Source organism: Scyliorhinus torazame, chromosome 21, assembly GCF_047496885.1.
Source record: "Scyliorhinus torazame isolate Kashiwa2021f chromosome 21, sScyTor2.1, whole genome shotgun sequence".
Classification (NCBI taxonomy): Eukaryota; Metazoa; Chordata; class Chondrichthyes; order Carcharhiniformes; family Scyliorhinidae; genus Scyliorhinus; species Scyliorhinus torazame.
The window spans coordinates 61,060,091-61,338,569 of NC_092727.1; the positions used below are offsets into that span (position 1 = coordinate 61,060,091).

Below are 278,479 nucleotides of genomic sequence, written 5' to 3' on the forward strand. Positions count from 1 at the left end.
AGGCCGATGTTTTGGCCTTTGCGTCCCTAGTAGCCCGGCGCAGGATATTGCTAATGTGGAAAGAAGCCAAGCCCCCGGGGGTGGAGACCTGGATAAATGACATGGCGGGGTTTATAAAGCTAGAGCGGATTAAGTTCGTCCTAAGGGGGTCGGCTCAAGGGTTCACCAGGCGGTGGCAACCGTTCGTCGAATACCTCGCAGAAAGATAGACGGAATGGGAAAAAGAAGGCAGCAGCAGCAGCCCAGGATCGGGGGGGGGGGGGGGGGGTGGGGGGGGAGGAGGAACCAGAAGGACTCTTAGGGTTGTTAATATATACTGTATAGTATGTATAGGTCGTTGCTACAGATAATTATATATTGGACTGTTAAATTATATTTTTGGAGAGTGTTACTTGTGACAAGGCAGTTGCCAATTAGGGCTAGTTTTCATTTTTGTTATTTATTATTTATTCATTTTTTGTTTATAAAATAGGTCATTGTTATTTGTGTTGTTATAATATTGTGTAAAGGATGCACAATGTACTGTGTTGGTTGACCAAAAATTTTCAATAAAATATTTAATTAAAAAAAAAATCTATGAAGAGAAAAGTGAGCTAACGTTTCGAGTCTGGATGATTCTTTGTCAAAGTTAGAGAGAGCTGGAAATGGGGTCAGATTTATACTGTTGTGGGGGGAGGGGGGAGCAGTGGGGCTGGAAAGGGGGCCAGCAATAGGTGGAGATTGTCAAAGATGTTGAGGACAGAAGACTAAAGGAATGTAAATGGGGTGATTAAGGCTAAGAAGGGTGCTGATAGTGGCACATGAAGAGATTAAAATGTGTGGAATGCAGAACAAAGGTGAACAGAGTCAAAAGGCAACTCGGAACAGTTGGCCCAAATGGAGTGGGAGGAGAAGAAAACAATAGTGAAGGAAAAACAGATCAATGGAAGAAATGAAAAAGAAATAAATTGATAGAAATAAAAATGGGGTGAAGGTGAAGGACAGAGTTCACAGTCTGAAGTTGTTGAACTCAAGGTTAAGTCCAGAAGGCTGCAACGTGTCTAATCGGAATATGAGTTGCTGTTCCTCCAGTTTGCGCTGGGCTTCACTGGAACATTGCAGCAGGCCAAGGATGGATATGTGGACATGAGAACTGGATGGTGAGTTGAAATGGCATGTGACAGAAAGGTCTGGGTCCTGCTTGCGGAGAACATAAACATAAGAACATAAGAACATAAGAACTAGGAGCAGGAGTAGGCCATCTGGCCCTTCGAGCCTGCTCCACCATTCAATGAGATCATGGCTGATCTTTGTGGACTCAGCTCCACTTTCCCGCCTGAACACCATAACCCTTAATCCCTTTATTCTTCAAAAAACTATCTCTCTTTATCTTTAAAACATTTAATGAAGGAGCCTCAACTGCTTCACTGGGCAGGGAATTCCATAGATTCACAATCCTTTGGGTGAAGAAGTTCCTCCTGAACTCAGTCCTAAATCTTCTTCCCCTTATTTTGAGGCTATGCCCCCTATTTCTGCTTTCACCCGCCAGTGGAAACAATCTGCCCGCATCTATCCTATCTATTCCCTTCATAATTTTATATGTTTCTATAAGATCCCCCCGCATTCTTCTAAATTCCAACGAGTACAGTCCCAGTCTACTCAACATCTCCTCGTAATCCAACCCCTTCAGCACTGGGATTAACCTAGTGAATCTCCTCTGCACACCCTCCAGCGCCAATACGTCCTTTCTCAGGTCAGGAGACCAAAACTGAACACAATACTCCAGGTGTGGCCTCACTAACACGTTATACAATTGCAGCATAACCTCCCTAGTCTTAAAGTCCATGCCTCTAGCAATGAAGGACAAAACTCCATTTGCCTTCTTCATCACCTGTTGCACCTATAAACCAACTTTTTGTGACTCATGTACTAGGGCACCAGGTCCCTCTGCACACCAGCATGTTTTAATATTTTATCATTTAAATAATAATCCCTTTTGCTGTTTTTCCTACCAAAATGGATAACCTCACATTTGTCAACATTGCATTCCATCTGCCAGACCCTAGCCCATTTACTTAAGCTATCCATATCCCTCTGCAAACTTCCAGTATCCTCTGCAGACTTTTTGCTTTACCACTCATCTTAGTGTTGTCTGCAAACTTGGACACATGGCCCCAACTCCAAATCATCTATGTAAATTGTGAACAATTGTGGGCCCAACACTGATCCCTGAGGGACACCACTAGCTACCGATTGCCAACCAGAGAAACACCCATTAATCCCCACTCTTTGCTTTCTATTAATGAACCAATCCTCTATCCATGCTACTACTTTACCCTGAACGGCATGCATCTTTGTCTTATGCAGCAACCTTTTGTGTGGCACCTTGTCAAAAGCTTTCTGGAAGTCCAGATATACCACATCCATTGGCTCCCCGTTGTCTACCGCACTGGTAATGTCCTCAAAAAATTCCACTAAGTTAGTTAGACATGACCTCCCCTTTATGAACCCATGCTGCGTCTGTCCAATTGGATAACTTCCATCCAGATGCCTCTCTATTTTTTCCTTGATGATAGATTCCAGCATCTTCCCAACTACCGAAGTTTAGCTAACTGGCCTATAATTACCCGCTTTCTGCCTACCTCCTTTTTTAAACAGTGGTGTCACGTTTGCTAATTTCCAATCCGCCGGGACCACCCCAGAGTCGAGTGAATTTTGGTAAATTATCACTAGTGCATTTGCAATTTCCCTAGCCATCTCTTTTCGCACTCTGGGATGAATTCCATCAGGGCCAGGAGACTTGTCTACCTTTAGCCCCATTAGCTTGTCCATCACTACCTCCTTCATGATAACAATCCTCTCAAGGTCCTCACCTGTCATAGCCTCATTTCCATCAATCACTGACGTGTTATTTGTGTCTTCCACTGTGAAGACCAACCCAAAAAACCTGTTCAGTTCCTCAGCCATTTCCTCATCTCCCATTATTAAATCTCCCTTCTCATCCTCTAAAGGACCAATATTTACCTTAGCCACTCTTTTTTGTTTTATATATTTGTAGAAACCTTTACTATCTGTTTTTATATTCTGAGCAAGTTTACTCTCATAATCTATCTTACTCTTCTTTATAGCTTTTTTAGTAGCTTTCTGTTGCCCCCTAAAGATTTCCCAATCCTCTAGTCTCCCACTAAGGTTTGCCAATTTGTATGCATTTTCCTTCAATTTGATACTCTCTCTTATTTCCTTAGATATCCACGGTCGATTTTCCCTCTTTTTAACGTCCTTCCTTTTTGTTGGTATAAACATTTGCTGAGCACTGTGAAAAATCACTTGGAAGGTTCTCCCCTGTTCCCAGTCTACCTTACCCAGCTCTTCTCTCATCCCATTGTAATCTCCTTTGTTTAAGCACCAAACACTAGTGTTCAATTTTACCTTCTCACCCTCCATCAGTATTTTAAATTCCACCATATTGTGATCGCTCTTTCCAAGAGGATCCCTAACTATGAGATCATTAATCAATCCTGTTGCATTACACAGGACCAGATCTAGGATCGTAGGTTCCATTACATACTGTTCTAAGAAACTATCGCGGATACATTCTATAAACTCCTCCTCAAGGCTGCCTTGACTGACCTGGTTAAACCAATCGACATGTAGATTAAAATCCCCCATGATAAGTGCTGTACCATTTCTACATGCACCTGTTATTTCTTTGTTTATTGCCCGCCCCACCGTATTGTTACTATTTGGTGGCCTATAGACTACTCCTATCAGTGACTTTTTCACCTTACTATTCCTGATTTCCACCCAAATGGATTCAACCGTATCCTCCATGGCACCGATGTCATCTCTCACTACTGCCCGGATGTCATCCTTAAATAACAGAGCTACACCACCTCCCTTACCATCCACTCTGTCCTTCCGAATTGTTTGATACCACTGGCTATTTAACTCATCCTTTAACCACGTTTCAGTAATGGCCACTAAATCATAGTCATTCACAATGGTTTGCACCATCAACTCATATACCTTATTCCGAATACTACGAGCATTCAGGTAAAGGAGGAAATAGCGGGGCACCTGGAGGGAAATTGTCCCATTGGGCAGACGCAGCATGGGTTCGCAAAGGGTAGGTCGTGTCTGACTAATTTGGTAGACTTTTTTGAGGACGTTACCAGTGCAGTAGATAACGGGGAGCCAATGGATGTGGTATATCTGGATTTCCAGAAAGCTTTTGACAAGGTGCCACACAAAAGGTTGCTGCATAAACTAAAGATGCATGGCATTGAGGGTAAAGTGGTAGCATGGGTAGAGGATTGGTTAACTAACAGAAAGCAGAGAGTGGGGAAAAATGGGTGTTTCTCTGGTTGGCAACCTGTAACTAGTGGGGTCCCTCAAGGATCAGTGTTGGGTCCGCAGTTGTTCACAATTTACATAGACGATTTGGAGTTGGGGACAGTGTGTGTCAAAGTTTGCAGACGACACTAAGATGAGTGATAAAGCAAAAAGTGCAGAGGATACCGGAAGCCTGTAGAAGGATTTGGATAGGTTAGGTGAATGGGCTAGGGTCTGGCAGTTGGAATTCAATGTTGCCAAGTGTGAGGCTATCCATTTTGGGAGGAATAACAGCAGAATGGATTATTATTTAAACAGTAAGATGTTAAAACATGCTGCTGTGCAGAGGGACCAGGGTGTGCAGGTGCACGAGTCGCAAAAAGTTGGTGTGCAGGTGCAGCAGGTGATTAAGAAGGCTAATCGAGTTTTGTCTTTCATTGCTAGAGGGATGGAGTTCAAGACTAGTGAGGATATGCTGCAATTGTATAGGGTGTTGGTGAGGCCGCATCTGGAGTATTGTGTTCAGTTTTGGTCTCCTTACCTGAGAAAGGACATATTGGCACTGGAGGGAATGCAGAGGAGATTCACTAGGTTGATCCCAGAGTTGAGGGGATTAGATTATGACGAGAGGTTGAGTAGACTGGGACTGTACTCATTGGAGTTTAGAAGGATGCGGGGGGATCTTATTGAGAAATATAAAATTATGACGGGAATAGATAGGATAGATGCGGGCAGGTTGTTTCCACTGGTCGGGGAAAGCAGAACTAGGGGGCATAGCCTCAAAATAAGGGGAGGTAGATTTAGGACGGAGTGTAGGGGGAACTTCTTCACCCAAAGGGTTGTGAATCTCTGGAATTCCTTGCCCAGTGAAGCAGTTGAGGCTCCTTCTTTAAACGTTTTAAAGAAAAAGATAGATGCTTTTCTAAAGAATAAAGGGATTCAGGGATATGGTGTACGGGCTGGAGAGTGGAGCTGAGTCCACAAAGATCAGCCATGATCTCATTAAATGGCGGAGCAGGCTCGAGGGGCCAGATGGCCTACTCCTGTTCCTAGTTCTTATGTTCTTAAAGTACCCTTATGTTGGCTTTTATACCTCCGTTTTGAATCTTAACACCTCTATCAGTAACCTCTCCTAAGTTATTTTGCCTTTGAACTTTTCTCCTAATTTTCCTTATCGTTCAACCCATATCCTCATGTAATAACCTGCTGCTTCGTTTTCCATTTATGTTTTTACTTCCCGTTTTATTCCTTTTAGTATTACTGGGCCTATTCACTGAGCTATCCTCAGTCACTGTACCCTGTACTGTGGCCCTTTTTGATTTTTGACGATGGCTTCTCTGCCTTACATTTTCCCCATTACTGCCTTTTGTTTCTGTCCCCGTTTTACTCCCCTCCGACTTCCTCCATTGGTTCCCATCCCCCTGCCACATTAGTTTAAACACTCCCCAACAGCACTAGCAAACACACACCCTAGGACATCAGTTCCAGTCCTGCCCAGGTGCAGACCATCCGGTTTGTACTGGTCCCACCTCCCCAGAACCGGTTCCAATGCCCCAGGAATTTGAATCTCTCTCTCTTCCACCATCTCTCAAGCCACGCATTCATCCTATCTATCCTGACATTCCTACTCTGACTAGCTCATGGCACTGGTAGCAATCCTGAGATTACTACCTTTGAGGTCCTACTTTTTAATTTAACTCGTAACTCCCTGAATTCAGCTTGTAGGACCTGATCCCGTTTTTACCTATATCGTTGGTGCCTATATGCAGCACAACAGCTGGTTGTTCACCCTCACCCACCCAGAATGTCCTGCAGCCGCTCTGAGACATACTTGACCCGTGCACCAGGGAGGCAACATGCCATCCTGGAGTCTCGATTGAGTCCGTAGAACTGCCTGTCTATTCCCCTTACGATTGAGTCCCCTATCACTATAGCCCTGCCATTCTTCTTCCTGCCCTCCTGCGCAGCAGAGCCAGCCACGGTGCCATGAACCTGGCTGTTGCTACCTTCCCCTGGTGAGCCATCTCCATCAACAATATCCAAAGTGGTATTTCTGTTTTGCAGGGAGATGACCGTAGGGGACACCTGCACTGCCTTCCTACTCTTGCTCTGCCTTTTGCTCACCCATTTTCTATCTTTCTCAGTAATTTTCACCTGCGGTGTGACCAACTCAGCGAATGTGCTATCTACGACATCCTCAGCATCGCGGATGCTCCAAAGTAAGTCCATCCGCAGCTCCGGAGTCATCAAGTGGTCTAACAGTAGCTGCAGCTGGACACACCTCTTGCACGTGAAGGAGCCAGATTCAGTGGACGTGTCCCTGAGCTTCCACATCATACACAAGGAGCATGACATGGGTCTGGGATCCCTGCCATGTCTTAAACTTTAGGTTGCGGGTTGGTTAGCTCAGTTGGCTGGACGGCTGGTTTGTGATGCGGAGCGATGCTGACAGCGTGGGTTCAATTCCCATACCAGCTGAGGTTATTCGTGAAGGCCCCTGCCTTCTCAAGGGCAGCACGGTGGCACAGTGCCCTGCTGCCTCACGGCGGCGAGGTCCCAGGTTCGATTCCGGCTCTGGATCACTGTCCGTGTGGAGTTTGCACATTCTCCTCGTGTTTGCGTTGGTTTCGCCCCCACAACCCAAAGATGTGCAGGCTAGGTTGGTTGGCCACGCTAAATTGCCCCTTAAATTGGAAAAAATTAATTGGCTACTCAAAATTTATTTTTAAAAAACCTTAGGTTAACTTATACAACTACAACGCCAAAAATCAAAACAAAAGAAAGAAACAAAAACAAATAGACAAATGAAAAGAAAAACTACTTGCCAGTCACTTACCAGGGATAAAATGGGAGGAACTGGAGGTGTTCTGCAAACTCTCACCATTGTTCCCCTCCCCTCCCCTACTCCATTTGGACCAACTGTTCCTAGTTGTCCTTTGACACACTGCTCACTTTGTTCTGCCATCCACACATTCTAATCTCTTTATGTGCCACTATCAGCACCCTTCTTAGCCTTGATCACCTCCATTTACATTCCTTTTGTCTTCTGTCCTTGACATCTTTGTCAATCTCCAACTATCGCTTGACCCCTATCCAGCCCCAACACTCCCCTCCTTCACTACAGTATAAATCTGACCCCATTTCCAGTTCTCTCCAGCTTTGACAAAGAGTCATTCAGACTCGAAAAATTAGCTCCTTTCTCGCTCCACAGATGCTGTCAGACCTGCTGAGATTGTCCAGCACGTTCTGCTTTTGTATCAGATTCCAGCACCCACAGTAATTTGCTTTTCACTCTCTTGAATGTTGATGAAATACCCAGCAGTGGTGAGCTGGGGCAGAAATATCATTGAAATAACCCTCTGGATCACTGTGTGAAAGGGAGATGTCATCCACATAAGATTAACATGAGGAAAATGTTGTAAAAGGTTAATAACCTGAGCTGGGAAATGTATTGGACTGGCATGAAGACCCTGTGGGAGACGAGTGCAGGCACATAGCCAATCAGCTTCAGTTAGTGGGTGGGACCAAAAGCCATTTGCGAGGTTAATACATGATTTTTACTTCTCCCCTCTGACCTCCGGAATAAGTGCAGCAGAATTCCGCTGAAAGAGGGGCAGAAACTTTATTTTGGAATGTGTAATCAACACCCAACCTCCAGCTTTCATCAGGTCCAGGAATGCCAAACAAAGGCGAGCTGGTTCGGCAATGCATTTTAACCAGAACACCCTGTTCTTCTGAATCTCTAATGAGGGTTTTGAGAAAATCTGATTTACTTTCATGTTTGTGAATAAGCCACTGTCTGGGAGGCCAGTGCCAATCGGAGTTAAAGGAATGGGGCTCGATGTCTACTCTGCCACATTGATTAGGATGTCTTTGCAAATATGGATAGTATTTGTTATTGCATTGTTTGTGGAGACTGTTCTCCTCCCTCTGGACAAATGCTAACCGAGCCTGAAGATGCATCTGACACTCACCCTGGAGGGAATTCTGAGCAGAAAGACCTGTAATAAGTAAGCCAGGTACCAGCCCAACCTCAAGGCCGTTATAAACAGTGATAGGAAGAAGACTAAAGTCAACAAGTTGTAGTTTAGACCATGTAAATCTCCCTAAAGATAACCGATAAATTGGGCTCCCCACATCTTCCCACTTAGGCACTAAAAATGTAGGATCTAAGGCAGTGCAGTCACCAGTACCTCAACACGTACAGTAGTGTGTAGAGCAGCTAGGACATAGGGGAATGCACAGGACCCTGGCTGGGGGCCGGACCTTCAATCCTGAGAGACGTGCCCGTCAGAAAGCTGACTGTCAGTTTGTATCTGAGCTGTTGTCACTCTACCAGAGAGGCTCTTCTGTAGGGTCATCTGGACCGGGATTCTCTGAGCCCGCGCCGGGTTTGAGAACCAGCGGCGGGTGCGAGAATCCCGCCACACCGCTCTGACGCCGGGCATCCGATTCTCTGACCCCCGCGGCGATTCTCCGCGCTCGACGGGCTGAGTGCCCGCCGAGTGCTGCTGGCATGGTTCACATGTGGTCCCACCCGGCGGGACCTCAGCGTTCTGGCTGCGGGGGCCAACCTGGTGCGGGGGGTAGGGGGATACGACTCCGAGGGTGGCCAGGCCCACAATCGGGGACTACCGATCGGCGGGCGTTCTCATTCCGGGAGGGGGCCTATGCTCCTCTGCGCCGGACCCCTATAGGGCTCCGCCATGTTGCGCGGGGGCTGGCAAAGAGACCGCAACCACGCGCATGCCCTGGCGTGGACCTATGCTGGCCGTGCTGGGCCGGCACTCCGCCGCCGTTCTAACCCCCTAAAATCTGGAGAATAACTGGGCCAGGAGATCCATTGATGCCGGCGTACACCAGTACTCCAGAGCTTGCGCCGGCGTCAACACTGGGACACTTTCAGAGAATCCCGGCCATGCTTTCACTGAGCTCTCTGAACTGGTAAGGTAGTGGGCTAGCAGTCACGACACTCACCAACAGGGGTTGGATGCTGGGCCTGGGAGTAATCTTATTGATCCCTGCTTTACCAGAGCAAAATCTCCAGAGCTTCATTATTGTCATGATGTAAAAGCATCCCCATGAGAACTCCAGTGTTCCCTGCGAGCCCCGAGAGGTGGAGGTCGATAGTGATCCCATCTTTCGGGAGAGGTGTGCCATTTGTCCTTCTGAGGAGGTCAGGGAGCGGACTGATCGAACCGCCCTTCACTGGGAGGTGTATCGGCTCAGGGCTGTGACCAACCATGAAGGGCTGGAGTCCAGGTCGGAGGTGCGGCCTTGCTTTTGTGCAGTCGAGACATCTTAGGCGGGATTCTCCGCTGGCCGCTGCCAAAATCGGGAAAGGCGATTGGGCGGGGAATCGGTCTTCACGCTGAAATTGTGGCAGACGTCGAGTTCACGCCAAATCGCCATTCTCCGGAGCCTCGGCAGCGGTGTCAATGTGTTCCAGTCCCCACGTACTGTAAACGTCGTTTGCATATCATTAGCGGGCCCGGTCCAGTATTCTCTGGGGCCTCTGCGATTCCTCGCCTCCACTGGAGGCTCGCCACTCGGCACCACAGGTCAGCACCCATACCACCCACCATGGCTGGGAGGCCTGTTCACAAAGGCCACCAGCTGCCCAACCCCTGAGCTACACGCATCCGATAGCCTAACACTGTGCACATTCTGTCTCCCCCACCCCCCAGGACAAGGCTCATAACCACAGAGAGAGAGAAGACCGGAGGGGGAGTGCCAGACCTGAAGCCGCTTGCCATCGCGGCGCACAGGCACTGAATCTGCTCAGTGGGCCTGGAGAGAGGCCAGTCCCCGAGATGGAGTTCGGCATCGGGCAACCAAGGGAGCCCCCGCTGAGTTGCAGTGTCCCTATGGCACTTGTGGCATGACCCCCTCACCACCCCCTCACCACCCTCACCCCACCCCGCACACCACCCCCTCACCACCCCACCTCCCACACATCACCCTACACCACCCCCTCACCACCCCCACACCACCCCCACACCAGCCCGCACACTACCCCCTCACCACCCCACCTCCCACACATCACACCACACCATCCCCTCACCACCCACAAACCACACCACTTCGCGCACACCACCCCCTCACCACCCCACCTGCCACACATCCCCTCACCAACCCCACACCACCCCACCCACACACACCACCCCCTCACCATCCCACTTCCCACACATCACCCCCTTACACCCCCACACCACCCCACCCCGCACACTACCCCCATACCACCCCACCCCGCACACTACCCCCTCACCACCCCACCTCCCACACATCCCCTCACCAATCCCACACCAACCCACACACACACACCACCCCCTCACCATCCCGCCTCCCACACATCATCCCCTCGCCACTCCACCTCCCACACATCACCCCCTCCCACCCCCCACCATTCCACCTCCCACCCCCCACCATTCCACCTCCCACCCATCACCCCCTCACCACCCCCTCACCCCCCCTCACCACCTCATCTCCTACACATCACCTCAACACCACCCCACCTCCCACACATCACACCAACCCTTCACCATCCCACCTCCCACACATCATCCCACACCATCCCCACACCAACCCCTCACCATCTCTCATCCCACACATCACCCCCTCACCACTCCACTTCCCAAGCATCACCCCACACCACCCCCTCACCACCTCCCACACATCACCCCCTCATCATCCCACCTCACATACATCACCACCTCACCACCCCACCTCCCACTCATCACCCACCACCCAACGCGCGATCTAATCATGCGCCATGTCTTGTGACTCACAGGATTGCCTGGCGACGAGGCAGGTCTTTCTGGTGTCCCCCACCCCCGACCACAACAGATTCCAGCAAGGAGTCAGCAACAGATAGCGAAGGGAGCCCCTAAACGCCAGCCCGATACACCCTGGAGCACCAGTCAGGCAATGATAATAACTTTCCATCACAACTGCCATCAACACCCCCACCATGCCAGAGACACTTGACTTAGTTGGCATATTAGTGAAGAGGCTCCTGGGGCACTATCTGGTGCGCACCACACACATGCAGCAGTACCCCAGTAGGGGCCCCAGTAGGGGCTGGTTTAGCACACTGAGCTAAATCGCTGGCTTTGAAAGCAGACCAAGGCAGGCCAGCAGCACGGTTCAATTCCTGTACCAGCCTCCCCGAACAGGCGCCGGAATGTGGCGACTTGGGGCTTTTCACAGTAACTTCATTTGAAGCCGACTTCTGACAATGAGCGATATTCATTTGATTTTGGGGCAGCACGGTAGCATAGTGATTAGCACAGTTGCTTCACAGCTCCAGGGTCACTGTCTGAGCGGAGTCTGCATGTTCTCCCCGTGTCTGCGTGGGTTTCCTCCGGGTGCTCCGGTTTCCTCCCACAGTCCAAAGATCTGCGGGTTAGGTGGATTGGCCATGCTAAATTGCCCTTAGTGTCCAAAAAGGGTAAATGGGGGTTACTGGGTTACAGGGTTACAGGGATAGAGTAGATACGTGGGCTTGAGTAGGGTGCTCTTTGTAAGGGCCGGTGCAGACTCGATGGGCCGAATGGCCTCCTTCTGCACTGTAAATTCTATGATTCTATGATACATCAGGTGGAGGTAGGAATCCCCGAAGGGTTGGAGGGCGGCTCCAGGGACTAGCTGCTGTCAAGACGGGTCGGGCTTCTGGAAAGGACGGTCCCATCGATGCTGGAGATGCAGACATAGAGCCAGGGACTCTTTGAAGGGTTTTCAGCAACCATAGAATTTACAGTGCAGAAGGAGGCCATTCGGCCCATCGAGTCTGCACCGGCTCTTGGAAAGAGCACCCTACCCAAGGTCAACACCTCCACCCTATCCCCGTAACCCAGCAACCCCACCCAACACTAAGGGCAATTTTGGACACTAATTTTGGATACGCAATTTATCACGGCCAATCCACCTAACCTACACATCTTTGGACTGTGAGGGGAAACCGGAGCACCCGGAGGAAACCCACGCACACACGGGGAGGATGTGCAGACTCCGCACAGACAGTGGCCCAAGCCGGAATCGAACCTGGGACATTGGAGCTGTGAAGCAATTGTGTTATCCACAATGCTACCGTGCAGGTGCAGTTGGAGGAGTCTATCCACCCGCAGGAGCAGGAGGCGCTGCCGACCATGCATGCCACCCAGGCCGACACTGCATATGTGACGTCTGTGGTGGAGGCTTGAGGGTGAAGGTATTGTCCATGAGTCAGGATGTCCAAGGCCTGGGGCAGCTGTGCGGGCAGTGGCCGAGGCACAGGACAGGCCTGCCCTGTCACGGGCAGCTATGTACCAGGGCCACCTGGACATTGTAGCGGTGCTCCAGAGCGTAGCCCAGTCACAATGGGTTATGGCCGCGGGCATTAACGCATTGCCTGGGTGCTGGCAGACCTGAGCCAGTCCCAGGAGGAGATGGCCCAGTCCCTGCGCTCCATGGCCGTGAGCATGGAGACATTGGTCTAGATGAGAGCAGGCCTCCAGGACTGGCAGCGCCAGGGCAGGAGAGCCCCAGGCTTTTGCTCCGGTCGCACCCCTGTCCCAAGGAGTAGCCTGGGGGCCACCAGGCTCCCAAAAGGGAGGAGGAGGTTACTCCCTCAGGATAGATGCTCGGACTCCCGCCCTCCTGTTCTTGGCGCATTCGGTATGCAGCAGACAGAACAGGTGGCATCATGCCACCTGGGACACCCGAGCGACTGCTGGACCCATCCAGGTCCAGTGACTCAATAGGAAGCCGTCAATGGGGACCCAGGTCACAGGGCGGGAATCGCAGCTGGCCACCTCCACTCCTGATGTACCTCCTGAGGATCCACCTAGACGTAGCGTTAGGACCCATAAGGTCAGAAAGGTACTCACCAGTTAAGTTGGCACAGGTACAGCACACAGGTTAGTATTAGGGGCTAGGGCACAAACCATTTTCGAGATGTTCACCTGTTATATTGAAAATAAACACCTGTGCACAAAAGTTCCAACCTGCCTCAGTCCTCTGTCAGAAGGATGTGAGGGCTAGGCTGGCTGGATTGGCTGCAGAGGGGGTGTTGGGGGGTGGGGGTACAGGAGATGGGCAGACGTTGGAAGTGGACATGGGCCGGGGGTTCTGAGGTCGGACACCGCACATCGCCCCGGTACCTCGCCCCTCCCTCTCAACCTCAACCCACTCCCCCCCCACCTTCCCAACCACAACCTGACCTCACCTCTGCTATCCCAAGGGTTTGGTGGGAATGTGTGATGGAATAGCCAGCTCGCATGCAAGGATCATCCAGGTGGATAGTGGAAAGTGCTACCGTGGGCAGCAGTCAGACATTGTCAAACAAAGCGGAGCCCCCGAGCTCATCACAGAGCGGGTCATCATCATCCTCCATCCATGGACCAGACCCGCTGTTACTGCCAACCCAGGCCTGCACCCCTTAGTGAGGCAGGTTGGAATCACGGCGGGAGTTGCAGGGGAGGTAGGGGGATGGTGCAGGGAGGGTGGTCAAGGGAGGGGATAGTCAGGTGGCGGGGGGGGGGGGGGGTTTGGGGGTGGGATGGAATGTTTGTGCCGTTGGCCAGGCCCCCTAGTTGGTAAACCTGGAGGCGATTAGAGCTTCATGTCCACGGCTGCCCTGGCGCACTCGTTGTGTGTAGTCCTGTGCCTGCCTGGGCCCCATCCTGGCCCTCCTCCTCATCCTCTTCATTGGATGGGGCCTGGCATTTATCCCCCTCCTCCAGGACGTCACCCCTCTGCTGCGTGATGCTGTGGAGGACACAGCAGATCATCATGATGTGAGCGACCCTCGCAACGCTTTACTGTAGGGCCCCTCCAGAACGGTCCAAGCACCTAAACTGCATCTTCAGGGTGCTGATGTACTGCTCGATCACGCCCCTGGTCGCAGTGTTGAATCCTCAGTTTCTTTACCCGTCAGTCTGGCCTCAATAAAAGTCGAGATGGATTTGCAGGTACAGCATTAGTTATTTTATTAGACTTGCAAGTCTTTCTCAGTTCACAGCAGTACAGATCACCTCTCTGCTCTCTGTACCTCCGGAATCAAGTGAGGCTATCAGACAAAGAGCTCTGTATTGATACATTCAAATGGCATCAAGTTTCACATACTCGACGCCCATAGGTCATCCTATGTCCCTCCTAACCTGTTTGATCTATTCTGATTGGCTCACTTCCAATCCCTTCCTCTGGCCCCTATTACTCAGCATCACTCTGGTGGACACACCTCTTCCTGCTTTTCCATGCGGTCTGAAATCCTTTGTCTGTGAACTAACCAGAATTAAACTGGCCTATCTCTACATTACATTAACTAATATCTCTAAAGTAACCATTTTCTATCACATTCGTCAGCAGCATGGGCGCGCTATGGCAGATCTCCGCGTGGGTTTGTGACCTACGGATGTGCGTCATCAACCATGACCGCAGCGGATAAACGTCCGACAAGAGCCAACCCCTCACCCGGGGGCGCGCCTCGAAACTGTCTTAACCGCCAAGTGTGCCATGACGGGAGTGCAGTGCAGGAAGAGAAAGAATGACATCCTCTGCTCAGCCAGGGTAAGTCACTTTCTGCATCTATCTCTGCTCACCCACTCACAAACCCATCATGTCTCCATTAGGAGTTCTGCCACCTTAAAGGTCACCACCACTCCTGCACTGTGTGGAGCGCGGGCTGCATTGTGGAGAGGGCGAACTGAATTGTGGAGAGGGCGAGAGGCCCTCAAACACCCATAGGGAGGAGGCGAGTCTGGCCCAGGGGCCTTCCATCCGTGAGAGCCTGGGAGTTTCCTGCCCCTCTTTCTGTCACCGAGCCAGCTATGCACTTGCACATCGAAGAGAGAGGCGCCACAACACTGCAGACCCTGAAAGCATGCCGGCGCCCTCCAGGCCCTGACACTCCAAAGGACACCCGCCAAGGTCATCACAGACAACTGGGCATGGCAGAGAGGAGGCTGCCTTCACCTCAGCGGCGAATGCTGGGCAGACACCAAGACATGGAGATAGGTTTAGAGAGGTGAAGCAAGTTTAGTTATACCCTGTGGCCTCAAGTGTTGTTCGGCAATTGGAGACAGTGAGCTTTCATGGAAGGGTTAATCCACCTTTGTCAATGTATTAAACCTCACTTTTTGCACCCTATTTCTGCCTCTCATCTCTCATTAGATGTCTCCATAAAGTGCTGCTGAGACGACTGGGTCTGTCTGACACTGAAAGGCTGGATACTAACACAGGCTCCTTCATCTCCTCTCTGCAATGCAGATGTCTCCTTGGTCAACAATGTTGCTGCTAACTTTAGCCTTAGTTTAATTGCTCTGTTCTATCACCTTTGCTCTTGAGTCGCCAGGTATCTTTCTGACACCGCCACGTGGTTCAAGTCCGAGTAATGATCAATAATCCAACACACCGCTTAGTAAGAGTTAAATCAACGCACATTTATTATATACAGTGATCAATACTCATGCATAAATTCTACGTCTAAGCTACTTCCTACAACTAACAGGCCAATACTTAACTTGGAAATGGCCCACCAGGTCAGGGAAACGAATGGCCTTTTGTTTGGGTTCTGAGCCTGCGGGATTCGAAGCTGGTATAGATTGAAAGCTAGGAGCGCCTATCTCGTAGTGAGCATTGAAGTAAGACTTACGATTTGAGCGGCTGTTGCAGAAGGCTAGCAGAAGGGTCGCAGGAGGGTGCAGAAGGGGTAGCAGAAGGGTCGATTTGAACTTGGACTCTATTCTTATAGTCCCCAGGGGCTTCCCGCCTTTCGGGGCGGACCCTGTGCCTGGTTCCAAGTGATTGGACTTTGTCCCAATCACTTGGTTCGATATTCTCCAATGCTGGAGCGATTCCTTGATTGATGGGCGGTCTTGGGGTGATCGGTCACCTCCCTTTGTGTAGGCTCCTGTTGGCGCCGAAAAGTCTGGGTTGGCTTTGTGTCTAAAATGTTGCACATTGTTCCCGGGGATTGCTGATTAGTATTCAGATGGCTGGTGTTTTGTTGTGCTGATGGCTGCAGGTATCGATCTTGTCTGGCCTTCCCAGAGGTGAATACACAGTTTACCTGCAGCTGCTTGTTTTAGTCCTGTTGGCTGATTTTCCCATCAGCCTTTTCCGTTCGCCACTTTAAATCGGGGTTAGCCATTCTAAATCGGGAGTTAGCCATTTTAACTGGCTACAACGTTCCCCCACAATGGTCAAGCCCACCACTTCTTCTTCCAGTCATGGAGAAACTCTGATCTCACCTCATCGAATCGAGCGCCTGTACTCTTGTGGGAACTGTACCTGTGGCACCGGGTGATCCTCAGGGGCACCCCTAACTACAGAGGATCCTCATCAGGAAAAATGAATGTGTAGGTGCAACATCGCCCTGAAATCGCCCTGGTCGCTGGGAACTTGCAAGCTGCCTTTAGTCAAAAAGGAGTCAGGCAATCACAGTCACTCTTTGAGGAGAAATCGTCTCTCCTCAATGGAAGTCATTATCATCATCCCTTTTGGCCCGTGCCCCCGCATGATGGCCGCCTTCTGTCTCCTCCAGGGCTTCCTCCTCATCAGAAGAGATGTGCCGCTCGTCCATTTTCTTTTCAGCCAGATCCCGGCCCTGTTGATGCTGTAAGTTGTGGAGGGCATAGCACACAGTGAGGATGCGCGAAATCCTCTGGAAATGTGTTGCTTGGCTCCACCTGACCGGTCCAGGCACCAACACCACATTGCCAACATTCTAATAATGTGCTTGATTCAAGTGCGAGTAGCAGCATGAGGTTCATTATGTTGGCTCTTAGCTGCACTCTGTTGCCTCCACACAGGTGTCATCAACCATGTCCTCAGGGGGCACCCCTTGTCCCCAGGAGCCAACTCTGTAGCCCCTCGGCTCCCTCAAGTATGTTGGATATCTGAGAGTGGCCAAAGATGAAGCTGTCATGGATACTCCCCGGTAACCTAGCGCACTCCTGGAGGACGTGCTTTGTGTGGTGCAGACTAGCGGTTACTAAAGGGGAGTGAATGTGTGCAGTGTGGTAAACACCACTGGTAACACATTGCATGTATTACGGTACTGCCACTGTATTACAGATACCACAGTAAATCGCAGCCTTCTGGCTCCTCCCAACAGGTGGCGTATAAAAGTGTATGCTCTCCTGCGCTGCTCCCATTCTGGTTCCAGCTGCAGGAGGTACAACATCTTGTGCAATAAAGCCTCAATTGTTTCACCATTCTCGCCTCGTGGTAATTGACGGTACATCAATTTATTGCACAAGATTTTAAAAGATGAACATCTTAATCAAGCCTGATCGCCTGGAGCTGAGCCCTCACGCAGCCAACGCCACGTCCACCTTCGACCACTGGCTAGCCTGCTTTGAAGGCTACCTCAGAGCAGCCACTGAAGAACTCTCGGACCCACAGAAGCTCCAAGTCCTCTACCCACGGGTGAGCCATCAAGTTTTTCCCCTCATCCGGGATACGCCCACCTACACAGAAGCGACGACGCTCCTGAAGGGACATTATGTTAAGTCGGTGAATTAAGTGCATGCCAGACACCTCCTGGCCACGAGACGGCAACTCCCGGGGGAAACTCTGGTCGATTTCTTGCAGGCTCTACAGATTCTCGGTAGGAACTGTGACTGCCAGGCAGTTTCGGCAGTCCAACACACCGAACTACTAATCAGAGACGCTTATGTCACGGGCATTAAGTCTACGTATGTTCGCCAGCGGCTATTGGAAAGGGGTATGTTCCATCTTGCAGAGACTGTGCTGTGCAGCTTGCCAGTTCCCTGGAAGTGGCCACCCGTAATCTGGAGGCCTGCACCTCCGACCACGCAGCACCCTCGTGGGCATCATGGGCCCACCAGCTGCCGACTCGTGTACACCACAAGCCTGCGCCGCGCGGCAGCCAGCCAACTCCCGAGGGCCCAAATGTTATTTTTGTGGCTAGAGCAAACATCCCAGGCAGCGCTGCCCGGCACAGAGCGTGACTGCAATGGGTGCGGGAAGAAGGGCCACTTTGTTTCCGTTTGCCAGGCCCGGTCGGTAGCCATTGTTTCCAGGCCCGGCATTGCTACACCCCCCACGTGTGATCCAGGGGTGCTGCCATCTTCCCCACCACAAGCCACGTGCGGCCCGTGGGCGGCGCCATCTTCGGCGCCATTTTGGACCGTGCCTCAGGACCCCTGCCCATTGGGGCGTTCGCTGCCCGCGGATACCTCCGCCACCGCTGATCAGCCCAGGACCTCCCAACATCTTCCGCAGCTCGCCTCCATCACCCTGGATCAGTCTCGGCCCCGCAACCTCGCGACCGCTACGACGACCGTGAAGATCAACGGGCACAAGACGACCTGCCTCTTTGACTCCGGGAGCACAGAGAGTTTCATCCACCCTGCTAAGGTAAGGCGCTGCTCCCTCCCGGTACTCCCCGTCACCCAGAAAATCTCCCTGGCCTCCGGATCTCATTCCGTGGAAATCCGGTCATGACCCTCACCATTCAGGGCGTGGAGTTCAGCAACTTCAGGCTCTACGTCCTCCCCCATCTCTGCGCTGCCCTGTTACTAGGCCTTGATTTTCAATGCCATCTCCAAAGCCTGACTTTGAAATTCGGCGGACCCCTGCCCCCCTCACGACCCTTAAGGTCGATCCACCTTCACTGTTTGCAAACCTCACCCCGGACTGTAAGCTCGTCGCCACGAGGAGCAGATGGTACAGTGCGCAGGACAGGACCTTCATCAAGTCGGAGGTCCAACGGCTTTCACGGGAAGGGATCATTGAGGCCAGTAACAGCCCCTGGAGAGCTCAAGTGATGGTAGTGAAGACTGGGGAGAAGCACAGGATGGTCATTGACTACAGTCAGACCATCAACCGGTACACGCAGCTCGACACTTACCCCCTCCCACGCATATCTGACATGGTCAATCAGATTGCGCAGTATCGAGTCTTCTCCACAGTGGACTTGAAGTCCACCTACCACCAGCTCCCCATCCGCCCGGAGGACAGCCAATACACTGCATTCAAAGCAGATGGCCGCCTCTATCATTTCCTTAGAGTTCCCTTTGGCGTCACCAATGGGGTCTCGGTCTTCCAGCGAGAGATGGACCGAATGGTTGACCGGTACGGGCTGCGGGCCACCTTCCCGTACCTAGATAATGTCACCATCTGCGGCCACAATCAGCAGGACCACGACTCAAACCTCCAAATTCCTCTATACTGCCAAACTCCTTAACCTCACCTACAATAAGTAGAAATGCGTGTTCCACTTAGCCATCCTTGGCTACGTAGTGGAAAATGGAGTCCTAGGGCCCGAGCCCGACTGCTTGCGCCCCCTCCTGGGACTTCCTCTCCCCCACTGCCCCAAGACCCTGAAACAATGCCTGGGGTTATTCTCGTATTACGCCCAGTGGGTCCCTAATTATGTGGACAATTCCCGCCTACTCATCAAGTCCACAGTTTTTCCCCTGACGGCTGAGGCCCGCCAGGCCTTCAACCACATCAAGGCGGACATCGCCAAGGCCACGATGCATGCAGTTGACGAGACCCTCCCCTTTCAGGTGGAGAGCGATGCATCAGACGTGGCTCTGGCCACCACCCTCAACCAGGCGGGCAGATCCGTGGCTTTCTTTTCCTGCACCCTCCATGCCTCCGAAATTCGGCACTCCTCTGTCGAAAAGGAGGCCCAAGCCATTGTGGAAGCTGTGCGACATTGGCGGCATTACCTGGCTGGCAGGAGATTCACTCTCCTCACTGACCAACGGTAGGTTGCCTTCATGTTCAACAATACGCAGCGGGGCAAGATCAAAAATGACAAGATCTTGAGATGAGGATTGAGCTCTCCACCAATAACTATGAGATCTTGTATCGCCCGGGGAAGCTCAATGAGCCCCCAGATGCCCTATCCCGCGGTACATGTGCCAGCGCACAAGTGGACAGACTCCGGGCTCTCCACAATGACCTCTGCCATCCGGGGGTCACCTGGTTCTTCCATTTCATCAAGGCCCGCAACCTGCCCTACTCCATTCAGGAGATCAGGACCGTAACCAGAGACTGCCAAGTCTGCACAGAGTGCAAGCTGCACTTCTGCCGGCCAGACACAGCGCACCTGGTGAAGGCCTCCTGCCACTTTGAGCGCCTTAGCATGGACTTCAAAGGGCCCCTCCCCTCCACTGACCACAACATGTACTTCCTCAACGTAATTAATGAGTATTCCAGGTTCCCTTTCGCCATCCCATGACCCGATATGACTTCCGCCACAGTAATCAAAGCCCTGCACAGCATCTTCACTCTGTTCGGTTTCCCCACCGACATCCACAGCGATCGGGGATCCTCCTTCATGAGCGATGAGCTGCTTCAGTTCCTGCTCAGCAAAGGCATCGCCTCGAGCAGGACTACCAGTTACAACCCCCGGGAAAACGGGCAGGTGGAGAGGGAGAACGGGACGGTCTGGAAGGCCGTCCTGCTGGCCCTTCGGTCTAGAAACCTCCCGGTCTCCCGCTGGCAGGAGGTCCTCCCCGACGCACTCCAGTCCATCCGGTCGCTCCTGTGCACTGCTGCCAATGAGACCCCTCATGAATGTGTGTCTGCCTTCCCGAGGAGGTCCTTCGGTGTCTCGCTCCCAAATGGCAGACAGTTCTTGGACCCGTCATCCTCCTGAAGCATGTGCGGAGCCATAAATCGGACCCCTTGGTGGAGAAAGTCCACCTTCTCCATGCAAACCCACAGTACGCCTACGTGGCACACCCCGACGGGCGCCAGGACACAGTCTCCCTCCGGGACCTGGCACCCGCTGGGTCCCCACCCACAACCCCCGACCTGATACCACTCCCCCCCCCCCCCAGTTTCCTCATTCATCCCTGCGCCACCCACCCTCCCATCAGCGAACCTCACCGCAGCCCCCACCCCAGCAGGATCTGCCCCCTCACTGGATCCACTGAGGGGTGACGAAGACAAGGACAACACGCTCCCGGAGTCGCAGGTGACCACGTCAGCGCCCACATCACCACCAGGAGGACTGAGGCGATCGCAGCGGAGGGTCAGAGCCTCCGACAGACTCAATCTGTAGTGTCTTTCTTCACCCCCGCCGGACTCTTTTTTAAACGGGGGTGAATGTGGTAAACATATTGCATGTATTACGGTACTGCCCATGAATTACAGGTAACACAGTAAATCCTCCCAGCAGGTGGCGTATAAAAGTGTCTGATCTCCTGCGCTGCTCCCATTCTGGTTCCAGCTGCAGGAGGCACAACATCTTGTGCAATAAAGCCTCGATTGTTTCACCATTCTCGTCTCATGGTAATTGACGGTACATCATGCAGTCAATGCCACCCTGCACCTGTGGCAAGCCAGCAATCGATCTTGTGCCCTGGTTAGCCTGGTCCCAAGTCAATGTTTATGAAGTTGGGAGCCCTCGTGACCTCATTGATGTATTTATGTGTAGAGGCCTGTGGGATACCATGAAGGTCGTAGTGAAGCCCTGACAGGAGCCACCCGCAAAGAAATTAAGGATGGCTGTCCCCTTCAGGACGACAGGCAAGTCAAATGTGGTGCCAACCCCTGGAGCAGGTGCCACAGGACATGAGTCTCCTCTGATCCTGGTTCTCACTCACCTTCAAGAAAAACAGGTGTTATCTATAAACCCTGGTGCCACCCGCCCCAACAGCCCTGGACACACCCATACCCACTAATAAAGCCTTAGAGGTAAGAGCTGCCTTCTTGAAAGTGAATCTGCGGAAAGCAACGGGCCCCAACTTGGCAAGCACTCCGAGCCTGCGCAGACCAGCTGGCGAGTGTATTCGCAGATATCTTCAACAGCTCACTCCTCCACTCTGAGGTCCCCACCTCCTTCAAGAAGACCACCAAAATACCAGTACCAAAGAAGAACAAGGTAGCGTGCCTCAACGACTACCGACCGGTGGCCCTGACGTCTGTTATCATGAAATGCTTCTAGCGGCTAGTCATGAGACGGATCACTGCCTCCCAGACGGTCTCGATCCACTGCAGTTTGCCGATCACCGCAACCGGTCCACAGCAGATGCTCTCTCCCTGGCTCTACAATTAACGCTCAAACACCTCGACAACAAGGACACCTATGTAAGACTGCTGTTCATAGACTACAGCTCCACCTTCAACACCATTATCCCGACAAGACTAATAACCAAACTCTGCAATCTTGGACTTGGCACCTCTCTGTGCAGCTGGATCCTCGACTTCCTCACCAACAGACCGCAATCTGTCAGGATAGGCAACAGCACCTCCTCCACAATAGTCCTCAACACCGGGGCCCCGCAAGGATGTGTGATCAGTCCTGTACTATACTCCCTATACACACACGACTCTGTGGCAAGATTTAACTCCAACTCAATCTATATGTTTGCGGATGATACGACTGTGGTGGGCCGCATCTCAAACAACGACGAATCAGACTACAGAAATCACTTGGTTCAATGGTGTACCGAAAACAACTTCTCTCTAAATATCGGAAAAACCAAGGAACTGATCATCAACTTCAGGAAGTGTGGCACGACACACACTGCCATCTGCATCAATGGCTCCGAAGTGGAGATGGTCAATAGCTTTAAGTTCATGGGGGTCACCATCACCAACAGTGTGTCCTGGTCCACTCACGTTGATGCAACAGTCGAGAAAGCCCAACAACGTCTCTACTTCCTTGTGGTATCTGTGTAGAGGTATTACGGTACCTAGTAATGCTGGAACACCATTGGTAGATATTGTATGCTTCCTAATGGTCAAGCTGTATGGTAGCTCTGCCTTGCTAGGCGGGGTATAAGAGCCCGTGCCGCCCCAGCAGCCTTCATTCTGTACCTGAGCTGCTGGGGGAAACATCTAGCTTATTAAAGCCTTCAGTTGGACTACAACCTCGCTTTAGTGGTCATTGATCGTGCATCAATTTAATAAGCTAGATTTAAAAGGATGGAGCTCCGAATCAAGCCGGAGTGTCTGCAACTCAGCCCCCACGCGGCGAACAGCGGCAATCTTCAAGCACTGGCTGGCGTGTTTTAAAGGATATCTCGGAACGGCCGAAAACACACCCACAGGAGAGCAGAATGCAAGTCCTGCACTCGAGGGTGAGCCCGGAAATTTACACCCTCATCGAGGACGCGGAAGACTTTGATGTGGCAATAGAGTTGCAAAAAGGACATTATATCTGCCCAGTAAACCAGGTCTACGCCCGACATCTGCTAGCAATAAGGTGACAAACCCCTGGGGAATCGCTGGAAGAATTGTACCGTGCGCTCCTGGTGTTGGGGAGAAACTGCAGCTGCCTGCAGGTTTCGGCGAGCGACCACACAGAACTCTTGATCCGGGACGCTTTCGTGGCAGGTATCCTGTCCTCCCAGATCCGAAAGCGATTGCTGGAAAAAGACACCCTAGGTCTCAAGGAGGCACGGGCCCTTGCCGGCTCCCTGGATGTGGCCTCCAGAAACGTCCGCGCTTATGTCCCCGACCGCGCGGCAGCCCCCTGGGCAGTGTGGAACCCCTCCGCAGCTGACCCCGAGACATCCCCCATCCCCCCACAAGCCTGTGCTGCAAGGGGGCCTGGCAACCCCGGGGGGCACCGCTGCTACTTTTGCGGCCAGGCCAAGCACCCCCGCCAGCACTGCCCGGCCCGCGCATCCACCTGCAAGGGATGCAGTAAAACGGGCCATTTCTTGGGGGTATGCCAGGCCCGTGCAGTTGCCGCGGTCTCCGGCGGTGAATGCAGACCGCCACCACAAACCTCTCCACGGTCCCCGTGCGGCCAGCGGGCGCCGCCATCTTCCTACTCCAGGGCCACGTGCGGCCCCCGGGCACCGCCAACTTGTCCCGCGGGCGCCACATTAGATGGATAGGCGCCGCCATTTTGTGCACCCCCAGCCATGTGCGACCAATGGGAGACGCCATCTTGGATGGACCCCCAGGACCCAGCTCGGCTGACCACACACTGCCCGAAGAGAATACTCAACTGCTGCGATTAGCCTCGGTGACTCTGGATCAGTCCCGGCCGTAAACACACTCAACTGCTACAACGACTGTACTTATCAACGGGCACGAGACGTCCTGCTTAATCGACTCTGGGAGCATGGAGAGCTTCATACACCCCGACACGGTAAGGCGCTGTTCTCTCCTCGTCTACCCTGTTAATCAAAAAATCTCCCTGGCCTCCGGTTCCCACTCAGTAGAGATAAAGGGGTTTTGTGTAGCAAACCTCACAGTCCAGGGAAGGGAGTTTAAAAATTACCGGCTCTACGTCCTTCCCCATCTCTGCGCGGCCACACTCCTAGGTTTAGACTTACAGTCTAACTTTCAAATTCGGCGGCCCTATACCCCCCCCACTGTCTGCGGCCTCGCGACCCTTAAGGTCGATCCGCCTTCCCTGTTTGCGAACCTCATCCCGGATTGCAAACCCGTCGCCAACAGGAGCACACGGTACAGTGCCCAGGATCGGATCTTTATTAGGTCAGAGGTCCAAAGGCTACTGAGGGAAGGAGTCATTGAAGCGAGCAACAGTCCCTGGAGTGCTCAAGTAGTGGTGGTAAAGACCGGGGTGAGGGTGATCATCGACTACAATCAGACCATCAACAGGTTTACGCAGCTGGACGCGTACCCTCTCCCCTGCATATCCGACCTAGTAAACAGGAGCGCGGATTACAAGGTCTTCTCCACGGTGGATCTTACGTCCGCCTACCACCAGCTCCCCATCCGCACTAGTGACCGCAAATACACTGCCTTCGAGGCAGATGGGCGGCTCTATCACTTCTTAAGGGTTCCCTTCGGTGTCACCAACAGGGTCTCGCTCTTCCAGCGCGAGATGGACCGAATGGTTGACCGGTACGGTTTACGGGCAACATTCCCGTATTTCGATAATGTCACCATCTGCGGCCACGACCAGCAGGACCACGACACCAACCTCCGAAAATTCCTCCAGACCGCAAAGATCCTTAACCTAACATATAACAAGGATAAATGCGTGTTTAGCACCGACCGCCTAGCTATTCTAGGCTACGTAGTGCAAAATGGAGTGACAGGCCCCGACCCTGAGCGCATGCGCCCCCTTACGGAGTTCCCCCTTCCTCACTGCTCCAAGGCCCTGAAGCGCTGCCTAGGGCTTTTCAGTTACTACGCCCAGTGGGTCCCCAACTATGCGGACAAGGCCCATCCCCTGATCCAATCCACAGCTTTTCCCCTGTCGATAGAAGCCCGCCAGGCCTTCAGCCACATCAAAACGGACATTGCAAAGGCCACGATGCGCGCCATCGACGAGTCCCTCCCCTTCCAGGTTGAGGGCGACGCGTCTGACGTAGCGCTGGCGGCCACCTTCAACAAAGCGGGCAGGCCCGTGGCCTTCTTCTCACGTACCCTCCATGCCTCCGAAATTCACTACTCCTCAGTCGAAAAGGAGGCCCAGGCCATAGTAGAAGCTGTGCGACATTGGAGGCATTACCTGGCCGGCAGGAGATTCACTCTCCTCACTGACCAACAGTCGGTTGCTTTCATGTTTCATAATGCACAGCAGGGCAAGATAAAAAACAATAAGATCTTGCGGTGGAGGATCGAACTCTCCACCTACAACTACGAGATTTTGTATCGTTCCGGGAAGCTAAACGAGCCTCCTGATGCCCTGTCCCGCAGCACATGTGCCACCGCACAAGTGGACCGCCTCCGGGCCCTCCACAAGGACGTCTGCCACCCAGGGGTCACTCGCTTTTTCCACTTTATCAAGACCCGCAACCTGCCCTACTCCATCGAGGTGGTCAGGACAGCCACCAGGGACTGCCAAATCCGCACGGAGTGCAAACCTCACTTCCACCGGCCAGAGAAAGCGCACCTGATAAAGGCTTCCCGTCCCTTTGAACGCCTCTGCATGGACTTCAAAGGCCCCCTCCCCTCCACTGACCGCAACACGTACTTCCTGAACGTGATTGACGAGTACTCCCAGTTCCCATTCGCCATCCCCTGGCCCGACATGACCGCCACCACCGTCATCAAGGCCCTCCATAGCATCTTTGCACTGTTCGGGTTCCCCGCTTACATACATAGTGATAGGGGGTCCTCCTTTATGAGCGACGAACTGCGTCAATTCCTGCTCAGCAAGGGCATCGTCTCGTGCAGGACGACCAGTTACAAACCCCGGGGTAACGGACAGGTAGAGAGGGAGAACGGAATGGTCTGGGAGACCGTCCTACTGGCCCTACGGTCCAGGAATCTCCCGGTCTCCAGCTGGCAGGAAGTCCTCCCGGATGCCCTCCACTCCATCCAGTCACTGCTTTGTACCACAACCAACCAGACACCTCACGAACGTCTCCTTGTCTTCCCCAGGACTTCCTCCTCTGGGACCTCGCTCCTGAATTGGCTGGCAGCTCCCGGACCCATCCTGCTCCAAAAACACGTGCGGGCGCACAAGTCGGACCCGTTGGTCGAGAGGTTGGTCTTCTCCACGCTAACCCCCAGTACACCTACGTGCGTACCTCAACGGCCGACAAGATACGATCTCCCTACGAGACCTGCCGCCCGCCGGAGCCCCACGCACACCCCAGCCACCAGTCCCACCCTCCCCTCCACTAGGGCACCTTACAGGAGGATCGGTCCTTCCGCCGGCCCCGTCTAGGCCCCTCCACCCACCGACGCACCCCGCAGACGCTCCCTTCCCAGGTCAACCGTTTTCCCCACCAGTGCAGTCTAGGGGTGGCGAAGCTGCCACAGAGATCGAGGCCACGCTCCTGGAGTCACAGACGCCCGAGCCTCCACCGGAGTCACCACCGAAGCTCCGACGATCACAGAGGACGACCAGGGCCCCCGATTGACTGATTGCTTCATTTTAAATTGTAAATTTAAATCATAAATTGTAAATAGTTAATAGAATTGTAAATAGTTACAAAATGCTGTACGGAGATATTACGGTACCGCCATAACTAATTCTACCACGTTCCCATGTTTGTAATATCAGGCCACCACCCCCGCCGGACTCTTTTTTAACAGGGGGTGAATGTGGTAGTCTGTGTAGAGGTATTACGGTACCTGGTAATGCTGGAACACCATTGGTAGATATTGTATGCTTCCTATTGGTCAAGCTGTATGGTAGCTCCACCCTGCTAGGCGGGGTATAAGAGCCCGTGCCACCCCAGCAGCCTTCATTCTGTACCTGAACTGCTGGGGGAAACATCTAGCTTATTAAAGCCTTCAGTTGGACTACAACCTCGCTTTAGTGGTCATTGATCGTGCATCATCCTGTGGAAGCTAAAGTAATTCGGCATGAATGCATTGACTCTCTCAAACTTCTGCAGATGCGCGATAGAGAGCATCCGATCCGGCTGCATCATAGTTTGGTATGGCAACTGCTCGGTCCAAGATCATAAGAAATTGCTGAGTGTGGTGAACTCAGCCCAACGCATCACACAAGCTTGCCACCCTCATATTGATCCTGTATACACCTCCCGCTGCCTCAGGAAGGCAGACAGCATTATCAGAGACCCACCCAGGCATTGCCTTCTTCCAGACTCTTCCATCAGGCAAAGAACAAAGAAAATTACAGGACAGGAACTGGCCCTTCGGCCCTCCAAGCCTGCGCCGATCCACATCCTCTATCTAAAACTGTCTCCTATTTTCTAAGGACCCGTATCCCTCTGCTCCCTGCCCATTCATGTATCTGTCTAGATACATCTGAAATGATGCTATCGTGCCCGCCTCGACCACCTCCGCCGGCAATGCTTTTCAGGCACCCACCACCCTCTGCGTAAAGAACTTTCCACGCATATCTCCCTTAAACTTTTCCCCTCTCACCTTGAACTCGTGACCCCTAGAAATTGAGTCCCCCACTCTGGGGAAAATGCTTCTTGCTATCCACCTATCTATACCTCTCATGATTTTGTAGACCTCAATGAGGTTCCCTCTCAACCTCTGTCTTTCTAATGAAAGTAATCCTAATCTACTCAACCTCTCTTCATAGCTAGCACCCTCCATACCAGGCAACATCCTGGTAAACCTCCTCTGCACCTTCTCCAAAGCATCCACTTTTTTTGGTAATGTGGCGACCAGAACTGCACGCAGTAGTCCAAATGTGGCCGAACCAAGGTCTTAAACAACTGTAACAGGACCTGCCAACTCTTGTACTCAATACCTCTTCCGATGAAGGAAAGCATGCCGTATGCCTTCCTGACCACTCTATCGACCTGCGCAGCCACCTTCAGGGTACAATGGGCCTGAACACCCAGATCTCTCTGGACATCAGTTTTCCCCAGGGCTTTTTCATTTACCGTATAGTTCGCTCTTGAGTTGGATCTTCCAAAATGCATCATCTCGTATTTGCCCGGATTGAACTCCATCTGCCATTTCTCCGCCCAACTCTCCAATCTATCTATATTCTGCTGTATTCTCTGACAGTCCCCTTCACTATCTGTTACTCCACCAATCTTAGTGTCATCTGCAAACTTGCTAATCAGACCACCTATACCTTCCTCCAGATCATTTATGTATATCACAAACAACAGTGGTCCCAGCACAGATCCCTGTGGAACACCACTGGTCACAGTTCTCCATTTTGAGAAACTCCCTTCCACTACTCCTCTCTGTCTCCCGTTGCCCAGCCAGTTCTTTATCCATCTAGCTAGTACACCCTGGACCCCATGAGACGTCACTTTCTCCATCAGCCTACCATGGGAACCTTATCAAACGCCTTACTGAAGTCCATGTATATGACATCTGCAGCCCTTCCCTCATCAATCAACTTTGTCACTTCCTCAAAGAATTCTATTAAGTTGGTAAGACATGACCTTCCCTGCACAAAACCATGCTGCCTATCACTGATAAGCACATTTTCTTCCAAATAGGAATAGATCCTATCCCTCAGTATCTTCTCCAGTAGCTTCCCTACCACTGACGTCAGGCTCACCGGTCTATAATTACCTGGATTATCCCTGCTACCCTTCTTAAACAAGGGGACAACATTAGCAATTCTCCAGTCCTCCGGTACTTCACCCGTGTTCAAGGATGCTGCAAAGATATCTGTTAAGGCCCCAGCTATTTCCTCTCTCACTTCCCTCAGTAACCTGGGATAGATCCCATCCAGACCTGGGGACTTGTCCACTAGTGCCTTTTAGAATACCCAACACATCCTCCCTCCTTATGCCGACTTGACCGAGAGTAATCAAACATCTATCCCTAATCTCAACATCCGTCATGTCCCTCTCCTCGGTGAATACCGATGCAAAGTACTCGTTAAGAATCTCACCCATTTTCTCTGACTCCACGCATAACTTTCCTCCTTTGTCCTTGAGTGGGCCAACCCTTTCTCTAGTTACCCTCTTGCTCCTTATATATGAATAAAAAGCTTTGGGATTTCCTTAACCCTGTTTGCTAAAGATATTTCATGACCCCTTTTAGTCCTCTTGATTCCTTGTTTCAGATTGGTCCTACATTCCCGATATTCTTCCAAAGCTTCATCTGTCTTCAGTCGCCTAGACCTTATGTATGCTTCCTTTTTCCTCTTAGCTATTCTCACAACTTCACCTATCATCCCTGGTTCCCTAATCTTGCCATTTCTATCCCTCATTTTCACAGGGACATGTCTGTCCTGCACTCAAATCAACCTCTCTTTAAAAGCCTCCCACATATCAAATGTGGATTTACCTTCAAACAGCTGCTCCCAACCCAATCCACATTCCCCAGCTCCTGCCGAATTTTGGTATAGTTGGCCTTCCCCCAATTTAGCACTCTTCCTTTAGGACCACTCTTGTCTTTGTCCATGAGTATTCTAAAACTTACGGAATTGTGATCACTATTCCCAAAGTAGTCCCCGACTGAAACTTCAACCACGTGGCCGGGCTCATTCCCCAACACCAGGTCCAGTATGGCCCCTTCCCCAGTTGGACTATTTACAGACTGCTCTAGAAAACCCTCCTGGATGCTCCTTACAAATTCGGCTCCATCTAGACCTCTAATACTAAGTGTATCCCAGTCAATGTTGGGAAACTTAAAATCTCCTATCACCACCACCCTGTTGCTCCTACATCTTTCCATAATCTGTTTACATATTTGTACATCTATCTCATGCTCACTGTTGGGAGGTCTGTAGTACAGCCCCAACATTGTTGCCGCACCCTTCCTATTTCTGAGCTCTGCCCATATCGCCTCACTGCTCAAGTTCTCCATAGTGCTCTCCTTCAGCACAGCTGTGATATCCTCTCTGACCATTATCATAGATTATCATAGAATTTACAGTGCAGAAGGAGGCCATTCGGCCCATCGAGTCTGCACCGGCTCTTGGCAAGAGCACCCTACCCAAGGTCAACACCTCCACCCTATCCCCATAACCCAGTAACTCCACCCAACACTAAGGGCAATTTTGGACACTAAGGGCAATTTTATCATGGCCAATCCACCTAACCTGCACATCTTTGGACTGTGGGAGGAAACCGGAGCACCCGGAGGAAACCCACGCACACACGGGAAGGATGTGCAGACTCCGCACAGACAGTGACCCAAGCCGGAATCGAACCTGGGACCCTGGAGCTGTGAAGCAATTGTGCTATCCACAATGCTACCGTGCTGCCCTGTCTGGCGAACACCTCATTTACAGGCTTCACAAAGTTTGCCTTGAGGGTTGCGACCGCTGCCTCATACGTGGCCGCTTTCTCAATCATTACTGAGATTCGATGGCTCACCCGAGCGTGGAGGAGTCGCAGCTTGAGGGTTTCCATGGGTGACGTTGTGTAGGAGTCGAGGTAGGCCTCAAAGCATCGAAGTCAATGTTCGAATATCTCCTTGGCTTCGGAGGCGCGGGCGTCGAGTTCGAGCCTGTCTGGCTTTAGAACGCCTTCCATAATGCTGTCTATGACTAATAAATTGATATACCTTCAATTCACCGAGAGGCAGAGAAAGCGAGTGAACATTAGGCTTTATTAGTCATGAACTTGCCTAGCCAGTCGGTTGTACAGATGAATGCCGCCCACAGGCGGCTGGTCTATATATGGTCTGGTGAGGGCGGAGCCAAAGGGGGAGCCCACCGGGGTTACAGTACAGTACCTGGAAGCAGCACGTATTACCACTTCCAGGTGATAGGTTACAGTATCATGCATGCATTAGGTGTATACATTCACCCCCTGTTAAAAAATCAAGTCCAGCGGGGTTGACGTGGGGTCATTACATATTCAGTCTTTCTGGAGGCCGGATCGTTCTCTTCGACCTCCTCAGCTCTGGCGGTGCGGCGGGCACGGTTGTTGCAGGTGGTGACTCAAGGGGCGTTTTGTCTGGAGCTTGAGCCTCAGTCCGGCGTGTCGGAGACGGTTGGGGTGTGGGGATAGGCAGGGGGGTGATGGGTGGTGGCAGTGTCGGTGCGGGACAATACAGGAGACCCAGGGGAGCGTACGGGGTGTTGGGGGTGGCGGCGCGTTGGTAGGGGAACCAGCTGGCGCCAGGTCTCGCAGAGAGACCGTATCTTGCCATCTGTCCTGATGCACGATGTAGGCGTACTGGGGGTTGGCGTGGAGCAGCTGGACCCTCTCAACCAGGAGGTCGGTCTTATGGCTCCTAATGCGCCTCTGGAGAAGGACAGGTCCCGGAGTTGTCAGCCAAGAAGCGAGACCCCGGAGATGGACTTCCTGGGGAAGATAAACAACTGATCGTGAGGGGTCTCGTTCGTGGCTGTGCAGAGGAGTGATCTGATGGAGTGGAGGGCGTCGGGGAGGATCTCCTGCCAGCGGGGGATCGGGAGACTTCTAGACCTGAGGGCCAGAAGAACGGCCTTCCATATCGTCGCATTCTCCCTCTCCACCTGCCCGTTTCCCTGCGGGTTATAGCTCGTCGTCCTGCTCGAGGCGATGCCTTTGCTGAGCAGGTGCTGACGTAGCTCATCGCTCATGAACAATGTGCCCCGGTCGCTGTGGACGTACGCAGGGAAACTGAACAGCGTGAAGATGCTGTGCAGTGCCTTTATTACAGTGGCCGAGGTCATGTCGGGGCAGGGGACAGCGAAGGGGAAGCAGGAGTACTCATCGATGACGGTGAGGAAGTATACATTACGGTTGATGGAGCGGAGGGGCCCTTTGAAGTCAATGCTTAGGCGCTCAAAGGGCCGGAAGGCCTTTACCAGACAGGCCTTGTCTGGCCGGTAGAAGTGCGGTTTGCACTCCGCGCAGACTTGGCAGTCCCTGGTCATTGCCTTGACCTCCTCGGTGGAGAAGGGCAGATTACGGGCCTTAATGAAGTGGGTAAGCTGGGTGACAGAGGTCATTGTGGATAGCCCAAAGTTGGTCATCTTGTGCGCTGGCGCATGTGCCGCGGGACAGGGCACCCCAGGACGATACTTGATATCGTAATTGTAGGTGGAGAGTTCGATCCTCCACCTCAAGAGTTTGTCATTTTTTACTTTGCCCCGTTGTGCGTTGTCAAACATGAAGGTGACCGACCGCTGGTCGGTGACGAGGGTGATCCTCCTACCAGCTAGGTAGTGCCTCCAGTGCCGCATGGCTTCCACTATGGCTTGTGCTTCCTTCTTGACCGAGGGGTGTTGAATTTCGGAAGCGTGTAGGGTCCTAGGGAAGAATGCTACTGGCCTGAGTGTGGTGGCAAGTGCGACGTCTGACGCCTCGCTCTCTACCTGAAAGGGGACGGACTCATCCACCACGTGCATTGCGGCCTTGGTGATGTCGGCCTTGATGCGGCTGAAGGCCGAGCAGGCCTCATCCGTCAGGGGAAAACTGGTGGTTTGAATAAGTGGGCGGGCTTTGTCCGCATAATTGGGGACCCACTGGGCGTAGTATGAGAACAGCCCCAGGCATTGTTTTAGAGCCTTGAGGCTGTGGGGAGGGGGGGGGGGGGGGGGAGTTCTGTGAGGGGGCGCATATGGTCGGGGTCGGGCCCTAGGACTCCGTTCTCCACGACGTAGCCAAGGATGGCCAGTCGGGTAGTATGGAAGACACACTTTTCTTTATTGTATGTAAGATTGAGGGATTGGGTGGCCTGGAGGAATCTCTGAAGGTTGGCGTCATGGTCCTGCTGATCATGGCCACAGATGGTCACATTATCCAAGTACGAGTATGTAGCCCGCAAACCGTACTGGTCCACCATTCGGTCCATCGTTCTCTGAAAGACCGAGACCCCGTTAGTGACGCCGAAGGGGACTCTGAGGAAGTGGAAGAGTTGGCCGGCTGCTTCAAAGGCAGTGTAGTGGCGCTCTTCCGGGCGGATTGGGAGCTGATGGTAGGCCGACTTCAGATTGACGGTTGAGAACACATGGTACTGCGCGATCTGGTTGACCATCTCCGCTATGCGGGGGAGGGGGTACGCATCCAGTTGCATGAACCGGTTAATTGTCTGGCTGTAGTCCACAACCATCCGATTCTTTTCCCCGTTCCGGACGACCACCACTTGTGCTCTCCAGGGGCTGTTGCTGGCTTCGATGATCCCTTCACTCAACAGTCGCTGGACCTCCGACTTGATAAACGTCATGTCTAGCGAACTGTATCGCCTGCTCCTGGTGGCGATGGGTTTACAGTCAGGAGTGAGGTTCGCAAAGAATGAAGGGGGGGAGCCCTTGAGGGTCGCGAGGCTGCACACCGTGAGGGGGGGCAAGGGTCCGCCAAACTGTAAGGTCAGGCTTCGGTGATTACATTGAAAGTCCAATCCAAGCAGTAGGGGGGCGCAGAGGTTGGGGAGGACATAGAGATTAAATCGAGCGTACTCTGCGCCTTGCATCGCGGGATTGGCGATACAGTGCCCCAGGATCTGAACCGAATGGGAGCCGGAGGCAAGGGAGATTGTTTGGGAAGCTGGGTAGGTGTGGAGGGAGCAGCGCCTTACCGTGTCGGGGTGGACAAAGCTCTCGAAAAGACGGGGGTCTTGTGCCCGTTGACCCAGACGACCATCATGGAGTTCTTCAGCTGTTTCGGCTGCGACTGGTCGAGAGTGACTGCGCCCAGCTGCGGGTAGCCTGTGTGGTCGGTGGAATCACAAGATGGCGGCCCCCATGAGTCGCACATGTCGGGCTGGGGCGAAGATGGCTGCCCTCATCGGTCGCACGTGTTGGTCGGTGCTGGAGCCGGCGGCCAAGGTGGAGTCCTCCATGAGTCGCACGTGTCGGGCGGTGTTGGGGCCAGCGACCAAGATGGCGGCCCCCATGAGTCGCACAATGCTGATGACACATCTGACGGGGCCGTTCCGGGCAGGCACGGAGCCACATTGCGGGGTCTGTGGGTCTGTGGGGCTGTGAGTCCATGGGTCGGGCCTGGTGCTTTTTCGATTTCTGAGCCTTAGGTCGGCCCAGACAGACTCTAGCGTAGTCCCCCTTTTTCCAACAGTCGCTGCACGTCGCTGTGCGGGCTGGGCAATGCTGCCGGGGGTGTTGGCCCTGGCCGCAGAAGTAGCACTGGGCTGGCAGCCATGCGGCGCAGGCCTGCTCCGTAGTCGGGTCCGACGGGAGCATCCAAGAGGGGTTCGCCAGGCCCACGGGGAATGCACTGAGGTTCTGGTAGGCCACCTCTAGCGAGGTAGCTAGCTTTACCAACCAACCCCAGGAACAGCCTTCCCATAATTTTCAACCTCATGGTGTGAGCTTCAGAAATGGCTCCCTTCGCCTCTCCTTGCCGATTCCTTCTACCCTTCTATGAGATAGGCCACTACCCTGCACCCACCCTCTGCCCCCATCCCCACTCATGGTTTGTGCTCTTTTTCCCGTTCAGTCATTGTGTCCCGATGACTGGCTGTCTCCCCCACCCTTCACTGACACAGTGCCTGTCCTCCAGGGCCACCCGCAGTACATGCCCCTGCAGTGATGTCCTGAAACTGAGATGACTGACCTCCAACCACCACAACTGTCTTCCTTTGTGCCAGGTATGACTCCAACCAATGGAGGGTTTTTCCCTTTATTCCTATTTACTCCAGTTTTGCTAGGGCTCCTTGATGCCACACTTGGTAAAATGCTGCCTTGATGTCAAGGGCAGTCACTCGCACCTCACCTCACCATTCAGCTCTTTTGTCCATGTTTGAACCAAGGTTGTCATGAAGTCAGGAGCTGAGTGACTCTGGCGGAACCCAAACTGAGTGTCAGCAAGCAGGTTATTGCTGAGTAAGTGCTGCTTGATAGCACTGTTAAAGACTCCTGCCATCACTTTGCTGATGATCAGAAGATGACAGGTGGGATGGTAATTGGCTGGGTTGCATTTGTCCTGTTTCTTGTGGACAGGACATACCTGGGCAACCTTCGGCATTGCTGGGTAGATGCCAGTGTTGTAGCTGTACTGGAACAGCTTGGCTAGGGGTGCGGCAAATTCTGGAGCAGAAATACTACTGTCGAAATGTTATCAGGGTCAATAGCCTTTGCAGTATCCAGTGCCTTCAGCCATTTCTTGATATCATGTGGAGTGAACCAAATTAGTTGAAGACTGACATCAGTGATGCTGGGAACTTCTGGAGGAGGCAGAGATGGATCATCCACTCGGCACTTCTGGCGAAAATTATTGTTCAGACAATTCTTCAGCCTTGTCTTTTGCACTGATGTGCTGGGCTCCTCCATCATTAAGGATAGGGAGTTGTGGACAGTGTGGAAGGATGTTACAAGTTACAGAGGGACATAGATAAGCTGCAGCGCTGGGCTGAGAGGTGGCAAATGGAGTTTCATGCAGAAAAGTGTGAGGTGATTCATTTTGGAAGGAATAACAGGAAGACAGAGTACTGGGCTAATGGTAAGATTCTTGGCAGTGTGGATGAGCAGAGAGATCTCGGTGTCCATGTACATAGATCCCTGAAAGTTGCCACCCAGGTTGAGAGGGTTGTTAAGAAGGCGTACGGTGGGTTAACCTTTATTGGTAGAGGGATTGAGTTTCGGAGCCGTGAGGTCAAGTTGCAGCTGTACAAAACTCTGGTGCTGCCGCATTTGAGTATTGCGTGCAATTCTGGTCGCCGCATTGTAGGAAGGATGTGGAAGCATTGGAAAGGGTGCAGAGGAGATTTACCAGGATGTTGCCTGGTATGGAGGGAAGATCTAATGAGGGAAGGCTGAGGGACTTGAGGCTGTTTTCGTTGGAGAGAAGAAGGTTAAGAGGTGACTTAATTGAGGCATACAAAATCATCAGAGGATTAGTTAGGGTGGACAGTGAGAGTCTTTTTCCTCGGATGGTGATGTCTAGCACGAGGGGACATAGCTTTAAATTGAGAAGAGATAGATATAGGACAGATGTCAGAGGTAGGTTCTTTACTCAGAGAGTAGTAAGGGCGTGGAATGCCCTGCCTGCCACAGTAGTGGACTCGCCAACACTAAGGGCATTCAAATCGTCATTGGATAGACATATGGACGATAAGGGAATAGTGTCGGTGGGCTTTAGAGTGGTTTCACAGGTCGGCGCAACATCGAGGGCCGAAGGGCCTGTACTGCGCTGTAATGTTCTATGTTCTATTTGTGGAATCTCCTCCTCCAGTGAGTTATTTAATTGTCCATCACCATGGCCCAGAGAAGAAGGGCCATAGTTAATATTAGTTCATACTAGTTAATATTATTTGATATTAAAAGGATCAATTTAACTTAAAGAGGTAAGACATGGCAGCAGAGCTCCAAGTCTGCTCCTCTTGCTTCATGTGGGAGACCAGGACCGTTTCCATTTCCTCGGACGAGCATGTGTGCAGGAAGTGTCTCCAGCTGAAGCTCTTGAAAGCCTGTGTTTCAGAGCTGGAGCGGTGGCTGGGGACACCGTGGAGCATTCGCGAGTTGGAGATTATCGTGGATGGCTCATATAGAGAGGTGGTCACACCGCAGGCACGGGCGACCACCAGGCAAAGTAAGAGAGCTAGGCTGACAGTGTAGGAATCCCCTGTGGCCATTCCCCTGCAAAACAGATCTACGCTTTGGATACTGTTGAGGGGAATGACCTCTCAAGGGAAAGCAGCAACAGCTAAACTTGTTGCACCATGGTTGGTCCTGATGCAGAGGGGAGGAGTAAAAAGTGTGGGAATGCAATAGTTACAGGGGATTCAAATGTAAGGGGAATCGATAGTTGTTTCTATGGCTACCAGGATGGTATGTGGCCTCCCTGGTGCTAGGGTTAAGGATGTCTCGGAGTGGTTACAGAACATTCTGGAGAGGGAGGGTGAACATCCAGTGGTCGAGGTAAACATTGGTATAAATGACAAAGGTTAAAAAAGGATGAGATCCTAAAAGCAAAATATATATATATTTCATTTAGAGGACCCAATTACTTATTCCAATGAAGGGGCAATTTAGTGTGGCCAATCCCATCTTGCACATCTTTGGGTTGTGGGGGTGAGACCCACGCAGACCCGGGGAGATTGTGCAAACTCCACACGGGGCCAGGATCTAATCCAGGTCCTTGGCGCCATGAGGCAACAATGCTAACCACTGTGCCACCATATCGCCCTTCTAAAAGCAGAATATGGAAATTAGGAAGAATGTTAAGAAGTCGAGCCTCGTAAGTAGTGATCTCAGGATTACTACCAGTGCTATGTGCTAGTCAGAGTAGAAATAGCAAGAGATTTCAGATGGCAGAAGAGATGGCATGAGGGGGAGAATTTTAGTATCCTAGGACATTGGAACCGGTTCTGGGTGAGTTGGGACCTGTACAAACTGGATGGGTTACACCTGGACAGGACCAGGACTGATGTCCTTGTGGGGTGGGGGGGGGGGGGGGGGTTACTTGTTAAGAGTGGTTAGAGGTTTAAACTAATATGGAAGGGGATGGGAACCTATGTACGGATTCAGAGCAGGGGGAATCAAGAACAAGAGAAAAAGATAGCACGGAGAATAAGAAAAGTGATAGGCAGAGAAATCAAGTGCCTGTATCAGATGATGACACTGCAAAAAATAGTAGGGATGGGGCAAGAAATATTAAAAGGACTAGCCTTAAGGTTTTGTTCCTGAATGCTCGGAGAATTTGAAATAAAATGGATGAATTAGTTGCGCCGATAGATTTAAAGGGATATGATATAGTTGGGATTACGGAGCCATGGCTCCAATGTGACCAAGGATGGGAACTAAACATTGAGGGCTATCCCGTTTTTAGGAAGGACTGACAGAAAGGGAAAGGTGGTGGAGTTGCATTTTTGATTAAAGAAAATATTGATACAATATTGAGGAAAGATATTCGCACGGATGAAGTGGAATCTGTATGGGGTGAGTTTAGAAACACCATGGGGCAAAAAGCATTGATGGGGTGGTATACAGACCACCAAACTGCAGTGGTAATGTTGGGAATAGCATTAGGCAGGTAATCAGAGATGCATGTGATAAAGGAACATCTGTGATTATGGGTGACTTTAATCTGCATATAGGTTGGAAGAGTTAAAGTAGTCACGGTACAAAAGAGGAGGAATTTCTGGATTGTAAACGGGATGATTTTCTGGACCAGTATGTTGAGGAACAAACAAGGGAACAGACCATCTTGCACTGGGTGTTGTGCAATGAGAAAGGATTAGTTGTCACTCTAGCTTTGAGAGATCCCTTGGGGATGAGTGACCATAATATGGTAGAATTCTTTATCATGGTGGATAGTGAGGCAGTTGATTCTGAGACCAGGGTCCTGAATCTCAATAACGGTAACTATGAGGCATGCGTTGGCTATGATGGACTGGAAAACATTACTGAAAGGAAGGACAGTGTCAGGCAATGGCAGGCATTCAACAAATGAATAGGTGAACTCCAAAAGTTGTTTATTCCTATTTGGCGCGAGAGTAGAAATGGAACTGTGACCAAGGAGCTTACAAGGGAAATTAGAGATAGTATTAGATTCAAAGAATTGGTATACAAATTAGCGAGAAAAAGCAACAGACCTGAGGATTGGGAACAGTTTAAAATTCAGAAAAGGCAGACCGAGGGATTGAGTAAAAAGAGGAAAATACCATTTGAAAGTAAACTAGCGGGTAACAAAAAAAATTGACTGTAAATGTTTCTATAGGTATGCAAGGAGAAAAAGATTGGTAAAATCTTTTGTAGGCCCCTTACAGTCAGTAACGGGGGAATTCATAGCAGGGAACAAAGAAATGCTTGAGAAACTAAATTTGTACTTTGCTTCTGTCTTCACAAAGGAAGACTTTATAATAATAATCTTTATTAGTAGGCTTACATTAACACTGCAATGAAGTTACTGTGAAAATCCCCTAGTCGCCACATTACGGCTCCTGTTCAGGTACACTGAGGGAGAATTCAGAATGTCCAATTCACCTAACAAGCATATTTTCCGAGACTTGATTAATGCAGCAGAAGTTCTGTAGAAACACAAGTTTTACTGAGGAGTTAAAAGGAAATTAGTATTAGTAAAGAAATGGTTTTGGGGAAATTAATGGGATTGAAGGCGGACAAATCTCCAGGACCTGATAATCTTTATCCCACTTAAGGAAGTGGCCCTAGAAATAGTGGATCCATTAGTGGTCATTTTACAAAATTCTTAGGATTCTGTAATGATTCCTACAGATTGGAGGTTAGTGAATGTAACCCTCTTATTCAAAAAGGGAGGGAGAGAGAAAACAGGGAACAATAGACCAGTGAGCCTAACATCGGTAGTAGGGAAGTTGCTGAAGCCCAATGTCAAGGATTTCATACCACAGCATTTGGAAAGCAGTGGTGTAATCAGACAGTCAGCATTCATTTTCATGGAAAATCATGCTTGACAAACCTACTAGAATTCTTTGAAGATGCAATTAGTAGAGTTAACCATGGACAACTGGTGGATGAGGTTTATTTAGAATTTCAAAAGGCTTTCGGCAAGGTCTCACATATCATATTAATATGTAAAATTAAAGCACATGGGATTACGGATAGTGTCTTGAGATGGAAAGAAAGCTGGTTAGCAGACAGGAAACAAAAAGTTCTTTGTCTGATTGGCAGATAGTGACTAGTGGGATACCACAGGGATCAGTGCTCGGACCCCAACTCTTCACATTATATATCAATGATTTGGACGAGGGAACTAAATGTATTATCTGCAAATTTGCCGATGATACAAAGTTGGGTGGGAGGGTGAGCTGTGAGGAGGATGCAGAGATGCTTCAGCAGGATTTGGACAGGCTGAGTGAGTAGGCACATGCATGACAGATGCAGTATAATGCGGATAAATATGAGGTTATCTGCTTCGGTAGCAAAAATAGGAAGACTATTATTATTATTTGAATGGGTGTAAATTGAGAGGTGGATACTCAGCGAGACATTGGTGTCCTTGTGCATCAGTCCAAGTATATCAGGCAGTAAAGAAGGCAAATGGTAGGTTGGCCTTCATTGCAAGAGGATTTGAGTATAGGAGTAGAGATGTTTTGCTGCATTTGTACAGGGCATTGGTGAGGCCACACCTGGAGTATTAGGTGCAATTTTGATGTCCTTATCTGAGGAAGGATATTCTTTCTATGGAGGGAGTGCAGCGAAGGTTTACCAGGCTGATTCCTGGATGGCGGGACTGTCATATGAGGAGAGACTAGGTCGGTTAGGATTATATTCATTTGAGTTTCGAAGAATGAGAAGGGATCTCATAGAAACTTACAAAATTCTAACAGGATTAGACAGGGTAGATTCAGAAAGAATGTTGCCGATGAAGGGGTGTCCAGAAGTAGGAGTAATAGTTTGAGGATAAAGGGTAAACCTTTTAGGACTGAGGTGAGGAGAAATGTCTTCACCCAGAGACTGGTGAATCTGTGGAATTCGCTACCACAGAAAGTAGTTGAGACCAAAACATTGTGTAATTTCAAGAAGGAATTAAGGTCTAGCTTTTGGGGCTAAAGGGATCAAGGGATTGGGGGGGGGAGGGGGAGGGGGGAAATCGCAGTATTGAACTTGATGATCAGCCATGATCACAATGAATGGTGGAGTAGGCTCCAAGGGCTGAACGGCCTCCTCCTGCTTCTATTTTCTCTGTTTTTATATGCTGCCTCTTGTGTATGCCACTGTACCAGTCTTTTTGGATGCCACTGTACCAATGCTCTTTGCATATACCACTGTCCCGTGTGATTGTATCTTACTAGTGGAAATACAAATGCACCAATCATTAAAGACTGCACCTCAGGTTATTACAGGTTACTGTTTAAAAACATAAACAAACCAAGCACCAGGGCCGGTCAAGGACAGTAGTGGGAACTTGTGCATGGAGTCAGAAGAAATAGGAGGCGTTGAATGAATACATTTCTTCAGTGTTCACAAAGGAGAGGGGCCATGTTTTTGAGGATGAGAGTGTGATTCAGGCGGGTAGGCTGGAGGAGGTAGATGTTCTGAGGAAGGATGTATTAGCAATTTTGAAACACCTGAGGGTCGACAAGTCCCCTGGGCCAGATGGGATATATCCAAGGATTCTTTGGGAGGCAAGGGATGAGATTGCAGAGCCTTTGGCTTTGATCTATGGGTCCTCACTGTCCACCCGGATAGTGCCAGAGGACTGGAGAGTGGCGAATGTTGTTCCTCTGTTCAAGAGAGGGAATAGGAATGACCCTGGTAATTATAGGCCAGTTAGTCTTACTTCGGTGGTCGGTAAGATAATGGAAAAGGTCCTGAAGGATAGGATTTATGACCATTTGGAAAGATGCAGCTTAATCCGGGATAGTCAACACGGATTCGTGAACGGTAGGTCTTGCCTCACAAATTTGATTGAATTCTTTGAGGAGGTAACTAAGTGTGTAGATGAAGGTAGAGCAGTTGATGTCATATACATGGATTTTAGTAAGGTGTTTGATAAGGTTCCCCATGGTCGGCTCATGAAGAAAGTAAGGAGGTGTGGGATAAAGGGAAATTTGGCCAATTGGATAAGTAACTGGCTATCACATAGAAGACAGAGGGTTGTGGTGGATGGAAACTTTTCAGACTGGAGACCAGTTACCAGCAGTGTACCACAGGGATCAGTGCTCGGTCCTCTGCTATTTTTGATTTTTATCAATGACTTGGAGGAGGGGGCTGAAGGGTGGGTCAGTAAATTTGCTGATGACACCAAGATTGGTTGAGTAGTGGATGAGGTGGAGGGCTGATGTAGGCTGCAAAGAGACATTGATAGGAGGCAGAGCTGGGCCAAAAAATGGCAGACTGAGTTTAACCCTGATAAGTGCGAGCCGATTCATTTTGGTAGAAAAAATTTGAATGCGGATTACAGGGTCAACGGCAGAGTTCTGAGGAATGTGGAGGAACAGAGAGATCTTGGGGTTCATGTCCACAGATCTCTGAAGGTTGCCACTCAAGTGGATAGAGCTGTGAAGAAGGCTTATAGCGTGTTTGCGTTTATTAACAGGGGGCTTGAGTTTAAGAGCCGCGCGGTTATGCTGCAACTATACATGACCCTGGTGTGACCACATTTGGAGTATTGTGTGCAATTCTGGTCACCTCATTATAGGAAGGATGTGGAAGCATTGGAAAGGGTGCAAAGGAGATTTACCAGGGTGCTGCCTGGTTTGCAGGATAGGTCTTCTGAGGAAAGGTTGAGGGAGCTAGGGCTTTTCTCTTTGGAGCGGAGGAGGATGAGAGGTGACTTATTGGAGGTTTATAAGATAATGAGGGGGATAGATAGAATGGATGTTCAGAGACTATTTCCTTGGGTGGATGTAGCTGTTACAAGGGGGCATAACTATAAGATTCAGGGTGGGAGATCTAGGAGGGATGTCCGGGGTAGGTTCTTTACTCAGAGAGTGGTTCGGGTGTGGAATGGACTGCCTGCTGTGATAGTAGAGTCGGACACTTTAGGAACTTTCAAGCAGTTATTGGATAGGCACATGGAGCACACCAGAATGACAGGGAGTGGGATAGCTTGATCTTGGTTTCAGCCAATGCTCGGCACAACATCGAGGGCTGAAGGATCTGTTGTGTGCTGTACTGTTCTATGTTCAAGCACCAGACTTGATTTCTAGAAGAACAGAATTGAAAAGTAGGGAAGTTATGCTAAACCGGTGTTGAACATTTGTTTGACCACACTTGGAGAACTGTGTGTAATTCTGGTCACCATTTTATAAAGAGGATGTAGAGATACTGAAGAGGCACACACAGTACCTATCAGACTGTCTGTCCACGAAAAAGGCTGAGATGTAATAATAATAAGGTTTGAGGTTATGAAAATTTTAATCAAATGGATTTAGAGAGAATGTTTCCTTTTGTCTGTAAGAGCAGAAGAGGTCAGCAGTGTAAGATAGTCATCAGGAAATCCAATTGGGAATTCAGAAGAAATCTATTTACCCAGAGGATGCTGAGAGTATGGAACTCATGAGCACAGAAAGTGGATGAAGTTAGTAACATAGATGCATTTAAGAAGGGGACAAGTATGCGAGGGAGAAGGGAATAGAGCGTTACAGTGATAGTTTAGATGAGAACAGGTGAGAGGCTGGAGTGGGACATACACACCAGCTGGATGGCCTGTTTCTGTGCTGTATATCCTGTGCAATTCTATATGCTCAGCCAAGAGGTGATGCTTCATCACGGTTAAATCAAGGCATTGGCTCTGAATTATTGAACTATGTGAGGCATTGCAGCTGCGCTTTGTTCCTTTTATCAAACAGGTGGGAACATTCCACACGGTCAGGAAGCCCAGCTCATGGACTCCTAACTTCCAGAGGGTGAATCCCCTTTCACCCCCCCCCCCCCCCCCCCCCAAACCATGTCCCACAGAATTTTCTTTGTTAACCTTAGCTCCCTCTCACTAATGTGGAGAAATCAGAGACCTAGAAGCAATTTGATAATGGGGTGGAGTGGGGAGGGTACTGGACCCCCTCTCCCCAGGGAAGAGGGGGGAACAGAACACCCTCTCCCTAAGCTGGGGGAAACACCCTCTCGTCCAGCTTCCCAGGCTGAGAGGGGGCGGTAAACACCCTCTCCCCAGGATAGGGGGGGGGGCGGGGGGGGGGGGGGGGGGAAGAGCAGAACATCCTCTCCCCAGGGTGGACGGGACAGAACACCCTCTCCCGGGGTGGGGGGGGGGGGGGGGGGAGAGAGAAAACACCCTCTCCCGGGGTGGACGGGGGGGGGGGAAACAGAACACCCTCTCCCGGGGTGGAGGCAGAGAATACCCTCTCCCCACGGTGGAGGGGTCGGGGGGGAAACACCCTCTCCCCAGGGTGGAGGGGGTCGGGGGGGAACACCCTCTCCCCAGGGTGGTGGGGGGGGGGGAGAACACCCTCTCCCCAGGGTGGAGAACACCCGCTCCCCAGGGTGGAGGGGGACGACGACGACACCCTCTCCCGAGGGTGGAGGGGGGGCGAACACCCTCTCCCCAGGGTGGAGGGGGGGGCAAACACCCTCTCCCCAGAGTGGATGGGGGGGGGGGAAACACCCTCTCCCCAGGGTGGAGGGGGGGGAACACCCTCTCCCCTGGGTGGGGGGGGGGGGAGAAACACCCTCTCCCCAGGGTGGGGGGGGGGTGGGGGAGAAACACCCTCTCCCCAGGGTGGAGGGGGGGGAGAACACCCTCTCCCCAGGGTGGAGGGGGGGGGGAGAACACCCTCTCCCCAGGGTGGAGGGGGGGGGGAAAACAAACACCCTCTCCCCAGGGTGGAGGGGGGGGAAACAAACACCCTCTCCCCAGGGTGGAGGGGGGGGTGGAAACACCCTCTCCCCAGGGTGGAGGGGGAGGGGGGGAAAACACCCTCTCCCCAGGGTGGAGGGGGGGGGGAAAACACCCTCTCCCCAGGGTGGAGGGGGGGGGGGGAGAACACCCTCTCCCCAGGGTGGAGGGGGGGGAGAACACCCTCTCCCCAGGGTGGAGGGGGGGGAAACACCCTCTCCCCAGGGTGGAGGGGGGAGAACACCCTCTCCCCAGGGTGGAGGGGGGGGGGGAGAACACCCTCTCCTCAGGGTGGAGGGGGGGGGGGAACACCCTCTCCCCAGGGTGGAGGGGGCTGGACATAACACCCTCTCCCGGGGTGGAGGGGGGGACAGAACACCCTTTCCAGGGGTGGAGGGGTACAGGACAGAACCCTTTCCCCAGGGTGGAGGGGGGCGTGTCAGAACACCCTCTCCTGGGGTGGGGGGGGGGATCATCAGGACCGAACACCCCCTCCCGGGGCGGAGGGGAGGTGACAGAACACCCTCTCCCAGGGTGGGGGCTGAGGGGGAACAGAACACCCTCTCCCGGGGTGGGGGGTGAGGGGGAACAGAACACCCTCTCCCCAGGGTGGGAGGGGGGACAGAACACCCTCTCCCCAGGGTGGAGGGAGACAGGACAGAACACCCTCCCCGAGGTGGAGGGGGGGACAGAACACCCTCACTCCAGGGTGGAGGGGGGACAGAACACACTCTCCCCAGGGTGGAGGGGGGGATAGAACACCCTCTCCCCAGGGTGGAGGGGGGGGTATAGAACAACCTCCCCGGGGTGGAGGGGGACAGGACAGAACACCCTCTCCTGGGGTAGAGGGGGACAGGACATCCTCTCCCCAGGGTGGACGGGGGGGACAGAACATCCTCTCCCGGGTGGAGGGGGACAGAACACCCTCTCCCGGGGTGGAGGACAGAACACCCTCTCCCGGGGTGGAGGGGGACAGAACACCCTCTCCCGGGGTGGAGGGGGACAGAACACCCTCCCCGGGGTGGAGGGGCACAGAACACCCTCTCCCGGGGTGGAGGGGGGGGGGGGGACAGAATACCCTCCCCGGGGGGGGGGGGGGACAGAACACCCTCTCCCGGGGTGGAGGGGGACAGAACACCCTCCCCGGGGTGTAGGGGGACAGAACACCCTCTCCCGGGGTGGAGGGGGCCAGAACACCCTCTCCCGGGGTGGAGGGGGCCAGAACACCCTCTCCCGGGGTGGAGGGGGACAGAACACCCTCCCCGGAGTGGAGGGGGACAGAACACCCTCTCCCGGGGTGGACGACAGAACACCCTCTTCCGGGGTGGAGGCAGAGAACACCCTCTCCCAGGGTGGAGGGGGGGCAGAGAATACCCTCTCCCCACGGTGGAGGGAGTCGGGGGGGAACACCCTCTCACCAGGGTGGAGGGGGGGAGAACACCCTCTCCCCAGGGTGGGGGGGGGGGAGAACACCCTCTCCCCAGGGTGGGGGGGGGAGAACACCCTCTCCCCAGGGTGGGGGGGGGGGGAGAACACCCTCTCCCCAGGGTGGGGGGGGAGAACACCCTCTCCCCAGGGTGGGGGGGGGGGGAGAACACCCTCTCCCCAGGGTGGAGAACACCCTCTCCCCAGGGTGGAGGGGGAGGGGGGAGAGAACACCCTCTCCCCAGGGTGGAGGGGGACGACGACGACACCCTCTCCCCAGGGTGGAGGGGAGGCAAACACCCTCTCCCCGGGGTGGAGGGGGGGGGGGCAAACACCCTCTCCCCAGAGTGGATGGTGGGGGGGAACACCCTCTCCCCAGAGTGGATGGTGGGGGGAATGCCCTCTCCCCAGGGTGGAGGGGGGGGAATGCCCTCTCCCCAGGGTGGAGGGGGGGGGGGGGATGCCCTCTCCCGAGGGTGGGGGGGGGTAGAAACACCCTCGCCCCAGGGTGGGGGGGGTGGGGGAGAAACACCTTCTCCCCAGGGTGGAGGTGGGGGGGGGGAAACAAACACCCTCTCCCCAGGGTGGAGGGGGGGGGGGAAACACCCTCTCCCCAGGGTGGGGGGGGGGGGGAGAACACCCTCTCCCCAGGGCGGAGGGGGGGGAGAACACCCTCTCCCCAGGGTGGAGGGGGAGGAGAACACCCTCTCCCCAGGGTGGAGGGGGGGGGGGAACACCCTCTCCCCAAGGTGGAGGGGGGGGGGGAGAACACCCTCTCCTCAGGGTGGAGGGGGGGGGGGAACACCCTCTCCCCAAGGTGGAGGGGGGGGGGGGAGAACACCCTCTCCTCAGGGTGGAGGGGAGAACACCCTCTCCCCAGGGCGGAGGGGGGTGGGAGAACACCCTCTCCTAGGGTGGAGGGGGGGGGAGAACACCCTCTCCCCAGGGTGGAGGGGGGGGGGGAGAACACCCTCTCCCCAGGGTGGAGGGGGGGGGGGAGAACACCCTCTCCTCAGGGTGGAGGGGAACACCCTCTCCCCAGGGTGGAGGGGGGGGGGAACACCCTCTCCCCAGGGTGGAGGGGGGGGGAACACCCTCTCCCCAGGGTGGAGGGGGGGGGAACACCCTCTCCCCAGGGTGGAGGGGGGGGGACAGAACACCCTCTCCCGGGGTGGGGGGTGAGGGGGAACAGAACACCCTCTCCCCAGGGTGGGAGGGGGGACAGGACAGAACACCCTCCCCGAGGTGGAGGGGGGGACAGAACACCCTCACTCCAGGGTGGAGGGGGGGACAGAACACCCTCTCCCCAGGGTGGAGTAAAGAACAACCTCCCCAGGGTGGAGGGGGACAGGGCAGAACACCCTCTCCCCAGGGTGGAGGGGGGGTCAGAACACCCTCTCCTGGGGTGGAGGGAGACAGGACAGAACACCCTCTCCCCAGGGTGGAGGGGGACAGGACAGAACACCCTCTCCTGGGGTAGAGGGGGACAGGACATCCTCTCCCCAGGGTGGACGGGGGGGACAGAACACCCTCTCCCGGGATGGAGGGGGACAGAACACCCTCTCCCGGGGTGGAGGGGGACAGAACACCCTCTCCCGGGGTGGAGGACAGAACACCCTCTCCCGGGGTAGAGGGGGACAGAACACCCTCTCCCAGGGTGGAGGGGGACAGAACACCCTCTCCCAGGGTTGAGGGGGACAGAACACCTTCTCCCGGGGTGGAGGGGGACAGAACACCTTCTCCCGGGGTGGAGGACAGAACACCCTCTCCCAGGGTGGAGGGGGACAGAACACCTTCTCCCGGGGTGGAGGACAGAACACCCTCTCCCAGGGTGGAGGGGGACAGAACACCTTCTCCCGGGGTGGAGGACAGAACACCCTCTCCCAGGGTGGAGGGGGACAGAACACCCTCCCCGGGGTAGAGCGTGACAGAACACCCTCCCTGGGGTAGAGCGGGACAGAACACCCTCTCCCGGGGGGAGGGGGACAGAACACCCTCTCCCGGGGGGAGGGGGACAGAACACCCTCTCCCAGGGTGGAAGGGGACAGAACACCCTCTCCCAGGGTGGAAGGGGACAGAACACCCTCTCCCAGGGTGGAAGGGGACAGAACACCCTCTCCCGGGGTGGAGCACACAGAATACCCTCCCCGGGGTGGAGGGGGGGGGGGGGGGACAGAACACCCTCTCCCAGGGTGGAGGGGGACAGAACACCCTCTCCCAGGGTGGAAGGGGACAGAACACCCTCTCCCAGGGTGGAAGGGGACAGAACACCCTCTCCCAGGGTGGAAGGGGACAGAACACCCTCTCCCGGGGTGGAGCACACAGAATACCCTCCCCGGGGTGGGGGGGACAGAACACCCTCTCCCGGGGGGAGGGGGACAGAACACCCTCTCCCGGGGTGGAGGGGGGGGGGAACAGAACACCCTCTCCCAGGGTGGAGGGGGGGGGGGGAACAGAACACCCTCTCCCGGGGGGAGGTGGGGGGTCTCTCACCCGCTTCAAATCCCTCTCCACGGAGGCTCTTAGCCTCATTCATGCGGAAATGCCAAACTGAAGCTCTGCCTGCAGAGGAAATGGTCCCTCCCGGTCCAGGTGAGGGGCGGGGCGGCTCGCAGGTATTTCCTGTCACAATAGTTGTACCTGGCTGAGAGAAAGCAGCTTCTCCGGGACTGAGCCCAACCCCGCCTTAACATGATAGAATCCAGCCTTAAATTCGACCCCAAGAGGGATGTAAGTCTCGAGATTGGTTTTTATTCCTCCTTTCCACCCTCTCTAACCCCCCCCCCCCCCCCCTCCTCTTTCCGCCATGTTCCGGGTATAAATTCAAACTCTACATGTTAATTTTTAACAGAGACCTTCAGTAGCTAAATGTTAACCAGGTTTGGGATGGTTGAACTTCGTATTGTGGAGCTCGCTGAGGATCGAGGACTTTTCTTGACTTGAGTTTGTGTTGACATTGGACGAGACACAAGTTTAACAAAAATGGTTCAAATAGGCAGTGGCACAGGTCTGGTGCTGTAAGGAACAGTGTGGGGAACCCCCAGCTCCAGGTCACTTTGTCTTATTTCCTATTTTATGTGGTGTAAGCGCTCAACTCGGCGATGGCAAGTTTAAAAGTTTTCTTCCAGATGATGCACTCAGCTGGGAGACTTTTTAAAATGAATTTGGAATCCTGTTCTAAAGAGAGTTGGGGCAGGTGTTATGGTGGCCAAACTGTCTAACTGGGATTTGATTAGAATCCACAGGTAACTGATATTCTCTCACTATGTTACAATCATTGGTTCTGATCTGGAGAAATCATTTTTGAGAACGTGGAGCTGGCTATTTACTTAGCCTTGGATCAGTTGGTAGAAGGTTTGCTTCTTGAGTCAGAAGATTCCCATGCCAGAGACTTGAGCACAAAATGTAGGCTGACACTCCCAGTACTGAGGAAACTCCACACTCTTACCGCCTTTCAGATGAGATGTTAAACCAAATACTGTCTGCCTCAAAGATGTGCAGGTTAGGTGGCGTTATGGGAATAGGGTGGGGTAGTGGGCCGAGGTAGAATGCTCCTTTGGAGGGTCGGCACAGACTCAATGCGCTGAATGGCCTCCTGCACTGTAGGGATTCAATGATTAATATAAAAGAAACCATGGCACTATGCGAGCAAGCGAGTCTTCCTGGTGGTCTAGTTATTATTTACCCCATAACCAGTATCACTGAAATGGATGATCTGGTCAGTGTAACATTGCTGTTTATCGGTTTGGCTGCCATGTTTGCTACATCACAATGATGATTCTCTTTCTAAAGTAGAACATAGTGGTTGTGAAAGGTGCTGTACACGTCATGTAGAAACAGAAACCTCTGAGTGAGGTATGTTATTGAGTCACAGTGTATGACGTTATGAATGAGTAATTGTGACCAGCAGCCAAGCCTGTGCCAGTCTCTTCTCTGGAGCGTAGTGTCCATAACCTGCTATCGGTGTGGAATCTGCTCTGCATTGCAACTAGATATAAAATTCCATTATTCCACTAGTTAATGTTACAGGAAACTCTCTGACTGATCATAGTTTAGTTAATCCCACTATTACTCATTGTAAAAGATGGACAGAATCTCCAATTATACCATTCTGTTCATCAGGTCCAGTGGCTATGGAATGATAAATGTGGTATAGAGTGCTGGGTTTATAATAACAGCTGTATTCCACCTCCTGCTGTACCCTTTGATATTGGAGGACTCTGGTTGAAGTTTGTGAACCAGGGGGATTGTCTTTTGTGTGTTATCACCATTTGGTACAGATTTAGCAGTCACTGACGGTATCCAGTCACAGGTGTGGTTTATTGGCATGTGTCTCTTCAGAACGTGATCTGTAGTTGACATTGCTCCGAGAGGGTGAGGCAGGCTGCTCTGACTGTTTCAAATGATAACCTCTGTTACATAAAGGTAAAGGTTTTGAGTGTGGGAGCCCTGGCCGTCACTTCTTGTTGCTTAGTACCTGGTAGTGATGTGTTCTGGGTAACATTTCCCAAATAATGAGCTCCTGTGACTGCTGATTGGGCGGGAAACCATAATGGCGGATATTGAGAGTGTGACAGATTTTTGGGGGATATCCAGGTTTGTAATGCTTGAAAGAAAGTAATTGTGAGAGGGCCGTCTCATTTTGGTGTTATGTTTTGTTAGCTGCTCTTGATGATGGATAGCGATGACATGTGTAACCCATCCTGGAAAGGATGCTGCTTTGCACTTTTTGCTCAGAATCAGTATCTGAAATCTTTTGTTCAGAAGCTTGACTACTGTGAGCCCCTGGGTTACACTGTTTCTATTATTTGGAATACAAGGTAAAGGACACGGTTGAAGCTGAAATAGAGTCAGAGGTGTGATGAAGCACAGAATTCTTAACTTTAAAAGCATGGAGATTTCGGAAAGGAGGGGAAGACAGAGTGAGGTGGTGAATCATGGATTTTAAGGATCTGGGAAGGGAGGGGTTGAGTTACAGGAAAGGTGAAGGATAGAGAAACTGTAGCACAGTGGTTAGCACTGCTGCTTCACAGCGCCACTATCCTAGGTTTGATTCCCAGCTTGGGTCACTGCCTGGGCGGAGTCTACACGTTCTCCCCGTGACTGTGTGGGTTTCCTCCGGGTGCTCCGATTTCCTCCCACAGTCCCGAAAGACATGCTGTTAGATAATTTGGACATTCTGAATTCTCCCTTGGTGTATCCGAACAGGCGCTGGAATGTGGCGACTAGGGGCTTTTCACAGTAACTTCATGGCAGTGTTAATATAAGCCTGACAATAAAGATTATTATTATTAGAGGGTTTGAAACCTAATAAGGAACAAGAAAAATGTTTTTCATTATATCCAACGTGTCGCAACAAAGCTATGCTCACTGAATTAAGTATTTTGTTTTAAATATAGGGAACATAACAGCCTATTTGTGCACAGCAGGATCCCATAGACACTAATAATAATAATCTTTATTGTCACAAGTAGGCTTACATTAAAACTGCAATGAAAATCTCCTAGTTGCCACATTCCGACGCCTGTTCGGGTACACAGGGAGAATTCAGAATGTCCCAATTCACCTAACAGCATGGCTGTTCATGGAACCTTCTGTGGTGCTTGAGGTTGACAACAGCATTGTGGGATTTCTGTGTCCTCTGGTGTGAGCTTTACTGTTTGCTTGTGTCATTGTTTTGATCGCTACAACCTACAAATTCTCAGATCATAGAATAGAATTACAGAATTCCTACAGTGCAGAAGGAGGCCATTCGGCCCAGCGGGTCTGCACCATCCCGCACCCTACCTACGCCCAATCCCCATACCTCACCTAACCTTTGAACACTTAACGGGCAATTTAACATGGCCAATCCACCTAATCTGCATATCTTTGGCCTGTCAGAGGAAACCGGAGCACCCAGAGGAAATCCTCACACAGTCACCCAAGGCCAGAATTGAACCTAGGTTCCTGGCAGTGTGAGGTAGCAGTGCTAACCACTGTGTCACCGTGCTGCCCAGATGTGTTTCTTCATTTTGCCATTCCACTTTTCTCATGTCTATATTCTATCTCATTGCTAATGCTGTGCTTTAGGGTATATTCTGTCCATCTCCACTTTGGTCCAGAGCTGCTGTCTCACATCAATGCCTGCTCTTAAATTGTTATTATTTGCATGTTGGTTTTTCATTGAGTCTTTAAGAAAGAAAGAAAGAAAGAAAAGAAAAGAAAATTACAGCACAGGAACAGGATCTTCGGCCCTGCCAGCCTGCGCCGATCCAGATCCTTTATCTAAACCTGTCTTCTATTTTCCAAGGATCTACTTCCCTCTGTTCCCCGCCCATTCATATATCTGTCTAGATGCATCTTAAATGATGCTATCGTGCCCGCCTCTACCACCTCCGCTGGCAAGGCGTTCCAGGCACCCAACACCCTCTCCGTAATAAACTTTCCACGCAAATCTCCCTTAAACTTTTCCCCTCTCACCTTGAAATCGTGACCCCTTGTAATTGACACCCCCACTCTTGGAAAAAGCTTGTTGCTATCCACCCTGCCCATACCTCTCATAATTTTGTAGACCGCAATCAGGTACCACCTCAATCTCCGTCTTTCCAACGAAAACAATCCTAATCTACTCAACTTTTCTTCATAGCTAGCACCCTCCATACCAGGCAACATCCTGGTAAACCTCCTCTGCACCCTCTCTAAAGCATCCACATCCTTCTGGTAATGTGGCGACCAGAACTGCACGCAGTATTCCAAATGTGGCCTAACCAAAGTCCTATACAACTGTAAAAACCACTTAAATCCAAGTGGTTATAAAATCATAGAATTTACAGTGCAGAAGGAGGCCATTCGGCCCATCGAGTCTGTACTGGCTCTTGGAAAGAGCACCCTACCCAAGCCCACACCTCTACCCCATCCCCATAACCCATAGAACAGCACAGAACAGGCCCTTCGGCGCTCGATGTTGTGCCGAGCTTTGTCCGAAACCAAGATCAAGCTATCCCACTCCCTGTCGTTCTGGTGTGCTCCATGTACCTATCCAATAACTGCTTGAAAGTTCCTAAAGTGTCCGACTCCACTATCACAGCGGGCAGTCCATTCCACTATCACAGCAGGCAGTCCATTCCACACTCTAACCACTCTCTGAGTAAAGAACCTACCTCGGACACCCCTCCTATATCTCTTACCCCGAACCTTATAGTTATGCCCCCTTGTAACAGCTACATCCACCCGAGGAAATAGTCTCTGAACGTCCACTCTACCTATCCCCCTCATCATCTTTATAAACCTCTATTAAGTTGCCTCTCATCCTCCTTCGCTCCAATGAGAAAAGCCCTAGCTCCCTCAACCTTTCCTCATAAGACCTACCCTCCAATCCAGGCAGCATCCTGGTAAATCTCCTTTGCACCCTTTCCAATGCTCCCACATCCTTCCTATAATGAGGTGACCAGAACTCCACACAATACTCCAAATGTGGTCTCACCAGGGTCCTGTACAGTTGCAGCATAACCCCACAGCTCTTAACTCCAGCATCCTGTTAATAAACGCTAACACACTGTAGGCTTCTTTACGGCGCTATCCAGTAGCCCCACCCAACACTAAGGGCAATTTTGGACACTTAAGGGCAATTTAGCATGGCCAATCCACCTAACCTGCACATCTTTGGACTAGTGGTTAGTGAAGAAACTGTAGGAATCCAGGACCAATCTTTAAGTAACCTGTCAACATGCCACTCCTCAACTTCACAAACACCCACTGCTTTCTATCATTCAGCCAGTTCCCATCACTCAAGAGGTAGTAGAAACCGTAAAGTTTATGAACAAGAATATTCCTGTGCGTTAGCATCTCCCATCCTGTGAATGATCTTGGCTTTTCTTGTTATAGCTATTTTCAAAGTATTGAAGCCATTTATTGTTATTTTCTGTCCTTCTTTAGTCTGTCCTCACTCCTCCCCTGTGAATTGATGAGTCAGATGTTGTACTGGGATGGTTACGCTGTTGACGCCCAGTGGTTTTCCTGGGTTGGTTTGCATCATTGTAAATTTGTTGCAGTTATTTTGAGAGTGCGGGGGAAGGTTACATTTAGTTGAATTAAAATGAGTAACCAGCTACTTTTGGACAAGGACTGGGAATTGCGCTCTGTTCCATAGAAGAAGCATAGTATTCCTAATCGGCTGAATGGCCTCCTTGGAATCTGCACTGACCCCTGAAAGAGTACCCTACTTAGGTTCACTCCCCCTACCCGCCCACCCCGTAACCCCACCTAACCACATTTTTGGACACTAAGGGGCAACTTGGTATGCCAATCCACCTAACCTGCACATCTTTGGACTGTGGGAGGAAACTGGAGGAAACCCAAGCAGACAGTGGGAGAACATGCAAACATCACACAGGCAGTAACCCAAAGCCGGAATTGAACCCTGATCCCTGGTGCTGTGAGGCAGCAGTTCCACCTACTGTGCCACCATGCTGCTTTTATAACAAGCATTTAAAAAACAGAGGCAATATTTTGTCTTTTCCTTCTTTGAATGGACTGGTCAGGGCCCACTTGCTGCTGCTCAGGTTGGTTTACAGGTCCCCAGGTCAATGAATTCAGGTCCACAGCCAAATTGTCATGAACAGTGGTAAAAATTATTTTTTATTTGTGTCACAAATAGGTTTACATTAACACTGCAATAAAGTTACTGTGAAAATCCAATAGTTGCAACATTCTGGCACCTGTTCGGGTGCACTGAGGGGAGAATTCAGAATGTCCAATTCCCCTAACAAGCACGTCCTTCGGGACTTGTGGGAGGGAACCGGAGCACCTGGAGGAAACCCACGCAGACATAGGGAGAATGTGCAGACACCGCACAGACACTGATTCAAGCAGGAATCAAACCCACGTCCCTGGTGCTGTGATGCAACAGTGCTAACCACTGTGCTATCTTACCGCCCATAAGAATGAAGGCACTGCTGAGATTCAAACTCCGGACATGCGCTTTAGCCATCTAAGCCACTGCACATTCCTCTAGTCCTCTGTAGAGAGGATGGGTAATGAATGCCAGAACCTTTGCTATTTTTACCCTTGTTTTCAAAGCTGTCAAGAGGCAAAATGGTTTATTTTTTTGTTTCCAATTAAGGTGCAATCTAGAGTGGCGAATTCACCTACCCTGTACATCTTTGGGTTGTGGAGGTGAGACCCATGCAGACATGGGGAGAATGTGCAAACTCCACACGCAGTGGTTTATCTTTTTAAAGTTTCTAAACCCTCTGACTATTTTGTCTCGTTATGCTTATTACATTCAATATTTCACTCTGCTCCCCCTTAACTACATCGAGTCATAGAGGTTCACAGTATAAAAACAGGCCCTTTGGCCCAACTTGTCCATGCCCCCAGTTTTTACCACTAAACTAGTTTGAATTGCCTGCATTTGGCCCATATCCTCTAGACCCATCTTTCCCACATAGCTGTTTAAATGCCTTTTTAAAAGCCTCCGCTAGTGTGCCAGCATGCGGCTCGCCTTCTCCCCATACTTGTATTGCACCCCCTTTGCCCTGCGCAGTTGCCCTACCGCCCTCCCCGTTGTCAGCCTGTCAAATTGCCCCTGCAACTTTTTCCTCCTCGCCAATCCGTCCACGGTGGGCACCCTCGAATATTCCCTGTCCACCTCCACTATCTTGCTCACTAGACGGTCATGTTCCGCCCTCCTTTCCTTATTCGCACGAACCATAAATGAGAATTTCTCCCCGGACCACTGCCTTCAATGCTTCTCAAAAAATGCCCGCCGACACCTCCCCATTCTGATTGAACTCCACATAATCCCTAATCGCCAACCGCACCTTTTCACAAAAACCTCCATCCGCCAGCAACCCCTAGTCAAACCTCTACCCCGGTCTCTGCTCCCGTCCCATACTGAACCGAATATCCAGCCAGTGGGGTGCATGGTCCGAGATAACTATCCCCGCATACTCTGCCCCCTCCACCCCAATCAAAATCTCCCGACTCACTACAAAGTAATCAATCCTCGAATACACCTTATAGACATGTGAAAAGAAGGAATACACCCCCCAGGGTTCTGATAGTGCCCTGGATCCACCATACCCATCCTCTCCATAAACCCCCCCCCCCCAGCTCCCTTGCCATTTGTACCCTACCCATTGACCTGGGGCTCGATCTATCCACCATCGGCTCCAAGACATAGTTAAAATCTCCCGTGATCAACTGGTACGTGGCCGAATCTGGGACTGCTGCCAGCAACCCCCTCATAAAACCCACATCATCCCAATTTGGGGCATAATACACATTTACCAACAATACCGGTGTCCCTTCCAATACCCCACTCACAATCACATATCTCCCACCTGGATCCCTCACATCCTTTACACTCTCGAATCCCATTTTTATTGCTCATTAAAATCGCCATACCCCTCGATTTTGAATCAAACCCCCGAGTGAAAAACCTGCCCAACCCACCTAACCTGGTCCTTCACATGGAGGTGTGTCTCCTCTCGTTTCAGATACTCATCACCTTCTGTGAAAAAATTGCCCCTCTGGACCCTTTTGTATCTCTCCCCTCTCACCTTAAACCTATGCCCTCTAGATTTCGACTCCCCATCTTTGGGAAAAGATGTTGACTATCTACCTTATCTATGCCCCTCATTATTTTATAGACCTCTATAAGATCACCTAAGCCTCCTACGCTCCAGGGAAAAAAGCCCCAGTTTATCCAGCTTCTCCTTATAACTCAAACATTTTGGTAGCATCCTAGTAAATCTTTTCTGCAGTCTTTCTAGTTTAATAATATCCTTTCTACAATCTTTAAGGAAGATAGATACAAAGTATTCATTGAGAATCATGGATCATGGCACCTCCAATGCCACTTGGCCCAACTGTTCCATGATGTACTTATCAATGTTGGTTTGCCTGTTTTTATTTGCTTATATTTTTTCATGCCCTCTTTGCTGTTTTAAAAAAATTTCATCCCCAACTTTCAATACTCCTGGGCTTTCTGCAGTACTGACGGTTCAGATATTAGTCTTATCCTACCCAGTGCACAGATTGACATGGTGTGTACAGATTTGAGAATCTCACACACTTTCTCTGTGAGTATGTTTTTCTTTTGAATCTTCTGCATCTCCTCTTCGAATGCCTCCCAATATTCTGACGTTTGCTGAGTTTCAAATAGGTGTTTCCTCAGTCATGTCTGAGCTTTTTAAAATTGGCCTTTCCCTAGTTAAAATTACTCTTGGTCTGTGTCTATAACTAAATCTAACTGAAATAAAAACACAACGTTGGAAAACTGCAGCAGGCTTGGCAGCAGCTGTGGCGAGAGGAGCTTTTTTTTTCTGAATTATGGTCACGAACACCTGGATAAGTGCTGCTCCAACAACATTCGAGAAGCTCGACACCATCCAGAACAAAGCAGCCCCGCTTGATTGGCGCCCCGCTTGATTGGCACCCCTTGCACCACCTTAAACACTCACTTAGTGGTAGCCGTGTGTACCATCTACAAACTGCACTACAGCAACTCACATAGGCTCCTTCGACAGCACCTTACAAACCAGTGACCTCTACCACTGAGAAAGACAAGAGCAGCAGATACCCGGGAACACCACCACTTGGACGTCCCCCTTCAAGTCACTCACCATCCTGACTTGGAAATATATTGATGTTCCGTTCCCTGTCACTGGGTCAAACAGGCCCTACCTACACTGGGTGGACAGCAGCAATACAAGAAAGTGTCTCACCACCTCCTCCAGGGCAATTAGGGATGGACTATAAATGCTGGCCTAGTCAGCGATTGCATACCCACATGAAGGAAATTCATTTTTAAAAAGTACTTTTCCATTGATAGACACCCCTTTCACAAACCCAGTGTCGTTCAAGAAAACAAAGTTAGGAACGGCCCCTTCTCTTAAAAAAAAAATGTATTTTATTACAAACATGTCTCAAAACCGGTTACAGCAAATGAGCACCCCGGAAAACATACTTCCCAGCAATCAACAGTACAGTCTGTACAGATCCCCCCCCCCCCGGCAATGAACAGCTCCTCGAACACGGTCACAAAAATCCCCCACCTTTTCTCAAAAGCCTCTGTAGAGCCCCTTATCTCATATTTTATCTTCTCCAACCGCAGGAAGTCGTACAGGTCACCCAACCAAGCTGCTACCCCCCAGTGACGATGTTGACCGCCACTCCAGCAAAATCCGTTGCCGTGCAATCAGAGAGGCCTTCCTCCTCTCCATGAGCTCCAGTTTCTCAGAAACCACAAATATCGCCACCAAAGGGTCTGGGTCCACCACCTCCTCCACTATCCTGGCTGAGACCACGAATACTCCCGCCCAGAATCTTCCCAATTTTTCACAACCCCAAAACATGTGCACGTGATTCGCTGGCCCCCACCCACACCTCTGACACTCATCTGCTACCCTCTGAAAGAACCCACTCATTCTCGCCTGAGTCATATGCACCCTGTGCACACCTTAAACTGTATCAGGCTCATCCTTGCACAAGAGGAGGTCCCGTTTACCCTTCGCAGTGCCTCACTCCATACTCCCCAATTGATTTCCCCTCCCAACTCCGCTTCCTATTTCTCCTTGATCTTCACCACCCGCTCGCCTCCCTGCTCCCCTAGCCACGTGTGTGTGTGTGTGTGTGTATATATATATCCCCAATTCTTCCCTCCCTCCCACATCCGGAAGCTACAGTCGCACCAGCACGGTGCATCCCGGCAACCTAGGGAATTCCCTTCAGACATTTTGCGCAAAGTCCCTAACCTGCAGATACCTGAATTCACTCCCAGCCGGCAGGAACGGCCCCTTAAACATTAGGGACCTTCAAGCAGCTATTGGATAGGTACATGGATTACGGTTAAATGATATAGTGTAGATTTATTTGTTCTCAAGGGCAGCACGGTAGCATTGTGGATAGCACAATTGCTTCACAGCTCCAGGGTCCCAGTTTCGATTCCGGCTTGGGTCACTGACTGTGCGGAGTCTGCACGTCCTCCCCGTGTCTGCGTGGGTTTCCTCCGGGTGCTCCGGTTTCCTCCCACAATCCAAAGATGTGCAGCTTAGGTGAATTGGCCAATGATAAATTGCCCTTAATGTCCAAATTGCCCTTGGTGTTGGGTGAAGGTGTTGAGTTTGGGTAGGGTGCTCTTTCCAAGAGCCGGTGCAGACTCAAAGGGCCGAATGGCCTCCTTCTGCACTGTAAATTCAATGATAATCTATGATTAATCTAGGACAAAGGTTCGGCACAACATCGTGGGCCGAAGGGCCTGTTCTGTGCTGTATTTTCTATGTTCTATGTTCTGTTATTACCAAAGCTGGCACTGACTCTAATCAGGTTATGGCTCCTAAATGGCAGTTTCTCCTGGGGGACCCTGGGGTTATGATTTGCAACAATGGCAACAAAACTTGTACATATGTCGTGCCTTTAAAGTAATAAAATGTCGGAAGGTGCTTCACAGGATTGTATCAAACAACATTTAACAATAAGCTGCATAGGGCAACATTAGGGCAGGAAGAGGTAGGATTAAATAAATATTTGAAAGGTGGAAAGTAGGGAGAGCTCTGGTACTGCGGGAAACACAGCAGTCAATGGTGGAGTAATCCAAGTTGGGGAAACTCAAGGCCAGAATTAGATGAGTACAGATATCTCCGGAGGGTTGTAGGGCTGGAGGTGGTTCCAGAGATCGAGCAGGAAAAGGCCACTGAGGGGTTTGAAATAAAGGCTGAGAGTTTTAAAATTGAGGCATTGCTAGACCAGGAACATGATAGGAACTATGGGCGGAATTCTCCCATACATCGGCTAAGTGTTGAAGCCGGCGTCAAAATGGGTGTGCTGCACGCCGGCGTCAACGTTGGTTTTGGGGCCCCATTCTCTGGTCCACACGGGCTAGTATGGGCGCGGCGGGAAGCGCGGGAGTGCAGCCGTAGAGGAGCGTCAGAGACGCGGCGCCACGCAATTGGCGGAGCGCTGCGGCGCACATAAAGCAACGCGAGTGCACAGACGGCCGACGGAGCAACGTGGCACCACGCTGAGCAGCGCCCCGGTTCACAGACCATGGCCTGGAGACGCTACTGGACACCCTCGACGAGAGGAGGAGTATGTGTGGGGAAAATCCCCCCCAACCCCTGGGGGGCCTCCCCACACCACCCGCAACCACGGCCGTGCCACTTCCCCTCCCGAGGTCCGCACCCCCAACGCCGTCAACCATCTCCTCCCGCAGCGTCAGCCAGCACGACTGGTTGACGCTTTTTTAGAACATATTAGAACGGCGCCTCCCTGACATCCAGTGATGCCGGTGGGACTTTGGCCCATCCGGCCCGGAGGATCGTTGGCCCACCGGAGAATTGCCGCTTAGGCCGTTTTTTTTCAGCTTCGGAGAATCACATTCCGGCGTCGGAGCGGCGTGGCGGGATTCGCGCAGCATCCCGGGGATTCTCCGACCCGGCGCGGGCTGAGAGAATCCCACCCATGATTTTGGGGCTGATGGGTGAATTGGATTTGGTTTAATTAAGAACATTGGCACCAGAGTTTTGGATAGCCTCACATTTACGGAAGATCATGAAATGAAAATCGCTTATTGTCACAAGTAGGCTTCAAATGAAGTTACTGTGAAAAGCCCCTAGTCGCCACATTCCAGCGCCTGCTCGGGGAGGCTGGTACATGAATTGAACCGTGCTGCTGGCCTGTCTTGAAAGCCAGCGATTTAGCCCAGTGTGCTAAACGAGCCCCAGGAGTGTTTTTGGAATAGTTTGGTCTGGAGGAAACATTGTAGGTGATCGCATTAGATTAAAATGGCGTTCTCTATTTATACATCAGATCATGTGTCTCCGAGCAACAGAGACATTGATACTCGTTCTGTCTCTGAAATCTGTCTCTTGCATTACTGCTAATCAATGTATCACATACATGCATGCATTGGTTAAAATTCCACCATTTGTGTGTGCTATGGTTGTATGGGGCCAGGTAGCTTGGCTGGGTAGAGAATGGTGGTGGATACAGTTTCTGAGCTGGTCACATACCCACATCGGTATGCCTGACGTGAGTGAGTGTTCAGAGAGAAGAAATGCTGGATGAATACCCAGAGGTCAGTGAATCATGCTAAATATGTTAAAGAAAATGCAGGTGTTTATAACTTGCACTTTTCACAAGCTCAGAATGTTATATAAGGTTTTACAACCTATTATTATAATTTGAGCTGTAGTTCCTGTTATAATAAAACTTGGTTCCAGTTTCACCACGGTGCCACTTCTGCAGTGTAAGTGTCTGCCCTCCTATGCTGTATGTTTCTGTGACCAATCTGATTGGGGGAGATGTTTATCATTTTGATTAATTTCTGGTCTGAGTTAACATGATGTAATATTGATTATAAAATCCAAGGTCAACAATCCGCCTTTTATAGCGACTCAGTGACGTGTAGAAATTGTGGCGCACCTTGCCCTCGAGCAGATTTGGTAATATGATCAGTGAGAGCACTGCAGGAGCTATACTTAGAGAAACTAAGAAATCTGGTTCGAAGCTGCAACCTGGGGCCAGCCCACGGAAGATTCATTGGCCGTACCAGCCCAGTTAAAAATTCTTGGATTGTTCTATAGAGAGCCAGCATGGATTCAATGGACCGAGTTGCTCCCTTCTAACTGAAATGAGTCGACAACCTGGGCCCTGGAATTCCTTCCCTAAACTTCTCCTCCTTACTCTTTTTCCTACTTTGAGATACTCCTTAGAATTGTTGACCAAATCTTTGTTCATTTGCCCTAATATTTTGTTACATGACTTATTATTCATAATTATATCTGTGTAATGCCTGTTTTAAGGCACAATAGCTATTTGAGAGTTGTTAGAGGAGAGGCTGAGTCGGTTAGGATTGTATTCGCTGGAGTTCAGAATAATGAGGGGGGGATCTAGAAATCTATAAAATTCGAACAGTACTAGACGGGGCAGATGCAGGAAGGATATTCTAGATGATGGGGATGTTCCGAATCAGGGGTCACAGTCTTAAGGATGAAATGTACAGCACAGGGACAAGCCCTCGGCTCTCCAAGCCTGCGCTGACCATGCTGCCCTACTAACCGAAAACTTTCTTTACTTCTGGGGTCCATATCCCTCTATTTGGCCGGCATGGTGGCACAGTGGTTAGCACTGTTGCCTCACAGAGCCAGGGACCTGGGTTCAATTCCGGCCTTGGGTGACTGTGTGAAGTTTACACTTTCTCCCCGTGTCTGCGTGGGTTTCCCTTGGGTGCTCTGTTTTCCTCCCTCAGCCCAAAGATGTGCAGATTAGATGGATTGGCCATACTAAATTGTCCCCTAGTCCCCAAAAGGTTAGGTGGAGTTACGGGGATAGGGTTGGGGCATGGGCCTAGGTGGGGTGCTCTTTCCAGGGGTCGGTGCAGACTTGATGGGTTGATGGCACTGTAGAGATTCTATTCTCATCCTATTCATGTATTTGTCAAGACGCCTCTTAAACATTACTATCACACCTGCTTCCACCACCCCCTCTGGCAGCGAGTTCCAGGCACCCACTACCCTCTGTAAAAAAAAAAAAAAAAAACTTGCCTCGTACATCTCCTCTAATCCTTGCCCCTCGCACCTTAAACCTATGCCACCTGGTAATTGACCCCTCTACCCTGGGAAAAAGTCTCTGACTATCCACACTGTCTATGCCCCTCATAATTTTGTAGACCTCTAGCAGGAATTAAGAATGAATATGCAAATTTATTTTTTTCAAGAAATATACTTTATTCATAAAATCTATCATAAACATTACGGAACATTTCGAATTGGCTTGACTGTACATTTCCATCAGAGTTACACATTCCCTTGACTTTCTTACATTCAATTTTGATAACCTTACACACCTATCGCTCTTTATGTTACAATTCCTTCTTAAACATTTACGTTGTCATGTTTCTTTTATGCATTGGAGTGTTAATGACCCAGACCGAGGGGGGTTTACACTGTTACCCGCCCCTCGGTGTACATTTGCTGGTAAGACCTTACACAGTGGTCTTTCCCCATTGCGCCTTGGCGCTTGGCGGCAGCTGCCCCAAGCTTGAGTGCGTCCCTCAGCACGTAGTCCTGGACCTTGGAATGTGCCAGTCTGCAACACTCGGTCGAGGACAATTCTTTGCACTGGAAGATCAGCAAGTTTCGGGCAGACCAAAGAGCGTCTTTTACCGAGTTGATGACCTTCCAGCAGCAGTTGATATTTGTCTCGGTGTGTCCCCCTGGAAACAGTCCGTAGAGCACAGAGTCCTGTGTCACAGATCTGTTCAGGATAAACCTTGACAAATACCACTGCATCTCTCTCCAGACCTTCTTTGCAAAGGCACATTCCACAAGGAGGTGTGTGACCGTCTCATTTCCCCTACAGCCACTCCGAGGGCAGCGTGCATTGGCGCAGAGCCTTCGGGTGTGCATGAAGAATCTGACAGGGAGGGCCCTTGTCACCACCAGCCAAGCTAGGTCTTGGTGCTTGTTTGAAAGTTCTGGTGATGAGGCGTTCTGCCAGATGACTCTGGCAGTCTGCTCAGGGAACCATCCAACGTCCTCCACGGTCTCCTTTTCCCTGAGGGCCTCGAAGACATTACGTGCTGACCACTGCTTCATTGCCTTGTGGTCAAAGGTGTTTTTCTTCAAAAACTTTTCCACGAAGGACAGGTGGTACGGTACGGTCCAACTGCTTGGAGCGTTCTGCGGCAATGAGGCCAGGCCCATCCTTCGTAACACCGGGGACAGGTAGAACCTCAGTATGTAGTGACACTTGGTGTTTGCATACTGGGGGTCCACACACAGCTTGATGCAGCTGGACACAAAGGTGGCCAACAGGATGAGGGAGGCGTTGGGTACGTTCCGCCCTCCCTCCTCCAGAGGTTTGTACATGGTGTCCCTTCGGACACGGTCCATCTTGGATCTCCAGATGAATTTGAAGATGGCTCGGGTGACTGCTGCGGTGTAGGGTCGGCTTATGGGCCAGACCTTCGCCACGTGCAGTAGCACCGAGAGTACCTCACACCTGATGACCAGGGTTTTGCCCGCAATGGAGAGGGAGCGTTGCTCCCACCAGCCCAGTTTCTGCCTTGCCTTTGCTATGCGCTCCTCCCAGGTTTCGGTGCACGCCCCAGCAGCTCCGAACCATATCCCCAGCACCTTCAGGTAATCTGGCCTGACAGTGAAGGGGACAAAGGACCGGTCGGTCCAGTTCCCAAAGAACATGGCCTCGCTCTTGCCACGGTTTACCTTGGCTCCCGAGGCCAGTTCAAACTGGTCGCAGGTGGTCAAGAGCCTGCGTACAGACGCAGGATCCGAGCAGAAGACGGCAACGTCGTCCATGTACAGGGAGGCCTTGACTTGCGTGCCTCCACTGCCTGGGATCGTCACTCCTCTTCTACCCGGATCCTTCCTGATGGACTCGGCAAAAGGTTCTATGCAGCACACAAAAAGGGCAGAGGAGAGAGGGCAGCCCTGCCTGACTCCGGATTTGATCTGGAACTTTTCTGATTCCCACCCATTGATTGAGACTGCGCTATAGATGTTTGTGTAGAGCAGTTTGATCCAATTGCGAATTCCCTCCCCAAACCCCATTTTGGAGAGCACATCCATCATGTAGGTGTGCGATATTCTGTCAAAAGCCTTCTCCTGGTCAAGGCTGATGAGGCAGGTGTCCACCCTCCTGTCCTGCACGTAGGCGATCGTATCCCTGAGTAGCGCGAGGCTATCAGAGATCTTCCTGCCGGGTACAGCACAGGTCTGGTCAGGGTGGATCACCGACTCCAGAGCAGACCTGACCCGATTGGCGATGACCTTGGCTAGAATTTTGTAATCCACATTCAACAGTGAAATGTGTCGCCAATTTCGAATTTCTTCCCTTTCCCCCTTCTGCTTGTAGATGAGGGTGATGATGCCTTTCCTCATGGACTCTGACATGCTGCCTTCCAGAAGCATACTCTCATACACTTCCAGCAGATCTGGGCCCATCCAGTCCCACAGAGCCGAATACAACTCAACCGGTAAGCCGTCGCTTCCGGGAGTTTTACTCGTCTCGAAGGACTTGACGGCCTTTGTCAGCTCATCCAGAGTTAGTGGTTTGTCCAGGTTTTCCAGCTCGCTGTCGCCTATGACGTCCGTGATAGTCGACAGGAAGGTCTGGGAAACAGTGCTATCTGTTGGCTTCAGGTCATACAGTCCGGCATAAAAGGATTGGCTGATCCTCAGGATGTCAGACTGCGATGACTTTACAGAGCCATCTTCTTCCTTCAGGCTGCTGATCACAGAGGTCTCTCTGTGCACCTTTTGGAAGAAGAAGCGTGAGCACTTTTCGTCCTGCTCCACGGAGCGGACTCTGGAACGGAAGATAACCTTGGAGGCCTCCAAGGTGTAGAGCGAGGCTTGCTGGCTCTTCACCTCTTGGAGATCCTCCTTGACATCCACCCCCATCGACTGCAGCTGGACAAATTCTGCATACTTTTCTGGAGCCTGGACATGACCCCTCGTCTCTCTCTCACCTTTTGAACGCCCTTGAGGATGAAAAACCTCTTGATATTCCCCTTGATTGCTTCCCCCCAGAGATGTGGGGCCTCAAAGAGGGGTTTCACGGTTCTCCAACCCTTGTAATCCCTCCTGAGTTCCTCGAGGTTCTCAGGGGTCAGCAGTTTTTTACATTTAGCTTCCATGTCCCCCTGCCTACCCCCTGGTCTTCCTGCAGGTGGCAGTCGGCCAGTAGGAGGCAGTGGTCAGAGAAGAACTTGCCTTACGTCGGTGGACCTGACCGTGAAAGCTCGGGACACAAAGAAGAAGTCTATCCTGGAGCGGACGGACCCGTCTGGCCGTGACCATGTGTATCTACTCTGCGCTCCGTCTGCAGGGTTGCTGCAGACATCGAGCAGCTTGGCGTCTTTTACCGTTTCCATCAGGAGTCTGGACGTAGCGTCTAGTTTGCTGTCGGCTCTGCCGGATCGTCCAGCCGCATCGATGATGCAGTTGAAGTCACCACCCAGGATGACCGGCTTGGAGGTGGCCAACAGCAGTGGGAGTTGCTGAAGGACTGCCAGCCGCTCACTTTTTACGGCCGGGGCGTACGCATTAATAAGTCTGAGAGGGGTGTTTTTGTATTGGACGTCTGCTACGAGGAGGCGCCCGCCCCCCATCTCCTTAACGTCGGAGATGGTGAAGTTGCCTCCCCGCAGCAGAATACCCAGGCCGGAGGATCGGCAGTCGTTTCCTCCTGACCAGATGGATGGCCCGTGGGACCACCAGCTCGACCAGCCCCTGTAGTTGCTGAGGTGCGGAATTCCGCACTCCTGCAGCAAATATACATTCGTGACAGGCCAGATAACGCTGCCTCCCATTATTTCTCTCCACTTTATAGCCCAGACCTGTAGAGACAAGCTTTAAGAAACAGCTTGACAATCATTCCAGGCCCAACAACCTCTGTGTCAGAAAAACAATATAAAATCTTATTGTTAATGAGGTAATGAGCTTTGGCAAGCAGAAACACCTCTTGTTCAGTGAGTAAAAACAGGTAGGAACCTTTAAATAGCAATAGCAAAGAAGAACGAGTCTCACACCAGTTAAACAGGTTACCTCACAAGACTATCGTCTAAACTCTGAAGAAGTACTTTTGAATGACACATGTAGCAATACCAAGGAAGTTGGCAGACAACTGGTGGTTACTGGAACTGCAGGTGTTTAAGGTAAATTCTCTGACCCAGGGGATCTTTTAAAGATTCCATTTCCTGACACGGTGGCATCAGAAGAGACAATGAAAATCAGCTTGGGTGGTGAGTGGAGAGCATCTCCCATCGATTACAGTCCTACAGGAGGCCCAAATCTGGTCAGGTCTCCCTGCCTGTCTACCAGCTTCCCTTGCCAAGCTCCAGTGGACTTTGGGGAACGATACTGGTGTGACAATAAGGAACTCTGGTCTGTGATTCTGCTCACGGTAACGGTTAAAATTGGGTTCCGCTATAGCTGTTCTATAGTCTGCACTGCGCAAGGTTTCTTCTACTGCTCTCCAAAGGCAGTTTCATTCTGCCCCACGCTGCACGACAGCTCACTGCACATCTTCCTACAGCCACAGTGTCACAGCAAGGGCTCAAGTCATTTTGGTGTTTTTTTGATTGCAAAGGAGGTCTAGAGAGAGGGTGAATCCGGGTGTGGGGGTGGGGCTAAGATTCTCCGAAGCTGAGTTAGTGTGCAATTTCACTTCTCACTCTCTATCTTGTTCAGACATTGTATTTTAGATCTCTCGTGGAAACATAGAAAATAGGAGGAGGACCTCAAGCCTGATCCACCATTCATTATGACCATGGCTGATCATCCGACTCAGTAACCTGTTCCCGCTGGAGGAGTCCATTCGCCTTCAGGTGCAGGAGACATTGCCGACAATGTGTGGCACCTGGATCGACAATGAAAGGGTGGCAGCCACAGTGGAAGGCCTGGGACAAGACATCAGGATGATGTGTCAGGACACCCAAAGCTTAGATCACACTGCTGTCCATATCTGAGGCGCAGGACAGGAGAGCCCATGGATACATGGACATTGCTGTGGCGCTCCAGAGCTTGGCCCAGTCACAAAGAGTCATGCCTGAGGGCATCGACACCATGGTTCAGATGAGGGTGGGCCTCCAGGATTGGCAGGGTCAGATGACATTGAGGCCTCCTCAGCTCACTTCAGCAGTCCCTCCAACCCATAGAGTAGCCCAGGGACCACCGAGCATCCCAAGGAAGGAGGAAGGGATGTGTCCACCCCGGGGCCTCTCTGAAAGAGTACACTACCTAGCCCCAAGCCCCCACCCTAACCTCATAACCCTGTAACCCCCACCTAACCTTTTGGGCATGAAGGGCAATGTTATCATGGCCAATCCACTTAAAAAAAAATATATATATATATTTATTAAAATTTTTTAACACAATTTTTCTCCCTTACAAACAATAACCCCCCCCCTCGTAACAAAAAAAAACGAGTAATCGCGTAGAGCAAGATATATACATGGCAAAATGATATATTTACACAGCTTTGTACACTGGCCCTCACCCGTACGTGCCAGTTTCCCCAACCCTTCATGTTATCTCTTGCTCATCCACCCTCCCAGGCAGCCCCCCCCCCCCCCCCCCCCCAAGGTTGCTGGTGCTGCTGACCGACCTTCCTCTAACGCTCCGAGAGATAGTCTAGGAACGGTTGCCGCCGCCTGTAGAACCCCTGCGCAGACCCTCTCAAGGCAAACTTAATCCTCTCCAACTTTATGAACCCAGCCATATCATTTATCCAGGCCTCCAGGTTGGGGAGCTTCACCTCCTTCCACATTAGCAAGATCCTTCGCTGGGCTACGAGGGACGCAAAGGCCAGAATGCCGGCCTCTTTCGCCTCCTGCACTCCCGGTTCGTCCACTGCTCCAAATATTGCTAGCCCCCAGCTTGGCTTGACCCGGACTTTCACCACCTGAGATATTGTTCCCCCCACTCCTCTCCAGAACCCCTCCAGTGCCGGGCATGACCAAAACATTTGGACATGGTTCGCCGGGCTCCCTGAGCACTTTCCACATCTGTCCTCTACCCCAAAGAACCTACTCGACCTCGCCCCCGTCAAGTGCGCTCTGTGGACCACCTTAAATTGTATCAGGCTGAGCCTGGCACACGAGGAGGAGGAATTAACCCTACCTAGGGCATCAGCCCACAGACCTTCCTCGATCTCCTCCCCCAGCTCCTCCTCCCATTTACCCTTCAATTCTTCTACCAGCGCTTCCCCCTCTTTGAACTCCTGGTGTATTTCCGACACCTTGCCCTCCCCGACCCATACACCCGAGATCACCCTATCTTGAACTTCTTGTGCCGGGAGCAACGGGAATTCCCTCACCTGTCGCCTCACAAAAGCCCTCACCTGCATATATCTAAAGGCATGTCCCGGGGGTAACTCAAACTTTTCCTCCAGTGCCCCGAGGCTCGCAAACGTCCTGTTGATGAACAGGTCCCCCATTCTTCCAATCCCCGCCCGATTCCAGCTCTGGAACCCCCCCGTCCATCTTCCCCGGGACAAACCGGTGGTTAACCCTGATCGGGGACCACACCGATGCTCCCATTGCACCCCGGTGCCGTCTCCACTGGCCCCAGATCCTTAGCGTTGCCGCCACCACCGGGCTCGTGGTATACTTTGTTGGCGAGAGCGGCAGCGGTGCCGTCTGTAAAGGCTCGTTCCTTTACAGGACGCCATCTCCATCCTCTCCCATGCCGCCCCCTCTCCCTCCATAACCCACTTGCGGATCATCGCCACATTTTCTTCCCAGTAGTAGCTCCCCAGGTTTGGCAGCACCAACCCTCCTCGGTCCCTACTGCGTTCCAGGAACCCTCTCCTTACTCTCGGGGTCTTATTCGCCCACACAAACCCCACAATGCTCCTGCCTACTCTCTTAAAAAAGGCCTTAGTGATCACGATGGGAAGGCACTGAAACACAAACAGAAACCTCGGAAGGACCACCATTTTGACCGACTGCACTCTACCCGCCAGCGAGAGCGGTAACATGTCCCATCTTCTGAAATCCTTCTCCATTTGCTCCACCAACCTCGTCAGATTCAGTTTATGTAGGGTCCCCCAACCCCTGGCTATCTGGATCCCCAGATACCGAAAGCTCCGCTCCGCCCTCCTCAGCGGTAGGTCCCCTATCCCTCTTTCTTGGTCCCCCGCCTGTAATACAAAGAGCTCACTCTTCCCTACATTGAGCTTCTAGCCCGAAAACTCCCCAAACTCCCTGAGAGTCTGCATGACCTCCACCATCCCCTCCATTGGATCCGCCACGTACAGCAACAGGTCATCCGCATATAGCGACACCCGATGCTCTTCTCCCCCTCGGACCACCCCCCTCCATTTATTAGACTCCCTCAATGACATGGCCAATGGTTTGATCGCCAATGCGAACAACAGGGGGGACAGGGGGCACCCCTGCCTCGTCCCTCAGTACAGTCGAAAGTACTCTGACCTCCGCCGGTTCGTCACTGCACTCACCATCGGGGCTCTGTAAAGGAGCTTAACCCAATTGATAAACCCTACCCCGAACCCAAACCTACGCAGCACCTCCCAGAGGTACTCCCACTCTACTTGGTCAAAGGCCTTCTCCGCGTCCACAGCTGCCACTATCTCCGCCTCTCCCTCCTCCGATGGCATCATTATCACGTTTAAGAGCCGCCGCACATTGGTGTTTAGTTGCCTGCCCTTTATAAATCCCGCCTGGTCCTCGTGGATTACCCCCAGGACACAGTCCTCGATCCTCGTGGCCAGCAGCTTTGCATCCACATTGAGGAGCGAGATCGGCCTGTACGATCCACATTGCAGTGGGTCCTTGTCCCGCTTTAGGATCAAAGAAATTGTCGCTTCCGACATTGTCGGGGGCAGGGTCCCCTCCTCTCTAGCCTCATTAAAGGTCCTCACCAGTAGCGGGGCCAACAGGTCTGCGTACTTCCTGTAGAACTCCACCGGGAATCCGTCCGGTCCCGGGGCCTTCCCTGCCTGCATGCTCCCCAAACCCTTGCTCAGCTCCTCCAACCCAATTGGTGCCCTCAAACCAGCCACCTCTTGCTCCTCCACCCTTGGGAATCTCAGCTGATCTAGGAATCGTCTCATCCCCTCTTCCCCCGCTGGGGGCTGGGATCTGTACAGCTCTTCATAAAAGGCCTTGAATACCTCGTTTATTTTCGTCGCACTCCGAACCGTGGCTCCCCTTCCATCTTTGACTCCCCCTATTTCCCTCGCTACCATCCTCTTACGGAGCTGGTGTGCCAGCATCCGACTCGCCTTCTCCCCATACTCGTAGGTCGCCCCCTGCGCTTTCCTCCACTGTGCCTCCGCCTTCCCTGTGGTCAACAGGTCAAACTCAGCCTGGAGCCATCGTCTTTCCCCAAGTAATCTTTCCTCCGGGGCCTCTGCGTATCTCCTGTCCACTCTCAAAATCCTCCCCACTAACCTCTCCCTTTCCATACCCTCTGTCTTCTCCCTATGAGCCCTAATGGAAATTAGCTCTCCCCTGATCACCGCCTTCAACGCCTCCCATACCACCCCTACCCGCATCTCCCCATTGTCGTTGGCCTCCAAGTACCTTTCGATACACCCCCTCACCTTCCCACACACCACCTCGTTCGCCAGCAGTCCCACATCCAGCCCCACAACGGGCGTTGCTCCCTCTCCTCTCCCAGCTCCAGTTCCACCCACTGCGGGGCATGGTCCGAAACGGCTATAGCCGAACACTCCGTCCCCTCCACCCTCGGGATGAGCGCCCTACCCAGAACAAAGAAATGTATCCGGGAATAGGCTTTGTGTATGTGGGAGAAGAAAGAAAATTCCCTGGCCTGCGGCCTTGCAAACCGCCATGGGTCCACTCCCCCCATCTGATCTATAAACCCCCTAAGTACATTGGCCGCCGCCGGCCTCTTTCCAGTCCTTGATTTGGAGCGGTCCAGTGCTGGATCCAACACTGTATTGAAGTCTCCTCCCATTATCAGGTCTCCTATCTCCAGGTCCGGAATGCGCCCCAACATGCGCTTCATGAATCCTGCATCATCCCAGTTCGGGGCGTATACGTTTACCAACACCACCCACGTCCCTTGCAGCCTACTGCTCACCGTTACATATCGCCCTCCATTGTCCGCTGCAATAGTCTTGGCCTCAAATGACACCCACTTTCCCACCAATATTGCCACCCCTCTATTCTTCGCGTCCAGTCCCGAGTGGAATACCTGTCCTACCCATCCCTTTCTTAACCTGACCTGGTCCGCCACCTTCAGATGTGTCTCTTGGAGCATGGCCACGTCCGCCTTCAGTCCCTTTAAGTGCGCGAACACTTGAGCCCTCTTCACCGGCCCATTCAGGCCCCTCACGTTCCACGTTATCAGCTGGATTGGAGGGGCTCTCACCCCCCCCCCCCCCCCCCCCCAAAAACGCCCCGCCGACTAGCCATCTCCTTTTCTGGGCCAGTCCCGTGTCCACGTCTCCCTCACCCTCCAGTCCCCCAGAGGGGGGACCCCGTCCCGACCACCTCTTCTGTGTCCCATTCCCTTTCGGCCAGTGCAGCAGCAACCCTTTCTCTTCCCCCCCCCCCCCCCTCCCCTCCCCCCGCTAGACCCCTGTCTAGCTTTTTTGCTCCCCCCATGTCACTCCCGTAAGTCAGCTGACCCCGGCTTCCCCCGCCGTCCCATTGACGTCCCCGCGTGGGAGTCTCCCAATCCATATGCATTCCTTCGTTCCCCTTCCCGCCTTTCTTCCCGCGCGTGGGAAAAAACCCCGCGCTTTCCAAAGCCCGCTCCGCCCCCTCTGGTGCAGCTCCTGTCGCGGCATTGTCTCTCTCCCCCAGCCCATGTAACATTTCCTGCGTGTGATTGACCCCCTATGTACAACAACCATCACACATCAAACCCCAAAACAACCCCCCCCACCCTCGCAAACCCTCAGTTAGAGTCCAACTTTTCGGCTTGTACAAAGGTCCACGCCTCTTCAGTCGTTTCGAAGTAATAGTGTTGGCCCTTGCATGTGACCCACCGTCGCGCTGGCTGCAGCATTCCGAATTTCACTTCTTTCCGGTACAACGCCGCTTTGGCCCGGTTAAAACCCGCTCTCCGCTTTGCAACCTCCGTGCTCCAGTCCGGGTATATTCGGATCTCTGCATTGTCCCACTTACGGCTCCGCTCCTTCTTGGCCCATCTCAGGACCCACTCTCTGTCCGTGAACCGGTGGAACCTCACCACCATCGCCCTTGGCGGCTCATTTGCCTGGGGCTTCTTCGCCAGCACCTGATGTGCCCCGTCCAACTCCAGCGGCCTCGAAGGGGCCTTCGTGCCCATCATCGTCGCGAGCATCGTGCTCGCATATGCTCCGGCATCAGCCCCCTCCACTCCCTCAGGGAGACCCAGGATTCGCAGATTCTTTCTCCTCGACCTGTTCTCCAGGTCTTCGAGTCTTCCCGCCCACCTCGTGTAGCGCCTCGTTCTGCTCCACTCTCACCGCCAGGCCCACGAGCTCGTCCTCGTTCTGACTGACTCTTTTCTGTACCTCCTGGATCTTAGCTTCGTGGGCCTTCTGCGTGATCCCGAGTCCTTCAATTGCTGAAAGCATAGGCGCCAACATCTCTTTGCGCATCTCCTCGCGCTGCTCCTCGAAGCAGCGCTTGATGAACTCCTGCAGATCCCCTTTGTCCCTGGCCGCCGCCATTTTGTTTTCTTTCCCTCGTTTCTCCCGTTGCTCCAGTGCCGCTCCTTTGGCTGTTACACTTCTGGTCCGTTTCATAGAAGTTGGCAGTGTTTGCTTCACCAGTCTGCCCCAAAAAGTCTATGGAAACTCCTGAAAAAGGTCTGAGAGTCGGCTCCAGACGGGAGCTGCCGAATGCGCGACCTACTCCTCCATGGCTGCCACCAGAAGCCTCGTCCCTGCTTCTTCAATGGCCTTGGTAGATCTTTTCACAGTGGTTCCCTCTGCTGCTAGAATTCACCTTTGATAGAGTCAAGCCAGATTGCAGCTTTAAGCTTGCCCTTCCCCCGCCTGCATGCTGGAAGAGGCCCTCGTCTACTGCTGCAGCACAAGCCAAATCTTTCACTGTTTCTGCCGGGTCTGGTAGCCAAAAGACACACCACTCCTGGGAGACACTGTCAGGGGAATGCTGCAGCCTTCTTCCCACACCGGGAAATGTCAAACAAATGCTGTGGGGGCCCTGTAAAAGAGCCCAAAAGTCCGTTCCAAGCAGGAGCTGCCGAATATGCGACCTAGCTCTGCATAGTCGCACCCGGAGGTCCCATGGCCAATCCACTTAACCTGCACATCTTTGGACTGTGGGAGAAAACCGGAGCACCCAGAGGAAACCCATGCACACAGTCACCCAAGGCTGGAATTGAACCCGGGTCCCTGCCGCTGTGAGGCAGCAGAGCTAAACAGTGTGCCGCTGTGCCGCCCACAGTATAATAATAATCGTTATTGTCACAAGTAGGCTTACATTAACAATGCAACGAAGTTACTGTGAAAAGCCCCTAGTCTCCACTTTCTGACGCCTGTTCGGGTACACGGAGGGAGACTTCAGAATGTCCAATTTACCTAACAAGCACGTCTTTCGGGACTTGTGGGAGGGAACTGGAGCGCCCGGTCGAAACCCACACAGACACAGGGAGAACTCCGCACAGACAGTGACCTGGAGTAACTTGGAGTAACACTCTGCGGCTCATTGTAAAATCTGGACCCTGTCCTTGTTATAATGCTTGTCTTATATTGTGATTAATCATGTTAGCAGGGTTATGTTACCAGTTCAGCACTATATTGACTTTTACCCTTCAGAATCTCTGGATTTTCAATTTATTTTGAGCGTGCTCCTTCTAGCTGAGGGATGCGATGTGTAGGTGGTATGATAGGGCTACGTGATGGATATTAGCCTTCACTTCTTATCTGTACTTTACGACAGTAATCTCTGATTTATGGTCTCCATACTTCAATCATGATAAATACGAGTAGGGCCAATGCCGGGAGGTGTGTGAGTTGTTTCAGTCTTCAAGGGTGAGGTCCAAATGAGGGAAGGGCATTTGGCGCCCAGTCTCATTCTGGCTTATCTTGTCTCCTCTTTTCTGAGGAGTATGTTTCCTGAGTGTAATGAAGGAAAGTTTATAGGGATAGCACTACAAGTCCTCGCATGTGGCACTGCTGCCTCCCAGAACTAGGGACCCAGGTTCCATTTCACTCTTGGGTGACTATCTGTGTGGAGTTTTCACGTTCTCCCCGTGTCTGTGTGGGTTTCTATCCGGGTGCTTCGGTTTCCTCCCACAGTCCAAAGATGCGCAGATTAAGTAGGGCTATGGGGATAGGGCGAGATATTGGGCCGAGGTAGGGTGCTCTTATGGAGGGTAGGTGCAATCTTAATGGGCTGAATGGCCTCCTTCTGCATTGTAGGGATTCTCTGATTCTATGCATTGAGGAATGTCCATAGTGCCATTGTGAATTTTATTTTTTAATTTTAAGGTTAAAGAATTGCTAACAAGATCCTGCAATGGTACAGGCAGAACTCCTATCCAAGAAAAATATGTTCTATTGTGCTGCTGATATGACTGAAGATGGGGGAGGTATTGGCGCATGCACGAATGTGGTTCAGAAATCTCATCCGATACCGATATTTTCTCTGGCTGATTGGGCAATGGTGATAGCTACTTTAAAAATCTGCTCCTGGAAGGTGCAGGGAACACGTCCTATTAAAGGAAAAAAGATTTTGACGTTCCTTTAAAAAGGAAAGTTGATGTAGTTTCCTGCAACAAGGCTCATTTAGATGACAAGGAACACTTTGTGAGGCGGGACTGGGTGGGACAGTTTTTTGCATCTCATTTTCGACCAGTAGTTGGGGCGTAGCAATATTAGTCAATGAAAATATGAATTTAGTTTCAAAATAGAAAACTGTGTGAAGGACAAGGGAGTCGATATGTGATTTGGGGACCTTTTTTAATCTGAGGAATTAGTCTCTGATGAATATGTATGGTCCTCCAAATTATTCCCCTGATTTGGGCACTAGTTTTCATGGACTTTGCTGACCTGGTGCTGGCTAATTCCTTTATGGGTGGAAACTTCATAATCAATCATCTTAACCCCTTGATGGAAATACTTCCTGTGACCAGAAGCCACCTCCACCCAAACAGGCAAGGGCACTAGTGCTGGTTTGAGAGGAGGTGGGGTATTCAGATGTGTGGAGAACAATACATCCGAGGGATAAGAATTTTTTTTTTGTTGTCTTTTTTAAAATTTAGAGTACCCAATTATTTTTTTCCCAATTAAGGGGCAATTTAGCATGGCCAATCCACCTAACCTGCACATCTTTTTGGGTTGTGGGCGTGAAACCCACACAGACACGAGGAGAATGTGCAAACTCCACACGGACAGTGACTCGGGGCCGGGATTCGAACCCGGGTCTTCAGCACCACAATCTCAGTGCTAACCACTGCGCCGCATGCCGCCCCTCTGAGGGATAAGAATTTACTCGTCACTTTTCTACTTCTCATCAGCTCCGGTTTTACTGGAGGATACCCCCCACTCCCCACGCGTGGGATCTGGGTCGTGGAGATTTGATGTGCTTTGATAGGGATAGTTCTTTTACCACATATTTGAATACTAAATTTTTGATGATCTCTGCTCAATCAATTCCCTGTCTGATGTCAGCCCCTTGAACCTGAGGGAAATTTTAAGGCTTATTCTAGGGGACAAGTCATTTCATACATGGCCAAAAATAGGCATAAAATGTTTGAGCGGCAGCGCCGGTGGAAATAAAATTGGTCGAAGCTGAGAGGCAGGATAGTAGGAGTCCTAATCGCTCGTTGAAAGAAATTTGTGCAACCTGTGCTGCATTGGACTTCTTGCAGGTGTCGTCTTTTAAAATCTTTCCTACTTCAAGACTGTGAGAAAAAACAACTTTACAACTCTGTTTCGAAATAAATAACTTTGTCTTTATTGACCAAAGTCTGCATGCAGATGGCTACAGGTTAGAGAGAGAGAGAGCTGTTCAGGTAAACCTGCTCATTCTTTCTCAAGCTCGCAAAGACATGGAGAAAACGTTCAATATTTATACACAAGCTGTATCATTTTACAAAAACAGACCTTGTTCAAAAATGTCAATACAGTCATAACTTCTGATCAAACATGTTGTCATGGAAAGACCCTGACTCGGCTTATTTGCAGTAGTTTGTTTTTAGAGGAAATAAGACGTGGTCCTATTTTGTTTTTCACCTCTGCCCTCATGATGCCTTGACGCAGATGGACCTAGGTCATGGGGAAGTTGTGTTATTAGGACATTCCTAGATCGTGGCTTTGTTATCAGGTTTTAACAAGGTCAGGCACTATCTTCCCTCTTCTGGCCTTGTATGATACAATTATGTGGATTCTTAGCTTTGTCTAGTTTGTCAGGGTCTGATCTTGGCACTAGCTGTCCTACACTTGGTTACATAAGTTGGCTATTTTTCCCATCATGCTATTGCTGAGTTTGTACACTTTCACATTCCCTCCTGTTGTCCCATCAGGACAACCACTCAATTTGTTCAAATAGGGATGTTCAGGGGACGGGTGTAAATACATTGACACAAGCATCCAAGCAATCCTATTGCTAATAGTAATAATATGAAGGCCTTAAAGATCCAATCGAACAATCCGTGTCTCAGCCAACCTAACCAACCTGGTGGGTTATAATCATGAAATTCTTGGCCAACTTCTTGAAGTTGATCTGCCTGTCTTCTTATATGGTCAGCTAGGTTGGTAATATTTTCAGAGGCATCTGGGATATAAGTACAGCATTCCTGACCTATAATGGCACACGTTCCTCCCTGCGAGGCTAACAGATAATCCAGAGCCATTCGATTTTGTAATGCCACAGTCCGGACATCCTTTTCCCCATCCTCTTTGCCATGCTTTCTGAATTCCTTTGTCCTTTGTGAACTCACTACTATCTACATTACTGCAACTAATATTTGAACTAACTATTTTATATCTCATTTGTTTGTTCAATTCCTCACTGGCAATTAGACAGGACACTTCAGGTTTTGGTTTACATAATGGAGGGAAGCAGCATAAGATCACACAATATACGGATGAAATGTTATTTGCGTCTAAGCTGGACGTTTCTGTTCTCGCTATTATTGATGTGGTGGACAGATGTAGCCTTTTCTCAGGCTGCAAAATTAATTTTACAAAGTCTGAGGCCAAGACATTGGGTGGGTTCAGAGAGAGAGACCAATCCTAACCTTTGCGGCACAGAAGAACAGCCGTATCTATTCCAAATCGAATGCATTCCGAAAAGTATGGGATCATTATCCCAAATTTCGAGGTTCTGCCAAGTCTGAATTGCTCCTGCAAGGTTTTGCATAAGTTATGTAGCACCCTTTTGAATTTGCCGTACACAGGCGTGCATCACATTACCATGTTTACAAGGTCTTATCCTCCTCCCCTATTGTTGGGCTTCTCTGTTTTTTTTCTATTGTATGGTTGGAGGCACCAAGCCCAAGAACCAACTGTGTTGCCGTTCTTTTTCTATACTCATGTACAGAGAAGCATATGTACTGAACCAGTTTTGAGGGAATGTTGCGTTATTTGCAAAAATGAAAATATAATTTTTTTTCTTTTTTTAAATAAATTTAGAGTACCCAATTATTTTTTTTTCCAATTAAGGGGCAATACAGGGCTGGTTTAGCTCAGTGGGCTAGACAGCTGGTTTGTAATGCAGAACAAGGCGAGCAGCGCAGGTTCAATTCCCATACCAGCTTGCCCAAACAGGCGCCGGAATGTGGCGAGTAGGGGCCACAGTAACTTCATACTTGTGACAAAAAACGATTATTATTAATATTATTTAGCGTGGCCAATCCACCTAACCTACACACCTTTTGGGTTATGGGGGTGAAACCCATGCACACATGGGGTGAATGTGCAAACTCCACACAGAGAGTGATCCAAGGCCAGGATTCGAACCCAGGTCCTCAGTGCCGTAGGCTGCAGTGCTAACCACGTGTGCCAGGTGCCGCCCTTAAAAATGAAAAAATTCTAATAAAAATAAATGGGATTTAAGATCGAGGAGAAAGGTCGAAGTCTAAAGTTGCTAAAGTCAACATTGAGTCCCGAGGGCTGCAACGTGCCTAACTGGAAGGTGAGATGCTGCTCCAGCTTGCAGTGGGCTTCACTGGAGCAGTAGGCCAAGGACGGACATGAGAACAAGATGCTGAGTTAAAATGGTGAGCAACAGGAATGTTGGGGTCATGCTTGTGGACTTAGCAAAGTTGTTCCCAGCCTCCCTCACTGTTGCCCAGGTGGACGAGTCGCCCTGCCACTCTCCTCGCTGACCAACACTTCGCCTCGCTTGACAACCTCGCCTCTCTGCGGACAACGTGGCTATGGCCTGCCCTCCCCAGCCCTGGGTTTTGTTTTGCAAAAAACACAGGTGATCTTCGCCTAGACTGCTGATTCTCTCCCTTTTGTCACCTCAATGAATTTGGTAGTGTTTTTGCTCCAAGGAAACTTGACCATTTAGAGTGTGATGTTACTCTACATTGCCTTCTGATTGAGTCAAATAGTGGCAATATCAGACTCTGAATAGTGCCCAAGAACTGTCCACAAACACTGCCAGCACAGCCCCACCCCCGCTGGTTGAGACCCTGTGCCGAGGCACAATGTGTTTCATTGTGAGTCCACCTATGAGAGGGAGTGCAGCTAAAGAGGGGGAAAGAAGGACCATAAGGAATAGGAACAGGAGGAGGCCATTCAGTCCTTCCAGCCTGCTTCACCATTTAATGAGATCATGGCTGATCTAACACTCTCTAATTCCACTTTCCTGTCTTCTGTCCATTGCTCTTAATTCCCCAACTGATTGCAGCCTTGAAAATCTTCAAGGACTCGCCTCAACAGCTTCCCCCGCGGGGTAAAGAATTCCAAAGGTTCACCACTCTTTGAAAGGAGAAATTCTTCCTCAAAACTGTCTGCGACTATGCCCCCTGGTCGTACACTTCCCCCGTGGGTGGAAACATCTTCCCAACATTTACCCTGTCTAACACCCTAAGAATCTTACGGGTGCGATCTAACCGAGTGGGAAGAGTCCCGTAACGAGCACGTCGCAACGCCGAGGAACACCACGCTATCTACCGGCAACCTGGTTCCAATTAGGGCCTCAGCAAAACCGCACTTACACCCGTATCCTGCACTGAGGAGTTCCGCTCACTGGAACTCCTCAGTGCAGGAGATCGGGATGCCATTTTTGAAATGGTGTCCCAAACAGCCCCTCCTGAAGTCCCAAGTCGCCTATAAAGGGGTCCTCGGCCTCCTCTTTCCCCCCCCCCCTTTCCCCATTAGCCGCGCAGGGCACCCCTGGGCACAATCCCCGTCACAGGAAAATGTCAGCTTGGCATCTTTGCACCACCAGGCTGGCACCAGGTAGCACTGCCAGGGTGCAGCCCTGCCCAGAGGGCAAATACCTGGAGGCCTTGGACCCCTGGGAGACCTCCACTAATGGCGTTCTGTCTGGTCCCCATTTGTGGAGACCCAACACTGAACGGTGCTCGCCCACGGTCTTCAAGGCAAAGGGGTTAGATCCCAATACCTCGGGTAGACCGTGGGTGAGCAGCTGTCTCACTCTAATATGCACATTTGCAAAATAGTGACACAATCCGCATAAATACTTAAAATATTTTTATATTCCAGAAAGACTTAGTTTGAATAGTTCCTTTTGCAACCTCAGGATATGGGCCAATGAAATACCTTTGAATTATAGTCACTGTTGTAGGAAACATGGGAGACCATTTTTACACAGTAAGCAACCAGAGAGCACTGTGACAAAGAGCATGTAACCTGTGTTAGTGATGCCAGTTGTGTCAAGCTGTTGGTGTTAACTTGCCGGCTTTTCTTTGAAATAGATGCTTGTGTTCTTTGCCCGCCTGAGAGGGTAGAAGGCAGACTCAGTTTCATGTTTCATCTGAAAGACAGTGGGTGGGATTCTCCACTCCCGCACCGAAGTGCCCACGCCGTCGTGAACGCCTTCGAGGTTCACGACTGCGCGAAACAGCCCCGATCCCGACCGATTCAGGGCCCGAAAATGGGCTAGGATCGGGGCCGCGAAAGACTGAAGGCCGCGTCGTCACCGCGCGACGCCCGAATGACGCGGCGCTGCATCATAAATGGCGCGATCCGCGCACAGAGGACCCGGAGGAGATGGCTGAGCCCCGAAGAGCCGCACCGAGGTTCCGGGACACGGACCTGGACACCCTGGTGGATGAGATCGAATGGAGAAGGGACACCCTCTGCCCAAGACGTGGACATCGGCAGCCATCCAGCGCGGTGAGGCGTGGCTGGCGTGAGGTTGGCACCACAGTCAGTGCTGTGGGGCAGACCCTCCGGACGGGGGAGCAGTGTCGCAAGAAGCTGCACGACCTCACCCAGGCTGCCAGGGTAAGTGCCACGAGGGTGCCCCCCCCCCCCGGGGGGTGGGGGGGTTGGGAGTGTTGGGGGGGATTGGGGCATCAGGGGCGGTGGTCGGGGGGGTCAGGGGGGGATTGGGGCATCAGGGGTGGTGGGGGGGGTTCAGGGGGGTGGTGGGGGGGGGGTCACGGTACCCCACTATCTACTCGACTCACATGAGCCCCGGGACCCCCCTGGAGCGAAGCCATACCAAACCCCCCCCCCCCCCCCCCCCAGGGGGTTCTCCTGTCCTGCACCCCCTAACCGTTCACGAGCAGAGGGCCCTGGACCTCGCTGGGGGATCCGCCACCCGGGAGGTCGCGCCATGCCAGGTCGGAGGCACAGAAGCAAGTGAGAGAACCCTGCATGTCCTCCCCACCCCCAACCCGTCATCGCCTCCCTCACACTCTGGCCACTGCACTCTCGATCCCATCGCCTCCCTCACACTCTGGCCATTGCACCCCCAATCCCCTCCCCTCTCACACTGTGCACCCACCACCACCATACACCCGGGCCACCGTGCCTAACGAACCCCGAATCTTTATGTTCCCCAGGGCCACCCGCCGAACCTTCAGGGATGTCTCGCCCAGGAAACAGCACAACATCGCCAACCGCAACTGCACCCAGGGACGCACGGCAGAGGTTGGCAGTCGGTCGGACAGGAGGGCAGACCTCTCAGTCTGGGACGTAGGACCGGGACGCTCAGACCACCGAGACAGACATTAGTGAGGGACACAGGGTGGACAGTCATGTCGAAGCGCATATCACGGCCACACACCCGCTGAATCCACCTGGAGGTCAAGACGACATGGCCCGCATGGAGCTTGCGCCGGGCCATGAGGGGGACCAGTACACACCAGACTTCCTGACGGACTATGACCTCGAGCTTGCGGCACTGCTGTCTCCCACACCGTTCACCATCGCAGAGACACTCACCTCGGTTGGGCATATAAGTGGTGAGGCTCCCGGGTCACTACCTGGTGCGCACCCCACAGCCGAGCCGGTACAGCAGGTGGAGTTTGGAGCAGCCGAGGGGCTGGACGGTCGGAGGGCAGCTCAGGCCCAGCAACCAGCTGCCACCCAGACGGTTCCCGGGTTCCTGGATGTAGTTGACCTACCCGGACAACCGATGCATGTGGACACCCAGGGACTGAATAACGGGATGAGGGCCTTCTTCCAGGACCTGCACACGCAGCTGGAGGAGTCTATCTGCGTCCAGGAGCAGGGAGTTCATCGCAGCCACCCAGACCGACACCGCACGGGTGGCGTCCGCGGTGGAGGCAATGGGTGAAAGGGTTTTGGCCATGGGTCAGGTTCTGCAAGGCGTTGGGCTTAACGTGCACGCGTCATCCATGGCCCAGGAGAGGGCTGCCCTCTCACAGGCAGCCATCTCACAGAGCCAACACGACATTGCCGCCGCTCTCCGGGCCCTGGCTGAGTCTCACCATGCCATGGCCCGGTCCCAGCAAGCGATGGTACAGTCCCAGCAGTCGGTCGCGGAGAGCATTGACTGCCTGGCGCACGTGATGGATGGTGTCGCGCACTCACCGGTCAAGATTGCACAGTCCTTAGCAGGAATGTGGCACTCCCTGGGCTCCATCTCGGCGAACATTCGGACCGTGGTCAATACCGCTGCAGGCCTCCAGGACTGGCAGCTCCCAAGTGTCGGTGGTGCGACGGGGCATGTCTCCGAGCGCATTTCCGTCCCACAGTGAGGCCCGGGGGCCACTAGGCTCCCCGAGGGAGGAGGAGGTTCTGGGGCCCGTCCCGGTAGCTCCATCAAGGGACGTCCCGGTACACTCGCGCCCCCCCCCCCCCCCCCGTTCCGGAGCGGGCAGGTCAGGGTGGCACCACGCCATCCAGCACGCCCGCCGAGCAGCCTGGCCCATCGAAGCCGGGCCACCCCAGGAAACGTGAGCCGACGGGGAGCCATGTCGAAGGGCGTGATTCTCAGCAGTCCACCTCCACTACTGCTGTACCATCTGGGAAAACACCTAGATGTAGTGGTAGGGCCCGTAAGGCAAAGACGTTAGGCACGTAAGAAGTTGGCACGGCAGGGCACAGTCTCGTTGTAGTGGGTTGGGCACCTATGTTAACCACACGAATAAACTCACTGTTGAATTTGACTTGTAAGACTGTGTGCTATGTCCGGTGCCAGGGGGCTCGTGAGGGTGCCCGATTGGCGTAGTGGTATACGAGCCGTTCAAGGTCTGTTCCGGATGTGCTGACCCTTTTCCCCCCCCCTGCCTCCCATAATCGGACACCGTTGTCCTCGGTGCACCAACGCCAACCACCCCGCGGGCATGTGGTGAAATATCCGTCACGAAGGCTGTGACCACCGGAGTGCATGGTTCAGCTATAGCCATGAGTCAGACCTCGGCTGGCGAATCTGAGCACACAGCTCATCGCAGAGCGGGCTGTCATCATTCAACATGGCACTGATCACACCCGCTTACCCAATCATCAGTGTTGTGCAATCCCGTAGTGCCGCAGTGGTAAGGTGATGTGGAATTGTTGCCGTGAACGTGGTGTGGGGGGGGGGGCGGTGGGTGCTGTGTGGTGCCCGTGTACAGGAGTGACGGTGCAAGTGGCAGTGTTCAGTGAATCCCACCCCCACAGTGCGTGAACCGTGCGGCCACCAATGCATCACGTGCCCGCTGTCCCCGGCGGTGCCGTCGCGCAGCCTCCTGGGCGTAACGAGCTGCCGGGCAGTGTTTGCGTCCTGCGCCCCTCCCCCCACCCTGATGTGCGCCATCATCCCCATCCTCCGCATCCTCCTCTTCCCCATCCCCCTCGTTTGCATTGGCTCCGGTGCCGTCGGGTCCTCCCTCCGACTCCTCCACCAGGTCATCTCCCCTCTGCATGGCAATGTTGTGCAGCGCACAGCAGACCACAACCATGTGACCGACCCTGCAGGGCCCCTCCTGATCGGTCCAGGCATCTGAAGCGCATCTTCAGCAGCCCGAAGCACCGCTCCACCACCCCCCTGGTTGCTGCATGTGCCTCGTTGTATAGGCTCTCCGCGTTGGTGTGAGGCCTCCGTATTGGCGTCAGCAGCCATGACCTCAATGGATAGCCCTCGTCGCCCAGCAACCACCCCTCAGCCGGGGGGGCATCTATTGAACATTGCGGGGATGAACGACTGTGCCAGAATGTAGGCGTCATGCACACTCCCGGGGTACCTTGCACCCACGTGCATGATCTTTATGTGGGGGTCGCACACCAGCTGAATGTTCATGGAGTATGCGCCCTTTCTGTTCATGAACACTTCCCTGTTGTCTGCAGGTGGGCGCATGGGGACGTGCACACCATCGATGACACCCTGGACCATCGGTATCCCAGCCACCTTGGCGAATCCACGTGCCCGTGCTACCTGCTGTGCTCAGTCCTCGGGGAATTGAAAGAACCTGTCCGCGATGGCGTACAGGGCGTCGGTGAGGGCCCTGATGCACCTGTGGACCGATGCCTGTGATATCCCGGATAGGTCCCCGCTCGGCGCCTGGAAGGAACCGGTCGCATAAACGTTTAGGGCCACCGTCACCTTGACGGAGACTGGTATCGCGTGTTCTCCTCCTATTCCACGTGGTGCGAGGTGAGCCACAAGCTGGCATATGTGCGACCGTCTCCCTGCTGAACCGTAGTCTTCTCCTGCATGTGATGTCCGTTAGGGCCTCGAACGACATTCTGTCACGGTACACCCTCGGCCTTGCTGGACCTGTGGCGCCCTGGCACCCCCATCAGTGGATCCTCCTGCTCCACCTGCTCCTCCTCCTCCTGTTCCTCGCCCAAGCACTTCCTCTGCATTCCTCACCGTCTGGCGGTCAGTGTTCCCCTCGGCATCCCCCTGTACATTCGGGTCCTGAGCACCTGCGGCCTGCGCGTCAATGACGGGCCACTCCACGGCCATCCCCTCTGCTGCACCGGCAACCGCTGCATCTGCAGCCACTGTGGGGCGTCTGACTCTACGCTGCCGGATGGCAAACTCCAGAGCTGCGGCTCCAACCACAGCAGTAAACATCGCCGTCTGGTTGGCATACGTGGTGACCTGCAGGAGGGTGGTGGGGGGGCAGAGAAACAACATGTTACACAAAGGTTCTTCCACACCACGCCAGCCGGGTTGCATGGGATCCCTGTGTGCCCCGGTGGCCTGGTCGCGCTGCAGACACGCAGCCAGCCTAACACCTGGTCACTGTCTGCGCCCAACCGTCAGTTCACACCATACTGCTCACCAGTGTGCCACTCTCCTGTGCCCATCAGCCACACGCACCCTGCGGACGTGTCCTCGTCACCGTCCTGCCATATCAGGGCGGCTGACATGTGGCATCCGCGGATGGACGATACCATCCACACTCTCCCTCACCACCCTCCCACCTGCACGCCGCTCCCTCATCCCCCCCCCTCCCACCTACACACTCTCCCTCATCCCCCCCCTCCCACCTGCACACTCTCCCTCATCTCCCCCCTCCCACCTGCACACTCTCCCTCATCTCCCCCCCTCCCACCTGCACACTCTCCCTCATCCCCCCTCCCACCTGCACACTCTCCCTCATCCCCCCCCTCCCACCTGCACACACTCCCTCATCCCCCCCCTCCCACCTGCACACACTCCCTCATCCTCCCCCATCCCACCTGCACACACTCCCTCATCCTCCCCCATCCCACCTGCACACACTCCCTCATCCTCCCCCATCCCACCTGCACACTCTCCCTCATCCCCCCCCCCTCCCACCTGCACACTCTCCCTCATCCCCCCCCCCCCTCCCACCTGCACACTCTCCCTCATCCCCCCCCCCTCCCACCTGCACACTCTCCCTCATTCCCCCTCCCACCTGCACACACTTTCTCTCCTTCCCCCCCCCCCCCCCGCGCACACTCCCACACCCACCCTTTGGGCCGCAGCCTTCTCGGGTAAGCTGACCCGGTCTCCAGGAGCTGCGGAACAGTCCGCTCACCTCCTCCCTGCTCCGTGTCAGCCAGCACGACTGTCTGACGACTTTAAAAAGCAGGTGTGAATGGCGACGGCGTGAACTGGGGTCACGCCGTCGGGACTTCGGCCCATCCGGGCCTGAGAATAGCAGGGGCGCCGGAGAATCGCCATTTTGGGTGTCTCGGGCGATTCTCCGGCCTGCGCCGCGCGGAACTCGACGGGGCCGTTCTCGCCGCTTGGGAGAATTGCGTGAGGGCGTCGGACCGGCGTCGTGGGAAAATTTGGCGGCCCAGGCGATTCTCCCAACCGGCGCGGGAGTGGAGAATCACGCCCAGTAACTCAGACAGCAGCAACTCCACGGTACACCGAGAGTTTTGTGCTCCAGTCTCTGGAGTTAAACGTCAACCTGAAACCTTCTGACTCTGAGGTTATGAGTGCCACTAACCGAGCCAAGGCTCGTGCTGGCAGTTTGTTTGGTTCACGAGAATGATTCCTGGGAGAGGCAATTCCTGGGAAGACGCGATGGTTCTATTCGAAGAGGTAGAGTATAACAAAATATATATCCAGAAAATTTTAATTAGTGACAAACCCAACGAGAGATGACAGACCTCAAACAGAGACAATAATATCACGAACTGTACGCATTTGTTCTCCGTTTTACGCGGGACTGTGCTGCCTCATTTTTGGGCTCGTCTCTTCTCTCAATGCGATGGGGGGAAAGCGGAGCAAGGGGAGCGAGAGTAAGAAAAGTAGACAAGAGGGCGAGATGAGCGGTGGAAGAAGGAGGGTAAAGCAGGGCCAGATCTGGGCAGGTACTGGGCAAGTAGAAGGACTGACTGGGAAGGAAGGGCTGGGTGGAATCGAGACACCACCCGTGTTACGGGGCGAGAACAAGGGGAGTAGCAATACTAATCAACAAGAGGACGAGGTTTACAGAAATCAAGATAGTTTTTTTTAAATAAATATATTTTATTAAAGTTTTTCGATCAAACAAAAATTTCCCATTTTACAACTTTGTAATAATATATACATTGATCGTTTTTTAAAATAAATAATATGCTAACTAACGGCAACTGCCAACAACAAAATAAGAAACAACAGAAATTGTAACTAAAATAGTAACTTCGTAACATCTAATATAAATAACTAATATATAAACACACCCATAAAACCCCTGAGGACCCAAATGAGCCCACCCCCACCCCCCTCCCCCCTGGGTTGCTGCTGCTGCCTTTCCTATTTTCCCTTATCGCTCTGCGAGATAGTCAAGGAACGGTTGCCACCGCCTGGTGAACCCTTGAGCCGAAGCTCTTAGTGCGTACTTTATCCGCTCCAATTTTATGAACCCTGCCATGTCATTGATCCAGGCCTCCACACCCGGGGGCTTAGCTTCTTTCCACATAAGTAGAATCCTTCGCCGGGCTACTAGAGACGCAAAGGCCAAAACATCGGCCTCTCTCGCCTCCTGCACTCCCGGGTCATCTGCAACCCCAAATATAGCCAACCCCCAGCTTGGTTCGACCCGGACCCCCACCACCTTTGAAATCACTTTTGCCACACCCACCCAGAACCCATGCAATACCGGGCTTCCCGCGCATCTCCCGCACCTATCCTCCACTCCAAAAAATCTACTCAGCCTTGCTCCAGTCATATGCGCCCTGTGTAGAAGCTTGAATTGTATCAGGCTGAGCCTGGCACACGAGGACGAAGAGTTTACCCTACTTAGGGCATCTGCCCACAGCCCCTCCGCAATCTCTTCCCCCAGCTCCTCCTCCCATTTTCCCTTCAGCTCCTCTACCATCGTCTCCCCCTCGTCTCTCATTTCCCTATATATACCTGACACCCTACCATCACCCACCCATGCCCCCAAAATCACTCTGTCCTGGATCTCTTGCGCCGGGAGCTGCAGAAATTCCCTCACCTGTTGCCTCACAAATGCCCTCACTTGCATATAGCGAAATGCATTCCCAGGTGGCAACCCATATTTTTCTGTCAGTGCTCCCAGACTCGCGAACGTCCCGTCTAAGAACAAGTCATTCAATTTCGCAATTGCTGCTCGCTGCCAAGATTTAAATCCCCCATCTATCCTTCCCGGGGCGAACCTATAGTTGTTCCTTATCAGGGACCACACTGAGGCACCCGTCACTCCCTTATGTCGGCTCCACTGCCCCCAAATTTTCAGAGTTGCCACCACCACTGGGTTTGTGGTGTATTTTTTCGGGGAGAACGGTAACGGCACCGTCGCCGTCGCCAGTGCTTTTAGACTAGTTCCCCTACAGGACGCCATCTCCAGTCTTTTCCACGCCGCTCCTTCCCCTTCCCTCATCCACTTACATATCATTGACACGTTGGCGGCCCAATAATAATCACTTAGACTCGGCAGTGCCAGTCCCCCTCTGTCCCTACTGCGCTGCAGGAACCCCCTCTTTACTCTTGGGGTCTTTCCAGCCCACACAAAGCTCATAATACTCTTGTCCACCTTCTTAAAAAAGGCCTCTGTAATCAGTACAGGGAGGCACTGGAACACAAAAAGAAACCTCGGAAGGACCACCATTTTAACCGCCTGCACCCTGCCCGCCAATGACAGGGGCGCCATGTCCCACCTGCTAAAGTCCTCTTCCATCTGCTCTACCAGTCGTGCCAAGTTAAGCTTATGCAAGGTTCCCCAGTTCCTGGCCACCTGGATCCCTAAATACCGGAAATCCCTTGTTACCCTCCTCAACGGTAAATCGTCTATTCCCCTGCCCTGTTCCCCGGGGTGCATCACAAACAGTTCACTCTTCCCCATATTCAATTTATATCCTGAAAATTCTCCAAACTCCCTGAGTGTCTGCATTATCTCAGGCATCCCCTCCACTGGGTCCGCGACATACAACAACAAATCATCCGTGTATAATGACACCCGATGCTCTTCTCCTCCTCTAAGTGCCCCCCTCCACTTCCTAGAGCCCCTCAGCGCTATGGCCAGTGGCTCAATTGCCAATGCAAACAGTAACGGGGACAGGGGACATCCCTGTCTTGTACCCCTATATAGTCGGAAGTGGTCAGATCGTTGCCTATTTGTAATCACACTTGCCACCGGGGCCCTGTACAGGAGCTGAACCCATCTAATGAACCCCTCTCCAAATCCAAATCTCCTCAGTACTTCCCACAGGTAGTCCCACTCCACTCTATCAAATGCTTTCTCTGCATCCATCGCCACCACTGTCTCCGCCTCCCCCTCCGGTGGGGGCATCATCATCACCCCCAGCGGCCTCCGTATATTAGCATTCAATTGCCTCCCTTTAACAAACCCCGTTTGATCATCATGCACCACCCCAGGGACACAGTCCTCTATCCTCGTCGCCATCACCTTGGCCAAAAGCTTGGCATCTACGTTCAAGAGGGAAATAGGCCTGTATGACCCGCACTGCAGCGGGTCTTTGTCTCTTTTCAGGATCGGCGATATCGTCGCCTCCGACATTGTCGGGGGTAGTGTCCCCCTTTCCCTAGCCTCATTAAAGGTTCTCGTCAGAAGTGGGGCCAGCATTTCCTATAGAACTCCACCGGGAACCCATCTGGTCCCGGGGCCTTCCCTGCATGTTCCCAATTCCTTTTACCACCTCCTCCACCTCAATCTGCGCTCCCAGTCCTGTCATCTCCTGTTCCTCAACCTTCGGGAACTCCAGCTGGTCTAGGAAACGCATCATTCCCTCTTTCCCTTCCGGGGGTTGAGCCTTATATAGCCTCTCGTAAAATACCTTAAACACCCCGTTCACCCTCTCCGCTCCCCGTTCCATCTTTCCCTCCTCGTCTCTAACCCCTCCTATCTCTCTCGCCGCCCCCCTCTTCCTAAGCCGGCTCGCCTTCTCTCCATATTCATACTGCACTCCCTGTGCCTTCCTCCATTGTGCCTCCGCCTTACCCGTGGTCAACAAGTCAAAGTCCGTGTGCAATCTCCGTCTTTCCCTGTATAGCCCTTCATCTGGAGCCTCCGCATATTGTCTATCCACCCTCAAAATCTCCCTCACCAATCTCTCCCTTTCTTTACCCTCTTGTTTCCCCTTATGGGCCCTTATGGAGATCAGCTCCCCTCTAACCACTGCCTTCAGCGCCTCCCACACCACTCCCACCTGGACCTCTCCGTCATCATTAATCTCTAGGTACCTTTCAATACATCCCCTCACCCTTACACATACCCCCTCGTCTGCCAACAGTCCCATATCTAATCTCCAGAGTGGGCGCTGTTCCTTTTCCTTTCCTACTTCCAGATCTACCCAATGTGGGGCATGATCTGAAATGGCTATAGCCGAATACTCCGTTCCTGCCACCTTTGGGATCAGCGCCCTTCCCAGGACAAAAGTCTATCCGGGAGTACACTTTGTGGACATGGGAGAAGAAGGAAAACTCTTTACTCCTTGGCCTAGTAAATCTCCAAGGATCTACTCCTCCCATCTGCTCCATAAAGCCCTTAAGCACCTTGGCCGCTGCCGGCCTCCTCCCGGTCCTAGATCTGGACCGGTCCAGCCCTGGGTCCAGCACCGTGTTGAAGTCCCCCCCCCCCCCCCATTACCAACTTTCCCATCTCCAGGTCCGGGATGCGCCCCAACATACGCTTCATAAAATTCACGTCATCCCAGTTCGGGGCATATACATTCACCAGCACCACCGCCTCACCTTGCAATCTGCCACTCACCATCACGTATCTACCCCCACTGTCTGCCACTATGGTCTTCGCCTCAAACAATACCCGTTTCCCCACCAGTATTGCCACCCCTCTATTTTTCGCATCCAAGCCCGAGTGGAATACCTGTCCCACCCATCCTTTTCTTAATCTGACCTGATCCGCCAGTTTCAGGTGCGTCTCCTGAAGCATGACCACGTCTGCCTTTAGCTTCTTTAGGTGCGCAAGTACCCTTGCCCTCTTAATCGGCCCATTCAACCCTCTCACGTTCCACGTGATCAACCGGGTTGGGGGGCTCTTTACCCCCCCCCCCCCACCCTCGTCGACTAGCCATCCCCTTTTTTAGATCAGCTCCTCACCCGGTTCCCACGCACCCGCTTATCCCCCCGACGGCGCCCTTCCGTCCCGACCATCCCATCCCGTAACAGCTCCCCCTTCCCCTTAGCAGCAGCAACCCAGTTAACCCCCCCCCCCCCCCCCCCCCCCCCGCTAGATCCCTCTCTAGCTTAGTTGCTCCCCCCATCCCCCATATTGCTTCCGGAAGTCAGCAAACTCTGGCTGACCTCGGCTTCCCCTGTTTATCCTTCGCCTCCCATTATGTGAGGCCCCCTCCTTCCTGCGCCCACTTTTCCCGCCACAATTTCCATAGCGCGGGAACAAAGCCCGCGCTTCCCTCTCGGCCCCGCCCCTGATGGCGCAGCTCCCTCTCTCCTTCCCCCTCCCCTTCCCCACCGGCGCCCACATTTCTTCGTGTGTTCCCCCCCTTCGAGGGGAAAGAAAATTTTCCCCCATCTGATTCACAGTCCCTTACCACCACCTCACTACTTCATTTCAAGCACTCTTTCTCCAATCTAGTCCAACTTCTCCTCTTCAATAAATGTCCACGCCTCTTCTGCCGTCTCGAAGTAGTGGTGTTTACCCTGGTATGTGACCCACAGTCTTGCCGGCTGCAACATTCCGAACTTCACTTTCCTCTTGTGGAGCACCGCCTTGGCCCGATTGAAATTCGCCCTCCTTCTCGCCACCTCCGCACTCCAATCCTGATACACGCGGATCACCGCGTTCTCCCACCTGCTGCTCCGTGTCTTTTTCGCCCATCTCAGGACCAACTCCCTGTCCTTGTAGCGGTGGAACCTCACCACTATTGCTCGAGGTATTTCTCCTGCCTTTGGTCTTCTCACGAGGACTCGATACGCTCCCTCCACTTCCAGGGGGCCCGTCGGGGCCTCAGCTCCCATTAAGGTATGGAGCATCGTGCTCACATACGCCCCAACGTCGGCTCCCTCTGCCCCTTCGGGAAGACCCAAGATTCTTAAGTTCTTCCTCCTCGAGCTATTTTCCAGGGCTTCCAGTCCCTCCATACACCTCTTATGCAGTGCCTCGTGCGTCTCCGTCTTCACCACCAAGCCCTGTATCTCGTCCTCATTTTCGGCAGCTTTTGCCTTCACTCCACGGAGCTCCATCTCTTGGGTCTTCTGCGCCTCCTTTAACCCCTCAATCGCCTGCAGCATCGGCGCCAGCACCTCCTTCTTGAGCTCCTCCACACATCGCCAGAGGAACTCCTGCTGTTCCAGGCCCCATACCAACTGGCCTCCCTCCACCGCCATCTTGCTTCTCACTTCCCTTCTTTGCCGCTGCTCCAGAGGATCCTCCGTAATCTGGCCACTATTATCTCTTCTGTCCATTCACATCCGGGGGGACTCTCTTCAATGTCGCCTCACAGTGGGTTTAGCATTCAAAAATTGCCGTTGGGGCTCCCGATAAGAGCCCAAAAGTCCGTTAAAACGGGAGGTGCCGAAACGTGCGACTTAGTTGGTCATCGCCGCACCCGGAACCTCAGAAACCAAGATAGTTATGGACCCGGGGGGACGGTACGTCATGGTCAGCGGAGTCCTGGAAGGGGCACTGGTCGTACTGGCAAATGTGTACGTTCCCAGCAGGGACAACACAGAATTCATAAAGAAGACCATGGCGGAAGTCCCCGACATTGACACACACCAACTGATTATGGGGTGCGACTTTAACTGCGTGCAGGACCCACTGGCCAACCGACCAAACCCCAGAACAGGGAAAAAGACTGGCGTGGCTAGGGAACTAGGAGCTTTTATGGCACAGATGGGGGCGGTGGATCTGGAACATGGAGGTTCCTGCACCCGGGAGAAAAGGAATTTGCATACTTTTCACAAGTACACAAGGTATACACCCGTATCAACTTCTTTGCGGTGGAGAAATTGGTGCTTCCAGGGATCATGGGAGCGGAATACTCCGTGATCGTTATCTCCGACCACGCTCCACACTACATGGATGTGAGGTTGGAGACCGGCCGTGCCCAGCTCCCCACATGGAGGCTGGACACAGACCTCCTGGCTGACGAGGCGTTCTGCCAAAAAACATTGCGGGCCATAGGCGACTACGTTAGTAATAACCAAAACGGGAAGGTCTCTCCCTCCACGTTTTGGGAGGCACTGAAGGCCGTGATTAGAAGAGAGATCATAGCCTACAAGGCAAGCAGAGGCAGGGAAAAGAGGATGGCCAGGCAACAATAGCGGACTCCATTCTGGAAGTCAACAGAAAATACTCCGAGGCCCCGACCGCAGACTGATGGCAGAGAGGAAGAAGCTGCAAATGGCCTTTTACCTGCTATCCACTAGGAAAGTATAGGCCCGTTAGCCTGAATTCGGTCATTGGTGAGATTTTAGAGTCTGTTATTAAAGATGAGATTGCGGAGTACTTGGAAGTGCATGGTAAAGTAGGACTGAGTCAGCATGGCTTTGTCAAGGGGAAATCATGTCCGACAAATCTGTTAGAGTTCTTTGAGGAGGTAACAAGGAAGTTAGACAAAGAAGAACCAGTGGACGTGACTTATTTAGATTTCTAGAAGGCCTTTGACAAGGTGCCGTATAGGAGATTGTTAAACAAGTTAAGAGGCCATGGTGTTAAGGGTGAGCCCATGGTTTTCAGGGTAAGATGTTGGCATGGATAGAGGATTGGATGACTGGCAGAAGGCAGAGAGTGGGGATAAAAGGGTCTTTTTCAGGATGACAGCCGGTGTCTAGCGGTGTGCCTCAGGGTCTGTGCTGGGACCACAACTTTTCACAATATACATTAATGATCTGGAGGAAGGAACTGAAGGTACTGTTGCTAAGTTTGCAGATGATACAAAGATCTGTAGAGGGTCAGGTAGTATTGAGAAAGCAAGGGGGCTGCAGAAGGATTTGGACAGGCTAGGAGAGTGGGCAATGAAGTGACAGATGGAATACAATGTGGAAAAGTGTGAGGTTACGCACTTTGGAAGGAGGAATTTGGGCACAGACTATTTTCTAAATGCGTAAATGCTTAGGAAATCAGAAGCACAAAGGGACTTGGGGGTCCTTGTTCACAATTCTCTTAAGGGTAACGTGCATGTTCAGTCGGCAGTTAGGAAGGCAAATGCAATGTTGTCACACATTCATGTCAAGAGGGCTAGAATACAAGACCAGGGGTGTACTTCTGAGGCTGTATAAAGCTCTGGTCAGACCCCATTTGGAGCATTGTGAGTAGTAATGGGCCCCGTATCTAAGGAAGGATGTGCTGGCCTTGGAAAGGGTCCAGAGGTAATTCACAAGAATGATCCCTGGAATGAAGAACTTGACGTATGAGGAACGGTTGAGGACTCTGAGTCTGTATTCGTTGGAGTTTAGGAGGATGAGGGGGGGTCTTATTGAAACTTCCCGGATACTGTGAGGCCTGGAAATGAAATGAAAATCGCTTATTGTCACAAGTCAGCTTCAAATGAAGTTACTTTGAAAAGCCCCTAGTCGCCACATTCCGGCGCCTGTTCGGAGAGGCTGGTACGGGATAGAGTGGACGTGGAGAGGATGTACAGACCTGCAGGAAAAACTAGAACCAGAGGATACCATCTCAGACTAAAGGGACAATCCTTAAAAACAGAGATGAGGAGGAATTTCTCCAACCAGAGGGTGGTGAATCTACAGAACTCTTTGCCGCAGAAGGTTGTGGAGGCCAATTCACGGAGTGTCTTTAAGACAGAGATAAATAGGTTCTTGATTAATAGGGGTATAGGGGTTATGGGAAGAATGCAGGAGTATGGGGATGAGAAAATATCCCCATGGTTGAATGGCGGAGCAGACTCGAATGGCTGAGTGGCCTATTTCTGCTCCCATGTCTTATGGTCTAAAGCAGAGTACCAACTCCGCCAGACACGGGGGACCTTCTACGAACACAGAGACAAGGCTGGCTGCCGATTGACTCACCAGCTGAGAAAGCAGGCAGCCACAAGGGAAATAGCGCAGGTAAAGGATAGCGGAGGCAGACTGGTAACAGAGCCAAAGGAGGTCAATCGGGCATTTGAGACCTTTTTACCGGGGACTGTACACCTCCGAGCCCCCCTACGGGGCCTTGGGGATGAAACAGTTCCCAGACGGACTGGAACTACCAGTTGTGGGGATGACAGACAGGGGGAGCTGGAAGGACCAATAGATCTGGGAGAAATCATGGAGAGCATCAGCTCCATGCAGGCCGGGAAGGCACCGGGACCCAACGCGTTTCCGGTGGACTTCTACAAAAAATTTGCACCAGTTCTGGCCGCACACCTAAGGGACATGTTTGTGGACTCACTGGCAGGGGGCACTCTGCCCCTCACGCTAGCGCAGGCCACAATTGCACTGATACCAAAAAAAGATAAAGACCCGACGGAATGTGGATCATTCAGACCCATTTCACTGGCAAAGGTCCTGGCGAAAAGGCTGGAGAGCTGTGTACCGGACGTGGTTACAGAGGACCAAACGGGCCTTGTTACGGGTAGACAGCTCACGGCAACATCAGGCGGCTGCTGAACATAATAATGAGACCCCCCCCCCCCACGAGAGTACACCAGAGGTGATTGTCTCCCTGGACGCAGAAAAGGCCTTCAACAGAGTCGAATGGAATTACCTACTCATGGTACTGGAACGGTTTGGGATTGGAGCTCCTGTACAACGCTCCCAAAGTGAGCGTCCGAACTAACACCACCAGCTCTGAATACTTCCAGCTACAGAGAGGAACAAGACCGGGCTGCTCCCTATCCCCACTCTTGTTCGCGCCAGCGATCGAACCCCTGGAGTTAACCCTGTGGGATGCGAAAAGCTGGAGAGGAGACAGAGCACAAGAGTTTCACTCTATGCAGATGACCTGCTCCTCTATGTCTCAAAGCCACAGGAGGGACTGAAGGCAATACTGCAGATCCTGAAGGAGTTTTGAATCTTTTCAGGCTACAAATGTAACCTGGGCAAAAGTGAGGCATTCCCAGTGAACCCAAATGGGAGCGGGACAGAGCTAGAGGGGCTCCCGTTTTAAAACGGCCCAGACAGATTCCGTTACCTGGGGATCCAGATAGCCAGAGACTGGACACAGATCCACAAGTGGAACCTGACCAGCCTGGTGGAGAAAGTAAAAAAAGGACCTACAGAGGTGTGTGTGTGCGCGTGTGTGTGCGCGTGTGTGTGCGCGCGTGTGTGTGCGCGTGTGTGTGTGCGCGTGTGTGTGTGCGCGTGTGTGTGTGCGCGTGTGTGTGCGCGCGCGTGTGTGCGCGCGTTGGAAGAACCCGAGAATTCCCAAACCGACACTCCAAGGAAGGAAAATCAAAGGGGGCTCGACTTTACCGAACCTACAATACTACCACTGGGCGGCAATGGCAGAAAGAGTAAGGGGATGGGTACATAAACCCAGCTCAGTGGGTACAGATTGAGGAGGCCTCCTGTCCAGGAACGACCCTCCGGGCCCTGGCTACAGCAGCATGCCCATCCCACTCAACAAGATACACAACAAGCCCAGTGGCCGCGGCTACTCTGGGAACGTGGGCCCAACTGAGACAACACTTTGGGCTACCTAAAATGTCCCACATGGCCCCCATCAGAGGCACTCACCGATTTTTTTCCCCCCCCCTGCCATGCTAGATAAACCCCTCAGGAAATGGAGGTGGGACGGGGGCACACTGAGGGTCGGGGACTTCTACGTAGGGCACAGACTGGTGACACTGGACGAACTGACGAGAAAGTGGCAACTAGCAAAAGGACAGGAAACGAGACACCTCCAAATAAAACACTTCTTCTGCAAAGGGTATCCCGGGGCCCCAGAAAGCACACGACTAGAGGACCTGATAGGCACAAGCAGCGAGAAGAGGGGTCTATGTGGGAAAATATACAGACAGCTACTGGACCGGGCTCGAACACCACTGGACGAGACCAGACAAAAATGGGAGGACGAAATGGGGACAGAGGTAGGGTGGGGACCCTGGAGTGAAGCACTGGGCAGGGCTAACTGCACCTTCTCCTGTGCAAGGGTCAGCCTAATGCAGCTCAAAGTGGTGCACAGAGCGCACCTGACCAGAACCCGAATGAGCAGGTTCTTCCCGGAGGTGGAGGATAAATGTGAACGGTGCCAGAGGGGCTCAGCCAACCACACCCACATGTTCTGGGCTTGTCCCAAACTTGCTGGGTTCTGGACAGCCTTCTCCGAGACATTGTCCAAGGTTGTGAGGGTGAAGCCATGGCCGATAGTGGCAATCTTCATGCTATCGGAGCAGCCATAACTACACGTGGGGAAGAGGGCCAACGCCCTTGCTTTCGCTTCCCTAATCGCACACCAGAGAATCCTGCTCGGCTGGCGATCAGCAGCACCACCCACAGCTGCAGACTGGTGGAGACGGAAGTAAGGTGGAGAAACCACGGTTACCGAATTCGAAACAAACCTGTTGGACTTTAACCTGGTGTTGTAAGACTTCTTACTGTGCGCACCCCAATCGAACACCGACATCTCCACAACATGGCTTTCATGGAAAAGGACAGAGATAAAGCAGGAGTAAATGTTTTGAACTGGGGGAAGGCAAATTTTGCAGAAATGAGAAGGGATTTGACTGGGGTGGACTGGGCAGCACTGCTAGAGGATAAGTCAGTGGAAATCACTAAAAAGCGAGATCCTAAATGTACAATGTGGACCTGTACCCTCTAAAAAATACTGCCAAATCTAGAACATCCCCCTCCACCCACTAATTCTAGAACCCCGCCCCCCCTCCTCCACTGGTTGTCCAGAGATATACAGGGGAAGATGTTGCTCTTATTAGCCTTAGTTTTATTAGCTCTGATTATGTCACCTTTGCTCACGAGTCGCCAGGTATCTTTCTGATACCGCCACGTGGTTCAAACTCGAGTTATGATTAATAAGTCAGCACACCGCTTAGTAAGATTGAAATCAACGGTCATTTATTATGTACAGCAATAAATACTTGCACAATAATCCTACTTTCTATATCACTACCTACCACTACTGGCCAATACTTAACTTTAGGAATGGCCCACCAGGTCAGGGAAACAAATGGTCTTTCGAATTAGGTCTGACCTGCGGGATTCAAAAGGCTGATACGGGTCGATGGCTAGGAGTCTCTATCGGGTAGCGATCGCTGGAGTCAAACTTACTGTTTCTTTGTCGAAGGTTCTTGCGAAGGTTGCGAGCAGGAGAAGAAGGGAGAGAGAGAGAGATCTGAACTTGGCCCCTCACTTTATAGGGCCCAGGGGCTTCCCGCCTCTCGGGGCGGCCCTTGACCCTGAGTCGCAAGTGATTGGACTTGTTCCCAATCACTGGGTTCAATATGCTCCAATAATGGGGCGATTCCTCGATCGGGGGTGGGGTGGTCGTTCACCTGTCTTTGTTTCGGCCACTGCAGGTGGCGAGAGGTCTGGCCCGGCATTCAATTGCTAATATGTTGCAATTGTTCCCGGGGATAGCCGATTAAACTGCAAATGTCTGTGTTGATGTGCTACTAATAGTCGCAGGTATCGATCTGGGCCGACTTCCCCAGAGCCGAATACGCTATTCTGTCTGCAGCTGTCCGTTTGTGTCCTGTTGGCTGCTTTTCCCATCAGCCTTTTCGGTTAGCCATTTTATATCGGGTTTTGGCCAAATTAATCGGGAATCAGCCACTTTAGGTGGCTACAAAGACCAAACAGAAAAAGATAGGCATAAAGAACTAAGCACTGCAAATAACCGAGACATGTCTGGGACGTGCATGGACAAAGTCAAAAAGGAAGTCAGGAAACCAAAGCGAGGCAATGATCAAAGATGAGGCTTAAGTGGGTCGGTGGAGACTCGATCGGCTGAATGGCCTTCTTCTGCACTGTATGTTCTATAAAGTTAAAGAAAGTCAAAGAAAGTTTAAATAAACATAAAGTTAAAGAAAACCCAAACACCGTTTTACCAATACATTGTCAGAGATGAAGAAGAGAAATTCTGTGTAGATGCAGAGTCTGTGGGAAAGATTTTAAATGAATATTTTGTCTCTGTATTTACAAGGGAGATGGATGAGGCAGAGATAGTAGTCCAGGAGGAACATGGGATATTGGACGGGATAATCCTAAAGAGAGAGGAAGTACTCGAAGGGTTGGAATCTTTGAAAGTTGACCATCGCCAGGGCTAGCTGGATTGTTTCCAAGGCTACTGAAGGAGGTCAGGGAGGAGATAGATGCTTGGAGGATGATTTCTGATCCTCACGAGACACTGGAGAAACGCAAACGTGGTCCCATTGTTTAAATAGGATCCAAGGAAATGCCAAACAATTATAGGCCAGTGCTGGGCAAATTAGTAGAATCAATAAGAAAATGTATCAGAATTGGCAAGTCATGTTGCAGCTGTATAGAACCTTAGTTAGGCCACACTTGGAGTATAGTGTTCAATTCTGGTCGCCACACTACCAGAAGGATGTGGAGGCTTTAGAGAGGGTGCAGAAGAGATTTACCAGGATATTGCCTGCCATGGAGGGCATTAGCTATGAGGAGCGGTTGAATAAACTCGGTTTGTTCTCACTGGAACGACGGAGGTTGAGGGGCGACCTGATAGAGGTCTACAGAATTATGAGGGGCATAGACAGAGTGGATAGTCAGAGACTTTTTCCCAGGGTAGAGGGGTCAATTACTGGGGGGCATAGGTTTAAGGTGCGAAGGGCAAGGTTTAGAGAAGATGTACAAGGCAGGTTTTTTTTACACCGAGGGTAGTGGGTGCCTGGAACTCGCTGCTGGAGGAGGTGGTGGAAGCAGGGACGATAGTGACATTTAAGAGGCATCTTGACAAATACATGAATAGGGTGGGAATAGAGGGATACGGACCCAGGAAACGTAGAAGATTTTAGTTTAGACGGGCAGCATGGATCGGCTCAGGCTTAGAGGGCCGAAGGGCCTGTTCCTGTGCTGTACTTTTCTTTGTTCTTTTGTTCAATCCTGAGAGATAGGCTTAACTGTCACACAAAGGTATGGACTAGTCAGGGATAATCAGCATGGATTTGTTAAAGGGAAGGTGTTGCCCCACAAATCTGATTGAATTCTTTGGGAAAGTAACAAGAAGGGTTAATGAAGGTAGTGCAGTGGATGTGGTGTACGTGGATTTTTGCAAGGCACTTGACAAGGCCCCACATGGCAGATTGATCAAAAAAGTAAAAGCTTCTGGGATACAGGGCAATGTGGCAAACTGGATAAAAAGTTGGCTGAGTAAGAGGAAATGGGTAATGGTCGATGGCTGCCCTTGCAATTGGAAAGTTGTTTCAACTGGTGTTTCACAGGTCTCAGTGTTGGGACCCTTTTATTGTTTGTGTTACATATTAACGATTTGAACGTGAACGTGGGGGGCACGATTGGGAAATTTGCAGATGACACAATTGAGTGGCGGACAGTGTGCTCCAGATAACAGGACGGCCTTTTCGAACCAATATGACAATTCTTTTCACACAGGTTTTGATATTCTTTACTCCCAGAGAGCTGTGGGTATTCCATTGTTGCACATGTTGAAGATAAATTGAAAGGGTTATGGGGATAATGCAGGAAAGTGGAGTTGAAGTAGATCAGCAATGATCCTATTGAACAGAGGAGTGGGCTTGAAGGGCTGGTGGTCTCCTTCCACACCAAGTCTTTCCGTACAACTGAAGTCCCTCATCTTGATACTATTCCAGTAAATATATTCTGCACCCTCCCCAAGCTCACATGCTTCATAAAGTATGGTGGCCAGCATTGAACAGAATATTCCAGCTAGGTTCCATTACATACTGTTCTAGGAAACTATCGCGGATACATTCTATAAACTCCTCCTCAAGGCTGCCTTGACCGACCTGGTTAAACCAATCGACATGTAGGTTAAAATCCCCCATGATAACTGCTGTACCATTGCTACATGCATCAGTTATTTCTTTGTTTATTGCCTGCCCCACCAGAATGTTACTATTTGGTGGCCTATAGACTACTCCTATCAGTGACTTTTTCGCCTTACTAATCCTCATTTCCACCTGAATGGATTCAACCGTATCCTCCATAGCACCAATGTCATCCCTTACTGTTGCCTGGATGTCATCCTTAAAAGCATGTTTAAGTAATGGCCACTAAATCATAGTCATTCACAATGATTTGCGCCATCAACTCATTTACCTTATTCCGAATACTACGAGCATTCAGGTAAAGTACACTTTTGTTGGCTTTTATACCTCTGTTTTGAATCTTAACACCTTGATCAGTAACCTTTTCTAAGTTTTTCCTCTTAACTTGTCTCCTAATTTTCCTCGTTGTTGAACCCATATATTCATGTAACAACCTGCCACGTCGCTTTCCATTTGTTTTTACTTCCCGTTTTATTCCTTTTAGTATTACTGGTACTGTTCACTGAGCTCCCCTCAGTCACTGTATCTTGTACTGTCGCCCTTTTGATTTTTGACTATGGCTTCTCTGCCTTACACTTTTCCCCTTACTGCCTTTTGTTTCTGTCCCTGTTTTACTACCTTCTGACTTCCTGCATCGTTTCCCATCCCCCTGCCACATTAGTTTAAACACTCCCCAACGACTCTAGCAAATAGCCCCCCTAGGACATCAGTTCCAGTCCTGCCCAGGTTTAACCCGTCCAGTTTGTACAGGTCCCACCTCCCCCAGAACCGGTCCCAATGCCCGGAGGTGGCAGCTCCTTATCGACTTCTTCGAGAAAAGTTAAGATGTCAGCAGTGGGGGGTTAAAATGGGGAGGCAGGGGAGTTTGGAAGTAGGGGGCGGGATGGTGGGGGATTTTGTTGAGTTTGTTAATTGCAGCCCTGTTGGTTTGTTTGATTTATTATTATGTTTGTTGTGATGCTCTCTGGACAACACCACTGTGTACTTCCCCCCTGTCTGTAAAACAACGACTTCTCTGTTTTCTGTCTTTATAAAATAAATAGAAGCAGACCAGCTATATGCTTGCTGCTTCATTGCCTTCTGCCCCTTAAACTCATCTAATCCTAAACATGTTGTTTAATTCCTTTCTCTCTCTATCTAAATTCCTTTAAATGAATCTATGGTGTTCAACTGAAACCACTCTTGTAGTCACGAGTTCTACATTTATCTGACCTTCAATTCAAAAGAATCCGATGCTGAGCAATTAGTGAGGCGAAGGCCATAACATCGGCCCACTTCCCCTCCAGAAGCTCCGGCACTTTCGGCACTCCAAAGATCGCCACCATGGGGTCCGGCTTCACCTCTGATCCCACTATCCTCGATAAGGTGCCAAACACGCCTCCCAGAACCTCTCCAACTTCCCGCAACCCCAAAACATGTGAACATGATTCACTGGCCCCCGCCCACACTTAACCCATCCTATCCGTTACCCCCGGGAAGAAACCACTCATTTGTACCTGTGCACCACTTAAACTGGATCAAGTTCATTCTAGCACAGGAGGAAGTTGAGGTCATTCGCCGCATCGCCTCACACCAGAGATCCCATCCTATTTCTCTCCCCAACTACCCCTTCCACTTCTGCACAATCCTTTCCACCAGTGCCTTACCCTGCTCTCCCAATCACGTGTATATGTCCCGATCCTGCCCTCCCCCACTTCCATCTGGGAGCAGCAATTTCTCCAGCAGTGGTAGTTGGTGGAACGTCAGCAGCTCCTTTCGTGGTAAGTCCCGCACTTGCCAGTACCTAAACTCACTCCCTCTCGGCTACTCAAACCTCTCCCGCAGCTCATCCTACCCAGTGAAAATCCCCTCCGAGAACATATCTCTGACCCGATCCAATCCCTCCTCTCTCCAACGCCTACATCCCACCCATCCCTCCCGGCTTAAATCTGTGGCTACCATACAGTGGCATCAACAGCGACATCTGGTCCAATTCGAAGTGTCTCCTCAGCTGATGCAAAACCTTAATAGCTGATTCCACCATCGGACTCCCCATATACCTCCTCCGGGCAAATAGCAACGGGGCCGTCACCAGGGCCTTCAAACCTGAGCCCCTACTGAACGCCTCCTCCAACCTGATCCAAACAATGCCTCACTTTCTCTACATTCGTTGCCCAATAGTAGTGCATCAAGTTCAGAAGTTCCAACCCCCCCTTTCTGCCTCAACCTTTGTAGCAGAGTTCTCAGCGCCTTCCCTGCCCACACAAATTCCGAGACCCGCATCTCCACCTTCTGGAAAAAGGCCTTGAGGGAGAAAAATCGGGAGGGTTTGAAAGACAAACCGGAATCTTGGCAGCACAATCATCTTCATCACCTGCACCCCCCCAGCTAACATCCAGTGCAACATATCCCACCTTTTTAAGTCCCCCTTGACTTCTCCCACTAACCCTGTCAAGTTCCACCTATGCATTGTGGCCCACTCAGGTGTTACCTGAATCCTCTCTGCTCTACCAAAACTGCTCTCTTGCCAACTTAAATGGTAACACACCCCCAGGTTTTCCTCCACCCTGCCGTGTTCACCGGGAACACCTCACTCTTCCCTACGTTCAACTTGTAGCCGGAAAAAGCCCGAATCTCGCCCACACGCCCATAATTCTGACCATACTTTCCAACTGTTGCGACAGAAACAACAACTGGCCGTCAGCATAGAGTGATACCCGGCGCTCCCGACCCCACCTCGCAATCCCTCGCCACTCAGCCGAAGCCTGAAGGGGCATTGCCAAGGGCTCGATCGCCACGCAAATAACAAAGGCGACAGCGGGCCTTGTATCCTTACGCAACCCAAAATATCCTGAACTCGTTCATTCGAGCACTAGCCATGGGGGCCACATACAACAATTGAACCCATGATACAAATTTCAGTCCAAACCCAACCCTTACCTAAACTTCAAACAGAAACATCCACTCTACCCGGTCAAATGCCTTCTCCATGTCCATGGACATAATCACCTGGCTCCCGTTGTCTTGACGGAGTCATAATTACATTTGGCAACCTCTTCGTGTTACTAAAGAGCTTCACAACCCGTTTGGTCCTCCGAAACCACCTGCTCTAACCTGCACCCCTCTAACCTACACACCAACACACCGAAAGGCCTGTACTGTGCTCTACAGTTCTATGTTCTAACACCTTCGCTAGGAATTGCACGGCCGTGTTTAGCAACAAAATGGGCCTGTAGGACCCACACTGCAGTGCGTCCTTCCCCTTTTTTGGGATCAACAAAATTTTTCTTTTAAAAAAAAAAAAAAAAATATATATATATTTATTAAAATTTTTTTAACACAATTTTTCTCCCTTACAAACAATAACCCCCCCCCCACTCGTAACAAAAAAAAACCGAGAAATCGCGCAGAGCAAGATATATACATGGCAAAATGATATATTTACACAGCTTTGTACACTGGCCCTCACCCGTACGTGCCAGTTTCCCCAACCCTTCATGTTGTCTCTTGCTCATCCACCCTCCCAGGCAGACCCCCCCCCCCCCATCCGCCTCCCAGGACGTCTCTTTCCCCCCCCCACCCCCCCAAGGTTGCTGCTGCTGCTGACCGACCTTCCTCGAACGCTCCACGAGATAGTCTAGGAACGGTTGCCGCCGCCTGTAGAACCCCTGCGCAGACCCTCTCAAGGCAAACTTTATCCTCTCCAACTTTATGAACCCAGCCATATCATTTATCCAGGACTCCAGGCTGGGGGGCTTCGCCTCCTTCCACATTAGCAAGATCCTTCGCCGGGCTACTAGGGACGCAAAGGCCAGAATGCCGGCCTCTTTCGCCTCCTGCACTCCCGGTTCATCCACTACTCCAAATATTGCTAGCCCCCAGCTTGGCTTGACCCGGACTTTCACCACCTGAGATATTGCTCCCGCCACTCCTCTCCAGAACCCCTCCAGTGCCGGGCATGACCAAAACATATGGACATGGTTCGCCGGGCTCCCTGAGCACCTTCCACATCTGTCCTCCACCCCAAAGAACCTACTCAGCCTCGCCCCCGTCAAGTGCGCTCTGTGGACCACCTTAAATTGTATCAGGCTGAGCCTGGCACACGAGGAGGAGGAATTAACCCTACCTAGGGCATCAGCCCACAGACCTTCCTCGATCTCCTCCCCCAGCTCCTCCTCCCATTTACCCTTCAACTTTTCTACCAGCGTTTCCCCCTCTTCTTTCAACTCCTGGTGTATTTCCGACACCTTGCCCTCCCCGACCCGTACACCCGAGATCACCCTATCTTGAACTTCTTGTGCCGGGAGCAACGGGAATTCCCTCACCTGTCGCCTCACAAAAGCCCTCATCTGCATATATCTAAAGGCATTTCCCGGGGGTAACTCGAACTTCTCCTCCAGTGCCCCTAGGCTCGCAAACATCCCGTCGATGAACAGGTCCCCCATTCTTCCAATCCCCGCCCGATGCCAGCTCTGGAACCCCCCCGTCCATCTTCCCCGGGACAAACCGGTGGTTAACCTTGATCGGGGACCACACTGATGCTCCCATTGCACCCCGGTGCCGTCTCCACTGGCCCCAGATCCTTAGCGTTGCCGCCACCACTGGGCTCGTGGTATACTTTGTTGGCGAGAGCGGCAGCGGTGCGTCACCAACGCCCCCAGGCTCGTTCCTTGACAGGACGCCATGTCAATCCTCTTCCATGCCGCCCCCTCTCCCTCCATAACCCACTTGCGGATCATCGCCACATTTGCTGCCCAGTAGTTGCTCCCCAGGTTTGGCAGCGCCAACCCTCCTCGGTCCCTACTGCGCTCCAGGAACCCTCTCCTTACTCTCGGGGTCTTATTCGCCCACACGAACCCCATAATACTCCTACCTACTCTCTTAAAAAAGGCCTTAGTGATCACGATGGGAAGGCACTGAAACACAAACAGAAACCTCGGAAGGACCACCATTTTGACCGACTGCACTCTACCCACCAGCGAGAGCGGTAACATGTCCCATCTTTTGAAATCCTCCTCCATTTGCTCCACCAACCTCATCAGATTCAGTTTATGTAGGGTCCCCCAACTTCTGGCTGTCTGGATCCCCAGGTACCGAAAGTTCCCCTCCGCCCTCCTCAGCGGTAGGTCCACTATCCCTCTTTCTTGGTCCCCCACCTGTAATACAAAGAGCTCACTCTTCCCTACATTGAGCTTACAGCCCGAAAACTCCCCAAACTCCCTTAGAGTCTGCATGACCTCCACCATCCCCTCCATTGGATCCGCCACGTACAGCAACAGGTCATCCGCATGTAGCGACACCCGATGCTCTTCTCCCCCTCGGACCAACCCCCTCCATTTATTAGACTTCCTCAATGACATGGCCAATGGTTCGATCGCCAATGCGAACAACAGGGGGGACAGGGGGCACCCCTGCCTCGTCCCTCGGTACAGCCGAAAGTACTCTGACCTCCGCCGATTTGTCACTACACTCGCCACCGGGGCTCTGTAAAGGAGCTTAAACCAACTGATAAACCCTACCCCGAACCCAAACCTACGCAGCACCTCCCAGAGGTACTCCCACTCTACTCGGTCAAAGGCCTTCTCCGCGTCCATAGCTGCCACTATCTCCACCTCTCCCTCCTCCGATGGCATCATTATCACGTTTAAGAGCCGCCGCACATTGGTGTTTAGTTGCCTGCCCTTTACAAATCCCGTCTGGTCCTCGTGGATTACCCCCGGGACACAGTCCTTGATCCTCGTGGCCAGCACTTTTGCCAGCAACTTTGCATCCACATTGAGGAGCGAGATTGGTCTGTACGATCCACATTGCAGTGGGTCCTTGTCCCACTTTAGGATCAAAGAAATTGTTGCTTCCGACACTGTCGGGGGCAGGGTCCCCTCCTCTCTTGCCTCATTAAAGGTCCTCACCAGTAGCGGGGCCAACAGGTCTGCGTACTTCCTGTAGAACTCCACCGGGAATCCGTCCGGTCCCGGGGCCTTCCCCGCCTGCATGCTCCCCAAACCCTTGCTCAGCTCCTCCAACCCAATTAGTGCCCCCAAACCAGCCACCTCTTGTTCCTCCACCCTCGGGAATCTCAGTTGGTCTAGGAATCGTCTCATACCCTCTTCACCCGCTGGGGGCTGGGATCTGTACAGCTTTTCATAGAAGGCCTTAAATTCCTCGTTTATTTTCGTCGCACTCCGGACCGTGGCTCCCCTTCCATCTTTGACTCCCCCTATTTCCCTCGCTGCCATCCTCTTACGGAGCTGGTGTGCCAGCATCCGACTAGCCTTTTCCCCATACTCGAAGGTTGCCCCCTGCGCTTTCCTCCACTGTGCCTCCGCCTTCCCCGTGGTCAACAGGTCAAACTCCGTCTGGAGCCGTCGTCTTTCCCTCAGTAATCTTTCCTCCGGGGCCTCTGCGTATCTCCTGTCCACTCTCAAAATCTCCCCCACTAACCTCTCCCTTTCCATACCCTCTGTCTTCTCCCTATGAGCCCTAATGGAGATTAGCTCTCCCCTGATCACCGCCTTCAACGCCTCCCAAACCACCCCCACCCGCACCTCCCCGTTGTCGTTGGCCTCCAAGTACCTTTCGATACACCCCCTCACCTTCCCACACACCACCTCGTCCTCCAGCAGTCCCACATCCAGCCGCCACAACGGGCGTTGGTCCCTCTCCTCTCCCAGCTCCAGTTCCACCCAGTGCGGGGCATGGTCTGAAACGGCTATGGCCGAATACTCCGTCCCCTCCACCCTCGGGATGAGCGCCCTACCCAGAACAAATAAATCAATCCAGGAGTAGGCTTTGTGTACATGGGAGAAGAAAGAAAATTCCCTGGCCTGCGGCCTTGCAAACCGCCATGGGTCCACTCCCCCCATCTGATCCATATACCGCCTAAGTACCTTGGCCGCCACCGGCCTCTTTCCAGTCCTTGATTTGGAGCGGTCCAGTGCTGGATCCAACACTGTATTGAAGTCCCCTCCCATTATCAGGCCTCCTATCTCCAGGTCCGGAATGCGCCCCAACATGCGCTTCATGAATCCTGCATCATCCCAGTTCGGGGCGTATACGTTTACCAACACCACCCACGTCCCTTGCAGCCTACCGCTCACCGTTACATATCGCCCTCCATTGTCCGCTACAATCGTCTTGGCCTCAAATGACACCCGCTTGCCCACCAATATTGCCACCCCTCTATTCTCCGCGTCCAGTCCCGAGTGGAATACCTGTCCTATCCATCCCTTTCTTAACCTGACCTGGTCCGCTACCTTCAGATGTGTCTCTTGGAGCATGACCACGTCCGCCTTCAGTCCCTTTAAGTGTGCGAACACTCGAGCCCTTTTCCGCCGACTAGCCATCTCCTTTTCTGGGCCAGTCTTGTGTCCACGCCTCCCTCACCCTCCAGTCCCCCAGATGGGGGACCCCCGTCCCGACCACCTCTTCTGTGCCCCATTCCCTTTCGGCCAGTGCAGCAGCAACCCCCCCCCGCTAGACCCCTGTCTAGCTTTTTTGCTCCCCCCATGTCACTCCCGTAAGTCAGCTGACCCCTGCTGACCCCGGCTTCCCCCGCCGTCCCATTGACCTCCCCGTGTGGGAGTCTCCCAATCAATATGCATTCCTTCGTTCCCCTTCCCGCCTTTCTTCCCACGCGCGGGAAAAAAACCCGCGGTTTCCAAAGCCCGCTCCGCCCCCTCTGGCGCAGCTCCTGTCGCGGCCTTGTCTCTCTCCCCCAGCCCATGTAACATTTACTGCGCGTGATTGACACCCTATATACAACAACCATCACACATCAAACATCCCCCCCACCCTCACAAATCCTCAGTTAGAGTCCAACTTTTCGGCTTGTACAAAGGTCCACGCCTCTTCAGGCGTTTCGAAGTAATAGTGTTGGCCCTTGTATGTGACCCACAGTCGCGCTGGCTGCAGCATTCTGAATTTCACTTCTTTCCGGTACAACGCCGCTTTGGCCCGGTTGAAACCTGCTCTCCGCTTTGCAACCTCCGTGCTCCAGTCCGGGTATATTCGGATCTCTGCATTGTCCCACTTACTGCTCCGCTCCTTCTTGGTCCATCTCAGGACCCACTCTCTGTCCATGAACCAGTGGAACCTCACCACCATCGCCCTTGGCGGCTCATTTGCCTGGGGCTTCTTCGCCAGCACCCGATGTGCCCCGTCCAACTCCAGCGGCCTTGAAGGGGCCTTCATGCCCATCGTCGCCTCGAGCATCGTGCTCGCGTATGCCCCGGCATCGGCCCCCTCCACTCCCTCAGGGAGACCCAGGATTCGCAGATTCTTTCTCCTCAACCTGTTCTCCAGGTCTTCGAGTCTTCCCGCCCACCTCTTGTGTAGCGCCTCATTCTGCTCCACTCTCACCGTCAGGCCCACGAGCTCGTCCTCGTTCTGACTGACTCTTTTCTGTACCTTCTGGATCTTAACTTCGTGGGCCTTCTGGGTGCTCTGGAGTCCTTCAATTGCCGAAAGCATAGGTCTCCTTGCGCATCTCCTCGCGCTGCTCCTCGTAGCAGCGCTTGATGAACTCCTGCAGCTCCCCTTTGTCCCTGGCCGCCGCCATTTTGTTTTCTTTCCCTCGCTTCTCCCGTTGCTCCAGTGCCGCTCCTTTGGCCGTTACACTTCTGGTCCGTTTCATAGAAGTTGGAGGGGGACCTCTCTCTTCCCTTCCCCACGGATTGCGTCAAAAAAAAGTTCCGTTGGGGCTCCTCTAACGAGCCCGAAAGTCCGTGGTAGCGGGAGCTGCCGAATCGTGCGGCTTAGCTCCGCATAGCCGCAACCGGCAGTCCGGGATCAACAAAATTGATGTCTGCCATAACGGAGCCGGCAACGTCCCCTTTTCACTAAACGTACCCACCAGGTAGGGGGCCAACTCCATTGCAAATTGTTTGTTAAACTCTGCCAGAAAGCCATCAGGGCCTTCCCTGACTGCATCCTACTAATAAACTCTATCACCTCCCTCAGCCCAACAGTTCCTCCAATGTCTGCTTCTTCTCCACCTCCAATCCACACAGAAACTGCCTCATATCCTCCACTCTCTCCCCCCCCCCCCCCCCCCCCCCCCTCCGGCTCCGACCCCACCTCCCCCTTCTCCGCCCTCACCTGCAAAATGTCCCTGGACGCCGCCTGATGCCACAACCGGTGGGCCTGCACAACCGTGTGCTGCAAGGTGACCACCCCAGAACTGTAGTAGCCTGAGGGCCTCGCTGCCGTGGGCCTTCGCTGCTCTGGTGCCTGCATGAGGCTGCCAGTTGCCCTTTAAGCTGTGAAACCCAGATGTTGAGCTGCTCCAGCCACACTGCCTGTTAATGCGTTTGTTCAGGATGGAAGGATTATCACATGGAACAGGATGTGCACTCCATCAGACTCTGAGATCCTGCTCTGCCTCTTTATATCAGCCCACTAACCGGCATAACTAAAATACATTGGGTCCACTAGATACTCGCCAATCAGCTGCTCCTCTTGAACTGACCTCACTTACCCATTTAAGCATTAATTTTCCAAGCAATATGTGAGCTGCTTATTCTTCCTACAAAAGTGAACCACCTATCTTTTATCTATATTGCCATTAATTTCGTGATTATATGTCCGTTCTGCAATGTTATTTTGTCACATTCTTTCTTTAAATTGACCGCCCTCATTCTCTGTCTGTTAGCCAATGTTGTGTCTGTGCAGTCACTGCTCTTTTCATGGAATCAAAGAATCGTAGCCGCACAGAAGAAGGCCATTCGGCGCTTTGTCTCCTTGCTGGCTCTCCTAAGGAGTAATTCATGTAGTGCATTCTCCCCACCTCTCTATACATTCTTCCTTTTTAGGTATTTAGAACATTTAGAACAAATTAGGATATAGGAGGAGGCCCGTGTCCAAGGCCGTGTCTCCGTGTCTGTGCTGATCAAACAACAAGACAACCAGACAACCCCACACCCAGCCTCATCCCATTTTCCAGCATTTGATCCGTAACCCTCGAGGTTGTGGAACTTCAGTTGCAAATCCAGACTCCGTTTCAATGAGTTGAGACTTTCTGTCTCTGCCACCCATTCAGGCAGTGAACTCCAGACCCCCATAACCCTCTGGGTGAAAAGTAAAAGTATTTCCTCATCTTCCCTTTAATTCTTCCTCCTTCTTCTGGTACGATGCCCTCAGAGGGTGTTGGTGACCATGGATTTCCATCGGATTGGTCTGTGATGATGCCTTGGCAAAAGTGCCGCTGTGATTTGCTGTTGCCTTCTGCAGTATGGTTCACAAAGAACAAAGAAAAGTACAGCATAGGAACAGGCCCTTAGGCCCTCCAAGCCTGCACCGACCATGCTGCCCGTCTAAACTAAAATCTTCTATACTTCCGGGGTCCGTCTTCCTCTAAAGAACAAAGACAATTACAGCTCAGGAACAACGAGGAAACTCTCCCACTCTTACCGTCTGCCATCGGGCTTATTGGAAGGATTTACAGGCTGATGATCGACCTGTTTGGGAATGTTATGAAGGCACCTTCTATGGCCATCAAGTTCTGCCCAATACATCTGCACTGAATCTCTGTCTCCTCGTCTCTGACCTCACTGCTAAAGGAAATAGGCTCTTCCCATCCACTCCTCCAGGCTCCTCACAACCTTTTACACGCCAATCAAATCTCTCATCAGCCTCCTCTGTTCCAAGGAAAACAACGGCAGCCTATCAAACCTTTCCTCATAACTACAATCACAGGATTGTTATGGTGCAGAAGGAGGCCATTCAGCATATTGTGTCTGCACCAGCTCTCCATCATGACATTCCCTGTACCCCTGCACATTGTTTCTGTTCAGATAATCATCAAATGCCCCCTTGAATGCCTCGATTGAATCTGCCTCCACCACACTTGCAGCCAGTGCATTCCAGACCCAAACCACTTGTTGCAAGAATAAACTTTTTCTCCCATCACATTTGCTGTGTTGTAAATGTCTTTGCAATGTCCTCTTCTGGGCAATCTCCTCTGCCTTCTCCAGTCTTTTTTAAATTCCTTCACGTATGTGGACTTCAGTGGCTAGGCCAACACTTTTGTTGTTCATCCCTAATTGATGATGGTAGTGTGGTGGCGATCTATCTTCCCGAACCACTGCAGTCCCTGTGTGCAGATAAACCCACAGTGCTGTTAAGTAGAGTGAGGATTTTGACACATCGGTAGTGAAGGAATGGTAGTAAATTTCCAAGTCAGGATAGTGAATGGCTTGAAGGGGAACTTGTGGTGGTGGTCCCATGTTTCTGTTGCCCTTGTCATTCTTGATGATAGAGGTTTGAAAGATGCTGTCGAAGGAGCCTTGGTGTGCTCCTGCAGTGTATCTTGTAGATGCTACTGTGCCTTAGCAGTGGAGGGAGTGAATGTTTGTGGAAGGCGTGCCGATCAGGGCTTTGCCCTGGATAGTGTTCCGCTTTGTGAGTGTTGTTGGAGCTGCACTCCTATTGTATACCTTATGTTGCCCTATTATGCATTTTCTTTTCTTTTCATGTATTAAATGATCTGTTTGAACTGCACGCAGAAAAATACTTTTCACTGTACCTCGGTACACATGACAAAAAACAAATCCAATCCAGGCACTCCTCTCACTCCTGACCTGTGCCTTGAGATGGTGGACCAGGCTTTGGGGAGTCAGGAGGGGAGTTACTCGCCGCAGGATTCTTATCCTCTGACCTCCTGCAGCCACAATGTTTGTAAGGCTAGTCCAGTTACATTTCTGGTCAATGGTAATCCCAGGTTGTTGATAATAGGGAACTTAGCAATGGTAACTTCATTAAATGCCAAGGGGAGATGGTTGGATTCTCTCTTGTTGGAGATGGTCATTGCCTGGCACTTATGTGGTGTGAATTTTACTTGCCTCTTGTCAGCCCAAGCCTGGATATTTTCCAGGTCTTGCTGCATGGCTACCTCGGCATCTGAGGAGTCGTGAATGGTGCTGAACCTTGTGCAAACATGAATGAACATCACCATTTTTGACCTTGTGGTGGAAGGAGGGTTATTCATGAACAGCTGAAATAGTTGGGCCTAGGACTGTGATGTCCCAGGACTGAGACTATTAGCCTCCAACCAGGTATGGCTCCAACGAGCAGGCAGGTTTCCCTCTGATTCCCATTGACTTCAGGTTTGCCAAGGTTTCTTGATGCCACATTGGTCAAATGCTGCCTTGATGTCAAGGGCAGTCACTTTCACTTTGCCTCACATGTAAGTGTAATTATTGCTGTAATGAAATGACCAGAATAATTTTACTACAGGACTATAATGCTTTTTGAAAACCCGGGTTAATGCTGTGAAAAGTGGCAACATGATGAGCTGTGGAGAGGTTGCCCTGGTGGTGTTTAATTTAATTTATGGGCTTTTGCAGGAAGTCAATGGCTTGGCTGAGGAAATGGTCTTTCTCCCGGCAAGTGACCAGAAGAAATTTGAGAAACGCAAACCAAAAGAAGTGATTCTAATCGTTGGCCTGATTATTGGGGCTGCTCTCCTCTCGCTGATGATTGGGCTTCTTGTTTGGCATTTTCACTGTAAGTATATGGTACCTTTGGTTCAAAGCACTGCAACATCCAAGCATAATGCTCCTAGACACAAAGCAAAATATCCAGCAATAACTAGTTGTATTTAACATAATGAAACAACCCAAAGTACAACAGAAACATTCTAAAAACAAAATAGGAAATCAAGCCACAAGAGATATTCGGGCAGATGACCACAAGCTCAGCAAAAGGTATTTTTAAGTAGCATCAACAGGAGGGAGGCAAGGGAGAGTGCTATTGTGCCACGGGAGAGTGCTATTGTGCCACGGGAGAGTGCTATTGTGCCACGGGAGAGTGCTATTGTGCCACGGGAGAGTGCTATTGTGCCACGGGAGAGTGCTATTGTGCCACGGGAGAGTGCTATTGTGCCACGGGAGAGTGCTATTGTGCCACGGGAGAGTGCTATTGTGCCACGGGAGAGTGCTATTGTGCCACGGGAGAGTGCTATTGTGCCACGGGAGAGTGCTATTGTGCCACGGGAGAGTGCTATTGTGCCACGGGAGAGTGCTATTGTGCCACGGGAGAGTGCTATTGTGCCACGGGAGAGTGCTATTGTGCCACGGGAGAGTGCTATTGTGCCACGGGAGAGTGCTATTGTGCCACGGGAGAGTGCTATTGTGCCACGGGAGAGTGCTATTGTGCCACGGGAGAGTGCTATTGTGCCACGGGAGAGTGCTATTGTGCCACGGGAGAGTGCTATTGTGCCACGGGAGAGTGCTATTGTGCCACGGGAGAGTGCTATTGTGCCACGGGAGAGTGCTATTGTGCCACGGGAGAGTGCTATTGTGCCACGGGAGAGTGCTATTGTGCCACGGGAGAGTGCTATTGTGCCACGGGAGAGTGCTATTGTGCCACGGGAGAGTGCTATTGTGCCACGGGAGAGTGCTATTGTGCCACGGGAGAGTGCTATTGTGCCACGGGAGAGTGCTATTGTGCCACGGGAGAGTGCTATTGTGCCACGGGAGAGTGCTATTGTGCCACGGGAGAGCGCTATCGTGCAAGGGAGAGCGCTATCGTGCAAGGGAGAGCGCTATCGTGCCACGGGAGAGCGCTATCGTGCCACGGGAGAGCGCTATCGTGCCACGGGAGAGCGCTATCGTGCCAAGGGAGAGCGCTATCGTGCCAAGGGAGAGCGCTATCGTGCCAAGGGAGAGCGCTATCGTGCCAAGGGAGAGCGCTATCGTGCCACGGGAGAGCGCTATCGTGCCACGGGAGAGCGCCATCGTGCAAGGGAGAGCGCCATCGTGCAAGGGAGAGTGCTATCATGCTTTATGGAGGGAATTCTGGAGGTGGGGCCTTGATTGGATAGATAGATTGGGCATTGGTATGGAGGTGGAAATAGGTGGTCTTGGATATATGTTCGGAGTCTTACCTCTGGGTCAGATGTGACATGAAGACTGTGAACAGTCTGGTTCAGCCTCCGACATTAACTGGGGTGAAGGATGGAGCTGGAGAAAGCACAATTTGTCACGGGGAAGACGCCAATGGCATTGGTTTCCCAATATTCAGTTGATGCAGATTTCTGCTCATCCAGGGGTAGCTATCGGACAAGCAGCGTGGGAATTTGAGACCATGGAGAAGTGGTGATGAGATTCTCTGTTTGGGAGGCTATGTTTTCCCAATGGGAGGGGGAGGTGGGGGTGGGAGGAGGAGGGGGATGGGGGTGGGAGGAGGAGGGGGATGTCATAATATACACATCAGTATATGATGGTGCAGAGACACACTGGCTGACACACTGCAAGACCAATCAACACACAACACAGCAGCCAATCACCAGTTAGGGCACGGTCACTATAAAGACAGAGGGCACCAGTTTTCCCGCTCATTCGGGATGCAGCCTCTGAGACAGACAGAGCCCGCAGTCAGTAGCACAAACATCCACCATGTGCTAGCAGTATAGGCTGGTCAGGTTATAGGCTTGATCTTCAGTCAATCTAACATAGTGTCGACCCACAGTGCAAGTATGTTTAACAGCTCTTAGTTAAATACAATAGAGTTGTACTATTACAAGTGTTGGTAGCTTGTCTATGTTACTGCAGTAAACGCAGTCTCCACAGATCCAGAGTACCAACACATCATGGTACCAGTATGTGATGTTCGAGTTTAATAGACCTACCTTCAAGTGATCGGACTCGGACCAGCAATCAGCCATCCGGTAGTATGGACAGTGTCCGCCCTCCCCTGCCGCTCCGCATCACCGGCAACCTCAGTGCGAACTGGAAAATCGTTAAACAATGATTCCAGCTGTACCTCGAAGCTACAGACCTGGAAGCTGCTTCAGACGCCAGGAAGATTGCTCTCTTCCTTTCCACGGCCGGTGACCACGCCATCCATATCTTCAACTCTCTCACTTTCGCTGAAGGTGAAGACAAGTCCAAGTGCAAGACACTCCTGCTCAAATTCGACAGTCACTGTGACATCGAGGTAAATGAAAGTTTTGAGCGCTATTGTCTTTCAACAGCGTCTGCAGGGTCAGGATGAACCTTTTCAATCTTTCCTCACCCACCTTCACATCCTCGCGCAGTCCTGTAATTACGGCTCCACCTCCGACTCGATGATCCGTGACCAGATCGTTTTCGGTGTGCAATCGGACCCCCTACGCCAGCAGCTCCTCAAGGTTAAATAGCTCACCCTTGCGATAGCCATCGAGACCTGCGTTCTGCATGAACATTCCACTAACCGATACTTGCACATTCAAGCGGCTGAAACAGCGCGGCAAGGTCCCCACGAGGCAGAGCGGGTGCAAGCCATTGAACAACTCCAGGGCCTAAGCCTGGATGAGGGCGGCCATTTCGTGCACTTTTTGCGGGCTCCCACGCATGCGCGCACTGACCGAGGGGACGGCGAGGCCGAAGACTGCACTGCATGGGTGTGCACTACGTACGATCGCACCGCGCATGCGCGGTGGCGTACCGAACGTTCTGACGTCACGACGTACGGCAACTGTGGCTCCGCCCACTTAAAGGGGCAATGTCCTACAAAATCCCGACGCTGTCTCCAATGTGTCAAGCTTGGCCACTATGCAGCCCTATGCAGGTCTGCTCAACCTACTACTTCTCGTCGCTCCAACCAGCCACGCAGGGATGTCCGAACCATCCAGCTACCGATTCCGACTTGATTCCGGATCTTGTCACCGAGGACCCTAAAGCACCATTTTGGGTGGGCATCATCACCAAACATAAGATGCTCCAGAAGACAAAAGCCAAGTCTCTCCCAATATTCAGCATTGATCCGGACGACGAGTGGTGTGCCACCCTCACGGTCAACCGATCCCGCAACCGATTCTGCCTGGACATCGGCGCCTCAGCCAACCTCATTACACGGTCTGACGTCGAAAGCCTCCATGTCAAGCCTACCATCCTGCCCATCCGCCTGCCAGCTTCTGGACTATAATGGTAATGCCATTGCTGCCAGTGGCTCTTGCCAGCTTGAAGTGTCGCACCGGTCATAATGGCTAACATGCCATTCGAAATAGTGGGATCCACTAAAGCCTCCCTGCTTGGTGCTCAGGCGTGCAAACTTCTAAACCTTGTCCAAAGGGTTCACTCCCTGTCACCCGCTGACGCTTCCACATCTCAGGACGCTGACTTTCGGACACAGCTGAATGCCATCATCACCCGATGTATTCGAGGGCATGGGCACACTCCCATACACTTATAAAATCTTGTTAAAACCAAATGCCACCCCTCAAGGACCGCCTCAAGCAGCAGCTGCAGGATCACCAGGACGTAATTTCGAAAGTTACAGAACCGACTGACTGGGTCAGCTCTATGGTGTGCGTGGAAAAACCATCCGGCGAATTACACATATGTATTGATCCCAAGGACCTCAACCGCAATATTATGAGAGAACACTAACCCATTCCAAAGCACGAAGAACTCACCTGCGAGATGGCTCGCGCCAAATTTTTTACCAAGCTAGACGCATCCAAGGGGTTCTGGCAGATCCAACTCGACGCATCCAGTCGGAAGTTCTGCACCTTTAACATCCCATTTGGCCGGTTTTGCTACAACCGGATGCCGTTTGGCATAATCTCTGCATCGGAAGTGTTCCACAGAATAATGGAGCAGATGATGGAAGGTATTGAAGGGGTCCGCGTATATGTGGATGACATCATCGTCAGGTCTACCACCCTGCAGGAGCACATTGATCACCTCCAACGTGTCTTCCGACGAATCCATGAGCATGGCCTCCGCCTCAACAGGGCCAAATGCTCCTTTGGTCAAACAGAACTTAAATTCCCGGAGACCACATTTCACAGTTTGGCGTGCAGCAAGATGCTGACAAGGTATCTGCCATTAAGGCCATGAAGACACCGGAGGACAAGAAGGCGGTCCTCCGCTTCCTGGGCATGGTCAATTTCCTGGGGAAATTCATCCCTAACCTCGCCTCCCACACCACGGCTCTCAGGAATCTGGTTAAGAAGACGACCGAGTTCCATTGGCTCCCCGTCCACGAACAAGAATGGCGGGAACTCAGGGCGAAGCTGACCAAGGCCCCGGTGTTGGCATTTTTCAATCTGGCCAAAGAAACAAAGATGTCCACGGATGCCAGTCAGTCCGGCATTGGAGCAGTGCTCCTTCAACGTGATGACGCCTCCTCATGGGCTCCTGTCGCATACGCGTCACGTGCAATAACGCCCACCGAATAGCGCTATGCGCAAGTTGAAAAAGAGTGCCTGGGCCTTCTTATCGGAGTCGTCAAATTCCATGACTATGTTTATGGACTCCCAAAGTTCACAGTCGAGACAGACCACAGGCCACTAGTCAATATCATTCAAAAAGACCTTATCGACTTGACGCATTCTCCTTAAACTCAGGCGGTACGACTTCGAACTCGTTTACACCCCGGGTAAGAAGCTTATCGTTGCCGATGCACTCTCCCGATCTGTCACCACACCCTGCGACCCAGCGGGCTTCGTGTGCCAAATTGATGCTCAGGTGGCATTCGCCGCATCCAATCTGCCCGCCACGGACGAACGACTCATCCATATTTGTCGTGAGATGGCCAACGATCCCCTGCTCCAACGTGTCATGCGCCACCTGACAGACGGGTGGCTCAAGGGCCAATGCCATCAATTCTATAACATTAAAGATGACCTGGCGGTGGTAGATGGAATTCTACTAAAGCTGGACAGGATCGTCATTCCGCACAGCATGCGGAACCTCGTCCTTGAGGGCCACCTGGGAGTGGAGAAATGCCACCGACGGGCCCGTGAGGCAGTGTACTGGTCTGGAATCAACGAGGACATTGCCAACGCCGTTCTTAACTGCCCAACATGCCAGCGTTTCCAGCCTGCTCAGCCAAGGGAGACCTTGCAACCCCATGAGTTGGTCACGTCCCCCTGGACCAAAGTGGGCATCGACCTGTTCCATGCACTTGGCCGGGACTACGTCCTCATAGTGGACTATTTCTCAAACTACCCGGAGGTAGTTAGGCTACACGACCTCACCTCAACTGCGGTCATTCAGGCGTGCAAGGAAACCTTCGCTCGCCATGGCATCCCGCTCACGGTCATGGCCGACAATGGCCCGTGTTTTGCCAGTCAGGAGTGGTCTAATTTTGCCAAACTATACAACTTCACACATGTCACGTCCAGTCCCCATTACCTCCAATCCAATGGCAAATCTGAAAAGGGTATGCACATTGTCAAACGACTCCTGTGCAAGGCGGCCGATGCAGGATCCGATTTTTACCTCGCCCTGCTTGCTTACAGATCAGCTCCATTGTCCACCGGCCTGTAACCGGCTCATTTGTTGATGAATCGCACACTGCGGACAACGATGCCGGCCATTCATGTCTCGGACTTGGACAACCTTCTGGTCCTTCGTCGAATGCAGTTGTCTTGGGGCCCAACACAAATCGGCGTAGGACGCCCGCGCCACGGATCTCCCTGCGCTGGCTCCTGATGACGAGGTCGGTGTCCAACTTCCCGATGGCGGTTGGTCCACCACCGCTGTGGTGCTCAGACAAGTGGCCCCCAGGTCATTTTTGGTTCGTCTACGAGACGGCTCTCTTCTTCGCCGAAATTGGTGGGCACTACGACTCCTTCCTCGCTCGCCACCAGATCATCATGTCCTGCCCCGCCATCACGACGAACCCATCACGGACTTTGCAGATCTCCCTTTTGCTCTGCCACCCTCCGAGTCTGACACAGTCCCGTCCATTCCAGAACAGGCGGCCCCTGACCCACCCTTGAGGCGGTCAACCAGAATCCTCACCCCACCTCAGAGACTGAAATTATGAACTGCCTGAATTCATGGACTCTTTGAACTCATGAACTGATTGTTTCGTTACCCTGTTTGATTAACTCACTGGTTTGTACATACTGTTGTTCCAGTCATATTTTGTGTTACATACTGTCCATCTGCACTAGACACATTACAATGTAAATATCTTAGAGTTTCTGTACATCGCCCTGTAAATATGCTCGCATGTGCCACACATAGTTAGGAACATTCGCATACTACATTATTTATTGCCACAAACACACATTTATTTTAGAAAAGGGGGAGGAGGAGGCTGTCATAATATACACATCAGTATATGATGGTGCAGAGACACACACTGACTGACACACTGCAAGACCAATCAACGCACAGCACCCAGCAGCCAATCACCAGTTAGGGCATGGTCACTATAAAGACAGAGGGCACCAGTTTTCCCACTCGGAGAGAGACAGAGCCCACAGTCAGTAGCACAAACATCCACCATGTGCCAGCAGTATAGGCTGGTCAGGTTAGGCATAGGTCTTCAGTCAATCTAACATAGTGTCGACCCACAGTGCAAGTGTTGGTAGCCGGTCTATGTTACTGCTAAGGTAAACGTAGTCTCCACAGATCCAGAGTACCCAACACATCAGAGGAGGGTGGGGGAAGAGGAGGGGGGAGTATTGTTGGTGGATGGGGTGGGTGGTCCTTGGATTGACTTTGGAGGCGACTCCCTTGGTTCACGGCAAGGACCAGAGACCTGTAGTAATCCCTGCCCATGTGATTCCTGGCCCAGAGGACCAGAGAATCACGGAGGACCGGAGAATAGAGTGCCATGTGCACTAAAGTACAACCTCCGGCTGGCAGGCAGGCATGAAACTTAATCTCACCGCCAGCAGGGGTTCGAACAACGCAGTCCCGATTTTCGATTCTCTGCCCCAATCGGGGAGCCCGTTACTGGCAGTGGAGAAGCCATGTCTGTGTACATTGAGAAACAAACTTTGACTACTTCGACCAGTTTGTACTGGGGAAGAGCAGCCAGGGTGGGTTGTGATGTTGTTGTTCACAGATGATCCTGGACTAGCGAACCGTTTTTGCAGACGAAAACAGGACCCGTAATGGTCCAACAGATGTAGTCCACCATATCCCTTCCAGTTTGCATTTTTGGTCTTGAGGGAGGGAGTTGAGTGAGGGAGAGGTCATGGTTTTAATGGGGAACTAGAGCATTGAAGGTGGTGATGGAGAAAGTGAGAAGCTGCAGAAATGTGACGAAAGGAGGATTAATGGCTGAGCGGTTATAGTTTTGAAAGTGCAGTTTTAAGTGATTTGGAGAAGTGTTTTTCCAGGGGTGTGTTCAGAGGAAGTAGGATTGGGAGGAGGAACCATAATGGGCAGTGATCAGAAATGGCCGTATCTGTGATGCTCCTTGAATATTCTTTAAGCAGTCCCCCAGGATCGAGGGTGACTTGTTAGATGGGTGGTTGAGATGGCTGATAAGTTAGACATTGATCCGTAAACTCTGCCACGTGTGGGGTGAACGGTGAAAGAACAAAGAAAAGTATAGCACAGGAACAGGCCCTTCAGCCCTCCAAGCCTGCACCGACCATGCTGCCCGTCTAACCTAAAACTGTCTACACTTCCGGGGTCCGTATCCCTCTATTCCCATCGTATTCATATATTTGTCAAGACACCCCTTAACATCACTACCATACCTGGTTCCACCATACCTCCAGCAGCATGTTCCAGCCACCCACTATCCTTTTGAAATAAAAAAGCTTCCCTCGCACATCTCCTCTAAACTTTTCCCCTCGCACCTTATGTCCCCTAGTAATTGACTCTTCCACCCTGGAAAACGCTTCTGACTATCCACTCTGCCCATGCCCCTAATAATTTTGTAGACTTCTATCAGGTCATCCCTCAACCTCCGTTGTTTCAGTGAGAACAAACCAAGTTTATCTAACATCTCCTCATAGCTAATGCCCTCCATACCAGGCAACATCCCAGTAAACATCTTCTATACCTCTCCAAAGCCTCCCCATCCTTCTCCAAAGCCTCCCCCCAGAATTGAACACTATATTCCAAGTGGCCTAACTAAGGTTCTGTACAGCTGCAGCATGACTTGCCAATTTTTATCCGCAATGCCCTGGCTGATGCATGCCTTCTTGGCTACCTCCTCCATCTGCGATGCCACTTTCAGTAACCTCTGGATCTGTACACCCAGATCCCTCTACCTGTCAATGTTGGGTTTTGCCATTTACAGTATATTTCCCAACTATATTAGACCTTCCAAAATGCATTATCTCACATTTGTCCGGATTAAACTCCATCTGTCATCTCTCCGACCAAGTCTCCAATCGATCTATATTCTGCTGTATCTTCTGAAGATATTCGGTGCTTGGAAGAAACAGGCAGATGAGGTGCTTGGAGACTTGTGCACTTTCCCAACGCCTTGAATTTGCCTCTGCATACGTTATCTGATGCATCTGTCTAGTGCCGTCCTGAATGAACCTTCTCCATTTTGGTCTGTAATAAACTAGGGGCTCCCATGAGCCAGCAGAGGTTCACTAGCATTTAGAAGGATGAGAGGAGTTCTAATTGAAACACACAAAATTCTAATCGGGCTGGACAGATTAGATGCAGGGAAGATGTTTTCCCTGTTTGAGGAATCGAGAACCAGAGAAAATAATCTCAGGTACATGGTAGACCATTTAGGACTGAGATGAAGAAAAATCTTTACTCAAGAGGGTAGTGAACCGGGGGAATTCTCTACCACAGAATGCTGTGGAGGCCAAATCACAATGTATTCAAGGAAGAGATAGATTTTAAAAATAGATTTTAATGGCATCAAGGGGTATTGGGGAAATCGGGAATATGGAATTGAGATCGAGAATCAGCCATGATCGTACTGAATTGTGGAGCAGGTAAGAAGGGCTGAACGGCCCATGCCTGCTTCTAGTTTCGACATTTCTATGAGATGTTTGAGCTCTTCATCAATGCATTGAGGTCAGAGTACTGCTGTCCTCTTGGGCATCTCCTGCTGCAAGTCCTAAGTAGAACAATTGCTTTGGGAGTTTGATGCCAGACTTGGTAAATCCAACAGGTTTTGAGTGATGCTGCTCTTGCCTTGGGAGACGGTGTTGCTTTTGGACCTGATTTATGGCACCGGAGTTGGGTGAGGCCACGTGAGATGGAAGTTTAGTGGGTGGCCATGAAAGTTGACTGGGGAATTAACAAGGGGCGGGGGGGGCAGAAATCAATGGAGGATAAGAGGGCAGTTGAGAACACGGATGAATTGAAATTGAAAAAAATGTAACTCTTCAGATGAAAGGTCATTGATCCCGTTTCCCTGTTTCCCTGTCTCCGATGCTGCGAACTCTGCTGAGTGTTTGCAGCATTTCCTGTTTTTTCAAGTTGGGTAGGCCTGGTTGTGTCGCATTCATTTAGATCCGAGGAGTGGATGGGGAATAGAGAGAACAAAAAGATTCAGAGTTAAAGTCTAGTCCACTGCAGGGTAAGGTTGGTGTAGGTAAGTTGAGTCAGCAGGGAGCACGGGTGAACTGTTGCGCATGTTTGGAGAGCAGGTTTGGAAGGTAAGTAAAGTTCAGAAGCTGTTTGAAAGATAAGAGGCTGGATTCGCCGCCGGCGGGATTCTCCGTTGCACCAGCAGCGCACCCGCGCTCACTTGTCTTCCAGCAGAGTGGTGACGGAATGGGAAATCCCATTGACAGGTGGCAGGAACGGAGAATCCCACTGCCGGCGAGGGCGCGCCACCCAGTAAAACGCAGCTGGCATACGGGAGAACCCAGCCCGATATCTGAGGAAGCAGCTGTTGAGAAATTGGGAAATATTCCCATTGGAATGAAGATCCAAGACGTATGCAGAATTGGTTGCAGGGCAGAAAGTTGAAGAAAAAGTTGAGGTCAGCATAAAATCCAACTACAGAATTGAATTACTAGGATACAGGACAATTGGAGTCTGGGCTAAATACTGTGAATATGTTTGGCAGTGGTGTAGAATTAAAACTGATAGAGGGGGGGAACTTGAGAAATGCTAAATGAAAATCATTCTTATTGCCAACGACAGTTTGTATCTCTATTAGTTCGCCCAGATAATCGAATCAAGAAAATGTATAATGGTTATCTTAACATCACAAACCAGCAGTTCACTGAGGAACTGGAGGATTCGGAGTCCCAAGAATTTAAGAACCTTGCAGTTACAGTCGAGGAAATGGTGAGTTTATGCTTATACCAGCAAACATTCTCCGGACAGGTACAGCATGGGGTTAGATACAGAATAAATCTCTCTCTACACTATCCCCATCAAACATTTTCTGACTGAAAGCCTGTGTCCAGTGGGGTCGCACAGGAATCCATGTCTGGGCCTTTGCTGTTTGTGGTTTATATAAATGATTTATATATAATATTAGTGTCACAAGTATGCTTACATTAATACTGCAATGAAGTTACTGTGAAAACCCCTAGTCGCCAGACTATGGCGCCTGTTCGGGTACACTGAGTGTACCCGGGTATTCCTCGCTAGTAGCTCAGTGGGCTAGACAGCTGGTTTGTGATGCAGAACAAGGCCAGCAGCGTGGGTTCAATTCCCGTACCAGCTGAGAGTTCTGAATTCTCACTCTGTTTACCCGAACAGGCGCCGGAATGTGGCGACTAGGCGCTTTTCACAGTAACTTCATTGCAGTGTTAATGTAAGTCTACTTGTGACAATAAAGATTATTTATTTAAGAGGGAGAATTCAGAATGTCCAATTCATCTAACAAGCACGACTTTCAGGACTTGTGGGAGGAAACCGGAGCACAAGGAGAAAACCCACGCAGACACAGGGGAAACATGCAGACTCCACACAGACAGTGACCCAAGCTGGCAATCGAATCTGGGTCCCTGGCGCTGTGAAGCAACAGTGCTAATCACTGTGCTGCCGTGCGCCCATATGAATGTAGGAGAGTTGATCTGTAAGTTTGTGGATGATATGAAAATTGGTGGGGTGGTAAATAATGAGGAGGATAACCTTCAATTACAGGAAGATATAAACATACTGGTCAGATGGGCTGATCATTGGCAAATGGAATTCAATCCGGATAAGTGTGAGGTGATGCACTTGGGCAGGACAAACAGGGCAAGGGAATACAGGATAAACGGCAGGGCCTTGGGAAGCACCAAGGATCAGAGGGATCTTGGTGTGCATGTACAGTGATCCTTTAAGGTAGCAGAGCAGGTGGATACAGTGGTTAAGAATGTATACTTGCCTTTATTGGCCGAGGCATAGAGTTTAAGAGCAGGGAGGTTATGCTGAAACTGTATAAAATATTGGTTAGGCCACAGCTCGAATATTGTGTGAAGTCCTGGAATCCACATTAGAGAAGCGATGTGACAGCACTGGAAAGGGTGCAGAGGAGGTTTACCAGGATGTTGCCCGGGAGTTTTAGCTATGGAGAGAGATTGGATAAACTGGAGTTGTTTTCCTTCTGGAGCAGAGGAGACTGAGAGGGGACATGATTGTGATGTAGATAGAGTCGACAAGAAGAAACGTTTCACCTTGGTGGAGGGATCAATGACCAGGAGGCATAGATTTAAGGTTAAGGACAGGGGGTTTAGAGAGGATGTGAGGAATAACTTTTTCACCCAGAGGGTGGTGGGAATCTGGAACTCGCTGCCTGAAAGGGTGGTGGAGGCAGACACCCACATATATTTAAGAAGTATTTAGATGTGCACTTGCGATGCCAAAGCATACAAGGCTATGGGCTAAGTGCTGGAAGATGGGATTAGAATGGTTAGGTGTTTTTTTTTGACTGGCACAGACATGATGGACCAAAGAGCCTTTTCAGTGCTGGTCACCTCGAGGAGTCTATTCCGAGGACAGGTACAGCACAGAGTTAGATACCTTTACGTTGTCCATATCAAACACTTCCAGGGCAGGTACAGCACGGGGTTAAGTACAAAGTAAAATTTCCTCCACACTGTCCCCATCAAACACTCCCAGGACAGGTACAATATGGGGTTAGATACAGAGTGCAAAGAACAATACAGCACAGGAACAGGCCCTTCAGCCCCCCAAGCCTGTACCAGTCATGATGCCACCCATGGCCAAATTCCTCAGCACTTCCCAGTGCCGTATCCCTCTATACGCATCCTATCCATGTATTTGTTGTGATGCCTTCTGAACGGCATTAATATATCTGCTTCCACAACCCCCCCTGGCAGTGCGTTCCAGGAACTCGCCACCCTCTGTGTAAAAACCTGCCTGCCACATCTTCTCTAAACCTTGTCCCACGGACCTTAAACCTTTGCCCCCCAGTAACTGACCCCGCCACCCTGGGAAAGAGTGCCTGCCCATCCACTCTATCGATGCCTCTCATAACCTTGTGGACCTCTATCAGGTTGCCTCTCAATCTCCGTCGTTCTAATGAAAACAGTCTGAGTCTATTCAGCCTCTCCGTATAGCTAATGACCCCCCAGACCAGGCAACATCCTGGTAAACCTCCTCTGCACCCTCTCCAAAGCCCCCACATCCTTCTGGTAGTGTGGCGACCAGAATTGCGCACAATATTCCAAGTGCGGCCGTAGCAAGGTTTTGCCATTTGCGGTATATTTCTCCACCTTATGTTAGACCTACAAAAATGCATCACCTCACATTTGTCCGGATTAAACTCCATTTGCCATGTCTCTCCCCAAGTCTCCACCTATCTATGTCCTGCTATACCCTATGACAATCCTGAACACTATCTTCTACTCCTTGGTGTCATCGCAAACTTATTAATCAGACAAGCTACATTTTCCTCCAAATCGTTTGTATACTGTAACAACATAATAAAGCTCACTCTATAGTCAGAAGCTTTTTCCCAGGGTGGAAGAGCCAATTACTGGGGGAAATAGGTTTAAGGTGGGAGGGGAAAAGTTTAGAGGAGATGTGCGAGGGAAGTTTTCTGATACAGAAGGTACTGGGTGCCTGGAACTCGCTGCCGGAGAAGGTGGTGGAACCAGGTGCAATAGTACAATAATCTTGACAAATACGAATAGGATGGGAATAGAGGGATATGGATCCCGGGGGTGTAGAAGGTTTTGGGCTAGACGGGCAGCATGGTTGATGCAGGCTTGGAGGGCTGAAGGGCCTGTTCCTGTGCTGTACTTCTCTTTGTTCTTTGTAAACTGTTCCGATCAAACACTACCCAGGAAAGGTACAGCATGGATTACAATCCTTACACGCACTCTGAATTGCAGGTAAACCCACCGGTCCACACACGATAGAGCTGAAGTTATTCCCTTCTCTTCAAACGTTTTATTGGTGTAGATTAAATGTGGGTTTAATTTACAGTAAAAATATACAAGATTGTATTTTAAGTCATTTGTTTTGCTGTTTCAGCTTCAGGAAACCTATATGGATAACAATGGAGTGGCTCCTTACTATGTCCAATCTACTGTCACTGCATTCAGGTATGCTCACGTGGACATTTTACTCCTGAGCTTGGCTGTGCAGCTTTGTTGTGGTACAGCTTCATGATTCTCAAGGTGGCTGGACAGGGGGCAGCCGGGAGGCTGGACCGGGGGGGCCAGGAAGAGGGTGGGAGAGGTTGCCCGTTGCCAGGGCGTTGGTTCCCCAGGGCGTTGGTTCCTGGGACATACATTGACACTTCATATCCCACTCATTAACTGTGTGCTCAGAATCTGAGTTTGTAGATTTGGTTAATTTGGAGTGAGAGTGCTGCTCATGAGTGCTTGTTGTCCTTTACACAGAGGTTGAACTTCCTTATCTCTCATTGTCTTAATTTCTTTGAGCTTTGTGAACTATTGAGGATTTTATTTTTGCTTGGGATGTGTGAGCTGACTTCTCCTTCTCCTCCCTTCAGTGAAGGCTCTGTGATTGCCTACTACTGGCTTGAATGTCGAGTCCCACCAGAGAATGAGGCTGAACTTGATGAAGCTATTCGTGGTCTATCTGCATCGACGTCTAGCCGGTCTAAAGCAAAAATTAGTTACAACTCATTAAGGGTTGCCAACATGGTCGTTGATCGTAAGTGTGGCTTGTTTTCCAATGTGTTCTGTGCAGACTGAGTGAGGGTCCAATGGTTTCACCTACATGAGCACTTCATTGTGAATTATCTTTGGTAGAGATGAGGAAAGTGTGGAATTAACGACAAATTCTCCCTCACGTGCTCCTGTACCACCTCTCCCAGCACTATCCCTGTTCTACCCCTTGCCTCTGCCCACTGAAATATCCAGCTCCACCCCCCCTCCTATCTGACAGAATCCTCACCCTCTTCATTTCAATCTCCATTTCAATTCCTTTTGACCTTTCCTTGGTTTGCCTCACTCCTGACCTTTGTTCATTTGCACCTGCCCAACTAAACCCACCCTGTTCATTTTTCCTGGTGTAACCTTTGTTTTCATTTCCTCAATGACGGGAGATTCTGACTCCAGTGTGTTATGTACATAATTGCTGCAACCATTTATCAGCCGGTCTGTCTGGACAGCAGAAAATACTTGTCAGCTCTCTGCTGAAACCATCTACTATTCCAGATTGTTCTGGAGGCAAAGTCACCAGTACCCACCACCGAACTGCTCTCTCTCGCACTCTCTCCTCACCCCTCGATGGTTTCCCTGGGTTTGAAGTTTAGAACAGTCAAGAGAGTGGGAGATGTAGGGTCAGTGTGGCGGGGTGGGGATGCGACAAGGGTTGGTGCAGAGCAGATGGGCAGATGACAGAGGGGTGGTGGACAATGGGAGGGGAGAGAGGTGAGCAGTGTGCGTCAGTGGATAATGTGGGAGTGGGACGAGGTGGTTTGGTAGGGTTGGGGGAAGTGGACGCATTCTGTCCCAGGATTGTACTAATGCTGTACTTTGTGCTTTCAGGTGCTGATCCAAGAAAGGTGAAGCCACCAAAGGACAGTAAGTACCCAGGAGATTGGGTCTGAATAGAAGGTGTAACTTATGGCAAGGATCTGCCACATGTCAGTTTTGTAAGCAGCAACTAATAGCTTGGACTGTAGGTTTTGACATGTATGGGCAGTGGTAATTGGTGCCAGGGTGTGGGACTGGATTTGAACCTGGCCTTCCGTTCATGGTGATTTCCCCAAGATCACAGAGAATTGTGTGATGGAACTGTGAATATGGGAGGGCAGAATACAGGTGGAAGATTTCGCTGTGCCAATGTTTTATAATTCTTTCTTTCTCTCTGACAGAAAGCTGCACTTATGACCTGCATGCAACCGCCGGGAAAAGCGGTGTATTCACATCACCAGGTTTCCCGGATTCTCCCTACCCCGCTGATTCCTGGTGTCAGTGGATAATCCGGGCAGATCCTGACCATATTCTTGAACTCAACTTTGTGACCTTTGACCTGGAAAGGATCTGCCAGAATGACTTTGTCACAGTTTATGATTCGTTGAGTCCAATTGAAAAACGAGAAATAACAGAGTAAGTAGCAGAAACTCAGACCAAACATACATTTCTCTGCTGGTGAAACTGCGCCAGCTCAGGATTGAATTTGCTTGTTTCTATTCAGTTCTGTGTTTCCCAATCGGTTAAGAGTCTGTAGCTCCAGCTGAATGGCCAACCTGCTTCGGACTGGGGAAAAAACTCTACTTGGTGCTGGTGGGATATCTTGATTCAGTGATTCTCAGACAGAAACATCTTTAACATCAACATAATCCAAGTTGAGACTTCATGGCAGTCCCAATGATAGCACAGCGCTGTGGGAAGGTCGGCCCCAACGGAGCATGGCACTGTGGGGTGGGGCGGGGCCCCGGGGGGAGGGGGGGGTGCCTGCTGTGGGAGGGGTGGTCTGGGGGGGGTGCGGTGCTGTGTGAGGGGCGGCCACGAGGGTACGTGGCTCTGTGAGAGGGGCAGCCTCTTAGGAGTGTGGCGCTGTGGGAGGGGTTGCCGAGAGGAGCACGGCACTGTGGGAGGGGCAGCTCCGGGACCGCGCGGCACTGTGGGAGGGGCGGCCCCTGGGGAGGGCGGCCCAGGGGAGTGTGGCGCTGTGGGAGAGGCGGCCCCGGGGAGTGTGGCGCTGTGGGGGAGGCAGCACCGGGGGAGTGTGGCGCTGTGGGAGGGGCGGCCCTGGGGGAGTGTGGCGCTGTGGGAGAGGCGGCCCCGGGGGAGTGTGGCGCTGTGGGAGGGGCGGCCCCGGGGGAGTGCGGCACTGTGGGAGAGGAGGCCCCGGGAGAGTGCGGCGCTGTGGGAGAGGAGGCCCCGGGGGAGTGTGGCGCTGTGGGAGGGGCGGCCCCGGGAGAGTGCGGCGCTGTGGGAGAGGAGGCCCCGGGAGAGTGCGGCACTGTGGGAGAGGAGGCCCCGGGGAGTGTGGCGCTGTGGGAGAGGCAGCCCCGGGGGAGTGTGGCGCTGTGGGAGAGGCGGCCCCGGGGGAGTGTGGCGCTGTGGGAGGGGCGGCCCCGGGGGAGCGCGGCGCTGTGGGAGAGGAGGCCCCGGGGGAGTGTGGCGCTGTGGGAGGGGCGGCCCCGGGGGAGCGCGGCGCTGTGGGAGAGGAGGCCCCGGGGGAGTGTGGCGCTGTGGGAGGGGTGGCCCCGGAAGAGTGCGGCACTGTGGGAGAGGAGGCCCCGGGAGAGTGCGGCACTGTGGGAGAGGAGGCCCCAGGGGGAGTGTGGCGCTGTGGGAGAGGCGGCACCGGGGGAGTGTGGCGCTGTGGGAGAGGCGGCACCGGGGGAGTGTGGCGCTGTGGGAGAGGAGGCCCCGGGGGAGTGTGGCGCTGTGGGAGAGGCGGCCCCGGGGGAGTGTGGCGCTGTGGGAGAGGAGGCCCCGGGAGAGTGCGGCGCTGTGGGAGAGGAGGCCCCGGGGGAGTGTGGCGCTGTGGGAGGGGCGGCCCCGGGAGAGTGCGGCACTGTGGGAGAGGAGGCCCCGGGGGAATGTGGCGCTGTGGGAGGGGTGGACCCGGAAGAGTGCGGCACTGTGGGAGAGGCGGCCCCGGGGGAGTGTGGCGCTGTGGGAGAGGAGGCCCCGGGGGAGTGTGGCGCTGTGGGAGGGGTGGACCCGGAAGAGTGCGGCACTGTGGGAGAGGAGGCCCCGGGGGAGTGTGGCGCTGTGGGAGGGGTGGACCCGGAAGAGTGCGGCACTGTGGGAGAGGCGGCCCCGGGGGAGTGTGGCGCTGTGGGAGAGGCGGCCCCGGGGGAGTGTGGCGCTGTGGGAGAGGCGGCCCCGGGGGAGTGTGGCGCTGTGGGAGAGGAGGCCCCGGGGGAGTGCGGCACTGTGGGAGAGGCGGCCCCGGGGGAGTGTGGCGTTGTGGGAGGGGCGGCCCCGGGGGAGTGTGGCGCTGTGGGAGAGGCGGCCCCGGGGGAGTGTGGCGCTGTGGGAGGGACAGCTCCGGGGCCGCGCAGCACTGTGGGAGGGGCGGCCCCTGGGGAGGGCGGCCCAGTGGAGCGTGGCGCTATGGGAGAGCCGTCCACAAGGAAACGCGGCGCTGTGGGAGGGGTGGCCCCGGTGAGTGTGGTGCTGTGGCCCCGGAGAGTGTGGTGCTGTGGGAGGGGTGGCCCCGGGGGAGGGGCACACGGTGCTGTGTGAGCGGCGGCCCCAGGGCATGTTGCGGTGCTGTGGGAGGTGTATTTAAACCTCACCACTGTTCTTAGACTTCTTAGGTTTCCCCCTGACGGACCAAGGGTCAAGAGATTCTAAATGGTGGACAGGGATTCACACTCCCCGACACCTATGCAGACTTACTAACGAGTGCTATTCAGGTCAAACTAGTGTTTCAAGTTATTCCCCGGGATAACCCGTATCTTCATAGAAGGATTTTATCTAATTACCATCTAGTAGCCTCGATCCTGGGTCCCGCGTTGCTAGGTAAGTAAAGTAGACTTTTTAATAAACCACTGTTTCAGGTTAAAACTTTAAGCTATTTTATTTTTTCTTTTAAAAGATAAAATCACTGTCTTTACAGGAAAGTAAAAAGCCCTTGCTTCTGGATTCTCCTGGTCGGTTGATCAAACCTTCCTGGGCCTCCTCGACAATCTCTCCTTTTGTGGTATTATAGGTATTACGGTACCTGACAGGCTAAAGCACCATTGGTGGAAACTGTATGCGTTCTATTGGTAGAATGTATGATAGCTCCACCCGCATAGGCAGGGTATAAGAACCCGTGCCGCCCCAGCAGCCTTCATTCTGTACCTGAGCTGCTGGGGAAACATCTAGCTTATTAAAGCCAGGGGCTGTTTAGCACAGGGCTAAATCGCTGGCTTTGAAAACAGACCTAGGCAGGCCAGCAGCACGGGTCAATTCCCGTAAGAGCCTCCCCGAACAGGCGCCGGAATGTGGTGACTAGGGGCTTTTCACAGTAACTTCATTTGAAGCCTACTTGTGACAATAAGCGATTTTCATTTTTTTTCAGCCTTCAGTTGGACTACAACCTCGCTTTAGTGGTCATTAATCGTGCATCACCTTTATCTGTTGCTCTCCTCCCGGTTGTTCTACGGTTCTGCTTGGCTTTCGTGTTCAGTCCTTCCCATGACCGAGATCACTCTGCAAGCTGAGAGTGAGTGAGAGTGCCTGGCTGGGGGCCATCTAGGATATATACCACCTTTAAAAAAAGCTTTGCTGATTACATGACATTATTCTAAAGTATTTTCTTCTGCTCCTGATCGCAATACCCTTTCTGTCCATGTGATTCCACATCAAGTCCACATCATGTTAATGTTAATCTGACCTTGGTTTGCCAGTTTACTGGAAGGGAGGTTTCCTGTTAATTATTCTGGGGCATTCCAGCCTTTCAATTGCTTGCTAAACTAATTAACTTCTATTAAAGGGTATAAAACTCATTCTATTTATATAACTTAAAACTTAACTTTTCTAAAACTTTCTCTGACCAAAGATATCTGGTTACAGCACAAACTGCTTCCTTTTCTCAAGGCCTGTGTGATAATGGCTGTCTGCCTTCTAAAGAACCTTTGCCTGCAGTTAACCATTCGAGCGCCTTTTACTATTTCACTTTCGCATTTCATTACATTTATTTTTATGGGGTCCTTTCTGTTACTTTGCTTTTTCTCATGTTCCTTGGGTTTTATCATCAGACCTTCATGTTTCAAATTACATCTTTGCGTTTTCCTCAACAGAGGGGGCCCCGGCGGGGCGCGTGGCGCTGTGGGAGGGGTGGCCCTGGGGGAGGGGGGTAGGAGAGAGGGTGGCACTGTGGGAGTGGTTGCCCCGGGGGTGGGGGGGGGGGGGGGGGGGGGTGGGGAGGGTGCGTGGTGCTGTGGGAGTAGTGGCTCGGGGGAGGGGGGAGGAGAGAGGGCTGCGTTGTGGGAGGGGTGGCTCAGGGGGAGCGGGGTAGGAGCGAGAGAGCAGCACTGTGGGAGAGGTGGCCCCCGGGGTGGGGGAGAAGGTGGGGGGGGGGGGGGAGAAGAGGGCGGCGCTGTTGAAGATGCTTTTTTCAAAATTTTAAACTGATGCCCTTCCTGCCCTCTCGGGTGTTATATAAGAATATTGACATGTGAAAAGCATTCTCATCGATGCCCTGGCCAATATTCATCTCGTAAGCACCTAAAAGTAGATTATCTGGCTGATACATTGTTGCTTGTAAGAAACTAACTGAAAATTGGCTGCAGCATTATTTACACCTCAACAGTGAATATATGAATGGTTGCACAGAGCTTTGGCACATTCTGATCTCACAATATAAATCCTTCTACCCATTGATTTATGTTGTGTGACTGTCTGAAGAAAGGGAGGACAGAGTGAGTTTGCCTTCAGAGGTCTTGTCATGTAACAGAGAGCTACCTCAACATTGGTGAGAATTCAGTTGAGATGTCGCCTATAGGCAAAACTGCTTCACAACATGGAGAGCTAATGACCCGTATCTAAGATGTACTAATAGAGCCTCTGCCTTACTTGCCCTCGGACAGGCGCTGTGGTGTCTATCCTCCAACGAATGCACTGAAGCTGGTATCCTCTCGCAATGTGATGCTTGTTACACTGATAACAGATGATGACGAGAATCACCCAGGATTTAAAGCAGAGTTCAGACAGCTGCCAAAGGAAAAAGGTAAAAAATCTCTATTGCAGTTGAATTCAAGTGTGACCTGGGATTAGGACTTTGTCCTGAGTCTGGACCAGACCCAACTGAGAATGGTAATAATGATGCTTATTCCAGATTGGATACCAGGTTAACTTGTCAGAATAGTAGGTGAAACTCTTAATGTTCCTAAGTACTGAATCACATACTTCATGTGCCCCTGACCCCTGATGCCAAATGATGTTAGAGAGGTTTGTCGATGACCAATGTTGGTTTGGAGATGTGTGATGGTGAATGGTTTCAGCTGTGTGGCCATTCATGAAGGCTGGTTTAGCTCAGTTGGCTGACAGCTGGTTCGTGATGCAGAGCGAGGCCAGTAGCTCAGGTTCAATTCCCGTGCCAGCTGAGGTTTTTCATGAAGGCTCCACTTTCTCAGTCTTGCCCCTCACTTGAGGTGTGGGGCTCCTCAGGTTAAATAATCATCAAGTCAGTTCTCCTCCCTCAAAGGGGAAAGCAGCCTATGGTCACCTAGGACTGTGGCGAATTTACTTTAACATTCGTGAAGTAATCGATACTTTCTGGTGAACCTGGCAGGACTTTATTCTTCATTTCCCGTTTCATCCTGCAATTGCGAACACAATCATAGGGTCCCCTTCTCAAAGTGAAGCCCCTTCCTTTGAGATACTGATTCCGCGTCCTGTGGTTGTTTAATTTGTTGTTTGTGATGTGGTATTTTATTAGAAACAAATGATGGTTAGTGTCATGTCTCATTTATTTTTAACTGTGGTCATTCTCCCTCCTGCTGGATTTTGCATGAATCATTGGGGCCAGCCCCTCCTTGCAAGCCCCTCCTTGCAAGCCCCTCTTGCCTATTCAGTCCCAGGGTATCTGTGTTTTAACAAGTGGATAACAGTACCTCATTAACAAGAAAGGTGATTTTTCTTCTGATAGAATGCGGAAAGTTTCTAAATCAACCTGGGAATTTCTCTTCCCCATACTATCCTGCCTATTATCCACCTCGATCACATTGTACCTGGACCTTGAAGGTAAGAATGTACCATTTATTTACCTTGTAACTCTTTTTTATAACCACATATTCCTGAGTAATAATTATAATAATAATCGCTTATTGTCACAAGTAGGCTTCAATGAAGTTACTGTGAAAAGCCCCTAGTCGGCACATTCCGGCGCCTGTTTGGGGAGGGCGGTACAGGAATTGAACCCGCGCTGCTGGCCTTGTTTTGCATTGCAAGCCAGCTATTTAGCCCACTGTGCTAAACCAGCCCCTCTTCACTGTGTACTTCACTGTGTTAAATTTTATTGAGCTTGCGTTTGTCCACCTCCCCCGCCTGTGCATTGTCAACCTTACCGGTCTGTGCCAGTGACTCGAATTGGCTGAACATTGGCATCTGGGATGATGGTGACCTCTGCAGGAGACCGAGATGGATCATCCACTCTGCACTTTTGGCTGACGATTATGGGCTCCTCCATCATTTGAGGATGGGGATATTTTTGGAGCCTCCTCCTCCAGTGAGTTATTTAATTGTCCACCACCATTCACGACTGGATGTGGTAGGTCTTACAGGGCTTAGATCTGACCCATTGGTTGTGGAATCGCTTAGCTCTGTTTATCAAAAGCTGCTTTTGTTGTTTGGCATGCAGGTAGTCTTGTGTCGTATCTTCACCAGGTTGATGCCTCATTTTTCGGTATGCCTAGTGTTGATTCTGGCATGTCCTCCTGCACTCTTCATTGAACCCGGGCTGAGGAACCCAAACTAGTTTGGTGGTAATGGTAGAGTGGGGGATATGCCGAGCCATGCGATTACAGATTGTGGCTGAGGACAATTCTGCTGCTGCCGATGGCCCAAAGTTCCTAATGGATGCCCAGTCTTGGTTTAGCAGGCTGGTTTAGCACACTGGGCTAAATCGCTGGCTTTTAAAGCAGACCAAGGCAGGCCAGCAGCATGGTTCAATTCCCGTACCAGCCTCCCCGAACAGGCGCCGGAATGTGGTGACTAGGGGCTTTTCACAGTAACTTCATTGAAGCCTACTCGTGACAATAAACGATTTTCATTTTTCATTTTCATTTCATTTGCTAGATCTGTCTGAAACTATCCCGTTTAGCACGGTGGTAGTGCCACACAATGGTATCCTTAATGTGGACGAGACTTCATCTCCACAAGAACCATGTGGTGGTTACTCCTACCGATACTGTCATGGACAGATGTACCTACGGCAGGCAGGTTGATGAAGATGAGGTCTGGTATGTTTTTCTTTCTTGCTGGATCCCTCACGACCTGTCCCCGTCTTGCTGTTATGTTCTTTAAAGCATGGTCAGTATTGGGTCAACGAGCCACTCTTGGTGATGGACAATGACGTCCCCCACCGAGAGTATATTCTGTACCCTTGTCACCCTCAGTGCTTCCTGCAAGTGGTGTTCAACATGCAGGAGTACTGGTTCGTCAGCTGGGGATAGACGGCTCATGGTAATCATAAGAAAGTTACCTTGCCCATGTTTGACCAGAAACCATGAGGCTTCATGGGGATCGGGAATGATGTTGAGGACTCCCGGGGCAACTCCATCCTGACTGTATACCACTGCGCTGCTACCTCTACTGGGTATGTCCTGCGAACCCATGTTCCCAGAAGGTTACCCTGGACCTCTGGATCACCGTCCAGTGACAATACCACTACGCCATCGCCTCTCCAGAAATGCAAAGATGTCATGCACACAGGAAAAAGGGGTGATAATGATGTCAGTAGGGGCTGTAGAAGTGCTAATAGTAGAATAAAGGTAAGATAGCAGAATTTGTTAGTATTCTGGTTCCATTCTTATCTATGTAACTGTAACTAGAGAATACCACGATAATCTTTGCTTGGTTCTCTCCTATTTCTCATCTACAGCCTGCCCTTCAGCAATATCATCTGTAGACACATATATGGTGACGACACCCAGCTCTACCACACCATCACTTCTCTCGACTACTCCACTGTTACTAAATTGCCAGTCTGCTTAGTCTACATCCAGTACTGGATGAGCAGAAATTTCCTCTAATTTAATATTGGGAAGGCTGAAGTGATTGTTTCCGATCCCTGCGCCAAACTCCACTCCCTAGCTGACTCCCAACTCCATTCCTTCTCCCTGGCGACAGTCTGGGTCAGTTCGTAACTCCAGTCTTAACATTTCATCCTGAGATGAGCTTCTGACCTTCCACTTGCATTGTCACTAAGACAACCTATTTCCACTTCTATAACATCACTCGACCTCACTCCTGTGTCAGCACATCTGCTGCCAAAATTCTCATCATCCATCCCTCATTACCTCCGATTTGATTATTCAATATACTCTTGGCTGCACTCCCATATTCTAGCCTCTGAAAACTTGAGGTCAACCAAACTCTGCTGCCATTCTTCACTTAGTAGCAAGTCTTATTCGCCTATCAGAAATATCAAAAATAGGAGCTGTCCAATCGGCGCTTCGAGCTTGCTCTGCATTCAATCCTCAACGCCATACTCCCATGCTCTCCCAATACCTCCTGACCTATTTAGAGTCTAGAAATCCATTAATTTTCTTCTTAAATATATTTAACCTCTGGGAGAGAATTCCACAGGTTCAACACCCTCTGAGTGAAGCAATTTCTCCTCATCTTCATCTTAAATGGTCTATCCGATAATCTTAGTACTCTTCCCCCTTGGGTTTCTGTGGCTATTAGCACCCCTTTTCCCTGGGTTCCTGTGGCTATGACTCATCTTTCATTCTCACTCCACAGTATAAATATTTCCCGCTTTCTCTGTCTTAGCTTTGACAAAGGGTCATCTGGACTCAAAACATAATCTATTTTCTCTCCCTACAGATGCTGCCAGACCTGCGAGATTTTCCAGCATTTTCTCTTTGCTTTCAGCTTCCAGCGTCTGCAGTAATTTGCTTTAACCCAATAATCTTATTCTAATGCATCCAGCTTATCATAGAATTTACCATAGAATTTACAGTGCAGGAGGAGGCCATTCGGCCCATCGAGTCTGCACCGGCTCTTGGAAAGAGCACCCTACCCAAGGTCAATACCTCTACCCTATCCCCACAACCCAGTAACCCCACCCAGCACTAAGGGCAATTTTGGACACTAAGGGCAACTTATCATGGCCAATCCACCTAACCTGCACATCTTTGGACTGTGGGAGGAAACCAGAGCACACGGAGAAAACCCACGCACACACGGGGAGGATGTGCAGACTCCGCACAGACAGTGACCCAAGCCGGAATCGAACATGGGTCCCTGGAGCTGTGAAGCAATTGTGCTATCCACAATGCTACCGTGCTGCTTGTCCAGTTTAGATATTTCATTGATGTTCGCCATCATCCTTCTCCGTGAATACAGGCTTCGTCCACCCAATCTCTCCTTGTACAACAATCTGCCATCTCAGGAATCAGCATAGTGAACCTTTGCTGCACTACCTCTATGACAAGTATATTGTTTTTAAATTAGGAGATCAAAACTGTACACAATACTCCCAGTGTGGTCTCACCAAGGCCTGTACAGATGCAGTAAGACATCCTTGCTCCTATACTCAGATCACCTTGCAATGAAGGCCAACATACCATTGGCAACTGTTTGCTGTACTTGCATGCATGCTTTGTGACTGGTGTACAAGGGCCCTTTGTACATGAATATTTCCCAATCATTATTGAAATAATACTCTGCCATTCTGCTTCTTTGTCTGAAGTGGATAATTTAACATTTATCCACATTAAACTGCATCTGTCATGTATTTGCTCACTCACTCAACCTGTCTAAATCACCTTGATGTCTCTTAACAACCTCCTCACCACTCACCTTCCCACCAAATTTTGTGCAATCAGCAAACTTGGAAATATTACATTTGGTTCCATCATCCAAATCATTGATGTCTCGTGTGAATATATGGGCCCAAACACTGACCCTGCAGGACCTCACTAGTCACTGTCTGTCACTCTGAAACAGACCCATTTATTCCTACTCTGTTTCCTGTCTGCTAACCAATTCTCAATCCTTGCCAGTATATGAATGGCTTAGATAGGGTGGATGTAGGGAAGTTGTTTCCATTAGCAGGGGAGACTAGGACCCGGGGGCACAGCCTTAGAATAAAAGGGAGTCACTTTAGAACAGAGATGAGGAGAAATTTCTTCAGCCAGAGAGTGGTGGGTCTGTGGAATTCATTGCCACAGAGGGCGGTGGAGGCCGGGATGTTAAGTGTCTTTAAGACAGAAGTTGACAAATTCTTGACTTCTCGAGGAATTAAGGGCTATGGAGAGAGAGCGGGTAAATGGAGTTGAAATCAGCCATGATTGAATGGTGGAGTGGACTCGATGGGCCGAATGGCCTTCCGCTCCTATGTCTTATGGTCTTATTATCCCCAATCCCATGCACTTTAATTTTGCACACTAATCTCTTATGTGGGATTTTATCAAAAGTTTTCTGAAAATCCAAATACACCACATCCACTGGTTCACCCTTATCTATTAGTTACCTACTAGTTACATCCTCAAAAAACATGATTTACCTTTCAAAAATCCATAATGACTTTGTCTAATTAACTTAATATTTTTGGAGTGTCCTATTATCACGTCCTTTATGATGGATGCTAGCACTTTCCCTGCTGCAGATGTTGGTCTAATTGGTCTGCAATTCGCTACTTTTTTTAATAGTGGGGTGACATGTGAACCCTTCCAGTCTGCCAGGACTGTTCCAAAATTCTGTAGATTCTGGAAGATGACAATGAATGCATCCACTATTTCCATAGCCACCTACTTTAGCACCATGGGATGTAGATTATCAGGCTCTGAGGATTTATTGGCTTTTAGTTCCATCATTTTCTCCACTTTTTTTAGACATATTGATTTCCTTCTTAATACTTTTAAAACCTGCCTCTTTGACCAATCTTTTTGATCACCGGACTAAATATCTCCCTTTTGTGGCTTGTGTTGTACTTTCTTTATAATAAGGTACAAAGAACAATACAGCACAGGAACAGGCCCTTCGGCCCTCCACGTCTGTACCGGTCATGATACCAACCTTTGCCAAAACCCTCAGCACTTCCAAGTGCCGTAACCCTCTATATCCATCCTATCCATGTATTTGTCAAGATGCACTTTGAAGGCCATTAATGTATCTGCTTCCACAACCTACCCTGGCAACGCATTCCAGGCACTCGCTACCCTCTGTATAAAAAAACTGCCTTGCAGATCTCCTCTAAACTTTGCCCCACGGATCTTAAACCTATGCCCCCTGGTGACTGACCCCTCCACCCAGGAAAAGAGTGTCTGCCCAGCTGCTCTATCCATGCCCCTGATAATCTTGTAGACCTCTATCAGGTTGCCCCTCGACCTCCGTTGTTCTAATAAAAACAGTCCGTGTCTATTTAACCTCTCCACATAGCTAACACCCTCAAGACCAGTCAACATCCTGGTAAACCTCCTCTGCACCCTCTCCAAAGCCTCCACATCCTTCTGGTAGTGTGGCGACCAGAATTGTGCGCAATATTCCAAGTGCAGCCTTGCCAAATTCGATACAAATGCAGCATGACTTGCCAGTTTTTGTACTCGATGCTCCGTCCAATGAAGACCAGCATTTCGTATGCTTTCTTGACTACCTTGTCCACTTCTGTTGCCACTTTCAAAGACCTGTAAACCTGCACGCACAGATCTCTCTGACTTTCTATATTTCTCAGAGTTTTGCCATTTACTGTATACTTCCCTTCTGTTAGACCTACCAAAATGTATTACCTTACATTTGTCTGGATTAAACTCCATTTGCCATTTGTCTGCCCAAGTATCCAACCAATCTATGTCCTGCTGTATCCTCTGACAGTCCTCAACACTATCTGCCACTCCACCAACCTTGGTGTCATCCGTGAACTTACTAATCAGACCAGTTACATTTTCCTCCAAATCGTTTTATGCACACTACAAACAACAGAGGCCCCAGCACAGCTTCCTATGGAACATAGGATAAAAGCAAATTACTGACGATGCTGGAATCTGAAACGAAAGTGAAAATGCTGGAAAATCTCAGCAGGTCTGACAGCATCTGTAGAAGAGAAAAGAGCTAATGTTTCGAGTCCAATGACTCAGCTTTGACAAAGAATCATCGGACTCGAAACGTTAGCTCTTTTCTCTCCCTACAGATGCTGCTAGAACCGCTGAGATTTTCCAGCATTTTCTCTTTCGTCCCTATGGAACAGCACTAGTCATAACCTTCAGAAAAACACCCTTCTACTGCTACCCTCTGCCTCTGTGACCAAGTCAGTGCTGTATCCATCTTACCACCTCACCTCTGATCCAGTGTGTCTTCACCTTTTAAACTAGTCTGCCATGTGGCACCTTGTCAAAGGCATTATAGAAGTCCATATAAACAACATCCACCACCCTCCCCTGCCTCAATCCGTATCGTCAATATTTCCCTGGACTCGAACTGCCTCCGTAGCTTATGTGCTAACATTCAACTTGCCTTCTCCCCATATTCATACTGCAACCACCCCTTGCCCTGCGCAGCTGTCCTACTACCCTCCCCCGCGTCAACCTATCAAATTGCCCCTGCAACATTTTCCTCCTCGCCAATCCCTCCGTGATAGGCGCCCTCAAGTATTCCCTATCTACCTCCACTGTCTCGTTCATTAACCGCTTGTTGTACTCCCTCTTTTTGCTATTTGCATGTGCCTTGAATGAGATAATCTCCACTCGGACCACAGCTTTTAGTGCTCCCCAAAATGTGGCTGGCAACACCCCACGTTTTGGTTCAGTTCTACATAATCCTTAATCACCGCCCGCACTTTATCACAAAACTCTCTATCTGTCAACCCTGAATCGAGCCTCCACCCAGCCTCTGCTGCCATCCCAATCGAAGCCGAATCTCCAGCCAGTGGTGCACATGGTCCAAGATAACTATCCCCACGTACCCTGCCCCCTCCACCCCAACCAAAACCTCCCGGTTAACCATGAAAATGTTGATTCTTGAATACACCCTAGAAACATGTGAGAAAAGGAGTACTCCCTTCCCCCTGGGTTCTGAAAGTGCCACGGGTCCACCATACCATTTTTTCGCATAAACCCTCCCAGCTTATTTGCCATTTGTATCCTACCCATTGACCTGGAGCTCAATTGACCTGGGGCTTGATCTATTTGCTCTCGGCTCTAGAACACAATTGAATTCTCCTCCCACGATTAACTGGTGCGTGGCCAAGTCCAGGATTGCTGGCAGCAGCCCCCTCATAAAACCTACATCATCCCCGTTCGGTACATACACATTCACCAGTACCACCGACGTCCCTTCCAATATCCCGCTCACCACCGCATATCTTCCACCCGGATCCCTCACTTCCTTCATGCTCACAAACATTGCTGACCCTAATGCCCACCCCCTGCGACTTTGAATCAAACCCCGAGTGAAATACCTGACCCACTCCTCCCTTTCTCACCCTAACCTGGTCCTTTCACACGAAGGTGCGTCTTCTGCAGAAAGACCATCTCCGCCTTTAAATTCCTGAGGTGCACAAAAACCCAAGATCTTTTGACCGGCCCATTGAGCCCTCGCATGTTCCACTTTATCAGTCTTACTGGGGGGGGGCTTGCGCCTCTATTCCCCTCTACCATCCGCCATCTTCCCCTTTTGGCTCTACCCCCTGTACCTGGCCCTTCCAAGATGGCCCCTTTTTCCACCTCTGACCATGCTTCTTCTCCAACCCTGCCACATCGCATCCCACTCTTTCGCTCCCCACCCCCCTCCCCCAGGGCCACCTCTCTTGGCCTTCTTCCCCACCTCATTTCTGTTAATCACCATTACCTGCCAGCGTGGCAACTCCTGCCTAAAGATTCCTCCTACTAACACCCCCGCCCCCCCTCCCAACCCCTTTCCCACCCTTACCTCTTTGTTCTATGAAAAAGGCTCCCTGCAGACCTCCCCCTCCCCCACCCAAACAAAGACACATCTCAAACCACAGGTCACCCCCCCCTAAAGACAAACAAAAAGAAAAACACAGCCACAGGCAGCGGGGGCGGGCAAGCGAATAGCCATCCCGTTACAAACCTTTCACCTGTTACCCAATGTCGACCCAACAACATTAAAAAAACCTCCACATTGGAGGAAAAGAAATGTCCCCCCCCACCCCCGGTCCTAACCCGTATGCTTCATTACTCCAGAGTGGAAGCACCTCCATCTCACAAAAATGTCTTGTTCCCCCCCAGTTTATGTTCTTTGATAAATTCTTTGACCACTTCCGGGGTCTCAAAATAGTAATTAACCCATAGTTTCGCTGGGCAGAGCACCCCAAACCTGATCTGCCGTTGATATGCCTTGACTCTGTTGAACCTCGGGTGCCAATTTGCCAGTTCAGCTCCAATTTCCTGATATTTTCAGACCTTGTTCTCCCATCATTTGCAGTTCCCTGACCTCGGCAGAATCTTTCTCCATGAACTTGTGGAATCTTATAATCACCGCTCGGGGTGGCTCCCCAGCTCTTGACTTCTGCCTCAGAGACCTGTGCACTCTGTCCGCCTCTGGGGCCTTGTCCAGCACCCCCTCCTCCACCAGCCCCGCCAGCATCCTCAAATCTTACCTCGTGGCACTCCTTCAGTCAGGCCGATGATGCGCAGGTTCTGCCTTCTCGATCTGTTTCCCTGCTCCTCCACCTTTGCTCGCAACGTCTTGCAAAAGTCTCTTAAGAGCCTCACCTCCACCTCCAGTGCCACCACTCTTATCGCTGTGTTTCAACATCATCCTCTCCATCTCTCTGATCTGCGACCCCTGTGTCTCCAGATGTTGTTTACACCCTCTCCATTGAGCCCTTCAGGGGTGCCACAGCCCCTTTGATCTAACCTCCTGCATCTCTTTCCTCTGCTGGTGGACTCTTTCCAGGTGAAGGCCATCAACTATTCCATCTGGGACTTTCTAGCTTGCACTGACCCTTCCCCCTCTGCCATCTTTCCAGTGTCTCAGGTCTCTTCCAACTCCTTGGCCAGGACTTTCACCTTCTGCTGGGTCTGGCAACCAGCAGACATGCCACTCCCGGAGGGAACTTCTCCGACCTTCAACTGCACTTTTATGTCGAAGTTACATCCGATTTTGGTTAAAAAGAGCTCTTTTCTACTCCTTCAAGCAGGAGCCGTTCTAGGTCAGGATTGTGAGTGGCTCGGAAGGGAACTTGCAGGTGGTGGTGTTCCCATGCATCTGCGGTCCTTCACCTTCTCAGTGGTAGAGGTTGGGTGTTTGAAAGGTGCTGACTGAGGAGTCTTGCTGAGTTGCTGCAATGCATCTTATAGATGGTACACACTGCTACCACTGTGCGTCAGTGGTAGAGTGTGTGAGTTAAGGCAGTGGATGGGGTGCCAATCAAACATGTTTCTTTCTCCTTGGATGGTGTTGAGGTTCATGAATATTGTTGGTGCTGCACTCATCCAGGCAATTGGAGAATGTTGCATTACAACCCTGACTTGTGCCTTGTAGAAGCAAAACAGGAGTCAGGAGGAGAGTTACTCACGGCAGAATAATAATCTTTATTGGTGTCACAAGTAGGCTTACATTAATGCTACAATGAGTTTGCTGTGAAAATTCCCTAGTCGCCACATTCCGGCGCCTGTTCGGGTACACAGAGGGAGAATTCAGAATGTCCAATTCACCTAACAAGCACGTCTTTCGGGACTTGTGGGAGGAAACTGGAGCGCCCTGGGGAAACCCACGCAGACACTGGAAGAACGTGCAGACTCCGCACAGACAGTGACCCAAGCCGGGAATCGAATTGAAGCAACAGTGCTAACCACTGTGCCGCCCAGCCTCTGACTTGCTCTTGTAGTCACAGTATTTATCTGGTTGGTCCAGTTCAATTTCTGGTCAGTGGAACCCCCGGGATGTTGATAGTTGCGGACGAGGCAGTGGTAATTCCATTTAATGTCTTGGAGAGATGGTTAGATTTGCATCTTCTCTAGGGTTGTGTGAGATGATGTTGCCTAATTCTGGAGTTATCTGTACACTCTCCTTTGGGAAAACATGTTAAGTGTGGATCTTTTTCTCCTCAGGTGCCTGCCCCTTTCCAAGTAAAAGTGGTGTTCAGAGTCTTCCTTCTTCAAGACCCGCAAAACGGAGTCTGCAAGGACTATGTGGAAGTAAATAATAAGATGTGAGTTGTTCAAACTGAGCACTGTTTCGACTTGGTACTGAGGAAATGAGGGTAGGGGTGTGGGGAATACAACACTGGGCATGAGGAAAGACGGGTTGCTGTTAAGGTGAATTCATAGAATTTACAGTGCAGAAGGAGGCCATTCGGCCCATCGAGTCTGTACCGGCTCTTGGAAAGAGCACCCTACCCAACATCTCCACCCTATCCCCATAACCCAGTACCCCATCCAACACTAAGGGCAATTTTGGACACTAAGGGCAATTTATCATGGCCAATCCACCTAACCTGCACATCTTTGGACTGTGGGAGGAAACCGGAGCACCCGGAGGAAACCCACGCACACACGAGGAGGATGTGCAGACTCGGCACAGACAGTGACCCAAGCCGGAATCGAACCTGGGACCCTGGAGCTGTGAAGCAATTGTGCTATCCACAATGCTACCGTGCTGCCCAGCAGGAGAACTGGTTGCTGTTCCTGCACCTTCAATTGCTTGATGGGGAGAAAAGCATTGTCTTTTTACACTTGCAAGCTTGTTACTTAGAGACGGACATATGCATCTCCACGTCTGACCATATCCACGGTCTTCCAGACGGCACAGGTGACTGCTCACTTAATCGCCACCACTGGAATAAAATTCAACACCCAGTAATTAAAATATAATTAACAGTTAGTTGCTAAGCGAGGGGTTGGGGAAGTGTGGCGTTGTACGGGAGGGGGCGGCATGTAGAGGATGCTATGAGTGAGGCTGAGCTAACCATGTTTGGGGGTCTTGGTAGTTTCTTCTATCAATGGCTCTAACAGATGCACCATGACTCAGGCTGTTTCCCATAATATCTCTCTCTGATGCCAAAGGACTGAAACCTTTGTGTATATGCAGCTACTTCTGTCTGCAATTCAGCGGAAAACACATACGTTCAGAGCTAACTGCCTCAGCTTTCAGTTGCAAGTAACAATTGAAGGTAGATGATGGGATCAGGAAGGTGTGTGTTAGTAGTATCCAAGGTAAAGAGATTGGAGGTGGGGATGGTAGGGGATAATGTCCACAGTAGCATAGATGGTCGTTGGTAGATCAGTTCACTGCTGCCATCCAAATTATATGGGATCAGATGCCAGAGATTAATATACTTTATTAAATACCAACAAAGTACAAGCAAGTTATTTGAATTTGACAGTCAGGAAAGAATGACCTTATCATATATCAAGATGGTTGGGTCACTTTGGTGAAACACAGCTTCCTGATATTCCCATCTTACACCCAGCCACAACCAGGTAAATCCCGGGACCCTTCTCCTGAGTCTTCAGGTATTGGAACAAGTCAGGAAATACATGGACCAAGTGTTATTTATAAAGACACATGTCATTGATAGGATGTGATTTGTTCCTTGGTCAGGAACTGGTCCAGCTTCCTCTGAGGTACTGCAGAGAGTTGGCACCCACCACACCAGCTACCAATGTTTTTTTAAAATAATATTTTATTGAGGTATTTGAAGAAATGTTTATACCAGTAACATAAACAATAATATCAACATGGTCAAATAAACATTTCCCCTCCCAACCCAATCTTCACGCACCTCAACCATACAACAACAATCTGCCCCCCCCCCCTTTGGAATACTGCATCTGCTGACATTTTAATTTTCCCCGAGAAAGTCGACGAACGGCTGCCACCTCAGGGTGAACCCTAACATTGACCCTCGTAAGGCGAACTTTATTTTCTCGAGACTAAGAAACCCAGCATGTCACTGACCCAGGTCTCTACACTCAGGGGGCTTCGAGTCCCTCCACATTAACAAGATCCGTCTCCCGGCTACCAGGGAGGCAAAGGCCAAGTCATCAGCCTCTTTCACCCCCTGAACTCCCGGAACTTCCGACACTCCAAAGATCGCTACCTCTGGACTCGGCACCACCCGTGTTTTTAGAGCCGTGGACATTGCCTTAGCGAAACGCTGCCAAAACCCACTTTAGTAATGGAGAGGGATAGGTGCGTGCAACAGGGCAATGTTTACAATTGGGGGAAGGGTAAATATGATGCTGTCAGACAAGAACTGAAGTGCATAACTTGGGAACATAGGCTGTCAGGGAAGGACACAATTGAAATGTGGAACTTGATATGTATGTCCCTGCCAGGCAGGGAAGAGATGGTCGAGTGAGGGAGCCATGGTTGACAAGAGAGGTTGAATGTCTTGTTAAGAGGAAGAAGGATACTTATGTAAGGCTGAGGAAACCAGATTCTGACAGGGCATTGGAGGGATACAAGATAGCCAGGAGGGAACTGAAGAAAGGAATTAGGAGAGCTAAGAGAGGGCATGAAAAATCTTTGGCGGGTAGGACCAAGGAAAACCCCAAGGCCTTTTACACATATGTGAGAAATATGAGAATGACTAGAGCGAGGGTAGGTCCGGTCAAGCACAGTAGCGGGAGATTGTGTATTGAGTCTGAAGAGATAGGAGAGGTCTTGAACGAGTACTTTTCTTCAGTATTTACGAATGAGAGGGGCCATATTGTTGGAGAGGACAGTGTGAAACATACTGGTAAGCTCAAGGAGATGTTTGGTAGGAAGGAAGATGTGTTGGGCATTTTGAAAAACTTGAGGATAGACAAGTCCCCCGGGCCTGACGGGATATATCCAAGGTTTCTATGGGAAGCAAGAGAAGAAATTGCAGAGCCGTTGGCAATGATCTTTTTGTCCTCGCTGTCAACAGGGGTGGTACCAGGGGATTGGAGAGTGGCGAATGTCGTGCCCTTGTTCAAAAAAGGGAAGAGGGATAACCCTGGGAATTACAGGCCAGTTAGTCTTATTTCGGTGGTTGGCAAAGTAATGGAAAGGGTACTGAGGGACAGGATTTCTGAGCATCTGGAAAGACACTGCTTGATTAGAGATAGTCAGCACGAATTTGTGAGGGGTAGGTCTTGCCTCACAAGTCTTATTAAATTCTTTGAGGAGGTGACCAAGCACGTGGATGAAGGTAAAGCAGTGAATGTAGTTACATGGATTTTAGTAAGGCATTTGATAAGGTTCCCCATGGTAGGCTTATGCAGAAAGTAAGGAGGCATGGGATAGTGGGAAATTTGGCCAGTTGGATAACGAACTGGCTAACCGATAGAAGTCAGAGAGTGGTGGTGGATGGCAAATATTCAGCCTGGAGCCCAGTTACCAGTGGCGTACTGCAGGGATCAGTTCTGGGTCCTCTGCTGTTTGTGATTTTCATTAATGACTTGGATGAGGGAGTTGAAGGGTGGGTCAGTAAATTTTCAGACGATACGAAGATTGGTGGAATTGTGGATAGTGAGGAGGGCTGTTGTCGGCTGCAAAGAGACATAGATAGGGAGCTGGGCTGAGAAGTGGCAGATGGAGTTTAACCCTGAAAAGTGTGAGGTTATCCATTTTGGAAGGACAAATATGAATGGGGAATACAGGGTTAACAGTAGGGTTCTTGGCAATGTGGAGGAGCAGAGAGATCTTGGAGTCTATGTTCATAGATCTTTGAAAGTTGCCACTCAAGAACAACAAAGAACAAAGAAATGTACAGCACAGGAACAGGCCCTTCGGCCCTCCAAGCCCGCGCCGACCATACTGCCCGACTAAACTACAATCTTCTACACTTCCTGGGTCCGTATCCTTCTATTCCCATCCTATTCATATATTTGTCAAGATGCCCCTTAAATGTCCCTATCGTCCCTGCTTCCACTACCTCCTCCGGTAGCGAGTTCCAGGCACCCACTACCCTCTGCGTAAAAAACTTGCCTCGTACATCTACTCTAAACCTTGCCCCTCTCACCTTAAACCTATGCCCCCTAGTAATTGACCCCTCTACCCTGGGGATAAGCCTCTGACTATCCACTCTGTCTATGCCCCTCATAATTTTGTATACCTCTATCAGGTCGCCCTTCAACCTCCTTCGTTCCAGAGAGAACAAACCGAGTTTATTCAATCGCTCCTCATAGCTTATGCCCTCCATACCAGGCAACATTCTGGTAAATCTCTTCTGCACCCTCTCTAAAGCCTCCACATCCTTCTGGTAGTGTGGCGACCAGAATTGAACACTATACTCCAAGTGTGGCCTAACTAAGGTTCTATACAGCTGCAACATGACTTGCCAATTCTTATACTCAATGCCCCGGCCAATGAAGGCAAGCATGCCGTATGCCTTCTTGACTACCTTCTCCACCTGCGTTGCCCCTTCCAATGACCTGTGGACCTGTACTCCTAGATCTCTTTGACTTTCAATACTCTTGAGGGTTCTACCATTCACTGTATATTCCCTACCTGCATTAGCCCTTTTCCAAGTGGATAGAGTTGTGCAGAAGGCCTATGGTGTGCTAGCGTTCATTAGCAGAGGGATTGAATTTAAGAGCCGTGAGGTGATGATGCAGCTGTACAAAACCTTGGTAAGGCCACATTTGGAGTACTGTGTGCAGTTCTGGTCACCTCATTTTAGGAAGGATGTGGAAGCTTTGGAAAAGGTGCAAAGGAGATTTACCAGGATGTTGCCTGGAATAGAGAATAGATCTTACGAGGAAAGGTTGAGGGTACTAGGCCTTTTCTCATTAGAACGGAGAAGGATGAGGGGCGACTTGATAGAGGATTATAAGATGATCAGGGGAATAGATAGAGTAGACAGTCAGAGACTTTTTCCTCGGGTGGAACAAACCATTAAAAGGGGACATAAATTTAAGGTGAATGGTGGAAGATATAGGGGGTATGTCAGAGGTCGGTTCTTTACCCAGAGAGTAGTGGGGGCATGGAATGCACTGCCTGTGGAAGTAGTTGAGTCGGAAACATTAGGGACCTTCAAGTGGCTATTGGATAGGTACATGGATTATGGTAGAATGCTGGGGTGTAGATTGATTTGTTCTTAATCTGGGACAAAAGTTCGGCACAACATCGTGGGCCGAAGGGCCTGTTCTGTGCTGTATTTTCTATGTTCTAAGCTTCGGGCATGCCCAAAACATGTGGACATGATTTGCTGGGCTTCCCGCGCACCTCGCATACCTATCCTCTACTCCGAAGAACTTACTCATCCTAGCCACTGTCATGTGTGCCCAGTGGACTACCTTAAATTGTATCAGGCTAAGCCTGGCACATGATGAGGAGGTATTAACCCTACTTGGGGCATCCGCCCATAAATCCCTCTATCTCTCCTCCTAGCTCGCCCTCCCACTTGCCCTCAAGCTCCTCCACCGGAGTTTCCTCCGCCTCCGAAAGCTCCTGGTAAATATCCGATACTTTCCCCTCTCCCACCCAGGTACTGGAGACTACTCTATCCTGTATCCCCCGTGGCGGCATCGGCGGAAAGGCCGGCACCTGTTTTCTCAGGAAATCTCACACCTGCAAATTCCTAAACCCGTTCCCTGCTGGCAATTTACATTTATCCTTCAAGGCTTTCAAGCTGGGAAAGCTGCCGTCTATAAATAGATCCCCATCCTCCTAATTCCTGCCCTTTGCCATCTCCGGAACCCACCATCGAGCCTACCCGGTACACACCTATGATTATTATAAATCGGGGTCCAAATCGATGCTCCCTCCACTCTCTTATGTCTCCTCCATTGCCCCCAGATTCTCAGAGCCGGCACCACCAGGGGACTTGTGGAGTATCGGGCCGGCGAGAACGGTGCCGTTCAGTGCTCCCAAACTGGTGTCTTTACATGACGCCGATCCATCTGCTCCCATGCCAACCCCTCCCTCACTACCCACTTCCTAATCATAACTGTATTAGCCACACAGTAGTAATTGCAGAAGTTCGGCAGCGCCAACCCACCCTCCCCTCGATTGCGCTCCAGCAACACTTTCTTCACTCTCGGGGTTTTACCCTTCCACACAAAGCCCAAAATAATCTTATTCACCCGCTTGAAAAAGGCCATCGGGATGAAGATCGGGAGGCACTGAAAGACAAACAGAAATCTGGGGAGGACCATCATTTTCACGGTCTGTACCCTCCCCAGCCAGTGATAGCGGGAACATGTCCCATCTCTTAAAGTATCCTTCCATTTGTTCTACCAACTGGGATAGGTTTAACTTATGCAGTACCTCCCATTCTCAGGCCACCTGGATTACCAGATATCGAAAGCTCTTCCCTACCATTCTAAGCGGCAACTCTCCCAGTCTCTTCTCCTATCCTCTTGCGTGAATCGCAAACATCTTGCTTTTCCCCATGTTCAATTTATACCCCGAAAAATTGTCAAATTCCCCCAAGATTCGCATTACTTCCCCCATCCCCTCCAGCGGGTCCGAAATGTACAAGAGCAGCCCACCCCGAACCAGCCCTTTCCAGTTCCTAGAGGCTCTTAACGCCATGGCCAATGGCACTATGGCCAGAGCAAACAGTCGCGGGGAGAGGGGGCACCCTTGCCTCGTCCCTCGGTGTAGTTTAAAATACCCCGACCTCAGGCGGTTCGTACGCGCACTCGTTACTGGTGCCTGATAGAGCAACCGCACCCAGTCAGTAAAGCCCTCACCAAACCCAAACCTTCCCAGTGCCTCCCACAGGTAATGCCACTCCACCCGATCAAAAGCCTTCTCTGCATCCATCGCTACCACCACCTCCACCTCCTCTCCTTCTGAGGGCATCATAATAACATTGAGAAGCCTTCGAACATTGGCCTCGAGTTGCCTGCCCTTTACAAATCCCGTCTGGTCTTCCCCTATCACCCCCGGGACATAGTCCTCTATCCTTGTGGCCAGTATCTTAGCCAGCAGTTTGGCGCCCACATTCAGTAGAGAAATCGGCCTGTATGACCCGCATTGCGCCGGATCCTTCTCCCGTTTCAGGATCAATGAAATCGAGGCCTGCGACATTGTTGGGGGTAGGGCTCCCTTCACTCTTGCTTCGTTAAATGTCCTCACCAGCAGTGGGCTCAATATCTCTGAAAATGTCTGATAGCATTCCGCCAGGTAGCTTTCAGGCCCCGGGGCCTTGCCCGACGGCATGCCCTCCAGTCTCTTGATTATTTCCTCAATCTCACTTGGGGTTCCCAGTCCTTCCACCAGGTCCTCCTCCACCCTCGGGAACCTCAACTGATCCAAAAACTGCATCCCCTCCACCCCAGCCGGGTGTGCCGACTCTTATAATTTACTATTGAAGCCCTTAAACACCTCGTTTACCCCCACTGGGTCCAAGACAGTGTTACTGTCTCTGTTCTTTAGTTTACCTATCTCCCTGGCCGCCTCTCTTTTCCTGAGCTGGTGCGCCAACATTCTGCTTGCCTTTTCCCCGTGCTCCTGGATCACCCCCCTTGCCTTCCTCAACTGTTCCACTGCTTTCCCTGTGGTCAATAGTCCAAACTCAGCCTGTAACTTCTGCCGCTCCCTCGGAGGCTCCGGACGCGGGGCTACTGAGTATCTCCTGTCCACCTGGAGTATCTCCTCAACTAACCTGTCCCTCTCAGCCCGTTCCACCTTTTCTCTATGGGCCCGTATCGAGATTAATTCCCCTCTGACTACTGCCTTCAAAGCTTCCCAGACCGTCGCTGCAGAGACCTCCCCAGTATCATTTGTTTCCAGGTAGTTCTGGGTGGACTTGTTAACCCGCCCACAGATCGCTTCGTCCGCTAGCAACCCCACATCCCGTTTCCACTGCGGGGATTGCCCTCTCTCCACACTAACCCCTATATCCGCCCAGTGCGGGTCATGATTCGACACTGCGATTGCCGAGGACTCAGTATCCACCACCTTCGGTATTAGCGCCCTGCTCAGAACAGAAAAGTCGATGCGGGAGTATATCTTGTGGACATGTGAAAAAAAGGAAAACTCCTTTGTCCTCGGCCATGCAAACCTCCATGGGTCTACTCCCCCCATCTGTTCCATAAAACCCTTCAATTCCTTTGCCGCAGCCGGTCTCCTCCCTGTCCTGGATTTTGACCGGTCCAATTCCGGATCAATGACTGTGTTGAAGTCCCCTCCCATGATCAGGTTATGTGACTCTGGGATCTAACCTAACACCCGCCTCATAAATTCCACGTCGTCCCAATTTGGAGCATACAAGTACCACTCGCACCCCCTCCAGCTTCCCACTCGCACCCCCTCCAGCTTCCCACTCACCATTATGTACCGACCCCTCTTGTCTGACACGATTCTCCCTGGCTTGAATGCCACTCGTTTGCTGATCAAGATCGCTACCCCCCTGGTCTTTGAGTCCAGTCCTGAGTGGAACACTTGGCTAACCCACCCCTTCCTCAATCGCGTCTGGTCTGTGACCTTTAGGTGTGTCTCTTGTAGCATTGCCACGTCCGCCTTCAGCCCCCTCAAATGCGTGAACACGCGGGCCCTCTTGACCGGCCCATTCAGTCCTGTCACATTCCATGTGATCAGCCTGGACGGGGGGTTTCCAACCCCCCCCCCCTCCCCCTGACTAGCCATCACCCTTTTTAGGTCACCCTTGAGCTTGCGCCATCCGCTTCCTCGAGTCCCCACTCAGCCGTTCCCGACCTCCCATTTGTCCCTTAGTAACAGTTCCTCCCCTGTCAGCAAAACAGCTCCCCCCCCCCCCACTCCCTCTCCCCCTAGCAAGAACACTCAACCCAATCCCCCAAGTCAAGCTGCAGCTTAACACCTGCTCACCCCCCACTGCGCTTCCGAGAGTCAGCTGACCCACGCTGACTTGGTAGCTCCCACCCCTGGCACCAAGCAGTCTGCCTCCGTATTGTTCTCTCCCCTCTTCCCCCCCACATGAATAAACATTTTAAAAGCATCACATTCCCCAGTAAACAAACATCAGAAAAAACAGTGAAGAAACAGTCACTTTAGAAAAATTGTCACCCAAAAAGCAGAACCAAATTCAAAGCCCCCCCCCCCCGCCCCTAACCAGCTCCCTGCAAGACAAAGCAACCTTTAACCATCCACACAGCCCATTATTTTACATAGCACTACTTAAATTTATACAATCCAGCGCAACAAATCGCCGCCACAGTACTTCTCCAAGACTTCAGTGTCTTTTAATTCGCCTCCAGCTTCCTTTCTTTAATAAAGATCCATACTTCGTCTGGCGTTTCAAAGTAGAAGTCCCACTCCTCATGTGTGACCCACAGACGGGCTGGGTCCAGCATCCCGAACTTCACCCCCTTCTTAAAGCGGGTCGTTTTTGCCCGATTGAACCCAGCTCACCTCTTGGCCAAATCCGGGTTTATTTGTGGGCTAAGTGGGGGATATGTGGGGTGGGTTTGACTGTACCCTCTTGTATGTTTTTCTATATTACTGTATCTCTGATCCTTCGTGTTGGTAGGACGACGATTGTTTAATGTCAGAGGCAGGAATGCTACCCACTGAATCACAAGACCTCTCATTTGGTCACCTGCCATCCTGACCGGATGTCAAATTTTGTTTAAAAATAGTTCCCTTAGAAGCACATTGGGTTCTTTTCCTATCATCAAGGTGCTATGCAAATACAAATTGTTGTTCGATTCCACACTAACCTACCTGTGTGTTTCAGGATCTGTGGGAACAGGCCAATGCTGGTTCAGCTTAGTAGTGGAAATGAGATGATGATCACGTTCCATTCTGACACAGCAGAATCCGATCGGGGATTTTTTGCTACTTTTGAAGCTTATGATGCAAGTAAACGTAAGTTGCAGAGGGGCGACTAGGGAAGGGAAATAGAGAGAACTAGGGGGCGATATGGAATTGATATTGGTATAGCAGCCTGTACTCGCGTTTGTGTGTGTCCGTGTCTGTCTGTATGTCTGTGTGTGTCTGTATGTATGCGTGTCTGTTGTGTGCTGCACCTTGCATACATCTCAGTCTCTCTTTTGCGCATACAAAATCCCCCTCTCCCCTACATGTGTGTTTCCTGTGCTTACGTGCAGGGTGACACAAGTGTCTTGCGGGTGCCATGATTCCCCTGTGTGTCTGTTCCTCCCCTGCATTCTACCTGTCTCACATTCTCACTCACATGCCAGATGACCCCCTTGAAATGAAATGAAAATGAAAATCGCTTATTGTCACAAGTAGGCTTCAATGAAGTTACTGTGAAAAGCCCCGAGTCGCCACATTCCGGCGCCTGTTCGGGGAGGCTGGTATGGGAATTGAACCGTGCTGCTGGCCTGCAAAGCCAGCTATTTAACCCAGTGTGCTAAACCAGCCCCTTTGTGCTGGCCCCCCACATTTGTCCGTTTAGCGCACAAGGGGCATCTTGCACATCTCTCTTGTGCATGGCCATCTGCATTTCTCCCTTTTATCTGTGGATCCCCGACTTGTGCATCTCTCCCTCACCTGTCTCTCTTGTATGTGCACAAGAAGCCCCTCTGTCTCCCTCGCCTCTCCTTTCTTTGACTCTAATAAGTTACAACACGATTATTTTTATCTTTGAGGATTGGCATCTTCGATCTTGATTTTACAAAAAATAAATTTAGAGTACCAAATAATTTTTTTTCCAATTAAGGGGGCAATTTAGCGTGGCCAATCCACCGACCCTGCACATCTTTGGGTTGTGGGGGCAAAACCCATGCAGACACTGGGAGAATGTAGTTACGTTGTATATGTTGTGTTGCTCTATTATGTATTTTCTTTTATTCCCTTTTCTTCTCATGTACTTAATGATCTGTTGAGCTGCTTGCAGAAAAATACTTTTCACTGTACCTCGGTACACGTGACAATAAACAAATCCAATCCACATGGGACAGTGACCCGGGGCCAGGATCAAACCCAGGTCCTCAGCGCCGTGAGGCAGTATTGCTAACCACTGTGCCACCGTGCCACCCTCTTCGATCTTGATGATGTATTCAACCCAAACATTTCCCCCCTCTTGTTTTACGGATATCTATCACTCCCCCAAGTGGTGACCGTGTCTTCAGGATGGTTGGGGTCCTAAGCTCTGGAATTCCCGCTTTATACCTCCCAACCTCTCAACCGCACTGTCCCCTTCAAGACATTCCTTAAAACTTGGCTTGTGGCTATTTAATAATATTTTGTCGGATGGTACTCTTGTGAAGTGTTTAGGACATTTCACTATATTTTAAAAAAACAGGATAAATGCAGGCTGTTATTGAAATGTGAGAGCTGATGGGATCTTGTCTCTGTTTCACCAGCTTGTCCCGATGAGTTTGCCTGCATCATTGGCCATTGTATTGGGAAGGACCTGGTGTGTGATGGTTGGAATGACTGTGGAGACAACAGTGATGAAATAAACTGCGGTGAGTGTCCACATCACCTGAGTGTCCATATGGAGTGGCTATGGGGTGCTGTGCAATTGTGGGTGTTGGGGTAGAGATGGGGTGATGTCATTATGAAACATATACTGCCTGTGCCTGGAGGAAAACACTGGGACCGATTCAACACCTTCCAAAACATATGTGCCGACAGAGAAGAGTCAACCAGAAACCATCACTTGTAAAATATTCTATAAAAACATAAATTTGGGATGGGATTTGATGTATCCAATGATCCACACCAGGTTGAAATAGAGGATGAGCTGAGAAACGTTAATGTGTAAAATGCTGCTTGTATTCCAGAGTTTAGTGACTAGGCAGTGAAGTGATGAAAACTGAGTTTAGGGTAAATGCAGATCCTCAATAAAGGCAGAGAAGATCGCTTCATCCAATGGCAGGAAAGGATAGTGAATTTCTTTAAACATCTGTGGTCCTCCCTCTCTGTGCTTACCCCACATTGTTCTCACCCTGCCCCTCCGCGCCCACCCTGCCCCTCCGCGCCCACCCTGCCCCTCCGCGCCCACCCTGCCCCTCCGCGCCCACCCTGCCCCTCCGCGCCCACCCTGCCCCTCCCCGCCCACCCTGCCCCTCCCCGCCCACCCTGCCCCTCCCCGCCCACCCTGCCCCTCCGCGCCCACCCTGCCCCTCCGCGCCCACCCTGCCCCTCCGCGCCCACCCTGCCCCTCCGCGCCCACCCTGCCCCTCCGCGCCCACCCTGCCCCTCCGCGCCCACCCTGACCCTCCGCGCCCACCCTGACCCTCCGCGCCCACCCTGACCCTCCGCGCCCACCCTGACCCTCCGCGCCCACCCTGACCCTCCGCGCCCACCCTGACCCTCCGCGCCCACCCTGACCCTCCGCGCCCACCCTGACCCTCCGCGCCCACCCTGACCCTCCGCGCCCACCCTGCCCCTCCGCGCCCACCCTGCCCCTCCGCGCCCACCCTGCCCCTCCGCGCCCACCCTGCCCCTCCGCGCCCACCCTGCCCCTCCGCGCCCACCCTGCCCCTCCGCGCCCACCCTGCCCCTCCGCGCCCACCCTGCCCCTCCGCGCCCACCCTGCCCCTCCGCGCCCACCCTGCCCCTCCCCGCCCACCCTGCCCCTCCCCGCCCACCCTGCCCCTCCCCGCCCACCCTGCCCCTCCCCGCCCACCCTGCCCCTCCCCGCCCACCCTGCCCCTCCCCGCCCACCCTGCCCCTCCCCGCCCACCCTGCCCCTCCCCGCCCACCCTGCCCCTCCCCGCCCACCCTGCCCCTCCCCGCCCACCCTGCCCCTCCCCGCCCACCCTGCCCCTCCCCGCCCACCCTGCCCCTCCCCGCCCACCCTGCCCCTCCCCGCCCACCCTGCCCCTCCCCGCCCACCCTGCCCCTCCCCGCCCACCCTGCCCCTCCCCGCCCACCCTGCCCCTCCCCGCCCACCCTGCCCCTCCCCGCCCACCCTGCCCCTCCCCGCCCACCCTGCCCCTCCCCGCCCACCCTGCCCCTCCCCGCCCACCCTGCCCCTCCGCGCCCACCCTGCCCCTCCGCGCCCACCCTGCCCCTCCGCGCCCACCCTGCCCCTCCGCGCCCACCCTGCCCCTCCGCGCCCACCCTGCCCCTCCGCGCCCACCCTGCCCCTCCGCGCCCACCCTGCCCCTCCGCGCCCACCCTGCCCCTCCGCGCCCACCCTGCCCCTCCGCGCCCACCCTGCCCCTCCGCGCCCACCCTGCCCCTCCGCGCCCACCCTGCCCCTCCGCGCCCACCCTGCCCCTCCGCGCCCACCCTGCCCCTCCGCGCCCACCCTGCCCCTCCGCGCCCACCCTGCCCCTCCGCGCCCACCCTGCCCCTCCGCGCCCACCCTGCCCCTCCGCGCCCACCCTGCCCCTCCCCGCCCACCCTGCCCCTCCCCGCCCACCCTGCCCCTCCCCGCCCACCCTGCCCCTCCCCGCCCACCCTGCCCCTCCCCGCCCACCCTGCCCCTCCCCGCCCACCCTGCCCCTCCCCGCCCACCCTGCCCCTCCCCGCCCACCCTGCCCCTCCCCGCCCACCCTGCCCCTCCCCGCCCACCCTGCCCCTCCCCGCCCACCCTGCCCCTCCCCGCCCACCCTGCCCCTCCCCGCCCACCCTGCCCCTCCCCGCCCACCCTGCCCCTCCCCGCCCACCCTGCCCCTCCCCGCCCACCCTGCCCCTCCCCGCCCACCCTGCCCCTCCCCGCCCACCCTGCCCCTCCCCGCCCACCCTGCCCCTCCCCGCCCACCCTGCCCCTCCGCGCCCACCCTGCCCCTCCGCGCCCACCCTGCCCCTCCGCGCCCACCCTGCCCCTCCGCGCCCACCCTGCCCCTCCGCGCCCACCCTGCCCCTCCGCGCCCACCCTGCCCCTCCGCGCCCACCCTGCCCCTCCGCGCCCACCCTGCCCCTCCGCGCCCACCCTGCCCCTCCGCGCCCACCCTGCCCCTCCGCGCCCACCCTGCCCCTCCGCGCCCACCCTGCCCCTCCGCGCCCACCCTGCCCCTCCGCGCCCACCCTGCCCCTCCGCGCCCACCCTGCCCCTCCGCGCCCACCCTGCCCCTCCGCGCCCACCCTGCCCCTCCGCGCCCACCCTGCCCCTCCGCGCCCACCCTGCCCCTCCGCGCCCACCCTGCCCCTCCGCGCCCACCCTGCCCCTCCGCGCCCACCCTGCCCCTCCGCGCCCACCCTGCCCCTCCGCGCCCACCCTGCCCCTCCGCGCCCACCCTGCCCCTCCGCGCCCACCCTGCCCCTCCGCGCCCACCCTGCCCCTCCGCGCCCACCCTGCCCCTCCGCGCCCACCCTGCCCCTCCGCGCCCACCCTGCCCCTCCGCGCCCACCCTGCCCCTCCGCGCCCACCCTGCCCCTCCGCGCCCACCCTGCCCCTCCGCGCCCACCCTGCCCCTCCGCGCCCACCCTGCCCCTCCGCGCCCACCCTGCCCCTCCGCGCCCACCCTGCCCCTCCGCGCCCACCCTGCCCCTCCGCGCCCACCCTGCCCCTCCGCGCCCACCCTGCCCCTCCGCGCCCACCCTGCCCCTCCGCGCCCACCCTGCCCCTCCGCGCCCACCCTGCCCCTCCGCGCCCACCCTGCCCCTCCGCGCCCACCCTGCCCCTCCGCGCCCACCCTGCCCCTCCGCGCCCACCCTGCCCCTCCGCGCCCACCCTGCCCCTCCGCGCCCACCCTGCCCCTCCGCGCCCACCCTGCCCCTCCGCGCCCACCCTGCCCCTCCGCGCCCACCCTGCCCCTCCGCGCCCACCCTGCCCCTCCGCGCCCACCCTGCCCCTCCGCGCCCACCCTGCCCCTCCGCGCCCACCCTGCCCCTCCGCGCCCACCCTGCCCCTCCGCGCCCACCCTGCCCCTCCGCGCCCACCCTGCCCCTCCGCGCCCACCCTGCCCCTCCGCGCCCACCCTGCCCCTCCGCGCCCACCCTGCCCCTCCGCGCCCACCCTGCCCCTCCGCGCCCACCCTGCCCCTCCGCGCCCACCCTGCCCCTCCGCGCCCACCCTGCCCCTCCCCGCCCACCCTGCCCCTCCCCGCCCACCCTGCCCCTCCCCGCCCACCCTGCCCCTCCCCGCCCACCCTGCCCCTCCCCGCCCACCCTGCCCCTCCCCGCCCACCCTGCCCCTCCCCGCCCACCCTGCCCCTCCCCGCCCACCCTGCCCCTCCCCGCCCACCCTGCCCCTCCGCGCCCACCCTGCCCCTCCGCGCCCACCCTGCCCCTCCGCGCCCACCCTGCCCCTCCGCGCCCACCCTGCCCCTCCGCGCCCACCCTGCCCCTCCGCGCCCACCCTGCCCCTCCGCGCCCACCCTGCCCCTCCGCGCCCACCCTGCCCCTCCGCGCCCACCCTGCCCCTCCGCGCCCACCCTGCCCCTCCGCGCCCACCCTGCCCCTCCGCGCCCACCCTGCCCCTCCGCGCCCACCCTGCCCCTCCGCGCCCACCCTGCCCCTCCGCGCCCACCCTGCCCCTCCGCGCCCACCCTGCCCCTCCGCGCCCACCCTGCCCCTCCGCGCCCACCCTGCCCCTCCGCGCCCACCCTGCCCCTCCGCGCCCACCCTGCCCCTCCGCGCCCACCCTGCCCCTCCGCGCCCACCCTGCCCCTCCGCGCCCACCCTGCCCCTCCGCGCCCACCCTGCCCCTCCGCGCCCACCCTGCCCCTCCGCGCCCACCCTGCCCCTCCGCGCCCACCCTGCCCCTCCGCGCCCACCCTGCCCCTCCGCGCCCACCCTGCCCCTCCGCGCCCACCCTGCCCCTCCGCGCCCACCCTGCCCCTCTGCTCAGCAATGGACTTCATTAGCAGAACATTGTGGGAACGTTTGTACCAAGAGCCAGTAATTTAACTTCACAGATTTTACATGTTTTTTTAATGGATTCCAGTTTTAATTCAAATAGACTGATGTGAGTGCACTTGTACTTACTGCGTGATGGGACTTGGTGTGGTTGTAGCATCATTTTGATCGTCTGCACTTTCCCCGTCAGGGAGAGTGGGAGTGTGTTCCATCTCTGCAGGTCCCTTTTTACTTCCTCTGTCAGACTGGTCAGGTTCCATTTGTGGACCCCTACCCAGTCATGGGCGACTTGGATCCCCAGGTAGCGGAATTTGTGGCGGGCCTGTTTAAACGGCAGCCCCACCATCTCTGCCCCTCCCCCTTGCGGGTTCACCTGGAAAATCTCACTTTTGTTCATGTTACGTTTGTAGCCCGAGAAGACTCCAAACTCTTTCAGCCGAGCAATGATTCCTCCCATGCTGCCTTGTGGGTTGGAGATGTAGAGATGCAGGCCATCCGCATAGAGGAGATTCTGTGCTCTCTGCCTCCTCTATGGATCCCCTTCCAGTTGTTTGCTGTCTGAGCGCAATTGCTAATGGTTCGATCGCTAAGGCGAACAGCAGTGGGGCTAACGGACATCCCTGCCTGGTGTCTCTGTGCAGCTGGAAGTATTTCGAGCTGGTGGTATTTGTCCGTACGCTCGCCATGATGTGCGACTTCTCAACACGTCGTCGTCACCGGAAGTCCTTTTTGCCGATAGACTTGACACTAAACTAAAAAATGGTGTCTTTATTAAGCATAGGTGTGAAAATGACAGGCCAAAGGTCAATCAATTACTTCATTATGTTCGGAAAAATAAATGTCTCCGAATAGCTTCACTCAGAGTTGCCAATCTTACCATTGACAATGACTTAATCAATTGAACGATGAACAAACTTGAGGGGCAGAATAGCTCCTCTCAAAGAAGGGTTGGAGAGTAACAGTGAGTGAAGATACTGAACTTGGGGAGAAGGGGAGGGATGGACGGTGAGGGGTGATGTTCTCAGCAACACACGAGTTCCTGAGCTGAAGGGGAGTGATGGTGTGGTTGGAGACTCATTGGTAGGATTGGAGACTCACAATGCCGTGTTACTGATTTTATTTCTGTCTCCCCCACAGATTGTAAAGAAGGCCAGTTCCAGTGTGGTACGGGTCTGTGTAAATCCAACTTCTGGAAGTGTGATGGTGTCAACGACTGTGGTGATAACAGTGATGAGGCCAATTGCCGTAAGTACCTCGTCCTTCTGGTTCCTCAATCACCGTTATATCTACAATGGCATTCTTATCTATTATTGTCCCATTCCCCACTCTCTACCACTCCCACTCTCATTTTCTTGCTCCTTCGCCACTCTGTCTCTCATTGTCCCTCTCTCTCTATCACTTCCACTCTCCCGCCTGTCCAGACCTCCCCCCATCCATCTGCTGCACTCTAATGCTAACACCCACCCTCGCATGCATACTCATATGTCTTCCCCACCTCCCTTACTGTTTCTTCCAGACGCCTCCACGCGGCTGTGTGTGTAATCTGGAAAATAAGAGTAACTTAATTGTTACATTGGTCACATTTTGTATTTTTCAGAGTGTGATTCTGAGGAGATGAAATGTGCGAATGGCAAGTGTGTCCCTGAGGAGCAGAAATGCAATCTGGTAGACGAGTGTGGAGATGGAACTGACGAGAAAGACTGCAAGAGCGGTAAGCAGTGGGATCTTACACTTGGAAATCATTCTGTATCCATTACTGTACCTGTCCTGGCAGTGTTTGATGGAGATAATATAGAAGGAGCTTTACTCTGTATCGAACCCTGGGCTGGGGCTGGGGGTATAGGCTGGACCCAAAGAAAAGGCATCAGCTCACCGGACGAACCCCTCTGCAACTAATGCTGACAGAGTAATAATGGTAAAAGCCAGTTAGTTTAACTTCTGTCATTGAGTTAACTATAAAGGATATAACAGCAGAGCATTTAGAACTACATCATTGAGCAGAGTCAGCATGGCTTCATGAAGGGTAAATCATGCCTGGTAAATTTATTAAAATTCTTTCAGGTGGTAACTCACAGAATAGATAAAGGGGCCCATTTAAGATAGATGGGGAGGAATCTCTTCACCCAGTGAGTAGTGAATCTGTGGAATACTTTACCATAGAGAGCTGTAGAGGCTGTTAAATTTGTTCAAGGCTGAGATAGACAGATTTGTAATCAGTAAGAGAATAAAGGGTTATGGGGATAAGGCAGGAAAGTGGAGTTGAGGATTATCACATCAGATCAGTCATGATCTCATTGAATGGTGGAGCAGCTTCGATGGGCTGAATGGCCTCCTGCTCTGCAGAAGTATTTGGGGATATCAATGAAACCCCGTAATGAAACCCTGCAATTCAACCCTGACGTGATATGCAGACATGCACATAATGAGATACAAACAGGCAGCCAATGAATACAGAGAACAGGACATAACCAATCAGCAGGCAGAACACTTGGGGGTGGTTTCCCACTATAAAAGGCACGAGGCACTCCGCCTCTTTCCACTGGTGACATCTACAGTGTGAGTCAGGGTGTACATTACATATATATCTCCTACAGCACGTGGCTAAGAGCTAGTCTGGTTCAGTCAGACAGATTAATCACACTAGGTTAGCAGAGAGTCGAACTCACAAAGGATTGTTCCGTGACGACCAGCTAATGTATCCCCGCACAATGGAGAAGATCCAGGCTCCTCAACAGTTGCGGACCTCCGACAATTTCAGTGCCAACTGGCGGACTTTCAAGCAAAGGTTTCTGCTGTACATCGAAGCCTCAGACCTCGAGGGTGTGTCTGATACAAGGAAGTTCGCGCTTCTCCTCTCAACTGCAGGAGATCAAACCATCCAACTCTTCAACTCGCTGAACTTCACCGAAGGCCAGGACAAGACAAAGTTTCAGATCGTCCTGGACAAGTTTGATAGTCATTGTGAAGTCGACACCAATGAAATCTTTTTTAAAAAAATAATTTTTATTCAAATTTTCACAAAACATCAACAACAAAATACAGAAAGAAAAGAACAACCCCCCCCCCCCTTATACATAAATAATAAATTAACAGCCTTCATCAACACAAAAGCAAATATACACGCCCACTCAAGAAAAACGAACCAACCCCCCCGAGGCCCCCCCCCCCCCCCCCCCCCCCCCCCCCGGGTTGCTGCGGCTGTTGACCATCTTCTAACGCTCTGCCAGGAAGTCTAGGAACGGTTGCCACCACCTGAAGAACCCTTGCACCGATCCCCTTAAGGCAAAATTCACCTTCTCCAATTTAATAAACCCCGCCCTATCGCTGATCCAGGATTCCACGCTTGGGGGCCTCGCATCCTTCCACTGAAGCAGAATCCTTCGCCAGGCTACCAGGGATGCAAAGGCCAGAATTCCAGCCTCTTTCGCCTCCTGCACTCCTGGCTCCTCTGCCACCCCAAATATTGCGAGCTCCCAGCCCGTCTTGACCCTGGAACCTACCACCCTCGACACCGTCCTCGCTACACCCTTCCAAAAGTCCTCCAGCGTTGGGCACGCCCAGAACATGTGGGTGTGGTTTGCTGGGCTCCCTGAGCACCTAACACACCTGTCCTCGCCCCCAAAGAACCGGCTGATCCTTGTCCCGGTCATGTGACCCCTATGCAGCACCTTAAATTGTATGAGGCTGAGCCTCGCGCAAGAGGAGGAAGAGTTCACCCTCCGCAGGGCATCCGCCCACATCCCTCGTCAATCTCCTCACCCAACTCCTCCTCCCACTTACTCTTTAGCTCCTCCACCGAGGCCTCCTCCTCCTCCTCCTGCATCACCTGATACGTTGCCGAGATGCTCCCCTCTCCAACCCACACACCCGACAGCACCCTGTCCTGGATCCTGCGTGGTGGCAACAGTGGGAACTCCACCACCTGCCGCCGAACAAACGCCCTTACCTGCATATATCTGAAGGTATTCCCCGGGGGGAGCCAAAACTTCTCCTCCAGCTCACCCAGGCTCGCGAACTTCCCGTCCACAAACAGGTCCCCCATCCTTCTAATACCTGCCATGTGCCAGCTCAGAAACCCTCCGTCCATCCTCTCCGGGACAAACCGGTGGTTCCCCCGTATCGGGGACCACACCGATGCCCCCACCACCCCCCTGTGACGTCTCCATTGCCCCCAAATTTTGAGGGTAGCCGCCACCACCGGGCTCGTGGTATACCTCGTTGGAGGAAGCGGCAGCGGCGCCGTCACCAGCGCTTCCAGGCTCGTGCCCACACAGGACGCCATCTCCAGCCTCTTCCATGCCGCCCCCTCCCCCGCCATCACCCACATACGCACCATCGCCACATTGGCGGCCCAATAATACAGAGGTTAGGCAGCGCCAACCCCCCCTATCCCTGCACCGCTCCAGGAACACCCTTCTCACCCTCGGGGTCTTCTGCGCCCACACAAACCCCATAATGCTCCTATTAACCCGCCTGAAGAAGGCCTTAGGGATCATGATGGGGAGGCACTGGAACAGGAACAAAAATCTCGGGAGCACCGTCATTTTAACTGACTGCACCCTACCCGCCAGGGAGAGTGGCAGCACGTCCCACCTCTTAAACTCCTCCTCCATTTGCTCCACCAGTCTCGTGAAGTTAAAGTTATGCAGGGCCCCCCCAACTCCTAGCCACCTGGATCCCCAGGTACCTGAAACTCCTCTCCGCCCTTTTTAGTGGGAGCTCACCAATCCCCCTCTCCTGGTCCCCCGGGTGCACTACGAACAGCTCGCTCTTCCCCATATTGAGCTTATACCCGGAGAAATCCCCAAACTCCCTGAGAATCCTCATCACCTCGGGCTTTCCCCCATGGGGTCTGCCACATATAACAGCAAATCGTCCGCATAGAGCGACACCCGATGTTCCTCCCCACCCCGCACCAGCCCCCTCCAATTCCTCGACACCCTCAATGCCATGGTCAGGGGCTCAATCGGCAGCGCAAAGAGCAGGGGGGACAGGGGACACCCCTGCCTCGTCCCCCAGTGTAACCGAAAATACTCTGACCTCCTTCTGTTCGTGGCCACACTCGCCACCGGGGCCTCATACAGCAGCCTCACCCACCTGACAAACCCCTCCCCAAACCCGAACCTTTTCAGCACCTTCCACAGGTACCCCCACTCTACCCTATCAAAGGCCTTCTCTGCATCCATCGCTGCCTCCCCTTCCACCGCAGGCATCGTTATAACATTCAAGAGCCTCCGTACATTCGTATTCAGCTGTCTCCCTTTCACGAACCCCGTCTGATCCTCGTGAATGACCTGCGGCATACATTCCTCTATCCTCGTGGCTAAAATCTTCGCCAACAAGTTTGCATCTACATTTAGGAGTGATATCGGCCTGTATGACCCACATTGTCAGGGATCCTTGTCCTGCTTCAGGATCAAGGAGATCAGCGCCCGAGACATCGTCAGGGGCAAAGCACCACCTTCCCTTGCCTCGTTAAACCGTTACCAACAGAAGGCCCAGCATGTCCGCATACTTCTTATAAAATTCGACTGGGAACCCATCTGGCCCCGGTGCCTTCCCCGCCTGCATGCTTCCTATCCCTTGGACCAACTCCTCCAACCCAACCAACACCCCCAACCCCGTCACCTCCCCCTCCTCCACCCTCGGGAATCTCAACCGGTCCAGAAAGCGACCCATCTCTCCCTCCTCCAGTGGGGGCTCGGACCGATACAGTTCCTCGTAGAAGTCTCTGAAGACCCCATTGATACCCACCCCACTTCGCACCATGCTCCCTCCCCTATCCTTAACTCCCCCGATCTCCCTAGCTGCCTCTCGCTTCTGAAGCTGGTGCGCCAGCATCCGGCTCGCCTTTTCTCCATATTCATATACCGCCCCCTGCGCCTTCCTCCACTGCGCCTCCGCCTTCCTGGTGGTCAACAGATCGAATTCGGCCTGGAGGCTGCGCCGCTCCCTAAGCAATCCATCCTCCGGGACCTCCGCGTATCTCCTGTCCACCCTCACCATCTCTCCCACCAGCATCTCCCTCTCTCTCTTCTCCCTCCTCTCCTTATGGGCCCTAATGGAGATCAGCTCTCCCCTGACCACCGCCTTCAGCGCCTCCCAGACCACCCGCACTTGGACCTCCCCATTGTCATTAGCCTCCAGGTACCTCTCTATGCACCCTCGGACCCGCCCGCTCACCTCCTCATCCGCCAGCAACCCCACCTCTAAGCGCCACAGCGGGCGCTGATCCCTCTCCTCCCCCAGCTCGAGGTCTACCCAATGCAGAGCGTGATCGGAAATGGCTATCGCCGAGTACTCAGTATCTTCCACTCTCTCTGAATCAGCGCCCTGCTCATAACAAAGAAGTCAATCCGGGAATAGGCCTTGTGGACATGAGAGAAGAATGAGAATTCTCTGGCCCCTGGCCTCGCAAATCTCAGTGGGTCCATCCCTCCCATCTGGTCCATGAACCCCCTCAGCACCTTGGCCGCCGCAGGCCTCCTACCCGTCCTCGACCTGGAGCGATCTAGTGCCGGGTCCAGCACCGTATTGAAATCCCCCCCCCCCCCCATTATCAGGCCCCCTGTCTCCAGGTCCGGAATCCGGCCCAACATACGCCACATGAAGCCCGCATCGTCCCAATTCGTGGCGTATACATTGACAAATACCATCCGCTCCCCCTGCAGCTTGCTACTTACCATCACATACCTACCGCCATTGTCTGCCACAATGCTCGACGCCTCGAACGACACTCCCTTCCCCACCAAGGTCGCCACCCCCCGATTTTTATGCATCCAACCCCGAATGAAACACCTGCCCTACCCACCCCTTTCTCAACATTACCTGATCCGCCACCCTCAGGTGCGTCTCCTGAAGCATGGCCACATCTGCCTTCAGCCCCTTCAGGTGCGCGAACACCCGGGCCCGTTTGACCGGCCCGTTCAGTCCCCTTACGTTCCAGGTTATCAGCCGGATCAGGGGGCTACCCTCCCCCGCCGACTAGCCATATCCCCTCCTAGGCCAGCCACGTGCCCGCGCCCCCCGCATGGCCCGTTCCCCACAGCGGCAGACCCCGCCCCAACCTCCTCTACCGACTCCAGCTCCCCCTTGGCCATTCCAGCAGCTTTCCACTCACCCAGCCCCGCCTCCTCTGGCGCATCTCCCTTTTCAGGCCCGGTCCCCTTGCCCCCAACTCAGGCTCCCCCCCCCCCCGGCCATCAACCACCCCAAGCCGTTTACCTGCCCCCCTCCACGAGCCCACCCGGCGGACCCAACCGAAACCGTGCCCAACCAACCCCCGAAAAACAAAGAACCAACCAACCAACCATGAACAAAGAACCCCCGCTCAAAATACAACACCACAATCCCCAACCATCCCTTCACCGCGGCCCCCTGACCCTCAGTCCGAGTCCAATTTTTCGGCCTGTACAAAGGCCCACGCCTCCTCCGGGGACTCAATATAATGATGTCGGTCCTTATAGGTGACCCACAGACGCGCCGGCTGCAGCATGCCGAACTTCACCCCCCTCCTGTGCAGCACCTCCTTCGCCCGATTGTACCCGGCCCTCTTCTTCGCCACCTCCGCGCTCCAATCTTGGTAGACCCGAACCTCTGCGTTCTCCCACCTGCTGCTCCACTCCTTCTTGGCCCACCTTAGCACGCAGTCCCGATCAGCAAACCGGTGGAACCGCACCAGCACCGCCCGCGGCGGCTCGTTGGGCTTGGGCCTCCTCGCCAGCACTCGGTGGGCCCCCTCCAGCTCCAGGGGCCCCTGGAAGGACCCCGCTCCCATCAGCGAATTCAGCATGGTGACCACGTAGGCCCCCTGTCCGACCCCTCCAATCCCTCCGGGAGGCCCAGGATCCGCAGATTCTTCCACCTCGACCGGTTCTCCATCTCCTCAAACCTCTCCTGCCATTTTTTATGGAGCGCCCCGTGCACCTCCACCTTAACCGCTAGGCCCAGGATCTCATCTTCCTTCTCAGAGACCATTTGCCGGACCTCCAGGATCGCCGCCTCTTGGTCCGTCTGGGTCTCCAGCAGCTTATCGATTGACGCCTTCATCGGCTCCAGCAGATCTACAGCTCCCTAAAGCAGCGCTGAAGAAACTCCTGCTGCTCCTGCACCCACTGCATCCACGCTGCCTGGTCTCCACCCGCCGCCATCTTGGTCTTCCTCCCTCGCACCTTCTTTTGCTTCACTGCCACTTTTCTGATTGCCCCACTCCTGGTCCAAGCCATACACTATTTGGGGAATGTTGCTATCTCCTTCCCACACCGGGAAACGTCGAGCAAGAGCTGTTACAGGTTCTAAAAAGAGCCCAAAAGTCCGTTTCTAGCGGGAGCTGCCGAACGTGCGACTTAGCTCTGCATAGCCACAACCGGAAGCCCACCAATGAAATCTTCGAGCGCTGTATGTTCAAACAAAACCTCCAAGGTAAAGATGAATCTTTCAACTCCTTCCTAACTAATCTCCGTCTACTAGCGCTGTCCTGCAACTTTGGTGATATTGCTGACTCCATGATCAGGGACCAGATCGTTTTTGGCATTCACTCTGATCCTCAGAGAGCAGCTTTTAAAAATCAAGAATATGACCCTGCCAGTCGCGATTGAAACATGCACAGTGCATGAGCACGCCAAAAATCGGTATTCCCAATATAAATCGGCTGAAAAGGAGAACCTTGCCTCCCACGCGGCAGAGCGTGTGCAGGCCATTGCCCGGATGCAGCGCCTCAGCCTTGATGAAAGCAGCCATTTTGCGCGCTCTTCCCGGAGCCCCACGCATGCGCGATGCGACTGGGACGATGAAGCGGCCGATCACCACTCTGCGCAGGTGCGAACGTCTGCCGACCGCACTGTGCATGTGCGACGACGCACGGAGCGTCATGACGTGCCGAACTGCGGCACCGCCCACTTAAAGAGACACCGCCCTGCAAGAGTCCGCCGATGTTTAAATTGCGGGAAGCCTGGACACTATGCAGCCGTGTGCAGGTCTGCACCACCAGTCAAGGGCCAGCGCACCCAATTCCAACGCGGACGCGTTAGGAGTGTCCAGCAAGGTTTACAGGATTCTGATCCTGGCAGTACAACGGACCCAGAGGCCGACTGCCTGGAGTCCCCCTGCCACGTGGGCATCATTACCACACGTGAACATGCCTCACCGACATCATCACGACGCCTGTCCATCCTCAATGTGGATTCTGCAGATGAATGGCGTGAGGTGCTGCAAGTAAGTCAATGCTCAATCCAGTTCAAGCTGGACAAGGGTGCTTCTGCCAATCTCCTTTCACAGGCGGATTTCAACCGCATCAAGAAGCCACCCAAGCTCCTTCCGGCAGCCTGCCAGCTCCTGGACTCTAAAGGCAATGCCATCACGGCACTGGGATCCTGCCATCTGCTCGTCTCCAACAAGAACAATCACACACGGCTACGGTTTGAGATCGTCAAGCCAGATAGGGCCTCCCTGCTCGGGGCACAGGTATGCAAGCAGCTACACCTTGTGCAGCGGGTCTACGCAATGATCTCCCCCAACGGGGATCTTCAAGCCGGCATTGACGACATCCTGTTACGGCCTGATGCCATGCCTGTGGTCCACGCACCACGCCGGGTCCCGGCTCCACTGAAGGAGCGCCTGAAGGCACAGCTCAAGGCTCTTCAGGACCAGGGCATCATTTCTAAACTTACGGAACCGACGGACTGGGTCAGCTCGATGGTATGTGTGAAAAAGCCTTCGGGTGAGCTGCACATCTGTATTGATCCCAAGGATCTCAACCAGAATATAATGCGGGAACACTACCCCATCCTGAAGCGGGAGGAACTCAAGTGAGATGGCACCCGCCTGGTTTTTCACAAAGCTTGATGCGTCACAGGGGTTCTGACAAATCCAGCTGGATGAGTCCAGCAGAAGGCTCTGCACCTTCAACACACTGTTTGGCAGGTACTGCTACAATTCTATGCCGTTTGGCATTGTCTAGGCCTCGGAGACCTTCCACAGAATCATGGAGCAGATGATGGAGGGCATTGAAGGAGTTCGTGTGTATGTGGACGACGTTATCATATGGTCCACCACCCCCGATGAGCATATCTCTCGTCTCCAGCAGGTATTCCACCGTGTCCATGCCAATGGCCTCAAGCTGAACAGGGTCAAGTGTTGCTTTGGCATGTCGACACTTAAGTTCATGGGTGACCAGATATCGCAACAGGGTGTGCGCCCGGACGCAGACAAGGTCAAGGCCATCGAAGCCATGAAGACCCCTGAAGACAAGAAGGAGGTACTGCGTTTTTTAGGCATGGTAAACTTCTTGAGCAAGTTTATCCCAAACCTGGCCTCACACACCACGGCCCTCAGACACCTGGTGAAAAAGTCCACTGCCTTTGAGTGGCAGGCAGCTCATCAAGCAGAGTGGTTGGAGCTGAAAGCCAAGCTCACCACTGCACCTGTATTGGCATCTTTTGACCCTGACAGGGAATCAAAAATCTCGCCGGATGCGAGCCAGGACGGCATTCACGCGGTGTTGCTCCAGAACAATAACATTTCATCCTGAGCACCGGTTGCCTACGCATCACGGGCAATGACATCCACCGAGCAGCGGTATGCCCAAATTGAAAAGGAATGCCTGGGCCTGCCGACGTTCACTGTCGGACCACAGGCCTCTGGTCCACATTATCCCCAAGGACCTGAACGACATGACGCCCCGACTGCAGCGCATCCTCCTCAGACTCCGGAGGTATGACTTTGAACTCCTGTACACGCCTGGCAAGGAGCTCATTATTGCTGATGCCTTGTCCCCCTCCATAACTTTGCCTGCTGACCCGCCGGCATTCGTCCAACAGATCGAATCACAGGTGCAGCTGTGGCCCAGCAACCTCCCGACGTCGGATGAAAAGGTGATTTGCATTCGCAAGGAGACGGCCAAAGACCCTCTTCTACAGCGTGTCATGCGCCATCTCGCCAATGGCTGGCAAAAAGGGCAGTGCCCTCAATTCTTCAATGTGAAGGACGACCTGACGGAGGTTGATGGCATCCTCCTCAAGCTGGACCGCATTGTCATTCCACTCAGTCTCCAGAGTTTGGTGCTCCGGCAAATCCATGAGGGACATCTGGGTGTCGCGAATTGCAGGCGCAGAGCCAGGCAAGCTGTCTACTGGCCTGGGATTACTCAGGATATCTCAAATATGGTCCTCGACTGTCTGACCGTCGACGCTTCCAGCCAGCACAGGGCAAGGGGACGCTTCAGCAGCACAAAATCGTGACCTCCCCGTGGTCCAAGGTGGGCATCGACCTCTTTCATGCCAATGGTCGTGATTATGTGTTAATCATTGATTATTTTTCTAACTACCCAGAGGCTGTGAAGCTCTAGGACCTCACATCCAAGACCGTCATCAAGGCCTTTAAGGAGACGTTCTCCAGGCATGGTATTCCACTCACTGTCATGAGTGACAACGGTCCTTGCTTCAGCAGCCAAGAGTGGTCAAGATTTGCCCAGGTATATCAGTATCATCACGTCACTTACAGCCCGCATTACCCGCAGTCCAATGGGAAGGTTGAGAAAGGGGTGCAGATAGTGAAGCAGCTTATCTGCAAGGCTGCGGATTCTGCTTCTGACGTCAACCTTGCGCTGCTTGCGTACAGGGAAACCCCTCTGTCTACCGGCATGTTACCGGCTCAACTCCTGATGAACAGGGACCTGCGGACGACTCTTCCAGCCATACACTTGCCTGACCTGGAACACTTGCCTGACCTGGATCACTTCCCGGTTCTGCAGAAGGTGCAGAAACTCGGGGACAGGCAAAAGCAGAGCTATGATGCTCATGCCACTGATTTGCCTGTGCTACTCCCGGAGGATGCTGTTCGGATCAAGCTACCTGATGGAGGCTGGTCAGCTCCAGCTGTTGTTGTTCGACAGGCTGCTCCCCGATCGTATGTTGTGCTGATGGCTCTGTTGTGCGGTGCAACAGACGGGCACTGCGCACAGTTGCCCGCCCGCAACCACACTCTTCATTGTTTCCATCCGTTATTGTGCCACCTCCTGATACCTCGAACCACGAGGCCACCAGTCAGGCTTCCATCCCGCCTATCAAGGCGCCGTCGTCCCCACCGCCACCTTTCCGGCGGTCGACAAGGATCAGACACAAGCCCAGAGACTGGACTTATGAACACTTGTTTTGCTTGCTATGTTCTGTTTTCACACCTTAGACACCTGTTTTTACATGTACATATGATCCCATCTGCTGCTGTATGTAAATAAGTTAGTTTTTCGGCCTACACATGTAAATATTTCCACATAGGCCATAGAAAAACATTTCAAAAGGGGCAATGTCATGATATGCAGACATGCACATAATGAGATACAAACAGGCAGCCAATGAATACAGAGAACAGGACATAACCAATCAGCAGGCAGAACACTTGGGGGCGGTTTCCCACTATAAAAGGCACTCCGCCTCTTTCCACTGGTGACATCTACAGTGTGAGTCAGGGTGTGCATATCATATAACTCCTACAGCACGTGGCTAAGAGCTAGTCTGGTTCAGTCAGACAGATTAATCACACGAGGTTAGCAGAGAGTCAAACTCGCAGAAGATTGAGCTAACTGTGTGACAGGTTCAATAAATCATATTGAACTAACTTCAAGATGTGGAGTATCTCTCTGGTAAAGCTGCATCCAGTTGCAGCCTGTGTTATCTTACTGTGCTTAACACGGCAAACCCTATGATAATGAAAGATATGCCTGATCTGTTTCCAGATTTTGGGATGCTGGATAAGGGGCCTGGTACCTGTACTGAGTATTATTTTATTCCTTTATGTTGTTTTAATTGAAGCCGTTGATCAGGAAACATTTGAACTGTGAGGTGGACTTACTGGCTGACTGTTGGATTGGATGTTTGTTTCCTCTGTATAGAAAGCCGTTCGGTCCCCTGCACTAGTTACACCTACAAATGTAAGAATGATATCTGCATTCAAAAGAAGAATCCAGAATGTGATGGAACAAAGGATTGTGCAGATGGTTCAGATGAACAGAATTGCAGTAAGTGTTCTTTGTGTTGCATCCCAACCACTGGGTTTTCTGTGTTGCTTATTACTGTTGGCTGAACTAAATCCTTTCCACCTTTCCCAGACTGGGGGCGATGTTATCCATTAGCTGATGAGAAAGGAGCAGAAATTGGCCATTTAGCTTTCTCTGCCTTTCAATAAGTTCATGACTGGCCTAACCTTGGCTTTGGGAAGATGGTGTGTTGTGGTAATGTCATTGGACGAGTAATCCAGAGGCCCAGGCTAATGCATGGGCTCAAGTCCGACCATGGCAACCTCCTGGGATTTAAATGTCATCAAAAAATTCTGGAAATTAAAAGCTAGAAATCATTATCGATCAGCATAAATATATTCAATGATCCTGCTCTCTGGGAAAGAAGGGTCTGAGAGGAGGAACATGTCCATCTGAAATGGATGACCCTTATCTTTAAACTATTCCCCCAGTTCTAGATTCTTCTATGGGGCGAGCATCCCCTCAGCGTCTACTCTGTGAGCAACCCCTACCCCCCCGCCCTCCCAGCCAAACCCCTCCAGTATGTTATGTATTCCAATAGGTTCACCTCTCATTCTCTATATACCCCATTATCTTTTCAATGAAGGTCAACATCCTGTTTGCCTGCCTCCTTACTTGTACTTCCATACTAACTTCTTAAGATTAAAGTAGAAGCACATCCAGATCTCTCTGTCCTGAAACACTCCAGAATCCGTCTCCACTTTCTGCTTTACTGTTCTTCCCACCAAATTGGGCAAGTTCACATTTACCCACATTATACTCCATCCCCCCCCCCCCCCCCCCCACACCCCGCCCGCCTCACTTAACCTGTCTATAACCCTTTACAGGCTCTTTGTACCCCTCACAACCCCTACCTATCTTCATATCATCGGTAAATCTGGCTACAATGTACGTGGGCACTTCGTTGATATAGATTGGTTTGCACATTTAATTCCCTAGTCTCGTCCTCCGACAGGCCAATGCTCATTTTAGCTGCTTAATTTTTTTTTTTACATCCTTGCCGAGGTTCTTGCTGTATGTTTTCATATTTCTTGCTTTTTTTGTCATATTCTAATCTCTTGCTTTTTATTGGTGGTCTTTTGCAGGTTTCTAAAAATTTTCCTAATCTTTGCAGCATTTTTCCCAATTTGATACCTTCTATAATTAGCTACAGGTGTACATTATTCTCGAAGTTTTTCATTCTCAGTGGAATATGCGTTTGTTGAGAGTTATGAAATACTTCCTCAAATGTCTACCACTGCTTCTCCCTCATCCTACCTTTTAATAATAAATGATTTAAGATTGTTTTAAAAAGCAAGGAAATATGTCACTGATGAGTAGTTTTAGTATCCCTAAGAGTAGCTACACTGCAGGACAATGGATAAATCAAAAATAATATGTGCTGCTAGTAGATCCCATTTTCTCAGGCCAATTCTGCCAACTCTGTCTTCATACCATTATAGTTTCTTTATTTAAGTTTAAGACTCTAGTTTCAGACCTAAATTTCTCAATCCGGATTTGAATATGAAATTCCATTATGTTATGTTGACTCTTGCCTGACGAATGAAGTCTGATTAATCCTGTCTCATTTCACATTACCATTTCTAAAATAGCCTGCTCTCTGGTTCTAGAACATACTGTACTGAATACAAACCATAAAATCATCCTCCAGACTACCTTTGCTGATTTTAAGTTGTACAATCTAAAGACTAAAATTGCAGTGCCTTTCCTGGAAATACATATGTTGTCCTTCAGTGTAGTTACTCTTGGGGATGTTAAAACTTCTAAAAGAAAAAGGAGACTTTTGTACGGTCTAGAAGGGTGGAATCAGTCGAAACCCTTGAGGAGTAAAAACGAAAGTAGGGAGGTACTTAAGCAGGAAATTAGGAGGGCTAGAAGGGATCATGAAAAGTCCTTGGCAAGGGGTCATGAAAAGTCCTTGGCAAGTAAGATTAAGGTGAATCCCAAAGCTTTTTATTCATATGTAAAAAGCAAGAGAGTGGCCAGAGAAAGGATTGGACCACTGAAAGACATGCCTTACCGGCCATACCTCTGGCGTTGAAACAAATACACTTCAGACCACTGCGTTTGAGCAGACAGGGTGATGCTGTTGTTCTCTTATTTTTGTTCTCTATTTCCCCTTCAGTTATTACACCTTCTGAGCTAATGCTCAGATGGGGAGTTCCCATCTCCCTGCCATACTCGTTACCCCTCCCGAGCGACTCTAGTGTGGGTGAACAATGGTGGGCAATTGGGGTATAGAGTGGGTGAATGAGGGTGGGGTGGGGATTGGATGGGGTACAGTGTGGGTGAATGAGGGTGGGGGATTGGATGGGGTACAGTGTGGGTGAATGAGGGTGGGAGGTTGGATGGGGTACAGTGTGGGTGAATGAGGGTGGGAGGTTGGATGGGGTACAGTGTGGGTGAATGAGGATGAGGGGTTGGATGGGGTACAATGTGGGTGAACAAGGATGGGGAGTGTGAGAGAAAGCGTGGCTTGATATTAATGAACATTGCCTAACAGGAGCAGAAATGGGTCTAACATTAGGGTTAGGCTAACCCTAATCCCTCTACCTCAGGCCTGACTTTAAGCCATTTTCACATTGCCTGGAAGGAACTGATCCCTGATCACCATATCGGCCCCCTACCATTCCAAGCCATGTCCAGAATTCTTGAAATCATGATGGGAATTGGGAAGGGGCTTGTGGTCTGGTCCAGTGATGAGCTCGGGAAGATGTGGATATGCTGTGACCTCTAACTTGGATTCCTGATTTATCTACAGGTTGTGGGTCCCGGCCATATAAACACTCTCGAATTGTGGGAGGTGTGGATGCGGAGATCGGTGAATGGCCTTGGCAGGTCAGCCTTCATGTGAAGGGGTATGGAAACACATGTGGGGCCTCTGTGATTTCCGACCGCTGGCTTGTATCAGCCGCGCACTGTTTCCAGAATACTGCAAAAATCAAGTGAGTGCTCAACTGACTGTTCATAAACTCTGAGGTTCTACCCCAGCATTGAGTTCTGCATTTTTAATTTGGCCTTTTGCCTTCCTGGTTGTGGAGCTACGGGATGGAGGGGAGGGTGTTAGGATGACAGAAGATCGGGGAGGGCGAGGGAGATGGTAGAGGTACGAAGAGAAACCGACGAAAGAAAAGGGGGATAGTTTGGAAGAGGTGGAGAGCCGCTCTCTGCTCTCTTCCCCTCAACATCACTGCCACCCCACCCACCGCTTCCCGGATTCCCCTTCTGCAGTCAATTGTCAGTCCTCTTTCCACCAAGAGCGTCACCCCACTCTCCCCCCACCTAACCGCACAGTAAATCTGAAATTCCGCATCCCTGGAACAATTCTCATCAATAATGTCTGCACCCTCTCCAAAACTTCCACCTCCTTCCTAAAGCACAGTGCCCAGAATTGGACACCATATTCTAGTTGAGGCCAAACCAGTGTTGGTTCATCAAAGCCTCCTTGATGTTGTACTCTATGCCCCTATTTATAAAGCTAAAGATTCTGGCCTGGATTCTCTACCTCCCACCGTTGGTAGCAGGGTCTCCTATGTGGCAGAGAATTGAAATATCAGGAACGCATCAGGCTTCGCGGCTACTGATCCAATCGAGATATTCCGACCCACCACTGGTGGTGGAATCGGGCTTTGTGCCAGTGGGAGGATGTAAACTAATGCAAATGGTCTTACTGACCCATTTAGCGGGCCCGACACCCTATTCCCCGGCCCTCTTGGTTATCTGGTCCCCTGGGCCGGGAATCACATGGGCGGGGATTGCTACAGTTATCACAAATGTGAACCTGACGTGGTGGACCTCGCGGTGGGCCAAGCTGCAGCCTCGATTCAATCATCTCCCTTCATGCAAACATCATCCACATCAAAGAGCAGTGAATGTATTGCAATCACACGCTTGAGTGATTGGAATACACTTACCTCTTTTTAAAATCTTTTTTTGTTGTTCATTAAATGGATCAATAAATATTTACTTTATTCTGCAGCATGGTTGATAATCCACTGATTAACATATTCAGACATTTAACCGGCAGAATCACATGCCAAAATCTATAATCAAGGGATCCTGCAGGCAACAATCCAAATAAAACAAATGTGAGACACTCACTCTATAAAATTTGAAAAAGCACCGGTAATAGGTTCAATTCCACAATTAACAAAATGTACATAAGATCAATCTGGTTTAATGCAGCAATTAAATGAGATGTGTAAATTGTGTTTCTCAAACATGATGACTCATTCTTCATTTCACGATTACCAGGTTTCATGTATAAATTCCCTCTGTCAGTTCTCCTTTCTTGAACCGGCACTCGGCTACATGCTGCTTGGCACTTTCTGCTGTCTTTTCTTAGAAGGAATGCCAGTTTGACGGAATTCTTCCCTCTCCTTCAGATATTCCTGTTTACATTCTTCATGTAATGCTGAATCTTTATAATAGTAAGTAAGACATTCCTTCAGTGCAGCATTTTCTTTTCTGCATTTTACAACCATTAAAAAGCCCTCTTCCTGGCAGCGTTTGGTAAAGGCATTTTGGGGATGAGGACATCTTTGTCCACATGTTGAAGTAGATTCACCTCTTGACTGGCGGGTTCCATCTTTGCTTCCGTGCCGCCACTTACCTCTCTTTGATGTGGTTGATGTTAGTAAACATTGGGGTTTCAGCACTTGGGGTCAGTCATCCATAAAGGAAGATGACTGAATCAAGACTACAGTGCTTTGTGGTAGCTGTCAATCACAGTCCACTACTAGAAATGAATGAATGGCTTGCACCTACAGGTTCTAGGAGGTTTAAACACAGGTCACAGCTATTCTCTTTCCATGATGTGGAGATGCCGGCGTTGGACTGGGGTGAGCACAGAAAGAAGTCTTACAACACCAGGTTAAAGTCCAACAGAGGTTTCGGAGCACTTCTCCTTCCTCAGGTGAATGAAGAAGTATGTTCCAGAAACATATATATATAGACAAAGTCAAGGATGCAAGACAATACTTAGAATGCGGGCATTTGCAGGTAAATAAGTCTTTACAGATCCAGAGCTAGGGGTAACCCCAGGTTAAAGAGGTGTGAATTGTCTCAAGCCAGGACAGTCGGTAGGATTTCGCAAACCCAGGCCAGATGGTGGGGGATGAATGTAATGCGACATGAATCCAAGACCCCAGTTGAGGCCGTACTCGAGTGTGCGGAACTTGGTTATAAGTTTCTGCGCGGCGATTTTGCGTTGTTGCGCGTCCTGAAGGCCGCCTTGGAGAACATTTAACCGGAGATCAGAGGCTGAATGCCCTTGACTGCTGAAGTGTTCCCCGACAGGAAGGGAACATTCCTGCCTGGCGGCAATCTCTAGCTTCCAGACAGGGGTCCTTTTTCTGGGGGGATCTGTGGGTAGTCCCTCTAGTTCTGGGGTCTCTCTTATGGGAGGGGGGGCTCATCAGTTAGGGAGTCTCTGGGAGGGGGGGGGGGTCATTCATTGAAAAATAGAAGCAGGGGACTTCTGGTGATGTCGATGTGCTGAACAGTCGCACGTCAGGTGGCTCTCCTCCCATGGATCCGAAAAATAGTAACTTTTAACAAAGACTCATCAGAAAACTCGGCAATTCATTTCCCTAACCTTAGGAAGACGGGGGAAGGAAGAAAGAGGGGGGACAAAATGCCCGGGAAAAGCCAGTCTAGGGGCCGAACAGAGACCAGGAGTGGAACATAGAACATAGAACATTGCAGCGCAGTACAGGCCCCTCGGCCCTCGATGTTGCACCGACCTGTGAAACCAATCTAAAGCCCATCTACACTATTCCCTTATCATCCATATGTTTATCCAATGACCGTTTAAATGCCCTTAATGTTGGCGAGTCCACTACTGTTACAGGCAGGGCATTCCACGCCCTTACTACTCTCTGAGTAAAGAACCTACCTCTGACATCTGTCCTATATCTACCTCCCCTCAATTTAAAGCTATGTCCCCTCGTGCTCGCCATCACCATCCGAGGAAAAAGGCTCTCACTGTCCACCCTATCCAATCCTCTGATGATCTTGTATGCCTCAATTAAGTCACCTCTTAACCTTCTTCTCGCTAACGAAAACAGCCTCAAGTCCCTCAGCCTTTCCTCATAAGATCTTCCCTCCATACCAGGCAACATCCTGGTAAATCTCCTCTGCACCCTTTCCTATGCTTCCACATCCTTCCTATAATGCGGCGACCAGAACTGCACGCAATACTCCAAATGCGGCCGCACCAGAGTTTTGTACAGCTGCAACATGACCTCATGGCTCCGAAACTCAATCCCTCTACCAATAAAAGCTAACACACCGTACGCCTTCTTAACAACCCAATCAACCTCGATGGCAATTTTCAGGGATCTATGTACATGGACACCGAGATCTCTGCTCTTCCACGCTACCAAGAATCTTACCATTAGCCCAGTACTCTGTATTCCTGTTACTCCTTCCAAAATGAATCACCTAACACTTTTCTGCATTAAACTCCATTTGCCACCTCTCAGCCCAGCTCTGCAGCTTATCAATGTCCCTCTGTAACCTCCAACATCCATCCACACTGTCCACAACTCCACCAAATTTAGTGTCATCTGCAAATTTACTCACCCGTCCTTCTACGCCCTCCTCCAGGTCATTTATAAAAATGACAAACAGCAGTGGCCCCAAAACAGATCCTTGTGGTACACCACTAGTAACTGGACTCCAGTCTGAACATTTCCCATCAAACCCCACCCTCTGTCTTCTTACAGCTAGCCAATTTCTGATCCAAACTGCTAAATCACCCTGAATCCCATGCCTCTGTATTTTCTGCAATAGCCTACCGTGGGGAACCTTATCAAACGCTTTACTGAAATCCATATACACCACATCAACTGCTTTACCCTCGTCCATCTGTTTGGTCACCTTCTCAAAGAGCTTAATAAGGTTTGTGAGGCACGACCTACCCTTCACAAAACCGTGTTGACTATCCCTAATCAAATTATTCCTTTCTAGATGATTATAAATCTTATCTCTTATAAGCCTTTCCAAGACTTTGCCCACAACAGAAGTAAGGCTCACTGGTCTATAGTTACTGGGGTTGTCTCTACTCCCCTTCTTGAACAAGGGGACAACATTTGCTATCCTCCAGTCTTCTAGCACTATTCCTGTAGACAATGACATCATAAAGATCAAACCAAAGGCTCAGCAATCTCCTCCCTTCCCAGAGAATCCTAGGATAAATCCCTTCCGGCCCAGGGGACTTATCTATTTTCACACTTTCCAGAATTGCTAACACCTCCTCCTTATGAACCTCAAGCCCTTCTAGTGTAGTAGCCTGAATCTCAGTATTCTCCTCGACAACATTGTCCATTTCCTGTGTGAATACTGACGATAAATATTCATTTAGCACTTCTATCTCCTCGGACTCCACGCACAACTTCCCATCCCTGTCCTTGACTGGCCCTACTCTTACCCTAGTCATTCTTTTATTCCTGACATACCTATAGAAAGCTTTAGGGTTATCCTTGATCCTACCTGCCAAAGACTTCTCATGCCCCCTCCTGGCTCTTCTTAGCTCTCTCTTTAGGTTCTTCCCAGCTAACTTGTAACTCTCGAGCGCCGTAACTGAACCTTCATGTCTCATCTTTACATAAGCCGCCTCCTTCCTCTTGACAAGTGATTACTTTAGTAAACCACGGTTCCCTCGCTCGACTATTTCCTCCCTGCCTGACAGGTACATACTTATCAAGGACACGCAGTAGCTGTTCCTTGAACAAACTCACATTTCAATTGTGCCCATCCCCTGCAGTTTCCTTCCCCCCCCCCCCCCCCTTTGCATCCTAAGTCTTGCCTCATTGCATCATAATTGCCTTTCCCCCAGATATAACTCTTGCCCTGCGGTATATACCTATCCCTTTCCATCGCTATAATAAACGTAACCGAATTGTGGTCACTATCACCAAAGTGCTCACCTACCTCCAAATCTAACACCTGTCCTGGTTCATTACCCAGTACCAAATCCAATGTGGCCTTGCCTCTTGTTGGCCTATCTACATACTGTGTCAGGAAACCCTCCTGCACACATTGGACAAAAACGGACCCATCTAAAGTACTCGAACTATAGCGTTTCCAGGCAATATTTGGTAAGTTAAAGTCCCCCATAACAACTACCCCGTTACTTTCGCTCCTATCCAGAATCATCTTTGCAATCCTTTCCTCTACATCTCTGGAACTTTTCGGAAGCCTATAGAAAACCCCTAACAGGGTGACCTCTCCTTTCCTGTTTCTAACCTCAGCCCATACTACCTCAGTAGACGAGTCCTCATCAAACGTCCTTTCTGCCACCGTAATACTGTTCTTGACTAACAATGCCACCCCTCCACCTCTTTTACCACCTTCCCTGAGCTTACTGAAACATCTAAACCCCGGAACCTGCAACAACCATTCCTGTCCCTGCTCTACCCATGTCTCCGAAATGGCCACAACATCGAAGTCCCAGGTATCAACCCATGCTGCACGTTCACCCACCTTATTCCGGATGCTCCTGGCGTTGAAGTAGACACACTTTAAACCACCTTCCTGCCTGCCAGTACACTCCTGCAACCTTGAAACCTTACTCATGACCTCACTACTCTCAACCTCCTGTATACTGGAACTACAATTCAGGTTCCCAATCCCCTGCCAAACTAGTTTAAACCCTCCCGAAGAGCATTAGCAAATTTCCCCCCCAGGATATTGGTACCCCTCTGGTCCAGGTGCAGACCATCCCGTTTGTAGAGGTCCCCACCTATCCCAGAATGAGCCCCAATTATCCAGGTATCTGAAACCCTCCCTCCTGCACCATCCCTATAGCCACGTGTTCAACTGCTCTCTCTCCCTATTCCTCGTCTCGCTAGCACGTGGCACGGGTAACAACTCAGAGATAATAACTCTGTTTGTTCTAGCTCTAAAATTCCACCTTAGCTCCCTGAATTCCTGCCTTACATCCCTATCCCTTTTCCTACCTATGTCCTTGGTGCCTATGTGGACCATGACTTGGGACTGCTCCTCCTCCCCCTTAAGAATCCCGAAAACACGATCCGAGAAATCATGGACCCTGGCACCTGGGAGGCAACACACCAACCGCGAGTCTCTCTCGTTCCCTCACTAGAAGGGGCCAGGAACGGCAGCATTTGGACGAGCTGACCAACGCACGAGGCACTGAAGCGCAAGTTTCGCTGGAGCAAGAGTTTCGCTGGAGCGAGAAGGGCAGGGCAGCCACGAACAAACCCCTCCCGCACCGGGGGAGAGCTGGAAGGCATCCTTCTCGGAGGCACTGAGGGAGCACCAGCTGGAGATAACAGCGGACATTCAGGCTGCAGCGAAGGACGGGGTGGCTGAAACTCTGGCACCGATACAGCTCGCCCTGAGCAGAGCGGAGAAGAGACTGGAAGCCCAAGAGGCTGCCATCAAGGACATGGAAAAAAGCCGCAACCAACCAGATGATTGGATTGTAGTGCTGGAGAAAGAGGTGGCGAGGTTGGTCGCGACGCAGGGCAGCCTGAAGGGTAAAGTCGAAGACTAGGGGAACTGCTTAAGGAGGCAAAACCTGTGGATTGTGGGCCTACCGGAGGCAATCCAGGGTAGGGACCCCATGAACTACATGGCCCAGATGCTGGGCAACCGTGTGGGAAGGGAGACTTTCCCCAACCCACCTGAAATAGACAGGGCACATTAGTCGCTGGGTCCAAAGCTGGGGAAAAACCAAGGGCATTAATAGCCAAATTGCACTGGTACCAGGACCGAGAAAGAATCCTGCGCTGGGCCAGGCAGTCCAAGAACTGCAGTTGGGAAGAACACAGAATCAGAATATACCAGGACATTGGGGCTGACCTGGCCAAGCACCGGGTGGAATTTAACAGGGCGAAGGCAGCACAGGACAAGAAAGGCGAACGCTTTGGTATGCTGTACCCAGCAAAGCTCTGGCTCACATACCAAGGCAAGGAACATTTTTTCACAGCCCCTGCTGAGGCAGAGAGTGGAGTGTGGAGAGACTCCAGCAACCTCCAACCTACTATCGACTTAGGCTCACTGGTCTATGATTCCCTGTTTTTATTTGCCTCCCTTTTTGAATAGCGGGGTTATATTCAATACCCTCTAATCTGTAGGAACCATTCCAGAGTCGAAAGAATTTTGGAAAATGACCACCAATGGATCCACTTTTTCTAGGGCAGTCACTTTAAGTACTCTGGGATGAAAACTATCAGGTCCTGGAGATTTATCCGCCTTCAATCCTATTAATTTCCTCAAAACCATTTCTTTACCAATACTAATTTCCTTCAGCTCCTCACTAAAACTTGTGCTTCTCATAAGTTTCAGTACATTATTAATGTCGTCTTTTGCAAAGACAGAAGCAAAGTACGAATTTAGTTCCTCAGCCATTTCTTTGTTCCCTGATTATGAATTTCCCCGTTTCTGACTGTAAGAGGCCTACATTAGTTTTTATTAATCTTTTTCTCTTTACATACCTATAGAAACGTTTACAGTCAGTTTTTATGTTCCCCGCTAGTTTACTTTCAAATTGCATTTTCCCCTTCTTAATCAATCCCTTGGTCTGCCTTTGTTGAATTTTAAACTGTTCCCAATCCTCCTATTGCTTTTTCTTGCTAATTTGTATGCCTCTTCTTTGGATCTGATACTATCTCAATAAGTTCCCTTGTAAGCCATGGTTTGGCCACAGTTCCCTTTCTACTCTCGCGCCAAATAGGAATAAACAACTTTTGGAGTTCACCTATTCGCTCCTTGAATGCCTACTATTGCATGTCCGCTGTCGTTCCTTTCAGTAATGTTTCCCAGTCCATCGTGGTGAGCTCATACCTCATGCTATCATAGTTATCTTTATTGAGGCCAACAAAGTTATTTGGAATCACTAGCTTTCGGAGCGTAGCTCCTTCATCAGGTGAGTGACTCACCTGATGAAGGAGCTAGGCTCTGAAAGCTCGTGATTCCAAATAAACCTGTTGGACTTTAACCTGGTGTTGTAAGACTTCTTACTGTATCTTTATTGAGGTTTAGGACCTGGTCTCTGAATCAACTATCTCACTATTTACCTTGATAAACAATTCTACCATATTATGGTCACTCGTCCCCAAAGGTTCTTACACAACTAGATTGGCAACTAATCCTTTCTCATTGCACAACACCAGTCCAAGATGGCCTGTTCCCTTGTTAGTTCCTCAACATACTGGTCCAGAAAACCATCCCATATACACTCCAGAAATTCCTCCTCTATTGTACTGTGACTAATTTGAGTCCCCCAATCTATATGCAGATTAAAGTTACTGATAATCACAGATGTTCCTTTATCACATGCATCTCTGATTTCCCGTCTAATGCTATTCCCAGCATTACCACTGCATTTTGATGGTCTGTACACCACCCCTACAAATGTTTTTTGTCCCTTGGTTTCTTAACTCGACCCAGACATATTCCACACCACCTGTACTAATATCTTTCCTCAATATAGTATCAATATTTTCTTTAATAAACAATGCAACTCCACCATCTTTTCCTTTCCGTCTGTCCTTCCTAAAAACGGAATAGCCCTCAATGTTTAGTTCCTATCCTTGGTCACCTTGGAGCCATATCTCCGTATCCCAACCATGTCATATCCCTTTACATCTGTCTGCACAACTAATTCGTCCATTTTATTTTGAATGCTATGCATTCAGTTAGGACGCCTCTGTGGGGCATTCTCCCTATTAAGGGGGTCCCTTTGGGGGGATTCTCCCTATTAAGGGGGTCCCTGTGGGGGGATACTTCCTATTAAGGGGGTCCCTGTGGAGGGGATTCTTCCTATTAATATATCAGGAAGAGCAGGGGATCTAAACACTGATCCCTGTGGAATTCCACTGCAAACCTTCCTGCAGTCTGAAAAACAACCAATCTCACCTACTCATTGTTTCCTGTCACTCAGCTAATTTTGTGTCTATGTTGCTACCGTCACTTTCATTCTGTGAGCTATAATTTTTCTCAAGTCTGCTGTGTGGAAATTTATCAAATGCTCTTTGGAGTTCCATTTCAGCACATCAATAGCATTGCCCTGTCTCCAAGTCAGTCCAACACGATTTTCCCTTAATCAATCCATGCTGGCGTTCCTTAATTAACCTGCCATTGCACAAATAACTTCATTTTGGCCTCAAGTATTGTTTCTAAAAGCTTCCCCACTTCCGATGTTAAACTAACTGGCCTGTAGTTGCTGGCTTGTCTTCATGCCCTATTTTCAATGTTTGTTTCCTTTTTGTAACTTTTGAAATCTCCAGTCTGGCACCACCCATGAGTCTAATAAGGAAGACTGGAAAATTATCTAGTCTTTCTGCAAATTCCACTCTCACTTCCTTCCATATCCTTGAATCCATCCCATCTGGTCCTGGGCTTATCCACTTTAAATATAGAAAGCCCGCTCAACCCCTTATCAATTTTACACCCATCCGGAGTCTGGATTACCTTTTTCATGGCATGCATAACATTTTTTTCCTTTGCAAAGTATTCATTAAATACCTCAGCCATGTATTCTACCTCCATGTGCCCCTTTTGATCCCTAAATGGCCCTACTCCGCTTCTTACTCCTTTAGACTATTTATGTGCGAGAAGGAGAAATGATTGCAAGAATATAGGGAAAGAGTGAGTGATTGGGACTGACTGAATTGTTTTTCCAAACAGCAAACACCGAATCAACGTGTCAAATGTCCATTATGATGTGCATTTCAGAACAAAAATCTACAACTAAAAGCACCCCTCACTGCTGCTATTTTCTGTGCCTTTAATGGGAAATAGAACCTTTGGTTTTGTATCTAATGTGATTATATCTATTGTAGCAACCCCGATTGCGGATCTCTCGACTGTATTTCAAATATCTCTACCTGTTGCTGTTCCACTCTGCATTACCCTGTTACCACCCTGCCCCACTCCATCACTGGCACCATCCCTCTCTCATCTGTCTCTATTCATTTTTTTTTCTTGTAGATATTCTGATCCTACCATCTGGACTGCATACCTTGGGCTTCATCGTCAGTTGGAGTTGAATGATCATGTGGTGCAGAAGAGCCTCAAACAGATCATTGTTAATGAAAATTACAATCCACAGACATTCAATAATGACATTGCCCTGTTGGAGTTGTCTAGTCCTGTAACCTTCAGCAGTGTCATTCAGCCCATCTGCCTCCCAGATGCAACACATAACTTCCCTGTGGGAAAAAGCATCTGGGTCACAGGCTGGGGGAAACTGAAAGAAGATGGTGAGTGAAGCACCTCGCTTGGAACATTTGATTCCGATGCCGTTTTCTTTCATTTGTGCTGTTTGATCCAACCTGGTGTAAACAAACTGTCTAAGTGAGTGTGGTGATCTGCATTATTTACTAGAAACATTGATAATAACAGTCCCTCCTGTACCTCAGGTGCACATTGTGCTGGAGTTCTGAACTCTAAAAGGGTTGGAATGTCAATGAAAATTAAAACAGAGTTGGTAGGGTGGGAAAGGTTTAATGAGTATTTATGCTGCCGACCGTTTAGATGGTGGGAGGTCTTCCCCTTTCCAGAGGTTTACAGCTCTTTGCAGTAAGTTATTGGCTCACAAAGTGGATGGTAAGCATTTATAAAGGGAGCTGGATGAGTTCATGGAACAGTCAATATCATTGGGTTCATCTTTGGTGCTGGAATCCATTCTCAAGTGGCTTATGATTATTGGTAAACTATGTGGAGAGAATAACGTTCTCCTTTTCCTCCTATAGGTCCAGAGGCCAAAGTGTTGCAGAAGGCTGAGTTACGAATCATAAAGAGACAGATCTGCAATTCATTGCTGAGCAGTGTTGTCACCTCCCGCATGATATGTGCTGGATTCCTGAGTGGAGGCATCGATGCTTGTCAGGTTGGTGATAATGTTCAGACAATCCCTTTCATATACAGAAGGTGATGGGAGCTAAGGGGGAACCAGTTCTTTAGTCTACCAGATAGAACTTGTACTAACACTGACTTTCTGTGATGATCCAAGGGTTGATTGAATTCTTTGAGGAAGTGACAAGAAGGGTTAATGAAGGTAGTGCAGCGGATGCGGTGTACATGGATTTTAACAATGCGTTTGACAAGGTCCCACATGGCATATGGGTCAAAAAAAATAAAAGCCCATGGGATGCAAGACAAACTGGATAAAAGGTTTGCTTAGTAACAGGAAACAAAGGGTAATGGGCAATGGCTGCCCTTGCAAATGGAAAGTTGTTTCATGTTTTACAAGTTGGAACCGGTACTGTTTGTCTTGTATATAAATGATTTGGACGTGAACAAGGGGGGCATGATTGGGAAATTTGCAGACGGCACAAAGATTGGATGAGTGGTGGACAGTGTAGCGATAATCTGTAAAATGATATGGATGGGGTGGTGGAGTGGGCGATAAAGTGGCAGATGGAATTTAACACCGAGAAGTGTGAGGCATTGCACTAGGGAAGTCAAACAATTATAGGGAGTACACAATGAACGGGAATATACTAAGAGGAGTAGATGACGTAAAATCATGGCGTACAAATGCACAGGTCCCTAAAAGCAGCAGTTCAAGTAGACAAGATTGTAAAGAAAGCATATAATAATCTTCATTAGTGTCACAAGTAGGCTTACATTAACAATGCAATGAAGTTACTGTGAAAATCCCTAGTCGCCACACTCTGGCGCTTGTTTGGGTACACTGAGGGAGAATTCAGAATGTCCAATGCACCTAATAAACACTACTTTTGGGACTTGTGGGAGGAAACTGGAGCGCCCGGAGGAAACCCATGCAGACACGGAGAAGGTGCAGACTCCGCACAGAGAATGACCCAAGCAGAGAATCAAACCCAGGTCCCTGGCACTGTGAAGCAACAGTGCTAACCACTGTGCTACCGTGCCGCCTGATATATGGAGTGCTCTCCTTAATTGGCAGAGGTATCGAATATAATAGTAAGAATATAATGTTGGAATTGTATAAAACAATTGGCCACAACTGGAGTATTGCGGGCAGTTCAGGTCCCCACATCATTACAGCAATAATTTTTCAAATGGAATCTCAAAAGCAAAATCTTGCAGCTCCTGGAAATCTGAAATAAAAACAAAATGTTGGAAATATTCAGCCGGTCGGGAGCATCTATGGAGAGAGAAACAAAATTACTGTTTCAGGAATACGTAGAAAACATTTTCGAAAATAGAAGCGGGAGGAGGCCATTTGGCCCTTCGACCAGCTCCGCCATTCATTATGATCATGGCTGATCATCAAGTTCAATACCCTGACCCTGCCTTCCCCCAGCTCCCTTGATCCCAAGAGCTGTATCTAATTCCTTCCTGAAATTACACAATGTTTTGGCCTCAGCTACTTTCTGTAGTAGTGAATTGCATGGATATACCACTCTGGGTTAAGAAAATCTCTTGTTTAGGATTCTGTAACCGGAAATTCTCATACTGACTTGTTTTCGACATGTTTAATTAGTCCACGCAGCAGAGATGAGGGTGCTGGTGAGTCACTGCAGAGTCTGCGAGTGGTCCAGAGGCATTGGGGATATGCAGATGGAGGGGGAGGGGACAGAGAGCAGGGGATTAGCATGTGGGAAGAGGTCTGAGAGGGATGAGAGGCATTGGGGGTCTCTGAATGGGTTGGGGGTACTGGGAATCAGCGGATGAGGGAGGGGGTTCTGAAAGTGGGGGGGGGGGGGTTACAAATGGACCGGGGTCTACAAATGGAAGTGAGGTTGGGGATCAGCGGATGGAGGAGGGGGTCTGAGACTGGGAGAAAGACATTGGGGCTCTGTGAATGGGGGAGGGGCTGGCGATCAGTGAGTGAGAGAAGGAGTCCAAGACTGGGTGAGGGACATGGTGAGTCTGCAAGTGGGCAAGGGGTTTTGGGGGGTCTGGTAGTGGGAGAGAGGGTCTCTGGATGGTGGGGTAAGCCTGAGAGTGGGTATCTGGATGAAGGGGTCTGAGTGGGAGAGAGTTTGGAGATCTCTGGACTGGGGGGAGATCTGTGAGTGGGGGAGGGGGTTTGGGGCCTCTGAATGTGGGAGTCTCTGAGTGTGAGGGGGTTTCTGGATGGGGGTCTGAGTGGGGGAGGGGGGTTGGATGTCTCTGGATGAGGGAGTCTGTGTGTGGTAGTGGGGGGTCTGAGTGGGGGAGGGGGGTCTTTGGTTTCAGGGGTGGGGGTCTGTGAGTGGGGTTCTCATGCTCTGCCACATGGAATCAGTTACTGTTGGGCTCACTCAGAAAGCAGCTGCTCTGTCGGAGGAGGGAACCTCGATGCTGGGTCCATCTGACCTGTTTTCAAACTGAGCACAATTAGCCTCTGGAAATGGAGAGTTGAAAAGCAAATGCTGTTCTATACAAACTATAGCAGTGAATTTGTTTGATTTGAGCTCCAGCAACCAAACCTATACTTGGCTGCTGTTTAGTGGTCCATGATGCTAATAATTACTTTGCATTTTCAGGGTGACTCTGGGGGCCCCATGTCCAGTGTGGAGCGAAATGGACGAGTGTTCCTAGCCGGAATTGTCAGCTGGGGAGATGGGTGTGCGAGAAGGAATAAACCAGGGGTCTACACCAAGGCTTCAAAGTTCCGGCAGTGGATCATGCAGCGCTCTGGAATTTAGTGTGTGCTGAGTGTCACCCTGCCACATGGCTGATTCTTTTCAGGTTCTTACTCTGCCCTGGGTCTATCACCTGAATTGATCCATCACAGAGAACTGAAAACAGGAGCACACTTTCACTTTTACCTGTAAGATATGATGTCCCAACTTGTAGATAATGTATAAAATTTCATGAAGGCATTCCATGTACTCTGTGGGTCGTTTGGCTACTTACCACGTTACTGAACCAGTAAGTACTCACAGTGTAATGGCCATGTAAGTAATAAATACATTCACCTGGGATATTCCAGAGGGTCCTACCTCCTCCCCTCCCACACATGTCAATAGTACAATGGATGGATGGGGTGGGGATGGGTGGATTGCATGGGGAATTGGGGGGGGGGGGGGAGGCAGCAAGGGAGAATGGTGACTGGGCTGTGCTGGGGAGGGGGGGGAGGGTGATGGTGTAGTCTGGGGGTGGCTGGGATGAACTGTGCTGGGAGGGGAGAGGGTACAAGATGTGCCTTGTAATCTATCAGTTCCCTTTGTAAAATAATAACAGACCCTCTGATGTTCTAATGATTTTCCACTTGTTTGTAAGATGTATTTACTTTGATTATCTGCATTACATTTATTCAGAAATCTGTTGGGAGCCAGAATTATCTTTTCGGGATTAAATGCAAAGCCCATTAAGGGACACTGGGAATTCCTAGTAAACCTTGAAGAATTTTACTGAATAACAGTTGACTGCGTGCTCTGATGAAGGGGTTTCTAAATCTCTTTTGCTATATTGGCTGGGGTGACAAATGTACGAGTGAGTGACTTCACTTATTGTTGTTACTCTTTAAGAATCACTCATCCTGCTCAAACATTCAGCTCCTTCACACTGAGGTTTGTCTATGTTCCCCCACACCACCAGCTGCAACTTGCTTCTCTGACCTTTGCCTTCAGCCAGAAAGTAGATTAAGTAAAAAAATCCAGAACAAATACAGTCGATTAGTTTAACAAGGGGTTTCCAGTGTGCAAATTCAAGTGTTCAGATACCCCATAATGACTGTGGACTTGTTGTCGAAGCATCTTCCTCAATCTGGATAGGTGAACCAAAGCTGGCCATTGAGAGTGAATTTTGCCATTAAGGTGAGGTGTAATTTTTGACGCTTGGTTTTAAGCAATCTTGGCTCAGTCTGCTTTTTGACTAATGCTGGGCAATGTTTTTGGGTCTGTGTGAAAGATGCGAATCAGAAAAATGAAAGTGCCTTCTTGATGTAATGTGCCTGTTGTTTTAAATCCTACTCTCTGGTTTTACACTAAAGGGAGAGTAGGAATATTTTTATGGCTACAGGTTCTTGCTCAGCAATATTTTTATATTCAAATTTTCTATAGGAAATAAATGATACTCGAGTGTCTTATTTGGTGTTTGGGATTTGTCCCATTGTCATGTCTGATCATTTCCATTCTTACAACATTCTTTACTTGATATTTTTAGGGTTAACATCACTCAGCTATAATCAAAGCTTTTGATCCTTTAGGCATGTTTGCACCTTCACCCATCCACTGTCTCAATAACGGAAGCACAGAAACCTAGTAATGGAGTTCTACTGTATGGTTTAGGTTGTATGACCAACAGGAGCTTGACAATGGCTTTAATAATGTAGTGCATTGATCAATTAATGAATGCACTTCTAGTAGGTCATAACATCAGAATTAGCAGGAGTAGACAAATTTGACCCATCAAGCCTGCTCATTGCTCTTAATTTGCCTTCTTTAGCAAGTATTAGGACTGAGCTTAGGAGGAACTTCTTCACCCAAAGGGTTGTGAATCTATGGAATTCCTTGCCCAGTGAAGCAGTTGAGGCTCCTTCATTAAATGTTTTTAAGATAAAGATAGATAGTTTTTTGAAGAATAAAGGGATTAAGGATTATGGTGTTTGGGCCGGAAAGTGGAGCTGAGTCCATAGATCAGCCATGATCTCATTGAATGGCGGAGCAGGCTCGAGGGGCCAGATGGCCTACTCCTGCTCCTAGTTCTTATGTTCTTTATTAACATCAGACAGACCCATGGTGGATTACTGTTAAAAGCACCACGGTTCAAAAGTTAGAAAGTACCATTACACTCCTATCTCCATAAAATGCCCTAAAACACCTTGAAACATCATGAGCACCTTTATAGAATCATAGAATTCCTACAGTGCAGGAGGCCATTCAGCCCATTAAATCTGTACCAACCCTCTGAAAGAGCACCCTACCTAGGCCCACATCATTGCCCTATCCCTGTGACCCCACCTAACCCGCACATCTTTGGACTAGAGCATCCAGAGGAAACTCACACAGACATGGACAGTAAACCGAGGCCAGAATTGAACCCAGGACCCTGGCGCTGTGAGGCAGCAGTGCTAACCACTGCGGCACCATGCCACCGATTATACCCCATAAAACCTTGCAAAATATCATCCCACCTCCTAAAAGGTTAAATCCCATAAAACGCCTTCAAATGATGGAGAGGTCTACAAAATTATGAGAGGCATAGATAGGATGGATAGTCAGAGGCTTTTTCCAAGGGTGGAAGTGTCAATTACAAGGGGGTCCAGGTTCAAGGTGAGAGGGGGAATGTTTAAGGGAGATATGCGGGGTAAGCTTTTCCTGCAGAGTGGTGGGTGCCTGGAATGCCCTGCCATAGGATGTGGTGGAGGCAGGCACATTAGCAACATTTAAGAGGCAACTGGATGGGTACATGAACAGGGAGGAAATAGAGGGATATGGATCGAGTAAGGGCAGAAAGTTTTGTTTTTAGTTAGGGCATGATCGGCACAAACGTGGAGGGCTGAAGGGCCTGTTCCTGTGCTGTGCTTTTCTTTGTTTTTTGTTCAAACACAATCAACCTCGTAGAACACCATCATAAAATCATGCTAATCTTTTTTATCATGGGTAGGACTCTCTTCCGCAGGGTGAAAAAGGCAGAATATTCGGCAGTGATTATTTCTGTATATGCCCTACACTTGGTAGATCTGATGTTAGCGGCAGGTCGGGCAGTGCACGGAATGGGGGTTGGATGTAGGGCTTTTATTGGGTTTTGCGGGAAGGTCTCTAGAGCCATAAGAGAATATGTAGAGTTTAATGGGAACGGGACCATCTCGTCCTTTACTCTGGGGAGGCATTGAAGGCGGTGAATAGAGGGGAGATCATATCATGCAAGGTGCACCTGGATTTGGGGGGTGGGGGGGGGGGGGGGGTGGGGGTGGGGGGTCAAGAAGGAGCGACAGGTTAGTGGATGAGATGCTGGGAGTGGACTGGGTATGCGAGGGACCCAACTCCAGAACTATTGCACGCAGGAAAAAGTTGTGAATGCAGTTTGACCTGCTGTCTACAGACAGGGCAGTGCGTCAGCTGAGGTGGTTGAAGGGTGGTATGAGTATGGGGAGAAGGCCAGGTGTCTTTTGCCACACTAGCTAACGTGGGAGGTGGGTGCTAGGGAGATTATTCAGGTTAGGGATTCGGAGGGGAGGCTGTTTTCCACTCCACATAAGTTGAATGGGGCATTTTGAGGCTTTTATGACCGGCTGTACAGGTCAGAGCCATTGGGGGATGAGTGGGGACTGGCAGAGTTTTTAGAGGATCTGGGGTTTCAGAAGGTGGGGAAAGAATTGCGGAAGGAGCTGGAGAACTGCTGGCAATGGAGGATGTTTAAACAAACCTAGGAAAGATGCAGACAGGGAAGGCAGGGGCCAGATGGGTTCCCGGTAGAATTCTGGAAAACGTTTGCAGATCTGTTGGTTCCGTTACTGATGGGATATATAATGATTTCCTGAAGCTGGGTTTTCTCCCGGCGAGGTTGGGGCAGGCGGCAATCTCCCTTCTCTTGAAAACGGATAACGATCCTACGGAGTGTGGATCTTATCGCCCAATCTCACTGCTCAAAGCTTTTGGCCAATATCCTGGTGGTGCGGTTGGAACATGTCTCCTGGAGGTAGTTTGGGAGGACCTGATGGGATTTGTGAAAGGCCGCAAGTCATCATCCAATGTGAGGAGTCTGCTCAATGTGGTTCTCACTCCAGTGGCTGATCTGGAACCGGAGATAATCGTGTCGCTGGACGCAGAAAAAGCCTTCAACATTTAAGTGGAGGTACCTCTTTGCTGTCTTGGAGAAGTTTGGTTTGGACCCTGGTTTTGTGTCATGGCTGTGGTTGTTGTATATGGGGATGGAGAATAGGGTGCCCTTGTATGTGGATGACCTTCTACTATACATAAGGGATTCGGGGCCATTTATGGGGGTCATAAAGGGTATATTGAAGAGCTTTATCTCCTACTCAGGATACAAGTTAAAGGAAGCGAGTATTTTCTGATCGACACTTCTGGAAGGGGTAGTCAGTTTGGGGGATTTGCCTTTATGTCTGGCAGAGACTAGCATTCCATATTTAGGTGGCCCGGGATTGGGCTCAGCTCTGTAAATTGAATTACACCAACCTAGTGGGGAGGGTTGCGGATCTGCAAAGATGGGACAGCCTTCCACTGTCTTTGGCGGGCCGGGTGCAATCCGTCAAGATGAATGTCTTGCCAAGATTTGTATTTCAGCGTCTTCTGGTATTCCTACCCAAGTCTCTTTTTCAGTACAGTAAGAAGTCTTACAAAACCAGGTTAAAGTTGAACAGGTTTGTTTCGAATCACTAGCTTTCGGAGCACAGCTCCTTCCTCAGGTGAATGAAGAGGTGGGTTCCAGAAACATATATATATAGACAAAGTCAATGATGCAATACAATACTTTGAATGCGAGTCTTTGCAGGTAATTAAGTCTTTACAGATCCAAAGAGAGGGGTATACCTTGAGCGTTTTTTACCAGGTTACATATGGGCAGGGAAAACCCCAAGGATCAGGAGGGGGGTCCTGCAGAGGAATAGACAGTCTTGCGCTGCAGATTTTGATGTTTGACTACTGGGCTGCCAATATGTTGAAGGTGTTGGGAACGGTCTACCTGGGTGCGGATGGAATCTGGATCATGCAGAGGGCCCAATTTGAGGTGCTGGCAACGGCGTCTTTGCCTTTTGTTCCAACAAAATACTCTTGAAACCCAGTGGTTGTCTCCACTTTAAAAATATGGAGGCAGCCCCGGCAGCATTTCAAGTTGGGCGTCAGCAATCCATGTGGATTCCTATTTGTATGAACCAATTGTTCGAACTGGCGCAATTGGATGCCACATTTGGGGGGTGGAAGGGGAAAGGGGCTGGAGAAAGTGAGGGATTTATTTTTGGAGGGGCAGTTTGCCAGCCTGGAGGAGCTGAAAGAGAAAGTCCGGCTCTTGAGCTCGGACACATTTAGGTACATCCAGGTTCAAAATTTTGTTCGACATTTCTGACATTTTGGTGGTGCTGCCTCAACCTTATTGGACGGATTCTTTCCTGCTCTGGGTCGGAAGAGGATAGTACGTCCAGCATCTATGGATGGATTTTGGGGGAAGAGTTGGTCTCGGTGGAGGGGGCTAAATGGGAGGAGCTGGGACCCAAGCTGGACTAGGAGGTGTGGAGTGAGTCCCTCTGCAGGGTGAATGCCATGACATCCTGTGTGAGGCTGAGGCTTAAAGTAGTGTTTAAGGGCGTACCTCACCAAGGCCAGAATTAATCATTTCTTTGAGGGAGTTGAGGATGAGTGCAAAAGCTGTTCGAGAGTGCCTGCAGACCACATGCACATGTTACGATCCTCCCAAGCTTATAGGTTTCTGGGTCTCTTTTTTTTCAGCGCCATATTGGCAATCCTGAATGTTGAGCTGGAGCCCTGTCCTTTCACGGCTATATTTGGGGTATCGTACATGCTGGAGTTGCGGACTGGTGCAGGAGTGGATGCCCAGGCTTTCACCTTGCTGGTTGCTTGGAGACGAATTCTCCTGAGCTGCAGACTGGTGATGCACCTAGCGTTTTGGCGTGGCTAGGTCACTTAATGTAGTTTTTGCCCTTCGAGAGGTAAAATATACCATGAAGGGGTCAATTGAAGGGTTCTACAGTGGATGAATTTGAATTCAAACTTGATGCAACCATTCATATTGTACTTTAAGGAATTGGTCACTGTTAGCTGTTGGGGGAAGGGGGTAGAGGGAGTAATGGGGGGTTTACTGGATTATTGTTTTTATATTTGGTTTACTGTTGTTTGTAAGTTTTGTACTACTTGTATTCTTTGGGTATAAAATGTTAAAAATCTAATAAAAATATATTTTTTAAAATAACACCATGCTTATTCTTGCTGATTGCCTTGAGGCCGTCTAAGTGCCCAGCTATAACCTCAGTGATGAGCAATTCTAACACCTTCCCCATGACCGACATCAAGTTCACTAGCCTATAGTTTCCTGGTTTCGCCCCCCCCCCCCCTCTCCTTTCTGAACACATGGGTCATATTTGCTACTTTGCAGTCTGATGGGATCTTTCCAGAATCTAGTGAATTTTGGAAAATTAACACCAAAGCACCTACTCCCTCATTAGCCACCTCTTATAAGACCCTAGGATGAAGTCCAATTTGACCCAGAAACCTGTCAACCCGCAGCCCCCTCAGTTTGCACAGTACTGCTTTTCTGGTGACTACAATTTCACCAAGTTCCTCTCTCCCTTCCACCTCTCAATTTACAGATATTACTGGGATGTTTCTTGTGTCCTCCATAGTGAAGACAGAAGCAAATATCCATTCATTTCATCTGTCATTTCCTTGTTATCTACCATTAACTTCCCATTCTCACTCTCTGGAGGACCAGCACTCACTTGACTTAATCTTTTTCTTTTTAAATACCTGCAGAAATTCTCTTTTTGTTTTTTACATTTCTAGATAGTTTTCTTTCATGCTTTTTTTTCCTTCTGATTAACCTTTGAGTCACTCTCTGCAGTTATTAATACTCTGACCAATCATTTGACCTGACACTCATCTTTGTGTAGTTTGATGCTTTCCGTAACGTCTTTAGTTAAGCACGGATGGTGGTTCTTCCCTTAGAGTCTTTCATTATTGTTAAAATATATTTATTCTGTGCATTTTGAAATATCCCCTTAAATGTCTCTCATTACATATTAACCTTTTGAGTGGCACCTTATTGAATGCATGTTAAGCATCCATATTCCCTCTTCTGGTTCCTACAACTACTACCTACTACGTCCCTCAGAAGAAAGTGATGATGTCAAAGGGATTTGTTGGCTTTTAATCCATTTAATATGTCTCTAATACCATTTCTCAGCTGATATTAATTACCTTAGATTCATCACTCTAAACCACTAGGTTACCCTCTGTTTCTGATAAGTAACTTGTGTCTTCTGCTATGAAGTCAGATACAAGGCATTTGTCCAATGTCTCTGCTATTTCTTCGTTATCCATGTTCATTTCTTCTGTCCCTGCCTGGGGGGTTGACATTTAGCATGGAGGTTAGCTCGTATGACAGAGTTTCAAATGACAATGTTTTGACATTTGGTGAGTGATGGAGTTTGGTGCAGAGAGAGAAAAGGTGTGCTCTGGTCTTTAAGAGTAGGGACTGGTCTGAAAGTTAGAGAACAGGACACATCAAGACCTGAATGCTGAATTCCACAGGCAATTCCATTGGTAAGCAGGTAGATTCCCTTCTCAGTAAAGGATCAAAATCTTAATCAGTTCTGTGAAGTACTCCATGTTGCAGGTGTGGCCACATTTTGTGTCAGAGATTAAGATGTCAGTATTGGCAGCCTATTCAAGGCTGCTGAGCCAATGAATTCTTTATCCAAAATTCACATGCATGAGTTTCAGCAGAACTGATGGGAAAAAAATTCAGGATCAAGATTCTTGGAGATCGAGAACTACGAGAGAATTGAACCCGGGTTCAATCCTGGAAGCCAGGAGCTCACAAAGAAACCAAGCAACGCATCTCTGGAAAGCAGGAATTATGGAAAATCCTCCCCTCCCTACAGGGCTATGGCTGAGCACGCAAGGGGTTAGGTCTAAGAAAAGTCTTCAGTTGAATTAACCACATCTATGCAGTGCTGCCAACTAATTATACATCTAACCAAAATAGATTCACTGAAATGGATGAATTATGCCAAGCCCTTCCTAGATGATTTTGTTAACTATATTCTGATCCACCTCAATGAATCTTGTATATATTGAGGACTAAAATTGCTGATTAGTTTTACCAAAAAACATTCTCAAGGTTGAGAAAGGTGAAGATTTTTCCTTCACAAACATCCCGAGGTTTTGCACATTTGCAAAATTATCTTGTTCGTTCATAATAAAAGGCTTTGAGAAATTAATGGAAAACTTATGATTCTGAAACTTTCCTTGAAAACTAATTGTTGGAATGCTAACAGAGAGCGTGACACTTTACATGTGACCAGGCTTAAAACCATGCTCGCAGCAGGCTACTACAAACATGAGTCCGAGCCAACGCTATAGTTCTTTAATTTTCCTCCTCTATTTATTATCACTCATGTGTTTATAATTTAGAGTATCCAGCTTTGCCCTGCAATTCATTTCCTCACCTCCAGCAGGTTCCGTTCTTCACCTGATACACATTCTGCTCTTCACTATCACACATTTGCACATTCTGTACTTAACTTGCTGTCACACATTCTACCTATCACTCACAACTACGCCCTCCATTCTTCACTCACTGTGAAGTAATAAAACATTAAGCTAAGCAGCGAGTTCTCCCCAGTGTCCAGGCCAACATTCTTCCCTCAACCAACATCACCGAAAATAGATTAATAGACATTGGTCAAATTCTTGTTTATATGGTTGTGTTGTTCACAGTATAATCACTTTGATTGTAAAGATAAAAATTAGAAATGTGTTTCTGTGTAGTTATACACTACTGTATCAAGTCAATATATGTTTTGCTAGTATTATTCTAAGCATGATTCTGTTGAACTCATTATTTATTTAAGCCATCCATACAAGTCAATCACTTATGGATTTCATTGACAGCCAGCTTTATTCATTCATAGTTGGCATCAGTGTCATGATAACAAACAATAATTGCCCTTGAGACCGTGCTGGTCATAGAGTCAGAGGTCCACATAAAGGCCCATAGATCCATTGTGTCTGCACCGGTCAAAAACAACCACCTAACTATTCTAATCCCATTTACCAGCACATGGCCCATAGCCTTGTATGGCATTGCAAGTACACATTTAAATTCTTCGATAATATATGAGGGTGTCTGCCTCCACCCCACCCCCCCCCCCCCCTTTCAGGCAGTGTGTTCCAGATTCCCACCACCTTCTGGGTGAAAATATTATTCCTCACATCCCCTCTAAACCTCCTGTCCCTTACCTTAAATCTGATCCCTCCACCAAGGAAAACATTTTCATCCTGTCTACTCTGTCCATGCCCCTCATAATTTTATCCATCTCAGTCATGCCCCCTCAGTCTCCTCTGCTCCAAGAAAAAAAAACACAGTCTATCCAATCTCCCTACATAGAACATTACAGCGCAGTACAGGCCCTTCGGCCCTCGATGTTGCGACGACCTGTGAAACCACTCTAAAGCCCATCTACACTATTCCCTTATCATCCATATGTTTATCCAATGACCATTTAAATGCCCTTAATGTTGGCGAGTTCACTACTGTTACAGGCAGGGCATTCCACGCCCTTACTACTCTCTGAGTAAAGAACTACCTCTGACATCTGTCCTATATCTATCACCCCTCAATTTAAAGCTATATCCCCTCGTGCTCGCCATCACCATCCGAGGAAAAAGGCTCTCACTGTCCACCCTATCTAATCCTCTGATCATCTTGTATGCCTCAATTAAGTCACCTCTTAACCTTCTTCTTTCTAAAGAAAATAATCTCAAGTCCCTCAGCCTTCACTCATAAGATCTTCCCTCCAGACCAGGCAACATCCTGGTAAATCTCCTCTGCACCCTTTCCAATGCTTCCACATCCTTGCTATAATGCGGCGACCAAAACTGCACGCAATACTCCAAATGCGGCCGCACCAGAGTTTTGTACATCTGCAACATGACCTCATGGCTCCGAAATTCAATCCCTCTACCAATAAAAGTTAACACACCATATGCCTTCTTAACAACCCTCTCAACCTGGGTGGCAACTTTCAGGGATCTATGTATATGGACACCAAGATCTCTCTGCTCATCCACACTACCAAGAATCTTACCATTTGCCCAGTACACTCTGTCTTCCTGTTATTCCTTCCAAAATGAATTACCTCACATTTTTCTGCATTAAACTCCATTTGCCACACCTCAGCCCAGCTCTGCAGCTTATCTATGTCCCTTTGTAACGTGTTACATCCTTCCGCACTGTCCACAACTCCACCGACTTTAGTGTCATCGGCAAATTTACTCACCCATCCTTCTAAGCCCTCCAGGTCATTTATAAAAATGACAAACAGCAGTGGCCCCAAAACAGATCCTTGTGGTACACGACTAGTAACTGGACTCCAGGCTGAACATTTCCCATCAACCACCACCCTCTGCCTTCTTCCAGCTAGCCAATTCCTGATCCAAACTGCTAAATCACCCTGTATCCCATGCCTCTGTATTTTCTTCAATAGCCTACCGTGGGGAACCTTATCAAACACTTTACTGACATCCATATACACCACATCAACCGCTTTACCCTCGTCCACCTGTTTGGTCACCTTCTCAAAGAACTCAATAAGGTTTGTGAGGCACGATCTACCCTTCACATAAACGTGTTGACTATCTCTAATCAAATTATTCCTTTCCAGATGATTGTACATCCTATCTCTTATAAACCTTTCCAAGACTTTGCCCACAACAGAATAAGGCTCACTGGTCTATCGTTACCGGGGTTGTCTCTACTCCCCTTCTTGAACAAGGGGACAACATTTGCTATCCTCCAGTCTTCTGGCACTATTCCTGTAGACAATGATGACATAAAGATCAAAGCCAAAGGCTCAGCAATCTCCTCCTTAGCTTCCCAGAGAATCCTAGGATAAATCCCATCCGGCCCAGGGGGCTTATCTATATTCACACTTTCCAGAATTGCTAACATCTCCTCCTTAAGAACCTCAAGCCCTTCTAGTCTAGTAGCCTGTATCTCAGTATTCTCCTCGACAACATTGGCTTTTTCCTGTGTGAATACTGACGAGAAATATTCATTTAGCACCTCTCCTATCTCCTCGGACTCCACGCACAACTTCCCACTACTGTCCTTGACTGGCCCCACTCTTACCCTAGTCATTCTTTTATTCCTGGCATATCAATAGAAAGCTTTAGGGTTATCCTTGATCCTACCTGCCAAAGACGTCTCATGTCCCCTCCTGGCTCTTCTTAGCTCTCTCTTTAGGTCCTTCCTAGCTAACTTGTAACTTTCGAGCGCCTTAACTGAACCTTCACGTCTCATCTTTACCTAAGCCTCCTTCTTCCTCTTAACAAGTGATTCAACTACTTTAGTAAACCATGGTTCCCTTGCTCGACCACTCCCACCCTGCCTGACAGGGACATACTTATCAAGGACACGCAGTAGCTGTTCCTTGAACAAGCTCCACATTTCAATTGTGCCCATCCCCTGCAGTTTCCCTCCCCATCCTATGCATCCTAAGTCTTGCCTTATCGCATCATAATTGCCTTAACACCGCTCCAGTGGCCAGAGAGGAATTGAAAATTATTGCAATTATTTCCTTCCCTGCCTCACTCAACAGCCTGGGATACATTTCATCTGGCCCTGGAAATTTGTCCACTTTTAAGATTGTCAGACCACTCAGAACCTCCTCTCGGTTTATGTTTTTTCCAATTAAGGGGCAATTTAGTGTAGCCAATCCACCGACCTTGCACATCTTTGGTTTGCGTGGGTGAGACCCAGGCAGACACTGGGAGAATGAGCAAATTCCACACGGACAGTGAACAAGAGCCGGGAGCGAACCCGGGTCCTTGGCACCGTGAGGCAGCAGTGCTAACCACTGCGCCATCGTGTCACCTCGCTCTCTGTCTGTGTTAATCTCTTTGATTTTATCACAGTCCTAACCCCTGATTTCTATGTTGTTATGACACTCTGGTCAATTCTAGCCCCACTCATCCCGGAGTCACAACAGAGGTGAAGTAACCAATAATTCTTATAAAAATTCCCGAAAACCTTGGCCCTTTGCTGCCCAATAATTACAGTCACCTGGTTTGTAAATCTAAACACAATTACTGTTTATTTATAACAAGAACTATAATTAAATATGCAGCAAATTCAACGGGTTACAGCAGGATTTAGATTGTTTAGATTGATTGGAGACTTGGGTGGAGAGATGGCAGATGGAGTTTAATCCGGACAAATGTGAGGTAATGCATTTTGGAAGGTCTAATGCAGGTAGGGAATATACAGGGAATGGTAGAACCCTCAAGAGTATTGAAAGTCAGAGAGATCTAGCTGTACAGGTCCACAGGTCACTGAAAGGGGCAACACAGGTGGAGAAGGTAGTCAAGAAGGCATACGGCATGCTTGCCTTCATTGGCCGGGGCATTGAGTATAAGAATTGGCAAGTCATGTTGCAGCTGTATCGAACCTTAGTTCGGCCACACTTGGAGTATAGTGTTCAATTCTAGTCGCCACACTACCAGAAGGATAGAACATAGAAAAATACAGAGCAGAACAGGCCCTTCAGCCCACGATGTTGTGCCGAACCTTTGTCCTAGATTAATCATATATTATCATTGAATTTACAGTGCAGAAGGAGGCCATTCGGCCCATTGAGTCTGCACCGGCTCTTGGAAAGAGCACCCTACCCAAAATGAACACGTCCACCCAACACTAAGGGCAATTTTGGACACTAAGGGCAATTTATCATGGCCAATCCACCTAACCTGCACATCTTTGGACTGTGGGAGGAAACCGGAGCACCCGGAGGAAACCCAAGCAGCCACGGGGAGGATGTGCAGACTCCACACAGACAGTGACCCAAGCCGGAATCGAACCTGGGACCCAGGAGCTGTGAAGCAATTGTGCTATCCACAATGCTACCGTGCTGTCCTTAAGAACAAATAAATCTACACTATATCATTTTACCATAATCCATGAACCTATCCAATAGCTGCTTGAAGGTCCCTAATGTTTCCGACTCAACTACTTCCACAGGCAGTGCATTCCATGCCCCCACTACTCTCTGGGTAAAGAACCTACCTCTGACATCCCCCCTATATCTTCCACCATTCACCTTAAATTTATGTCCCCTTGTAATGGTTTGTTCCACCCGGGGAAAACGTCTCTGACTGTCTACTCTATCTATTCCCCTGATCATCTTCTAAACCTCTATCAAGTCACCCCTCATCCTTCTCCGTTCTAATGAGAAAAGGTCTAGCACCCTCAACCTTTACTCGTAAGACCTACTCTCCATTCCAGGCAACATCCTGGTAAATCTCCTTTGCACCTTTTCCAAAGCTTCCACATCCTTCCTAAAATGAGGTGACCAGAACTGTACACAGTACTCCAAATGTGGCCTCACCAAAGTTTTGTACAGCTGCATCATCACCTCAGGGCTCTTAAATTCAATCTCTGTTAATGAACGCTAGCACACCATAGGCCTTCTTCACAGCTCTATTCACTTGAGTGGCAACTTTCAAAGATGTATGAACATAGACCCCAAGATCTCTCTGCTCCTCCACATTGCCAAGAACTCTACCGTTAACCCTGTATTCCGCATTCATATTTGTCCTTCCAAAATGGACAACCTCACACTTTTCAGGGATAAACTCCATCTGCCACTTCTCAGCCCAGCTCTGCATCCGATCTATGTCTCTTTGCAGCCGACAACAGCCCTCCTCACTATCCACAACTCCACCAATCTTCGTATCATCTGCAAATTTACTGACCCACCCTTCAACTCCCTCCTCCAAGTCATTAATGAAAATCACAAACAGCAGAGGACCCAGAACTGATCCCTGCGGTACGCCACTGGTAACTGGGATCCAGGCTGAATATTTGCCATCCACCACCACTCTCTGACTTCTATCGGTTAGCCAGTTCGTTATCCAACTGGCCAAATTTCCCACTAGCCCATGCCTCCTTACATTCTGCAGAAGCCTACCATGGGGAACCTTATCAAATGCCTTACTAAAATCCATGTACATTACATCCACTGCTTTACCTTCATCCACATGCTTCTTCACCTCCTCAAAGAATTCAATAAGACTTGTAAGGCAAGACATACCCCTCACAAATCCCTGCTGACTATCCCTAATCAAGCAGTGTCTTTCCAGATGCTCAGAAATCCTATCCTTCAGTACCCTTTCCATGACTTTGCCTACCACCGAAGTAAGACTAACTGGCCTGGAATTCCCAGGGTTATCCCTAGTCCCTTTTTTGATGTGGAGACTTTGGAGAGGATGCAGAAGAGATTTACCAGAATGTTGCCTGGTATGGAGGGCATTAGCTATGAGGAGCGGTTGAATACACTCGGTTTGTTCTCACTGGAACGACGGAGGCTGAGGGGCGACCTGATAGATATCTACAAAATTATGAGGGGCATAGACAGAGTGGATAGTCAGAGGCTTTTCCCCAGGGTAGAGGGGTCAATTACTAGGGGGCATAGGTTTAAGGTGCGAGGGGCAAGGTTTAGAGTAGATGTACGAGGCAAGTTTTTTTACACAGAGAGTAGTGGGGGCCTGGAACTCGCTGCTGGAGGAGGTGGTGGAAGCAGGGACGATAGAGACATTTGAGGGGCATCTTGACAAATGCATGAGTAGGATGGGAATAGAGGGATACGGTCCCAGGAAGTGTAGAAGATTGTAGTTTAGTTGGGCAGTATGGTTGGCGCATGCTTGGAGGGCCGAAGGGCCTGTTCCTGTGCTGTACTTTTCTTTGTTCTTTGTTCTTTGTTCCTTGATTAACTCATTCCCAATCCCCCTTTAACTCCCCCCCCCCCCCCCCCCACCCTCTACACTCTCATACAAGTTAGAGGGGTGGAAAAGGGAAAAAAGCGTAAGTGAAAGGAAAAAGAGTCTTTGTTTCAGATGATGGTTTTTCAGCACACTTTCCTTCACAACAAGCTTGCAGATTAAAGTCTTGGTTTGCAGCCTGTAATGGTCTTCCATGTAGATTGATTCATTTATTCACATTTTCTGTAGTTTCCAGAATGCAGTACTCACAGCTTTTCTGGACAAAGATAGCAGGTTCAAGTCTGTTTTTCAGCCTGTAATGGTTTCTCTGCACGTTCAGAAATACGGCGCTCATAGCAGTTGTTCTGGGGAGAGAGATATAGCATGTTCTTGCCTCTGTGCTGCCAGAATCAAAACTGAAAATCCTCGGGACTCTGAAAAGAGATCTATTGGGATAGGATCCAATCACCGCCTGTTACTAGGCAGAACGCTGCCTTTTGGGCTAATTCATTGGCCACCAGCAAATCAAAGTCCCAACCTCATCTCTCTCTCTGGTGCCGACAAGTCTGCAGCTCGCGTTTACACCAGCCCAGGCTAGTAGAATATTCTCTCCTATAACTTCTGGATTCTTCTTAAATTAAAGATACAGGCTGCTTGCCTTAAAGATGCACAAACATCATCCATGGATTAAAAATGAAACAGCAAAAATAAAAGAAAGAGGAAATAAGGAAATTCACAGGAAGGACCTTTAGAACCCTGACACAAAGGGTGCGATTCTCTGGACTTGTTGCACTCGAGTGCGAGCACAATGCGGCCGGAGAATCTCAGGAGAGCCCTGTGGCGGGCTTTCCAGCAGCCTCCATGCCTCGCGGGATTCACCCAAGCCTGTGAGGTGCTGGATTCGCAACTCTGCCCAAAAAGGGTGGGACCAAACAACGCTCACGGAAGTAGCTCGTAAACCTACTTGAGGCCAACTCACCCGGAATTCGATGGCCTCCATTGATTCTCCGGCATGCAGGGAGGCTGCAGTCGAACGCCAATCAGTGCTGGTCCACTAGAACATGGATCAGACAGAATGACACCTGGGGGGGGGGGCATCCCAGGCCATGGAAGGCCCCTGGGTTGTCAGGGTCAGTGCAGGGTGGCTCGCAGGTCCTCCCCTGGAACATGGGCATCTTGGCACTGCCCAGCTGGCACTTTGGCACTGCCACCCCGTGGTGGCATTCTCTCCGTGTCTGCATGGGTCTCACCCCCAGAGACTTTGCAGGAAGAAAGCAAGGTGCTGGAGCTGAAGTCAACCAAGTTAATATGTCTCTGCCATTCTACAGAAAATATATATATCCTTTAACCTGATGTGATACTGTTTAAAGATGTTGAGTCTCTTGGAAGTTTGAAGGAACATTTTAAGGAGTTATTTACTATTGCAATATTTTCTGAGTTATCTTTGAAGTAAGGGGTGTTAAGAGATCCAATGTTTATTTAAGATGTTAAGTTGAGTTCATGGAATAAACAGTGTTTTGTGTTTAAAAACCCACGTGTCCATAATTGTAGTCCCACACCTAGGGAACAAGCCGTGTGCTGGGAAAAGCAACAAATACATTAAAGGGAGAGGTTGGTTGAACTCCATGATACGTTTTGGGGTTCTGAAAATGCCTCACCCGTAATAATTGGGGGGCTCGTCCGGGATAAAAGTCTATCTATTGGATTGGCTTTTGTATTGGCTTTTGTGAACTTAAAGACAGTGAAGGATTGTTGCTTTTCCGGTGTGGTATTTTAGTTTAAGTGGGGAGAGTGTTGTGAACAATGGCTCTTTCAGAGGCTCAGAGGTTTTTGGGGGTGGAGAATGTCACACGTAGTACTTTACGGACAAAAACGAAACGCAGACTGTTAGATTTGGCAAGAACATTGCAGTTAACATTATCTGAAGAAATGTGAAAAGATGAGGTAATTATGGCGGTGGTTAAGCATTTAAAGTTGCCTGAGATAGAGTTTGACTCATTGGAAATGGCAAAGATTCAGTTGCAAATTAAACAAATGGTACATGCGAAAGAATTAAAGCGCCTTGAATACGAAAGTGAGAGAGAGGAAGAGAAAGAGAGAGAGAGGAAAATGAAAGCGAAAGAGAGAGAGAGGAAAAAGAAAAGGAGAGAGAGGAAAGGAGAAAAGAAAGAATAGCCCTAGCAGAACAAAAAGAAAAAGAAAGGGAGATACAAATCAGGGAAAAAGATAAAGAGAGGGAGTTTGAACTTCAGAAAATGGCCATGAATCATGACAATCAGTTAAAATTGGCAGACATAATGGGAAACGTACAGTTGGATGATAGTGATGAGGGTAGTGAGAAAGAGCGTCATAGTCGAAGGCTTGGTGGGAATCTATTTAAATATGTCCAAGCATTGCCAAGGTTTGACAAGAAGGAAGTGGAAGCCCTTTTCATTTCATTTGAGAAGGTAGCTAAACAAATGAAATGACCACAGGACATGTGGGTGTTACTGATTCAAACAAAGCTGGCAGGTAGAGCTAGTGAAGTGTTTGCATCACTACCGGAGGAGGTATCTGGAATGTATGAGGAGGTGAAGAAATCCATCTTAAGTGCATATGAGCTAGTGCCTGAAGCTTACAGACAAAGGTTTAGAAATTTAAGGAAAGAACTTGGTCAAACATACATGGAGTTTGAAAGGCTCAAACATAGTAATTTTGATAGGTGGATAAGGGCTTTGAAAATAGACCAAACGTAAGAAGCTCTCAGAGAAATTATACTTTTGGAGGAGTTTAAAAATTCAATTCCTGATGTAGTGAGAACTCATGTGGAAGAACAGAGGGTTAAAACTGCGAGATTAGCAGCGGAAATGGCAGATGATTATGAATTAGTTCATAAATCAAAGATTGGTTTCCAACATCAGTTTCAGCCGGTGAGGGATAGAAACTGGGGACATGAGAAATACTCAAGTGATAAAGGTAAAGGTGATCTGATGGGACAATAAAGAGAGTGTACCTCAGATTAAAAAAGAAATCCAGGAGGGTGGAAAAGAAATTAAAAGTTTGAGATGGATTCACTGTAATAAACTAGGCCATGTAAAGTCATAGTGTTGGTGGTTGAAGAAAAACACTGGGAACGCTGATGTGGTAAAACAGGATAAGACAGTGGGGTTTGTTAGAGTGGTAAAGGAAAGCTCAAGGGAAGCGAAGGAGGGGCAAACAATTGTACAGACTGTTCAAGAAGTAATTGTTAAGAAGGTGCCAGATGTCTTTAAAGAATTTACTTGTGTGGGTAAAGTTTACTCATGTGTATCAGGAGGAGCAGGTAAAGAAGTCACAATTTTAAGAGATACAGGGGTTAGTCAATCTTTAATGGTAAGAGATGAGGAATTATGTAGTTTGGGAAGAATGTTGCCAGAAAAGGTGGTGATATGTGGAATTCAGGGTGAGAGGAGTAGCGTTCTATTATATAAGGTAAATTTGAAAGCCCAGTGAAGAGTGGTGAAGTGGTAATAGGAGTAATAGATAAACTATCTTGTCCAGGAATACAGTTTATCTTGGGTGATGATATAGCTGGATCGCAGGTGGGAGTGATGCCTACGGTGGTTGATAAGCCAGTGGAAAATCAGTCAACTGAGGTGTTGAAGGACGAATATCCTCGGATTTTTCCCGATTGTGTAGTAACAAGGTCGCAAAGTCACAGGAGGAGATATCAAAGAGTGAAGATGAAGTTGAAGTGCAATTATCAGAAACGATTTTTGATCAGGTGGTTGAAAAAGAACAAGAACAGGTGGAGGATGAGGCAGATATTTTTAGTTCACGAAAATTGGCGGAGTTACAACAGAAAGATGTAGAAATAAAACGGATATATCAGAAAGCATATATGGAAGAGGAATCTGAGAGTATACCAGAATGTTATTACCATAGAAATGATGTCTTGATGAGAAAATGGAGACCTGTACATATGCAGGCAGATGAAAAGTGGGCAGAAGTTGATCAAGTAGTATTGCCGGTCGGGTTTAGAAAGGAGGTGCTGCGAGTTGCACATGAGGTACCAGTGGGAGGTCATTTGGGAATAAGGAAAACTCAAGCTAAAATCGAGAAACATTTTTATTGGCCTGGACTACATAAAGATGTAGTTACATTTTGTCAATCATGTCACACATGTCAAGTGACAGGGAAACCTCAAGCAGAGATAAAACCAGCGCTCTTAATATCCATTCCAGCATTTGAGGAACCTTTTACAAGGGTCCTAATCGATTGTGTAGACCGCTTCCTAAAACAAAAAGTGGGAATCAATATCTTTTGACTGTAATAGATGTGTCTACTAGGTTTCCAGAGGCCATTCCAGTACGTAATATTACAGCTAAAAGGATGGTGGAGGAGTTACTTAAATTCTTTACTAGATATGGACTACCCACAGTAATTCAATCGGATCAAGGAACGAATTTTACTTCAAAGTTATTCAAAGAAGCATGGATAGCTTAGGAATAAAACAATTTAAATCAATTGCGTACCATCCAGAATCGCAGGGAGTGTTAGAAAGGTGGCATCAGACATTAAAGACAATGTTGAGGGCGTATTGTCAAGATTATCCAGAGGATTGGGAGAAAGGAATCCCATAATTATTGTTTGCAATTAGGGATGCACCTAATGAGTCTACCAAATTTAGTCCTTTCAAACTAATTTTTGGTCATGAGGTATGAGGACCACTTAAATTGATTAAGGAAAAATTGGTGGGCGAGAAATCGGAAATTACACTATTGGATTACGTGTCAAATTTTAGGGAACGATTAAATAGAGCAGGTGAATTGGCTGGACAACATTTGAAAGTTGCACAAAATGTGATGAAACGGGTGGCGGACAAGAAATCCAAAGTTCATAGTTTAACAAGTGGGGATAAAGTGGTAGGGGAGCCTTTAAAAGCTAGGTTTTGTGGACCTTATCAGATTGAAAGGAAATTAAGTGAGGTGAATTATGTGGTAAAAACACCAGATAGAAGGAAGACTCACCGAGTGTGTCATGTGAATATGCTTAAAAGGTACTTTGAAAGGGAAGGAGAGAAAAAGATTTTAATGATTCTAACTCAAAGTGACGAACCAAATCCAGATGACTGTGAATTGGACATACCTCAAATTAAATTGGAAAATGAGGATGGTCTTAAAAATTGGGATGAATTGTTAAGTTACCTTCCAGAGGAAAAATAAACTGACCTGAAAGAGTTATTGATATCACATGGGCAGGTTTGTAGAGATAAATTGGGAAGTACTAAAATGGCTATACATGATGTAGATGTGGGAAATGCTGTTCCTATCAAACAACATCCGTATAGACTTAATCCTTTAAAATTGGCACAGATTAACAGAGAGATTGAGAGTATGCTGAAGAATGGCATAATTGAAGTGGGTTGCAGCCAATGGAGCTCACTCATAGTGATGGTACCTAAACCAGACAGTACCCAACGGTTGTGTGTGGACTACAGAAAGGTGAATGCAGTTACAAGAACGGAATCTTATCCTATCCCACCATTGAAGGATTGCATGGAGAAAGTGGGACAGTCTGCTTTTATTTCCAACTTCCGGACATGGAAAGAACATTTAAAACATCGTATGGAGTTCTTCGATCGACTTCAGGAGGCGGGTTTGGTGATGAACCTAAAACAAAAAGTGCCGAAAGTGAATTTGGAGAAGCCTGAATCACTTTCCTTGCGGAGTTTCCGTTATCCTCAAGACGAAGGGAAATAATGCGATTTCTTAGCATGAGTGGATTTGATCGAGCAGCTGTGCAAAAGTTTTGTCGCGTGCTTACTCCACTGATGGACTTGCTAAAGAAACCTAAAAAATTTCAATGGACAGCGGACTTTCAACAGGCATTTGACTGCCTGAAAGCTGTGATCACCAATGCTCCTATATTGGAGAATTGCAAGGGACTCTGTGGTTAGATTGAACTAAAGTATCTGATTCTAAAGATAAATGCCGAGGAGTAGAAGAATGGATGGATCGTGCAGAGACTTTGTTCAAAGTGCTGTCAATCGAGAAGGATTTCGGTTGGAGGAAGAAGAACAAAGAAAAATGGACTATATTATTATACCTGTTTGCGTGTATTGTTTTCTTGAAATGAAAATGTATATTTACTGTGTGTATTTCTTAGTGGATGGTGCAAAAGTGAAAAATGAAACCGTCTTGAAGTTGATGGTTTATTTTTTTTCTTGGGGGAGGTGTCATGTGAGGGTACCTTAAAGAACTGGATGTTTAAGTAATGTACCTTTAAGAAAACAGTGATGTCATAGAGTGGGTGGAGCTCAGCTCAGTACAGCCATTTTGCAGTCTGGTTTTGCAGTTTGAAAAGTGCCTGGCTGGTTTTGCTGAGAGCAGCTAAAAAGTGCCTGGCTGGTTTTGCTGGAGCGGTTTAAAAGTAGAAAGCCAGTTTGAGAAAGCAGCTTGGGTGTGTCTTTGTGTTTCCAGAGAGTTTGCAGGAAGAAAGCAAGGTGCTGGAGCTGAAGTCAACCAAGCTAATATGTCTCTGCCATTCTACAGAAAATATATATATCCTTTAACCTGATGTGATACTGTTTAAAGGTGTTAAGTCTCTTGGAAGTTTGAAGGAACATTTTAAGGAGTTATTTACTGTTGCAATATTTTCTGCGTTATCTTTGAAGTAAGGGGTGTTAAGAGATCCAATGTTTATTTAAGATGTTAAGTTGAGTTCATGGAATAAACTCAAAGTGTTTTGTCTTTAAAAACCCACATGTCCATAATTGTAATCCCACTCCTAGGGAAAAAGCCGTGTGCTAGGAAAAGCAACAAATCCATTAAAGGGAGAGGTTGGTTGAACTCCATGATAAATTTTGGGGTTCTGAAAACGCCTCACCCATAACAGCTACCTTTGTCAAAATGTCCACATTCTGCAGCACCAGGCTCCTTAAATTATAGATTATTAAGACCTATTCGACTGTGACATCATTGCAAAGCTACCTGTAATATACCATATGAGGCTAGATGACCCAATTGCACCCATGGTGTGTGCTCCGAAAAGGTCCTAATGGTGAAGCAGAAAGTAGTCGATGAGCTGGAGCGCATGACAACACTGGGTGTCCGAGCCCCCAAAGCCAAGGACACAGAGTGGGTCTCGGCGATGGGGTCTGCAGTAAAAAAGGACAGCATGGTCAGGATTTGTACTGACCCAGACTACGTGAATAAGGCACTGATCAGACCTCATCACTCTGAAGATGGGGGAACAGGTCATAGCTGACACGACCAATACCAAGGTCATCAGCATTTTCAATGTGAAGTGCGGGTTCTTCGTCAGCAACTCCACCAAGGTGTCGAATAGTGTTGGCAGGAACACCACACTGCTGTGTTCAACCAGCTCAAACTGGCATTCTCAGCACCTCCAGTGCCACAATATTTTGATATTCGAGCCCCTGTGTCTATCAGCAGATAGCTCCCTGCATGGACTTAGTGTGGTTTGCATCCAGAATGGTACACCAGTAACCTTTGCATCAAAGGCTTCACTAACTCTGAGACCCTTTCTGCCCAAATCGAGAAGGAGCTTTTTGCCCTTATCTTTGCTTGTCAGAAATTTCATGTCTTCATAAATGGTCGTCCTGTAAATGTTGAAACCGTTCATCAGCCCCTCATCACTATTCTTAAGACTCTTCACACAGCATCTGTACGACTAGCACACATGATGCTCAAGCACTGCAACCTCAGTGTTGACTACAAATGTGGTTAGCAGCTGAACCTGGCTGATGCCCTTTCCAGAACATTCCTACCCACCACTGACAAGGCAGGTCCTGAGGAGGACATTGACATCAAAACTATACGGGCCGTCATCTCGTCGAATCAAGGAATTTAAGGATGCCCCACAGATGGATCAATACGCAGTCATCATGAAAGGTTGGCCCTAGTGCTCAATGGAGCTTTTCCACACACTCCGCACATTCTTTTCTGTGAGATAGGAACTAACTGTACAAGACAGGCTACTACTGCATGGTCAGCGATTCATAATCCCTACCTTTTTGCAGAGGTACTACACCCAGGGACCCCACCAAGGGCACCCAGGGTTGGATACCATGATCCCGCCTTCCCCTTTATCCCTTGATTCCTTTAGCCCCAAGAGCTATAACTAATTCCTTCTTGAAATTACACAACGCTTTGGCCTCAACTACTATATGTGGCAGTGAATTCCACAGATTCACCAGTCTCTGGGGGAAGAAAGTTCTCCTCACCTCAGTCCTAAAAGGTTTATCCCTTATCCTCAAACTATGACCCCTAGTTCTGGACCCCCCACCATCGGAAACTTTTTGAATCTACCCTGTCTAATCCTGTTAGAATTTTATAAGTTTTTATGAGAGCCACTCTCATTCTTCTAAACTCCAATTGAATATAATCCTAACCAACTTAGTCTCTCCTCATATGACAGTTCCGCTCTCCCAAGAATCAGCTTAATAAACCTAGTACAGGGCAAGGGAGTCACTATACTGGCCATTGATGTATGTGGATATGGAGCGAGAAGTATCCAGCTGTGCACCATGGAAAGCACTCAAGCCGCAGCAAACCAAGGAACCATTGCACCAACACGAGGTCCCGGATCTCCCATGGCCATTCATACCAGCAGATATGGAGTGGTAAGCAGCATTGAGTGCTACTGGACTCGTACTGTGGTTGGTTTGAAATCGACCACCTACTAGACATGAAGACCAACATGGTTATAAGCAAGTTCAGAGACACTTCACCATACATGGCATTCCACAGTGAATAATGACAAACAATGCTCATCAATTCATTTTCAGAGAGTTCAGAGACTTTGTACATGCTTGGACTTTGAGCACATCATGAGTTGTCCACTGTATCCACAGTCCAATGCCCTGGCAGATAGGGCGGTGTGTTCAACCAAGCACCTGCTTGAGAAATGTGCCTGAGACCACACACATTTCTAGGCTGCACTCCTCAGCCTGCAAATTATGTCCATACAGGTCTGCCATCGTCTGCGCAGCGCATGAACTCGAGGTGTGCCAGGACTACGATCTCCATTGCCAAGTCCGTCTATGACCAATGATCGAAATCAACGTTAATGGTACCTTTATGAAGCGGGGACCAAGGGGAGTGAGGTAATAGGACCGAAATGTTCACACATTGTCCTCTCGGAACTGGTCAAATGGTTAGAATCCAGACCACGTGTGGCCACAACAAATTAGTGGGGAATATGTAGCCAGGTGGTCACGTGGATGTTGGGATGATGGAGGTACAAAAGGGGTCATGTGTTGGGAGTTCTGCCAGAGCGTGGACAGAGAGCTGCTCAGTTACTGTTAATAAATATATACTGTTTTTAGTCCCTGGTCACCAGTTATTACTTCTACAATAATCATCCTCTTGTGTACAAGGTAAAACTCTAACCAATGGAAAATTTTCACCCTGATTCCGATTGACTTCAGTTTTGTTAGAGGCCCTTAAGGCTGCTCTTTGTCAAATGCTGCCTTGATGTCAAGCGCAGTGAATCTCAGTTCACCTCTGGAGTTCAGCTCATTTGTTAACATTTGAACCAAGGCCGTAATGACATCTAGAGCTGAGTGGCTCTGGTGCAACACAAACTAAGCATCACTGAGCAAATTACAAAGCGCCACTTGACTTCATTGTCAGTCACATCTCCGCATCACCCTGCGGATGTTTCAGGGTACGTTGATAGGACAGCCATGGGCCAGATTGGACATCTCTGTTTGGTGGACAGATAGCATCTGCAAATTTTTCACATCATTTGCTAGATGCCACTGTTGTAGCTGTATTGAAATAAAGGACGTAGGTAGTTCTGGGCACAAGACGTCAGCTGGGTTGTTGTTGCAGCATTTATTGTATCCAGTGTGCTCAGCCATTTCCTAATATCATGTGCAGTGAATTAAATTGTCGGCAGACTGGCAACTTTGGTATTGGGGGAGTGCAGGAGTATGTCATTGAGGTGGAGCCATGATTATATTGAATGGTGGAGCAGGCTCAAAGGGTAAAATGGCCTAATCCTGCTGGTATTTCCTATGTAACGCTGGGTCCTCAATAAGAGGCTTCTCCTCTACTGTCCACCACCATTCATGATTGTGTGATGTCACAGAATGGCAGAGCTTTGATTTGGTCCATTGGTCATTACTTAACTTTGCTCGAGATGTACACTGAAGTATATTCTGTGTCCTTGCTATCTATCCAGTTCTTCTCTCAAGTGACATTGAATATGGAGTATTAATTAATCGGTTCTGTGAGAGAAATAGGTGGCAATATGCTGGAAGTTTCCTTTCCACATTTGACTTGATGTCTTGAAGTTCGGAGTCAATGTTGAAGATTCCCAGGGCTATTCCCTTCCAACCATACACCACTGTGCTACCACTCTAGTGGACCTCATCTGCATGTGGGACAGGACATATCCATGGATAGTGATGGAGGAGGCGGGGTTGTTGTCATACTCACAGAGTCTTACCTTATTTCCAATGCCTAGTTGATATTTGGCTAGTCTGTGGGATAACGCTCTCAATTTTAGTACAAGGACCGAGGTGTTAGTGAAGAGAGAGGAAGGGTCCATTTTACTGCCTGGGTCTCTTTTGCTTTTCATGCCTAGGTGGATGCCAGTCCGTCCATCCACTTTTATTCTTATTCACATATTTTTGGGGGGATTTGATACAACTCAGTGGCTAACGAGACAATTTAAGAGAACAATCAAGAGTCAAGCACATTGCTGTGGTCTGGAGTCAAATATAGGTCAGAGCAGGTAAAGAAGGAAGATTTGTTGCCAAAAGGACTTTAGTGAACGTGACCAGTTTTTCTGACAATCCGGTAGCTTTATGGTCATCATTACTGAGACTTACTTTTCATTCCAGATTTATTTAATAATTGAATTTAAATTTTGCAATATCCATGGCAGGATGTGAATGTCTCTGGAGTATTAATCCAGACTAATCCAGTGCCACCGTCACTACCACCGAGAGTGTTTTCTCAGAAAATCCTTTCCTCTTTCCCTTCCCATTCCACCCCAGCTCAGAGGCTGAGATTGAATCACCTAGACTGAGCCTCTGGCTCAAGCGGCACAGGATTCTCGGAGCAACTTCGGACTCAAAGAGAGCAGCACGATTGAGCGAGAGAGGTGAAATTGAACGGTGAGAGTGGGAATTGAAGGTGAATGGAATCAGTGGTGAGAGTGTCGATGATGTGTGGGTCCAATGGCAGTGAGGGAAAGGAGAGTGGTGGCATGTAGCACAGTGGTTAGCACTTTACTTCACAGTGCCAGGGTCCCAGGTTCGATTCCCGCTTGGGTCACTGTCTGTGTGGAGTCTGCACGTTCTCCCCGTGTCTGCGTGGGTTTCCTCCGGATGCTCCGATTTCCTCCCAAAAGTCCCGAAAGACGTGCTTGTTAGGTGAATTGGACATTCTGAATTCTCCCTCTGCGTACCAGAACAGGCATCGTAGTGTGGCGACCAAGGATTTTCACAGTAACTTCATCGCAGTGTTAATGTAAGCCTACTTGTGACAATAATAAAGATTATTATAAAAACTGGGTCACAACTGATAGTTTCAACATGAATTCCTCACCTGCACTGCGATCGCTATATCTTGCCTTGAATCCATTCCTCGCTGATAATCACTTCTGTCATGATATGCAGGCACACACACACACACACACACACACACACACACATAATGATATACAGACAAGCAGCTAATGGACACAGAGAACAGGGCATGACCAATAAGCAGGCAGGACACTCAGGGGTGGGATCTGACTATAAAAGACACAAGGCACTCACACTCCGCCTCTTTCCACTGATGAACATCTAGAGAGTCAGTCAAGGGTGTTGTTACATCTCACACCTCCACCACGTGGCTCAGAGCTAGTCTGGTTCAGTCAGACAGAGTAACCACACTTAAGTTAGCAGAGAGTCGAACTCACAGAGAACCGTGCTAATTGTGCTATTAGTTCAATAAACCTGATTGAACTAACTTCAAGGTCTGGAGTACCTTTCTGATCTAAGCTGCATCCAGTTGCAGCCAGTGTTAGACCAGTGTACCTAACACGACAACTTCCTGCTAAGTAGGCAGGCAGTGCCCAGCCATTCTGTCAGTACTGGAAGGAATTGAAAGGAATTGCTGCCAGTATATTAGAGAGAGTTGACAGATTGATATTGGTCTAATGCTCAGGGTATATTTTGTGAACCGTAAATTATTATTAGTTGCTGGGTGGAGGAGAAGCAGAAAATGCAACGTTGCAGACATCTGGGATTCTGGGATGGAGTTATTTTGAAATCTTTGCAGTCTTGTCCTGAACCAATGTTTTTTCTAGGATGTGGTCCCCAAATGTCCTTTTGACCTCTAGGCAGTGAAATGTTTTTTTTCCAACCTTTACAGACATTAACTCATTATCCTTCGCAAGAAATGAACTCAATAGGAGAGCCCGGATGTTGAGCAGAGAATGGAGGCGGTTTTAGAAACTCAACTGAGGGAAACGTGCGAGAAAGAGAGAGAGAGTGTGGGGGAGGAGGAGGAGGGAGGGAGGGAGAGAGAGAGAGAGAGAGAGAGTGAGTGGGGGAGGAGGAGGAGAGAGAGAGAGAGAGAGAGAGAAGGAGGGAGAGAGTGGGGGAGGAGGAGGAGAGAGTGAGAGAGGAGGAGGAGGAGGAGAGAAAGAGAGAGGGGGGAGGAGAGAGAGAGGGGGGGAGGAGAGAGAGAGAGAGGGGGGGAGGAGAGAGAAAGAGAGAGAGAGAGGGGGGGAGGGGAGAAAGAGAGAGGGGGGAGGAGAGAGAGAGAGAGAGGGGGAGGGGGAAGAGAGAGGGGGAGGAGGAGAGAAAGGGGGGAGGAGAGAGAGGGGGGAGGAGAGAGAGGGGGGAGGAGAGAGGGGGCAGGGGAGAGAGAGGGGGGAGAGGGGGGAGAGAGGGGGTGGAGAGGGGGAGGGGAGAGAGAGGGGGAGAGGGAGAGAGGGGGGAGAGAGGGAGGAGAGAGGGGGAGGGGAGAGAGAGGGAGAGAGGGGGAGAGAGAGAGGGAGAGAGGGGGAGAGGGGGGGAGAGAGGGGGGAGAGGGGGGGAGAGAGGGGGGAGAGGGGGGAGAGAGAGGGGAGAGAGAGAGAGGGGGGAGAGAGGGGGGGAGAGAGAGAAAGGGGGGAGAGAGAGAGGGAGGGGAGAGAGGGGGAGAGAGAGGGGAGAGAGAGAGAGGGGGGGAGGAGAGAGAGAGAGAGCGAGGGGGAGGAGAGAGAGAGGGGGGTGAGGAGAGAGAGAGAGAGAGGGGGAGGAAAGAGAGAGAGAGAGGGGGAGGAAAGAGAGAGAGAGAGGGGGAGGAGAGAGAGAGAGAGGGGGGGAGGAGGAGAGTGAGGGGTGGAGGAGGAGAGAGAGGGGGGAGGAGAGAGGGGGAGGAGAGAGGGGGGAGGAGAGGGGGGAGAGAGGGGGGAGGAGAGAGAGAGAGTGGGGGGGAGGAGAGAGTGGGGGGGGGAGGAGAGAGAGACAGAGAGGGGGGGGGGGAAATGAACTCAATATTTTTAGCAGGATATTAACTCTTCAACCTTTCTAAGGCATTAACAGCATATGAAACTGAAGAACAGGAAAAGTACAGGAACTGTGTAAAGCCCCTAGTTGCCACATTCCGGGCGCCTTTTTGGTACACGGATGGAGAATATCCAATTCATTTTACAGCACGTCTTTCGAGACTTGTCGGAGGACACCGCAGCACCCAGAGGAAACCCACGCAGACTCCCACAGGGAGAAGGTGCAGACTCCGCACAGACAATGGCCCAAGCCGGGAATCGAACCTGGGACCCTGGTACTGTGAAGCAACAGTGCTAACCACTGTGCTGCCCAATAATCTACAAGGTGCACTGTAGGAGTTCGCCAAGGCCACACCCTCCAAAACCTTGACCACCCAGAAGGATAAGGGTAGCAGGCACCTGGGAGTACCACCATCCGGAGGTCCCCTTCCAAGTCACTCACCATCAAAACAAAAGAACATAGAACATAGAACAGTACAGCACAGAATAGGCCCTTCGGCCCTCGATGTTGTGCTGAGCATTGTCCGAAACCAAGATCAAGCTATCCCACTCCCTGTCATTCTGGTGTGCTCCATGTGCCTATCCAATAACCGCTTGAAAGTTCCTAAAGTGTCCGACTTCACTATCACAGCAGGCAGTCCATTCCACACCCTAACCACTCTCTGAGTAAAGAACCTACCTCGGACATCCCTCCTATATCTCCCACCCTGAATCTTATAGTTATGCCCCCTTGTAACAGCTACATCCACCCGAGGAAATAGTCTCTGAACGTCCACTCTATCTATCCCCCTCATCATCTTATAAACCTCTATTAAGTCACCTCTCATCCTCCTCTGCTCCAAGTTCCCTCAACCTTTCTTTATAAGACCTATCCTGCAAACCAGGCAGCATCCTGGTAAATCTCCTTTGCACCCTTTCCAATGCTTCCACATCCTTCCTATAATGAGGTGACCAGAACTGCACACAATACTCCAAATGTGGTCTCACCAGGGTCATGTATAGTTGCAGCATAACCCCGCGGCTCTTAAACTCAAGTCCCCTGTTAATAAACGCTAACACACTATAAGCCTTCTTCACGGCTTTATCCACTTGAGTGGCAACCTTCAGATATCTGTGGACATGAACCCCAAGATCTCTCTGTTCCTCCACATTCCTCAGAACTCTGCCGTTGACCCTGTAATCCGCATTCAAATTTTTTCTACCAAAATGAATCACCTCGCACTTATCAGGGTTAAACTCCATCTGCCATTTTTTGGCCCAGCTCTGCATCCCATCAATGTCTCTTTGCAGCCTACAACAGCCCTGCACCTCATCCACTACTCTACCAATCTTGGTGTCATCAGCAAATTTACCGCCCCACCCTTCAGCCCCCTCCTCCAAGTCATTGATAAAAATCACAAATAGCAGAGGACCCAGCACTGTTCCCTGTGGTACGCTGCTGGTAACTGGTCTCCAGTCTGAAAATTTTCCATCCACCACCACCCTCTGTCTTCTATGTGATAGCCAGTTACTTATCCAATTGGCCAAATTTCCCTCTATCCCACACCTCCTTACTTTCTTCATGAGCCGACCATGGGGAACCTTATCAAACGCCTTACTAAAACCCATGTATACGACATCAACAGCTCTACCTTCATCTACACACTTAGTTACCTCCTCAAAGAATTCAATCAAATTTGTGAGGCAAGACTTACCCTTCACGAATCCGTGTTGACTATCCCGGATTAAGCTGAATCTTTCCAAATGTTCATAAATCCTATCCTTCAGGACCTTTTCCATTATCTTACCGACCACCGAAGTAAGACTAACTGGCCTATAATTACCAGGGTCATTCTTATTCCCTTTCTTGAACAGAGGAACAACATTCGCCACTCTCCAATCCTCTGGCAATATTCCCGTGGACAGTGAGGACCCAAAGATCAAAGCCAAAGGCTTTGCAATCTCATCTCTTGCCTCCCAAAAATCCTTGGATATATCCCATCTAGCCCAGGGGACTTGTCGACCCTCAGGTTTTTCAAAATTGCTAATACATCCTTCCTCAGAACATCTACCTTTTCCAGCCTACCCGCCTGAATCACACTCTCATCCTCAAAAACATGGCCCCTCTCCTTGGTGAACACTGAAAAAAGTATTAATTCTCCTATTTCTCCCGACTCCATGCACAAGTTCCCACTACTGTCCTTGACCGGCCCTACCCTCACCCTGGTGATTCTTTTATTACTCACATGGGAGTGGCCATCTTGTCGGTGGACATCTTCTCGACCCGACATGTGCAACCGACGGCGGCAGCCATTTTACGAGTCCGACTCGGCTGAGGACTCGGACTACCCGTGAGTGGGAGCGATCACCCTCGACCAAACTCGGCCAAAACATCTGCAAAATTCGATGATGAAGGTCCAAGTCAACGGGCGCAACACTGCAGGCCTCTTCGACTCTGGGAGCACAGAGAGCTTTATCCATCCTGAAACGGTAAGGCGCTGCTCCCTGCGCACCCAGCCCACGTCCCAAACCATAGCCCTCGCATCTGGGTCCCACTCGGTACAAATCAAGGGGTACTGTATCGCGGATCTCTTGATCCAGGGTGCCAAGTACACCCGTTTCAAATTTTATATCCTTCCCCACCTCTGTGCCCCCCTGCTGCTCGGACTGGATTTCCAGTGCAGCCACCGAAGCCTGACACTGAAGTTCGGCGGACCCTTGCCCCCCCCCTCACGGTATGCAGCCTTGCGACACTGCAAGTTGCAACCCCTCGCTATTCGCGAACCTCACTCCCGACTGTAAGCTCGTCGCCACTAGGAACCGGCGGTACAGTGCCCAAGATATGACTTTTATCAAGTCAGAGGTCCAGCGTTTACTGAGAGAGGGGGTTATCGAGGCTAGCAACAGCCCTTGGAGAGCACAAGTGGTGGTAGTCCGGTCCGGGGATAAGAAACGGATGGTCGTGGATTATAGCCAGACCATAAACCGATTCACGCAGCTTGATGCGTACCCCCTCCCTCGCAATGCGGAAATGATAAATCGGATCGCCCAATGCCGAGTATTTTCCACGGTCAACCTCAAATCCGCCTACCACCAGCTCCACATCCGACCAAAAGACCGTCCCTATACTGCCTTCGAAGCAGCCGGCCGGCTCTTCCACTTCCTCAGGGTCCCCTTCGGCGTCACAAATGGGGTCTCCGTCTTTCAAAGGGTGATGGACCAAATGGTGGACCAGTACGGTTTGCGGGCTACATACACGTACTTGGACAATGTCACCATCTGCGGCCATGACCAGCAGGATCATGACGCAAACCTCGAAAAGTTCCTCCAGACCGCCCGAGCCCTTAACCTGACCTATAATGAGGAAAAATGCGTGTTCCACACAATCTGGCTAGCCATCCTCGGCTATGTCGTGGAAAATGGGGTCCTAGGTCCCGACCGCGACCACATGCGCCCCTAAAGGAACTTCCCCTCCCCTGCAGCCTCAAGGCCCTCAAACGGTGCTTGGGGCTCTTCTCCTACTACGCCCAGTGGGTCCCCAAATATGCGGACAAAGCCCGCCCACTCATAAAGACCACCACATTTCCCCTCTCGGCTGAGGCTCGATTGGCCTTCAACTGCATCAAGGCCGATATCATCAAGCCCGCTATGCGCGCGGGTGGACGAAACTATCCCCTTCCAGGTAGAGAGTGATGCGTCAGACATCGCCCTGGCTGCTACCCCCAACCAGGCAGGCAGACCAGTAGTGTTCTTCTCCCGGACCCTCACCGCATCCGAGGTTCGACACTCTGCAGTTGAGAAGGAGGCACAAGCCATTGTGGAGGCTGTACGGCACTGGAGGCACTACCTAGCCGGTAGGAGGTTCACCCTCGTCACCGACCAGCGGTCGGTCGCCTATATGTTCGATAACACGCAACGGGGCAAAATAAAAAACGATAAAATTTTCAGGTGGAGGATCGAACTCTCCACCTACACGTACAATATCAAGTATCGTCCAGGGGAGCTCAACGAGCCCCCAGATGCCCTGTCCCGCGGCACATGCGCCAACGCGCAGGAGGACCGCTTGCAAGCCATCCACAATGACCCCTGCCACCCGGGGGTTACCCGCCTCGTCCACTTTATCAAGTCCCGCAACCTACCTTACTCAACCAAGGAGGTCAAGGCCATGACCAGGGCCTGCCAGATCTGTGTGGAGTGCAAACCGCACTTCTACCGGCCAGACAAGGTTCGGCTCGTGAAGGCCTCGGGGCCCTTTGAGCGACTGAGCGTGGACTTCAAGGGGCCCCTCCCATCCACCAATCATAATGCCTATTTCCTCACCATTATCGATGAGTTCTCCCGTTTCCCATTCGCCATTCCCTGCACCGACATGACCTCAGCCACCGTGATTAAGGCACTGCACAGCATCTTCACCCTGTTTGGTTTCCCCGCTTATATCCACAGCGACCGGGGTACATCGTTCATGAGCGATGAACTGCGTCAGTATCTGCTCAGCAAAGGCATCGCCTCGAGCAGAACGACCAGTTATAACCCGCGGGGAAATGGGCAGTTGAAGAGGGAGAACGCGACAGTGTGGAAGGCTGTCCTTCTGGCCCTACGGTCGAGAAGTCTCCCAACTACCCACTGGCAGGAGGTCCTGCCCGATGCCCTACACTCCATTAGGTCGCTCTTCTGCACGGCCACGAAGGAGACCCCTGACAACCGATTGTTTGTCTTCCTCAGGAAGTCTACCTCCGGGGTCTCGCTTCCACCTTGGCTGACGGCTCCGGGACCTGTTCTCCGGAGGCACACGACGAGCCAAAAAATGGACCCTAGGTCGAGCAGGTCCGATTACTCCACGCCAACCCCAGTTATGCCTACGTCGAGTACCCTGACGGCAGGCAAGATACGGTTTCCCTCCGGGACCTGGCACCCGCTGGATCCCCCACTACAGGCGCCCCTTCCCGCGCCGCTCCCCTGCAGGACCCGGAACCCCCTACAACACACCCCCTCCCGGCCCCACTCCCTGTTGGTGAGCACCTACCGCACGCGCCCCCTAGCGCCCCCGCTCTACACACCCCGCCGGCGCCGGCGCCGGCACCACTACCCCTGGCCCCACCTGTTCTCCCTGCGCCCTGTTCCCCTACCCCAACCCGGACCAAGGCTCCGACCGCATGCTCCCGGACGTACCCTCAAACAAGACGTCCGTGTCCGCCGCACCACCGCCCGAGCTGAGGAGGTCGATGAGGACGATCCGGCCACGGAGATGAATGGACTTATGATGGCACTTCACCCCCGCCGGACTTTTTTTTTTTAACAGGGGGTGAATGTGATGAACGGTTACTGTAATACTGTACCCTTGTCATCATGTACGGTGATGTCCCCTTTAAGACCGGGCTTGGAACCCTGGGGACTCCGCCTCCGGCTTTGCCCATCTGGGAGCCGTATATAAGGGGCCGCCTTGTGGGCGGCACCCCAGTTCGCACACATCCCTCGACACCAGGCTAGTTCTTAACTTATTAAAGCCTTCTTTACCGTTTACACTCTAAGCGTCGTTATTGAGGGTACCACAGGGGCAAAGTTTAAAGGAGATGTACAAAGGAAGTTTTGTACACAGAGAGTAGTGGGTGCCTGGAACTCGCTGACGGAGGAGGTGGTGGAAGCAGGCATGATTGTGATGTTTAAGGGGTATCTTGACAAATACATGAATAGCATGGGATTAGAGGGATACTGGCCCCGGAAGTGTTGAAGGTTTTATGTTAGACTGGCAGCATGGTCAATGCACTTGCATTTTAAGGGCCAAAGGCCCTGTTCCTGTGCTGTACTTTCCTTTGTACTTTGAAATCCAAGTCGACTTACATGAGGAGAGACTCAGCAGCTGGAGCAGACTGGAAGGAATTGGATCTTGGGAACATTGGGAGTGGCAGAGCCTATTACATTACTCAGGAGAGATTCAGCACCTGGAGCGGACCTGGAAAGAATCAGGAGCACCAAGGAGACGATAAATTGAGTCCCAGGTTCAGGGCCTATCACTTATCCAAAGAGGTCCTCAGGAGTGTAGCAGAACGAGAAAGAATTGCGAGCACCAGGGAGAGAATAACTTGAAGCCCTGGCTCAAAGTCACTATTCTTGGGCAGCACGGTAGCATAGTGGGGGCAGCACGGTAGCATAGTGGTTAGCACAGTTGCTTCACAGATCCAGGATCCCAGGTTCGATTCCGGCTTGGGTCACTGTCTGTGCGGAGTCTGCACGTTCTTCCCGTGGCTGTGTGGGTTTCCTCCGGGTGCTCCGGTTTCCTCCCACAGTCCAAAGATGTGCAGGTTAGGTGGATTGGCCATGCTAAATTGCCCTTAGTGTCCAAAAAGGTTAATTTGGGTTAAGGGGGTGGGGTGGAGGTGTGTGCTAGAGTGGGGTGCTCTTTCCAAGGGCCGGTGCAGACTTGATGGGCCGAATGGCCTCCTTCTGAACTGTAAATTCTATGATTCTATGAAAGTCATCACTGACCTGAGTAGGGGCACACTCACCTTTGAAAAAGGAAGGCCATGAATTGATTAGCTGGTGAGTGTGGTGGTATGTATTAGGGGTAATACGGTACACCATGTGTCGACAGGCTATTGGTGGAGGGATGCCAGGTCCTGATAGGATCTGCCACCTACTGGACTCCACCCAGAAATGCCGGTATAAGAACCCAGTTTTTCCTTCCATTTCCCTCAGCAGCTGCATTCTGTAACCACGCTGCTGGGGATAAAGTTCTGCTTAATAAAGCCTTCAATTGACATTACTTCAACCTGCCTCGTGTCATATTGACGGTGCTACAATTTATTAAGCAGAATTTAAATTGAAGAAAACGACGTGGGAACATGGAGCTCCGAATCACCCCGGAGTGCCTGCGCATCGCACCCCAAGCAGCTAACTCGGACTCTATCTTCAAGCACTGGATGGCATGCTTTGAGGGCTACCTCCGAACGGCCCCCGGCACACCGACAGATGAACAAAAGATGCAGGTCCTCTATTCCAGGGTGAGTCATGACGTCTACTCCCTTATCGAGGACGAGGACGGTTTCACCGGTGCCATCGCCGCGCTGAAGGATATCTACATCCGGCCCGCCAACCAGTTTTTTGCTCGCTACTAGCTCACCACACGACGGCCATTTCCGGGGGAATCGCTGGACGAGTTTTATAACGCCCGCAGATCCTGGGTCGAAACTGCAACTGCCCGGCGGTAACAGCGAGTGAACACACAGAGCTCCTGGTCCGCGATGCGTATGTGGCAGGTTTGGCCTCTTCCCCGATCCGCCAGAGGCTTCTGGAGAAAGAGTCTCTGGGACTTACAGAAGTTCGGGCCCTGGCGGCATCCTTCGATGTGGCCTCACGTAACGCCCGCGCCTACGCCCCCGACCGCACTACAGCCCCTTGGGCTCCGTGGACCCCCGCTGCGGTCGACTTTCCGACCCCCCCCCCCCACCCCCGCAAACCTGCGCGGCCAAAACACCAGACCAACCGGGGGGGCCCCGCTGCTGTTTTTGCGGCCAGCCGAAACACCCTCGGCAGCGATGCCCAGCCCGCGCGGCTACCTGCAAAAGCTGCGGGAAGAAGGGCCACTACGCGACGGTGTGCAAGTCCCACGGAGTCGCCGCTATCTCCGGGGAAGAAACGGGACCACAGACCCAGCCCCCCCCCCAGCGATCCACGTGTGACCAACGGACGCCGCCATTTTGGTCCCCGGACGCCACGAGGGAGAGATGGGCGCCGCCATTCTGTCCACCCCGACCGCGCTTGATCCGTGGACGCCGCCATCTTGGCTGAAGGACCCCGACACAGATGGCCACATACTGCCTGATTACGATGCTCAACTTCAACAACCACGTCTGGCTTCGACGACCCTCGACCAGTCGCGACCCCGGACGCTCCAGACTGCAACCACTACAGTCCTAGTGAATGGCTATGAGACGCCGTGTCTTATCGACTCTGGGAGCACGGAGAGCTTCATTCATCCGGACACGGTAAGGCGCTGTTCCCTCATAATTCGGCCAAGCACCCAGAAAATTTTCCTGGCGGCGGGATCCCACTCCGTTCAGATCACAGGGTTCTGCATCGCTAACCTAACGGCGCAGGGGAGGGAGTTCCGAAATTACCGGCTGTATGTCCTCCCCCATCTCTGTGCGCCCACACTCCTAGGGTTGGACTTCCAATGCAACCTCCAGAGTTTAACATTTGAATTTGACGGCCCTATACCCCCACTGACTGTCTGCGGCCTCGCGACCCTCAAGGTTGAACCGCCTTCCTTGTTTGTGAACCTCACCCCGGATTGCAAACCCGTCGCCACAAGGAGCAGATGGTACAGCACCCAGGACCGAGCATTTATCCGGTCCGAAGTCCAGAGGCTGCTGAAGGAAGGCATCATCCAGGCTAGCAACAGTCCCTGGAGAGCCCAGGTGGTAGTTGTTAAGACCGGGGAGAAACAGAGGATGGTCATCGACTATAGTCAGACCATCAACAGGTACACTCAGCTAGATGCGTACCCTCTCCCCCGCATATCCGACATGGTCAATCGGATTGCACAGTACAAGGTCTTTTCCACCGTGGACCTCAAGTCCGCCTACCACCAGCTCCCCATCCATCCCGGTGACCGCAACTATACTGCCTTCGAAGCAGACGGGCGGTTATACAACTTTTTAAGTGTTCCATTCGGCGTCACGAACAGAGTCTCGGTCTTCCAACGAGAGATGGACCGAATGGTTGACCAGCACGGTTTACGGGCGACGTTCCCGTATCTCGACAACGTCACCATCTGCGGCCACGACCAGCAGGACCACGACGCCAATCTCCAAAAATTCCTCCAGACCGCTCACGCCCTGAACCTCGCTTACAACAAAGAAAAATGCGTGTTCCGCACCGATCGTCTAGCCATCCTGGGCTACGCAGTGCATAATGGAGTGATAGGCCCCGACCCTGAACACATGGAGTTCCCTCTCCCCCACTGTGCCAAAGCCCTGAAACGTTGCCTGGGCTTCTTTTCCTATTACGCCCAGTGGGTCCCCCAGTACGCAGACAAGGCCCGTGCACTAATCCAGTCCACTACTTTTCCCCTGACGACAGAGGCATGCCAGGCCTTTAGCCGCATCAAAGCGGATATCGCAAAGGCCACGATGCGCGCCATCGACGAGTCCCTCCCCTTCCATGTCGAGAGCGACGCATCGGATGTAGCTCTGGCGGCCACCCTCAACCAAGCAGGCAGACCCGTGGCCTTCTTCTCCCGAACCCTCCACCCTTCAGAAATCCGCCACTCCTCAGTGGAAAGGGAGGCACAAGCAATAGTGGAAGCTGTGCGACACTGGAGGCATTACCTGGCCGGTAGGAGATTCACTCTCCTCACTGACCAACGGTCGGTTGCCTTCATGTTCGATAATGCACAGCGGGGCAAGATCAAGAACGACAAGATCTTGCGGTGGAGGATCGAACTCTCCACCTTCAATTATGAGACCTTGTATCGTCCCGGAAAGCTGAACGAGCCATCCGATGCCCTATCTCGCGGCACATGTGCCAATGTACAAGTGGACCGTCTACAAGCCCTCCATGAGGACCTCTGCCACCTGGGGGTCACTCATTTCTACCACTTCCTTAAAGCCCGCAACCTCCCTTACTCCGTCGAGGACTCCGAACAGTCACCAGAAACTGCCAGATCTGCGCTGAGTGCAAACCGCACTTTTTCAGGCCAGATAGAGCGCACCTGGTTTAGGCCTCTCGACCCTTTGAACGCCTCAGTTTGGATTTCAAAGGCCCCCTCCCCTCCACCGATCGCAACGCGTACTTCCTGAATGTCGTTGACGAATACTCCCGTTTCCCTTTCGCCAACCCCTGCCCCGACATGACAGCGTCCACGGTCATTAAAGCCCTTGGTACCATTTTTACACTGTTCGGTTTCCCCGACTATATCCATAGCGACAGGGGGTCCTCCTTTATGAGTGACAAACTGCGTCAATTCCTGCTCAGCAGGAGCATAGCCTCGAGCAGGACGACCAGTTACAACCCCCGGGGGAACGGGCAGGTAGAGAGGGAGAATGGTACGGTCTGGAAGGCAGTCCTGCTGGCCCTCCGGTGTAGGAGCCTCCCAATTTCCCGCTGGCAGGAAGTCCTCCCGGATGCCCTTCATTCTATCCGGTCCCTGCTGTGCACCACCACGAATCAAATGCCTCACGAGCGCCTCCTCCTCTTTCCTAGGAAGTCCTCCTCTGGAACGCCACTTCCGACCTGGCTAGCAGCTCCGGGACCCATTCTGCTCCGGAAACATGTGCGGCCGCACAAGTCAGATCTGTTGGTGGAACGGGTGCATCTCCTTCACGCCAACCCACAATACGCCTATGTGGAGTACCCCGATGGGCGACAGGACACGGTCTCCCTGCGAGATCTGGCGCCCGCCGGAGCTACCCACACCCCCCCAACGCCAATCACAACCTCCTCACTCCCGCCGGTTCATCCCGCAGCCACCCCCTTCCCGGGGGGTTCGGATCTCCTCCCAGACCCGCCCAGGAGTAAGGACACAGAGGACAGCACTACGCTCCCAGAGTCGACGGGACTCGAGCCAGCGCCATCACCACCACGCCCGAGACGATCGGAAAGGACGACCAGCGCGCCCATCCGGCTCATCGAATCACTTTAACTCTCAACGTTTTCAGTTATTGTGTCTTATTATAGTTATGGCATCATGCCGACCCTGTTTGGCCCGTTGGCCCAGTTGAAGCGATAGTTTTGTGTTTTGTTCAAAGTTACGGCACAGTACCGACTCTGTAAACACCTACCACCATGCGAACCACCATCCCGCCGGGTTTTTTTCAACAAGGGGTGAATGTGGTGGTATGTATTAGGGGTAATACGGTACACCACGTGTCGACAGGGATGGATGCCAGGGCCTGATAGGATCTGCCACCTACTGGACTCCATCCAGAAATGCCGGTATAAGAACCCAGTTTTTCCCTCCATTTCCCTCAGCAGCTGCATTCTGTAACCATGCTGCCGGGGATAAAGTTCTTCAATTGACATTACCTCAACCTGCCTCGCGTCATATTGACAGTGCTACAGTGAGTTACTTTCTTTCTTATTCTCCAAAGCTATGAAATTAATCTCAGGAGCTGGGAAATATCAAAATGTGCATTTTTTTTAAAAAAAGGATTTAGTAAAATATTCAATTAACTTCCCTATGTTATAGTGACATCGACAGAAGGGAAATGAGTAGCTGCTAAATCTCTTTTTTTAAGTAGTAAAATATTTATTAGCAATAGTAAAGCATATTATCTAATGGATAGAGGAATGACAGGACAGCTCCAACCTCTATGTGGGAGCTCCGGGACACTTCTCATAGCTTAAGGGTATGAAGGGAGAAAGGGAATGGGTGACTTCAGGCAATCAAGAAGAAATCATCAGATAGTGGGGGAATGAAGAAGACTAGGAAAGCAATAGTGTTAGGGATTTGATCGGGAAACAGATAGGCGTTTCTGTGGCCACAGGTGTGAATGATATGTTGTCTCCCTGTTGCCTCGGTGAAGGATGTCACTGAACAGCTGCAGAGCATCCTAAAGTGGGAGATTGAATAACCATTCGATGTGGTCCACATTGGATAAAAATGGCATAGGTCAGAATTGGGATTTGGAGTTACAGTCAGAATTTAGCCAAGTAGGTAGGAAACTAGCGATCAGTACATATAGGACCTCAATAGTAGTAATCTCTGGATTAGTCCCAGTACCATACTCAGGTGAAAATAGGAGAATAAAACAGGAGAATGCATGCCTGATAGAATAGTCCTGGAGGAAGAGCTTTAGATTCCTGGGAGATTGAGAGCAGTTCTGAGAGAGATGGAATCTATACAGATCGAACAAGTTGCCACCAAACAGAACCAGGAGCAAATTCGTCATGGGGATATTTGCTTGTACTATTGGAGAAATTTTAAACTAGCCTGGCATGGATGTGAGAGACTAAATTGGTTAGGCTTCTATTCATTGGAGTTTAGAAGAGTCTGGGTGCATTTTGTAGAAGCTTAGAAAATTCTAATAGGATTACACAGAGTAGGTTCAGAAAGAACGTTCCCGATGGTGGGGGAGTCCAGAACTAGGGGTCATAGTTTGAGGATGAGGGATAAATCTTTTAGGACTGAGGTGAGGAGAAATGGTAAATCTGTGGAATTCACTACCACAAAAAGTAGTTGAGGTGAAAACATTGTGTAATCTCAAGAAGGAATTAGATATGGCTCTTGGAGCTAAAGGGATCAAGGGATATGGGGGTAAGGTGGGATTCTCATAGAATTTACAGTGCAGAAGGAGGCCATTCGGCCCATCGAGTCCACACTGACTCTTGGAAAGAGCACCCTACCCAAGGTCAACACCTCTACCCTATCCCCATAACCCAGCAACCCCACCCAACACTAAGGGCAATTTTGGACACTAAGGGCAATTTAACATGGCCAATCCACCTAACCTGCACATCTTTGGACTGTGGGAGGAAACCGGAGCACCCGGAGGAAACCCACGCACACACGGGGAGGATGTGCAGACTCCGCACAGGCAGTGACCCAAGCCGGAATCGAACCTGGGACCCTGGAGCTGTGAAGCAATTATGCTATCCACAATGCTACCGTGCTGCCCCGGGTATTGAACTCGATGATCAGCTGGATATTGAACTCGATGGGGTATTGAACTCGATGATCAGCCATGATCATAAGGAATGGCGGAGCAGGCTCGAAGGGCCGAATGGCCTCCTCCTGCCTCTATTTTCTATGTATGTTCCTATGTATGAAGGAGTCAGGGGCAATATTAGCCAGCAATACCAAGATGTACAGAATACTGGGAGATGGATAGCACGAGAGTTAGAAATAGTAAGTTATTAGGTAGATTCAGAGTGAGGGGGAAAGCAATAAAGTATGAATTAGGGCTGATAAATGCAAAATATCACCTTTGCTGAGATTCTGAAATAAAAACAGGTGTGGGGAAAAACTCAGCAGATCAGGCAGTGTCTGTGAAGTGAATGGCCAGAACCTTCCAGCTGTTTACGCCAGTGGGATTTTCCGGTCTCGCCGGCGGCACACCCCCTCTATGGATTTCCCAGAAGCGAGGGGTGCATTGAACTGGAAACCCCATTGACAACGGTGGGACTAGAAGATCCCGCTACTGGCCAATGGCAGCAACCTGCGGCGTCTCACTCAGTACATCCCGCCCAATGTTTCTCGTTCAATGTGACACGTTGTCAGAATTTTTAAAACGCGACTTCTGGTAGCAGCCATGGAATGAGTGGTCGCACATTTGATGGCTCCAGCTCCAGGTGGATTTTTTTGACCCTTCCCCACCCGTATTGAGATTTTTTGAGGGCAAAAGTTGTGTGAGTGCCCAGGGAAGGTAATACTCCTCTGGTGAGTTGTGCCACGAGAAAGAGAGAGCAGCTGGAGCAGGAAGGTTTTCGTGGTGTGCCACAAGCTCCCTCCCCCCAGTGGTCGACGGAGCACCTGGTGGAGTTTTTGAACAGAAAATTCAGCAGCAGTGGAAAGGGGCTTTGGAAGACCTGGCTAAGATGTTGGAGCCGCTCAGAGCTGTGATTGAGAGAGTGGAGCAGAGGTTGGCGGCTCAGGGCCTGACGATTCAGAAAGTGGAGGAGGTGGTGGGGGAGCATGAGGAGCAGATGGCCTCGTTGGAGACGTAGTTGGGGATTGGTTTGGAAGAAGCTGAGCGAGAAATTAGAGGACCTGGAGAACCGCTTCAGGAGACAGAACCTGAGGACTGTCGGGATGCCTGAGGGCATCAAGGGAGTGGAGGCCGCCAAGTATGTGGCGAGGATGCTGGAGAAGTTGATGGATGGACAGGACGTTGAGGAGGAGGCCGTATGTGGGGGAGCTGCCGAGAGCGTTGGTGGTGTGGCTCGATTCTTGGACAAAGAAAAGATCTTGAAATGGACGAGGCAGATCAGGAAAGGTGTGAGCTGCGGGTCTACCAGGATCTGGGTGCAGGGTTGGCGAAGAGGAGGGCCGGGTTCAACTGGATAAAGGCTGCCTTCTTTAAGAAAGAGGTGAAGTTTTGGGTTTTGTATCCTGCCCGCTTGTGGGTTACACATCAGAAACAGGAGTTTTATTTCGACCCGCCAGAAGAGGCGATGGACTTTATGAGGGACCATGGACTGGGAGGAGTGTGAGGACACTGAACTTTAGGGCAGCACGGTAGCATTGTGGTTAGCACAATTGCTTCACAGCTCCAGGGTCCCAGGTTCGATTCCCAGCTTGGGTTATTGCCTGTGCGGAGTCTGCACATTCTCCCCGTGTGTGCGTGGGTTTCCTCCGGGTGCTCCAGTTTCCTCCCACAGTCCAAAGATGTGCAGGTTAGGTGGATTGGCCATGATAAATTGCCCTTAGTGTCCAAAATTGCCCTTAGTGTTGGGTGGGGTTACTGGATTATGGGGATAGGGTGGAGGTGTGGGTTTGGGTAGGGTGCTCTTTCCAAGAGCCGGTGCAGACTCGATGGGCCGAATGGCCTCCTTCAGCACTGTAAATTCCATGATAGGAGCTTTGTGTTCATTGTAAAGTGTACAGGGTGGGTACTTTGGGGTTGGTTTTAATGGGGGAGCGGCGATGATGAGTGTGCTTTTTGTTTGTTTTTTGTTCCCGCTTCTCCTCCACCGTAGTGAGCATCCATTTGAGCTCTGCATCTGTGAACCTCGGTGTTGCTCTCCTCATGATATCACCTTGGCTGGAATGAAGGTGTATGGGGAGTGGAGTGCTTCTAAGCAGCTCCAGCTTGTCAAGCTCCAGTGCCAGTAAATCCGATGGCGCATTAATGAGAATTGCACTAGTTTCATGTGGGCAGAGTATTGGCCCAGTAGCATGTCCTGATTTGCTCCGGAACGGGAGCCGGGATTGAATTACAGGAGTTTGACGTTCCTGTTGGGGCTCAACTCCTGACCTGGTCCACACACGGCCAAAGAGTAACCAGATTTGTTCTACCTGAAGTCCCCCCTTCCCCCCCCCCCCCCTTTTTCAACAGCATAAAACCCATTATATTTTTACCTCTCTTCAGTTCTGCAGGAGAGTCATATTGAACTGGCAGTCCCCAACAATCACAGGCATTTTCCTTTCTGCTAGGTATGATGCTAACCAGTGAAGAGATTTCCCCTGATTCCAATTAATATGTTCTTTGACCAGATCTCAACATTGGCTAGGATACTGGACCGAAACACCAATATTTTATTTTATGTTTGTACGGCTGTGAGGAAAGGGACCTCACTCCAGGAATGATTTCATGAAGAATAGGGATATGGTATATTAAAACAAACTTTATCACTAACACAGTATTAAAATATCTTTAGCATCACAAGGAAATAGCTTAAAATTACCACTTAAACAATACTAATCAATAACCCTTAATTGCTATCTTTATTCCAAATCAAACAAAAAAAGTAGCTCACCTCTCAATCTACTTTCAAATACAGTTAGACATCAGGGATACCTGCTGTCCAGAGATGTCTGGATACTCTACTTTGAGAAAGAGATATCTTTTGACACTGTTGTAAAGTAAATACCTGAATACTGTAAGAACCATGCAGAAACTCTGGCTGTATTTCTTGAGAAGCTGCTTCTCAGCTTGTTTCAACTCACCTTCCAATCACACAATACTGAACTGCTTGGAAAGAACTGCTAATCTGTCTACAAACATATCTTTAACTAAACCGCAGTTTGGCCTCTGCTCATATCTCAATCTAAAACTCAACTAAAACATTTTTCTTGCAAAATGCCTGATAACATAGCTCCTCCCATTAATTATATAATCTTACCAAGATGAAATCTAATTAACTCCACGGGAAACCCCTTAATCCAAACACAAGAAACTGAATTCAACAGGTGAAGTGACAGTGACTTCCCTTGACATCAAAGCAGCATTTGACTGAGAATGGCATCAAGAGCCTAGAGTCAATGGAGCGATGAATGTAGGAATTTCAGATGTATTGTATTGTAGGTGTTTAGTGCTGTCAGGGTTAAAAGCCTGGATTCATGAGCCCAAGCTTTAATGATGCCTTAATTGCACCTCTGGCTCCCAAAACCTTTCAAACCAGGATTCTTTAAAAACACCACTGCAGCAGTCATACACGTACTAATCCAGGCTTTTAACCCTGACAGCACTAAACACCTATAATACAATACATCTGAAATTCCTACATTCATCGCTCCATTGACCCCAGGCTCTTGATGCCATTCTCAGTCAAATGCTGCTTTGATGTCAAGGGAAGTCACTGTCACTTCACCTGTTGAATTCAGTTTCTTGGCCATGTTTGGACCAAGGCTGTATTGAGGTCAGAGCTGCATGTTCCTGGCGGAACCCAAATTGACCATGAGCAGGCGTCTGAGCACCTGCTGCTTTATAGCACTGTTGACAACCTCTTCCATCACTTTACTGATGATCAAAAGTAGACTGATGGGAGGAATAATTAGCTGGGTTGGATTTGTCCTGTTTTTTGTGTACACATGGGCAATTTTCCTCATTTCTGGGTAGATACCAGTGTTATAGCTGTAATGGAACAGTTTGGCTAGAGGCTAGATCTGGTGCACAAATCTTCAGTACTATTGCTGGAATATTGTCAGCACCCATAACCTTTGCTGTATCCAGTGCCTTCAACCATTTCTTGATACCACATGGAGTGAATTAATTTAGCTGAAGACGGTGCTGCAGACAGGATAGCGACTGGAAAACTGTACTTCTTTCCCCTCACCAGCTTTCCTTAAGCAGAATTATTTTTAAATAGACTGTAGTGTCTTTTCCCATGCCTTTGGTTTGGGCAATCCAATTTACTAATAACCTACAGCAAACTAATGCTATGATTACCTCAGAAGGTTAGTTTATTTCACGTTCAAAATCCAGGCGAAGAGCATTTGCAAATTCATATTTCTCGGCAAACACACAGTGCAGCCGGGATAGAATAAAAGAGTTTTACAACTATTGATATATACCCATTTGGAAACAAATGAACTCATTAGTGATAGACAGCATGGTTTTGTGAAGGGGAGGTCGTGCCTCACTAACTATTTTTTAATCTTAAAAAAAAATTTTAGAGCACCCAATTCAGTTTTTCTCATTCAGGGCAATGTGGCTTGGCCAATTCACCTAGCCTGCACATCTTTGGGTGGTGGGGGCGAAACCCACGCAAACACGGGGAGAATGTGCAAACTCTACATGGTCAGTGACCCAGAACCGGAATCGAACCTAGGACCTTGATGCCGTGAGGCGGCAGTGCTAACCATTGTGCCACCTTGCTGCCCGTGCCTCACTAACTTGATGAAGCTTTTTTTTTAGAAAACATTTTATTGCGCATTTGTAATTTTCAGTTTAGCAAATTAACGTTCTAAACAGCCTAGCGGCCCGACACACGCAACAATATTACAATAACATAACCAACTACCCACCCCCCCCGCCTTAGCTCCTAACTGCCCATATATTAGATTCCTTGGGCGAAATTCTCCGTAATCGGCGCGATGTCCGCCGACCGGCGCCAAAAACGGCGCGAATCCCACCTGCATCGCGCCACCCCAAACGTCGCTAAGTCTCCGGCCAGGAATGGGCCGGCAGCGGCGTGACGCTATTCGTGTTGGCTCACTTGGCTCACGCCGTGCGGCGTCATTCACGCCGCACGGTGTGACGGCTCAAAAGACGCGCTGCTCCCCCCACTCGACCAGAAGACCTGACCGGATGGCCGCCCACCGCTCAGCCCCGAGGTTCCAGTCCCGCGACATTGAGGCACTCCTGGACGCAGTGGAGCAGAAGAGGGAGGCCCTGTATCCCGGACAGGGCCGCAGAGTTGCCCCACGCCACAGCCGGCGTCTGTGGAGGGAGGTGGCAGAGGCCGTCAGCGCTGTGGCCCTGACACCATGGACAGGCACCCAGTGCCACAAGAAGGTGAACAACCTCGTCAGGGCAGCCAGGGTGAGGTCTCCCCCCCCCCCCCTGCCCGATATCCATATCCCCCATATCGCCCCTCGCCCATATCCCCTCCCCATATCCCCCATATCCCCTCCCCCATATCCTCAATACCCCCTTCCCCATATCCCCCTATCCCCCATATCCTCCCTCCCCATATCCCACAAATCCCTCCTCCACCATATCCCCCTCCCCCATATTCCCCATATCCCCCCTCCCCCATATCCTCCTCCTCATATCCCCCTCCCCATATCCCCCTCCCCATATCCCCATATCCCCCCTCCCCATAACCCCCATATCCCCTCTCCCCCATATCCCCATATCCCCCTCCCATATCCCCCTCCCCATATCCCCCCTCCGCCATATCCCCCATATCCCCCCTACCCCATATCCCCCTCCCCCATATCCCCCCTCCCCCATATCCCCCATATGCCCCCTCCCCCATATCCCTGCTCCCGTATATCCCCCTCCCCATATGCCCCCTCCCCATATCCCCCCTCCCCATATCCCCCATATCCCCCCTCCACCATATCCCCCTCCCCATATCCCCCATCCCCTATATCCCCCTCCCCATATCCCTCCTCCCCATATCCACCTCCCCATATCCCCCCACCCCCATATCCCCCTCCCCATATCCCGCCTCCCCATATCCCCCTCCCCATATCTCCCCTCCCCATACCCCCATATCCCCCTCCCCATATCCCCATATCCCCCCTCCCCATATCCCCCTCCCCATATTCCCCTCCCCATAGCCCCCCTCCCCATATCCCCTCCCCCATATACCCCCTCCCCATATCCCTCTCCCCATATCCCTCCTTCCCATATCCCGCCTCCCCATATCCCCCATATCCCCTCCCCCATATCCCCCCTCCCCATATCCCCCCTCCCCTATATCCCCCATATCCCCCTCCCCCATGTCCCCCTCCCCCATATCCCCCCTCCCCCATATCCCCCCTCCCCATATCCCCCCTCCCCATATCCCCCCTCCCCTATATCCCCCATATCCCCCTCCCCATATCCCCATATCCCACTCCCCATACCCCCTCCCCATATCCCCCTCCCCATATCCCGCTCCCCATACCCCCATATCCCCCCTCCCCCATATCCCCCCTCCCCATATTTCCCTCCCCCATATCCCCCCTCCCCATATCCTCCCCCCCATATCCCCCCTCCCCCATATCCCCCATATCCCCCCTCCGCCATATCCCCCTCCCCATAACCCCCCCTCCCCATATCCCCCTCCCCATTAACCCCCTCTCCCATATCCCCAATATCCCCCTCCCCATATCCCCCCTCCCCCATATGCCCCCTCCCCTATATCCCCCATATCCCCCCTCCCAATGTCCCCCCTCCACCATATCCCCATATCCCACCTCCCCCATATCCCCCCATATCCCCATATCCCCATCCCATATCCCCATATCCCTCTCCCCGTATCCCCCCTCTGCTATATCCCCCCTCCCCATATCACCCATAACCCCCTCCCCATATCCCTCCTCCCCATATCCCCCTCCCCATATCCCCCTCCCCATATCCCCCCTCCCCCATATCCCCCATGTCCCCCTCCCCATATCCCCCTCCCCAATATCCCCATATCCCCTCCTCCCCTATATCCCCCATATTCCCCCTCCCCATATCCCCCATGTCCCCCCTCCGCTATATCCCCATATCCCACCTCCCCATACCCCCTCCCCATATCCCCCATATCCCCCTCCCCATATCCCCCATATCCCCCTCCCCATATCCCCCCTCCCCATATCCCCCTCCCCATATCCCCCCTCCCCATATCCCCCTCCCCATACCCCTCCTCCCCATACCCCCATATCCCCCTCCCCATATCCCCATATCCCCTTCCCCATATCCCCCTCCCCCATATCCCCATATACCCTCCCCATATACCCCTCCCCATATCCCCCTTCCCCATATCCACCCTCCCCATATCCCCCATTTCTCCCTCCCCCATAGCCCCCATATCCCCCTCCCCATATCTCCCTCCCCATATCCCCCATATCCCCCTCCCCATATCCCCCCTCCCCATATCCCCCATATCCCCCTCCCCATATCCCCCCTCCCTATATCCCAAATATCGCCCCTCCCCCATATCCCCCTCCCCATATGCCCCTCCCCCATATCTCCCTCCCCATATCCCAAACATCGCCCCTCCCCCATATCCCCCTCCCCATATCCACCCTCCCCATATCCCCCCTCCCCTATATCCCCATGTTCCCCCTCCGCTATATCCCCATATCCCACCTCCCCCATACCCCCCTCCCCATATCCCCTCCCCATATCCCCCATATCCCCCTCCCCCATATCCCCCCTCCCCATATCCCCCTCCCCAAATCCCCCCTCCCCATATTCCTCCTCCCCAAACCCCCATATCCCCCTCCCCATATCCACCCTCCCCATATCCCCCATGTCCCCCCTCCGCTATACCCCCATATCCCACCTCCCCCATACCCCCTCCCCATATCCCCCTCCCGCATATCTCCCTCCCCATATCCCCCTCCCCATATCCCCCCTCCCCATATCCCCCCTCCCCATACCCCTCCTCCCCATACCCCCATATCCCCCTCCCCATATCCCCATATCCCCCTCCCCATATTCCCCTCCCCCATATTCCCATAAAACCTCCCCCATATCCCCCTCCCCATATCCCCCTCCCCCATATCCACCCTCCCCCATATCCCCCATCCCCATATCCCCCATATCCCCCACCCCCATATCTCCCTCCCCATATCCCCCATATCCCTCCTCCCCATATCCCCCTCCCCATATCCCCCATATCCCCCTCCACACCTCCCCCCGCATATCCCCATATCCCCCTCCCCATATCCCCCATATCCCCCCTCCCCATATCCCCCTCCCCCATATTCCAAATATCGCCCCTCCCCCATATCCCCCTCCCCCATATGCCCCTCCCCATATCCCCTCCTCATATCCCCCAATTCCCCCTCCCCATATCCCAAATATCACCCCTCCCCCATACCATATCCCCCCTCCCCATATCCCCCCTCCCCATATCCCCAGTGTCCCCCTCTGCTATATCCCCATATCCAACTCCCCCACACCCCTCCCCATATCCCCATATCCCCCCTCCCCATATCCCCCTCCCCATATCCCCCTCCCCATATCCCCCTCCCATATCCCCATATACCCCTCCCCATATCCCCCATATACCCTCCCCCATATCCCCCCTCCCCCATATCCCCTTCCCCATATCCACCCTCCCCTATCCCCCATATCCCCCCTCCCCATATCCCCCATATCCCCCTCCCGCATATCCCCCTCCCCATATCCCCCATATCCCCCCTCCCCATATCCCCCATATCCCCCCTCCACATCTCCCCCCCCGCATAACCCCATATCCCCCTCCCCATATCCTCCATATCCCCCCTCCCTCATATCCCCCCTCCCCATATCCCAAATATCGCCCCTCCCCATATCCCCTCCCCCATATTCCCCTCCCCATATCCCCCTCCCCATATCCCAAATATCACCCCTCCCCATATCCCCCTCCCCATATCCCCCTCCCCCATATCCCCCTCCCCCATATCCCCCCTCCCCCATATCCCCCTCCCCATATCCCCCCTCCCCATATCCCCCTCCCCATATCCCCCCTCCCCCATATCCCCCATACCCCATAACCTCCTCCCCCATATCCCCCATCCCCATAGCCCCCCTCCCCATATCCCCCATATCCCCCCTCCCCCATATCTCCCTCCCCATACCCCATATCCCCCTCCCCATATCCCCATAACCCCCTTCCCCATAACCCCCATATCCCCGCTCCCCCATATCCCCCTCCCCATATCCCCCCTCCCCATATCCCCCATATTCCCCCTCCCCATATCTCCCATATCCCCCCTCCCCCATATCCCCCTCCCCATATCCCCCATATCCTCCCTCCCCATATCCCTCATATCCCCGCTCCCCATATCCCACATATTCCCCTCCCCATATCCCCATATCCCCCCTCCCCATACCCCATCCCCATATCCCCCCTCCCCCATATCCCCCTCCCCATATCCCCCTCCCCCATATCCCGCTCCCCCATATCCCCCTCCCCATATCCCCCTCCCCATATCCCCCTCCCCATATCCCCAAGTGAATCCAGCCCTAACCTTAACCTCTGCAATACACGCGCAACCGATGGCATGCATTCATATACCTGTCTAACACTGTTGCATTTTACCCCTGTCACCATCCCCCACAGGAGAAGCACGCACACAACACCAGGGAGCATACGAGGACTGGAGGAGGCCCAGCTGATGAGAGGCCACTGACCGAACATGAGGAAAGGGCCCTGGAACTGACTGGCCGACCTGAGGACCCGGCGGTTGCCGATGCAGAGGTCGGGAGCCCACCAGCAAGTGAGCCCCTCCCCCATATCCCTCCTCCCCGATATCCCCCTCCCCATATCCCCCCTCCCCATATCCCCCATATCCCCCCTCCCCCATATCCTCCATATCCCCCCTCCCCCATATCCCCCCTGCCCCATATCACCTGATCACTGCCTGCGTGTCTAACCATGCATGCTTCATTGTGTATCGCAGGAGCAAACGTCGAGGCACCCATCCCCGCAGATGCAGACCGCCCGCATGATGCCCCTCGTAGACCACGGGAGATGGAGAGACCCGGACCCTCTGGCACGCGACACCCGCATGATGCCCCTCGGCGACCACGGGAGACGGAGAGACCCAGACCCTCTGGCACGCGACGCCCGCATATTGCCCCTCGGAGACCACGGGAGACGGAGAGACCTGGACCAACAGGGAGACGACGCCCCGTCTCATGCGGGTGCGGCGATGCAGGCGTGTGCCACCCAGCGACGAGAGGGGCAGCCACAGGCCCCCGTCACAGCCGAGCCACGAAACCACAACCCAGGACACCCCGACCCAGGAAACTGAAATACAGGACAGTGATACAGATTGGATGGGTGGAGACGAACCGCCACCCCAAAGTGCCATGGACTCAGAGTCGGACGATGCGCACGACACAACGCCACTGCTGTCACCAACACCCTCCACCATCGCAGAGACGCTCACCTCGGTTGGGCACCTTAGTGATGAGGCGTCTGGTACACTCACTGGTGCACACAACACAGCCGTCCCGGTACAGCAGGTGGAGGTAGGAGCAGCAGAGGGGCCAGGCGGTCGGAGGGCAGCCCGGCGCAAGCGAACATCTGCCGCCCAGATGGATCCCGGGTTCCTGGAGTTACCACACCCACCCATAGGTCCGATGCAACCACCGAACCTGGGGCAAGTGAAGAGGGTGACGGCCAGCTTGCGGCGGCTGCAGTAGCAAGTGGAGGAGTCCACCCGCGTCCAGGAGCTGGCAGTTGTGCCGGTCATGTGTGCCACCCAGGCCGACACCGCACGGGTGGCGTCCGCGGCGGAGGCAATGGGTGCGACGATGTCAGACATGGGGAACGGTTTGCGAGGCCTGGGGCTTTCCGTGCAGGCGGGGTCTGTGGCCCAGGACATGGCTGCCCTCTCACAGGAGGCCATGAGCCAGCGCCAGCGGCAGATGGCAGAGGGGCTCAACTCCGTGGCACAGTCTCTGAAGGCCATGGCCCAGTCTCAGCAGGCTATGGCCCAATCTCAGCAGGCCATGGCCCAGTCTCTGCAGGCCATGGCCCAGTCTCAGCAGGCCATCGCTGAGGGCATCGGCGCCATTGCCCATGTGCGAGCCGGCGTCGCACAGTCACAGACAGGGATCGCCAACTCCCTGAGCTCCATTGCTGCAAACCTGCAGACCCTTGTCGATACCAGCACGGGCCTCCAGGACTGGCAGCGCCAGATGTCAGGGGGGCGTCGGATGGCCAGTCCATTCGCATCCCCCACCCATGTAGAGGCCTGGGGGCCATCTGGCACCCTGAGGGAGGAGGAGATGCTGGGGCCCGTTCCGGGTCCTATTGTAGGGGAGGTCCCAGAACACCTCAACACCTCGGGCCCCTCCCCCCCCCTCCGTCCCAGGTGCATCGGGTGGGCAACAGGCAGGACAGGCTGACAGCTCGCCAGCCCAGTCACCCGGGCCGCAGCCTGGCCCATCTAGGCCAGGACGCCCCAGGAAACGGCCGCCAAAGGGATCCCGTGTCAGAGGGCAGGAATCACAGGAGTCCACCTCCAGTTCTGCTGTACCGTCTGGGGAAACACCTAGGCGTAGTCAAAGGTCCCGTAAGGCCAAACAATTAGACACTGAGTAAGTTAGCACGGGTGCAGGGCACAGATGAGTTTTAGGGGCTAGGGCACGTGCATGAACTGCTTTCGTTATTAAAGTCAATGTTACACCTACAGAAGCTGCCTTTGTGCTCTGTCCAAAGCGTGCGGGGGTGTCATGTACGTTGAGCGCAAGTGTGTGTGTGAGGGGTGGTCTTACCTCAGCCCCAGGTGAGTCTGCCCCCTTCCCCCTGGGCCGCCATCAACATCCCCCCGGGCAAAGGACGGGACCGTGCGTTGCAGTGTCACAGCCGCATGCAGGGATGCTCCGGGTGGATGGTGGTATTGTGGCCATGGGTCAGACATCGTCCAACGATGTGGAGCCAGGAGCTCATCGCAGGGCGGGTTGTCATCATCCTCCATGGCTTGCGATAGACACGCGTCCACCGGCAACTGTGTGAGCCCGGCCGTTGTGCCGCAGGTGGATCGGAAATGGGGGTGTGTGTGCATACGGATGGGGTGGGTGGGGTTGGGGAGGGGGGTGAGGGTGCTGGGTGGGTGGATGGGTGGGGGTGGTCGGGTGTTGCCATGGTGTGCGGTCTGTGGCCATACTACCCGATTCCCATGCCCATTTAGTCAGTGAAGCGGGCGTCTATCAGCCAGTCCCATGCCCGCTGGCCCAGCCGGTAACGGTGGACAGCCACCCGCCCATGTCCAGCCCGTCTGCCCTGACCATTGCCCCCATCCCCCTCATCTGGGGAGGACTGCGCCTCTCCCTGCTGCTCCTCCACTCCGCCGTCCTCTGCCTGCGGCACATCGCCCCTCTGCTGGGCTATATTGTGCAGGACGCAGCACACTACAATGATGCGGCCGACCCTATCTGACCGATACTGGGGGGCGAACCCAGAGAGGTCCAGGCACCTGAAACGCATCTTCAGCACGCCAAAGCACCTCTCTATCACTCCCCTTGTCGCTACATGGGCATCATTGTAGCGGTTCTCCGCCTCATTGCGTGGCCTTCATATAGGCGTCATCAGCCACGATCGCAATGGGTAGCCCCTGTCGCCCAGCAAACAGCCCCTCAGCCGGGGATGGCGTCCCTCGTACATGCCGGGGATGTATGACCGCGACAACACGTATGAGTCGTGTACACTGCCCGGGTAACGGGCGCAGGAGTGCAGGATCATCATTGCTAATGGTAAAGTTCTTGAAAGTGTGGCTGAGCAGAGGGATCTAGGTGTCCATGTACATAGATCCCTGAAAGTTGCCACCCAGGTTGATAGGGTTGTGAAGAAGGCCTATGGAGTGTTGGCCTTTATTGGTAGAGGGATTGAGTTCCGGAGTCGGGAGGTCATGTTGCAGCTGTACAGAACTCTGGTCCGGCCGCATTTGGAGTATTGCGTACAGTTCTGGTCACCGCATTATAGGAAGGACGTGGAGGCTTTGGAGCGGGTGCAGAGGAGATTTACCAGGATGTTGCCTGGTATGGAGGGAAAATCTTATGAGGAAAGGCTGACGGACTTGAGGTTGTTTTCGTTGGAGAGAAGAAGGTTAAGAGGAGACTTAATAGAGGCATACAAAATGATCAGGGGGTTGGATAGGGTGGACAGTGAGAGCCTTCTCCCGCGGATGGATATGGCTGGCACGAGGGGACATAACTTTAAACTGAGGGGTAATAGATATAGGACAGAGGTCAGAGGTAGGTTCTTTACGCAAAGAGTAGTGAGGCCGTGGAATGCCCTACCTGCTACAGTAGTGAACTCGCCAACATTGAGGGCATTTAAAAGTTTATTGGATAAACATATGGATGATAATGGCATAGTGTAGGTTAGATGGCTTTTGTTTCGGTGCAACATCGTGGGCCGAAGGGCCTGTACTGCGCTGTATTGTTCTATGTTCTATGTTCTATGTTCTATGTGGTGGTCGCAGACCACCTGTATGTTCATCGAATAGGACCCCTTCCTATTGGTGAACACAGCCCTGTTATCTGCAGGTGGCCGCACGGCGACGTGCATCCCATCAATCGCGCCCTGGACCATGGGGAACCCGGCCATGGCAGAGAAGCCCACGGCCCGGGCATCTTGGCTGGCCCGGTCCACAGGGAAGCGGATGTAGCGGTGCGCAATGGCATAAAGGCCATCTGTCACTGGCCGGATGCACCGGTGCACCGATGCCTGCAATATGCCGGACAGGTCCCCACTCGGTGCCTGGAATGACCCCGTTGCATAAAAGTTCAGGGCCACCGTAACCTTGACGGACACGGGGAGAGGGTGTCCCCCGGCAGTGCCACGCAGTGACAGGTGTGCCAGCAGGTGGCAGATGTGTGCCACGGTTTCCCGGCTCATCCAGAGTCTCCTCCTGCATTCCCAGTCCGTGAGGTCCAGGTACGACAGCCGGGGCCGGTACACACGGGGCTTCCTCGGGTGCCTCCGTTGCCATGGGGCCGCGACGTCCTCCTCCTCCTCCTCGTCCTGTCGGGCGGGTGTCCCTCCAGCCTGGTCGGCTGCCGCCTGCCCCCCGCGATCCTCCGATACCCCAAATATTGCCTTTTCTGGACTCGGAGTTACCCTCCCTTCCAGGACCTCTAACATGACGTCCGCAAATCCCTGCCAGAATCCCCTCAACTTTGGACATGCCCAGAACATCTGTATGTGGTCCGCCGGGTTACCCCCACACAGCCAGCACCTCTGCTCCATTTCCTCTAAAAACGTACTCATCCGGGCCACAGTCATATGAGCCCTATGAACCACCTTGAACTGAATCAGGCTAAGCCTGGCACACGACGAGGATGAATTAATTCCCTTCAAGGCCTTTTCCCATAGTCCGACGTCCAACTCCCCTCCGAACTCCTCCTCCCACTTGCTCTTCACCTCCCCGATAGGAACCCCTCCCCACTCCATCAACTCCTAAACCCTCCCCTCCCCAACCCCTGTTTTTGACATCACCTTATCCTGTAGTCCCCTTAGGAGGCGAGGAAAGCTTGGAACCTGCCTGCAGGTACCGAAACCCGTTCCCACCCAACAACTCAAACTCCACGTCTAATCCCTGCAGGCTCGGGAAGCCCTCCTCAATGAAGAGATCCCCAAATCTCTCAATCTCTGCCCGCTGCCATCTTCTAAAGCACCCTCCAGCCCCCCCCTCCCCCCACTCCCCGGAACAAAACGGTGATTATCACAGATCGGTGACCACACTGACACCCCCTCCAATCTCATGTGCTATCTCCATTGTCCCCACGCCCTCAGGGCTGCCACTACCATTGGGCTTGTGGAGTGTCGAGCTGGCGAGAATGGCAGGGGCGCCATTAGTAAAGCCTCCAAACTCGTACCCTTGTAAGATGCCACCGCCACTCGCTCCCACACTGGCCCCTCCCCCACTACCCACTGTCATGAGAATGTCACTTTAAGAAATGTTTGGCTGCTCATGTTACTGCAGTGATGTCAGAGTGTGGGTGGAGCTGAGCTCTGGCTCTGCTTTTTAAGTTTCATTTTGAGAAAAGTTTGGGTGTGTCGGTGTATTTTTGGATTTGTTTTCAGTGTTGGAGCTGAAGCCAGACAAAGCAGGTGTACTGCTGTTCTCTCTGCCATGAGAAGACTATCTCTTGATAATTTGGTGGATTCAGAATTATAAATGTTCTGAGCAGTGACTTTAACCTGATGTGCTTCTGTTAAAGGTTATGTTTTTTGTAAGTCTACTGGATGTTAAAAGGACAGCGTAAGCATTACTTAGTGTGGTATTCTTTGGGGGTTGTATTTGAATTAATGATTGCTAAGATGTTCACTGTATGTTTTAAAAAGGTTAACTTGAGTTCATAGAATAAACATTGTTTTGCTTTTAAAAATATTTTCCATTTCTGCTGTGACACACCTGTAGAGTGGGCCGTGTGCTCCCCATACCACAATCTATTAAAAGTTGTGGGTCAGGTGAACTCCATGATACACTTTGGGGTTTTCTAAACCCTGGCCCATAACAATTGGGGGCTCGAGGGGGATAAAAGTCTATCTATTGGATTGGCTTAGTGAACTTAAAGACAGTGAGGGGTGAGCATATTGTGGTTGTTTTTCAGGTGTGGTATTTTAGTTTAAGTAGGCAGTGTGTGGGCAATGGCTCTTTCAGAGGCTCAGAAGTTTTTTGGGGTGGAGACGGTCACACGCAGTACCTTACGGACAGAGACTAAAAGCAGACTGTTAGATTTGGTAAAAACATTGCAGTTAACATTACCTGACAAAATGTGAAAAGATGAGGTAATTATGGCGGTGGCCAGGCATTTAAAGTTGCCTGAGATACAGTTTGACTCAATTGAAATGGCAAAAATTCAGTTACAAATTAAACAAATGGACCATGAGAAAGAATTAAAGCAGCTTGAATAAGAAAGTGATAGAGAAGAAAAAAAAGCGAAAGGGAGATACAGATCAGGGAAAAAGATAAAGAGAGAGAGTTTGAACTTCAGAAAATGGCCATGAAACATGACAATCAGTTAAAATTGGCAGGCATAAAGGGAAACGTACAGTTGGATGTTAGTGATGAGGATAGTGAGAAAGAGCGTCATAGTCGAAGGCTTGGTGGGAATCTATTTAAATATGTCCAAGCATTGCCAAGGTTTGATGAGAAGGAGGTAGAAGCCGTTTTCATTTCATTTGAGAAGGTAGCTAAACAAATGAAATGGCCACAGGACATGTGGGTATTACTGATTCAAACAAAGCTGATAGGTAGGGCTAGTGAAGTTTTGCATCACTACTGGAGGAGGTATCTGGGACATATGAGGAGGTGAAAAAATCCATCTTAGGTGCATATGAACTAGTGCCTGAAGCCTACAGACATTTTAGAAATTTAAGGAAAGAATTTGGTCAAACATACATGGAGTTTGAAAGGCTCAAACAGAGTAATTTTGATAGGTGGATAAGGGCTTTGAAAATAGACCAAACGTATGAACATAGAACATAGAACATTAGAGCGCAGTACAGGCCTTTCGGCCCTCGATGTTGCGCCGACCTGTGAAACCACTCTAAAGCCCATCTACACTATTCCCTTATCATCCATACGTTTATCCAAAGCTCTCAGAGAAATTATACTTTTGGAGGAGTTTAAAAATTCAATTCCTGATGTAGTGAGAACTCATGGAGAAGAGCTGAGGGTTAAAACTGCGAGGTTAGCAGCAGAAATGGCAGATGATTATGAATTAGTTCATAAATCAAAGCTTGGTTTCCGACATCAGTTTCAGCCTGTGAGGGAAATACTCATGTGGTAAAAGTAAAGGTGATCTGATGGGAGATAATAAGGAGAGTGTACCTCAGATTAAAAAGGAAATCCAGGAGGATGGAAGAGACATGAAAAGTTTCAAATGTTTTCACTGTAATAAACTAGGCCATGTAAAGTCACAGTGTTGGTGGTTGAAGAAAAGCACTGGGAAGGCTGATGTGGCAAAACAGGATAAGGCAGTGGGGTTTGTTAAAGGGGTAAAGGAAAGACCAAGTGAAGCGAAGGAGGTGCAAAAGATGGTACAGCCTGATCAAGAGGTGATTGATAAGAAGGTGCCAGATGTCTTTAAAGTATTTACTTGTGTGACTAAAGTTTACTCATGTGTATCAGGAGGAGCAGGTAAAGAAGTCACAATTTTAAGAGATACGGGAGCTAGTCAATCTTTAATGGTAAGAGATGAGGAGTTATATAGTTTGGGAAGAATATTGCCAGAAAAGGTGGTAATATGTGGAGTTCAGGGTGAGAGTAGTATTCCATTATATAAGGTAAGATTGGAAAGTCCAGTGAAGAGTGGTGAAGTGGTAGTAGGAGTAATAGAGAAACTATCTTGTCCAGGAATACAGCTTATCTTGGGTAATATATAGCTGAATCGCAGGTGGGAGTGATGCCTACTGTGGTTGATAAGCCAGTGGAAAATCAGACAACTGAAGTGTTGAAGGACGAATATCCTGGGATTTTTCCCGATTGTGTAGTAACAAGGTCGCAACGTCACAGGTTAAAACAAGAGGAGAAATCAAAGAGTGAAGATGAAGTTGAAGTGCAATTATCAGAACCGATTTTTGATCAGATAGTTGAAAACGAACAAGAACAGGTGGAGGATGAGGCGGATATTTTTAGTTCAGGAAAATTGGCGGAGTTACAACAGAAAGATGCAGAAATACAGAAAGCATATAGGGAAGAGGAATCTGAGTGTATACCAGAGTGTTATTACCATAAAAGTAATGTCTTGATGAGAAATTGGAGACCTTTACATATGGAGGCAGATGAAAAGTGGGCAGAAGTTCATCAAGTAGTATTGCCGGTAGGGTATAGAAAGGAGGTGTTGCGAGTTGCACATGAGGTACCAGTGGGAGGTCATTTGGGAATGAGGAAACTTAAGCTAAAATCCATAAACATTTTTATTGGCCTGGACTACATAAAGATGTAGTTAAATTTTGTCAATCATGTCATACATGTCAAGTGATAGGGAAACCTCAAGCAGTGATAAAACCAGCACCCTTAATACCCATTCCAGCATTTGAGGAACCTTTTACACTGGTCGTAATTGATTGCGTAGGACCACTTCCTAAAACGAAAAGTGGGAATCAAAACTTTTGATGATAATGGATGTGTCTACTAGGTTTCCAGAGGCCATTCCAGAACGTAATATTACAGCTAAGAAGATTGTGGAGGAGTTACTTAAATTCTTTACTAGATATGGACTACCCACAGAAGTACAATCAGATCAAATTTTACCTCAAGGTTATTCAAAGAAGTTATGGATAGCTTAGGAATAAAACAATTTAAATCAATTGCATACCATCCAGAATCGCAGGGATCATTAGAAAGGTAGCATCAGCCATTAAAGACAATATTGAGGGCTTATTGCCAAGATTATCCAGAGGATTGGGATAAAGGAATTCCATTCATACAGTTTGCAATTAGGGATGCACCTAATGAGTCTACCAAATTCAGTCCTTTTGAACTAATGTTTGGTCATGAGGTAAGAGGACCACTTAAATTGCTTAAGGAAAAATTGGTGAGTGAGAAATTGGAACTTACATTATTGGATTACTTGTCAAATTTTAGGGAACGATTAAATAGAGCAGGTAAATTGGTTAGACAACAATTAAAAATTGCACAAAATGTGATGAAACGGGTAGCGGACAAGAAATCCAAAGTTCGTAGTTTTGCCAGTGGAGATAAAGTTTGTGTTGTTACCAGTGGTAGGTGAACATTTAAAAGCTAGGTTCTGTGGACCTTATGAGATTGAAAGGAAATTAAGTGATGTGAATTATGTGGTTAAAAACACCAGATAGAAGGAAGACTCACCAAGTGTGTCATGTGAATATGCTTAAAAGGGACTTTGAAAGGGAAGGAGAGAAAAAGGAGGTTTTAATGATTCTAACTCAAAGTGACAAACCAAATCCAGATGACTATGAATTTGACATACCTCAAATTAAATTTGAAAATGAGGATGTTCTTAAAAATTGGGATAAATTGTTGAGTTACCTTCCAGAGGAAAAACAAACTGACCTGAAAGAGTTATTGATATCACGTGGGCAAGTTTGTGGAGATAAATTGGGAAGTACTAAAATGGCTATACATGATGTCAATATGGGAAATGCTGTTCCAATCAAACAACATCCATGTAGACTTAACCCTTTAAAATTGGCACAGGTTAACAAAGAGATTGCGAGTATGCTTAAACGTGGCATAATTGAAGTGGGTTGCAGCGAATGGAGCTCACCCATAGTGATGGTGCCTAAACCAGACGGTACCCAACGGTTGTGTGTGGACTATAGAAAGGTTAATGCAGTTACAAGAACGGACTCTTATCCTACCCCACGTTTGGAGGATTGCATTGAGACAGTGGGACAATCAGCTTTTATTTCCAAATTGGATTTACTTAAAGGTTACTGGCAGGTACCTTTATCCGAAAGGGTGAAGGTGATTTCAGCTTTTGTGACTCCAGATGGTATATTCCAATTAAAAGTTATGCCATTTGGCATGAAAAATGCACCAGCCACATTTCAACGGTTAACTAACAAAGTCGTTTCAGGATTACTCAATTGTGCGGTATACATCGACGATCTGGTAATTTTCAGCCAGACATGGAAAGAACATTTACAACATCTGATGGAGTTATTCGATCGACTTCGATCGCTTGGTGATAAACCTAGCCAAAAGTGAATTTGGAAAAGCCCAAGTCACTTTCCTTGGCCATACAATCGGACAGGGTTGAATGGTCACATGGGATGTGAAACCAACAGTTATTGAGGAGTTTTCAATACCCCCAAGACTCATGCGATTTCTTGGCATGAGTGGATTTGATCGAACATTTGTGAAAAACCTTTGTAGCGTGATTGCTCCACTGATGGACTTGCTGAAGAAACGTCAAAGATTTCAGTGGACAGCGGGCTTTCAATAGGCATTTGACTGCCTGAAAGCTGTGATAACCAATGCTCTTGTGTTGGAGAATTACAAGGGACTCTGTGATCAGATTGAACTAAGTATCTGACTTTAAAGAGAAATACCAAGGCTTAGAGAAATGGACGGATCGTGCCAGGACCTTCTTGTTCAAAGAGACTGTCAATCGAGAAGGATTTCAGTTGGAGGAAGAAAGACGAAAAAAAATGGACTATATTATTCTACCTGTTTGCATGTGTTGTTTCTTTTGAAACAAAAAAGTATATTTACTGTGTGCATTTCTTAAAGGATAGTGAAAAGGTGAAAAATGAAACCATCTTGAAGTTGATGGTTTATTTCTTTTTCTTGGGGGGAGGTGTCATGTGAGAGTACCTTTAAGAAATGGGTGTTTATAAATGGGTGTGCATATAAGCATCTGTAGTGAGAGTACCTTTAAGAAATGGGTGTTTATTACTGCAGTGATGTCAGGGAGTGGGTGGAGCTGGGCTGTCTGTCAGCTTTTTACTTTCGTTTTAGGCTGTTTGCTGCAGGGTGTGTTTTAGTTTCGTTTTCAGAGCTGGATAGCTGCAGTCACAGCCAGAAGGTGTATGAATCACTCTCTGTAATCTAAAGACTGTAAATCGATTCTGGTGATTTGAAACTAAGAACAGTAGTGACTATAACCTGATGTGCTTCTGGTAAAAGGTGTTTTAAGTTGTCTGGATGTTAAAAGGAAAGCTTAAAGAATGTTGTAGTCTTTGGGGGTTGAATTTGAATTAATGGTTGCTCAGGTGTTCACTGTATGTTTTAAAAAGGTTAACTTGAGTTCATAGAATAAACATTGTTTTGCTTTAAAAAATACTTTTCCATTTCTGCTGTACCACACCTGTAGAGTGGGCCGTGTGCTCCCCATACCACAATCTATTAAAAGTTGTGGGTCAGGTGAACTCCGTGATACATTTTGGGGTTCTCTAAACCCTAGCCCATCACAGTTGGGTGGACAGAATGCAGGATCTTCACCCCAGGAGGGGGGTGCACAGCACCAGGCCCCAGGTGGTCCCACTCGCACCTCAGGTAGAGGGGTGGGAGGACAGAAGGCAGGACCTGCAGCCCTGGATGGTCCCACTCGCACCTTAAGCAGAGGGGTGGGAGGACAGAGGCAGGCAGCAGGGCCTTCACCCTGGGAGGGGGCCTACAGCAATAGGCCCCAGGTGGTCCCACTCCCACCACAGACATAGGGCTGGGAGGACAGAAGGTGAGGCAGGTCGGGTTGGTGATTGGGAAGAAGGCAGAAACCACAAGAAGCAAAGCAGCAGCTCCACTTCCTCACCAGGTCAATTCAGCTTTAGCTCTGTGTCCAAGCTGAAACTCTGACTGTGGTACACTCACTTCAAAGTTGCTGTTTGTTTTAGACCTTTTACATGTTCTGACCACTCTAATTTAACAAATAAAAAAAAAATGTTGTTTCTGTGTTTTGCCTTCTTTATATTTTTTATTTTTGTGGTTTTTTTTGTGAATGTATGATCTGTACGTTTATCTACACGGCAGGAGTTAAGCCAGCATCCGCCACTGATACTGGCGTGATGCTGGGTGTGAAAACCAAGCAAAAGAACATAAAGTTACTGACGGATAAAATAAAAGAGGGGAGTGCCCCAAAACAACGAGTGGAGATCAGCTCAAAAGGAACGAGAAAGGAAACAAAAACTTACCACAAACCCGTCAAATTAAAGTGTGAAAATCGGGGTGGATAAGGCAATCCAACCCCTGCAGTGCCCACCGAGCACGGAAGGCCTCGAGTGTGTCCATGGACACCGCATGCCCCCTCTCCAGGGACACCCGGCTGCGAACGAGGCCACGGAAGAGGGGCAGACAGTCAGGCTGGACGACCCCCTCGGTCGCCTGCTGCCTGGACCTATAAATGGCAAGTTTGGACAGGCCCAGGAGTAGGTTCACGAGGAGGTCCTCCGCCTTCCCCGCCCCCCTCCACACCGGATGTCCGTAGATCAGGAGCACGGGGCTGAAGTGCAAAGAAAACCTCAACAACGCTGTCAAGAAACCAAAAAGGGGGTGCAGCCGAGGACAGACAACATAAATATGCTCCAAGGTCTCCACCAGGCCGCAAAAGTGGCAGGTCTCTGGCAGAGCCGTGAAGTGGTTCAAACGATGGTTGCACGGCACTGCCATGCGCAGCACCCTCCACCCCAGGTCGCCTAGTTTTATGGGAGGACACCTCCGTAGAAGGGCCTTCAGTGGGGACCACTGCAGCCAGACGGCAAGGAGGCACGCCAAGGTGTGTCCTGGCAGCGGGAGAGCACAAGGAGGTGGAAGGTGTGCAACAGCAGGCCGTACAGGAAACCTCCCCACGAAGTGCGATAAGGCACGAAGGGTATTTCCGTGAGGCGGTTGGGGCTGTGGGGCACCATCACCCGGGGGGGGTTCCAGGGTTTGGGACCAATGTGGAATTCCGTCCGAGCAGGGGTCCGCTCAGATGGGATGTCACCGCACAACCGCGCCGTCTCAAGACCAAGTGTGCCCATGGGGCCGAGCACGACCGTTTTGAGGCCTTGGATAGCATTGGCCGCGCACCGGACAGACACTGCTCCGCGCCTGGCAAGCTCGTAGGGTGTCATCCAGCCCGCCCCTCCGACACGCCCCCGATCCTTGTCACCCTGGAATCCACAGCCCTCCGCTCCGCCAGCCACCTGAATGGATATTGGCGGAGGGGCGGATTCCTGAGCAACGGCTCCCTTACGACAGCCACTACACCTGACGGGGGAGAGCTGCGGCGCGTGGCGACCGTGTTCCAGACTTTGAGAAGGTCCTGGTACAAGACGGTGTGGTAGTCTGTGTAGAGGTATTACGGTACCTGGTAATGCTGGAATACCATTGGTAGATATTGTATGTGTCCTATTGGTCAAGCTGTATGGTCGCTCCACCCTGCAAGGCGGGGTATAAGAGCCTGTGCCGCCCCAGCAGCCTTCTTTCTGTACCTGAGCTGCTGGGGGAAACATCTAGCTTATTAAAGCCTTCAGTTGGACTACAACCTCGCTTTAGTGGTCATTGATCCTGCATCAATTTAATAAGCTAGATTTAAGAGGATGGAGCTCTGAATCAAGCTGGAGTGTCTGCAACTCAGCCCCCACGCGGTGAACTCAGCGGCAACATTCAAGCACTGGCTGGCGAGTTTTAAAGGATATCTCGGAACGGCCGAAAACACACCCATGGGAGAACAGAAATTGCAAGTCCTGCACTCGAGGGTGAGCCCGGAAATTTACACCCTCATCGAGGACGCCGACGACTTCAATGCAGCAAGGGAGCTGCTAAAATGACATTATATTTGCCCGGTGAACCAGGTCTACGACCGACATCTGCTAGCAACGAGGCGACAAATCCCTGGGGAATCACTGGAAGAATTCTACCGTGTGCTCCTGGTGCTGGGGAGAAACTGCAGCTGCCTGCAAGTTTCGGCGAGCGACCACACAGAACTCTTGATCTGGGACGCTTTCGTGGCAGGTATGCTGTCCTCCCAAATCCGCCAGCTATTGCTGGAAAAAGACACCCTAGGCCTCAAGGAGGCACGGGCCCTTGCAGGCTCCCTGGATGTGGCCTCCAGAAATGCCCGCGCTTACGTTCCCGACCGCGCGGCAGCCCCCTGGGCAGCGTGGAACCCTTCCGCAGCCAACCCCAAGACATCCCCCATCCCCCCACCAGCTTATGCTGCAAGGCAGCCAGGCAACCCTGGGGGGCCCCGCCGCTACTTTTGGGGGCAGGCCAAGCACCCCCGGCAGCGCTGCCCGGCCCATGCATCCACCTGCAAGGGATGCAGTAAAAAGGGCCACTTCGTGTGGGTATGCCAGGCCCGTGCGGTCGCCGCGGTCTCCGGCGGTGAATGCGGACCGCAACCACAAACCTCTCCACGGTCCCCGTGTGGCCAGCGGGTGCCGCCATCTTCCTCCTCCCAGGCCACGTGCGGCCCCCGGGCGCCGCCATCTTGTCCCACGGACGCCACGTTCGATGGATGGGCACCGCCATTTTGTGCACCCCCAGCCATGTGCGACCAATGGGAGCCGCCATCTTGGATGGACTCCCAAGACCCCAGCTCGGCTGACCGCCCACCGCCCGAAGAGAACACTCAACTGCTACGATTAGCCTCGGTGACCCTGGACCAGTCCCGGCCTTGGACATTCTCAACTGCTACAACAACAGTACTAATCAACGGGCACGAGACGTCCTGCTTAATCGACTCTGGGAGCACGGAGAGCTTCATACACCCCGACACGGTAAGGTGCTGTTCTCTCCTCGTCCACCCCGTTAATCAAAAAATCTCTCTTGCCTCCGGTTCCCACTCAGTAGAGATAAAGGTGTTTAGTGTAGCAAACCTCACTGTCCAGGGACGGGCGTTTAAAAATTACCGGCTCTACGTCCTTCCCCACCTGTGCGCGGCCACACTCCTGGGTTGAGACTTCCAGTGTAATCTCCAAAGTCTAACTTACAAATTCGGTGGCCCTATACCCCCCTCACTGTCTGCGGCCTCGCGACCCTCAAGGTCGATCCGCCTTCCCTGTTTGCGAACCTCACCCCGGATTGCAAACCCGTCACCACCAGGAGCAGACGGTACAGTGCCCAGGATCGGATCTTTATTAGGTCAGAGGTCCAAAGGCTACTGAGGGAAGGAGTCATTGAAGCCAGTAACAGCCCCTGGAGAGCCCAAGTAGTGGTGGTAAATACCAAGGGGAGAAGCATAGGATGGTCATTGACTACAGTCAGACCATCAACAGGTTTACGATGCTGGACGCGTACCCTCTCCCCCGCATATCTTACCTGGTAAACAGGATCGCGCATTACAAGGTCTTCTCCACGGTGGATCTTAAGTCCGCCTACCACCAGCTCCCCATCCGCACTAGTGACCGCAAATACACTGCCTTTGAGGCAGATGGTCGGCTCTACCACTTCTTACGGGTTCCCTTCGGTGTCACCAACGGGGTCTCGGTCTTCCAGCGCAAGATGGACCGAATGGTTGACCGGTACGGTTTACGGGCAACATTCCCGTATCTCGATAATGTCACCATATGCGGCCACGACCAGCAGGACCACGACACCAACCTCCAAAAATTCCTCCAGACTGCAAAGATCCTTAACCTTACATATAACAAGGATAAATGCGTGTTTAGCACCGACCGCCTAGCCATCCTCGGCTACGTAGTGCGAAATGGAGTTATAGGCCCTGACCCTGAGCGCATGCGTCCCCTTATGGAGTTCCCCCTTCCTCACTGCTCCAAGGCCCTGAAGCGCTACCTAGGGTTTTTCTCGTACTATGCCCAGTGGGTCCCCAACTATGCGGACAAGGCCCGTCCCCTGATCCAATCCACAGTTTCTCCCCTGTCGATAGAGGCACGCCAGGCCTTCAGCCGCATCAAAGCAGACATTGCAAAGGCCACGATGCACGCCATTGACGAGTCCCTCTCCTTCCAAGTCGAGAGCGACACGTTTGACATAGCTCTGGCGGCCACCCTCAACCAAGCGGGCAGATCCGTGGCCTTCTTCTCACGTACCCTCCATGCTTCCGAAATCCGCCACTCTTCAGTCGAGTAGGAGGCCATAGTAGAAGCTGTGCGACATTGGATGCATTACCTGGCCGGCAGGAAATTCACTCTCCTCACTGACCAACGGTCGGTTGCTTTCATGATCGATAATGCACAGCAGGGCAAGATAAAAAAACGATAAGATCTTGCGGTGGAGGATCGAACTCTCCACCTACAACTACAAGATCTTGTATCGTCCCGGGAAGCTAAACGAGCCTCCTGATGCCCTGTCCCATGGCACATGTGCCAACGCACAAGTGGACCGCCTCCGAGCCCTCCACGAGGACCTCTGCCACCCGGGGGTCACTCGCTTTTTCCACTTTATCAAGACCCGCAACCTGCCCTGCTCCATCGAGGAGGTCAGGACAGCCATCAGGGACTGCCAAATCTGCGCGGAGTGCAAACCGCACTTCTACCGGCCAGAGAAAGCGCACCTGATAAAGGCTTCCTGTCCCTTTGAACGCCTCAGCATGGACTTCAAAGGCCCCTTCCCCTCCACCGACCGCAACACGTACTTCCTGAACGTGATGACGAGTACTCCCGGTTCCCATTCGCCATCCCCTGCCCCGACATGACCGCAACCACCGTCATCAAGGCCCTCCATAGCATCTTTGCACTGTTCGGGTTCCCCGCTTACATACATAGTGATAGGGGGTCCTCCTTTATGAGCGACGAACTGCGTCAATTCCTGCTCAGCAAGGGCATCGCGTCGAGCAGGATGACCAGTTATAACCCCCGGTGTAACAGACAGGTAGAGAGGGAGAACAAAACGGTCTGGAAGACGGTCCTACTGGCCCTACGGTCCAGGAATCTCCCAGTCTCCCGCTGGCAGGAAGTCCTCCCGGATGCCCTCCACTCCATCCAGTCACTGCTATGTACCACGACCAACCAAACACCTCACGAACGTCTCGTCTTCCCCAGGAAGTCCTCCTCTGGGACCTCGCTCCCGACCTGGCTGGCAGCTCCCAGAGCCACCCTGCTCCAAAAACACGTGTGGGCGCACAAGTCAGACCCGTTGGTCGAGAGGGGTCAACTTCTCCACGCTAACCCCCAGTAGGCCTACGTAGCGTACCCCGACGGCTGACAAGATACGGCTTCCCTACGAGACCTGGCGCCCGCCGAATCCCCACGCACACCACAGCCACCAGTCCTACCCTCCCTCCCACCAGTGCACCTTACAGGAGGATCGGTCCTTCCGCCGGCCCCGTCTAGGCCCCCTCACCCACCGACGCACCCCGCAGACGCTCCCTTCCCAGGTCAACCGTTTTCCCTACCAGCGCCGTCTACGGGTGTTGAAGCTGCCACAAAGATCGAGGCCACGCTCCCGGAGTCACAGACGCCCGAGCCTCCACCGGAGTCACCACCGAAGCTTCTACGATCACAGAGGACGACCAGGGCTCCCGATCGACTGATTGCTTCATTTTAAAGTGTATAGTTAATTATGAATCTGTAAATAATCACAAAACGCTGTACGGAGGTATTACGGTACCTCCATATCTATAATCTCTACCACGTTACCATGTTGTAATATCAAGCCACCACGGGGTATAAGAGTCCATGCCGCCCCAGCAGCCTTCTTTCTGTACCTGAGCTGCTGGGGGAAACATCTAGCTTATTAAAGCCTTCAGTTGCACTACAACCTCGCTTTAGTGGTCATTGATCGTGTATCAGACGGGCAGCGCCAACAAAGAATTCCGAAGACCATTCCGGTCAACGAACAGGAGCTGCACGTCATAGTCCAGGCCGTGCACCTGGTGCAAGAAATACGTCGCTAGGACACACCATCGTGGAGGAGGTTCAACGTACAGGTATCGCTGCAGAGTCTGAAGGCGGAAAGTCGCAATCTGGGTGCGAAGGCACACCAGCGCCAAACCGCCCTCCGCAATCGGGAGACTCAAGGCCTCCGCAGCAACCCAGTGCAATCCTTTGTCCCAGAAGAACCGAAGCAGGGTTCCCTGGATGCATGTGACAAAGTCAGGGGGAGGGGCCAAAGTGACACCGCAGCATAGAGGCGATCAGTTGGTTTATGACGAGAACTCGACCCCTGTGGGACAGCACTCGGAGCAGTCCTGTCCAGCGTCCCAGGGGAGTGATGACCTTTGTCTCCAGCTCCTGCCAGTGCGCCGGCCAGGCTTCCTCTGACGGGCAAAGATGGACTCCCAAGTAGAGGATGTTGGTGCGACTCCAGCTAAAGGGCCTGAGCTCCTCCGGGAGGGAGTCCATCTGCCAAGGACCGACCAGGAGTCCGGAACATTTAGCCCAGTTGATCCTAGCAGAGGACGTGGCGGAGTACACAGCCTGGCACTCTCGCATCCTCCTCAGGTCACCGGGGTCAGTGAACATGAGGAGCACGTCATCAGCGTAGGTTTAGAGGACCACCGCCATGTCCGGCTCGCGCAGAACCATCCCCGACAACCTCTGCCGCAGGAGGCGCAGGAAAGGCTCCACGCACAAAGAATAAAGTTGGCCGGACAAGGGGCAGCCCTGGCGCACCACTCTCCCAAAGCGAAGGGGGCGCCGTCATGGGACTTAATCAGACACTCTGAGGTGGCGTACAATAATCGGATCCGGGCGACGAACTGCGTCCCAAACCCGAAAGCTCGCAGAGTCCCGAGCAAATACTCCTGTCCCTCCCTGTCGAACGCCTTCTCCTGGTCAGGAGACAGGAAGGCGCTCGACATACCAGTCCTCTGGGAAAAATGAATAATGTCCCGGACCAGATGGATGTTATCATAAATGGTTCAGTCCGGGACTGTGTAGGACTGAATCATGAGGTCCAGCATGGGGCCAAGGCGTAAAGACATCGCCTTGGCAAAGATTTTGTAGTTCGTGCTGAGGAGGGAGACCGTTCGCCCTTCCTGTCCCATGAAAGGGGCATCTCCTCGGTCGCAATACATTCCCCCAGGACCCCCGCATAGTCGCTCCCCAGGACGTCCCAGGAGCCCTGAAGAACTCCGTCAGCCCGTCCAGCCCTGGGGTTTTGCCCCGTGACAGGCTGTCCAGGACGCCGGTCAGCTCTTGGAGGTTGATGATTTGATCGAGCCTCCCGGCCGACCTGCGGCAGGTCCTCCCACAGAACACTGCAAGCATCCTCGCTGGACAGACCCGGAGAGAAGAGGTCAGAATAAAAGTCCCTAATCAGGGTCCTGACCCCCTCCGGATCCGAGACGATGGGCCCCGCGTCCTCTTTCCAGCGAGTAGAAGACGGAGCCGCGGTCCATGTCCGTCAGGAGACGGATCCGCGACCGCACGTACGCGCTGCGGGACCCGGCAAGTTGCAGGTCCCGCAGCACGCCCTTCTCTCTGTACACCCGCCCCAGGGCCGGGTCCTCATCGGGTTGAGCAAGACGTGACTCCAGATCGAAGAGTTCCTCAGCCAACGTGGCGATCGTGGAGTCCCGCCCCGCCGGAGACCCCTGACCCCTGACAGAAAGCATGGACATGAGTCTTGCCCATGTCCCACCACAGCCTCAAGGAGGGGAAGCCATTCCGCTTCCTTCTCCAGCTGGCCCAGAAATGGCGAAACGAGTCCAGGAACCCCTCGTCCTCCAGCAGCACGTTGTTAAAGTGCCAGTACGCGGACCGTGTCTGAGTGCGGGACGGGGTGAGCCCCGCCCACACCAAGTGGTGATCCGAGCCCGGTACCTGCTCCACAGAGGCCGTCAGAACGCTGGGCAAGTACGTCTTGGAAATATAAAGACGGTCGATTCTGGACGCTGTGAACGGAGGGCGCACAAAGGTGTACACCCGCAATTCAGGATGGAGTGTCCGCCAGACGTCCACCAAGTCGAAGGACCTAACCAGGTCCCTCAACGTCACCACCGCCGGCGAGTGGACTCCAAGACGGTCCTTGTCCTGGAGGGTGCAATTAAAATCCCCTCCCAGGACGATGCACTCGCCACCGGGATGGTGCCTAGAAGAGCGGACAGGTCGATATGTGGATAGGCTGACAAGAGGGGGGGCCACATTGGATTTGGTTTTGGGTAATGAACCGGGCCAAGTGTTAGATTTGTTTGTGGGAGAGCACTTTGGAGATAGTGGCCACAATTCGGTGTCTTTCACTATTGCAATGGAGGGATAGAGCCATACGGCAGGGCAAGGTTTATAATTGGAGGAGGGGTAATTATGATGCGATTAGGCAAGAATTAGGGAGCATAAAATGGGAACAGAAACTGCCAGGAAAAGGCACAAATGAAAAGTGGAGCTTGTTCAAGGAACAAATACTGCGTATCCTTGATAGGCATGTCCCTGTCAGGCAGGGAGGAAATGGCCGTGTAAGGTAACCACGGTTCACAAAAGAGGTTGAATGTCTTGTCAAGAGGAAAAAGGAAGACTATGTAAGGATGAGAAAACAAGGTTCAGTAGGGTCACTTGACGGTTATAAGGTAGCAAGGAATGAGCTGAAACAAGGGCTTAGAAGAGGGGGCATCAGAATTCCTTGGCGGATCGGATCCAGGAAAACCCCAAGGCTTTTTACTCTTATGTGAGAAATAAAAGAATGACCAGGGTGAGGGTAGGGCCGGTCAAGGACAGTAGTGGGAATTTGTGCATGGAGTCAGAAGAAATAGGAGGCGTTGAATGAATACTTTTCTTCAGTGTTCACAAAGGAGAGGGGCCATGTTTTTGAGGAAAAGAGTGTGATTCAGGCGGGTAGGCTGGAGGAGGTAGATGTTCTGAGGAAGGTGCATTAGCAATTTTGAAAAACCTGAGGGTCGACAAGTCCCCTGGGCCAGATGGGATATATCCAAGGATTCTTTGGGAGGCAAGGGATGAGATTGCAGAGCCTTTGGCTTTGATCTTTGGGTCCTCGCTGTCATGTGAGAGTGCCTTTAAGAAATGGATGTTTAAGCAATGTACCTTTAAGAAATGCAGTGATGTCTGTTTTTGAAAACTCACCACTATTCTTAGAAGTCCCCCTATATCAAAAAGGGACGACATTCTAAATGGTGAACAGGGATTCTCACTCCCTGACTCCGATGCAGGCTTCAGTTGGTGTTTTTCAGGTCAAACTATATTTTCAAGTTATCCCCCGGTATAACCCATACCTTCACCGAAGGTTTCATCTACTTACCACTTAGTAGCATCGATCCTGGATCCCGCATTGCTAAGTAAGTAAAGTAGACTGGAATAACCACTATTTCAGGTTAAATTAAGTTATTTTATTATTATTTTTTTTTCTTTTTGAAAGATGCAATCACTGTCTTTACAGAAAGGTTAAAAGATCTTGCTTCTGGATCCTTCTGGTTGGTTGAAGGGACCTTCAGGCCCAACTTGACAATCAATCTTCATTTTAAAATCTGGTCTTCTTTAGATGTATTCACTAGTGAGCTCAGTTGCTTTGTCATATCTTTCCCATGTACCGAGCTGTGAGAGCTGACTCTGCTGGCTGTCTCTGAGCCGACTCTGCCTACTCTTTAAATTGTAGCCTTCCTGAGATGTATTAGCTGTTTTAGCTCGGCGGCGATGCCCTGTCCCTTTTCCATGGCCAAGCTGACTGTAATCTGACTCTAAGCTGCTTGTTCCTTCTCTGCTTCTCCGCCTCTCTGCTTCTCTCTGAGTTCTGGTAGTTCCTGCTCTGGTCTCTACGTTTATATTCTCTTTCTAACAGTTATTACGTTTTTAATGCCTTTATTGTAAAGTAACTTTTTTCACTTTGATTGTAAAAAGTATCTTTGATCTAAACATTCTAATACAACTAAGCATTCATTTTGACATGACCTCACCTCTCAGGTCTCTGATTACATTGTTTCCTTTGTGATGTTCAAAGTTCCTCTGTGATATTCAAAAACGCTTTGGTTTCAAGAGGTGTGAATTTTGGTTTGGTTCCTGTCATTTCTATAGTTTTATTTTCCAATTGTGTCCTCAGCTCATAATTTTGACTTTGATTTTGGCTTTGAATTATGTTTCTCGTAGACTGATAGTCTCCAGTTTTCTTTATTTTACCTGGTATTAGCAAAATTTCACACCTAGAATTGTCACCAAATTCAACTGAATCTCATCTTTTCCTTTCCAGCTGCTTATTAAGATAGTTAATTTCAAAGAAGGTGTGAAACATTGCTTTTAGCTGTATGCTAAAAATCCACTTGGGTTATAACTTCAAAGGTTTACATTTATCACCTAGCTCAACTGAAACTATCTTCCATGCTTTTCCAGATGCTTACTAAGACAGTTACTTTCAATGAAGGTGTGGGCCATTGTTTTGGCTTCATTCAAAATCCTGTGTGTTTGCTAAGCCTGACCAAGGATATCTGCATTTTACCATTTTACAATCCTGCTCTTTGCAGCTGCTGTTAACTCTTTGTGGGATCTTTCCCTGTATTCTCTCATGTTTCTCTCAGACCAGATATTGCCAGACTTCCATGTTTCAAATGACACATCTTTCCATATTTTCAATAACACCCTGACTTGACATTTGAAACATAACTATATCATTTGGTCAATTATCTCCCCATCTAGTACTGACTAACATTTATCCCCGATCTTTCTCATTTGTATGTACATGTTGAGATTTTAATTTGTGCACCGAAATCAATTTGTAAATGTATCCATATCACAGACCAGGGTCTTTTTTGTTCTTTTCTCAAGTCCAATTACCATGAACCATAGCCGCAGCCGCTGAGGAAGGTAATAGCTATATCTGTGTGTTCCACTACCTCCAAAGCATTTTACTTCCTTGGGGTAGCAGCACCGTAGAAGCTTCCTCATGTCCCTTAGAAACAGCACACAACTCAGTCCATCAGTAACCAAAAGGGTCTTTTGTCCATCACTGGCCGTTAAGTGTCCCATTTTTCTGTCATCCAAATTGCTTTCCGTTTCTCATCGGAATGGTAAATTATGATATCATGTACCACCCACTGATTCCCTTGCTTCATTAATTTAAAAGGCTCAATTGATCCTACTTCTATCCCTGACGTCCCCACATTAATGTCTAACATTGTCCTAAACCATGTATGTCTGCCAGCCCCTGGTGTACATGAGAGAATATCTTTCTGACAAATTTCCTTCAAATCCCTTTCGTCTCTTATCATTTCCCTTACAACATGAAAGTGTATATTTTCCATTACAATATTTGCAATATAATATGCCAACAGTATTCGCAAAACCACATTGAACTGTCACTTTTCTTTTTCCAAATGTATTCTCCCTATTGTTAAATACACAGTTAAAAAAAAAATTAAGTCTTGTCTTAACACATTACTCATCATCTAACCACACAAATAGACTGTGTGTTACAACTTTACATATGTGCAACTGTTATCACAATTTCAATACTAAAAATAAAGTACAATATCGACACATCCCTTCGTGGCTTTGGGACCAATAGTCATTACATACTAAATATGGCGTGTAAACAACATCAATATTACTTGAGATGTTCTATTCAGTTAAATCAAGAAAACACACTAAACTACCACTATCCCCCCTCTATTAAAACATTCACACATCTTAGAAATGCTGATCAAGTTCTCGAACGGCACACATATCCCCATTATCATACATAACAGTCCCTACCAATTTACAAGACATTTCTTCTTTAATAACTATTACAGCTCTTCAATGCAATATTGTTTGCTGCATTGGTAACAATTTTCCCGCCGTGGCATCAAGCTACAAAAATTCTTACACTGTTGTCATTTATCATATTGGGATTCCTCGTCAGTCGCTGCTGTCTGCCGAGGCCCTTAATAACTCCACCACATAGTACATACCCCATGGGGACCGCAGATCATCCATCAGCTGATGTCCAATTAGAGATGTCTGACCAGAGGTTTCACTGTTCAGTAATAATTTGATATTTTGATTTGTTTCTAACTCGTCAAGTTTTCCTCTGGGCTCTGTCATTTAATTCTCCCAAATATGCAGCCAATTGTATCATTAGTTTCTCCCCAATACTGTCTAAAACATTCTTCTCTGAAGTGTAGTTCTCTTCCTTCTTGTGAACTGGTTTGTCTGTTATTTATTTTTTCCATCTGAAAAATCAAATGAACAGGTCAAGGGTGGATAGGGCCCTATTCTTTAATTTGTACTTTCTATCTTCGTTTGAACACTCCAGAAGTGCCCTCTCCAGGACTTCCGGATTTCTTTTGCTACTATTTCTTTCTCTTTTTCTTTTTGAACTGGTTTATTTTCCTTATCATTGGTATACATCATACAATTAAGGCCTGTTAAGCCTCCTCCTTCTGTCATCGCACCCCTGAGTGAGATTCGAAGAATCTCAAACTCCTCCTCTTTTGCTCACTCAGTGATCCAATCTGGTCGAAATCTTACCCTGATACATTCCTGATATTGCTACTGCATTTACTTTAATTACTTTATTTTGATAACGACCGGATTTTTATGAAGGTAAGTTCCAAACATGACATTTTAACTTTATCATCTGTCCAATCAATGCTACTAACGGGTTTTAATTCACTGTCTTCCCACCAATTAGAACATAGAACATAGAAAATACAGCACAAAACAGGCCCTTCGGCCCACGATGTTGTGCCGAACCTTTGTCCTAGATTAATCATAGATTATCATTGAATTTACAGTGCAGAAGGAGGCCATTCGGCCCTTTGAGTCTGCACCGGCTCTTGGAAAGAGCACCCTACCCAAACTCAACACCTCCACCCAACACCAAGGGCAATTTTGGACATTAAGGGCAATTTATCATTGGCCAATTCACCTAACCTGCACATCTTTGGACTGTGGGAGGAAACCGGAGCACCCGGAGGAAACCCACGCAGACACGGGGAGGACGTGCAGACTCCGCACAGACAGTGACCCAAGCCGGAATCGAACCTGGGACCCTGGAGCTGTGAAGCAATTGTGCTATCCACAATGCTACCGTGCTGCCCTTAAGAACAAATAAATCTACACTATATCATTTTACCGTAATCCATGTACCTATCCAATAGCTGCTTGAAGGTCCCTAATGTTTCCGACTCAACTACTTCCACAGGCAGTGCATTCCATGCCCCCACTACTCTCTGGGTAAAGAACCTACCTCTGATATCCCTCCTATATCTTCCACCTTTCACCTTAAATTTATGTCCCTTTGTAATGGTTTGTTCCACCCGGGGAGAAAGTCTCTGACTGTCTACTCTATCTATCCCCCTGATCATCTTATAAACCTCTATCAAGTCACCCCTCATCCTTCTCCGTTCTAATGAGAAAAGGCCTAGCACCCTCAACCTTTCCTCGTAAGACCTACTCTCCATTCCAGGCAACATCCTGGTAAATCTTCTTTGCACCTTTTCCAAAGCTTCCACATCCTTCCTAAAATGAGGCGACCAGAACTGTACACAGTACTCCAAATGTGGCCTTACCAAAGTTTTGTACAGCTGCATCATCACCTCACGGCTCTTAAATTCAATCCCTCTGTTAATGAACGCGAGCACATCATAGGCCTTCTTCACAGCTCTATCCACTTGAGTGGCAACTTTCAAAGATGTATGAACATGGACCCCAAGATCTCTCTGCTCCTCCACATTGCCAAGAACTCTACCGTTAACCCTGTATTCCGCATTCATATTTGTCCTTCCAAAATGGACAACCTCACACTTTTCAGGGTTAAACTCCATCTGCCACTTCTCAGCCCAGCTCTGCATCCTATCTATGTCTCTTTGCAGCCGACAACAGCCCTCCTTACTATCCACAACTCCACCAATCTTCGTATCGTCTGCAAATTTACTGACCCACCCTTCAACTACCTCATCCAAGTCATTAATGAAAATCACAAACAGCAGAGGACCCAGAACTGATCCCTGCGGTACGCCACTGGTAACTGGGATCCAGGCTGAATATTTGCCATCCACCACCACTCTCTGACTTCTATCGGTTAGCCGGTTCGTTATCCAACTGGCCAAATTAGCCACTATCCCATGCCTCCTTACTTTCTGCATAAGCCTACCATGGGGATCCTTATCAAATGCCTTACTAAAATCCATGTACACTACATCCACTGCTTTACCTTCATCCACATGCTTGGTCACCTCCTCAAAGAATTCAATAAGACTTGTAAGGCAAGACCTACCCCTCACAAATCCATGCTGACTATCCCTAATCAAGCAGTGTCTTTCCAGATGCTCAGAAATCCTATCCTTCAGTACCCTTTCCATTACTTTGCCTACCACCGAAGTAAGACTAACTGACCTGTAATTCCCAGGGTAATCCTTAGTCCCTTTTTTGAACAGGGGCACGGCATTCGCCACTCTCCAATCCCCTGGTACCACCCCTGTTGACAGTGAGGACGAAAAGATCATTGCCAACGGCTCTGCAATTTCATCTCTTGCTTCCCATAGAATCCTTGGATATATCCCGTCAGGCCCGGGGAACTTGTCTATCCTCAAGTTTTTCAAAATGCCCAACACATCTTCCTTCCTAACAAGTATTTCCTCGAGCTTACCAATCTGTTTCACACTGTCCTCTCCAACAATATCGCCCCTCTCATTTGTAAATACAGAAGAAAAGTACTCGTTCAAGACCGCTCCTATCTCTTCAGACTCAATACACAATCTCCCGCTACTGTCCTTGATCGGACCTACCCTCGCTCTAGTCATTCTCATATTTCTCACATATGTGTAAAAGGCCTTGGGGTTTTCCTTGATCCTACCCGCCAAAGATTGTTCATGCCCTCTCTTAGCTCTCCTAATCCCTTTCTTCAGTTCCCTCCTGGCTATCGTGTATCCCTCCAATGCCCTGTCTGAACCTTGTTTCCTCAGCCTTACATAAGTCTCCTTTTTCCTCTTAACAAGACATTCAACCTCTCTTGTCAACCATGGTTCCCTCACTCGACCATCTCTTCCCTGCCTGACAGGGACATACATATCAAGGACACGTAGCACCTGTTCCTTGAACAAGTTCCACATTTCACTTGTGTCCTTCCCTGCCAGCCTATGTTCCCGACTTATGCACTTCAATTCTTGTCTGACAACATCGTATTTACCCTTCCCCCAATTGTAAACCTTGCCCTGTTGCACGTACCTATCCCTCTCCATTACTAAAGTAAAAGTCACAGAATTGTGGTCACTATCTCCAAAATGCTCACTATCTCCAAAATTGGGTCATGTGTTTTGATTGTGATACAATTTCTTTTGCTCCAGACACCATGCTTCTCTAATTCAACTCGATGTTTACCCAGATTCTGAACAATCTTGTCTACATTTTACAGCTTCACTGATTATTTTCCCTGCAGTTTTAGTTGGTAGCTTCACCCACACTTCCCTTTGTATTATCAATTGTTTTTAATATCTTAATTTTACCTGCATCTATTTTTATCAAATCTTTTCCTGCTATCAACAAAGAACAAAGAACAAAGAAATGTACAGCACAGGAACAGGCCCTTCGGCCCTCCAAGCCCGTGCCGACCATACTGCCCGACTAAACTACAATCTTCTACACTTCCTGGGTCCGTATCCTTCTATTCCCATCCTATTCATATATTTGTCAAGATGCCCCTTAAATGTCCCTATCGTCCCTGCCTCCACTACCTCCTCCGGTAGTGAGTTCCAGGCACCCACTACCCTCTGCGTAAAAAACTTGCCTCGTACATCTACTCTAAACTTTGCCCCTCTCACCTTAAACCTATGCCCCCTAGTAATTGACCCCTCTACCCTGGGGAAAAGCCTCTGACTATCCAAATTCAGATTCTCATTTCCTGATACTGCAAGTAATTCTCTTAATATAACTTTTGATCCAATATCTTTATTCTCTAAAGCTCCATCTTCAATGTATTTAACATTCTGAACATCGTTATTTTTTTTTTGCTAGTGACATTCTTGTGATTGTCGGGCACTAGGACCCTGTGGAGCTATGCAATGTCAATTTCACCGCATCAGTATCAAAGTGATTTCCTGCACACAGCTGAATGCTGCCCAGTACAAACTCTTTATCTGTTTATTCTAAGACTAATTTAGTTATGAACATACTGATTTACCACCTCATAACACTGATCGCATTTCTACCTGCCATTTATAGCTTCCAATTAATGTGAAACCTGGTTTTGCAAAATACAACATTTTTAAAAAATACAAACACCAAAGGAAATTCACAAATCCTTATTAAACATACACACACTCATTCATCTACTCAGATCTTCGATCTCTACTTTGTAGGATTTCACAAATCCTTATTAAACACACACACATTTATCCACTGAGATCTTGGACCTCTATTCTGTAGGGTTTTAGTTACTCTTAACAGAAATCGAGACCCCTCCGTGCTGATAAGTCTCACTTATGCAGGAGTGTTTTGCCTCTGTTAATTTCTTCCACTCTTGTTTCATTGCTTCAACTCTCTTTTATAAAAAAAATGTTTATTCAAGTTTTCCAACAAAATTTTTGACAAACCCCCCCCCCCGCAATAACAGAAGATAAAAGAAACGCAAACAAGACAATTAACATTGTACAAAACATTTACATTGGGTTTCCCCATGTACAATAGCCCCCCCATATGACATTTAATGGTACTCGTAGGGGAAGCCCCCCTCCCCGCTCCCCCCCCCAACAGAACCCCCCCCCCACCCTAGGGTTGCTGCTGCTGCTGACCTCCTTCTAACGCTCCGCGAGATAGTCTAGGAACGGTTGCCACCGCCTGAAGAACCGCTGCACAGGCCCTCGTAAGGCAAACTTTATCCTCTCCAGCTTAATGAACTCTGCCATGTCATTTATCCAGGCTTCCACACTGGGGGGGGGCTTCGCGTCCTTCCATAATAACAAGATCCTCCACCGGGCTACCTGGGACGCAAAGGCCAGGATATAGGGCTCTTTCGCCTCCTGCACTCCCGGCTCGTCCGTTACCCCAAATAATGACAACCCCCAACTCGGCTTGACCTGGACTTTCACCACCTTGGACATAGTCCTCGCAAGACCCCTCCAAAACCCCTCCAGTGCCGGGCATGACCAGAACATGTGGACGTGATTTGCCGGACTCCCCGAGCATCTCCCACACCTGTCCTCCACCCCAAAGAACCTAGTCATCCTCGCCCTTGTCATATGCGCTGTGAACAACCTTGAATTGTATTAGGCTGAGCCTGGCGCAAGAGGAGGAAGAATTAACCCTACTCAGGGCATCAGCCCACAGACCCTCATCTATCTCCTCCCCAAGCTCCACCTCCCACTTGCCCTTTAGCTCCTCTACCGCGGCCTCCTCCTCTTCTTTCAGCTCCTGGTAGATCGCCGAGACCCTGCCCTCTCCAACCCATACACCCAAAATCACCCTCTCCTGGGTCCCCAGTGCCGGGAGCAGCAGGAATTTTCTCACCTGCCGTCTCATAAACGCCCTCACTTGCATATACCTAAAATCATTCCCCGGGGGTAACCCAAACTTCTCCTCCAGCGCCCCTAGGCTCGCAAACGTCCCATCTATGAACAGGTCCCCTATTCTCCTAATCCCTGCCTGATGCTAGCTCCGAAATCCCCCATCCATCCTTCCCGGGACGAACCGATGATTCTCCCGAATCGGGGACCCAACCGAGGCTCCCACCTCGCCCCTGTGTCGCCTCCACTGCCCCCAGATCTTCAGCGTTGCCGCCACCACCGGACTCGTGGTGTACCTTGTCGCCGAGAGTGGCAGCGGTGCCGTCACCAGCGCCCTCAGGCTCGTGCCCACACAGGACGCCATCTCCAACCTCTTCCACGCCGCCCCCTCTCCCTCCATTACCCACTTACGGATCATCGCCACATTGGCTGCCCAATAGTATCCGCACAAATTCGGCAGAGCCAGCCCCCCCCCCCCTCCCTGTCTCTACCCCGCTCCAGAAACACCCTCTTTACTCTTGGGATCTTATTTGCCCACACGAAACCCATGATGCTCCTGCTTACCCGTTTGAAAAAGGCCTTGGGAATCATAATGGGAAGGCACTGGAACACAAATAGAAACCTCGGGAGGAACACCATTTTAACCGACTGCACCCTGCCCGCCAGCGAGAGTGGCAGCACATCCCATCTTTTAAAATACTCCTCCTTCTGTTCCACCAACCGCGTCAAATTGAGTTTGTGCAGGCCCCCCCAACTCCCAGCCACCTGGATCCCTAAGTACCGAAAGCTCCTTTCCGCCCTTTTCAGCGGCAGGTCGTCTATCCCCCTTCTCTGGTCCCCTGGATGCACCATAAAGAGCTCACCTTTCCCTACATTCAATTTATACCCCGAGAAGTCCCCAAACTCCCTTAGGATCCGCATGACCTCCGCCATCCCCTCCACTGGGTCTGCCACATACAGCAACAGGTCGTCCGCAGCAACACCCGAGAGTTTGGTGACTGAGGGAGTGCTGAATTTGAGTGCTATAGTGAGAGTTTGGTGACTGAGGGAGTGCTGAATTTGGGTGCATTTGAGTGCTATTGTGAGAATTTGGTGACTGAGGGAGTGCTGAATTTGGGGGCATTTGAGTGCCATAGTGAGAGATTGGTGACTGAGGGAGTTAGGTGAGGAGGGAGTAAGGTGCTCCTTTCATTTCATTTCCTACATTTCCTCAAAGAGCGTGAAGGAAGCCGGGGGTTTAGAGAGAGTGCAGCTGACGAGGAGCAGAGTCGGAGGGCGGAGTTCCAGTTGGTCCACAGGGCAGCTATATTCTGTAAGGTAAGAGGAGATGGAGGCTAGGGCAGTTGCATGCCCCTTCTGTAGGATGAGGGTCCCCACTGACTATACCTGCAGGAAGTGCACCCAACTCCAGCTCCTCTGGGGAACTGGAACTGGAGCTGGATGAACTTCGGATCATCCGAGAGGCAGAGGGGGTAATAGAGAAGAGTTACAGGGGGGTAGCCACACTCAAGGTACAGGACAAGTGTAGCTGAGTTACAGTCAGGGGAAAAAAACGAACGGGCAGACAGTGCAGGGATCCCTTGTGGCTGTTCCCCTTCAAAACAAGTACACCGTTTTGGATGCTGTTGGGGGGGATGACCTAACCGGGGGAAGGCCCTAGCGGCCAGGTCTCTGGCACTGCGCCTGGCTCTGCGGCTCAGAAGGGAAGGGGGAAGAATAGAAAAGCAATAGTGATAGGAGACTCAATGGTTAGGGGAATAGATAGGAGATTCTGTGGTCGCGAGTGAGACTCCCGGAAGGTATGTTGCCTCCCGGGTGCCAGGGACAGGGATGTCTCAGATCGAGTCTACAGGATTCTTAAGGGGGAGGGGAAGCAACCAGAAGTCGTGGTGCACATAGGCACCAACGACATAGCTAAGAAAAGGGATTTTAGAGAGTTAGGTTGGAAGCTAAAGAGCAGGACAAGCAGAGTAGTGATCTCAGGATTGCTACCGGTGCCATGTGCAAATGAGGCAAGGAACAGAGAGCGAGTGCAGCTGAACATGTGGCTGCAGGGCTGGTGCAGGAGGGAAGGCTTCAGGTATGTGGATCATTAGGATATCTTCTGGGGAAGGTGGGACCTGTACATGAAGGACAGATTGCACCTAAACTGGAGGGGCACCAATATCTTGGGTGGGAGGTTTGCTAGAGCTCTTCGGGAGGGTTCAAACTAGTTTGGCAAGGGGATGGGAACTAGAGCTATGGATCAGAGGATAGGGTAGCTGTTGAACAGGTAGAAATAGTAAGCAGCAAGTCTGTGAGGAAGGATAGGCAGTTGATAGGGCAAAGTTGCACTCAGTGGAATGGGTTAAACTGTGTCTGTTTCAATGCAAGGAGTGTCAGGGATAAGGGAGATGAACTTAGAGCATGGATCAGTACTTGGGACTACGATGTTGTGGCCATTACGGAGACATGGATTTCACAGGGGCAGGAATGGTTGTTAGATGTTCCGGGGTTTAGATGTTTTAAGACAAATAGGGAGGGAGGTAAAAGAGGAGGGTGAGTTGCACTGTTAATTAGGGAGTGCACCACAGCTGCAGAAATGGAGGTAGTTGAGGAGGGTTTGTCTACTGAGTCAGTATAGGTGGAAGTCAGAAACAAGAAAGGGGCAGTCACTTTATTGGAAGTTTTCTATCGATCCCCCAATAGCAGCAGAGAGATAGAGGAACAGATTAGGCGGCAGATCTTGGAAAAGTGCAGAAGTAACAGAGTTGTTGTCATGGGTGACTTCAACTTCCCTAATATTGACTGGAACCTCCTTAGAACATAGAACATAGAAAAATACAGCACAGAACAGGCCCTTCGGCCCACGATGTTGTGCCGAACCTTTGTCCTAGATTAATCATAGATTATCATTGAATTTACAGTGCAGAAGGAGGCCATTCGGCCCTTTGAGTCTGCACCGGCTCTTGGAAAGAGCACCCTACCCAAACTCAACACTTCCACCCAACACCAAGGGCAATTTGGACATTAAGGGCAATTTATCATTGGCCAATTCACCTAACCCGCACATCTTTGGACTGTGGGAGGAAACCGGAGCACCTGGAGGAAACCCACGCAGACACGGGGAGGACGTGCAGACTCCGCACAGACAGTGACCCAAGCCGGAATCGAACCTGGGACCCTGGAGCTGTGAAGCAATTGTGCTATCCACAATGCTACCGTGCTGCCCTTGAGAACAAATAAATCTACAATATCATTTTACTGTAATCCATGTACCTATCCAATAGCTGCTTGAAGGTCCCTAATGTTTCCGACTCAACTACTTCCACAGGCAGTGCATTCCATGCCCCCACTACTCTCTGGGTAAAGAACCTACCTCTGATATCCCGCCTATATCTTCCACCTTTCACCTTAAATTTATGTCCCCTTGTAATGGTTTGTTCCACCCGGGGAAAAAGTCTCTGACTGTCTACTCTATCTATTCCCCTGATCATCTTATAAACCTCTATCAAGTCGCTCCTCATCCTTCTCCGTTCTAATGAGAAAAGGCCTAGCACCCTCAACCTTTCCTCGTAAGACCTACTCTCCATTCCAAGCAACATCCTGGTAAATCTTCTTTGCACCTTTTCCAAAGCTTCCACATCCTTCCTAAAATGAGGCGACCAGAACTGTACACAGTACTCCAAATGTGGCCTTACCAAAGTTTTGTACAGCTGCATCATCACCTCACGGCTCTTAAATTCAATCCCTCTGTTAATGAACGCGAGCACACCATAGGCCTTCTTCACAGCTCTATCCACTTGAGTGGCAACTTTCAAAGATGTATGAGCATAGACCCCAAGATCTCTCTGCTCCTCCACATTGCCAAGAACTCTACCGTTAACCCTGTATTCCGCATTCATATTTGTCCTTCCAAAATGGACAACCTCACACTTTTCAGGGTTAAACTCCATCTGCCACTTCTCAGCCCAGCTCTGCATCCTATCTATGTCTCTTTGCAGCCGACAACAGCCCTCCTTACTATCCACAACTCCACCAATCTTCGTATCGTCTGCAAATTTACTGACCCACCCTTCAACTCCCTCATCCAAGTCATTAATGAAAATCACAAACAGCAGAGGACCCAGAACTGATCCCTGCGGTACGCCACTGGTAACTGGGATCCAGGCTGAATATTTGCCATCCACCACCACTCTCTGACTTCTATCGGTTAGCCAGTTCGTTATCCAACTGGCCAAATTTCCCACTATCCCATGCCTCCTTACTTTCTGCATAAGCCTACCATGGGGAACTTTATCAAATGCCTTACTAAAATCCATGTACACTACATCCACTGGTTTACCTTCATCCACATGCTTGGTCACCTCCTCAAAGAATTCAATAAGATTTGTAAGGCAAGACCTACCCCTCACAAATCCGTGCTGACTATCCCTAATCAAGCAGTGTCTTTCCAGATGCTCAGAAATCCTATCCTTCAGTACCCTTTCCATTACTTTGCCTACCACCGAAGTAAGACTAACTGGCCTGTAATTCCCAGGGTTATCCCTAGTCCCTTTTTTGAACAGGGGCACGACATTCGCCACTCTCCAATCCCCTGGTACCACCCCTGTTGACAGTGAGGACGAAAAGATCATTGCCAACGGCTCTGCAATTTCATCTCTTGCTTCCCATAGAATCCTTGGATATATCCCGTCAGGCCCGGGGGACTTGTCTATCCTCAAGTTTTTCAAAATGCCCAACACATCTTCCTTCCTAACAAGTATTTCCTCGAGCTTACCAATCTGTTTCACACTGTCCTCTCCAACAATATCGCCCCTCTCATTTGTAAATACAGAAGAAAAGTACTCGTTCAAGACCTCTCCTATCTCTTCAGACTCAATACACAATCTCCCGCTACTGTCCTTGATCGGACCTACCCTCGCTCTAGTCATTCTCATATTTCTCACATATGTGTAAAAGGCCTTGGGGTTTTCCTTGATCCTACCCGCCAAAGATTGTTCATGCCCTCTCTTAGCTCTCCTAATCCCTTTCTTCAGTTCCCTCCTGGCTATCTTGTATCCCTCCAATGCCCTGTCTGAACCTTGTTTCCTCAGCCTTACATAAGTCACCTTTTTCCTCTTAACAAGACATTCAACCTCTCTTGTCAACCATGGTTCCCTCACTCGACCATCTCTTCCCTGCCTGACAGGGACATACATATCAAGGACACGTAGCACCTGTTCCTTGAACAAGTTCCACATTTCACTTGTGTCCTTCCCTGCCAGCCTATGTTCCCAACTTATGCACTTCAATTCTTGACTGACAACATCGTATTTACCCTTCCTCCAATTGTAAACCTTGCCCTGTTGCACGTACCTATCCCTCTCCATTACTAAAGTGAAAGTCACAGAATTGTGGTCACTATCTCCAAAATGCTCCCCCACTAACAAATCTATCACTTGCCCTGGCTCATTACCCAGTACTAAATCCAATATTGCCCCTCCTCTGGTCGGACAATCTACATACTGTGTTAAAAAAGCTTCCTGGACACACTGCACAAACACCACCCCATCCAAACTATTTGATCTAAAGAGTTTCCACTCAATATTTGGGAAGTTAAAGTCGCGCATGTCTACTACCCTATGACTTCTGCACCTTTCCAAAATCTGTTTCCCAATCTGTTCCTCCACATCTCTGCTACTATTGGGGGGCCTATAGAAAACTCCTAACAAGGTGACTGCTCCTTTCCTATTTCTGACTTCAACCCATACTACCTCAATAGGGTGATACTCCTCGAACTGCCTTTCTGCAGCTGTTATACTATCTCTAATTAATAATGCCACCCCCCCCACCTCTTTTACCACCCTCCCTAATCTTATTGAAACATCTATAACCAGGGACCTCCAACAACCATTTCTGCCCCTCTTCTATCCAAGTTTCCGTGATGGCCACCACATCGTAGTCCCAAGTACCGATCCATGCCTTAAGTTCACCCACCTTATTCCTGATGCTTCTTGCGTTGAAGTATACACACTTCAACCCATCTCCGTGCCTGCAAGTACTCTCCTTTGTCAGTGTTCCCTTCCCCACTGCCTCATTACACGCTTTGGCGTCCTGAATATCGGCTACCTTAGTTGCTGGACTACAAATCCGGTTCCCATTCCCCTGCCAAATTAGTTTAAACCCTCCCGAAGAGTACTAGAAAACCTCCCTCCCAGGATATTGGTGCCCCTCTGGTTCAGATGCAACCCGTCCTGCTTGTACAGGTGCCACCCTCCCCAGAATGCGCTCCAATTATCCAAATACCTGAAGCCCTCCCTCCTACACCATTCCTGCAGCCACGTGTTCAACTGCACTCTCTCCCAATTCCTAGCCTCGCTATCACGTGGCACCGGCAACAAACCAGAGATGACAACTCCGTCTGTCCTGGCTTTTAACTTCCAGCCTAACTCCCTAAACTTGTTTATTACCTCCACACCCCTTTTCCTACCTATGTCGTTGGTACCAATGTGCACCACGACTTCTGGCTGCTCACCCTCCCCCTTAAGGATCCTGAAGACACGATCCGAGACATCCCTGGCCCTGGCACCCGGGAGGCAACATACCTTCCGGGAATCTCGCTCGCGACCACAGAATCTCCTATCTATTCCCCTAACCATTGAATCTCCTACAACTATTGCTTTTCTATTCACCCCCCTTCCCTTCTGAGCCCCTGAGGCAGACTCATTGCCAGAAACCTGGGCGCTAGGGCCTTCCCCCGGTAGGTCATCCCCCCCAACAGCATCCAAAACGGTATACTTGTTTTGAAGGGGAACGGCCACGAGGGATCCCTGCACTGTCTGCCTGTTTGTTTTTTTCCCCCTGACTGTAACCCAGCTATTCTTGTCCTGTACCTTGGGTGTGGTTACCTCCTTATAACTCTTCTCAATCACCCCATCTGCCTCCCGGATGATCCGAAGTTCATCCAGCTTCAGCTCCAGTTCCCTAACACGGTCTTTGAGGAGCTGAAGTTGGGTGCACTTCCCGCAGGTATAGTCAGTGGGGACACCGGTGGTATCCCTCACCACCCACATTCTACAGGAGGAGCATGTAACTGGCCTAGCCTCCATCCCCTCTTACCTGACAGAATATAGCTGCCCTGTGGACTAACTAGATCTCCGCCCTCCGACCCTGCTCCCAGTCAGCTACACTTTCTGTAAACTCCTGGCTCTCTTCGCACTCTTTGCGGAAATGTCGCAAACAAAATGAAAGGAGCACCTTACTCCCTCCTCACCTCACTCCCTCGGTCACCAAACTCTCACTATCGCACTCAAATGTACCAAATTCAGCACTCCCTCGGTCACCAAACTCTCACTATCGCACTCAAATGCACCAAATTCAGCACTCCCTCGGTCACCAAACTCTCACTATCGCACTCAAATGCACCAAATTCAGAACTCAGTGCAAACAAAGTCTGCACTGTAGGGGATCACTTTTATACTGTGAATTTAGCCTCTGAAAACTGGCCTAATCCAATTAACTAATTAACAAGCTCCAGCTGCAAGTGCCTACAAGTAGAAGCCTGTTTAAAGTTTATTGAAAATTCACCTTCTTCTAAACCTAACAGCAACTTTTAAGTTAATTAACTAAATGAAAGAAAGACTAAACTTTAGATAAAAATGAAGCTTTATACTCCCTCGGTCACCAAACTCTCACTATCACACTCAAATGCATCAAATTCAGCACTCAGTGCAAATAGTTTGGATGGAGCAGATTTTGTCAGGTGTGTACAGGAAGGATTCCTGACTCAATATGTAGATAGGCCGACTAGGGGGGAGGCCATATTGGACTTGGTGCTCGAAAATAGCGGGTATGAATGACTGTTCCAGTATGAAGGCATCGTGCACGCTGCCCGGGTATTGGGCGCACACGTGCATTATTCTCATTCGATGGTCGCAGACCACCTGGAAGTTCATAGAATAGTTTCCCTTCCTGTTCAGGAAAACGTCCCTGTTCTCCGAGGGTGGACGCAGGTTGATGTGCACCCCATCAATGACACCCTGGAACATCGGGATCTTGGCGACTGAGGTGAATTCCGCCACCCTGGCAGCCTGGTGTGTGTGGTCCTCTGGGAAATCAATGTATCTTTCCGCGACGGCATAGAGGCCATCGGTAATGGCCCGGATGCACCGGTGCACCGATGTCTGAGAGATTTCAGAGAGGTCCCTGCTTGGCGCCTGGAAGGACCCCGTAGCAAAAAGATTGAGGGCAACCGTGACCTTGATTCTCACCGGTATGACATGTCCTCCCCCTGTTCCACGTGGTGCCAGGTGCGCCATTAGGTGACATATATGTGCCACCGTCTCACGGCTCAATCTGAGTCTCCTCCTGCATGCCGCGTCCGTAAGGTCCAGGAACGAAATGCGGTCCTGGTACACACGAGGCCACATGGGGTGCTTCCGCCGCCTTGGCACGACCACCTGCTCGTGCTCCTCCCCTGGTGGCCCATCAGGATCTGATTCGTCGACCTCTTCCTGCCCGACGGCGTGGAGGTCATTGTCACCCTCCGCCTCCTCTTGGGCCTGTTGGGCGTGAGGGCCTGCAGCAGGTGCGCCTGGTACGGGGCCCTCTGCAGCCAGTCCCTCTGCTGCATCCGCCTCTGCAGCAGCTTCACTGAGCCGTGTGGGTCGGCCGCGCCGAATGGTTATCTACAGGGCAGCAGCTGCCGCCACGGCGGCAACCATTACGAACTAGACCGGGGGGGGGGGTTTGGGAGGGAGAGACGACATTTGTAAGGAGGGCGCTTTGGCACGTAGGCAGCCAGGGCCCTTTGGATACATGGGTGCCGCGGCTGCCTGGTCACGGTTCATTCACACAAGCACCCTTACACCTGCCCACAGTATCCGTCTCCTGCCCAGTTCACCCTGCCCCTCCTCATTGCAGCGCCAGCGGCCTCAGCCCATCACCATGACCTCAACTTGGAAGCGTGTCTTTGCCACCTTCCTGCCATGGCACTCCAGCTGTGGTGTCGGTCCTGCGGATACCCTTGGAGGCCCCCCCCCGACAGAATGGTGGCATCATTTGCCCCACCCCCTTCCCCCTACTCCTTTCCCCACCCTCCCCTTCCCTCTACTCCTTCCTCCAACTCCTCTCCCTTCCCTCTACTCCTTCCCCCAACCCCTCCCCTTCCCTCTACTCCTTCCCCCAACTCCTCCCCCATCCCCCACCGTCTCCCCTTCTCATTCCCCCAACCCCTCCCGTTCCCTCTACTCCTTCCCCCACCCCGTCCCTCTACTCCTTCCCCCAACCCCTCCCCCTTCTCATTCCCCCAACCCCACCCCTTCCCTCTACTCCTTCCCCCACCCCCTCCCCATTCTCATTCCCCCAACCCTTCCCTCTACTCCTTCCCTCATCCCCTC

The 278,479-nt window shown here is 50.8% G+C and overlaps 1 protein-coding gene across 1 annotated transcript; it reads left to right on the plus strand.

Moving 5' to 3' along the window:
• The first annotated feature begins 48,737 nt into the window (after positions 1–48,737).
• LOC140398312 (suppressor of tumorigenicity 14 protein homolog) lies at positions 48,738–190,009 on the plus strand. The gene is made up of 19 exons (XM_072486861.1): positions 48,738–48,878; positions 113,120–113,279; positions 123,597–123,727; positions 126,875–126,945; positions 127,359–127,522; positions 128,362–128,397; positions 128,691–128,925; positions 133,356–133,495; positions 134,417–134,511; positions 144,510–144,610; positions 154,037–154,167; positions 155,631–155,735; positions 161,161–161,268; positions 161,621–161,734; positions 172,910–173,035; positions 175,815–175,998; positions 186,017–186,288; positions 186,781–186,917; positions 189,487–190,009. Exons 1-19 carry the CDS (start codon positions 48,840–48,842, stop codon positions 189,646–189,648), a joined length of 2,511 nt encoding a protein of 836 aa, XP_072342962.1. The 5' UTR covers positions 48,738–48,839; the 3' UTR covers positions 189,649–190,009.
• Positions 190,010–278,479: the final 88,470 nt, after the last annotated feature.

Excerpts from the sequence above, each read along its gene's own strand:
- LOC140398312 (XM_072486861.1), top strand. The coding sequence starts at position 48,840 with ATGATAGAATCCAGCCTTAAATTCGACCCCAAGAGGGAT. Across the intron at positions 128,398-128,690 it reads GGTGAAGCCACCAAAGGACA|AAAGCTGCACTTATGACCTG; the intron begins GTAAGTACCCAG and ends TCTCTCTGACAG. Across the intron at positions 154,168-155,630 it reads AGCTTATGATGCAAGTAAAC|CTTGTCCCGATGAGTTTGCC; the intron begins GTAAGTTGCAGA and ends CTGTTTCACCAG.